At 43.4% G+C, this 288,358-nt stretch overlaps 4 protein-coding genes, 1 long non-coding RNA gene and 1 other non-coding gene across 18 annotated transcripts in view; 3 read left to right on the top strand and 3 right to left on the bottom strand.

Annotated features, from left to right (window-relative positions):
• Positions 1-57,167, bottom strand: part of ARID4A (AT-rich interaction domain 4A) — a 64,618-nt gene extending 7,451 nt beyond the window's left edge. Inside the window, exons 1-24 of one of the 8 annotated variants that reach the window (XM_030558463.1) lie at positions 56,571-56,707; positions 55,544-55,733; positions 55,139-55,211; positions 53,231-53,341; positions 50,493-50,558; positions 49,067-49,157; positions 38,612-38,691; positions 38,423-38,517; positions 37,602-37,734; positions 35,229-35,308; positions 32,578-32,651; positions 30,247-30,413; positions 21,044-21,116; positions 18,376-18,470; positions 18,157-18,254; positions 15,831-16,059; positions 11,585-11,835; positions 8,513-8,710; positions 6,976-7,060; positions 6,579-6,780; positions 6,291-6,353; positions 4,285-5,415; positions 3,976-4,080; positions 2,005-2,217 (exon numbers count right to left, since the gene is read on the bottom strand). In XM_030558463.1, the coding sequence (XP_030414323.1) occupies positions 2,005-2,217; positions 3,976-4,080; positions 4,285-5,415; positions 6,291-6,353; positions 6,579-6,780; positions 6,976-7,060; positions 8,513-8,710; positions 11,585-11,835; positions 15,831-16,059; positions 18,157-18,254; positions 18,376-18,470; positions 21,044-21,116; positions 30,247-30,413; positions 32,578-32,651; positions 35,229-35,308; positions 37,602-37,734; positions 38,423-38,517; positions 38,612-38,691; positions 49,067-49,157; positions 50,493-50,558; positions 53,231-53,341; positions 55,139-55,144 (3,646 nt within the window). In that variant the 5' untranslated portion in view covers positions 55,145-55,211; positions 55,544-55,733; positions 56,571-56,707. The other 7 variants (XM_030558470.1, XM_030558465.1, XM_030558464.1 and 4 more) reach the window with 7 other exon arrangements.
• A 43-nt stretch (positions 57,168-57,210) lies between these two features.
• Positions 57,211-77,757, top strand: LOC115649676. 5 transcript variants are annotated; one of them, XR_003999886.1, is made up of 4 exons: positions 57,211-57,380; positions 58,135-58,242; positions 59,664-59,907; positions 77,449-77,757. It is a non-coding gene; the product is annotated as an uncharacterized LOC115649676 (long non-coding RNA). The 5 variants fall into 5 exon arrangements; XR_003999884.1 differs by lacking the exon at positions 59,664-59,907; XR_003999887.1 differs by lacking the exon at positions 59,664-59,907 and having other exon boundaries at positions 57,211-57,590.
• Positions 76,783-107,849, bottom strand: PSMA3 (proteasome subunit alpha 3). Of its 2 annotated transcripts, none has more exons than XM_030558474.1 (11): positions 107,647-107,849; positions 101,383-101,465; positions 99,325-99,448; positions 97,653-97,754; positions 97,422-97,495; positions 96,681-96,753; positions 88,987-89,052; positions 81,180-81,226; positions 78,067-78,134; positions 77,754-77,818; positions 76,783-76,958 (listed from the first exon to the last, which is right to left on the bottom strand). In XM_030558474.1, exons 1-11 carry the CDS (start codon positions 107,665-107,667, stop codon positions 76,914-76,916), a joined length of 768 nt encoding a protein of 255 aa, XP_030414334.1. In that variant the 5' UTR covers positions 107,668-107,849; the 3' UTR covers positions 76,783-76,913. The 2 variants fall into 2 exon arrangements, with proteins under 2 accessions (XP_030414334.1, XP_030414332.1); XM_030558472.1 differs by lacking the exon at positions 107,647-107,849 and adding an exon at positions 104,729-105,005.
• A 140-nt stretch (positions 107,850-107,989) lies between these two features.
• On the top strand, positions 107,990-108,062 carry TRNAK-CUU. The gene has a single exon. It is a non-coding gene; the product is annotated as a tRNA-Lys (tRNA).
• Positions 108,063-118,512: 10,450 nt separating this feature from the next.
• ACTR10 (actin related protein 10) lies at positions 118,513-137,410 on the bottom strand. The gene is made up of 13 exons (XM_030558461.1): positions 137,247-137,410; positions 132,965-133,037; positions 131,390-131,472; positions 129,704-129,812; positions 126,195-126,302; positions 125,690-125,757; positions 125,266-125,345; positions 124,738-124,773; positions 122,345-122,424; positions 122,180-122,253; positions 121,660-121,741; positions 120,585-120,786; positions 118,513-119,221 (listed from the first exon to the last, which is right to left on the bottom strand). Exons 1-13 carry the CDS (start codon positions 137,321-137,323, stop codon positions 119,040-119,042), a joined length of 1,254 nt encoding a protein of 417 aa, XP_030414321.1. The 5' UTR covers positions 137,324-137,410; the 3' UTR covers positions 118,513-119,039.
• A 29,807-nt stretch (positions 137,411-167,217) lies between these two features.
• On the top strand, positions 167,218-283,685 carry ARMH4 (armadillo like helical domain containing 4). The gene is made up of 8 exons (XM_030559236.1): positions 167,218-167,244; positions 167,512-168,964; positions 172,075-172,323; positions 174,279-174,509; positions 206,875-207,114; positions 269,405-269,436; positions 277,269-277,403; positions 277,634-283,685. Exons 1-8 carry the CDS (start codon positions 167,218-167,220, stop codon positions 277,700-277,702), a joined length of 2,436 nt encoding a protein of 811 aa, XP_030415096.1. The 3' UTR covers positions 277,703-283,685.
• Positions 283,686-288,358: the final 4,673 nt, after the last annotated feature.

Here is a 288,358-nt window from a genome sequence, read left to right as displayed (position 1 = left end):
GGCACCGTTGGAGCAGACTGTTCTGCCTGACTCGCCTGGCCCAACTGTCGACTTTGAAGGGGGGCTGGGTGGCATACGATCAACCGCTATCCAGGGACAGGGATGAGTGATGGCATCGGGAGTGGTGCTGAACATGAGACTGTGATCCTGCTGTGGTGGAGTGGGCGTACCATCTATGGCGGCTGTTCTGTGACCAGCTCCAACAGATGGATCTGCGATGGTGGGGTGCTGGCGATCGATGCCTGGGGCTGCAGGAGCGGTACCATGGCGGGTACCTCGAACAGGACAAAGAGCGGGAGCGGCATCAACATCCATACTGCAAGGGGCTATGGTAGCTTCTCGGAGATAACCATCTCCGGTGCCGTCTGTCCCGGTCTTGGTGGGGCATGCTCTCATCATGAGGTCTACATTCCTCTGAGGCGGAGTGGTGCCTGGAAACCCTGCTGCTCAGCACCCACATCCTGGTGGGGGTTGACAGAGACCGGCGCGCACTGCACACAGGGCGATAGCTGTGCAGAAAACGCATCATGAACCTTCCCTCGACCATGAATGGTACCGTCCAGGCAGTAACTGCAGAGGTCTGAGCAACAGCTTGCCTCTGGACCGGGGAGCAGTTGACAGCAGTGCGGCCAGTACTGGTAGAGATGTCTCGACCCGCTCGCAGAGCCTCCGGTGTGGAGGGCACCCAAAGGTGGCCACTGGCATCTGGGGAAGTTGGCTTGGAGTGGGCCAGGCTACTCCACTTGACTTGAGTCAAAGGTGATGGGGACCGAGAACTGCCCAATGTGAGTCTAGTCTCTCCCCAAGCCTTGCTCTGGTGCCTTGGTGGAGAAGACCTTTTCTTTGCCTTTATAGACTGTCCCATGGATGGAGAGCGGTGCTGACTGGTGGAGGGCACTGATGCATCACCACACACTGATGCTACAGTGCCGACTCGAGTGGTGAAGCGGTGTCGGGGTTAAGGCCAACTCCATCAAAATGGCTTGGAACTGTATGTCCAGCTCCTTCCTGATCCAAGGTTTGAAGGATCTGCAAATTTTGCAGCAGTCACTGAGATGGATTTCCCATTGTGGAATGCACATGAGCAGAAAAAGTCCACGTGCGGATCACTGACAAAGTCCAAAGAGGGAAAGCTACAGCAGAGCTGGAGCAGAGCAGTTCCGAAGCACCTTCACTGGCAGCAAGAAGGAACTGAGGGTGGTGAGAGCGCACAACACCCCTTATACCATGCCATTGCGGCGCCACTTCAGGGGTCACTACAGGTGTTCCCATATGAGTACTGCTAAGGGAAAACGTCTGGTACCAGTGCACACGGTGAGTACGCACACCTACTGTGGAATGCACATGAGCAATCACTCGAAGAAGAACAGACAGCTATGACATACTTATATATTATACTATATTTACATGATCATTAGTCCTCCACTAACGGTTGTGGGGAAAAAATTACCGGTTCTAAAATATTTGTCTCAGACCCCCAGAGTTTTAGGTTACCTTATCTTGGAATTTAAAAACAAAAAACAAAAGAACTCCTCCATCCTCCCCCTACACAATAATTTTGTTAGTCATCTTGCTCTTCTAACTCAATTCTTCAATCCCAACCTGAATTTTTGCAGTCAATAATCCAGTAAATTCTAGAATTAGAGATGAATGCCTGGATTATGCCATCTGAGAACTCAGATTCCAGATATTTTCAAATTATATAAAATACTAGTTTCACAGTCTAAATATTCTTGAAGTAATAAACTGCTAAACGTATGCTGGAAATTAAGTGGTGGTGGGGGGGAAGTATAATGATAATTTAAATAATACCATTTTTAAAAGGACTTTTATAGTGTGAAAGTGAAGCACAGAAATAAATACATTACACCAATAAACCTGGCTTTACAATGATAATGAGCATTCATGCCAAGTGCCTTTTTGGAACTGAACATAGTTCTGGATACTGTACTAATAATTTTGAACTCTGATTTAAATATTTAACACACTTTAAAAAATTCTTACTGAGTTGGAAACTCCACTTATACACTCTAGGGGGAGCACTGTGGTGATGTTTCTCTCTATGTTTATCCTTTTCTCCATCTTTGATGTGCGGGGAAATTACTCTTGCAGGGGATCGCGCAAGCTTCTGTGGTTTGGACACATTTATGTGTTTTACTGGAGTACATTTACTTGAACTGTCCATGACAGGAAGATCTTCACTATCACTGCTTTGTCCTGTAATAACACAAATTAATTTTGATTAGAAGACAGACCTATAATTTTGGTATTCTTCTAACCCTACAATCTAGGTTACATAAACTGTGGTTACGGTCAGAAAAGTGAACAGTAAAATTGTGTTTCCTTAATCAAAAGACCCTGCTCCCTTTGTGGATTCCAAATTGTTTCAGATTACTGACAAACCCATTTAAAATTTTCTAAGTTTGTTAGGTACATTATGACGAGCTGATTCTTCAGGTGTGCCTGTGCTCGCTCTAACTCCAATGGAAGGAGCAGTTAGGGGCTGAGTCAGCCCGTGCCAAAGTATATTTTTTACCTACAAAAATAATACAGACATTTTATTCCAAAATAAGTGTGTTTGCTGTCAAAAAAGCAGGTGTGACTTAAAAACACATTTAGTTATTTCAGAGTAGACAAGGCCCTAGAGTCATTTTTCAGAGTGCAAATGCACTAATTACCTATAGATGTGAACAATGTATGATCATTTCTGTAGAGTATGCATCTCTGATACAGAAGAACCTCAGAGTTACAAACACCAGAGTTACGAACTGATCAGTCAACTACACACGTCATTTGGAACTGGAAGTACACAATCATGCAGCACAGACAAAAAACGCCAATACAGTACAATACTGTGTTAAATGTAAACTACTAAAACAACAAAAAGAATGTTTAAAAAGAAGATATGACAAAGTAAGGAAACTGTTTCTGTGCTTGTTTCATTTAAATAAGACAGTTAAAAGCAGCATTTTTCTACTTCATAGTAAAATTTCAAAGCTTATTAAAATCAATCTTCAGTTGTAAACTTTTGAAAAAAATAATCAGAACATTTTTTCAGTTACGAACATTTCAGAGTTAGGAACATCTCAGGAATGGAGGTTGTTCATAACTGAGGTTCTACTGTACCATATTTACATAGACATGCAGTGTGATCTTGTACTTCAGTGCATAGTTAGATTTATTTTGTGAAAACAAAAACAATTTAAAACGTCTTACAATAGTGCCAAAATAAAGGTTCACATTTCAAATATACAAGTCTTACGAAATTTTAAGTTACAGTTCCGACCAAAATCTTCATTCTGCACATATTAGGCATCATTTAACAGCCTATGAACAATATTTGTCGCAGTTATTGTGGGAACCCAAAATATGTGACATAAATCTTAACAATGCCATTGTCGGCATTGACTCTATTGACCTATTTGATTCAAATCCATTAGCTATCTAAGGTCATCATTACTTATAAGACTAAATCCAGACTTTCTGCAGCTGATTTAAAAAGGTTACATATCTGATCATGTCAACTGCACATAAAAGTCCTGTCTCTAAAAGGTGTTGTACTTTCCTCATTTCACTCTATGTATTTTTTCTTGTAAGTTACAATTAATGTATCTTTCTTGCCTTAGAAGCACTTAGACATGACTTTTCAAGGAGGTGCTTCTATTCAGCAAGCATAGGGACAAAATGATAATTGAGCTGAACACATATAACCAGGATAACTGTAAAATAATTGGTATCTTCTCACATACAGCAGCCTTGTAAAGATAGTTGCTAATGAAAATGATGACGATAACAGTGATGAGATTGTCATGAGACTGCCAGATACTACTAGATACATAGTTAGTGGTCCAGTCAACACTAATTAAAGGCCCTGGCAAGGAAACCCCTACAAACGTACAATGGTGATAAATATCAAAAGGATGGATTACTACACACTTGCTGTGATACAGCACAAACATTCACTTCCAAATGTACCTGTTCCATTCTTTTCATTTTTGGCTACAGCACTTGATCGCTTTGGAGTACGCTTTTGTTTCTTTGCCAGTGTCCCACTATTGCCATCGCTTGGCCTTTTTTGACCTGAAGGAAAAGAAAAAACATGCCTCAAATATTTCTGCCTTCAATATACCCCTTTTAAAACAAATAGATTGAACTGAAAACTAGTATTAGAAGAAGCCAAATGCCACTTTTGAGCCAACAGTCCTTAGCAAAGCAATACAAGATTTACAATGGTTTCAGGAATTGTCAAAATAGAGATTGGCTTTTCACATGGGAAACACATACCCTTCTCTCCATTATCTCTGTCTTGTACTGCTATACTACAATTGCTTGAAGTGGTACTGGCTTCAAATCCATTAGCAGACTCGCTTTCACAGAGACCTTCTTGAGATTCTTCTGCCACGCTGTCCACTTCAATCGTTACATCGCTTTCACTTTTTATACTGCGAGATTCATCCTGACTGAGAGCAAGGGGCGAGGCCACAGAGAAGTTAGGCTGGACTGCAGGGGTTAAGGCAGATGGATTTGAGGTCAAAGTGTTGGGGTCTGGCTTTTCTGTTACTGCATCCTCACTACTGCTCTTTTCCTTTTCATCAAAGTCATCCAAATCCACTTCATGGCAAAGTAGAGTTTCAGGTCCAATCTGAGGCATAGTGTCATCCTCATCTTTTAATGGAACATGCTCATTTTCCTCAGATGTACATTCAAAATTTTCATTCGTCAGCTCTTGAACATGTTGATCTGACTCTGCTACTAAAGACGGCATTTCCTCATTTTCAGTTCTGAGTGACACTGCATCACGAAAGTCTTTACATTCCTCCATTCCAATACATTCATTGGTCCTCTCAGACACAATATTTGGCACTTCCATCTCACACTCTCGTCGTACCTTTTTCTCCGGCGATGTCTGTTCCAACGTTTTCCTTTTCAAAAGCTTCTTATCTTTTGAACAAGGGTCTGTTTCGTTTTCAGTAGTGGTGGACAACTCTTTACTGTCTAAGGAAGAAATTTCTGATCTTTCAGATTCTATGAGGGTTTCATTTGTTCCCTCTTCCTGGCTTTCTGGCAAAACCTTTACATTCTCTAAAGAGGGGTCTCTTGTCCTGCTCCTTCTTCCCTTCCCCTTAGGTGATTTTTCAGTCTCTTTTTTAATTTCTTCCACTTGTTCAGCTTTGTTTCCAAAAATCTGAACTATTTGTTCACTTTCTTCAACTTCCAGTTTCAAAGTTTCTAGAGGCTGCACTTGAGTCCTGTCATTTTCTTTCATCAATACATGTGGGATCTTTGGGTTTTCTTCAGCAGGTTTCTCATCAATTAGTTTTTCATTTTTTTCCATATCTGAAATTTCTGCAGAAAATTCTTCATTCATACTCTTTTCAGAAGTCTCATCAGCTTCGCTGTCAGATGAACCAGAATCTGCCAGAAAATAAGATTAAAAAAAACAACACATCAGGTCACTGTTAAAGCACAATTTTTTTATATTAGCTATGCAGATACTATTCAATAACCTACACAGATATAGCGTCCAAAATCACTTTATGGAAGAAAAAAAAATCCAAAATGTGTTGCATTATTCAACCTATTTTTGCTACAGTTTTTCTGAGTGTTACTTTAGATCTTTATGAAAGTATGGTAGCACTAGTGTAAACTTTTTTTTGTGTTCACTTTTTTTTTTTTGGTGGGGGCGGGGGGTTGTTAGAAATCAAAAAGCCACACATAAATCATAGTTCAGGAGGACAGGATAGTTTTACAAGTCTCCTTATAGCTTGAATCTTCCCAGTAACCTCACCTCAAAAAGGAATGGATGGCTCAGAAGACTGATAATGGGGTTACAGCCATTTCATTGCTAAATCAGTGGTTTCAATCAGAAGCCATATAGATAGCAAGTAATACTATGGTGCCTGATAGTTGTGCAGAGACCTATATGAAATGAGTTAGTGGCTTCAATTTAGTTCCTACTAGACAAGGGTTCTTATCATCAAACAACACTGTCACCATTTGTACTTAACTAACATCCCTGATGGATGCATGAGCTGTGAGATTAGAAGATTGAGTGACCATAGTAATGGCCACAATTTTATTTCTGGATTAGGATTGAAACAGACTGATGTGAGAACATGGGTTAGCTGCCCCTTCCCTAACTGCTTGGGGAGCGAAGAGAATTTTTTTCCCCTCCACTGGTGTCAATTTAGTTCTTTCAACAGCATTAAAATTTGCAGGGAAAAAAGGGGGTTTTAATCACTTTTTCAAAAAAGAATGAAAATCAAAAACACAGGACAGAGATCACTCACCGTTTGATCCTCTATCAGAATCAAACATTCCTGAGCTACGTCTCGTCTGCCTGCGAGGTGTTCCTAAAAATCAAAATCAAAACTAATTAATTTATATAAAATAGAATTTGTTATATAGCTACTAAACTGACTGACTGAATGCACAGGACTTCAAAACTGTTGACTTACAATAAAAATATGTTTATTAAATGTTTCATACTAACGTGTGGGGTTACATTATTAGTATTTACATACATTTCTCCTATGTATGAGCACCCTAAGTGTCACACCTGATACAGTCATGTGAACCTTCTGTTCCATTTGGTAATGACAAGCAATCTGACATATTGCTCCGTGTACTTCTGGCTCCAGATTTACCTTCACTATTAGGTGTTTTGGATAAACTGCAAGACATGTTTGACAGAAGAGTAGATTTCAGAGGGGGGCGGCCACGTTTTGATTTCTGTTTCTCCTCATCCTTCTTTTCATCCTTTTCCTGGTCTTCTTTACTCTGAAGACACAAAATAGGGCATTCTATGAACGTACATCACTGCTTATATAGTCAAAACGTCACCCTTTTTGGGCTACACATTAAGGGGAGGGGCTAGGGAGTGAATAGCTAAATAAACTCTTATTCTTAGGAGCAGAGAGATCCATTAAGCTCTTACAAATTATTACAAGAAGTTTACTGATCTACAAATATTACTTTTGCTTTTTTCTTTTGTTTTCTCTTTGGTCCTCCTTTGTCCAAAGGCCAGATAATCCGATCAGCTTTCACCCATTCATCGTATCTATAAAGGCAAAACACAGCACACTGTTACTACTCCCGTTAAAAATCGTTTTATTGTAATTTGATGGTTCAAAGCTGAATTGCAAAGACCTTAATAACAATTCAAAATAGATCCCCAACCCCCTTTTAGCAACATATCAAGTATCTGATGTTTTAAAACAACATATTTAATGCTATGTTTTATTGCAATTACCTTCCTAAGATCCTGAGGAAATCTGAAGGTGCACACCTTCCTGGTCTCCTGCCAGCAAAGCACTGGAAGTCAGGTGACCTGGGGTCAATTACAGACTCTTCCATCAACTTCATGTGACCTTAGAAAATTCAGTTTTAATCTCTCCACGCCTCAGTTTCCCCATCTATAACACTGTTATAAAATAATCATACTTACCTGTGTTTTTAAAGAGTTTTCAAATTGTCTGGCAAAAGACACTAAGCATTAGGGGAGACTATCAAAGGCATAAATGCAGTTATGTGCTTATCTGCCATTTGTGCCTTTGAAACTCTCCTGCATTATTATTATTACTAATAATATAAACGAGGGGATATGAACAGAAGTTTGGAAAAAAGGTTTATTTCAAAGCTACGCGATGTCAATGTCATTCAAGAAAGTCTGTTTAGATTTCTCAGGAATTCAATGAGGTGGCAAGTCTCAAATTTTAATGTACAAGGAAAATACATTTTAAAATATATTTGAGTTTCGTGGCATTAGCACAGTCGCATTGTTTATAAAAACAAAGAAATGCCATTACACAACAGGTATTCAATATAAGGAATGCACTCTTTTGCAATACAACATAAGCGTTCAGTGGAATTTTCTCTGCACCTCCTTACAGTTCAGCTTTCCCCACTCACTCCCACCATGAATTTCTTAAAACACAGATCTTCTTTAATTATAGCCGGTGTTCAACTTTCAGCATATTTTTTGTTGCTGAAATTTCAGAGTTTAATAAACCAATAACTGTATACGCTACCCTACTACTAAACGCAATATCGTTTCTAATACTCAGGGTGACATCTGAAAGCACACCACCACTTTCTTTAAAAGGCAAGAGTAATTTAAACGTCACTTTCAAAGCTCATTATATTCGCCAAAGATCTGATCCTGGTGACAATTATTACCAGGCATTGGATTTATTCCCACAAGAACTCCAATTTAATATAACAGTACTACTCAGTTTTATGTAGAGATGGACCAAATTCCTGCAAACACTTACACACATGCATAATTCCATTGGCTTCAGTAGGATTACTCATATGTGAGTGAGGGCAGGCACATGAAAAAGTTTTAGCAGGATCTGACCCTATTGTGCAATACTAATTCACTGCACGGCCAAGAGACCCATTACTCTTCCCCCTTCAATGACATTTTCTCTTAAAAAGCAAAAAAGTCTCTGAATACAACAATTATTTTAGTAAACTAAAATAAAGTTAACCAGTAATTTCTCCTTCTTACCTTACATTCCAGCCATAGTAATGTACTAAATATAAAACCTCTCCATCATCAATTTCTGTGCTCTTAATACTGGCTTCATAAATTTTCTGAGTTTTTCCACGTCCATATTTTACTTTCACTTTGGTTCCCGTTAGACAGGGCTCTGAGTCCTCCTCATCTTCCTCCCCTTCTGATTCTCCTTTGTTTTCAACTTCCTCCCTGTAGGCAAGGTATATTTATAATGCCCACTGATTATTTAATTACAATCAGACCTAACATTTCCAAAGCATAGTTTCTAATCAGAGGAAGGAGAAGATAAAAAGTTTCCAGTAGGGAGTTCCTTGCTTCATGAAGTGCAATGGATAAAAAAAGGGGGCTGGTCATAGCTTATTCAAGTCAGACACCTCCACTCTGTTTTGCATAATTCAGAAGTGTTAAAAATGATGCATTGGATTTATTCACAAATCACATTTTAACTTGATTTATTATGTGCATAACTATCTCAAAACTTCAACGTTTATCCTCTGAAAAATATGGAGATCACAGAAAGAAGGTGGAGAAAATACATTACATTAACTCACTGTTTTGAAGCTCCGTGAAACGGAAGGTGCTGAGCAAGGCAACAGTAACTTTAATTCTTAGTATTTGCTTCTGATGTGTTATTTTAAATTTTTCCACCTTCCACAATTTTCTTTCAAGTTATAGGAGACGTTTGCACTGCCAATGTAATGGCCCTTTTGTGGCTATCTAATCAGTTCCACTGAAGCAAACAGTGGTGAACACAAGGTTACAATAAATGCCTTTAACAGTGATATAATTAAAAAAAAGAGGCTAAGAATTTTTATCTACCATTTAACTTGAGGAAAGATCCATAAGGACTAGGTGCCTGAAAAATGTCTTTTCAATAACCAGTGTCTCATCTGATCTACATACTTACATGGCCTTTTAAACAAATTATTTGGAATAGAAGCAAAACCTAGAACTATAAGGAACCACAAGCAGACAAAATAGATAGAAAAAGCACAACTTGCTTTTTACAAAAGATAAATGTTAGTTCATCTCTGACTATAACCTATCTTGCATCAATAACAGTTTACACTAAAAGGAAAGACGATGGCCAAGGCATCAAGTACTTACAAGAAAGATGACCAAGAGACTGTAGATATATGTAATACACCTAAGCAACCTACTGTACACCCACGCTGTATCTATGTTTGAATGGAATTTTTGCTTGCTGCGTTATTCTACAAGATCTTTCTTTTGACTGAAGGCGCAGACTTCTTTGAAGTCACTGTTTTTTCCACAAGTGCATCAAAACGAGAACATCAGAATAGCCACATTGGGTCAGACCAAGGGTCCATTTAGCCCAGTATCCTGTCTTCCAACAGTGGCCAATGCCAGGTGCTTCAGAGGGAATGAAGAGAACAGTGACCATCCCCTGTCACTCATTCCCAGCTTCTGGCAAACAGACTATTGACACCATCCCTGCCAATCCTGGTTAATAGCCATTGACCTATCCTCCAAGAACTTATCTAGTTCTTTTTTGAACCCTGTTATATAGTCTAAGCCTTAACAACATCCTCTGGCAAAGAGTTCTACAGGCTGATAGTGCATTGTGTGAAGAAATACTTCCTTCCTTATTTTCTCCACCCACAGTCATCTCTTTTCCAAGCTGAAAAGTCCCAGTCTTATTAATCTCTCCCCATATGGAAACGATATGGAGATGATATGGAGATGATGCAGCTAACACATTCTCTAGTTGCATCAAACAAAAAGTCATCAGGTTTGATTCATCACTCTCAGCTTGTGCCCCAAGTGCGCTCCTCCCCTTCCCCAGGCACATGAGCTAGAAAAGAGGAAGAATGATGTCACAAGGAGCAGAACCAATCCCTGAATGGAGCAAGGGGGTAGTCAGAACTAGCAGGGTAGGAAGAGAGAGGCCTAGCCTGTTTTCACAACCCCTGGACAGCAGTGATTTAAACCAATTCTGCCTCTCAGTTTGCACTATGGCTGCTATTTTCTACCACTCAGCTCGTTACTCCAACATCTCCTCATTCTTCCACACTGTTCTGTTGCCCGCCATTCTCTCCTTGCCCTCCATGTTGCCCTCTCTCCTTCCCTGTCTCTTCAATCCATCTCTCCTTTTCATTTTTAGTCCCCCTTCCTCTTCTTTTTCTTCTTTGCTCTTATTAATTCATCCCTTCCTGCCCTCTAAATACATTTAAATAAAAATGGAAAAAGTGCAAGTCAGACATTTGGCAACCATCATTAGCCACTTCGCTTGTACGTTACATCCACTTTCTACCCCAAATCATACAACATAAATAGACAAGACAGAGTGTGGGAAACCATCTAGCACTACATGGTTGCATAACACCTAGCCAATCCTAGCTGGTGCTTGCGTTTACTACTGTGCACAAATACCAATATAATCCAAGCCCGCAGTAGGGTGACCAGACGTCCCGACAAAATCGGGACCGTCCCAACATTTAGGTGTTTGTCCCACAACTTGTCCCAATATTTTGCTCCGCCAGCAGCACTCAGGTTCCCCCCGCCCCCACGTGTCCTAATGTTTTCTTCCTTTCATCTGGTCCCCCTAGCCTGCAGTGACAGAAGTCCATCCAGAGAAGCAGCACAGCAGTGAATATTGTGTGCAACTGAGGGGGGTCGTGACACTCTTGGCTAAAGCAGCCCAGAAGTGGGGCTGGGATGAGAACAGAGCTAGAACATCTAGGGATGCACTGATTCAATACACCTCCTGGGAAGCATTCTCAAGATAAACTCCTGTATGGCCCCCAAAATTGGAATGCTGCCCTTTCTGACCAAACCCTTGGAGAAAGATAACAGCGGAAATGCTACCTGCCATCTCCAGGGAAGAATCCTCCCTCAGGTACAGCAGGCCTCTGCTGTCTTGGAGATGCACGAGGGGCAAATTGTGATGGGTGTGCGTCATGGGTGAGAAAATCATGGACTTGATTCATGTCTGATCTCCAAAAATGGAATCCTAAACCTCCCTTGTACTCAGCAATACAGAGTGCCGCTGTACCACCACAAAGGCATTCTTTTAAAGAGCAGATGTAAGTTAATATGTACCTCTCTTGCCTTTTCTCTTCCTCTTCATCAGATTCTTTATCAGATTCCTCTTGTTTTTTCATTTTCTTCTCTTTTTGCTTTGGTGTGTTCTTTCTTCCGAGTGGTGTCTCATTTTCTTTCTTCTCTGCATTCTCAAGTGTTTCCTCTACATCTTTATTTTCTTTGTTGCTGTCTTTTAATTTGTCCTGCATTTTATCCTCTTCAGTTTCTTTTTTAGTAGTTATTGCATCGCGAGCAAGTCTCCTCCGTCCCTAAGACAGAAATGCAATCTGTTAAGCAAGCATTGTCATGTTCAGGGCAGGGGAGGTTATGCAGTGCACAGGATGCACTGAAGTATATTTATTTTTCCTGTACAGAAGACAGATTGGAGGCCAATGTGAAGTTTTGCATTTGAGAGTTATCATATATTTATAAATTTAAAACACTGTGTGCACTCTGTTTACAATTATGGCATTCCAATATCAGAGTGCTAGCTTTTCATTAGTTTACAGGTACATTTTAAAGGAATTTGTTTTGATCTACAAGGCCTGAACACATGAAATATCACCCTCCCTAGCTGATTATGGCAGTTGTGGCAAGTGGAACTACTTGAGTTGATAGTCCCATGGTTTAAAAGAAACAGAGATGCTCACAAGGCATTTTCCACGAGGGATCCTCAATTCTGGAAAGTGCTCTCCTTGGTCTGACAGGACGCAGATTTGTATGCGGTGTTGTTATAGCCATGTCGGTCCCAGGATATTAGAGGGACAAAGTGGGTGATGTAATATCTGTTACTGGACCAACTTTATCGGTGAGAGACAGAAGCTTTCGAGCTTACACAGAACTCTACTTCAGTTCTGAGCCTGATGAAAAGCCGTGTGTAAATTTGTCCAATCTTAGATATTACCTCACTGACCTTGTCTTTCTAGGTTTGTTTGCCTTCAGAGCATGCTGCAAGACGGCTGAGTTTCCAAAGGGGTAACGAACAGCAGTGGGGACAGCTGGTGAGTTTGGGGAAGGGGGTCTTAACTGTTATGGGCTTATTGTTTTATTATTAAACAGCCTAGGTGCTTTTTTTGGTAGCATCACATTTTTGTACTCAGAACATATATCTTCTATTAGAATGTATTTATTATTCAAAACAACAATCAAAACCCATTAGGTGCCCTAATATTTAAATTTATAGCAACATAATGGCAACCACCTGTAAGTATTACATAGTCACATAAAGATAACATTATCTACATATTATTTAATGCTGCTGGTTGGCCGAGTTAACAGGTTAACTTTGCCATCCAAGAAGTCAAAACAGCATAAAAAAACCCCTTCCACTCCCTCTTCTCTCCTGACCCACAACCTTCCTCCAACACCCTGTCCAATAAAAATGGCTTTTGCAGCAATGCTGGAAGGTGATCAAGTTAGAGATAATCATAGGTGATTGGTCTGTATTATCTTTTCATATTTTCAGTGCTTGTCTAAAGCTAAACATTGTATATTTATATATTATTGTAGAAATCACGTCTTTTAAACTATTGATTCAATACATTTACCACATTTTAAATAGCATTTCCAGTAAGCATATGCTCACAATATTTTTATTTTCATGTAATAAGATCCTTTCTATCAATCATTTAAAATCTTGACAGGATCTAGTTACCAAAAAGCTTCAATAGGAAACAAACTTCTGATGTTATATGGAAGCTAGCTTACATCACAAGCAGATGAGATACTAAATGTGCATTATTAAATATTTTAACTGGAAACATTCTTTGTTCTTTGGTAACTGTCAGAAGTAACATTTCTTTCCCTTTCAGTGTGCTAGTTTTAATAAATGAACACACAGTAACTTCCTTAATAGAACTAGCCAGAGTTCTAGCCAGTAAATCTAGATAACTCAAACAGTTAATTTCTTGTTCTAATGAAGGAAAAAAATTATTTAAAATATTTTCTTATATTCTACTTTTGATTGAACACTAAATTAGACGGGGTCACTGATGTATCTATGTACCTGCTGACATGGCCCTCATCATCACAGCATTCAAGCAATACTCAAAATAAAAAAATAAAAATAGACATCGAACAAAAAACTCACTATCCCTCCATTCCCTTCTCTGCATATGTGAATGAGTTGAAAGGCTGAAGATTTTTATTTATTTTTTAAAGAGAGATATCATGAGAACACTAGGTCAAATAAATGGGGTTTACATTTGGTACTTAAAGCTGTGAGGTGTCTGCTCATTCTTATCTCTTGCAGGAGGAAGTTACATAACCTAGGTCCAGCTCCTGTGAAAATTCTCCCATGTTCACAAGGCTGCTCCACTTGGTAATAGTTTCATGATATAAAGCAGGGGCAATGGTGTGCCGAGTCTTCATTTATTCACTCTAATTTAAGGTTTTGCACGCCAGTAATACATTAACATTTTTAGAAGGCCTCTTTCTATAAGTCTATAATAAATAAACTAAACTATTGTTGTATGTAAAGTAAATAAGGTTTAAAAAATCTTAAGAAGCTTCATTTAAAATTAAATTAAAATGCACAGCCCCCTGGACCGCTAGCCAGGACCTGGCCAGTTTGAGTGCCATTGAAAATCAGCTTCTGTGCTGCCTTCGGCACATGTGCCATAGGTTGCCTACCCCGATGTAAAAGCTTCAAGTTACAGAGAATCCACTGTTTACGCTAGTTAAAACTTGCAAGTGACCCGTGCCGTACGCTGCTGAGGAAGGTGAAACCTTCCCAGGGTCTCAGCCAATCTGACCCAGGGGAAAATTCTTTCCCGACCTCAAATATAGCGATCAGTTAGACCTGGAGCATGAGGGCGAGACCCATCAGACAGACAACTGGGAAAGAATTGTCTGTAGTAACTCAGAGCCCTCCCCAGCTACTGTCTCACTCACAGCCGTTGGAGGAGAAATTTGCTGCTAGCAATTGCAGATCAGATACATGCTATTGTAGGCAGTCTCATCATACCATCCCCTCCATAAGCTTATCAAGCTCAGTCTTGAAGCCAGTTAGTTTTTTTGCCCCAACTATTCTGGAAAGCCTGCTCTAGAACTTTAGTCCTCTAATGGTTAGAAAACTTCGTCTAATCCCAAGCCTAAATTTGTTGATGGCCAGTTTATATCCATTTGTTCTTGTGTCCACATTGGCGCTTAACTGAAATAACTTCTCTCCCTCCCTGGTATTTATCCCTCTGATGTCTTTTTTAAAGAGAGCAATCATGTTTCCCCTCAGCCTTCTTTTGGTTAGGCTAAAGAAGCCAAACTCTTTGAGGCTCCTCTCATAAGGTAAGTTTTCCATTCCTTCAAATATCCTAGTAGCCTCTCTCTGCACCTGTTCCAGTTTGAATTAAATCTTTCTTAAACATGGGAAACCAAAACTGCACACAGTATTCCAGATGAGGTTTCACCTGTGCCTCGTAGAATGGTACTAACACTTCCCTGTCTCTACTGGAAATACCTCGCCTGATGCATCCTAAGAATGCATTAGCCTTTTCATGGTCATATCACATTGGTTGCTCATCGTCATCCTGTGATCAGCCAATGCACCCAGGTCTTTCTCCTCCTCTATCACTTCCAACTGATACATACTCAGTTTGTAGCTTGTTGTTAGTCCCTAAGTTTATGATCCTGCACTATTAAATTTCATCCTTTCTCTATTACTCCAGTTTTCAAGGTCATCTAGATCATCTTGTACGATATTCTGGTCCTTCTCCATATTGGCAATACCTCCCAGCTTTGTATCATTTGCAAATTTTATTAGAACATTCCTACTTTTTGTGCCATGGTCAGTAATAAAAATGTTAAATAAGGTTGGTCCCAAAACTAATCCCTGAGGAACTCCACTAGTAAACACATTCCAGCCTGACAGTTCACCTTTCAGGATGATCCATTGTAGTCTTCCCTTTAACCAGTTCTTTATCCCCATCTTCTCAAATGCATTACTGAAACCTAGGTAGATTAGATCAACTGCATTTCCTTTGTCTAAAGATGATCTCGGGTAGCTTGGTCAATCTCCTGGAGGGTTCTGACCATCAAGAGAGAACTTGAAATGGACTATATTCAATGGGAAGCCAGTGTAAACAGTGGAACATTGTCTTGATATGTGAATGGAAGCCTGTGTTGTCCAGCATGTGGCTCCTGTGTTTGTACAAGTATGGCAATACCTATGTGCAGCCAATCCTCTAGGGAAATCTCGTATCACTGAACTATTAAGAACACCCAGTTCTATTTAGCACATAAATAAAAAAAACCCTCAATTCAGACTTACTCTCGGGGATCTTAATTCTATTTCTTCTTTTTCACTTTCGCTGCTGGAATCATTTTCTTCTGCTTCATTTTTTACTTCTGCTGGAAGCATTTCTTGTTCCTCTTTTACAGTTTCCTCCATTGGTTCTTCTTGTTTCTGAATGTCTTCTACCACTTTTGGTTCATTATGATGGATGGTCCTGAACTGAATGTTTGCAGAGCGGCAGTACTCTTCAAAACCATAAAGATATCTATATATGCAAACAAAGTTTCATTAAATTTTTACCATAGCATATCTGATTTTCATTTCACGGAACTGCAAAAAATTTCTTTATTTTCTTGCTCACAGAAGTGCAGGAGAAGAGCACTAACTCCTGAAGAAAAAAAACACAACAACCCCCTCAAGCCCCAAACCAAACAATAAAAACCTCAATCCAAGAGATTTTGAGGTAGCATGATTAAGCAGTCATATGAGAGTGACTAAGTTTAACATTACACGTGCACAGTTTTAATTCTGTCCCATTTGCTTAAGCATTCACAACAGTCAAGAGCACATCATGCTACACTGTTTGTCAAACACACAATTGCTTCTACAATTTTAGAATCACCTTGCAATATTTTTTCCCATTCTTATATTGTTAGAGCGTTTTTAATGTCATAATGGTCTATCACAACTTTCCTAATTTTTGCATGCTAAATACTTTTCTGTAAAATATGCATCTTAAATTAGTGCCCTGCTCAACTCCCATTGAAGACAATCTGAATATTTTCATTTCCTTTAACAAGTAAGATGAGACCCTTTGTCACCTGCTATTCAACAAGCACGGCTTTCACTAGGTTCAAGTCAGAGAACAAGGTAGTTAACCACTAAGCTAGTTTAGCTGCAAAATTTAGGTAGGCAATATATGCCTGCAAATTTTCACTTCTCTTCTTAATCAGCAATAGTTTGCTATGTGCTTTTCAAATGATTACTTTAATGTGCTGTCTGGCATATACAATTGTAAAAAGACAGAATACACATTAATCTAAGGCTTAGAAAAAACATATGATATATTGTATTTGAGAAATAAAATGCAACCATGTCATTAAAAAGTTTTGCACTGCAAATGCACAACGGTGAGAGTTAATGTTGCATGTGTAACCTTAACTTAAGCCATTCCTGATACTGGTGCCAATCACACAACCTCATTGCTCAGTTGTTCTGATTGTTTTCTTAAACAAAAAAAATTAAGTTCTTCAGAATTGGGCAAAACATTCCCCCCGCTTCCCACATGTAGAGCTCAAATTCTCCTTTTACTCAAAACACTGAACTATATTTACTCAACCTTTCAGGAGAAAAAAAGAAGAAAAAAAAAGTCCATTCTACTTAGAAAGTGAGCCTGAAACGTTTCAGCCCAGAAGATGTAAGTATCAAAAATGAAAATACAACAGAACAACAGGGGTTAGAATGAAAAGGCTTATGCAGCCTTAACTCAAGTGGTCACCACCACTCCTCCCACTCCTATAGCTAACAATGTAAGTGTGTCTGAAAGCCATCATCTACAGATCTATAAAGATATAAACAAATTTCAGCACTGATGTTTGAAAGATTATTTCTACAACATACTTATTTCTAGCTACGTTGTACGAAACTTTAATATAAATGCATATAAATGCAAAGCACAGCCCATTGCATGCAGCTATCACAAATCTCAATGGAAGTAGAATGTGTGTGCATCTGAGGACAGAGTCTGTCCATGTTGTTAACCATAAGTTGCAAACTGACTGTATAGCAGTTTTCATTGCTATATTCCAAAACAGTAACACCACATGCCAACAATGGAGATTTCCTGCTCTGAAACAAGCAATGTTCTAAGAAACTGCAACTGCAAGATCCTACATGGTGCCCAGCACCTACTCCCCTTTGTAGTTCACGGAAGTGGAAGACAGGGCTGGTTTTAAGCCAATTCACCCAATTCCCTGGAATTGGGCCTTGTGCCGAAGAGGGTTCTGCGCCTAAGGGGGCCCTGCTCCAGGGGTCTTTGGCGGAGGGGTTCCTTTGGTGCCGCAGAAAACCTGGAGCAGACCCCTCACTGACGAGTATTCCAATAGGGCCTCGCGGGTCATAAAGCCGGCCCTGATGGAGGATGCTAAGCACCACTCTCACTGCAGAACTCTGGCCCTTGTTTGCAAAAACTTCTAATGTTGCTACATTAATTTTGCCAGATTTTAAGAATAGAATGTGGAACACTAACTTGTCTACTAATATCAACTGCTGAGCCATCAAAATAAAAAGTGTTCATGCCACTTTTCAGATTTTCCATATTTATAAAACTATTCATTCAATCATCTAATAATATATAACTTACTTTCTATAAGCAGTTTTTACATTGTATGAAGCAGCTGAGTTCAAAATAGGAATGCCAAGGTCCATATAAATTTGCTTCCATACAGCACCGCTGTCAATCTGGAAAAATAAGTTTTATTTGTTAACCAGGAAAATTAAGAACAAAATTTACTGTGACACTGTAAACATAATTTCCAAGAGAACAAATAGATTTTTTGCTTACGAAAAATTTGACACTTACATTGTCACACCCACCCTGTTGATACACCAGCCTAAAAAGTTTGAAGAGGTTAAGATCCTTGTAGCCCAGAACTGGAGGTTTATTGATAGGTGTACCTAATTAACATAAGAATACAAATAAATAAAGTTACCATGCAGATAAGCAAACTTCTCTTTCATCCCATAGTACAGACTTGATTGCTGGTACATTTTTTAATTTAGTGTCTGAAATAATATTTTTACCCATAAAAGAACATCCCAAGTCAGTTGCTCCCAACTAATGGTCATGCTCAGCTTTTACGTCAGCATCTGGTTGGTTCTAGGTGGGTTATTATAATGTTTGGCATCATAGGCCTGCAAACTACACAGGTTCTCTGACCCTCCTCAAATCTCTCGGGAAAACTCCATCTGATTGGCTGCCCTTACCCGAACAGCAGGGAAAACACGGAAGGGCAGCCAAAACATGGAAGGACAGCCTATCAGAATTGCTAAGGAAAAGCCTGGAAAATGGTAGGGTGTGGGAGTCGATAAAGAAAAGAATATCAAATGTTTGGGTGAAGGGGACACAGAGTAGAAAATTAAATTAAAGGGTCAGAATGTGAAATGGTGGAAAAGGTGGCAAGAGAGAAAAATATGTGTGTGGAGACAGAGTATGAAACTAAACTAACAGAGTTGGGAATTAGGTAGGAAAGGAGAATCTATTAATTGTGAAAGAGGAGGCCCAAAATAAACAGGGCTAAGGGCTGAAAATTGATGAAGTTGCTAGTCCTCCTTGCCAAGGTAGAAAAGAAGGCCCCCTTTTTTCCATTAAATACTATCTTTAAGCAATATCAGTTTGTCTCGGGACTGGGTTTTTACTTTTAATGCTTTGTTACCATCCCTGTTTTCCCCACATCCCACAGATGCCTACACAGTCTCTCCCTACTTCCTTGACTAACAGCACTTGAGGCAGGGTGACACTCCTCAATGAAGGAAGAGGAAAAAGGACAGTAACAGAAGTAGAAGAATCACTTTATAAAGAAGCTAGTATTGCTCACACATAACACGCTTTTCTCTGAAGCCCCTCTTTCCGCCCCCCCCCGCCCCACTCCCCCAAGAGTGCTAATTCCACATGGCATGGCCTTCAAAGTGATGCTGGATGAATGCCAGAAAAGCCTGCCATAACAAATACACGACCCACTGATATATTTGTGATAGGCAAGTGGCAAGACTGAACAGGCTACGTACTACTCCATTAAGCCTCTGTGGATTGGAAAATACCTTATTAAAGAGAAGACCAGCCTACTTAAAATGGTGACCTGCTATATTTTTTTTAATTATACTTAAAGATTGTGAAACCATTTTGACTGAACTAATACAGTCTGTCTTCCTTTTGTGTGTTTTTCTTATCAACATTTATTGCTATAGATTACTTTAACATTTTATGAACTTTTATGCACTCTTCCCTTGTTCACCAAAGGGCAGAGAAGGTATTCAGTACGTAACTGATCCTAAACTTACTCCTTTCAACCCCAGTCCTTTCAGATCCAGATATAACCGCACATGTTTTGCTATACTATGCTGTAATGTCACCACTGCTATGGAATCATTTTGGAGCCTGGCAATTTGAGGATCTACGAATTGGTCAAACAGTTTTTAGTACATACGGTGCTCACAAAAAAATTTAAAAGATATTTTCTACCCTGTGGAAAAGACCTGCTAATTTTTGACAAAAGTATTTAAAGAGAGAGTCTAGTCTTATTTGTATGATTTTTTCAATTTTGCTATTGATCAAAACAAGTTTGCAAACACAGGAGTGAAACTTTTTATATTAAAAAAGACAGCCATATCGGAGCATAAAATACTTGGGCACAATATGTTACTTGTTGAAAGGATAACCTATTTTCTAGCTTCAATGCCTTTAGAAAAGCTCAGGGTGTTAGAACTGGTTGTCACCCCAAAATTGGAAAACTAGTATTGCATAAGCCACTGAAATTTGTGGTTCTAAGGAAGGTGAAACTGGGAGGAGGGCAGAGCACCGTACTATGTACAAAGGTAACTGGAGCACTTCCAATATATTCTTTGCCATTATAGCATCTAACCGTCATGTATATAACAGACTGGTCTAATTCTGTCGAGAAAAGCAGCATATCAATTCCTTCCTTATTCTAACTATTGAACCAAGCTGGATTGCTTAGGCTGTTTTCCAGGTGAATGTCACTGTTGCTCCACTACTAGTAGAATGTCTGTGCGTGATTAGGATAGCCTTGCAACAAGACTTAAAAATGGCACATTTCCAGATTTATGGTGGCAGAAAGTGCCACAACCCAGGGACAAGTCTCCAGGTGTTTTTATCCTCCAAATCAGAGTTGCCAGCCATAGCTGCCAAAGAGGGACACCAACTCAGAGGCTATTTCAAAGATACTTTGATTCTAGCCATCAAGAACTGTCTAAAAAAACCCAACACACGACCAAACATCAGTTAGGCAGGGTTTGCTTTTACTCTGTGTGTTATGCTGATAAGCGTCTGACATAAGAAGACTTGCCCCATTTGAAAATGGTTACAAATGTTTTCATCTGTATGTTTAGTTATTGTAATATACATGTTTCCCTGATGCAAGGGTGATAACATAATACAACATATTAAATTTAAAAAGAATATTTTTAAATGGGTTGGTACACAAGAGATAACAAGTTAAGCAACGTATTACCTCTGTCTTCCATAAACTTGTAGAGCTGTTGGAGGAAGTTGTCCCTCTCTTCAGGATCAAGCTCTTCCTCAGGCTGTCAAAACAAAGGGAGACATATTGAAAATATTAGATGCATATGGACAGTCAGATCCCAAACAATTCATTTGCACAAAAGAGCCAAGCCAAGCTCGCCCATATAAGGATACGATATCCAGAAAATAAACCAATCAGAAAGGGCTAGCCACACAAATGGACACAAGTTTAAATAAGATGAGGACTAACTTGGTTCCCCTCCAAAGGTTCAAAACCCCATACATACACTGGAGTCTCAACTGGGGAAAAAGAAAATACAGAGCAGTGGGATCCTCAATCCATTAGGGGTATGACGTGGCCTGCACTAATACATTACTGATGTCATACAGTAAAATCTAATACTGAATGTGTTATTTACAAGACTATAGCCGTTAACATGAATTCTAGGTTTCCCCAGTAGAAACACTATAGTCAAGGTTGCAAAATGATTTCCACTGCAACAGCCCCTACATCTTCAGATGCTCATACATTTCTTAGGAAGAAGAGGAAGGAAATCCCTTGGGAAATGAAACTTTCCATGCTTGGTTTCAGCTCAAAGAGGTCATCTCTGGAAACATCTCAGGAGTCACTTATATAATTCAGAACAGCAGAATGTATGTTATCTATCCTGTTTTCTTTTTACCTCTCCTATTCTTACATGCCACCGTGGATAAACATAGCTTAGCTTTGACTTGGATAGTCCACAATGTGGAGTAAAGCCTTTGCTATGTTCAAAGGGAAAATAAATAGAATAAAAAAAAGTTATGAGAAAAAAAAAATCACTTTTGAGCATGTTCAGTGGGATTCTAAGATTTTAGCAGAGCCTAATGAGGTCTTGCTTCCTGCAACATCTTATGTATGCCACATTCTTCCTGCCCAGCCTGGTAGGCTTAAAGATTGCTGATGAGGCTGTCTGTCTCAGAGGAAAGATGTACAGAAAAAGTCAAAAATAAAACCCCACTACTGTATCATTAGTAGAAAAATCACAGGTAGTTTTGAGAGGAAGGGGGAAGCAATAGAAAGGTTGCTGATCTCAGTTTCAGTTTGGTCTGCATTCAGCAAATTCTAACCTTTCATTTTAATAAAATTACATTCCTAATTTTCTGTTGTGAAAATAGAGCCATTGCAATCTAAACTGATACACCACTGCCCTGTTAACTGAAAAACAGCCTCCTTTGAAGCATCAGTATTAGTTCACCCCTTCTTCATCCTGCTTGCTTCAATGAGCTGTAATGGTCAGAGCACAATGGGGGGTATTTAAATATTGACATTATTCTGCAGAGATAGTTTGTTTCTCTTCTCTTCTGATTTTTCTTAGAAAAGAAACAAGGAAATTAAATGCCAACCCACAAAATTATATAATGCTTTTGTGGCCATTTTGCTCATCCTGTATATTCTATGATATACATTTAACAGACATAGAAGTAAGCTATAAAATTAACAATAGAATCACACAGACAATGATGCATATTTATTAGTGCATAAGAACCTTAACTTTTATATTTCCTGCTTGAAAAAAAATTAAACTATGTAATCTTAATATTGCAATTAATAGATCTCACCATTTAATGTAAAAGGTTTTTATACCTATGGATAAAAAGCATTACAAGTTGTAGATATCTACAGAGGTTCAGAATTCAGAAGCACTTCCACCTTGAACTGTTTATTCTTGTGGACATATCCCCCAAAACAATGAAACTGTTGGCTAGAAATAGCTCTTCCATGAGCAGATACTTAAATATTAACACTCTCTCAGTATCTTCACCTGAAGTTAAACAAAAGGCAAAGGTGAAAAAGTGTACAGCCCAAGGGAACAGGAGCAGGAAGACCAAGTGAGTGACTATCCATGGGGAGCGTGGAAAACAGAAGGAAGAGTTAGGACAGTTGATGCACCTAATTGGCCAGTCACTGGACAGCAGACCAGGTGAAACAAAGACTCATTAGTTGCTGCTGGAGAGCATTTCACATTAGGCTATCTATATGCTATCCTTATCCCCTCTCGGTGTGTCTTGGGTGCAAGTGGTTCTCAGGACACCACCTGCTGTTCTGAAGCAGGGTTTCATTTCAATTATCAACTGCCCTCCATGATTCATGGACTTAATGACCCTAAGGCAACATCCTTGCTCCTGAGTGATGAGGAGGGATGAATTATTATTTCTGTCACGATAGCCTCAACCAATTGGGGCCCCACTTTGCTAGATGTTACACATCAAGAGACACAGTCCTTCCCTGAAAAACCTAGTCTGAAGACAAGACAAAAGAAGTTTTATTATTCTTGTTTTACAGATGAATATAGGCACAGAGGCTCAGATCCACAAAAGGTATATAGGCGCACAAGTCCCAGTTTCAGGCTCCACTGCAATGCACAGAACTCCCATCGAACCCTGTTGGTGCCTAAACTCACTCAAGCACCTATATTTTCAGAGTAAAATTTTCCTCATCACAGATGTTTCTGCCTCTAGGCACACACACTGCTGCCTCCCTCTAGGTGTCGAGGCACCCAGAGTTTTATACAACCAGAGGAAGATCGGTATTTGCCCTCCTAACAAGGGTGCAGGGCCCAGTCCAGTAGATATGCTTGGAAACCACCTATTATACCAATTCTCATTCAAAATCTGAAAGGAGGTGGTGGTGATGGTGGTGGCAGCAATACTCCACCTTATAACTTTTAGCCCACTGGTTAGAGCACTCATTTGGCATATGAGGGTATATCTACACTGCAATAAAAAACCCAGGGCAATATCGCACCTGGCCTAGGCTTGCAGGGCTCGGGTTGCAGGGCTCTAAAACTGCAGTGTAGATAGGGGGAAAGGATAGCTCAGTGGTTTGAGCATTGGCCTGCTAAACCTAGGGTTGGGAGTTGAATCCTTGAGGGGGTCATTTAGGCATCTGGGGCAAAAATCTGTCTGGGGATTGGTCCTGCTTTGAGCAGGGGGTTGGACTAGATGACCTCCTGAGGTCCCTTCCCTGACAGTCTATGATTCTATGTTTAGGCTCAGGTTGGAATTTGAGATCTGAGACCCACGAAGGGGGTGGGTCCCAGGGCCAAGACTGAGCCTAAAGTCTACATTGCTATTTTTAGTCCCACAGCCTGAGCCCCATGAGCCCAAGTCAGCTAACCATGGCTCTCAGACTCTGTACCACAGATTTTTTATCGCAGCGCAGACATACCCTGAGAGACTCAAGTTCAGTTCCCCTGCCGCTCAGGAAGAAGGGAGACCCCTGTTTGAATCCTACCTCTCAGGAAAGTATTCTAGCCATTTAGTTCTGGGATATTCCAGTGGTTCTCAAACTGTGGGTTGGGACCCCAAAGTGGATCACATAGCAGGCCCTTTGGCTTCTCTCCCCCTATTTCTCCCGCTGCATCCTCCAGGAGGGGGAAGAAAAAGAAGAATTGAAGGAACCTGAATAAACACTGCAGTATCTCAGAAATGCTATTGCCACCACCTGTCACCACTGAGGAGAGCCATATTTCTGTTGGTAGGTAGCCTGAAAACTGAACTTCTAAGCATGGCATTCATGCCACCCCCTGTGGTAGATAGCAGGAATGCTGCATACCAAGCAGCAGTCCCATCTCTTCTGAAGTCCAGATATTTTCACCAGAAGGCTTCAGAATTTCGTAGATAAAATCTGTGCAAATAATTTTCTCTGAAAACTTAAAGTTCCACAGTAGGTTAGTTTCTCATTTACATCCTTTCCCCATGAACAGACTCTAATAAAGGGAGAGTGAGGCCCAAGGATTTAGCTATATACAGGGTGTACTATAAACCACAAACTCAAACAAGTAATCAGAAATCCTGGAAATGAGTTACTTTAGATTAGTGAATTTGTCACTTGTAAATATATGTTGTGTGGTATTACATTTACATTTGCTACTTACCTGTTATGTAAATCCATGAATCTTAGAGAAGCTGTTTCTTGCTGAATAGCTTTGAAATTGTGATATTCTCGTATGCAATTTTTAGACTCAGATTTTATATGCTATCTTAAAACACACGCACTTGACACCAGAGATGGACTGCTTCAGATAACATTGTTATCTTGCCTCTGAAAACCATTTATACATTAGAGAAGTCTGGGAATAGTGGCAGTTTGGAAGCAACATTAGAAGTCGTTAGTCATGTACAAGAATCCCAAATCTCTATTTCTAAAAGGTAATTCATGGGTTTCAAATATTTCCACACATCCCTCCTCCCCGACTCAATGTAAATTTAATGCTGGTGAAAGGTACCAGGAATGAAAATCCTTAGGACAGAAATCCTCTACTTATCCACAGAGCAGGTATAGCAGGGAAAGATTTCTTGCACTGGTGATGGGCAGTGACATGACTCAGTGCTAACTGGATGACACTTCCTCTATAGGCTACCAGCCATCATGCCCATTCAGTCACTGGTTTGTCTGCTCAGAGTGCCAACAAGGGTGCCAACTGTGAAGATATTTATGATTCAAATACCTGTCCATTGAGAAGCGGACTTCGACCAACTAATTTCACACAAGAAAATGTTGAACATGTCATCCATTTTTAATATATATCTGCAAATCTGGAAGTATTATATGAAACTTTCTAGGTAGCAACTTTTCTATTATAATTACACATTCTATGCTCTTATCATAATGTATTGTAGCCTTTCTGAGAAACACAGATCTAAAGAGAGTTGGAAAAAGTGAATACTACACCACGCTCCTGATTCAGCATTTAGGAATTTGACTTCCTTAGAACGTGTCTTATTTTGAAAAAAACTCTTCAGAGTCATTGTTTAAATGGGCCATCTTCCCCCCCAGTTGAAGACTTCAGTAGGGCAAATTCACATGACAAGAAAACTATAATTTGACCTTAAAAATACATGGCCCTGCTACCAGAAGTGTGAGCAGGTACTTGCCACTGCCTGGAGAACAGAGCCCACCCTCTGCCACCACATCCTCCTGGATCTTCCAGTTATTATTTTCAAACAGCAGGAAGTGAGTTAGGCATCAAAATTTTATTTTCAAATGGGAAACAACTTACTTCTGATCTCATATGAGATAGACACCTTTAAAGAATGGCCAGCATGGTGACCTGTTCCCCCCATATTTCCCATGAGATGAACTGGCCAGCTTCAGCAATATCTCCCATTAGGAAGACTTTCCATGAAAAAGATATGTCTGCTAGCCAATTCCTCTTGAGTGGAAAACACTAAGGGAGCAATCTGGCTAGCACTGTTGCTATGGTCTTAACTCTTCATGCTTCTAAAAATGTAAAAGGATAATAAGAGATGAAAAATCCAAAGGGATAATAAAACAAAACACTACCTAGTCGAGGGCAAAAGCAGTTAAATTCAGTCATGGTACCCTGTCCAAACCTGAACACTGAGGGCCTTATACACCATTCCTCCCTTCCCACAACGCCTCACTGTCCAAAGCTCTCGCTCTTTGATCCAATCATCATTTAAGATTATGTTTCACTGTAACTCTTTGAAATCCTACACATAAAATCAAATGCATACGCTTGATGTATAGGAATTCCTTTTGTTGCTTCTGACTCAACAAAAGGAATATATATATTTTAACTAAATGCATGAAGAGGGCTTGATTTGTCAACAGGAAGAATGTCCAAAGAGATTCAAAAGATCAAACTGCAGGCAGTCTCCCCTTTAAACACAGGGCAAGGAAAAAGTTAATCATTGGACATTTTTATTTCCTGGTAAACAACTAGCAACTGCCATCTTCCTTGACAGAAGAGTAGACGTACAAGAAAATAATATGGTTGTACATATTTTTTATTTTTAATAAGACAGACAGAGACAGACCTTGAGCTTCTGGAATGTTTTCAATGCAGACAATGATATAGAAGAGCTTCAAATTTTTATACCTCTAATTCCAATTTATCATCAGAATGGCTGTTACATCCTAATATGTATCTAGCACACTCTTACTGCAGATTTTTAAATTTACAAATTGAATACAAAAGTTTATAGCCAACAGACCTGTGACTAGATTCAAACCAACCACTCACTTCCAAATGGGAAAAGTTACCTTATTCAACCAAAAGGAATAACAAAAATAATAGTAACAAAAAGTCAGTTTCATTATTTAAACAAGCATCCAAGTATAAGTTGAAAGCAATACAGCAACTTAGGGTTACTATGCAGTATTTTGAAATTACTGCAAAAAAGTCTCACAAATTTAACCTTTTGAGAAACTCATTATGCAACATGACACGTCAATATTCTTCTAAAATTTAATATAGATGTCAATGCGAAGGCTATCTCCAGATTCTCCTCCTGCACTGCCAACTGTAAAAAGAATTCCACACTCATAAGTTACCTCCAACAAGAGAAATAACCACATGGGTATCACTATGTTGATCCCATATTCTCAGATCTTGAAGAGACTATGCAGCACCACCACAATATCTTGGTGCTTATCCTAAATTACTCCTTGTACTGAATCACTACTAAATCAATCACACACACACACACACACACACACACACACACACACACACAGTGTGTCAAAGTAGAATTATGGATCCTAATCCAGCTGCGAGAAAATACTAGGTTCTATAATCACAAACAACTACATTAGCCCTGTCTGTTCTGATTCCATAATAAGACTATCCTTTGGATTTGACTGACAATATGCTGGGTATGTATTAAATATATATTTGTACAGTTAAGAGGACTCCATGTCATTTATCTGAGAAAGGCCTTCCATGCCTGTTGGCAGCTAGGCCATTACTGCACCACCATGGTAAATTTTAAAAAATTAGAACAGCGTGACTCAGAGTCCCAAAACAGAAGATGAATTGAGGATATTCTGACAGAAGAGGGAATGAGGTTATTTTGACCTTGATTAAAATTTGAGTGATTCAACATTTATAATCATACATAGCCAAGACAACAGTCTTATTTATTGGCTCCCTTAGGTCTGCATCCCAGATTAGTGACGTTTTGAAGAAAACCCTTAAAGAAAAAAAAAATCACAATTCCTAAATTCTCTCTTTAGCAGAAATATTGAGCTTTGCCCACAATTAAATAATTAAGGTTAGACTATTATAACAGAATAATCAAGATTTTTGACTTCACGGTCGAGAATGACAGCTCTGCTCAGACAATCTAAAAAAATAAAACTAAATATCTGTGCTCCACTAGATAGCTTTATGATACCTTTATTTTTCTCTCTCTACTTGTCACCTGGAAACAATGGATCCTACAGCTTTTCCTACTGACATATCGACATCTCTGGAATGCTTTACCTCCCTTTCCTTGATCAACAGATTATTTTCTTAGAATCAGAAATGAAAACCCCATTTGTTTTATAAGAATGCTGTTTTGTTTTTAAACAAAGCGACCCCTCCCCCTTCTTTGTTTGAAGCATACTGCACTTTTAGACAACATCCATTGTAAAATGACACCAAAAATTATACTAGAAGCCGATTAAGCCATCTTTAAAAAAAAAACAAAAAAAACAACCCCCCTCCACACACACAAACTGACTGGGAGTATGCAATTTTAACAAACGTTAATACAGATTGCAAACTGCAACAGTTCACACCCTGCAAAATGTGGCCTATCCAATTCTTATCACTACATACAGAGGAAAAAACCCAGTGGGATTTTATATTCTATGCACATTCATCCTCATATTTATCTAACCATATCAATATTTTCATATGGAAAACTACTCCATTTTTCAGAACACTATTACTAAGGCATAATATTAATATTTAAAATAGGTTTTTATTTTATTTTTTTAAACAAGAAACCATTTACCCTTGGCTACATGCTATATCACATTGTTCACAGATCAGAAAGCTTGAACTCTAAGTCAAATCCACATTCTTAATAATGAAAAATGTTAATGTTGCAGGTTAAAACACAAACTCCTTACCTATGAGCTGCATTTTCTCTCAAATGAAAAATGGTTATATTTCCCTTCTAACTAATCTGCCCAGTGCCTGGACATATTTCATCCTGACTTCCAAATATTTGCTTTCTTTCTCTCTCACTGCACGACATCCGCAGTTATATAGCATTACTTACATTCTCTTCCATATAAAAATCAGACATTACATGAAAGGAAAAGAAAGAGACAGTCCATTTCAAAGCATCTGGCAAGCCTCACTGGCAGTCTGCCAAGCCTCTGCTAAATCTTCCTCTCTTTCCTGAGCATGCTCACTTGAAACCAACAGAATGTTACTATGGCAACACTGTAGGCAGCCTGCCTCTAAGTATGAACAGCCATTCTGTTTTCAGTGTGACAAAACCACATACTACAGGGGAAGTGAAAGGGAAATGATATTTGACCTTCTTTAAAAACAGAAAGTTTACTTTCCTTTTCTATATAATGAATCTCCTGGTTCCATGTATGGTACATAAACTTACAAAGAACTATTTTGTTTGCAAGTAAATCTAATTTTGTAATATTTAAAACCAGATAGAAACTAAAGGAAATTCCTTAAATTCATTTTTGATGACATGAGGACAGATGATGCTTTACTTTATGGAAACTGAGTAACTGGATCATTTTATCAATACTTCTGTGACACAGACATTTGTACAATGAATTGAATTTAAAGTACATATTAGACAATAACGTTACCATTCCATTATTTAAAAAAAAGTTAATATCTAAAGAAAGCTTTACTGAAATATTATCTACAAAGATATTTAGCATAAAATTCTGAGGTTCTTAGCTATCTAATAAATAGTTATAACAGGGAATAGTCCATCCACCTACCACTTTCCTCTACTGTGCCCGATATTTTTATTTTGGCATTTTAGTACCTTCTCTGACTGGAAGTATTCATCATTCAAGAGGATCTTGGATTTTAGAAGCATGTTACATTTTAAATCAGCACTAGGTTATTATTCAGACAGCCATCAAATTTCCTTTCCTTTCCCTATCTGCATATTTCTGACCTAAACGGTCTCCAACGAAGTTTTCTGACTTACTTCTGAGATTTGTCTCAAATTCGTGCATTGGATAATAGCAGAATATCTGCAGTTGCACACAGATACCATTAAGCACAGTTGTGAAGGGTCTGAAAACTCCAAAGTGAGTAAGCCAAGTTTGAGATCACAACTTTGGTAACTAAAGTGTCCTTGGACATTTAAATTCTGTATCTACCATTTCTAATTGCATAATTGTTTCTAATATAAAAATAGACTTACCACTACTTCTTCCTCCTTTTCTTCCACTTTGTCTTCCTCTTCATCACTTTCTGCAGCAGCGCCATCTTCCTCATCACTGCTGGAGGACTCCAGGATTTCACTCATGTCCATTTTCCAGTTATCAGGAACAGCTTTTGTGTTTAAGAAAGTGCTTGCTTCCTGTAACCCTACAGAGAAAAATGCCCAGTGTTCAAGGTACTGAATTTAACTCAAAATTGTGTAAATTACAAAATAGTCCTAATTTTTCTTCTTTTTTCAAATTATAATGAAGGACGGGGAGGGAAAATTCAGAGCTGAATTGTCAATAGGTGGTGAAAAGTGAATTAAAAGTTTAAACACGATTATTTATTCCACACACAAAAAATTAGGATGAAGTTAAGGTTGCAAGCACATCTTCATAATATGAGCACATTTTAGCTTTCAGGAATGTTAGATTAAAAACACAAATACTGGAAATCCATGGAATTCAGAGTTAACTTAGGTATTATTTGACAAGTACAATGTTATCCTAGGCAGGCACCTCTAGGGTAGAGTTATCATCTTCACCTTACTTCCAACTTTATCAGAAACAAGCATCACAAAACAATGGTTGAAATATTTGCTTCATACATACATGTCTCTTATGCTAAGTGTGATGATTTCTCACCACATTATCATTTGCTCTTTTAATACAGTAGTGTTCTAATTTCATGATCAAAGCATACGCTTCTCATATGAGACGCTTTGAGTGACCTCAGCACCTTGTAGGATAAGACAATTAATGGTAAGGAATGAATGACTGCCTTCAGTATGCCTATTTGCCTATAATTCTTCAGTATGGGTCATGTATGACTGTAGGGTTTTAAAATAAATAGTTATGGGTGATAATAGTAGAAGTTTCTTTATTCCCTCAGAGCATCCCTAGGGGGTTGAGTTAACGCAATATGATTGTGTTTCTCAAGCATGGCAACCTTTCCTATGGATATATTTGGTTTCTAGTGTTAGAGCTTGAAACAAAAAATTCAAATGTTATAAAGGCAATACACATCTAAACCCACTGATAGGTATCCACACTATAAGGTTAGTGTTTTTGTATGGATATTCCTTTTTTTTTTAAATAATATAAATACTCCCAACATAGGGTTGGGGAGCAAAAGGAGACTTCGAAAGACTATAGGAGTGGAGATTCCCCATATCCTCCCGACTCCCTGACACTCACTAACGTATACCTTCCTCACACTCACTAATGCTCACTTAATACAGCCAGCCTCCCACAGATCTTTGGGATGATGGAGTAAGGCTTCACCTGGGTATCAGCATCAGTGGCCCAGTAAGTCTTTTTGGACTCAAGCTTGTGAGCCCCTATGAGGCCTAGGAATTTGGCAGGGAGGGGGAGAGGCTGATTTTTGGTTGGTGACTGTGGAAGAAGCAGAGGAAGGATGGTCCAATGGTTAGTGGTGCTGGTCTGGGATTCTGGAGACTCAAGTTGTTTCCAGCTCCACCACAGGCTACCTGTGTAATCCTGGGCATGTCACTTAGTCTCTCTGTGCTTCAGTTCCCCGACTATAAAATGGGGATAACTGTCGTTGCTCACACAGGTGTTTGCAAGGATAAATACATTAAAGACTGAGGCACTTGAATACTACAGTAATGGGAGCCATACAGGTACCTAAAATAGATAGGAGGTGGGAACACCAAGGACCTGCTCAGTGCTGCTGTAGAAGGTTTGGGGAGCACTAATACCTCTCTGGCTTCTGTAACTGATGAACCCTCTGTGGTTTGCAGAAGACTCTTTGTGGACAAGCCCTTGCTTGGCAAGCCCTCCTGTGACATACAGGTACCCTTATCTACTTTTTGGAGGTAAAATTCTCTTTTTTCCTTAGGAAGTCTCCATAAGGAAAAACAACAACAAAAACAACAAAGACTTTTTGAATTCTAGCGAACAGTTCTATTTTTAGAGTGCCATAATTCAGGAATCCTGCGTATAAAGGCACTTCAAATTTGGTAGAATATTTCTACCTCAGGTCCAGGCATAAACTAGCAGTTTGGAGGCAATATAACTTGGGTGGATTTTAGAGAGGGAACTCCCCCACCCAAACAAATCAGACTTATAATGGAAGCTTGGTTCCCATCTTAAGTATGAAGCAATAGCTGCCAGTGCTTCTTAGCAAAGCATTGTTAAAATGCTAAATAGTAGCATTATAGTATACAGCAGTATTATTAGTGTTCACTGTAACCCTCCAATGGTAAACTGATAGCAGTTAACTCTGGTCACATATCAGCAGAAGATTCAATATTGCATTACACAACTGATTTGTTTTTTTAAACCAGAGAAGAATTATTCTAATATACCTTTTTTAGCAGATAGATCAGATTTTGATAGCTTTACATCTAGTTCTTTGATGTCCTTTCTTGCTATTGAATAACTGGAAGAGAGTAAAGTATTTAATAAAATAAAATAGGAATAAGTCAAGGAGTACTAGATTTATGAAAAAAAGTGGTTTCTCAAAATTCAAGACCCTTCATTCACTTTCAGCAATAAGGTCTTTTAGAATTATACATAAAGCATCAGCAAATATATGCACTAACACAATATACACTAGCAATAGCACAGAAACTCCCAATCCTCATTCCCAAAGTCATCAAAAGTGCCTTTTTAATTAAAAATATAAATTTAATCTGTTACAGTTACAGAGCCGTTCTATTTTTAAAGATAAAAATATTTAAAATATTTTTAATTTTCCTTTTAAAACCCACACCATGCTATGGAGCAAATTAAAACTCTGTCCAAATATTTTGCCATCACTCTCAATCATGCAGTGAGTTAACATCTGTAGCACCAATATACAGTACAAACAAAGTTTTATCTCTACATTTTCTTACTTTTGCCAATGTTAGTCAGATGTCATGTTAAGAAGGGATAGGATGACAAAGGAAGACATGTTAACATGTGATGTGATAGAGGATATGGCACTGAACTGAGCACTTTGGAGGGAGAGGACTTGTGGAGCAGACTCATTTGAGGGAATTAATGCAAGGAAGAACAAGAATTGGATGTCAGGTTACAATACAACCTTTTATTATATTTCATAATATTTTAAGGAAATACTGCACATTTACTTTTTAAATACAAATTTTAGGGTATGCCACAGAGATCAGCTCTCTCAAAGCAATTTCAAGACCAGTTTACAGAAAATCCAATATAAAAATAGTCCCCTCCAGCTAGATCTATGGAAATGAATCCTTGATTTTATAATATGTAACCAGCAGAAAAGAGGTAGGGTGAGAAAAGAGGGAAGTCACTCTTTACAAAGTGGCTACTGCATGTGTAAAGTAATATATCCCATCTCAATATGACTGTTTACAAAAATATATATATATTGAGACAAGTAAACATATGCCCTGTTTTTAAACTGTATTTTTGCTAGCACAAAACAAGATTTGTGAAGCAAATACCTGTGTTATTGTGTTAATATCTGTGTTATTATATCATCCAATTTTTTTTTTAAGTTACAAAAGTGCTCTCATGCTAACACACATGGAATCCTTTAAGTTTGGAACAAGATGTATTCCAAATATTGAGTTAAATTTGGTTGCTATAATAGGAATACAGGCCAAGCTACAATTATAGTATTTCAAGTGAGTTGTTATAAGAAGATTTTTCTTCATTCAGTTCATTCTCAAGAACTGTAGCAAAACCCCAGTAGAATGAAAGGAACTGGGGGCCACCATTTTCTCAAGCTAAAGAAAATTATGGGGAAGTAGTCTTTTTTTTTTTTTTAAGTAAATAGAAAAACGGTTCAGTGAGCACTGGTAATAAGACATATTATGTTATTTATAGTGATAATTCACAACAGAATATACTTTCAGTAGGCTATTGATGCATGCCTTGGCCACATAATAAAGCCAAAAGAAACAGTGCATCAGTAGCCTACTAATTCACATTCTATTGAGAATTATTGCTCCTCTAACCATAGCTCAATTATTAAAAAAAAAACCAAAACAAAACAAAAACAGACATGTTTTGTACAAACACAATGTTGAGGTTTATGGACTGTGAGAAGCAGTTACTAAATGGTATACGAAAAAACAGTAGGAAATAGTTAAAATGTTATCATTGTTTTGAATATACTTGTTTAATAAAGTTCTCTTATTTTTAAGATTCCCTGGAATAACTGGACCCTCTCTCTCTCACTGGATATCCTAGACCCCAAGTGGCCCTTCAGTAGCAGTTTGTAACCCAATAGATACTTTCAATTCACCTTCTCTTATAAATACTGAGTTTGTTAGTTAGTACACATTGCTACTGAAAGAGCAGCTTAAAAACATTGTTTCAACAAACATGCGCAAATATATATCAGATTGGCAGACCTTAAGTGAGGAACATCAGGACCCAAGTTACATAAAATGCTTTTACAAAAAACTTTAGACCTCTAAAAATTATTTCTCTAATTTTTTATTTCAGTGGAAAGTTAAAAAAAGCCTACCGAAACCCCCAAAACATTCCAACTCAATGTTGCAACCCAAATAAAGGACTATGCTAATGTATGAAAAACCAAAAAGGAGAAATTAATTGGAAAGTGTCTATAAACTAAAGAAGTGAGGAAAAAAAACAGATGAAAAATGCTTTGACTAACAAAAGTAAATTTTGTTTAAAAAAAGTATTTTAATCATCTAAAAATGACTTAGTAACATTGGTAAGCCCCCCACTGTCCTCCACCAAATATGTGAGCTCAATTGTGCATCTTAAGCATGCAATAGGTAGAAAATTTTATTGCGTTTTTTCTTGAGTTGTAAGTCGCTTGCCTTTTTTCATTTTAAGTTGCAAGAAAATAATGAGTTATTGGTTATAAATTTTAACTAAGTAGAATCCTATACTTAAGTTTTGTATAGAAAGATCTTAATGTACAATTGAATAATGTCCACATAAAAATTTTTTGTCACATGTTCACACATTTTTCAATACAACACTATTATTAAGAGTACTGTATCCTATTACTCACAATTTGGAATCTGCAAAAGATCGAACTAAACACTGGTCCTTTTTCACTGTGATGTCATCGTTACAGCTGGGAGATATTACCTGAAGTTTCAAATAAAACACATTGCTCTCAAGAGTTGCTATTCTTCTTGCTAAAAAAAGTAAGACTGTATAAATTGTTTCCACTTTCTTTCATTGTTATTTCCAATTTCAGAAAAGGCAACAGCAATTAGGTTTTTGTATACTCCTATTTATGTTGTAAAGTCTGACAATGAACAACTTCTCCATAAATACTTGACCAAGATGAAGAAGCTGCCAAACAAGCACCATATCCACCATCGTAAACATTCATGTGACAACCCAGAAGTTTGATCATTTCCCCCTTAGATGTCAATAATAAAAGTGCAGTTATACTCCGAAACGCTATTCTATAAAGATGGCATTGTGGAATTCCATGTTTACCCCACAATAGTTTTTCAGATTAAAACCTGCTCAGTTTACAATAAAAATAAAAAAAAACCCTCCCCACTTCTAGTCTTTCATAATAAGGCTGAGATTAGAGTGACCAGATGTCCCAATTTTGGGGGCTTTTTCTTACATAGGTACCTATAACCCCCCACCCCATCCCAATTTTTCACACTTGCTCTCTGGTCATCCTAGCTGGGATCCAAAAGGCAAGCTTCCTTTTTTTTCTGGTTTATGTATGCTCCCCAATATTAAAGTGTCTACATCTGGAACTTAAGTAAATAATACTGTTGATAATGTCAACCACAGCTCCTCCACAGTGGTATTAATGCTGTAGGATTACATGGTAGTTTGGAAAAAAACAACAACCTCATTTGTGTCACTAAAGTAAACAACTCTAAATGCACAAAGAACATGATGGTAATGATTTTACAGTCTGTTTTCCAGCTATAACTGCTTCTTAAGGTATGGAGCAATGTCAAACACTTTCAGGCAAAATCCTGGCTCAACTGAAGTCAGTAAGAGTTTCGTCATTCACTTCAATGGGGCCAGGATTGCACATCAGACTGAATTCACAGATTCCTATTTCTTGGTTCGCTAAGAGGATAACAACAGTTTCTGGACCTCTAGCAATTTCACCTCCCAGTTAGAATATTAGAACAATCTTTTACTTAATGAATGAACAAAATGGAGCGCTGACCAACAGTCAGAAGACATGGAACAATACTATATTTCATATTTCAATGAACAGAGTTCTACTGTTCTGAAAGAGACACATAGCGACAAGCTTTTAATAAATCTTGACATATACCTCAGACATCGTCAATATCTACTTATTAGCGTACAATATACTGATAAACACTTGCAGCAGAAAAACATAATTTGTGTATATAATTAATCTTTCTTCCTGCTTGCATCCAAAAAAAAAAAAAATCAGTGTTAAAATTCAGTTAACCCAATGTGACAAGTGGTCTCTTTCCAGTTAATTCCTGAAAAGCAGCACCAAGTAGCCAGATACAATGCAGATTAATCTACCTACAGTAAATCTAACAAGGTAACACTTGAGTCAGTGGGTAAAATGTCCCAATTCAACACTTTAATGAAAATGTTTATAATAATGGGTGTTGTCCTTGATGTAAGGAGACAATATGCATACACTTAATTGGTCAGTCAGGAATTACAAAAATGTATTGCTAAAGCTTCCTTTGATGCACATGAGCAATTTTTTTTTTAAAGTTATGTGAAACATCTCCATACTTACATTAAAGGTACAAGAGCAATAGAACACCAGGATATTTTAGATTTCTCTTGTGTATGTTATTTGTAACCAGAACTATTGCAAGTCAATTTACAAATGAAAACACTCTAGTACCCAATCCCTACTGTTCATGTCACTGAACAAAGTTTAATTTGTCAACTTTTTTTTTAAATATACTGTAATATGCAGAGCACACACATGCATTTATTTTATCTAGTAGTTTATAAATTTTAAACAAAGAAAAAAGATTAGATATGTAGTTTTACATTACCAACAGGTAGTTGTTTTAATAGATCTGATTTTGTTGAAAGATCACTATTACAAAAAAGTCAGAGCCATAAACTTGATACAAATTTCAATACTTCTCAAAATATTTTTTTCTATTGCTCACCTAAATTGTAAAAACAAAAAACGACAACCCCAAAACGTATTCAGCATGAGCCTGCTGCCTAGGGAGTCCTGAGTTTGATGGCTATCCCAAGTCTTGCTCCAGGAGCTGTAATGTCTGCAAGTAGTGCGGTTCAAGTACAGAGGAAGGAAGGAGCAATAGCGTGAAGTGACAAGACTGGGGCTTTGATAGAGATTCAGAACACCCTTTCACCCCACCCAGATAACCAAAACATAGTATTCTGAAGGCATTATATTGTGGCTATCCCAATCATTGTTACTTACCAAAGCTGGATACCAGTCAGTCTTCTCCGAACAAAAAATTACACTGACAACTTTGCCAAGCAATTCATCATTAAGACGTCTCTTATCTTCCTCTTCCTCTTCACTACTTTCTTCCTCTTTTTCATCTTCAGTGCTAGAGGATTAAGCATACAATATTTTAAAACAGTCTTACTTTGAAGATAAGAATTGTGAGGAAATATAACTCATAAAAGCAGCAGTAAAAAACTGGTTTAGGGCTACTAAAACTAATTTTTAAAAGCAAAAGGTTGAACTTGAAAAAACTGAAACAGTAAAAGAGCATAAATTAAGTAAAAGGAGTTTGAATCGCTGAAGTTCCTCTGTGCTCACCATTATAATTACTGTATTTGTACTGCAGTACTACCTGGGAGCCCCAATCATGGAACAGGCCTCCACTGTGCTAAGTCCTGTACAAACACAGAACAAAGAGCATTCCTGCCCCAAAGAGCTTACAAACCTGAAGCTTCCATATGTACAGTTTTACCAATTTAAATGCCTAAGCATGTTAAAAATCCTAGATTTACTCATATACCAGACAAACTTTTTTCATACATTTGGAAGTGATTACATTTTAAAGCTAGTGCCCGACAAGATGAGCTGTTTTCAAATATATGCTGTGAATACAATACATGACAAAATAATGACAGTTTCATCCCTCCTACATCTCTCTTTTTAGTCATTTAAGACCAAATTCTGTCTGCTAGGCACACATGAATAGTCCCAGTGAAGTTCTAGGGTCACCAGACTTAAGCAAAGGACAATAAGGTAACAAAATAGCATATATAGAATTATAAAAAACTCACACAGGAAGAGAAGATCTTCTCCCTCTGTTGGATTTCTTCCCAATTACTGGAGTTCCAAAGTGCTCTGGATTTGTTAGTGGCAGTTGGTCAAGTGTCTAGGAGAAGATGGGAATATAAATCAGCCTGCAATTCTTCCACAATGTAAAGACTTCTACTTTCCAGCTTGAAGAAAAGTTAACATCTCCTTACCTCACTTTCTGCAAAGTGTCTCTCCCCCTTCAAGCACAATGAAGTTCGTCTCAACGTCCTCTCATCTCCATCATCAAAAACTAGAATGAAGTCAGAGACAAAGATAGTGGCACAAGATTTGCAAATGTAACTAAATGGCCAGTTTGCTATTCAAAATCATAAATTAAATAATCCTGTAGAATATGCCTTTGAGGACTTAAATTAAGCTCTTTGGTTCAGAAGTGGAAAGAAGTCTGATAGTCAAGATCTGGCCCAAGAGCAGGCAAACATTTCAGCACATGGATTCAAAGTCACTGGAAAAATCAGGCTGCCAGCTGCACCAGTCTCAGGGTTTGTCATCTCTCTTATCAATACACTCTACTACTAAAGACCACAGATATTGGCTGCCTGCCAGTTATCATTCCCAACCAACATCCCCAGCTGGGTTGAAACACCCAATTATTTCTGATTTAAGCTGGGCCAGGCTCCCAACTCTGTTTCTGTTGCCATGGGAAATAGGAAGCAGGCAACTGTCCACTTGTATACGCTGTGAGGAAATGCTACTAGTAGGCAGACAAATACACATGGAGGTTTCTGCTACAACACAAAATACTATGCTACAGATAAGAGGAGAACTGGAAGCCTACATGTGGTAGTCTGGCCATCTCTGTTCTAGTCCCTACTGGACATTTTGTTCACCTCACAAAATCACATATAATCAGAAGAAAGTCATCTAAATTTGTAACGCATGGCCAGGAGAAACCTAGAAAATAATAGTGAGGCTGTTACCTACATGGACTCAAGTATGCTGGCAGATATATAAAGAATAGCTTGTACTACTCCTGGTTACAGGGATGGGCTAACAGGACTATTACAATAAACTTCCCAGCCTCTTCCAAAAGACGGAATTTTACCTCTAAAGTAGTTTTTAAGATTGTTAACAGTTTAATATCTATGAGAGTCACTGTATACTTTAATTAAAATGCATAAATCCTGACTACATTTGAAGTAGAATGTATACATTTTGGCAATTTTGCATTTTACATTCAGAAACCCTGATCCTAAAATCAGAACATCTGAGCAAACCCTTGTGCATGTGCAGAGACCCAGTGACTTCCAACGGACACTGCACTAATCGAAGGGGTCCATGGCCTCCATTCAGTTGCAGGATATATATTCTGTATTACACTATTAGGAAGAGGTTGTCTATCCCATAGCCAGTATATACCACACAGTCTGGACATGTTTGTTTTATTAGTGTGATAACTGTGGCATGCTTTTTACAAGAAAAATCTCTCAGACTAACGTGAATACAATATATTTGTATTGCTAAAAATTCGATACATTTACATCAAGATATAAAGCAGAATTTGTAATTTAAATTATTCTTCTGTAATTCTAGTCTGCCAACCAAAAAGAAAAGAAACCACCATGTTCTAACAGCCTAATTTGAGACTAGAAACTGCAAGAGTAATTAGAAATAAAGAGCAGAGTACGCAAGCAATATCTTAGCTGGCCTACTAAGCTTTATAATTTGCATGTTTGCATGTAGTCTCCCAACTGAGCTACTTTGATAGAGGTAAGCCAATTGATTCAGCTTGTTATACTTGTTCACATTAACTACTATTAGTTTTAAAAGAGCAAGCAATCCTGCTCCCTAACTGCCTTCCAATAATCTCTCTCAAAACTATTAAAACATAAAATTGCTAGATAGTAACTACAAAATAGTCATACAATATAGGTTTGCATGTATTTTTATTAATGTAATCTATTTTAAAAGTTTAAACTCTATTACCTAGTTTCCCGAAAAAGCCACTGTGCATATTTTGCTCTTTGACTTTCAAATTATATCTTACCCATTTTTTTTGGCCAGTAATCAATGTTACTTTCATGGTGTAAACAAGACCTTAGCCCCTCACCATGTCTTCTCCTCCCACCAGACTCTACACGGATGTCAAAATACGGAATTTGTAGACATAATCATTTCATGATGTTCAGCATAAGATAACTTCACCACAGCATCAAGCAAGACATGACAGTGGACTGCAAGGGAGAAATCATGCCTAATTTATCTGATATTTTGGAAGCTAGATTTTTAGAAAGAAAATCTCTCTCAAACAAGTTTGATACAGAAAAAAAAAGGAAACTCCAAGCTGAAGTCAGATGATTGAGAGAGCTTCCATGTTATATTTTTAGGGGATAGTACAGGATGCTCAACTGTTTAAGGTTTTGCAGCCATACAAAAGAAATCCTATTTCCTTCCCAAACATGTCACACTAATCCTCCAATTAACTACTCAGCTTTCATTTTACTGTGAAGACTAACATGTTAACATCCATCAAGAACAAAAAATCCCCAAAGTTAAATATTGAGCAAAACGTAAGTACATCACACAATATAGTATATTTCATTAAAAAATTAAAAAGAAGATCTCTTAGGCTGCTTGTGACAAAAATAGGAAATGTGCTAAAAAGGTCTTTCCTTGGCTAGGATCAAACATCTCATTTAACATGTGGCTCAGGAACTCAAACAACAGGACAGTGAAGTGTTATCAGAACTAATTTATCTTTATCTCAGAACTTCAAATTTCTCTTTCATGGGCAGAGAGGCAAATCTCCTCCCATACTCTCACAGGTGGAAGAAATGAGGATAATTAACATGTTGAGAGAGATCTGAATGTCCCCCTGCACCTCTTACAGACCTTTTCTACAGCCCCTATAGCCCTCCCAGCCATACATCCCCTTTCACCACACCTGAACAAAGGGAAGACTCTTCTGTCTAATGCCTTGCTGCAGGCAGTCCTCTCCCTGCAAGTCCTGGTATTTGTCACCTCTGCAATCCCTGGTGCCAGCTACAAAAAAGTGGCTCCTTCTAGCACAACAGTTTGTCTCTTACAACAGAAAGGGAATCTCACTGTGCAAGCTGCCAAAGGAGACAGACTGAGCAAGCACTAGGACATTCAGTAACAATCACAGCTGAAACAGAGTGCAGCTAAGACAGTCAAGACACGCCCCCACCCCCGTCATGAAGAAAAGGGTAGGAAGGAAAGCCACGAAATCTGAAGGGATATAATTATTTGTACAGCACTCCTTCCCTCGTCTCCCTTCCATACACCGGCCAACTGAAGCAGCTAGCTCTGCATTTCAGGAAGGAAAGGTGGAAAAATACGAATTTCACACCCTCCCTCCTGAACTCTAGCAGGCCAAGCAATTGGTTTAAGAGTTAAGGAAGAGTGGGTGGGGGGGAAGGAATGTGTCTGTTAAACAGCCATGTGGGATTCCCCTGACTGGGGGCAGAGGAAATACACTGCAGGCTTAAGAGTGCATGATCCCTTCAATTTAATTAAAGCCCCAGTTAAAAGCTCCATTTTTATTTTGTTTCTGCAAAACTAGGACTGAAGGTTTTTCAAACTAAAATAATGGTTAATGTTCAAGTAATTTGACTACAGATAATATAAACAAACTACGCAAAGATTTATGAGGTCTGTCTCTATTCCAACCTGTGGCTATCCCCACATCTGATGCACAATACAAAGGATGTTTTTAGACAGTTATTACAAGCCTAAATTAATAGTTGTAGACTGGAGGGAAATAGTGTCCCACAGCATTATGGTTACTTACAAAACCCAAAGCAAAACCCTTTAAAATATTACTGTAGAGGTGACTGTTTGATCTTTGGGGAAAAAAATTGGGGGCAGGGAGCACGAAAAAAGGAGTAATTTTTTGTTAAAAAGGGTCACACTTATTAAATTACTTTGAGGGCAAAATGAGGGATTCCCTTTGCTCACATAGGAGTTTCTGTAAATATAATAATTTACAGATCATTCCACAAACATAAGAATAAACAAAGGATGCTAGCCCACAAGGACAGGTACTCCAAAGGATTTTTTTGTGGATCAGACCAATGGCCCATATAATTGAGACCACAGATCAGTGTTTCCCAAACTTGGGACTCCGCTTGTGTAGGGATAGCCCCTGGCCAGCAGCCTGTTTACCTGCTGCGTTTGCAGGTCCGGCTGTCGCAGCTCCCACTGGTTGCAGTTTGCCACTCCAGGCCAATAGGGGCTGCTGGAAGCTGCGTGTGCCGAGGGACAAACTGGCTGCCACTTCCAGTGGCTCCCATCGGCCTGGAGCAGCAAACCCACTGGCTGCGATCAGTTGGACCTGCAGACACAGCAGGTAAACAAACCTGCTCGCCCCGTCTTGGGCTTTCCCTAAACAAGCAGCGTCCCAAGTTTGGGAAACTCTGCCATAGATGAATAATTCAGAGGAAATCACCAAATTTCCATTAATGCACCGAAGTGTGCAACACTAAACAGAGAGGATACATTATTCCCTACTCCAGCTAGAGATCAGGTCACACAGTGAAGGAGGAGAATGCACAGCCTCTGTATTGCAAAAGTATTCTTACTTATATACATTAGCCAATCCTCCACTGAGTTTGACTAAATTATGGGCCAGAATAATATCCTGCAGAAACAAGTTCCATGGGTTAATTATATTGCTTAAGAATCTTTAAGGTTGTCAATTCTAAATTCACTGCCTTTTGATTGCAAGTGCCCTCTAAATTATGTATTATAGTAAAGGGTAAACAGAAGCACACAGCTGACCTTCTCAATATCTTAAAAACAAACCAAAAAACACTCACTTCTACCATCTCTCTCACTGTTTTTTCTAAACTAAACAGTCCTTGTGATTTTAATCTCTTCTCTTTTTAATCTACTTCATATGCAGCATTCTTCAAATTAAAGTCTCCCTAAACGTGAACTTTTAATATAGATCTTAAAAGGTTTAAAAATAGCCTTTTCAGAGTACAGCATCGAGGACCCACAAATTAAGGACTCCCTGAATATCAAGCAACAGGAGAGCCTGCAACAATTCTACTGCCTCCATGGCATTTTGACACCATGGTAATGGACCTGGCAAAAGAACATAAAAAGACAAAGCAAAAATAGGTACTGATATTAACAGGGAAATAACATGGTACCTTTTTGTTTTCCCAACATGCAATATGCATTTGTTTTCAGTAACTGATTGACAATGTCAAAAAACTAACTTTAGATTCTTTTCACTAATCTTTTTTTTCCCCCCACTTTGTTTACTTTGCATATTCAAAAGCACTTTGCATAACCATGTTTCACCATTTCCCCTTTATACTCTGTCACAATACCCAAACAAAAACACACCAAAAACATGAGTTTATAACCCGTTAGAGGTACTATCAATTTAACCAGTTACAAGTAACTGTTCACTTTCTGTCCATAAAGAAGCTTTCCTGACATCACACCTGTGTTTGTCCAGCTACATGCTGCCTAACCATTTGTATAAATACAAGCCGGGCAAATTTGGGCAGTTTTCCCTTGGTACCTTAATAAGGCTTACAATTCCTGGGTGACAAAGAATACACTGTCCATCTACTCCCTATTACAAAAAAGGCTACTATAACAGCAGTAGCTTAGTTGCTTGTCTAATGGTTGCAATTATTGCTTCCCACTAGAGGGCTTTATCTAGTGACTCAAGCCACTTCAGTACTTTACAGAAGTATACAAATGTAGCACAAGATATCCAGAATAAGGAACATGTACATTTTTTCACTTCCTGACCTGCTGGAACTCGGATAATGTACCTGGGCACTAGGAAAGGGAGAGGAAGGAGAAGAAATCATCATTAGGAGCTTCATGAACAACTCATTCTGGATTTTTAATAGACTAGCACTGACTTCTAGGCTAAAAAATATATACACACCCACACCCACCAGTGAATATTTCTTGAAAGAGAGCAGAAGGACAGACATGAACAACTCTTAACTGAGCATGCATAAGAGCACACCCTGAAGGTAAGCCAACACCACAAGAGAGAGTGAGTACAAAGGCATTTCACTGAGGTCTCTGAACAAGAAATAAATTGTCTTTCATACTAAGACACTGCTTTTAACTTCTGTTACTACTTCAAATTTACAGAAACAAGCTTCCTCTTACAGAAATGTTTTTTTAATATTTTTTTTAATGTTCAGGGCTAGGTCCAAAATTGATCATAATCATCTTAATGCTGCCTTTGGCAGCTGTTGCAAAACACCTATAGAACCATATAGTGTATTTTTATTATAATTGTTTCAGAGGCCTATTTCAATATTTAATATTCAAGTTAATATTGGAGAACACTGTGGATGAAACACACTATAAAAAATAAGCCTTAGTTCTAAAATGACTTGGATGAAAACAGATCTGATAGGCTGAAGACTGTTTAAATCTATATAATTATCTCCTAGTGATAACACATTGCACATACTGAGCCTATAAATTCTCTTCAAAAACAGAGGAACACCCCACCAAATTTGTAATTATTTAAAATGAGCTTTTTAAAAATTAAAGTTAGCTGCTTGTTTTCCAAGGTACTGGAACTGCTGCCACTTCTTTATGATGAAGTGATAAAAGTAATAAAAGACTGGTGTGCGCAAAAGAGGTTTTCTAGAGTCTGTTAAACTTTTACTCCATATCTCTTCTGTTTATTTCTGTATCTATACTTTCGGGTAAGCAGCCCGATTCCAAAAGCATTTCCAAGCCCCAGTTTAAAATTCCAACATCACTGTTCCTCTGCTGTGCCATCATTACTAGATCAGGATTTTTGATGCAGAGGTGGCTACATGGCAGAAACAATGAAAATAAAACTCCATTTGATCATTTTTTGAACAACCTGTTAATCAGTTTAGAGCAGAGCAGTACCATTCTAATAGCTAAGAGAATTATTTCTAAAAGCAAAGTGCTTTATCTTCATTGTTGCTATATCAATATCAAGACCCTAATCAGAGACAGTGGCAACAAAGTAGCCTAGTCTAGAGACTAAGGCTGGAACACAGTGAGCACTTTCAGAACAGACTGGCTCACTTTAGGACACTGGGCAAGTAATTTAGGCCAAAACTGTTTCAACTGTCCACTAATTTGTATGTGCGCGTGCATCTGAACATGGATTCAGATTTTCAAATGTGCTCAGAATAACTAGTGATGCTTAAAGACAGGCACTAGGTGTCTCAAAACATACACCTGAAAAATGATACACCAGTTAGTGGACCCTTTTGACAATTTTTGCCTTAATCTATGTGTCTCATTAGCGGTCCTGCTCTTTCGAAAGGCATTAATACTTACCTACCTTCGTAACTGTTTTCAGATCATTGGAAAAATTATGCCATGTAAGAGGAAAATAAATCAGAACTGGAAAAGCATTGATAATTTCAATGCAAGCTTCCCACACTGCCCTACCACTGAAACTTGACCTGAATCTGGTAGGGATTCCACAAGTGAAAGGGTGTTCAGTCCCCAAGTCCATGCAGTTCTTGGTCAATCTGTTTAAACAGCCAACAAGGGTGCTAAATATTATAACTTAAAACCATTCACTAGGAAACTGAGTCAAACTCAGTGCACAGAAGTTACTGTACAGACATCATCTTCAGGTCACTACTAACCCACAGTAAATTGGAACTGGTGACCGAGAGATGAAAGGTTGTATGTCATTTCTCGTTCTCTGAGCTACAAAGTTCCCCTATTTTTAAATGTAAACTAACTTCTTTATCAGAAATCTACACTTCACAATGTATGTACTTTGGTCAACTTTACCTCTGGTTTGCAAACTGACAAATGCATACCCTGCCCATTATATACTATTATTTACTCACAAAAATGAACTTAGGTAGTCTTAAGTCAAGGGTACATGGCTAAACAAACTGGAAGTGCATTATGTTTAAACTCCAGCTTTCTTTTACAGCCTTAGATACATTTAGTGTTCTATATTACTGTATGTAAGTATAACATGTAACTAAGTACTAAAAAGGGCAGAGTTCTGAATTATGCCAAAACGTTAACATTTTATACACCTATGTTTAAAATAACAAGTTAAGGGTTTAAGGGGGAGTAAAACTTCCACTGCAGGAAAACTTAAGAGGTCCCACTCTGCAGGCAATTTATGCATTTGCTGTGCTCTACCTGGTAAATCCTCCCTTCTCAGTGTTTATTAAACTGCACCAGGTAGTACAAATATATAAATGAAACCATGTGCATACCTAAATATACAATTCTATGTGTCTACTTGAAACACTGCACTTTCATACATACATAAAAAGGCAAGGATCATACCATTTACGCTCAGTATGATGTAAGCGTTCAGTGATTTGTTAACTCCAAGCAAAATTTCTTTAAAATAAGCCAATTCTTATGTTCCTTATTCAAAACTACCTGCACATCATAGTAAATTTTTGAATGAGTTGTTATATCCAAGAACTTGAAAACTTGCACATGCAAAACTCATCCGCTGAATTTGACAAAAAAATCCTCTCCCACTTACATCAACTAACTCTGTTAAGTGCTTTTTTTTTTTTTTTTTTTTTTTTTTTTTTTTGAGGGCGGCGGAAATTGGGACAGGAAGGTTGGTTTTCCAACTTAGATTCTTCTGGGGAAAAGACAAAACAATAGTTACAACCCAAAATGCAGATTTATTAAAAATCAATTAATCTGAAAATAAGAGTTTAGAACAGAAATATCAACTTAGTAAGTGTAACACTGTTAGTGCAACAGAGTATTTCCTTCTTCCTTCAATATGGGAAAGAAAATCTCTAAGCCAACAAAAATTCAAGTCAGCGTCCTTTGCCTGCTAGGTTGCATCAGAGTATTGAACTAAATTAATGAGTACTCCTCTAATTCCCACAACTAAACTCCTAAATTATCACTCCTTCCCCCAAACTCGTCCTCACCCCACGCGCACGTACAAACACACACTTAGAGTCATGCATCTTGAATTATGTCAGCTTATGCTACATTCCTGAAGCAGAAAACAAATAGCAGTGTAGATGGTCAACTTAAAACTAGCTCAGATCCATAGGATCACAATTATATTAACATAAAGTACTAAATCACGGACATCTAGAGCTCTATCCCGCTCCCACTAAAGTCAACATGAAAACTCCTGTATATTTCAATGCAAACCAAATCGGGCTGCCAAACCATTGCTTCTTTGTCTCCAAAGAAAAGGAGTACATTAATAATAAAGATAATAGACACGTGAATGCTAGTATGTAAAAAACTCTACTTTAAATTCTTTGGTATTCTGTTAAAAGCATTTCAATAATCTCATCACTGTTACTGCAAAAGGTAACAGACAAGGAAATGGGACCAGTGAATTTAAACATTCAAGAATTAATTTCTAAAGCAACACATAGGAGAAATATGTACAGTTTCTATTATGTAAAGAGGTGCACATCACTCACACAGCTCTGGAAATATAATCCTCACTATCCCCAGTTTTTCTGGGGGAGAGAAGCACACGATAAGGACTGGTATTTGCAAGGATGTTTGATCTGCGTGAGTATTATATTATTTGATTGGCATCTCTAGTTAGTTATTTTCTGATTTCAGGGGAAGCTGATAGCTTTTTATGTCATTATACTTTTAATGCTGTGTCAGACACCTAGACACTAGACAATGCATTTTTATTAATAATCCAAAATAAATAAAGTTATCTATACAATGAGCCTAGTTATGGCTCGATGTCAAGTTTCATTGAATTGTCATTCAGTGTGACTAGTCATGATTTTACTGGATTTATTTCCAATGACCATCTCAGTTATCTGTCCGTAAAATGAAAGCAAAACCTTCTTCTACATGCTAAGATTTAGTTCCTTTAAAGGAAACACTGTCAAAATGAAATGTAATCATTTCAAACAAAGGAGTAAAATTATGGATTCAAGGTACTACACTCCTCTCTATTCTCTTAGGAATGTTTTCTTCTCCGTAGTAGCAATGTGTAAAACACCCACAACCGACCACATAAACGGGGAAATGACTGAGTATACAGGGGAACAACTGAAATTCTCTCTATAGAAAGTCTTAAAATCACATGTAAACAACCCAGAAATATACAGAATGTTTTTCCCACTAATCTTTGCAGTCACCTGTAACAACAGTAGGTAACAAAATTTTCAGACAGCAGTGGAATTTAAGTATGTCCTTTCAAAATAGCAATTAAGCAATGTTGTTTTCCAAGAAGTGAACCTGAATCAATATGCACCTGTTCGACCAACTGAAGCTTGATCATACAAGCAAACTATCAAAATCCATAGGCACTCATAACTATACTATTTGAGCACCAGACAATGAATTATCCGTACAACACCTGTGAAGAGCTCTGTGTAAGCTTGAAAACTTCTCTCTCTCACCAATAGAAGTGGGTCCAATAAAAGATATTACCTCACCCATCTCGTCTCTCGAATACCTCTATAAAGCATGCAATGATTGTTTTCTTAGTTGTAAAATCGAGATGAAACAAAAAGAGAGAGTTAAGTGATTTGCCAAAGGTCACACCAAAAGTCTGTTAGAGCCAGATCTTAAGTCCTGTCCTGTGCCTTGAATACAAAACCAGTTTAAACCAATGGACCAGTTTAAACCAATATATTGTACCAACATTAAAATTCATAAATTACATAGTTACTCACCTACAGTATACCAGCTGGCATCTGTCAATTTGTTGATAACAGCTTCTTGAAAGGATCCATCAGGCATCTTGGTTTCAACCATTGCACCAATCTGCAATATAAAATACTTCAAAATTATTATGTTAGATACATTTATAGTCTCAGGTTCATACACTGGAGGTAAATATACCAATTCTTCCAGAAAGATCTGGGGGGAGGGGTTTAAGTTTCACTACCCTTGCGAAATGCATGCATTGGTTACATAGCCTCCAAAGTGAAAAATCATTAGCCAAATCACATTTTGTTCTGACTTGGTTTTAGTTAGCAGCGGGCAGTGAAATTAGCATACTGGGATCCCTACAGTGACTTTTGTATTATAACAAAAGGTAAGGTTACAATTTATTTTTTATATTATAAACGTTAATAAGTATCATGGCAGATGTGCAGGAACACAAGGATACGTCATGGAAGAGGGGGGAGAATGGAAGGCTCAGTCAGTGAGCCCAACCCACACTCACTCCACAGCAATGGGCCCTATCCTATGGGACTGGGCTCAGCTCTCAGCATTGAGTGCTGACAGCTGACCCATGTGGTCACAGCACTAATCAAATTTGGCCCTCTGTCTCTATATACAGAGGGGTGGACACACCAAACCTGAGACGTGCTGTAACTGTCCGGGCCAACTTGCAACATTCAAAGGGGAAAGGTGCAGCTGCTGCAGTAGTCATAAATTTTATTCAAATTTGAGATCGAAACCCCACTAATCCAACATTTTAACAGTATTAGTAGTGGTATGTGTGTCTATAGGATAAGAAAATAAAGCCTGTGTTATAACATACATTTACTCTTTGAACTCGAACATCAAATAGATATGCTTCACTGTCAACTGGACAATGCAACAGAGTTCTGAACTTGGTCCAGATTTTGACAACAGCATTTACTAGTGTCTTTGAGGTAGCAGCAGAGGAGGTAAATACAAGGGAAAGGCAAAAACCCCAAGCAAATAATAAGGGCTACCCAGTGTACTGCCATTTCTGCAATGAGTATTTTATACTAGTCACCTGCTCTAACAGCTCCTGAGTGAACTGGATATACAGCTTGTTTACTCCTGTCTAATGTCTCTATTTTGCTTGACATAGTTGACATTTCCAAATTTATGTCTAACTTATTTACAAAAATAGTCTTGCCTGCAATAACATTTCCATACAAAACTAACTCGTCAAAGGCATAGGGATAAACATCTTTTAAAAACTAAAATATTAGCTAATAATGATAATTACTCATTGAGGGCCTGATCCGCAGCCCATGGAAACCAATGGGAGTTTTTCCATTGACTTCAACAGACTGTGCATTAGATGCTCAATGTCTAAATGTCAATGTCTAAAGTATCTACATTTAAAATTATTACAATTTAATTGTACATTTGAAAAACATGCTGCATACATACTCTTAAAGGTCCTTTTACTTGGTCATCTTGCACTAACTGAGCTGAGTTATCCTGTTTCAGGATTACCTGAAAAATATTTTAGAAACAAGCATATACATTTTACTTTCATACTTCCAAAAAGCATGCACAACAATCCTTATGACAATGTCTAAAAAGTTAGAAAATACAACCCTTATCAAAATTGCTAACATTATTTAGTACAAACAATGACAGTATTCGAATTCATAAGGAGCCCAGGTGCCATCTGAATTACCAAGTAAATACCATGCATTCAATACCCAACTTAATTAATTAGTTTGTAGTTAAGAGGATCTCACCTAAATCAAATCTCAGTCATACCAATAAAAAAAAAAAAGATACTTTTTTTTAATACAATTATGAGCTTGGACAATAACACAATCCTGGCTTTACCAGTGGGCCACTAGGCTAGAGGATTAAGAGTTATACTTCTCTCACGTCATCTGTAGCATTCACTATTAACAAAGCCACTGTATTTCCAGGGCAGAGAATTTCCTGCAGAATCTACTCTTTGCTGCAGAGGGCTTGTCTACATGTTAACAGGAACCAAAATAACCGAAATCAGTTGTAATTCACACCTTTAGTTATTTTGGTACAAGTCAGTATGTGGACATTCTTTAGAGTGCCCACACACAGACTCACACATTAAAGTTGTGAATTTAAACCAATTACGTTTTTTTAATTCCAGTTACTGTGTACAAAAGACCTAAGTTTTCCTTCCATAAAAATTATAGTTTCAGCTCTCATGGTTGTGAAGACAACCCGGAGAATATGTAGACCCGTGTGTGGATACAAAATTTGTATCTGCATCCGACCCACAAAAATTATCCTCGCATATAAGGTGGATATCCACAGATTTCCAGGATTCTAGATACAAAATGGGCATCCATTTTCAATCTGCAATCCACCAAAAAGGTCCATGGATTTGCAAAGCTCTAAAAATACGGATTGATGTTTGTCACCTCCTGCAGAGAGACTGCAAACAGGAACTTCAAGAAATGTAAACTGGATCATTCATTTCCATGGACTGTTAACTTTGAAACTTAAAGATGAATGTAGGATGTCAACATTGTTAATTATTTTACTGCTGATCATTTTAACAGAAACATCTAGCTAATGCATTTATCCTACAATTGCAAAATGCTTCCCACATCTCTGCAGTGGCCAAGAGTCAAAACTGCTCTCTTTGCATCTACCAAACTCTCAAAATTCCTCCCAAAAAACTTCTACAAAGTAGTTATTCTTTGTCAATATAAAAATCTGTGGCACACTAAAACATGAACACGAGGACATACAATAAACTACAGTTAAAAGTAGAAGTGATACTGGAGCTACTGTACAGATTGTATTATTCATTTTCTTATTTAAGGTGCATGCAGGCATACCCATACCTTGTGAAAAGCCCTACTGAACTCAGTGGACTTGGCGTAGGCACAAGGTGTGCCCACATGTACCTAACTGCAAGATCAGGCTTAACTAATTAAAAACGTCAAATTTTAAAATGTAAATGAGACAGCAGCAGCAGCAATATTAGAGATCCCAGGGACCGTACGGTGGAGTATACAGGGCCCTAACTATGATCCAAGGGGAAAAAATTCACATCTCAAAATAACCTGAATAGTCTGTGGACCAGTGCAGACCAAAAAGGTGGAATCCATTGCTTTCCACAACAATACCCTCATTCAAACAGATTTTAAGAAGTGCCACCAAAATCCCACAATTTGCTTGTTGGTGGGAAGAGGAGATTTGTTTTGAAATTCAGGGAAGGTACTTTGATATAAAGTGATGAGGTCCATATAAGCACCCAGATAGACAGATCAAATAGAACACCAAAGTACAAAGCACATAGAAACTAAGATGTGTACCAAAAATTAACTGGATTTCATCTAATTTTTTTGGTCACTGTAATAGCTCATAAACACAGTGTCCTGAATGCTAGGCTAGAAGGTAGCCTACAAAGTTCCTACAAAGTGCAAAGTAAATTTTTGGATCTACTCTGCATGCTGTGTAAACATGTATGTTTGGACAGTTTCATTCTTGATCTCCATCTTTTATAAGAGTGTTAAAAAAAGAAAGAAAAAAAAACAGCAATTTAGAAGGAATGCCAAAACAAAAAAAAAAGTTTCCTCCTGTATCAACGTACACTAAGTTTTAGCACAATCCTTGTCTCGGAAATTACATACAGCTAGAGCTTGCTGCTTTGAAACAGTTTTAAAATTTTTGTTTACATTTAACAGACATCTCATGGACAATTCTGAAAAACTGTTCAATGGAAATAATTTTCATCTCCTCTTTCCTTCCTAGCTATAAAACACCGAGGATATCTGTAGGATATATAATCTTTGCTTCTGAAGAATCTTTGCTCCTAGTTCTTATTGCTCACCTAAAGCCATAATACTCTATTTATGCCATCAACACTGATTACTGTGGAACTGATATAGTCACAAACAGAAGGTTATAACTGCAAATGAGAAAAAGTAGCAAGAGCAGATAAACTTATTTTAAGAATTATTTTTACGCTAGTACCCTTGAAAAGAATTTTTTTTTAGATATGACAAACATAATTGCACCAATGTAAAAAAAATCTTCCCAAGAAATGTCTACAACTTTGTATAACCATACAATAATGTTAAGAGGTATGATTTTCCTTGACAACCCTTTTAATATATTTTCTAATAAGAACACATGGAAAGCAATAGCACTAATGTCATAAATCCTACCTTGACTTTCACCAGCCTCTTCACTGTCTTAATCTTTGCCTCACAAAAGGCACCACGGTACTTGGCACTGACATCAGTTCCCACTGTCAGGTAGGCAGGCTCATCTGCTGCCTAACAAAGGAGAATACATTAGAACAAGGTTTAGTCTTATATTTTACAAAAGTGTATTTCGTTAACAATAATAAACAACAACAACAATAACCGTCTTTACAGTTGCACCACCATATATTCAAATATATTCCCAAATGTTTAGTCCTATTGACCATTTCTTAATTAGGTCATAAATGATGATTTATGTTGCTTCCCAATATTGCAGACAGCCTAATCTTTCTTTACAATAAGATCTGATGTATGCTAAAATCTAAAACGTCAACTCTTTCCTAATAGTGGCCCTTAATTTTGCTCCAATTAAATCCATGGAGCATGCCAAGTGTTTTTTTCCCCCAAGATATACACATTTTTACCAAGGTGCTGTGCATAACATTTTAACCATATTTAAAGTTTCATTGCACAGGAATTGTTTCTAAACAAGACATACAACTTCAATCAAACAGACAGTGTTAGAAAAGTGAGTGGTACGGATTTTTCCTACGTAATTATTTTCATGTCCCCATTTTCCAAGAACGTACTAATAGTCATTTAAGTGCAGAAATACAATTTAAAATAGCAACTTTAAAAAAAAGTAAGTAATTAATGAAAAATGAATAATAATGGGCCAATGGTAATGGTTTGTAGCACTATTTTACAGCATACACAAATCATGATGATCCAAAGAAATAAATCAGTTTTGCCAGTAAATTTCAGCATTGGGCTGGCTAAAAAGCTTACAGCATGCTGAGTTTACAGACACACCTTTTGCTCCAGGAATCTTCAGACAGACAGACAGTGCAATAACCTCAAAGAGAACTGAAGCATATACTTACAAACGGAGAGGGAAAGATAAATAGAAGGAGGAAGATAATTGCAATACATTGCTATAAACAATATGAAAGTGGTATTTCATTTTGAATGCAGCTGCATTTAAGACAATTGCAATTTCAAAATTTATACAATAACCGTAACCTTTATGTACTTAAAAATCTCTTCGATTTATGTCATTTCAATGGAAAAAAAAGTGTTCTACGGTGTTCCCTACATCAGATTTTCTGAAGGAAAAACAGCAAAAGAGCTACAGAAAAGTTTGCTGTAACCTTTCAAACAACGTATATTAAATGTTATTTTTCTTCCTTGAAAGGTCTTTGTTAAGACTTATTTTTCCCCCAAAACATGTGCAAGTTTATCATTTTCAAGAACATCTGTGTGTACCTGGGCATTATTATTTTACATTTTATTTTCTTTATTTGACTTTTACACTGATCAATAAACTTACGCTAAGTTACTATATTAGAAAAACAAGATACAGTAAAATAGGAAATCAATACATGCTATGGAATATTTTGTATTGATAATGAACACAAATAATGGACTATTTTTTGCTTGTCTCTGCATCTAAGAAGTGTTTCCCTCCATGTGACTTACCCTGCAATTGTTAAGCCTTTGCTCTGGAAAAACTGAAACTGCTAAGGAAGGACAAACGCTGTGGTTCTGCAAACTCACAAAAGCTACAGCCAAAACAGGAAGTATTTAAAGATAGTATTCCAAATGACAACAAGTCAAAGGCATCCTATGTTTCCAAAGTGTTGTTACTGCATAGGTGAGGAATTGGGATGAGTTGCCCTTCAATGAGAGAGAAGAAATGGGATTTCATTCCATTCACATGTGCGGATTTTCACAGCCAACTTTATTTTACTGTTGTTCCCCGAAGATACATTGATTAAAAATGAAACTAATAAGATGACTGGTGCAGGGAGAAGAGAAAGAGCACAAATGCTTCCCCTACGCCTTATCTCAGGACCTGGACAAACTTACCTTCATCTTTGAAGGTTATTTGAGGGATTCCAGCTCAAAGATTTATCTTGATTCCAGTTATACAGAAAAAAAGCTAGAAAACAAGAGAAGGAAGATGATCAGACACACATCTGCATGCATGTGGATTTATTAAAAAGGAAATATCTTGATCTTGGGAGAGCATAATTCAGCTACAAGCATATGGAAAATTATTAAACACACCCCTCCACATTGTTTACACACACCCCTCCACCCTACGAACACACCCACCCCTTACATCCCTAAAGCATTCCCTCCACAGAAAGCCTCCGAGCCCCACTTGCTGCCCTGCGTGTGCAGCTGGAAGGGACAGCGAGGAGTGCTGAAAAGGGGTCCTAGCAGGGGACAAATGGGCCCTTGGAGATCTGAGCAAGAAGCCGCTACTACCTCCTTTTCCTTCCCGCTTTGGCTGCCTCCTGCTCTTCCTCAGCCCCTCCGTGTGTCAGGTCGCCATTACTCCCTCTGCCTTTGCACCATGTCAGGCAAGAAGAGGCTCCACACACACGACGTAGGCAAAAATCATAATAATAATACTAATAAGCTGTTCGCAGCTCAGCTGCTGGGACAAGGGCAGTTCCTGCGCAGAAGAGACAAGGCCCTGAGCTGCCTCCTTCCCCTCTCAACTTTCTCAAGCACAAGAAGAGAGATTACTTAGGGAGGACCCTCCCCTCTCCTCTCCCCCAGAAGGCTTTAGCCTGGGACACAGAGAGGAGTTAGACCAGGGCTTCCCCACACCCCCTGCCTCCCCAACTAGCCTCCCCACACCCGCTGTGCCCCAACTACCTTCCAGCCCCCCAACATCTCCCCACCTCAAATACCTTCCAGCCCCCCAACGCCTCCCCACACCCCCTGGCTGCAACACTCCCCCCCTTCTCAAATACTCTTCAGCCCCCTCCAAACACACATAATCCAAACCCCACCGCGGCCAGGGGGTGGCCCGGAGAGGGGGGCGGGGGGTTCGCCCACTGAGAGGGTGGGAAGCGAGGTCCCGGTGCCCCCTGAAGCTGAGCAGGGAAGAGCTGACTGGAGACGCGGGAGGGGGGCGGGCAAGGGGAACCTGCCGACTCCCCCCACCCCCGAGAGGGCTGACGGGGGCGTTCCCCTACCCGGGCCGGGAGATAAGTCGTCCCCGTCCTCCCTGCCGCGAAGAGGGGTCCTCAGTCAGAGAAGGGAGGAGAGGAAGCGCCGGTCACCGCGCTGGGATGGGGGGTGGAGTTCGGAGGACGAAAGGAGTCCGAGTCCGAGTCCTCCTCTGAGCGGAACCGAACGGGGGGGGCTGCCTCCTCCGTGACTGGGTGAGGGAGCCCCGATCCCCCGAGTCAGGGGTTTCGGGGATCCCGATCCCCCTTCCCCCGGGACGGCAGCGGAGTTGCGCTGCTGAGCCGCTCACTGCCCTCTTGCTCCTTCCCCCTACCTTTAAACTCAGAGCCAAGTAGGGATCTGCTGCGAGCCCGGCCCAGCCCCCAGCCCCCAGCCCCCAGCCCCGCTCGCAGCAGGCACCTCAGAGACAGCGGCGGCGGCGACAGCGGCGGCTCGACTCCGCTCCACCCCCCCCCCGTTCCAGCCCGGACTCGTACCGAATCACCAGCGATCAGCCAAATAACAAGCTGTTGAGCAGTATCTGCCCTGCTCGAACTCCCATTGGCCCGTCGTGACGCCCAGGGGGCTCTACCTTGCCCGGATTGGGCGCCGCGGACAGCCCCCTCCCATTGGTCACAGGGAAGCAGTGAGAGCAGATTGGTCAACAGACGACGCAGGTAAAGAAACGGAGACTTTTGATTGGTGAATAGGTGGAACTCGAGTCGATTGGACATTTCTGAAGTGAAGTAATCGTACACCTCACCCTGATTGGTATGAAATGGATCCGGATGTAGCTTTGCGAGCGATGATTGGTAACCGTGGAGGTCAGGAAGAGCAGCGGGGCAATGTGATTGGTGTGGACTGTGTCATAGACAAGGAGAGAGGGCGGAGCGAGAGGCCTGCAGCGGCGGTGGCTGCATAGCTCCGCACAGAGCATGCGCCGCGGTGGGCCTCCCGGGCGCCATTTTGTACGATGCTCTTTCCCATTTTAGGCGGGGAGGAAGGGAGCGGGAGTGGTCGCTGCGTCTCCCGGGGGGCTCTGCCGTCTCTCGGGCTAGGGGATGGGCTCCGTGGGACTTCCTCCTTCCGGTTGAAGGCTCCGTCTTCTCTCCTGTCCGGAGGCGATGGTGGCTGTAGCGAGCGGGTAGCGTTTCTCCTCCCTTGGCGCGGTTATGGCGCAGCAGCCGGGGGGGGAGGGGGAAGCTCGACGAAGCCGGACCCGGAAGTGAAGGGACCTCTGAGGAGCCGCTCACCTAGCCCAGGGCCGCGACGGAGGAGGAGGAGGAGGGGGAGGTGGTAGCAGCCCGCGGTGATGTCTGGGCCACGGAGGCGGGGCCGTACGGGAGGCGGCCGGGTACGGCAGCGTAAGTCGGTCGGCGCAGCCCCGTGAGGATTGGACCCGCAGCTCCGGTGGTGAGCGAGGCCTGTCCAGCTGTCACCCCGTGCCAGCGCCTTCTGGAGCTTGCTGGCAACCAGTGTCAGTGAAGCTATAGGCGAGGTTCGAGCCGCTCTTTCCAGGAGCGCGTTGACTCTGAAGCCTACCGATCGCCACGTCGGTGGGGGGGGGTTGCTCCAGGAGAAAAGTGCACAGGCTCTGGGATTGTGGCCTGGGGAGCTGCCAGTCCCGCGGGCATAGCGGTGCTTTGGTAACTCGCCAGCTGCTGCTTTCAGAAGTAGCAGGGTTATTGCACGTGTTGCTCTTGGAACTACCGCACAGGGCATGAGGTGGTAGTTCGCTCCCGTGTTACGTGTGTGCTGTGTATCCATTAGTCTGTCATACTCATGATCCACAGGAAGGAGCAGGGTGGGGAGGATATGCCTGTCCTGCTTCCAGGCATTTTTCACGTGGCTTTAGTGCTTGTGACTAGCCCATGGAGACTGAGTTTCCCTTTCCACAGAATAGCCAGAGTGCAGCTTTCCTTTACACCCCTGCTGGTTCCATTGGCCTGGAACAGCGAACTGCGGCCACAGGGAGCAGAGGGGCTTTATGCCTGCAGATGTTCCAGGTAAACAAAATGACAATGTCTTAGATAGTCAGTGAGTCCATAGAGTTTAGAATCATCAAAATTTTGGTATAGACCCGTTTATAATCTGACCCCTGCCCTTTGTTTTTTTTTTTACCAAAAATATTTGGCTTATAAATGACTGTATGAGTTAACTATTTAACTGAAACTCAAGCTAGAACATGAAGTGCTGTTATCACTAAATCTCCTAAAGATCTAAATGTATCTTTGTTAAATATTTGGCGTAATAACTTAGACTTGAGAAAACCCCTTCAACCTCCCATCTAGTGTTCTAGGCCATGGGTTCTCAACCTTTTTCTTTCTCGGTTGTTCTCATCTCTTCTCCCCACCCCACCCCACTATAAAAACTCCGTGGTCCATCTGTGCCACAACAACTGCTTTTTTATTTATAAAATCCAGGGCTGGTGTTAGGGGGTAGTAAGTATGGCAATTGCCTGGGCCTCATACCACGAGGGCCCTGCAGAGTGGCTTCTGGCCCCAGGCTTCAGCCCTAAGCAGTGAGGCTTCAGCTTTCTGCCCAGGGCCCCAGCGCATCTAATGTTGGCCCAGCTTCGTGGCCCCTGAAGGGGCCGTGCGCCCCTGGTTGAAAACCTCTGCTCTAGGCTCCAATCCTTTAATGGGCTCTGGCTGCAGGAGTTCATCATGCAGCGTTTATTGGAAGATGAGGGCCTCAGAGGTGGTCAGTCAGTCTGCCTACTGAATGATGCCAGAATGGCTTGATATCTAATAACCAACTTCCAAGTCCAGAGTTTGGTTTTTATTAGATCTGAAGCTTTAGAAAGAAAGTGGCATACTCCAATGGATAAGTTTACTAGTTGAGCAGTATTGCATAGTATGGATATGCTTTAGGTACTTTATTAGAGACAGCATGTTGGGGATGTTTGCAATCAGCTGTTCAAAGACTTAACCATACAGGCAAAAAAGTTCGGAACATAGTTCTGCTAGCTGGAGTTGAGTTGTGATTTATTTTTATTTTTTCAAGATTTTTGTTGTACTTTACTGGTAACGTGTTTACAATACATAACAGAAGCATGGAGTTTGAGAGGAATTTTTTTGGTTTAGATTGTTGGGGTTTTGTGCTAGTTAAACGATGTAGTGAAAAGCAAGTTGGCAGTTTATTCATGCATAATATCATTAGTTCAGATTCTTCATTGGATAGAGTGAGGAGACTATTATTGCTAAGAATACAAGATCAGTTATTGTTATAGTAACTAAAAATGTATGGCTTGAAGATTGGTCCTTTTAACCTACGTACCTTTTGTTTGGAATATGTTGCCCAAATCATGATTTAGATTGTAAGCTTTTTGGAGCAGGGGTTGTGCCTTTGTAAAGCACTTAGTACACCAGCACTGAATAAATATCAGCTAAATACAAAACTAATAAGCCTTGTTTCTAATTTCTAGCAGAAGCCTTGGCTACCTGCTGATATCGCCATTGGTATCTGAGACTACATGGAATGTTTAGGAAGTTCTTGATGCATTGGTCATCCAGTGGAATAAAATAACTTCTGTAGAGGGTCTGCTTGTATTATGATTACAACAAAAGTACTTCAGACTGTTTAGCCAGTCAGACCACCTAATTGAACATTTTGACACTACTTAAAAAGATGACATCTAGTGTAATGGAATGAAGATTTCTTTCACTGAGGTAGGGGAAGGTTTCATTTTAGTTTTAAAATATGAATTTCAGAGCTTCACTACAAGAATTGTATTGCGTATGTTGAAATTCTGAGTTTTTTCCCAATTCATTGTAATATAAATAGTTCCCAGACAACTTGAACTGATTTATACAGTGTATCCCATATTTCCCTTTTTTCTTGTTACTGGGATATCCTATATGGAAACAAATCTTTTTAGCAATCTGCTGCTTATTTTATCTAATGGCATAATCCTTTACATAACTGCCCCCTAGGACTCAATTTGTCATGCACAACGTTAACAACCTTTTAGGAATAGGTGCAGGAGCAAACAAAACTTAGATACACAAGGGGAATTAAAAATGAAACTCTTAATAGGGACCTTTTACTTGGAAAAATCTTTGCTTTGTTTCTAAGAGTGTACATACTTTCATACATATTGCATCTGTGTGAAAATGGATATATACACAGAAATTTGGGGATCTGTAGGCCTTTGCAGAGATCATTTTAATCCTTAACAATCTAACATGAATTTTTTCATATTTTAATATGTAATCTTATAGATATCTACAGAAGTCAGTTATGAAGACAGTTTATCAAATATATAAGCCTTGTTCCCAAATGATGGGTACGCTTTATAAGTACACTAGGGTGGGTGGGTTAATAAGTTCCTTCTAAGGATCCTATCTGAACTGAAAAACTTTCATAAATTATGCTGATAATTCCAAGAATCTGGCACTCTGTCAAGGAAAACTAGCAAGACAGAAAGGGCAGTGGATTCTCCATTTCATAATACTCCTTATAAGAGCATAAATAGCAACCAAACATAAATTGTTAAAAGGAAAGCTCTTTACTTCATTTTGCTCCCCTGGGTACTAAAGGTCAGATGAGCATGTTTTAATTAGTTCTAATTATTCAAATTGATCCATGCATTACTTCTGACACATTCCGCTTGTATTCAGAACTAAAAACGCAAATATATGTGCAATTCATGTAAACGTGGTAGTCAAAAGAGCTTTGGCAGTATTCAGAATACCAGAACTTTGTTTCCCTGCCAACTTCTGAACACTTAAATGAAATAGATATAGAGAGGGATACTGTTTTCATCCAAGAGTGTTTGAAAAAGATCCTGTGTTGAGTGTGACCTCTTAATGATGATGTTGTTCCTATCCTTCCTCGTGTCTGCTACCTCATCTGAACTTTTTCCCACATTCACTATCATATCTGTAATCAGTGAAGTGTGTTGCATTGTGTGGCAAGCATGCATTATAGTGGAGCCTGAATACCAACCTCCTTTGAACCTCGGGACATCTGTGCCACTGGAATTGGCATCTTCCTACAAAACATGAGCATTAGCTAAGCTCTTTGTAAGCCATAAAGATTTATTTTGTATCACACATGATTGTGAGCTGTGTGAGAAGGTTTTTCTAGATAAAAAGGAAATCTTTCTTTCAATGTTTGAAAATATAGCTGTCCTGTGAACACAAGTCCATTGCAGGGGGGGGAAAAAAATCAGTGAAAGTAGCTGCATTACTAAATGAGAAGGATTAAATTAGTTTTAGTCAAAACAGTATTTTCCATTACTGTTTACCACACCTAGTAAGTTCCTCTTCTTGATGCATTCAGCATCACTCGAAAGCATAATACCGGTTTTCCCTAGAAGTTCACAACCTATTCCCTGCCTTTTTGTAAACATGTTTAAAAAAAAAAAAAAAAGGATTTTGTTGGAATTGCTGGGGAAGTTGCAGTAAGAGTTGCCACCATGTAAGAGGTATGAATCACCATTTTTATGTCCCACTGAAGTTAGGGATGGTCTTTTGGGTCAGTATTACGGATGGTTAGTTTGTGGCAGCGCAGTAGCTCTTCTAGCTATATTGAAATACAGCATTGTGTTTTAATGCAACATTAAACACTTTGCATGGTGTCAAGTATCTGGGGTAGTATTAGTCTGCATCCACAAAAACAACAAGGAGTCGGATAGCGCCTTAAAGACTGAGATTTATTTGGGCATAAGCTTTCCTGGGTAAAAAAAAGCTTATGCCCAAATAAATCTTAGTCTCTAAGGTGCCACTGGACTCCTTGTTTTTATTAAAAACTTTTACTACTCTGTTGCAAAGCTACTGAGGAAAGATACTGCCTAAGAATTGTAACATTGACCTCACAGCTACGGCTGCAGGTTCCTCTGAACTTTGTGACTACCAATCAATTTTCCCACTGTCAGCAGCTCTTCCAGCAGGTCCAGTGATCTCTTGGGAAAATTAAAATCTCATTATTATTGAGTAACTCTAGTCTGGTCTCAGTTCTGCTTTGTGGCTGCAGTTCTTTTCAGTAGAGACTTACTGATCATAGAATGTGTGTGTGGTTCAGCGGTGTGCCAGTTTACCTGCACATGTCAGTAGCAACTGTTGAGAGTGAAGCCTTGTGCCAGAAAAGATTTTAATCCTGACTGGCTTGTTAAATGCTATTTCCTCTTTAGTTTCAGACTAATCTGCTTGCTCTCTATGTCTTCCTCTTTTTGATTCCTGTACCATAGTGACTCTAAATCTAAACATTGGACATTCTTCTCTGATGCTTTAGGACAAAATATAAGAACAGCATTGTAAGTAAGACGTATTATTTTGGCCTGCCACTTTTTCTGATTGTGATAATTGTAATCTAGTTGCATAAAATGCTAACTAAAGAGGCTAGAGTGTTAAAGCAAAGGTTTACTTCAGGTCTGTCTTTAAAACCAATTTTACATAGTACTGACAGTGGACTATTCAATATGATACCTTGATATAGACTTCTGTTTCTATAGCATTTCACTTAGCCAAACACAAACAATGTAATTGTTCTGATTTGTAATGAGAAATCCATTCAGTGTTCTAAATTGTCTTTAGTGAAGGTGGAATTAGAGAAGTCACTATCTTAATTGTAATAGCCTCTCTATAGTCACTACTTGAGAAGTAATGACTGACTATAAATGTGCAGAGAATTTACTCTTGCCTTCATTAGTGTACTGGTATAGCACAATAGAGAACTGCAGTGGCGGCAGAGATCTAAGTAACAGCTCTGTAGGCTGAATCTCATTGTTTTAAAATATCTGGCCAGCCTTTACTTTAGGGGTGAGAGAGCCTTTAGTTTTTGTAACTTTTCACTTACCTCAGGACAATTCCTCTATCGCACCATTTTTAAGAATAGGGCAAAGAATTGAAAAATCAAATTAGGACAAATTTCAGAAGTTTTCCCTTAATTTATTTTTTTTTAGTTTTGTAACCTTACTTTTTTATGTAAATACGTCTTTCCTTCAGTAACCATATAATACTTAAACTTGTTTAGCTCTTAGATGAAAAATATGGAAGATAAGCAGTAGCATAGACTTCTGTACATGCCCATTGATGAAGGTAAAATATTAGCTATCCTTTAGCAAATACATCATGCTCACTGTTTCCAGTCTTGTGAAGTAAGAGCCTCAGAGCTCCACTGTCTGGGTCATGTGCACAATATGCTTTCTATGGATATACTTATTTTTTTTATTGAATTGGACTTACGAATTTTGGCTATATTAGCATAGGCTTTTATCAGCAATGCCACTTATTTTTTTTATATTTCCACTGTTGCATTCAGGCCTAAACAAAATCTTATTTTACTGCCTCCTACTTAAAACAGCTCCTCTGGTGGGTTCCACATTTGTGTTTGGTTGGGGGGGGGTGTTACAACAAAGAAAAACCCACTTTCTGCTAAATATCTGCAGATCTTTCAAATCTTCGCCGCTTCTGAATGGATTGAGGCATGCCTGTATATTGCATGAATTGAGGAAAAATTCTTAAATTTCTGCCTGGTACATAATTATGTATGCAGTATACACAAACCAGTGACAGAGGCCAATGATAAGTTTTTAGACCCTCTCTAACACTGAGTTTTTTAAAATTATACTGTCTTTGCATCTAAACTTCTGGATGTGCAGCTTTTCTGTTTCTTACTACAAATTCTTAATCTGTTAGAAATGAACTTATGTCTGAAGGTTTTTGGTTAAACTGAAACATACCATACATACCATGAATTTCAGAAGCCTTTTGTTTCTTGATTTGGATGTAAACCTACTCAAACTTATGTGTTAACCAGTTTTGAAAAAAACTTGTATAATATATTTGTGGAAGTGGCTACTCCTTGTAGTTAGAGGTATTTTAGAAGATGTTAATTGTGAAGTATAGAAAAACACTAAAGTGAGACTTAGTTTTTCTTTTCCAGAATTACATACCTAAATTTTGGCTCCTGGATCCATATTTAGGCATCTTAATGTGTGACCTGATTGCTTTAAAGTGCTGAGCACCTGCAGTTTCTGTTAACTTGAGTGAGATTTGTTAGAGTTCAGAACTTCTGAAAGTTCACTCTTATTTATTCCAGTATCCACCTTGGAGGGATTTGGCCTAAGTGCTTGCTTTCTTTTGTGGTATTAGTCTTTGACTCACCATATGGTGAATAGGCTATTCAGTTTTCCTCTTACCTAGGAAATTGCTTCACACTTATTTTGAGAGTTAAAATATGCCATTATTTCACCTGGGTGGCAGAAGAGAAATCCCTTCTATTGCCAACATGAAAGTAAAAGACCAACAGAAGAGCTAGTTTCTCTTTTCCCCGGAGGAGTTTTTTTTGAGTGGTCTGCCATTACCAATCAGAAGTAAACTGCTTCCATAGTGGGTTCTCACCACACCTGGCATTTGGTTCAGCTTCGTTTTCAATTCTTAAAAGTAGCTTTTTTTTTTTTTTTTTTTTTTTTTTTGGACAAACGTCTATTCATTTTATCCATGCTGCAGCAAGAGTGCAGGACAGGCTAAAATTGTGTAGGAAATTTAAATTGAGATTGAATAAATTTGCTGCACAAAAACTGATAAGAAACATGCGTGTTTGATGTGGATTTTTCAAGAACTTGTCTCAACGCTCATGCAGCACAGATTAGATTCGGGGGAGGTATAAAACATACATAGCAGGAATACTGAAGATGAGTAAATTGATTTTGGGTTCATATCTCAGCACAGGTCTAATTTCCAAGCTCTCAAACTTTTATAGGCTATTGATCAAAATGACATAGATACAAACCTAGTTATGGGGCTCTTGAGCACCCATGCTGAAACTGATGTCAAAAAGAGCAGCAGATGCTCAGCATTCCTATAAATCAGGCCCCAAATGTGTTGCTGACATAGCTAGATAATTCTTGGGATGGTAATGGGGGTCGATATGGAAGAGAAATGGCCGGAATATCAGACCCCAGGTTAATAGACACTTGGTTATATTTTACAGTCACTGAGTAAACTTTTGGATCTGTGAATTCATAGGAGCAACAGAGTTTGATGTTAGAAAATTTCAGTCAGTCTGGAATGTACTCTGCAACTATGTTAAATTAGTTATTTTCCTGAACATTGTAAAAACTAGCTACTACTTTGTTCCACTTTCACATTTCTGTCTTGAATAGTGTGCAGATCTAAGACCTAGGTTCTAACCTATTGACAGCTCTACTTGTTTTCTCTTTCTTTGTCTATTTGGTATCTCTGAGGCAAGGACTGACATCTCTATTAGAATCACTAAACGTTACCCTAATACAAATGAATTAATAGTAAGTCAATTGATGCTTAGTGTTTTTAAAAAGCTTGGACTTTTAGACTATGATTTAACTCTATGCAATAGATGGTAAATTGTGCCTATATTTACAACTGAGATGGAGCTAAAATTAAACACTATATAGCAAAAGCTTTTTATTTTTTTAGAAGAAATAGTAAATATGCAGATGTAAATCTCTGGTACACACTATCTACCAAGATATCACTGTAGCTCTCTAAAACTTGAATCTCAAAAAAAAGCTATTATGAATTCATAGACATTCGGCCCCGTTTTCAACATTTTGTAAATTTTTCTCATCCAGATCCTTTCAGAAATACTAAAATCAAGTTTGTAACGTTTTTTCCTTTAAATCCTCCTTTTAGTCTAGTTCCATTTTAGGAATATTGACAGGCTTTTTTAGCCTATATTTCTGCATATGTAGTATGATGAACAACAACAGAGAAATGAGCCATTAGATAAAACTTGTGATTGTCTTTGTTCTCTACTTTAGGACTTCCTTTTCCAGTCCAGTCTCAACCCAAACACCTAGACTAAGCATATTTTTGCTAACTTGGCTGTCAGTCTTAAGGTTTCTCTTGTGTTTAGCTGGTGGTCATTGCTGATACCTTTCAAAAAGCATTAATGCTCTCAGTTATGCTTTTAAAATTATAGGCACTTACATAAGCAGCTGCTTTGAACTCGGAATCCGTAGCTGGCTGGCAATTCCGTTTCTGAAATTTTTCTCAGCTGTGCCTGCTGTGAAACGTTGTGCTTGCAAAAGCTGCTCTTAACACAAGTTTTATTTAAAAGGCTTAATTGAGAATGTGAACTATCAGCAAAGCAGTCGGTGAACACTAAAAGGATCTGCTGCATGACTAATGCCTGGGTAGCCTTTGGCTGACAGCGAACTGTAGCATTGTACCTGTGATGCTATGAATTCCAGTATTTTGGTACTGGCTATTAGACATGTCCTCCCCTATCTCTTATTTTACAGTATGTTTTACTTTTTCCAAAGCACATAAGATGTAGTGGAATGGATATCAAGAAATCTCACTCCTTTGCACAAAATCATGACATGCTTGTTCTGCATTGTTCCATCCCTATATGGAGACAGCTAGAATTGAAACTTAAGCATTGCGTATTAAGTGTTTTTATGTTAAATCATTTAGCACTTCCTCTGTTGAAAGTATGCTTGCCTTGTATGGCCCTTGAACACTGCCAATACACAGTCTAACTTAATAGATCTTTGTCATCATTGTCCTGATTCGGGGCATGGCATGTTGCTGCTTTTCTAAAAGCCCTGTGGACAAGATCACTTAACTTCCATGAATCTCTCTTTTGGTGGTGGCCCTGAGAGACCACCTTTTTTTTTTGTTTTTTTTTGTTAATGGAGAATATCTCTTGATCCAACATTGGATGAATTAACAATAACTTAGGTGTGTTTTTTAAACATACAGCCAATTTTCTTCTGCCTAAGCTTGGAGTTTTTTCTTGAATATGGTTGTGGTATGTTTATCATGAGTTTGGGGTGATCATATTACTTACTGGTGGTTGGCTCACAAATGACTTTACAGGTCATCCCAACTTTATATGATACTACACCATTTTTTTTTAAAGCTTAGCTTTAAGGAAACAGTGTTGTTTGTCTCCACATCTAATTAATTGCCTAGTTACTGTGAGTCATGGCAATTAATGTATAGGCAGTGGGGATAAAAAATAGTACTGACATTTTAAAAAACTCACTTGACTAAAGTAGCTTTTCTGTAGAATGAAGTGGGGAGGCTGCTAACAATTCAATCTCTTTCCTGACACCCCCAAAGTCTGCCATTATATAGACTACTAATTATGCCAGACTACTCCCTGCTTCCCTCTAGCCAGCAATAGGTGAGAAAATGATACCTGAATAAAAGCAGGATTCAGAATCTTTCATCTTCTTCAAAGGGACAGAATAGTTAGCTTACTTCCAAGATCCCAGAAATGCAACATTCTGTGTGATGGCTGTTGTACCCTATGTGCACAGTATTCACATACTACTGCTGAGAATGCAGGACCTGCAGTCCAGGGTAGAAGACTTCAGATTTGTAAGTCTCCCATTTGTCCTTGATTTAAAAACGGGTCAGTATGGTGTCAGTGCCAATTAACCTATATGCTGCTGTTTGTATTTTGGCAGCTTTGGAGATAATGGGCACTAAGAACTTCTAAAATAGGAAGTAACAAGCAGTCAATTCTAAAACTGAATGGGCTGTTTTTATTTAAAGCGTAAGTCATTTGTTCTTCTTGCATGTTTGAAAATCTACATACAGTGTGTGTGTTTGGGGAGGGGGGCTAGTTTCCTGTCTGACAGGAATATTTAACTGGAGGAAGAATGGTGGGGGAGAACAGTCTACTTAACTGTATTTGTTGGACACAGGTACAGTCTTAAAGTTGTTATGGCAACCAGGAGCCTTACTGTTTTCCTCCTCAATAAGCTTTAGGTTCTGCATTTTATTACAGAGTCATGAAGAACTGCCTTCAAGCTGGTAAACACAAGATATTGAACTCAATTCAGTGTTGTGGGCTTCCTTTTTTGTTTGGTTATATTTTCATTTTAGCAAGAAGAACTGGGATACAGTAGGCAGTTCTCTTTAGGCATCCCGCTTAATGCTGTTTTGAATCTGAAGACCAGATAAAATCACAAACGTGAACATGTCCATTTCTGCAGTCACACAGCTAGTCAAAAAGCCAGAGTCATCAGGCTATTTCCAGTTGTGGAGAGGAAGTAAGAAAAGAACTGCTGGCTCATTTAGAGATCTGCAAGAGACTATATTTTGAAATGGGTCCTTAGACTCCACTACAGTATCTGAGATGACTGAGTTTTGAGAGTCGCACTCAGGTTTTTGTGTATGCTTGTCACATTTGGAGCCTTTTGTCTGGGGGTACAAAATGAGTGTCATTTCTGGAGCCATTTTAAGATGGATAAATTGCTTTGACAGACGTCTTCCAATTCACTTGCAGTACTGTTAGTCAGCCCTATGTAAAGAAGACATTCTCCACAATTTTAGCTTCATGTTTTAATTTCTAATTGCTATGGTGATAAGGCAGCATTTGTAGGATAGATATGTAAATCAGTGAAAATTATGGTCCAAGTTCTAGAATAAAATGTGTGGGTAACCTGGAGCATGAAATAATTAAATTTCACTTACTGAAAGTCCCTTTGGTCTAAGAACATCAGTCCTATAGATGTTGGACCTTAACTTTCTTTTTTGGAGGCAACCTACTGAAAAAAAATGGTGTTCTTCTGTGCGCTCCCCCTTCCCCCATCTGAACACTTGTGGGGCTGATTCTTCCTTCCCTTCACCTTGTGTGGTCATTTATACCAGTGCAAAGCGCTACCAGTTCAGAATTGTAGTACTTCATGCTAACTCTGCATTAGGATAAATGACTACACAAGGTCAAAAAGCAATGTTTTGGGGTTTGAGTCTTCATGTTGACTAACTTAATGGAAATTCATAGATTCCAGGGCCAGAAAGGACCACTGTAATCATGTAGTTTGACCTCCTGTATAACACAGGCCATGGAACTGGCCCAAAATAATTCCTAGAGCACAGCCAATCTTCATTTTAAAATTGCTAGTGATGAATCCACCATAAGCCTTTGCAAGTTGTTCCAATGGTTAATTATTCTCATTGTTATAAATGCACACCTAATTTCCAGTCTGAATTTGTCTAGCTTCAGCTTTCAGCCATTGGGTCGTGTTATACCTTTCTCTGTTAGATTGAAGAGCCCATTATTAAATATTCCCCATACGGTACTTATAGACTATGAAGGGTGACTTGACTAATCTGCTCTTTAAGATAAATAGATTGAGCTCCTTGAGTCTGTTATAAGGCAGGTTTTCTAATCCTTGAATCATTGTCATGGCTCTTCTCTGAATCCTCCTCCAATTTTACAATATCCTTCTTGAATTGTGAGCACCAGGACTGGACACAGCATTCAAGCAGCCATTGCACCATGCCAAATACAGAGGTGAAATAATCTCTATTCCTACTCGAGTTCCCCTGTTCATTTCTGAGAAAAATATTCAGCACCTTCTCGTATTCAATTCAGCTCTGTACTCAAAGAGGCAGAGCAAGTCTCCCAGAAAAAGCAGAGTAGATCAGACTTGACTTTTCTAAGGTTTTTGTCTACACGAAGGTTTTGTACTAGTACAGGTATTTTCGTTCAGAATGATTTTTTTTTTAAACAAAATAGCTAAATGGATACAGCCCCTAGTGTGGATGTAGTTATAGCTGTATAAAGGTGCCTAATGCCAGCATAGCTTATTCTCCTTCCCTATAGGAGTAACTATCCTGATACAACTGTGTCCATGAGATGGGAGTTGTGCTATTTAAACTATACTGGATAGCTAGAGGTACAATTTGTGTGTTAACAAGTCTAAGTTAAGAAAGGCAGGAAAACTTCAATGAGGAGGAAACCTGTTCTGATATTCGTTAGAATTCATCGCATAAACAGGGCCCAATCAGAATTTCTGCCCCCTTAAGATATCTTGGTGAATGTTTAGTTTTTTTCCTTTTGAGACCATGTATTAATATTTGAATGTTCTTTTAGCTTAAACCACTACACAATGCTTTTGTACTTTATCATTTGTCAATGAAAGGATGTTTGAAGATGAACTGAAACACTTTGGTATGTGTGAGTTTAAAAACAAAAAACACCTGTCGAGATCTTAACTCATGGAGGGCAAAACTCATACCAGGGCAGAGAGCATCTGCATCACTTGAGTCCTTAATGAGGCTTAAAGGGGACCTACAAAGGACTTCTTAAACGTATATCATACAGCTTTAAAGACATACTTCCAGCTCAACTTTCTGATTGTAACTGTTTCATCTGAAGTTTTCTTTTGAGGCCAAGGCATAGTTCGCTTGCATGTTAACTGTATTCTTGGTCTTCATGGTTAAAGCTGGGATTTTCAGAGGTGCCTAAGGGAGTTTGTACCCAAATCCTGTTGAAAATCAAACTCTGAAAATCCTAGCTGAAAAATCCACTTGCCATGAAGAGTGGTAAGCTTTTCTGCTGACTGAGTGGGCTCAGGACATCTTTCTACGTAATTTTCCTATGATTGCTAAGTCCTTCCAGCTTTGAACTGATGTGTTGTCCTCATGAGTCTGTAGAGGGAACAAATGAGACTCATAGTAGCTTTGCCAGGCAGCAGTAGAATAAAATTTAACAGGATCAGTCAGTTTCACTGCAGTTTTCAGAACCTTGTTGGCTGGCATCAGTGAGATCTTGTTTTCACACTAATGCCTCAGAAAAGCTATGAGGAGCAATAAAGGGAAGCTTTCCATGGAAGACAATCCCAAAACAAGTGTAGAAGAGTGGGAAACCTTTCTTCTTGATAGCCAGGAGACTGGAGGGGAGGATGTCTCACGCAGTATGTGGGAGGCTCTGAAAGCAGTGGGAGTGACGCACTTTTAGATGTGTGGGGGTGCACTTGTGGGAGAGAATAGGAAGCTTCCTATTCATCAGCCAGCTGTAGTTGATGTGAAAGATAGAAACAGGCGTGCTTTAGCAACAATACCGTGGCAGAAATCCCAGCAGTTGAGATGGGCATTCTTACCAGCATGTTGGCCTTTGGACTCTGCTGATTGGGAGAAGGCTACAGACATCTCCTTTTGTTTATAACTTTGGCTAGTAGGTGTCTAGTTTCTGATCTTTAGTTCTGCTCTCACCTGACTCAAGAAAATGTGCTGTCTGTGGTTTGCTTCACAATCTTATCAAAACAAAGCTGCTGTGTATTGACTCACTTCCACAAAATACACAAGTATTATAATTGGCAATCTGACAAGTCCACTTCCACTAAATACCAGAATAGTGACTATTCAAATACAGAATAAGAACACATACTTTAAGACAGCAGTAAGATTTGCGTGAAGGAAAATGTTTCTAGAATCAGATCAGTATGTGTGTGCAAGCTTACCTTCTGAGATAGCCACAGATCTAACTGCTGTTCATGGTAAAATTAGGAATCTACTTTGGTTTTATCCTGATCAAGTCAATGGACTTTCAGCCTCAGGGTGCATGGCATGACTTTTTTGTTTTTTTTAATCAACCATGGGTAGGGTATTGGGTGAGAAGAAACTGTTTTTGGTTTTTAAGGTGGATTGATTTAGCAGTTTCTATATAGCCAAAGATTCAGGCTCCAAGCCTGTGTCTTCGATAGGGAAATTGTAACCATTGTTTTGGTTTTATATAAAATATGCTTGACCTGTCCATAGAGGCTTATATTTCCTATAGGAAATTGTATTTTGTACAAATAGTAAATGATGTGGTATTTCAGAGCTGAAGCAGAGATGTGTATGTGTATAAAATATTGGCCTGTCTGGAAAAAGTCTGCATGGAATAGACTTTTGACTGTCAAGCTGTTAAATGGACACAGACCTGAAAGTATAAACCAAATGGCTTCCAGAAACCTGTTACTTTGTATCAGAGGGGTAGCCCTGTTAGTCTGGATCTGTAAAAGCAGCAAAGAGTCTTGTGGCACCTTATAGACTACCAGATGTTTTGGAGCATGAGCTTTTGTGGGTGAAGTGGGTATTCACCCACGAAAGCTCATGCTCCAAAATGTCTGGTAGTCTATAAGGTGCCACAAGACTCTTTGCTGCTGTTACTTTGTAGTTTAGATACAGCACTGGATGATACTGTTCTGCCTATTTCCACTTCCAAGTAGTGTTAAAGGGAGTCCTAACAGGTAAGGTGCTAGGATCTTATTAAACTTCTGGAATAAATGTGCCACAAACTGTGGAGAGAGCACCAAAGGGCAAGTAAGATGTCTAGTGCATGCCATAAACTGTTGTGTGAGGATGTTGCAAACTATCCTCCTGCTCATATGGGAAGAACTGTCAGTTTTAACAGTAGTTGGCTGTTCTGTCACAACAACTTAATAGAGAAGGACTTGGCTATGCCAAAATGAAAGTGTCAGAATCTTGGCATCTGGACTAAACAGCAGTAGTACCTTTGGTGCTCTCCTAAGGCATATATTTTGAGTCAGAAGCAACAGTGCATGAAATGTTAAACTGCCTGTGAAATCCTGAAGCATTTTGGAATAGCAAAAGTGACTGCAACCACTCTGAGTGGACAGTTGCGTATTTTATGCTGTTCTGTCAAGTATTACCATATATGGCTAGAGCCTGGATTGGCTAGATTTGTCATGCCTGAAGCAAAACGAGGAAGCTGCCTGGTGAGCCTAATCCTGCTATTCTAATATTCTAGAGAGAGTGAATCTTTCTAGTAGCTGTGAGTACCAATATAGGTTATCTAAATAAGATAATCCAAAGGAAAAGCACCACCTGCTTGCTCCAGTAGGCTGCTAAGAATTGGATGAACTTTTCACCCTGGCACAAAGCGAAGTGTCAGATTTAATATTTGATTTTACCTTAATTTTCAGTGTTTACCTTTAGGCAAATTATAGCTTGCTTTTCCCTGAAACTTTGACTACTAGCCTCTTGAGTCCTATCTGTAATGGGGCCAGCATGTAACCCCACCCCCATGAAAACAGAACTCAGCACTACTTGCATTTTTTATGTCAAATATTTGCCTGGTTTTAATGTACTTTAATATTTGTGTCTACATAAGATTTATAAAGGGCTCGCAGAAGGCAGAGATATTTAATTATGTAGACTACCAGGGAAACTAAAGCTGCTGAACTACATGTGGAGAAAGGTGTATTTTTGCAGGACTAGTGGCAGCAGCATTGTTTGGGAGGGATAAAAACCAAGGACATCCCCACTGAACAAAAAATTACTTACCTGGGCCCAGTGTCAAAGCACTGAAAATGAGGGATGAGTTCTTTAACAAGCATCCGCTATAGATCAGTGCTGTATTGCTAAAATTCCCAAACTTGCCATGGCTTCCAGTGCTTTGAAAGCATTTGTTTATATCCCTAGCAGTTCTTACACTGTCAGCAAATGGCATGATTTGTAAAGTCTCTTGCTTTTTTCTACTTTATAAAACGCTGTGGTTTTTTTTTTTTTTTAATTACCAAGCTTGAAATGCAAACTTTCAGATCATGGAAGGCATTAATTTCTGACTAGTCATTCACGAAAGTAATGTTGATGACTTATGCAGAGGTGTTTAAATTTCAGAGTAATGTGCTTTCCAAAGTACTGGTCTTGAACCAGTGATAAGAATTTTTAGAGTCAGAAGTATTAGATGGTTATATCATGGCAATGTACGGTGTGTTTTCAATGCGTTTTAATGAGCTATCGTTAGCTAACTCTAGTCTTGGCAAGTAGTCCTCAGTATAAATGATGCACTATTCTATTTGGAGATGGAGAGTTAGTCATATGTCAATTTCATATGTCTAAACTCTTCACTAGCACTTACTCTATTTCTTAGGGGTGCCATCTGCTTAAACGCTAGTACTACCAAAATTCCCTGGCTTTCTATTGCTTAAATTTAGAGGAAATCCTTGCACCAAAATGGCTCAGCAATTTTTAGAAATACTCCCCTTCCTGTCCCACCACTCATCCTCCACTGAGCTCTCTCCTGGCAGCGTAACACAGTTACATGAGCGCTTTTACAGTGATGCCGCTGTAAGCTTGTAAGTGTAGGCCTGGCCTTAGTGAAAATGCCTGCTCATGCTGTGGTTAGGTGTTTAACTAAAATGGACAGTTGATCTTTAAAAGGTATGGCAACATGCCCTCTTGATCAGGGCAGCCTTTAAGGATCAAGTGATCTTGTCTGGAAAAAATGGCAGTTTTGAGGATTAAATAGCCTTGGAGAGAATCCAACAACTTTTAGATAACCCTTGGACCATACAGGCCTCAATTTAGTTCCCTGGGACAATTAAATCAGTTTGTTGGTATTTCTCCTAGAACAGGAAAGTTTTTTGGTGTTTTTTTTTAAATTCTTCTGGTGTATTTTAAAACTAAGTTACTAACTTGCATAGTTTTCTACTGACAAAGCGGCCTTGGCTCCAGTAGATTTTTTTTAACTAGATCCAAAACAGTGGCATTTAAAGAGGTAGTATAATAACTGCTCATTCAACTGTGCACCCTTCTGGTAGGTATGTTCTTGTATTTCTTGCCCTGAGCCAAGTACTCCATATATAGCTGAAATGAAGTGTAATCAGCAATAGCTAAGGTTAGGAAGTGGAAAATGCAACGAAATTTGCAAAACCAATAAAGCCATCTCTTCCCCCAAATGTGTTTTTAAAAAATAGTAACACTAAATTGGATGAAATTGAAGCAAGGACTTCAATTAAGATTTGAGGCTATATTTATTTGTGTCCCTATTATGTGGAGGTGCTCTAATATTTTGGTATTTATCATGCACACTACTGATGAGGTAGAGTATTCTTATCCCTATTTTACAACTGGTGGATGGAGACACATTAAATGATTTAAGGCCCTAGAGGAAGCCTCTGGTAGAGCTGGGAATTGAATCCGTGTTGAGTCCCTAGTAACCTAACCCCTGGATCATCCTTTAGAAGTATGTACTGTAGAGGTCAGGGCAGAGCTTCATTTAAATCTTAGTCCCTGCTTCCATGAGCCAGGCTTATTTCATGCCAAGGTAGCTTCCCTCAGTTGCAATGAGAAGCAGATTAATGTAACTTGTATGTTTTAGACTGCACTTGCCTTTCCTAAACTGTGTGTGTTATACTAACATAAGAGAAATGCATTAGATGTCAGTCATATGTAGCACTGGAATGGCACTCATCTACTTGAGATGCACAAGTTAGACACACAGTCTCTCCCAGATAAAGTTTATCAGTTTGAATGTATATATATTCTAGACATGACTGGCTATAAAACTAATGTAAAGATGAGGTAACATAGTTATCCTTCAGTAAATGCAGACTGCACATTCCAAGCTAATAAATATATTCCCTTGATATTGCCTACCCTGTAAGCCAGGGGTTCTCAAAGTGGGGTTTGGACCCCTCAGGGGGTCGCGAGCTGTCAACCTCCAGCATTTATAATGGTGGTAAATATATAAAATGTTCTTAATTTATAAGGGGGGGTTGCACTTGGAGGTTTGCTGTGTGAAAGGGGTCACCAGTACAATAGTTTTGAGACCCACTGCTCTAAGCATTAATGCTAGAGCATATCAACTTAATGAGGTGAGGTACCATACTACCATCCCAAGAAAGGATTGCATAGCAATCTTTGGTAATTAACAGTCACAACAACTGGTTCAAGTCATAACTTCAGAGAGAGACTACCAGCTTTGGTCAGTTACAATGACCAAGTGAGATTTGCACGGAAGTATTATAGACTGAAAGGTCTCCATTCAAGAAAAGGTTGGCTGGGCCTAGCCTAACTTGAGGTGGAACAGGCCTTGTCAGGGGGTGGGTAGGTGTCTTGTAGGTGCAGACAACTAAAATAGCAGTAATCCAGGTAGGGCTGACTTTTTATTCCCAATTATCTTTTGTGGTGTGCTAAATTCTGATAACAGGACTGCTTGACACACTGGCATCAGGGTTTGCTTGCCAAGTCAAAGAATGAATACACCTTCCCTCTGAAGGATCTCAACAAAACAATACTAATGAATGGTCCCTCACTGGCCCTGAGAGGTAGGCAAGAGTTTTTGCAAAGTTGAAGTGATGGACCCAAAGAAGTCACAGGCATACAGTCCACTGCCTAAACTACAGGTCTATTTTACCTTTCCTTAAATAATTTAATGGTTCATATTATAGGAATAAATAGTGTCAAATCCATTTGAAATGGTTTCAGGATACAGTAGCTACAATATAAGCTCTCTTAAGACCAATATCTTTAGGCTTGTCTTCAGTAGAGTGCTCTAAATGCCTTGGGTTAGACACTACTGGCACAAATTAAAAGATACCTAGTAACATGCACTAGGTACCTTTTAGTTTGTGCTGGCAGGTTTTACATGAGGCAGTTAGAGTGCAATATTTTAGAGCACTGTAAAATTCACACCACCTGTAAACTGGACTGCTGTGAAACTATTATTGGGGGTAGAATTGCAGTGTCAACTTATAAACTTCATGAATAGCTTTTCTAGTTAACTCAAGAGTTAACCTCAAAAAAATCTGAAAGCAGTTTAAGAAATAGCACTAGCTGTCTACTCAATTGAAAAATAAGGGACAGTTCAAATTAAATGAGGGTTGTCTTTGTACATAAAGTTGAGACTTAAGTATGCTGGTGCACTCAGAGGAAAAATCACCACGTTGTCAAATGTCCTCTCACTCGGGACACCATGGTTTTTGGCACAAGTTTACTAAAATTCAGGCTTAGAGGCAATATCTTGTCTTTTTTCATAGGTCAACACAGCTATGTCCAATTTTCAAATGAAGTCTGAACCATGACTTGATAGTAAATGGGGAAATTTATTTTAGTGCAAGTTAACACCTTTCCAGCAAGTAAATAATAATCCATAGTTAACATATTAACCGCTACTACAAATTAAGAAAATTGAAACTTGTCTTGAAGTAACAGTGTTACATATTGTCCTCATCTGATTCATCCTCCTCTTTCAAAGACTCCTGTATTAAAAAAAAAAAAGCATAATCAACTCCTAGGTCTTGTTCAGTGGCTGCCTTGCAAGTCCTAGGAGTCAGCCTACATTCAACAAAGTATCTGAGTCTTTAAAACTATATACCTGGTATAGTCATTTACATTAGTTCACTATAAAGTGAGTGAGATTTTTTGGTGTGGTAATTGAATTACATCCACTTTGTACAGAAACTAAAGCAGAGAACAAGGCCCTGTATCTACACAGATTGCATAGCACCCTGTGGCAGTCAATAAGTTTGACACTTTTCCATGCAACACACTGCGACTTCAGTGTACAAGAAACGCTATTAAAGTGCAGCCATCACTTCCAAAACAAACGCAGAACTGATACATGCACCGATGACTAGGAAAAATAGAAGCAAATATATTTTAAAGGGTTAGTGTACTGGATATAACTTATTACTACTGTCAGTTCTTGCAGTTAAAAAAAATCTGATGCATTTGGTTTGTCTTATTTAGGCAAGAAGAAACATGCCTGCTGTACAAGACTTGAGCCATACGTTGTTGAATGCATACGTGATCGGCTGAAGATGCCACTGGATTACTTTCTTTTTATTCTTCCTTCCAACATTTCAGGTAATTGTTTGTTTCTGAATCACTTTCATCTTAAAAACCCCAGGCTAGATTTGCCTCATAACTAATTACTTCAAATAATACACTTCTAGTTGCCAAAACAATAGACAAAGTAAACTTTGTACAGTTTATTCTATTCTGGACTTGTAAAATGGAGTTTTGAACCTACTAAATAAAATTCTATTGCTTACCTTAGCATATTTCTCTGCTTCTTCTCTGATGTCTTTTGGAACAATTTCATGTTTTCCTTTTGTTACTGTGAATGAAGCCATATTTATAAAGACTTTAGAAATTACTGGTATAAGCATGGAACTTGTAAGTTTCAAAGTAACACACTTAATGTTTGTAGTTTCTTGTTGCTTCTATCCACTAACAGGTATGTTACTTTCCCTGTAGTATGTGTAGAGTTTAGAATTTGAGTCTTGAATTTGTCTTACTCCCACAAAACTGGCAAACATGGTGTAGCTAACTATAACAAAACAAGGAAAAAATGAAATACATTACTTTCTCCAACCCAGCTGAGTTCAAGTTCAAAAGATTTATCCTTCACTTCATCGTGAACTATGTAGATTCTAGAAGAGTGAAGAAAACTGGTTAAGAGTTAGCCACTGACATTTTCCCTTCCCAAAGCCAAAGATTAATATACAAAATGAACAATTACATTAAAAAATTCTATTTGCCCCCTCCCTTCTTCCCCTGCTAGTTTGTAGATCACAATTTTCCTGTTTAACTTGTTTTCTCTTGTATGGTAAAGGACCCGCACACCAGTACTGTATATAGTAGTTTTACATTAATGTACAAAATAAATGCTGAAAGTAACATTCCCTCCTACTTATAGTAGCATTCACTAACAAACTTTCAGCAAAGATACCACCCCTTAACTCAGGGTGTCTCTTACAACCAGTAATAAGTGTTATGCTGTCTGCATATTTGATCAGGATACTTGTTCTGCACTTAAGTGACCCCATAGGTATGATGCCCTTGACCTATTGCCTCAACTATTCATGAAACTGAATCCAGCAAGTAGTTTTCCTAAAAATATATTTCTCCTGCAAGTCACATACAAATTAAAGACTGAGTAAATGCAGCTCAAACTTACAAATGTTGTCTAATACTACACATGCATTCACACTCCTTGCACAACTGTAGTTAGTAACTTGAGTACAAGCCCTATTTACATATGGAACTGGCCATGTGTTACAATTCTAATTCTGCATGCAATCATGGTAAGTTATGCACGTGTTGTCATACATACAGTTCTGAAACTAACCATCAGCCTATAAAAATAAAAGGCAAAATGGCAGTGATGACCAGACTGTAGACTGAATCTTATTTCCATGTTTAAGGATAAGGTGTTTGTTATGTTCTTGATCTATTTGTTCACATGAGGAACACTAAAAAATGTCAAGTTAATGTTCTCCAACAGCTCCCTCAAAGCAGTTGCACAAGTTACCTTCCTAAACAAAAACATTCAGTTCCAATTGTTACAGAAGTTTGCATTCTTCAAACTTTGAATTTAGGATGTTTAAAAGCAAAGCTGAAAATGGGTAGTTCTAATGGTGATGTCATATCCCTTGTCCTCTAGAAGAGGAGCTAGAATCTACAAGTTCACTAATTGCATTGGGCATATGCTCTGGACTTACTTGCCAACCAAGATCAGAGCTCTAATAGCAGGCTTTGAGGCATTCAATCATATGGAATTGTAGGCACTGATCCTGTGAATTGCTCATGCTATTTTCATTACTTCAACTCACAGGCCACAGGCCCTCACCCCCCTTAGTCTCAAAAACAACAGGTGGATGAGAAAGTGCTTGCCTCCAACAGCTATTGTATTGCTAGTGCAGTGGGGGCCTCAAACTAGTTAAGGCCTTTCAGTGCTACTGTAGTCATAAAGGATTGCAGATAAACTGAAAATGTCAAAAGAAAAAGTGTAAAGTGCATACAGTTGCCACTATGCAATATTTCAAGCCTCTAGTACCATGTGGTTCACTTTTCCATTCTAATTCCTTGGACCAAAAACTGAAAGTTTGCCCCCAGTTTGTGCAGCTTGAGAGAATTTAATCCTTTGCTCACAGGGCTTCAAATAAGTATCCAGGTCAGAGATCCTACTTAAGCTCCCTGGTTCAACACATCAAGGCAACCTGAGACATCTGTTGTATGGAACATGCATATGCCCCAGTACGAAAAGGGTTCATCCTAGTACATTTCTTCAGCTTTCTAAGATACTGCTACAAAAATACTGGAATCTCATTTGCAACTAAACTGTAAAAGTTTCACAGGCAAGCACACTCGATTTCCAAGAAACTCTGTGTAATTGCTGCAGTAGCTTAAAAGTTTGAAAGGGAAATGTCCTCAGATATTCAGACAAACAGTTCTAACCCCTCTGAAATGTCTTCATTCTACCATTTAATTCATACAAAGTATCAGGGTGAAAAGCAGTGTTGTATAAGCATCCAGCAGATTAGACCAACTCAGTGCCAGAAATGGAAACTAAAGCCTTAAAATCACTGAGGAAAAATGTCAAGGCAAGAAAGGGTCAGAGATACTGATATGAACAAATGTGAAAATACAAAAGGAAGGAGACACTAGACTCCCACTCCTATTTCTTCAATTCTGCACCCCAGTTCTGTTCTCTCCTGCCTGTGTTTTGAGCGCTTAAGTTCAACAAGAGGCTCCTAGCAGCCAGCAGATCAGACCAGGAAGGAAAAGTGACTATCCAGCACAGTTTAATGTACACTATATATAAAATATTTCCCTAGTCTTAATTACCTAACGTGGTATTTGTAACACCTGGTTGCAAGTTTAATGTTTCTAAACTTAAGAAGCTACTGTGCCATCAAATACCAAGTTTGATTGTTAATTTCCTCCAGGAGTCAGCTAAGTCCTATTATTTCTCTATCCACATAGTAGAAGGCTACATGTCATCATCTGGATAAATTGCATTGCACTTGCTCTCCTAACCAAGCAGTGATGCTCCTTAATCAGCTAGCAAGGAGAAGAGAGGGGTGGTAATGAGGCCCTCTCCAGGAACAATGTTCCTTTGCTTCATTCCCAGATACTGCCAGGCTAGGAAGCACCTGAAACCACAATTAATTATGTTTGCATAGGTCTATTTCCATAGTAACTCTGTATTATGAACTATGACCAGCTTCCCTTTCTCTCAAATATTTACATTTAAAAAGCAGGAACACAGCTAAACATTTATCTGTACTTAACCCACTGTTCCAAGCAATACCTAAAGTGACTAATGGAAAGAATAAAGATACGTTTTCACTTGGCTTCCATAGTGCTGCCAAAAGCACCAAGAACTGACTCCTTTCACGGTTTCCTCTGTATAGTCAGTTTCCCCATGCTGGATAGATCTTTTGCACAAGAGGGAAAGCCACACATTTAAAATAGGGAAAGAAGATTGTAAAACTACTAAAGTTAGTTACACAGGGACAGCCCTAGGAACAGGAGTAGTACTTGAAGCTTCCATTTTATTTTTATTTAACTGACTCAGTTCTATGTTAGGGCCAGTTTGCTGATCTATTGAGATCTTTATTTTTCACAAAGAGGGATAAGAGAAAATAAGAGCACTGGGATGAAAGGCCGAAAGGAAAGGAAAGGAAACTTACATTTTTGCAACTTCTTTAACAACATCACGGCAAGTCATCTCTTTCATCTGTGGGTAAGGAATGTACAATTTAGTTGATTTAACATTTTGTATTTTTGGAAAGCACTTATCCACCAGGGGAAAGCCAGGATATTGGTGGCTGATTATACCAAATTATATTACTATAGTTTTGTTCCGGCACAGGTTGCTGCTGCACAATCCTGCCACAGGCTCAGTCAAGAATAGAGCCAAATTAAGTTATCTAATGATTCCTTATTTTCACTTTCTATTCAGACTACTACTTTTGTATGAGTCCCAAATGTTACTCTTTCCCCTATTCATTCAGTTGTAGACAACTCAGACACACAGCTCTTCAGTTTGTATTCCTTTCGACTAGAAGCTGCATAGCTTTTTATAAATCTCAGCATACATACTTTACTTAGCTGATTATACCTTGATGCCTTTTGACAGACTAAATCATAGGACTATCATACCAACAGATGCATCTCTATCTTAGCACATGTTCTAACAACCATGCTTCAAGAGTCTCTGGGGCATTCCTGTTTACATGTAGTGTCCTACTAGTAAATGCTATTCTAATTTTGATAAGACAGGCCTTGTGAGGCTGAACAGAGGACTGGTTTTTCATTTTCATTTTTTCCTCAAACTCATGTAGTTACATTGAGTCTTGAGGCAGTCCACTGACAGCTGACCAAAATAAAGTTTCACATGTGATTATGGTAACATTTACAAAATTAAATTCCAGGATCCATGACATGGAACAAGCTCATGAAACAACATTCATACACATCAGATCTCAACCCTCTCCTCCTTTTAGAATAATGGAAAAGCAGCACGTTGGGCCCCACTGATTTAATGCAGGCACAAAACTAGAAGATCCTTCTTCCCTTTCCCCAATAATTGATTCTTAATGGTAACAGGATCATATCTGGACAAACACTTGGCGAACAACAAGATGGGATACAAGTCTACTGTGCTATTTGTGCTAAATGCTCGTGCTGCAGCACACTAAAAGTTCCCTCGTATGCATTAATCTACTCACTTCAAAGCAGGGTGGATCAGAGCACACTAGGGAACTTTTAATGAGTAGCAGCAGGCCCAGACAGACATGTCATGCACAGCAGGCTAGTATGAGGTAAATTTACCCCCCGTTTTGCCACAAACTAGGTGTTTGTGTTGACACAAGCCCTAAGATATACACACCACTATCTTTGTATAACTATTGCATGCACCACAGAACTGATTCTTGCATTTATGCACACAAGTTATTTGTGAAAGTGTGTGAGATTTATTAGTCTACTGATGTTAAAAAGGTTTGCAGGCCACATGTTTTAGCTAGACATTATCTCTGACCACCTTTTTCATCTCAGATTTGTTAATCCTGCAGGCAACATCAAAAGCTTGACACTGAATTTATCATTCAAAGGGTTACATGTATCATTCACTGTTCACATCCAAAGTAATGGGGGAAATTTAAACATTAGATGGCACATGAATTGTCTCAGAAAAAGGTGAATTTGTGAGATACTAAAAAAACCAAAAAACACTTTCCCCTGGTTGAATACAGATTCCCATTTTGAAGTATTAAGTGTTTACAGCTACCACTAAAGGTGATTAATACAGCAGTTCTTCATAATGTAGACCATTTATGATAGAAAATATTTCACTAACCACCTCCCCTCCCAGCTTCTGTATCTTCACTGCAGTATGCTTAGCTGTTCCCCTATAATGCTTGGCTATCTGCCAGTACTAAGGAAAAGACTTGCTTTAAGATGATAGGTGGAGCTACTTCCTTACCTCTCTCCTCTTTTCTGGGTGTAGATTTTTATATGTAATCTCCAGCAGGCCACATTGTCCATCACTACAAGACACCTTGCAGTTTGCTACTTCTAATTTTATGTTTGAAACTTGATCAAATGTTAATCTGTGCCAAACATGCACCTAACAAATAGGTCAAAGTCTCTGGAAACCTAGGGCTTGTCTCTGTTTACTGGGGGGTGGGGATATCTCCGTGCAGCGATCAATCCACCGAGAGTCAGTTTAACAGGTCTAGTGAAGACATGCTAACTTGACCGCCAGTCGCTATCCTGTCAACTCCGTTACTCCATCAGACCGAGAAGCATAAGGAAAGTCAGAGTTTCTCCTATCGACCCAGCGTGGTGTAAACACCACAAAAGGTCGACCTAAGCTACGGTGACTCCAGCTATGTTATTCACATAGCTGGAGTTGCGTAATTTAGGTTGAGAGAGCCCCGTAGACCTGCCACTAGAATTCTGAGTGAGGTATATCTACCAGGAAGCATTACACCTTGAGACTGACACAAGCTTTGCATGTGTTCTCTCTAAGGTGTGCTCCTGTGTGGCTGCACAGGAGGCCATCAAGGGCCACACAAGTGTGCACACAGGTGAGGGTGGAGGATGTGTGGGGTGGGGGACAGTGATGGGGGCTTGGGGCATGCAGGGCTGCTGTGGGGACAGGAGCCATGCCTCTCTTTCCCCCAGCCCCAACTGTGGCCAGGGCTGTGGCAGGGATGGGACAGAGACCTCTCCCCGTCCAGCACAGTATCTTGATTAGCAGACTGTTTTTCTTCACCCTCTGAATAGCTAGGAGTTAATGCCTCAATAAAACTGTCAGCAGTCTACCCGAGAGGCTTCTAGCAAGCTCCACACTGGTTGAGAAATTTTAACTTCAAGTAAAGGTCTGAAATCTCATTCTTGGCCATATCCTATCATTTAATTTTTTTCTCCAATCTCCATTATTTTTTCTCATGCTTTTAAAAAATGGCAAAAATAGCATTTCACTGTCCCTGGCTTACCACTGCATAAGAGACCAATTACTTGGATCAGCTGGCAGAAATTTTATTGCATTGAAGTTAGTCACTGGATCAATATAACTATCTCTCAACTTGAACTGTGCTCTGAATTCAGAAGTAAGAGCATGTGTTAAGCATTCCATGAAAGCTTTAACATTTATAGATTGCAAAGGAATAGTCTATAGCTAAGACAAATAAAGTTAAGACAAATTCTGATACGTATATTTTGGCTGAGCTCCCCTTGGGAAAACTACAGGGTCTGATTGTTGCCAGGTGCAACCCTCCTTAGTGTGAATGTCAGCGTTGCACACTTTTGTTGAAATTCATCCAGGAATACAGGTGGCCACAGAAAGCCCCCCACTGCAGCAGAACTGTTGTGGTTACACCACATGTGAATGGGTAACTGTTCAGTGGGTGCATGGAAGACACTGTACCTCCTGCACGTGACAGAACTGCCTTCCACAATAGCTTTGCACAGGCCACTACAGAAAGGAGCTTAAGGAATGGAAAGGGGCCTTGGTTACACGTATCCAGTGGGTGTGGCAAGGAATGTTATTAGACCAGTGTGCAGGAATCACAGGGTTTGCTACAGCAACTGCAAAGAGATTATGTATCTGCTCTGGCCACAGGTTGGGATGTTCATTCTGTAACCCCTCCCTCACCCCTACTGTGCCTCAGTTTCCCCATTTTCCAGACAGGAATGATATTGCCCTTCCTCTGTAAAACACTGATATTTATAAAGGAAAAGCACTGAGTATTATTGGCTTTTTTATTTAAGGTTTAAAAGAAATTACCAAACCTAGGACTTCATAGATATATTTTTGTGACTGTTTTTGTCTGATTTCCAGTGACACTTCCCTGTTGTGGATTTAAACTTCCCCTCACAGTGTTTGCAAAGTTTTATATAGGCATCAGGACACGTGATTTATCCAGGGGCCTGATCCTGCAAATTATTACTTGTAGCTGTTACTCATGTGAGTGACCTCATGAAAAGTGGGAGAACTTCTTGTCAAGTAAAAGTTTGCCTGACCTCATGTGTTTGTAAAGTGCTGTATAAATTTACAGAGCTATACGTGTTTCACTGTTATAACCAAAACACTGGAACATTGTATGGGTGGATGAGAATCTGAAGGTGAACTTCACCATGCTACTTTAACTGTCCAAGCTGATCCAGGTAAAAATATCAACAAGATGACGGAATAGGCTACAGGACTTTTAAAGTGCTTTCTATTGTTAGTACAAGAGGACGGTAGTATGGGGAATTTGAGTGTTTTTTAAATAATTTGAGCCTTAGTGTCCAGATTTAAAAAGAAACATTTACTTTGATTTGTAAATTGCAGTATTATATTTTACATTCAGATGAGACCTTTACAGATGAATTCCTGTCTGAACATTAAATATCTCAAGCATTTTGCATAAGAGAAAAAGATTCTTCCTGTCTAAAATTTCCCTTCTCTTTCCAAACTACTGCACAGTGCAATCTGTGCTGTTGACCTAGCTGGCTGCTGACTTTCCTGCCCAGAGATGGCTGCATTTCAGTGATGCATTTATATGTATAGTTTGCGAAGCGTGTACTGATCCTTGTGGAAGGAGGTTGTAGGAATAAACAGATAGATACTGCAGATGTGACCTGACGACAGACCTTCCCTAAGACCCAGCTAGGTACTAGCAGTAGGATGTTGGGAGCGCTTTAGTGGGCTAAGGGCTGCGGTGAAAGCATGGAGGTGATGGCTCACATCCACATATTACCTCGATATTGGTGCTGCACATAACATTTTTTCCATCCACGTGCGGAATGAATTAGAAGGAACAGTGCCTTGCATTACTGTGATAGCACCACCAAACAGCTGGAAGTTCTCTACAGACAACAACAGCCATGTCAATGTGTCTTGGAGATTATTATTTTGTTTGTACTGAATTATTATGCCCCACTGATAAGATCAGACAATATTTGGCGATATAAGGAAGACATTAGCAGGCTACAATCATAGCACTACATACAAAGCAAGCATTATTAATAAACACCCTCAGAAGTAAGGTATGTCACTCAAATGCAGCAAGGTGAATTCTACCAATTTATGTATACTGAAATTGACACAGCATTGTTTCTCAGTCAGCATTGTCTTTTAGCCTCTATATTTTCAATGCAATGTATGAACATCAGACTAAACTTTTAAGACAAAATCTCTGATCAAATCCATCCTGACATATACAGTAGATTAAGTGAAATTTCATTATAAAAATTAAGCAATTTAAGATATAGAAAATAGGCTACATTTTAATGGTGGCTCAAAAAAAATGAAGCATAAACCAGGACCAGATTAAATTCCCATATATATCTAAGAACGGTTAGGTACATTTTCAGATTGTCAAAAAAAAGATGTAGGTGGGAGGTGAAGTGAGCTTTGTTTGTGGTGAATCAGTTTTTTCCTGCTCTTTTAAACAACTCAATAGTACATCTGAGAGTATGAACCTAATGAAACAATGTGTTTGTGTATACAGTGTTTTATGGTAAATAAAGTTAAGTTAGACAAGAGAGCTGGAGAGAAATCAAATTTAAGATCCTAAAACAGTGTTGCAGAAGTTATTAGCATGAGGCACGTTTAAAATCAATTTCAGCACAATCATCCAAAACAAGGATTAGTTTTACATAACTGTCTAAATGCACATTAAATAAATTTAAATGTTTTGATATGAAAAGACATCACTTAAGTCTCAAGATAATGAGCAATCCATCTGTATTTTGCATTACTGTAACTCCCACAATTTGGAACACTTTCATAAAATACTGGGATACAATTTTTAGTAAGTTTATAACAATTTAATCAGTTACATGTTTGAGCTACTACTGTATTAACAGGAAATTAATACACTATTTAATCAGAGCAGAGCTAAGAGGAGGGAGAAAGGCAGGTTGGTTTCCCCATATCATCAGAGTTTATGGGCAACAGGTTGTATTTTGTATATGATGTTCCACTGTTGACGTAAGAGTTAGTTGCATTTATAGTTTGTTGATTTATAAGAAGTTTCAACAATCCTATCTTACAAGGCGTTTTCTTCTAAAAAGAAAATACTTATATGGTGTTATAGGAAGATTCAACTGCACTATCATGGAAGAAAACATGCTGAACGGATATAGTTCCTCTGGTCTCATAAGTGTTTAAGAAATTGATAGGTTTCAGGAATTCAGCAAAAAGCTGTACTAGAGCTTTTTGCTAAATTGTCTCAAACCACCTGGCTGTGCCCCAGATAAGCTGGTAAGAGGGAGTTTCAAGATCAAGGCAGGGCTGACAGCTATAAGCCACCAGTATTTTTGAATGCCTCAAATCTAATTTTTTTTGTACACCAAAACTGAACAAGTATAATTGTATTTCTTCATAGTGTTCTGATGTAATTCAGACATATGAACACTATCATGCTTAAGGTGTCTGGACTTTCAGTTTAAATATTTTCATGAAGACTTAGTTGTTGTTAGTCCATTTCACACTGAGCAACACAACTAATGAATGAAGTAGTCTATAACTGCAATTTGATTTTTCTCCATTTGCTAGAAGCCACTTTTCCACCAAAGCACAAAAAGCCCTGCATAATCTCTAGCACAAGCTAAGCAATCCATTTTTTGCACTCTTAAGTCAAAGGTTGTCCAACATATCCAAGTTATTAGATGAATAATTCGTATTTTACACAATTAACTGACTTCAGGAGCACTACAGAACAAAGGTGTGAATGACTGATATTTGCAAGTTAACTGAGCTCTTTAGGACAGAAAGTCCCAACCTCACCTGTTAACAGTAATAAATTAACATACTGGTTTGCAAGTTTCTTTGCACCCCTGAAACAATTTAAGTAGTTAACACACTCCCTCCCCTCATATGTGGCTCAGCAGCCATTTAATAAATGCAGTTTACCCCACATATTTCTGCTTACTTCACCTATGCTTGGTCTACTAAACCATTTCTCCTGGGATGGATTTGAACTTTCCAGACCTCTGAGCAACTTCAAAGTGCTTCTTCTCCCCACCTTCTCCTCACAAAGGAAAATAGATTTCTATAAGAGGTCTCCTTTTACTGCCCCCTCCCCAAATTACACAGGTTTGTGGGGGAAGTTGGGCAGTGTTCCAGTATTGGATCAGTAAAGTTTCAAATCCATCATCTGACTTCAAATGTAAAAAAGGGAGCTTTTACCACTGGAAAGAGGAGATACCTAGTTTTCCAATGGAGCCCTTCATTAGCTTTGGAGGATCTCAAAATCTGATTTCACAGTAATAACATTTATTTTAGGCAATATTTAGAGGTTTTTAAACCTCTCACTTAGAGGCCAGGACAGTTGTATTTATGTGAACCAAACTTCACAGGTGGAGGGGAAAGTTTTAACAAAAACCGTTCTAAAAGTGGTTTGTGTTCTGTATATACTGCATTTGACAGTGTACGTTGGTATACAAGTTTAGCTGGTACTGGTGGTGCAAAACTCACAAGTTACTTTGCCAGTCATCATTAATATAGCCATCCAAGCTCATGTCAATAAAGCTTTTTATGCTACATATCTATAGACTGCTTTAAGAAATTCTTAGAAAAAATTATATCCACAGGATATTCTACAAGTATATTGAAAGGGAGCATGACGACTGGCTGGTGCTTCACCTGATGAGAACAAACATCTCTGATCTTACTTCTCCGCGACAGTATATTTTAGTACAATTAATCGTATTCCTCTGGTCATTCAGTATGGGAAAGAGATGGGGCTGCAGACCCATTCACTGTTCTTCAGGAGATGTTCCAGTCACAGCGGGCTATAGGGAAATGTTCCTGTACAGAGCAAGTAGCTTCATCTACTTGCTAACCTCCCTCGTGCCAGAATGCACTAACGCCCACTAACCCTTACCTTCAAAAACTTAAAGGTTACAGCACAACAGTGGTAGCTAAGAATATCTGTCTTGAAATGGATTAATACAAAATAATTGGATAGACTGTATATTATATTGTTAATACCATCCTACCTGAAGTTTTTCAATCTCTGTCTTTGCAGCCTGTCTGGCTTTACCAATGGCACACCCCCAATAACCCTATAAAAGCAACAAAAGAAGAGATTAGTTAAAGTTTGGTTATAATCTTTCTTACAGGGAGGGTCTCTTTACTATTCTTTAGTTGGAAGAACTCAGTAAAGTATTGCAGTTTACGATGTAGAACTCAGAGTATACCTGTAGGTAATATTACAGTAACAACAAAACAGCCTTCTCAGTAAATTCCTCAGAACAGAATCCTATTTATACCGATGTTTTAACACAATAAGTGAAACCTCCCAAAAACTTAACAGACGAAGTGGGCGTATTAATATCTTTTATTGGACCAACCTCTGTTTGTGAGAGACAAGCTTTCGAGGTTTACACAGAGCTCTTCTTTAGGACTAGAAATTAACTCGAAGTGTCACTGCTTAGCATAAGCAGTTAACACATATTTCAAGGGACCATTCAAGGTGACCCCTGCAGTCATAAGGAGGAAAGGTAGGGGAAACATCTGGGGTGGAAATGGGTGGTGGTGGGAATTGTTAGGGGGTTGCAGATAGTTGTAATAAGCCATGAATCCAGTCTCTCTATTCAGTCCATGATTTTTAGTGTCTAGCAAAGTTATGAATTTAAGCTTCCAGGCTTGTCTTTTGTGAAAGCATTGTGCAAGTTTCCTTTGAGGATGAGAACTGATACAGAATGATCACTTTGTGAAAAGTGTTCACCCATAAGTGATATGACGTTTGTCTTTTATCATTTTTCTACATTCGAGAGCGTAGCGATTGTCTGGTTTCGACCACATAGTTGCTATGGGAGCACTCAGTGCACTGGATGAGATACACCACATGTAGCAAAAGGCCTGTGTAGGACCCATGCATCTTAGAAGATGTGTTGTGGGGAGCGTTGATCATTGTAGCATTGGAGATATATATGCAGGTTTTGCATCTGTGTTCTGGCAGTCTGGTGCCGCTTTGAGCAAGTATGTCCTGGTCTGTGGGGAGTTTGCTTCTGATGAGCTTGAAGAGGTCAGGGGGTTATTTGAAGGCCAGAAGGGGAAATTCAGGAAAGATTTCCTTCAGGGTGGGATTCCCATCAAGTATGAGTTATAGCTATTTGATGGTACCGTGTATGGGTTCCAGTGCATGGTGGCAGGTGACACCTAGGGGTGTGTAGTTGGAGGAGGTTTAAATTCTATGTTGAAGCCAGTTCTCTCGTGATATTTGGATGGTCCATTCCATAATGTGATCTATTTCTCTAGTGGAGTGCACCCCTCCACTGCTACAATGATCAACGCTCCCCACAACACATCTGTCAAGATCAATGGGTCCTCAACATGCCTATCACAATGTGGTGTACTTCATCCAGCACACTAAATGCACAGATAGCAACTATGTGAGTGAAACAAGACAATCACTACATTCTCAAATGTAGGAAAATGACAAAAGACAAAAATACCCCATCACCCCACCCATGGGTGAACACTTTTCACAAAGCAATCACTTTATATCTGACCTATCAGTCCTCATCTTCAAAGGAAATTGCACAACACTTTCAAAACATTGGCCTGAGAGCTTAAATTCGTAATTTAGCTAGACACTAAAAATAATGGACTGAATAGACACACTAGCCTTATGGTTATTACAATAATTTATATAACCCACTAGTAACTCAGCCCCCAGCTGCTCTCCCCACTCCCTTTTTCCTCCCCCCCATGAATAGAGAGATGTCTGTGGGCCACTTCATCTTGAATGGTCCCTTGAAATGTGTTAACTACTCGTGCTAACCAATCTGTTCTACCTTGCATTTAGCTGTGACACTGAGTACCTTTGCCAGACCTGAAGCAGAGCTCCGTGTGAGCTCCAAAGCTTGTCTCGCTCACCAACAGAAGTTGGTCAAATAAAAGATATTACATCATCCACCTTCTCTCTCTAATATCCTAGGATCAACATGGCTACAACACTGCATACAAAACTAAACATTCCATTTGAATTGCATCATCACTTCCACCCCAAAAACTGTTGTACAGTTTGGCTGTACAACATATATCCATCTCTGGGAATTAACATACTGTTTTCCCAAAGTCTCCCCTCATGCCATCTGTCCTTCCTATCATTCTCCTTTGCAAACTCCCACTGGTGCGTTATCTGCCTTGAAGCATCTTGTATGTTAAAGCCTAGCTGTTCTTACTGATTTTTGTTGGACCCCCAAAACTGCAGCTTTAAAAGAGTTTCACATACTCTGGAGTGTTTTCACAGAATAGATTTTCTATATTCCTCATGCTTAGGTGGGAGAGGTGGTCACTAAACATTGGTTTAGTCACAAAGGAAGTATTAATTTCCTAATTTTTGCACTGCAAGCACAGTTGTAAATACAGTGGAGTTTAACCATGTATACCATTTGATGAAGGAAGGAGATATACATCAGTGATTCACCTTCTTATACCTCACAGCACAGAAGTCAAAGTAATACACAGACTACTGAAACACACGGTTGAAATGTCTATGGGTCCATCTAGTCCAGTCTGCCTCTTGACAGTGGCTAGTACCAGATGCTTCAGAGGAAGAAGCCCTATAGTGGACAACTATGGAATAATCTGTCCACAAAGGTAGTTTCTTGCTAACCTCACTCATGTTGGCTATGACCTGAAGCATATAGGGTTTACTTCTTTTCTAAAAAAATAAAGTTTTTACCCTTATATAAGCATGAACATTCTCAATACACAGATATCTAATGTTTGAATCCTAAATCTTTGGATTTAATGATATCCTGTGGCACTGAGTTCCACAGGTTGTGTACAGTTGTATTTGTTTTACCAGTTTTGAATCAGCTTAAAGAAAGGTTTAAATTCTAAGGTCATCTCAGCAACTATTTTAAAAATAGGTACAGCATTTCCGATCCTTCAGTATATTGAGACATGGCATATTCTTATTAACAGAAGACTGGAAAAGGGCAAATATATAAAAAGGGAAATAAAAACAACCCAGGAAACTACAGACCAGTTAGTTTAACTTCTGTGCCAGGGAAGATAATGGAGCAAGTAATCAAAGGCATCATCTGCAAACACTGGAAGGTGGTAAGGTGATAGGGAATAGCCAGCATGGTTTTGTAAAGAACAAATTGTGTCAAACTAATCTGATAGCTTTCTTTGATAGGATAACGAGCCTTGTGGATAAGGGAGAAGCGGTGGATGTGATATACCTAGACTTTGGTAAGGCATTTGATACGGTCTCGCATGATATTCTTATAGATAAACTAGGAAAGTACAATTTAGATGGGGCTACTATAAGGTGGGTGCATAACTGGCTGGATAACCGTACTCAGAGAGTAGTTATTAATGGCTCCCAATCCTACTGGAAAGGTATAACAAGTGGGGTTTCGCAGGGATCTGTTTTGGGACCGGCTCTGTTCAATATCTTCATCAACGATTTAGATGTTGGCATAGAAAGTACGCTTATTAAGTTTGCGGACGATACCAAACTGGGAGGGATTGCAACTGCTTTGGAGGACAGGGTCAAAATTCAAAATGATCTGGACAAATTGGAGAAATGGTCTGAGGTAAACAGGATGAAGTTCAATAAAGATAAATGCAAAGTGCTCCACTTAGGAAGGAACAATCAGTTTCACACATATAGAACGGGAAGAGACTGTCTAGGAAGGAGTATGGCAGAAAGAGATCTAGGGGTCATAGTGGACCACAAGCTAAATATGAGTCAACAGTCTGATACTGTTGCTAAAAAAGCAAACGTGATTCTGGGATGCATTAACAGGTGTGTTGTAAACAAGACACGAGAAGTCATTCTTCCGCTTTACTCTGTGCTGGTTAGGCCTCAACTGGAGTATTGTGTCCAGTTCTGGGCACCGCATTTCAAGAAAGATGTGGAGAAATTGGAGAGGGTCCAGAGAAGAGCAACAAGAATGATTAAAGATCTTGAGAACATGACCTATGAAGGAAGGCTGAAGGAATTGGGTTTGTTTAGTTTGGAAAAGAGAAGACTGAGAGGGGACATGATAGCAGTTTTCAGGTATCTAAAAGGGTGTCATCAGGAGGAGGGAGAAAACTTGTTCACCTTAGCCTCCAATGATGGAACAAGAAGCAATGGGCTTAAACTGCAGCAAGGGAGATTTAGGTTGGACATTAGGAAAAAGTTCCTAACTGTCAGGGTAGTTAAACACTGGAATAGATTGCCTAGGGAAGTTGTGGAATCTCCATCTCTGGAGATATTTAAGAGTAGGTTAGATAAATGTCTATTAGGGATGGTCTAGACAGTATTTGGTCCTGCCGTGAGGGCAGGGGACTGGACTCGATGACCTCTCGAGGTCCCTTCCAGTCCTAGAGTCTATGAGATCAGTCACTTCATTCTTAAAGTCCTTCAGAAATCCTGGATGGATGGATGCCATCTAGCACTGGCAACTTGCTACTCTTTTATCAGTTGGTTCCAGCAACTTCTCTTGATACCCACTCTTATCAGGGAATAAAGGTACCTCCACAATATCCTCTGCAGTAAAGACTGATGCAAAGAAACCATTAAGCTTTTCTGCAGTGTCCTGATCCTCCTTAATTGTATCTTTTACACTCTATCATGCAGTAGACCCATAGATTCTCAATGTTTCTTGCTTCTGATACTAAAGAACATGTTACTTGTTTTTTCAGATCTTTGGCTATTCTTCAAATTTCCATTTTACCTACCATAGTTTCCTAGTCATTTAAAACCTTCTTTACAGAGGCTCTGATGTTCCCTTCGAGTGGCTAGTCCTGTGCATTGAACAAGAAGATTTCCCATAAAAAGCTACTGTAGACATTGATGTGAGATTGTCTAAAACTAGCTAGGAATAGCTAACCAAGACTGTGCTTGTTATGGTTAGTACATATCAATTAGATATTTGCTATAGTAAAATATTTTTACTCAGAGATGTGCTCATTAGGATATGACATGCATCCGATGAAGTAGGTATTCACCCACGAAAGCTCATGCTCCAAAAGTCTATAAAGTGCAACAGGACTCTTTGCTGCTTTTACAGATCCAGACTAACGTGGTTACCCCTCTGATATTCATTAGGATAAAATACAAAGTGTGAATACAATATTCACATAGAATCTGACAAGCCCAACTCATAGACTCATAGGTCAGAAGGGACCAATCTGATCATCTAGTCTGACCTCCTGCACAAGGCAGGCCACAGAACCCCACCCATCCAATTTTATAACAACCCCTATCCCAGGACCGAGTTATTGAAATCCTCAAAATTGGTTTGAAGACCTCAAGCTGCAGAGAAACCACCAGCAAGCGACCCGTGCCCCACACTGCAGGGGAAGGCGAAAAACCTCCAGGGCCCCTGCCAATCCGCCCTGGAGGAAAATTCCTTCCCGACCCCAAATATAGCGATCAGCTAAACCCTGAGCATGTGGGCAAGAGTCACCAGCCAGCACCCAAGAAGGAATTCTCTGCAGTAACTCAGTTCCCATTCCATCCAACATCTCCCCGCAGACCATTGAGCAGACCTATCTGGTGGTAATCCAAGATCAATTGCCCAAATTAACGATCCTATCATAACATCCCCTCCATATACTTATCAAGCATTGTCTTAAAGCCAGGAAAGTCTTTTGCCCCCACTACTTCCCTCGGAAGGCTGTTCCAGAACTTCACTCCCCTAATGGTTAGAAACCTTCGTCTAATTTCAAGTCTAAACTTCCTAATATCCAGTTTATACCCATTCGTCCTCGTGCCTACATTAGTACTAAACTTAAATAATTCCTCTCCCTCCCTAACGTTAACCCCCCTGATATATTTATATAGAGCAAGCATATCCCCCCGCAGCCTTCTTTTGGCCAGGCTAAACAAGCCAAGCTCTTTGAGTCTCCTTTCATAAGGCAGTTTTTCCATTCCTCGGATCATCCTTGTAGCCCGTCTCTGAACCTGTTCCAGTTTGAATTCATCCTTCTTGAACATGGGACACTGTCATGCCCAATGTAAGTATTTAAATATATTCAAACAAGACTATGAAAATAAACCATTAGCTGAAATTTCCAAAGTGAAACTGTTGTGCTGCAAAGTTTAAATTTTAACAGTAATCAGTCAATGGTGAAGTAATAGAACACTGACCTAGTATGTATATACCATAGGATACACACACGCTTTAATAGGGCCAATTTCTCAAAGTTTAACACAACTATGGTCACAAGTGAGTGGGAGGAAAAATTTAAACAATACAAATGTGAATTATATTTAGGAGTTGTTTAAGAAAACGTGACTAGATGCCCCCCAATTCCAGTGTCAATAAAGAATGGATTCTTTGGTTAAAAAAAAAATCCTAATTAAGAAAGAGAAATGCAAGCAGCAATAAAAAAAATCAACAGAAAGAGGAAGTCAACAAGAAAGACTAAAAATTATCAGTTATTAAATACAGGCAATGGACAGGAAAAGCTAAAGGTATACATGAAAAAAAACCTCCCACCAGTAGGATTAACAAGAAGTAGTAATTTTGTAAATATCAGAAACATAAGAAAACCTAGCACTGGTATCAGTCAGTTATCCAACAGAGATGGAAAAGCTGTTGATAAAGAAGAGGCAGATGTAGTCAGTACATTTCTGCTCTGCATTTGGAAAGAAGCCAGATGATGTATTCACAGCTTACACTGATAATGAAATACTTTCTATTGAAAAATGTGACTAGGGAGGGTGTTAAACAGTATCTTGTATCCAGGAGGAGGTTTAAAAATACTGGCTGATAAGCTTTGGCCCACTGATATTGATATTTAAGGTATCTTGGTGTACTGGGAGAGTTCCACAAGACTGAAAAGAGCTGGCGTGCCAACATTTAGAAAAGGTAAATGGGAGGACCCAGGTAACCATATGCCTTTTTAAGCGGATGCAACTTTAATTCTAACATTTAACTTCAGAGTCTTTGCAGCCTTAGTATTCTTTTAATATACTCTGTGTAAATATAGTTCCTAATATAAATATATATCTATGTTGCAACTGAAAACTAAGTCAGGAAATTCAGATCAAGGCTGAGAGACTATCCTTAGCTATCCACACTTTGAAAGATTTCCTTGCCTTACAAATGATCTTACTAAATACATCCTCAGGGTTACAAAATGTGCAAGGCTTTGCTGTTACAGTAGTACTACACTTCCTGCTGTTGTCTATGGGCTTGTATTGTCCTGTTTGTTCTTTAGCTGACTATTCAGAGATAGCCCTGTCAAGCATTATGATTTACAAGAGATGTGTCTGTCCTGATCTGACATTATTAAAGCAGTGTCTTAAGGGAGTCTACTTGGCGGTAACTATTAGTAGGTGGGACTCTTACTACAGTGCCACACACTTTGTGTGTCAGAGTCCCATCCACTAATACGTGACTTCAGAAGACAGAACAAATAAAGTGTTGTGCTGGGTTTCTGACTCATTTAGCAGAGGGGTTTAACAGACAAGCTACTTTTCCAAAAAAGTCCTTGACACCCGTCTTTAACAAATAAGTGTGAGAAACGCTGTCAATTACAATTGACAGTGATTTTGAAGAGGTCTATCTTAAGAGTACTTAGCTTGCAAACAGACAAGCCACACCAATGCCATACAACACTACCAGTTCAACTGTCATCCAGCAGTAGTGACCACTGTCCAAAGAGAAAATCCTATATTCCATGACTCTATTAGGTCAGAAGATATTTGAGGCTATTTCAAAATACTCACATATGAAACACCTGATGGGTCAATCATGTAAAGCTGAGCACCATCATCCTCATCGTAAGACCCTAACATGAAACTGAATAAAGAAAACAAGATATGAGAAGACAGGTTACGCATGGTGCTACAAAAATCACACAAAATTACAAAGATTAATTATACTGCCTTGGCCTTTTTTGCACACAATAGACAACAAGGTCTCATCATTGCTCTTGCAGTGAAACCTCCACTATACACTACCTTCCAACAAGAAACTCATCTTAACCTTTTGGGTACCTTCATCCCCAAAGCTGTCAGTACAATTTTGCTCAACCTGTAGCTAAAGGTCGTCTTTCTTAAGTCACTGACTTATTGGTCCCTTAGATTGTCATTTAAGATAAAGAGCACTGAATTTACAATGCCTCACTTAGCTACAGAGCCGGAGAAGTAAATTTTCAAATGACAATTTTGCTTTTGTGATTCCCTTGGAAGTTACCAGCACAAGCATCTCAGTTTTAAAATTTAGGAATAATTAGATATTTTACCTAGTAATCAAATGCATCTTTACACAGACATATGAGCTCTTTACCTAAAGTCCTCCTCAATATTACAAATATAATTACACTTGTTTTAAGAGAGATACACACACACACACACCCCACCCACCCAAGGTGAAAAATTATCTTATAAATACACAAGAGAAAATCTATCTATTGTGCACTGAATAAAAATTCTTACAATCAAGCACAAGTAGTTAAAAACTTATACCTGCAGCCAAAAGGTCTGACAGCACTGTATAGTGTGTAGGCATGTACATACATGGCCACTCTGTCGGCAAGATGCTGGGGGGGGGGGGAAAAAGAGAGGAGTTTTAGAACTTTTAAATTTAATGAAATAAACATGCCTCAAGTAAAACAATTCAAAACAGGCTACCTTCCTCGTTACAGGATCTAAGGAAACCTAAAGAATGAATTTGTGCTAAAAGCACCAGTTACTTACCTTCAATGGAATATTATATCCATAGTTGGATCTAAAGTTAGAAGCTTCTTCTCTAGCTATGTCTGCCAAAGAACGAGCATCTGCCAGGAGTCCTGCTACTGCCTGAAATGAAGAGTATCACCGGCTAAAGTCAACACTCAGATAAATTACCCTATTTCTTGCAAAGTAATTGACAAACTTTAGACAACGTCTAATTCTGTTACTGTGACTTAAACAGGTTTTTAATGCACCATACATCTGCCCTTTCAAAACTGACCAAACCAGACTTTACACCTGTCAACAAGCTGAAAAAAACTTTTTAAAATTATTCAAACACACACATAATTGATGTGTTATTGTAAACCACATAAAATAAAGGTATACTTTTAAGATTTGACTTCTATGTAAGCTATAAGGTTAACTTAATATAAAAAAAAACGATGAGAACATAGAAAAAAGACAAGCACCCTTAACAGTATATTATAGATGTTCCCCTCTGGATTTTAAGATTTCCTGAACTGCAGCAACACCTACCCTTCTTCTGGCAGCATTAAGCAGATTGCTCCTGCAACTGTACTCTCCATGACTAGTGGTGCAGCTTCAAGCAGTTCTACTAGCATGGTTCCCACTTGATGTTTAGGGCCCTACCAAATTCACAGCCGTGAAAAATGCATCACGGACTGTGAAATCTGGTGTCTACCGTGAAATCTGGTCTTTTGTGTACTTTTACACTATCTATACAGATTTCAAGGGGGAGACCAGTGTTACTCAAACTGGGGGTCCCAATCCACGAAAGGGTTATTGGAGGGGGAGGTATTGCCACCCTTACTTCTGCGCTGCCTTCAGAGATAGGTGGCCTGAGAGTGGTAGCTACTGGCCAGGTTCCCAGCTCTCAAGGCAGCACCCCAACAGCAGCAGAGCAGAAGTAAGGGTGGCAATACCATACCATGCCACCCTTATTTCTATGCTGCTGCCTTCAGAGTAAGGTCAGGACTCTTACAGTTACAACACCGTGAAATTTCAGATTTAAATATCATGACATTTATTATTTTTAAAATCCTATGACCATGAAATTGACCAAAATGGACCCTGAATTTGGTAGAGCCCTACTGATGTTACTGACATTACTACTGGGGACAGGTCAGTAGCCCATGATATTTGTTCCCTTTATACCAGCCATTATAGCATCCTGCTCCTTCCGTCCCATGCTCCTTTCAAAAGAAGGTAAGAATATCTTAGATGTTAGTGCTGTTGTTGTGTGTGCTGCTATTCTTAGAAAATGTGTTTTATGATATGGGTAACAAGAAACTGCTTTCTTAATATTTAGTTTATGTATATTCCTGCTTTCATTGGAGCATGTTTTAATGCACATAGAAAAAAGAAACCAGAGGAAGTTAACTCTAGAATGAGTAAATATCACAGATCAGCCTCCTATTTTACTGTGAGATTTTGTTTGTACGTGAACAGGTTTATACATATACCCACAAACAGGACTAAAAGTGCATACACAGAATTGAGAATCAGATTTGTCTAAATGTCCCTTGACTTTTCTCTGATTACAAGTTTAGAAGTGGTGGGATACAGTACGTCAAAAGCTATTTAATATTGGCTATCTTTATGCAATGGATTATCCATTTTCTGTGACGTTTTCCTAATTCATACGAGAAAAGCAAAAAGTGTTGCAGCACCTCACCATTCCAACATGTCGATCAACATTGAAGAGACGTTTATTGGAACCTTCTTCATAAAGCTTGGACAAGACTAGTTTTTCTACTCCAAAGACAACGCCATCTTTGCATCTTATGCCAATTGCTGTACTGAAAGACAAGAAGAGTAAGATTTTTTTTAAAACAAAAAAACCCACTAAATCAGTAGGACTGGGGTTGGAAAGTTATTTTAGCATTTCTTTATCAAAGTTAAATAGGTGCAGGACTGAAGTACAAGACAGCTTAATTTAAAGTGAGGTACATCTACGCCATGATTTCACTGATGTCTTGAAGACAGGGAGGAAAAGAGTAAGACCCACTGAAGTTACTCAGTGTTTCCATAAGAAAGTGGCACCACATTTTCCTTTTTCCCCACCCTACACAAGGAAGTTTTCGCACACACTCTGTACATCTAGAACTAAATAGTTTGAGGGACGTGGGTGGGGAGCAGTTCTCCCTTCAAACCTGCAGGTTTCCTATAGTTTTGAAGTGGGAGCATCTACATGGATGTGTTATTTTCCTTCAATCCCCCTTTCCCCCAATAAGCACATAATCATAAAAATAGGAACACGGCTCCTGAGAGTGCCCAGGCAGTGGCATAAGTATCTCAAGAATCTGTTGTCATCACTAAGTTAAGACGGCCATGGCCCCTACCTACGCCGTAAGGAAGAGGTTCTCACATTGGGGAGCACAGAATGAATTCTGGGGCAGCGTGAGAAGCAGTGTTGCCTTCAGAGCTGGAAGCCAGAGAATAGCAGCTACTGGCCAGGCATCCAGCTCTGAAGACAGCACCGCCACCAGCAGCAGCAGAGAAGTAAATGTGGCAGTGCCATACCATGCCACTGTTACTTCACTGCTGCTCATGACCGTGTTGCCTTCACAGCTGGGTACCTGGCCAGCAGCCGCCACTCTCCACTCTGCCTTCAGAGTTGGGCGGCCATATATGTATTTGTGTGGTGAGAGCGGGAGGTGTAAACTACTACAGTGAAGGGGCTCGATCAAATAAGTTTGAGAACCACTGCCATGAAGTGCAATACTGACAAGGTCCCTCCTCCCTCCACAGGGCTAAATCATGTCCTCTGAGTGCCTAACATTAAAGTATCTAGACACATCAGAAAGTCTTACCGACCAAGTGAATGAAGAAGAGAAGATAAATCACTAGAACATGTACTTCAGTGAAATTAAATAGTTCTTACTAATTGAGAATTAGTACAAAATAGTTTTGGATGCATATTTAAGATTTTTAGAACATTCCACCATTACTTTTAGGATGGTATTACAGATAGTAAGAGATCTTTAAAAGCATTTGAGGAAGATATTAGATATTCATACTAGCTGGAGTACCACACAGATTTATTTTGAACTACGTTATTTCTATTGCAATAGTATCCAGAGACCTGTACAAACACAGGATGATCCAATCCAAAGCTCAAAGCAATTTATCTGCATTTACTAGTCAACACAAAAGAGTATTTACATGTTTATAGCTGTCACCTGGCATATGCCTGAATGAACATATGTAATCTTAGGGAGGCTGACGTTGTGGGTTTAGCCAAACCATCATTCTTTAAGAAACTGGCAACAGCCAGTGAGACTACTACAGACCTGTGTGGTCCTGAGCAAGTTATTTGACTTCTCAGTGCCTCAATTCACCATCTCTAAAATGGCCTTTTTGGTATTTATATAGCCTATTACCATAATAGATGAGCACTTTACATATATTAAGGACCTATGCAATCAGCTTTTGCCCCAAAGTATGAGATTTTATTACACCTAGCAAACATGAATCATTTACTACCTTCCTTTGCAGTCTCTCAAAACATGCCTTTATCATTTTTGTTCCTCCGAACTATTGAACAAATAAGGACAATTACAGTCCCTTTATATTTAATCTGAAGAGCTTCCTGAAAGGAACAGTCACAAAATTGCTTATTTAAGGAGTACAATTTTCTTTGCAATACGATTTTAGCTATCTGCCCTAATCACATTTCTCTTGCCCTTTTTAAAGAAATCTGTGAAGTATAAAACAAAGACATTTCTCTTACCTACTATTCTCCACAGCCTTCATAGCATATTCAACTTGAAATACTCTGCCATCTGGAGAGAATGTGGAAGCTGACAGGTCATACTGTAAAGGAAGAAAACAAACTACTCAGCACAAAAAGAGTTACAAACAGAACCCACATAGTGGTAGTACTAAGCTATTTTTCTATGCAAAGTCTTAAAGTGAGTCTCTGGAGAAAATCTATGTAAGAACATAAGAACAGTCATAATGGGTCAGATCAAAGGTCCATCTAGCCCAGTATCCTGTCTTCCAACAGCGGCGAATGACAGGTGCCCTAGAGGGAATAAACAGAATAGGTAATTATCAAGTGATCCATCCTGTCACTTATTCCCAGCTTCTGGCAAACAGACTAGGGACACCATCTCCACCCATCTTGGCTAATAGCCACTGATGGACCTATCCTCCATAAACTTATCTAGTTCTTTTTTGAACCCTGTTACAGTTTTGGCCTTCACAACATCCTCTGGCAAGGAGTTCCACAGGCTGTGTGCTCTGTGAAAAAAAATACTTCCTTTTGTTTTAAACCTGCTGCCTATTAATTTCATTTGGTGACCCCTTGTTCTTGTGTTATGAGGAGGAGTAAATAACACTTCCTTATTAACTTTCTCCAAACCAGTCATGTTTTTATAGACCTCTATCATATCCCCACTTAGTCATCTCTTTTCCAAGCTGAAAAGTCTGGGTCTTATTAATCTCTCCTCATATGGAAGCTGTCCCATACCTCTAATCATTTTTGTTCCCCTTTTCTGAACCTTTTCCAATTCCAATATATTTTTTGAGATCGGGCAACTACATCCACACACAGTATTCAAGATGCGGGCATATCATGGATTTATAGAGGCAATATGATATTTTCTATCTTATTATCTATCCCTTTCTTAATGATTCCCAACATTCTGTTCACTTTTTTGACTGCTGCTGCACAATGAGTGTTTTTTCAGAGAACTATCCACAGTGATTCCAAGATCTCTTCCTTGAGTGGTAACAGCTAATTTAGACCCCATTTTATGTGTACAGTTGGGATTGTTTTTCAGTATGCTTTACTTTGCATATATCAACACTGAATGTCATCTGCCATTTTGTTTCCCAGTCACCCAGTTTTGTAAGATCCTTTTGCAGCTCTTTGCAGTCTGCTTGGGACTCAACTATCTTGAGGAGTTTTGTATCATCTGCAAATTTTGCCACCTTACTGTTTACCCCCTTTTCCAGATCATTTATGAATATGTTGAATAAGACTGGTCCCAATGGAGATCCCAGGAGACACACCACTATTTAGACTCTTTCCATTCTGAAAACTGACCATTTTATCTTAACATGTAAGAATGGTTCACTCAAACTGATATTTACTTCATGTGAATAAAGGGGGCAGTACTTTTAGAAAAACCAGAGACAGTTCCCTTTTAGTGAAAGTATATAAACTCAAAGTAAATTAGTAAACTCAATGTTGGTTTGCTTAGTTTTTAAAAAAAGCTCTTGCTTCAGTGATATTCGTTCCATAATTCAAACCTATTAAGGAATCTCAAATTCCAAACAGTAGCATAATGAGTAAGGCTTCACAGACATAGTATTAACCATAAAAAAGTTCCTATTTTTTAGTACAATGTGACTTATTTTGATACTTAGAATAGCATTAGTACTTTTCTCTTCCACTTTGCTTTCCATATGATGATCTCAAAGCACTTCTCACACTTTAACGTTTAAGCCTTTCCACAAACCGGGCTTCATCCCTGGTACCTAGGCAATGTGTACAGCAGAATGTGAGAGAGATCAGTGGGCATTTGAGTGATGTCGGTGAACAGTGCTGCCTGCTGGCCAAATAGGTATAGCACTAACTGAGCTCTGCTTGTAACTGTATTATCCTTGGTCCAAGGAAATTCAGGGTATATCTACACCCATCCTTCCTCACCACATTTCAGAGCCTGGGTGGAAACATCTACACTGCTATTTTTAGCAGGCTCTAAAACTCTCTGCCATAGCTGTGGGGTGTTTTTGCAGTGTAGACAGACCCTCAGTCATCTCAGTAATGTGGAGTTTGCACATGCCTGGTGCAGCGAGGGGCAGAAGAATAAAAAAGTAGATGTTTCATGAAAGCACCTATTATGAATATGCAGGTTTAACCCAGACCTTCCCTTGTTCCCAGAAAACAGTTTTCAGGTCTGATTCCATTCTTAAACGAACAGGGAACTGCCAACAAGTGACAGATCATCTTCTCACTGAGCCGTAGGCTAGGTCTACACTAACACTTTTGCTGGTAAAACTTTTGTCTGTCGGGGGGTGAAAAAAATCACACCCCTGACCGACATCAGTTTCACCAACAAAAGCACAGTGAGGACAGCGCTAAGTCAGCGGGAGATATAGCTACTGCCGCTCAGTTGGGGTGGTTTAAATTATCCCAACAGGAAAGCTCTCTCTGGTCAGCATAATGAGGCTACAGCTGTGCCACTGTAAGGTCTGTAGCATACCAGCATCTCTCAAATGCAGCCACAACCTTCTGGGTGGTGATGGGGGTGGGGGGGAGGGGAGCACGGCGGAGCGGCTCCCATGGGGCCGCCAGCAGGGATTGGTCCCAGCCCCATTCTGAAGCCACAAATATTGTTAGGATCAGGCGACGTGTGTGAGTTCCCCATCTTCCCAGGGGCAGTGGGGATTGGGCTTTGGGCTTCAGCTCTGAGGTGATGGGTGGTAGGCTTCATCCCCCAGTGGCAGGGCTTTGTGCTCTGGCCTTGGGCACATTCCCCCCACATCACTCCTGATTCCTGCTGCCCCCTCCAGCCGGACCCCGTGATCCAACCCTGAACTCACCCGCCATCGCCCCAACCCCCGCTACCTCTTTCAGCCCCCTATCCAGTCCCCCATTACCCCTGGCCATCTTTACTCACCTCCCCATCAAGGGTTTAATTTGCTCCCCAGCTTCTCGGGGATGAGTAAGTCTGCTGTGAAAAGTGATATTGACAAATATACAAATATCACTTTTCTCAGTGGCAGACTTACTAGATAGCAAATTAAAAAAAAATATATCAACCATAAAAAGCAAAACACACAAAGCGCCGTATTTGTGTTTCTATTCTGTTTCAGCCGAGTAAAGATTAGAGACAACTGTACATTATTTTTATTAGAGTCTGAAAAAAAGCCTGCATAAATAAATTACAATGATTTGGGCATGTATATGTACATATTTATTTATTTTTCCTAAAATTAATTAAGTATTTTAGGGAAAATCTGTAAGAGCGGCCACCAGCTCTTGCTGGTAGCCTCTCTCTGAAGCCACCAAAATATTTGTTGTGAGAACCCCTAGGCATAACCATGCCATAGTCTCATGTACTTACTGCCTTAGCCTGGGTCAGAGTGGCAGAGGCCCTTGTTAAGCACCAGTTAAGTCTGCATATCCATAGAAAAGAGCATCTACCATAAGTTAAATGGCATGTTCCCAGCCACAGCTTCCCCCAGTTCATTGACAACATGCATCTGAACATGGAGAGGGGCATCCTGAATCTCTCCCTGCAGATGAGGTGCCCCCTTTTCAATCTTGGCAGCGACTGGAGGAGGGGGCATCAAGGGGCTGAGAAGAGTACATCGGTGCCCTGGGGCTGGACAGAGGGCCCCCATCGCTCCACTGCCCCCATCATCCTCTTCCCTCCTCCTCTTAGTGCCCTATCTCCCCCCAGCACCCCAATTCACCTCACTTCCTATAGCCCCACACACTCCTTCTCCCAGAGCACCCACCCATCCAGACCCAGTCTCCCCCAGAGTCCCCTGCACCCATTCTCCCGACTGTCTAGATAGGACCCCCACCCGCATCCTCTCTTCTCACACCCTAGCGTAGTGGCTCTCAAGCTCCACCCCGGGCTGAAGCCCTGAATTTTTTAAAACATGATAGAGAGAACAGACCTCAGGGGGAAAAAGTTGAGTACCCCTTGGCCTAGACCCCCACCTCCCTCCCCCTGATCCCTAGAGCCCCCTCTCCCCTAGCTCCTTCCCCCGCTGCCCACCCCCTCCTCCTCCTCCCCGTGTTCCCTACAGCCCCCCATCCCTTCCCTAGCTCCTGCCCCCGCTGCCCACCCCCTAGACCCTTATCCCCTTCCCCCCTAAAGCCCGCTCCCCTAGCTCCTTCCCCCGCTGCCCACCCCCTCCTCCTCCCCGTGCTCCCTAGAGCCCCCCATCCCTTCCCTAGCTCCTGCCCTAGCTACCCACCTCCTAGACTCCCATCCCCTTGTTCCCTACAGCCCCCCATCCCTTCCCTAGCTCCTGCCCCCGCTGCCCACCCCCTAGACCCTTATCCCCTTCCCCCCTAAAGCCCGCTCCCCTAGCTCCTGCCCTAGCTGCCCACCCCCTAGACTCCCATCCCCTTGTCCCCTAGAGCCCCCCATCCCTTCCCTGGCTCCTGCCCCCGCTGCCCACACCCTAGACTCCCATCCCCTTGTCCCCTACAGCCCCCATCCCTTCCCTAGCTCCTGCCCCCGCTGCCTACCCCTTCTCCTCCCCTTGTCCCCTACAGCCCCCCATCCCTTCCCTAGCTCCTGCCCCCGCTGCCCACCCCCTAGACTCCCATCCCCTTGTCCCCTACAGCCCCCATCCCTCCCCTGGCTCCTGCCCCCGCTGCCTACCCCTTCTCCTCCCCTTGTTCCCTACAGCCCCCATCCCTCCCCTGGCTCCTGCCCCCGCTGCCTACCCCTTCTCCTCCCCTTGTCCCCTACAGCCCCCATCCCTTCCCTAGCTCCTGCCCCCGCTGCCTACCCCTTCTCCTCCCCTTGTTCCCTACAGCCCCCCATCCCTTCCCTGGCTCCTGCCCCCGCTGCCCACCCCTTCTCCTCCCCTTGTCCCCTACAGCCCCCATCCCTCCCCAGGCTCCTGCCCCCGCTGCCCATCCCTTCTCCTCCCCTTGTTCCCTACAGCCCCCCATCCCTTCCCTAGCTCCTGCCCCCGCTGCCTACCCCTTCTCCTCCCCTTGTCCCCTACAGCCCCCCATCCCTTCCCTAGCTCCTGCCCCCGCTGCCCACCCCCTAGACTCCCATCCCCTTGTCCCCTACAGCCCCCATCCCTCCCCTGGCTCCTGCCCCCGCTGCCTACCCCTTCTCCTCCCCTTGTTCCCTACAGCCCCCATCCCTCCCCTGGCTCCTGCCCCCGCTGCCTACCCCTTCTCCTCCCCTTGTCCCCTACAGCCCCCATCCCTTCCCTAGCTCCTGCCCCCGCTGCCTACCCCTTCTCCTCCCCTTGTTCCCTACAGCCCCCCATCCCTTCCCTGGCTCCTGCCCCCGCTGCCTACCCCTTCTCCTCCCCTTGTTCCCTACAGCCCCCATCCCTTCCCTAGCTCCTGCCCCCGCTGCCTACCCCTTCTCCTCCCCTTGTTCCCTACAGCCCCCCATCCCTTCCCTGGCTCCTGCCCCCGCTGCCCACCCCTTCTCCTCCCCTTGTCCCCTACAGCCCCCATCCCTCCCCAGGCTCCTGCCCCCGCTGCCCATCCCTTCTCCTCCCCTTGTTCCCTACAGCCCCCCATCCCTTCCCTAGCTCCTGCCCCCGCTGCCTACCCCTTCTCCTCCCCTTGTCCCCTACAGCCCCCCATCCCTTCCCTAGCTCCTGCCCCCGCTGCCCACCCCCTAGACTCCCATCCCCTTGTCCCCTACAGCCCCCATCCCTCCCCTGGCTCCTGCCCCCGCTGCCTACCCCTTCTCCTCCCCTTGTTCCCTACAGCCCCCATCCCTCCCCTGGCTCCTGCCCCCGCTGCCTACCCCTTCTCCTCCCCTTGTCCCCTACAGCCCCCATCCCTTCCCTAGCTCCTGCCCCCGCTGCCTACCCCTTCTCCTCCCCTTGTTCCCTACAGCCCCCCATCCCTTCCCTGGCTCCTGCCCCCGCTGCCTACCCCTTCTCCTCCCCTTGTTCCCTACAGCCCCCATCCCTTCCCTAGCTCCTGCCCCCGCTGCCTACCCCTTCTCCTCCCCTTGTTCCCTACAGCCCCCATCCCTCCCCTGGCTCCTGCCCCCGCTGCCTACCCCTTCTCCTCCCCTTGTCCCCTACAGCCCCCCATCCCTCCCCTGGCTCCTGCCCCCGCTGCCCTCCCCCAGGGCCAAAGCCCTGTGGCCCCGCCCCTCGCTTACCCTTCCGCTTTCCCACCCGCCGCGCGGGCCCAGGTGACTCAGCAGAGCGGCGCGGCGCCGTGCGCAGCCCGCGCGGGCAGCCCCTCCTCCCGCCCCGGCCCCGGCCCCATGGGGGGGTCAAGCTCGCTCCCGCCCCAGCGGGACAGACTCACCCCGGTGCCGATGGAGCTCATGGCGGCGGAGCCGTGCGGAGAGCGAGCGCCGGACTGACCCGAGCCACACACGCTCACGCGCCCCAGCGCTCACCAACGCACATTCCCATTGGTCCGCTGCCCACCAGCCAATGAGCTCCCGCGGTGGGTTCCCACGCAAACGTGCGCGTCCGCAGAGCAGCTTCGTCACTGCCGCGGGAGCGCGCCCGGCCCCAGACCGGAAGAAACCCGCGGGAGATGACTCGAAAGGGGAGGAGCCTCCTACGCAAACCTGAATCAACTAATTCTGCGCATGCGCCAAATTATATTTCGAATAGTGGCTGTCGGAGCCCTCGCTTGCAGCGCCCGGCTAGCTCAGTCGGTAGAGCATGGGACTCTTAATCCCAGGGTCGTGGGTTCGAGCCCCACGTTGGGCGCAGAGAATTTTGCTCCTACAGTGGCAGGTTTTCCGGGCTTTTGCCCCGAGCAGCGATAGGGGCAGCGCAGTTTGCCTGCGAAGGGGGCAAGCTTGGCAATCAGCCTTGCAAAGCGGGACAGCCCGTGGTGGGCCCAGATGGGGAGGGGCAGGGCCTGGGGACCGATCGCCAGGCATCCTCCAGCACAGGAAAGGCTGCAGCAGCCCCTCTCCAAGGGTGGGGAGCCCCTGGTCCCACTGTGCTGTGCGGCAGATCTGGGGCGACCCTCAGAGGAGCAGGCTGCCAAATGTCTACTGCATTAATAGCCCAAAGTCACTTAAAACTAGCCCCAAAGTAGCCCAGTGCTGGTCGCTCAATCGAAGCCAGGGGTCATTTTTTTTCTGTAACTCCCTTTGCTGTTTAAGCTGTGACTATCATCAAACATAGTATCAGAGGGGTAGCTGTGTTAGTCTGGATCTGTAAAAGCAGCAAAGAATCCTGTGGCACTTTATAGACTAACAGACATTTTGGAGCATGAGCTTCCGTGGGTGAATACTCACTTCATCAGATGCATGTAGTGGAAATTTCCAGGGGCAGGTATATATAAGCAAGCAAGCTAGAGATAACGAGGTTAGTTCAGTCAGGGAGGATGAGGCCCTGTTCTACCAGTTGAGGTGTGAAAACCAAGGGAGGAGAAACTGGTTCTGTAATTGGCAAGCCATTCACAGTCTTTGTTCAATCCTGAGCTGATGGTGTCAAATTTGCAGATGAACTGAAGCTCAGCAGTTTCTCTTTGAAGTCTGGTCCTGAAGTTTTTTTGCTGCAGGATGGCCACCTTAAGGTCTGCTATAGTGTGGCCAAGGAGGTTGAAGTGTTCTCCTACAAGTTTTTGTATATTGCCATTCCTAATATCTGATTTGTGTCCGTTTATCCTTTTCCGTAGCGACTGTCCAGTTTGTCCAATGTACATAGCACAGGGGCATTGCTGGCATATGATGGCGTATATTACATTGGTGGACGTGCAGGTGAATGAACCGGTGATGGCATGGCTGATCCGGTTAGGTCCTGTGATAGTGTTGCTGGTGTAGACATGTGGGCAGAGTTGGCATCAAGGTTTGTTGCATGGATTGGTTCCCGAGCTAGAGTTACTATGGTGCGGTGTGCAGTTACTGGTGAGAATATGCTTCAGGTTGGCAGGTTGTCTGTGGGCGAGGACTGGCCTGCCACCCAAGGCCTGTGAAAGTGTGGGATCATTGTCCAGGATGGGTTGTAGATCCCTGATGATGCGTTGGAGGGGTTTTATCTGGGGACTGTATGTGATGGCCAGTGGAGTCATGTTGGTTTCTTTCTTGGGTTTGTCTTGCAGTAGGAGGCTTCTGGGTACACGTCTGGCTCTCTTGATCTGTTTCCTTATTTCCTCATGTGGGTATTGTAGTTTTGAGAATGCTTGGTGGAGATTTTGTAGGTGTTGGTCTCTGTCTGAGGGGTTAGAGCAGATGCGGTTGTACCTCAGTGCTTGGCTGTAGACAATGGATCGTGTGATGTGCCTGGGATGGAAGCTGGAGGCATGAAAGTAGGCATAGCAGTCGGTAGGTTTTCGGTATAGGGTGGTGTTAATGTGACCATCACTTATTTGCACCGTGGTGTCTAGGAAGTGGACCTCCTGTGTAGACTGGTCCAGGCTGAGGTTGATGGTGGGGTGGAAGCTGTTGAAATCGTGGTGGAATTTTTCCAGAGTCTCCTTCCCATGGGTCCAGATGATGAATATGTCATCAATGTAGCGTAGGTAGAGAAGGGGCGTGAGTGGATGAGAGCTGAAGAAGTGTTGTTCCAGGTCGGCCATAAAAATATTGGCATATTGTGGGGCCATGCGGGTGCCCATAGCGATGCCACTGATCTGGAGATATATATTGTCATCAAATTTGAAATAGTTGTGTGTGAGGATAAAGGCACAGAGGGGGGCTGCTTTGTAACTAGTTAGCAGCTGTAGTATTGTGTGTTACTGGCAAAAGAGCCCCTCCCACTGAAGGACGACTCAATGTGTGTCCCCAAGGCTTGTTTATTATTGGAAAAGGCTGCTTGTAGAGTCAGAGGCTCCCCTGACACTTCTGAGAATATACTGCTTCTGTGGGAAGGCTGCGCCCAGCAATTACAAATTCTGCAGACAATATTTTGAAATTCTGCAAAATCCTGCATATTTTATTTGTCAAAAGAACAAAAGAACTCACCCCCCTTTCAATTATTTCTGTAATTGGTTTCAAAATACCTGTCAGCGCGTATGTCTGTAACAATAGAGACAACAAAAAAGATTCAGGAAATGTTTTTTGACATATAGATTCCTTACTAGGCATATGACTACAGAATGTTGAGGCCACATCTGGGAATGGAAATTGTATAGCGGGCCATGAATGCTCACAAAATTGGGGGTGAGGGAGCGAGGGCTCTGGCTGGGGGTGTGGGCTCCAGAGTGGGGCCAGAAATGAGGAGCTCAGGGTGCAGAAGGGGGCTCTGGGCTGGGGCAGGGAGGGTGAAGTGGGGCGGGGGCAGATGAGGGCTCCAGCTGGGGTGCAAGCTCTGGGGTGGGGTTGGGTATGAGGGGTTTGGAGTGTAGGAAGGTGCTCCAGGCTGGGACCAAGGGGTTCAAAGGGCAAGAGGGAGATCAGGGCTGGGGCAGGGAGTGGTGGCTCAGGGGTGCAGGCCTAGGGCAGCGCTTACCTCCAGCAGCTCCTGGAAGCAACAACATGTCCCCCCTCTGGCTCCTACGCAGAGGAGCAGCCACATGGCTCTGCTGCGTGCTGCCCCCTCTCCAGGTACCGCCCCTGCAGCTCCCATTGGCCATGGTTCCCAGACAATGGGAGCTCCAGGGGTGGCACTTGGGGCAGGGGCAGCGTGCGGGGCAGAGTTCCCTGCCTGCCCCTAAATGTAGGAGCCAGAGAGGGGACATGCCACTGCTTCTGGGAGCCACGCATAGCACCGCCCCGCCTCCCCGCCTCTGCTTTCTGGCTGGAGTGCCAGAGCAAGGCAAGCCCCAGACCTTGCTCCCCAGTGGTGCCAGGGACAGCAGCCCCCTAGCCCACCTGAGCAGCTGGCGCCAGGTGTCTCAGCAGGGCAGGGCTGGGGTTAGAGGCATGCTTTGCCTGCCCGGGCACATGATGGGCAGGGGGATACTCTGATGTCAGCCCCCACCTGCCTCTGCCCCAGACTGGGTTCTCACCTGCACAGCAGATCAGGAAGCTCCCAAGCACTGTAGCCAGCGGCAGCTCCGAGGTGGAGCAGGGACATCATGGTGGCAGCAGATAGCAGCAGAGCAAGGCAGCGCAGGTGAATGGCCTGTCACTCACTGGCCCTCAGCTGTGATGTGGCTGGCTAGACCAAAACTGAGTGATGGCACAGCCACCTGGTAGCAAGGGGGCTCAGCACTATGCCACTTACGTGTGGCCTCTCCATCATGGCATACCAAATCTGAGTGGCCAGTAGGGCCACCAGCGGTGCTCCTTGCCACTGTCAGTGCTATGTGTCATGACAGCTCAGGGCAGCGGCACCTTGATCCTCCCTCAATGGTCCAGCAAAGGCACCCACACTAGACTCTCTTGAGCGGAGAATCGCATCTCTCTCTCTTTCCTGACTCAGGTTTTCCCAGGCTGCACAGTTCCCTGCCTGTGCTGTGAGTTCCCCAGCAAGCCACATGGCCTAACCAGGCCTGCGCCTGTGCTCTGCTTTCTCTCTGAAGGCTGTGACCGACTGTAATTGTCAGCAGGCACAAGTCACCACGCAGCTCTGTCTAAGCAAGTGCATTGATTCTTAAGGAAAAAGCATTACAGAGAAAACATATTAAAAACAATCAAAGAGCCTACCCCCATGCTCATTAGCTTACCAGAGATCACCGCAACTCCAGCAAGGGCTCTGGCAGGTGTCAGTCCTTCCAACCCTTCTGCAAGGATTGAGTCGCCCCTTCCCCCGCCCCCAGGTCAGAAAGTCCTGTCCATTTGCTGGATCAAAAAGAAAACCCTGAGTCAGTTTAAACTCAGGCTATTTATGCAACAGACATTTCTTTATCAGTTGCTCTCTAGAGAATCCTTCACCAAAGGCTCTTAAGCAAAGTAAGCAGTCATGGGGTAAGAGGGAAGGTCCTCTCATGGATCAGTAACTGGTTACAAGACAGAAAACAAAGGGTAGGAATAAATGGTCAGATTTCAAAAGGGAGAAGGCAAATAGTGGTGTTGCCCAGGGATCTGTAAAGGAACCAGTGCTGTTCAACATATTCATAAATGATCTGGAGAAAGGGGTAAACAGTGAGGTGGCAAAATTTGCAGATGATACAAAACTACTCAAGATTTTTACGTCCAAAGCAGACTGCAAAATGTTATAAAGGGATCTCACGAAACTGGGTGACTGGGCAACAAAATGGCTGAGAAATTCAACGTTGATAAATGTCAAGTAATGTACATTGGAAAACATAATCCCAACTATACATACAAAATGATGGGGGTCTAAATTAGCTGTTACTATGGACACCAGGTTTGTATAATTTTTGATGGTGCCCAGAACGAGTCCAAGCAGAGCCCCAAGCCCCGCACTTCAGTGGGAGGTAGGGTCCAGGCAGAACTCTCCTGTCCATAGCCTTACCGTGCTTTGGGGGGCCCTGCACCTCAGGGGGATGCAGTTGCCCCGATCTGTCCTATGGACAGGACGGCTCTGGGTCCAGGGCAGTCTGGGTGAGTAGTGGAGGGCCTGGTGCCATCCTGAAACCTGCATACTTTATAGATAGGTGGCACAATGGTTTTATCAGCATGAGTTTGAGATGAGTTTGAGGTGGGTTCATTACGTACAAGTGAGTGATGCACAGCATCTCAAATTAGGGCTGATAAAACCCCTACACTGTCCCACAGCACCCTGTACTCTGTGCACACAACAGAGACATCTCTTTTAGAATTTTTTTTTAATTTTGAATTGGTTGATCCTGGGTTGAACCTGTTGGGTACTTTTCTGTAGGATAAGTATACAATTAAAGAATGAGTTAGCTTAAGGAAGTATGCATTTGTTGTAAAGGAAGGCCCTGACTAGCACGTAGAAGGAAGATCTTGAAAATAATAAATGATAAAGCCAGAAGGACTAAAGTAGGGAGGATGTCTGATTCAAAGGGGAGTTAATGGGTAGGTTCTAAAAAGGAAGTTCCTGACCAATAAGGGTGATTGCAGATTATTTTAAATAAAACAAAGAGGATTTGTCTTAAAATGAGTCAGCACAGCCATTTCCTAACCCACACACCAGTGTTAAAAACTATGTAAACCCAGGTGCAGCGGGAAAACTGCTGGACAGCAAGAGGAGGGGAGGAAAGGCCTTGGGGAGAAAGGAGGTTGTAAATCTTTGCTGGATTAAGGCTGGAAATCAAGGGTTAACTGTCTCCAATTGGTTTCAGCTCAAGTCAGTACTTGGCAATGACATCCCTTGTTTGTTAAAGGGTATAAAAAGTAAACCTTTAAAGGCTTCATTGCTAATACCTGCCTGACCACTTTGAAACTGACATCCCTGGCTTTAGCCTGTCTGTAAGTATCTTGATCAAATATTTATAAATGTTTTGTTACTGTTTGGATGTAGTAAATGGCTTATTATTCAGGCTTTTTGGCCTTTGTTAGAGCAACTGTATAAGTATCATTTGGCGTTTAGATTGAATTTATGGTTAAATTAGTGTTTGGTGGTTTCCCATATTCAGATTAATAATTTAAAATATTAATAATTCCAACACTTCCCTCCACACCAACTGAGCTGGGGGAGAAAGATAGAGCTAGTGCATGGCGCCGTGTTACTTACTTCGTCCGCCTCCGGTACAGGAAAAATAAATTCCTCCTGAGGGCAAACGGGTCCAGTCTCAGTTGAAAGAGCCAGAAGTTGCATTAGAGCAGGAGCAGCTGCCTGGGAGCTGTCGGTGGAGGGAAAGGTGGCCGCTGGAATCCTGGGCGCTGAGATGGAAAGGCTGAGAATTACCTGTTTTCTCGCAGAGGGCCAGCAGTAGCCAGAGTAGGGGGGGATGCCAGGTAGCAGCCTGCAGTCAGGACGACGATGCTGAGGGGTTACAATGGGACATGGCTGCCCTTCTAATCTTCTGCTGAACTGCCCTTAGATGCTGGGTTAAGAACTGTTGGTGACTTTTGTGGTAACAAGTACTGCCATCTCCCAATGTTCAAAAATCATGAATAAGGTTAAGATTCTGCCATGGGTATTTTTAGTAAAAGTCAGGGGCAGGTCATGGGCAATAAACAAAAATTCACAGAAGCCTGCAACTTGTCCATGACTTTTACTAAAAATAACCTGGGGCTGGGGACCAGAGCACTGCCGTGGCTTGTAGCTGCTCCAACCTTGCTGCTTCTCCTGTGTCAGGGGCTCATCGTTGCTGCTCCAGCCCCAGCCACGGCTCCAGCAGGCTGTGGACTGCTGCTCCAGCGACAGGCCACCAGTCAGCTGTTCTGGCGTGGTGGCCGCTGTTCCAGAGGTAGGGTGACCAGCTGTCCTGATTTTATAGGGACACTCCTGATATTCAGGGCTTTGTCTTATATAGGTGCCTATTATCCTGCAGTCCTTGTCCTGATTTTTCACACTTGCTGTCTGGTCACCCTATCCGGTGGCCCTGGGGCTGGCCACCAATCAGCTGTTCCTGCAGCCCCAGGGCTGATCGCTGGTCAGCTGTTCCAGTGGCTGCTGCTTCAGCAGCCCTGGGGCTAGCAGCTGCTCCAGTCCTGCCTCAGATGTCCCGGTAGTCCCAGAAAGTCATGAAATCCATGACTCCGTGACAGAACTGTATCTTTAATCATGAGTTAGGCCCCCAAAATGATGAGACTGGCTAAAAAACTGTTAAGATTTTACAAAATAATAAATTTTGCCTTCAGGTTTTTGAGCCTACATGGTGCATTCGGGTCACATTTTCAAGATTCTTGCTAGAAACGTGCTTTCATTCTGAAACATAAACTGAGGTTTTCAGGTTTTTATTCAGTGCCAGGAGCTGAGATTGTAGGTAAAACATCAAATATCATGAGACTTGTGATAATATTGTGAGCAGTGTCAGCACTGGATAACTGTAACTGTGTCTGGGACATTAGCACCTTATATTTCTGCCAGTCCTCCTAAAAATAATCCTATATCACTCACGTGGCAATGGAGTTTATAGGAATGTATCAAGGGCTAGAGCTGGTACAGCCTAATGTTTGAAGCACCTACAGTACTTGCCTCTGAGGTTGCAGTAAACTCCAGACACGTAGGGGCTGGTGTACTTCAACACTCACAGAGACACCTTACAGTGGGTTGGCTTCAGTACTGTTGTTTCCAGATTTTAAGGCCAGCCGGGACCATTAAAACATCTAGTCTGACCTCCTCTACAACACAGGCCAGCGAATTTCATCTAGTTATCCCTGAATTGAACCTAATAACTTGAGTTTTGCTAAGGCATCTCTTCCAGAAAGGCATCTAGTCTTGATTTGAAGACTCCATGAAGAGATGGAGAAGCCACCACTTCCCTTGTTAGTTGGTTCCAATGGTCAATCACCCTCACTGTTAATCATGTGTAATTGATTTCTAATCTGAATTTATCATTGGTACTCGTTATGCCTTTCTTTGCTAGCTTAAGGAACCCTGGAGTGCCTGGTATTTTTGCCCCTCTCTCCATGAAAGGCATTTTCCGCCAGTCACTGAATCATTTTGGTGGCTCTTCTCTGCACCCTCTGAAGTTTTTCAATATCCTTTTTAAAATGTGGACCCCAGAACTGTACACAGTATTCCAGGATCAGTCTCACCAGTGATGTACAGAGGTAAAATCATCTCCTACTCATTATGCCCATTTATAAATCCAAGGATCACATTAGCCCTATTTGCCATAGCATTTTACTAGGAGCTCATGTTCAATTGTTTGCCTGTTATGACCCCTGAATCCTTTACAGAGATACTGATTTCCAGGATACAGTCTCCCATTTTCGAGGCATGGCCTGCACTCTTTGTTCTTAAAGCAGGGCCTTGTATTTGGGTGTATTAAAACACATTTCATATCTGGGCCAGTAAAGCCTGACTAGCTTCATACCAGAAGTTCTACTATCAAACAGCCCTTGGAAGGAGAGAATTATAATCAATATACTTTAAAAACAAATCAATGACCTAAAACACCTTTTATATGTTTAAGATTTGCTATCTATGGAGTTTCCAGGCTACAAGCGCTGGGAAGTGGGGAATATCTTCTTTTCAACAGGATGAAATTCCTTTTCTAACCATCATGGGCCACAAGATATTGGACTTGGAACAACTAATAATAGCCCTGTGAATTTCCATGGCTCCTATATTTGAATTTGCTATGGTATAAGACAAATGAAAATAAAAGCCTCACAATCTAAGAGTCCCTCCTATGGCGCATAGTGATTGTTAATGTGAGCAATCCTCTGGCTTCCATGGGACTACAAGTAGCAAGCTCTATAGACTGCAACAAGTAATTGCATAATTTGGCCCTTCAGGCCAAGATATTTCGTTTGTACGTGCAGCTCTCAATGTGCTCAGCAGGAGTTTTGCACATTGGGCCAAAACAGAATTTGAAACTTCAGATTGTTATTCTGATGCATTCATCTTGTATTTACAAGGGGATGACAGAAACTTGGTCAGATCTCTCTCTATCAAAGGGCATATTAATACACATTGCAAAGACATCTTTTTTTTATAAAGAAGCTCTAATGGTACTATATTAGACTGAGAATCAGTCATGAAAAGAAATATAGAAGCAAGATCTTTTTCTCTCACTTGCGCTTTTAGAATCAAGTTCACCTTTTGCAGTGATTTATGCTTTCCTAAGTGTTTCATTAAAAATGGTTAGGGGAAGGAGCTAAGTACTTGCCATTATCAGTAACTGTTCCAAGATCTTCATTACAAACTATAGCAGATACATACATGATGCCTAGATGGTAGGTGTGTACAGAAAGATGAATGTAGCTAGTATTAGAGATATTCTGCCTAGCTCCAGTTAGCTCAAATATATATCCCTCAATAATACGTTGGAAAAAACCCACAATTTTAAGGCCAGAAGAGGCCACTATGATCATCAAGTCTGACTTAATTTACAGTACACGCCGTGGGACTTCACACCGTGATTCCTGGACACACTAATTACAAAATATTAAGATAGGAGAGAGAATCTGTCAATATTTGCCAACTGAAAAAATGCATGAGGTTAGGGCACTTATGAAATGTAATGACAACCTTCAGATTAAAGCTTATTTAAATACCAATGCATGCTACACTGTTTAGTTTCAAAATCAACAATCTTTGTTGTTTCTATGTAAGATCATGTTTTATTTCTAAAACTACATTTCAGTAACCACTAGAAAGTGAACAACAGGCTGGGAGGGGAGGAATTAGTCATGCAAATCCTATTAGCGGTAATGAAAGATTCAAAACAAATAAATTCTGAAGATTGATTAAACATTCAAGCCTAACGATAGGATTTAAAGGCACAAGAATCCATCTGTCTCAGTATTTAGTACAGTATAGGTGAAAATTATTAGTTATCTAGAGATAGTTACGAGTCAGGCATATTGCTGCAAATTAATGACAAACTGATCCTTAATCTGGACATTCCTCACCTAAAAATAAGTCAAACCTTTGACACTGAAGTGTTCATAATTCTCAGATGGAAGGCACTATACCATGCGTGCACAAAATATTATTTAAGGCAATATTATAAATAAAATTCTAGTGAAAATAATAAGAATTGACAAAAATAACAGCTGTGTGTGACTCTCACAGACTTTAGAGATACTTTTCCAAGTAAGAGTTTCTTGCAGTATACAGAGTTACAGGATTTATAGAAGCCTATTAATTAGTGTCATAATAGCACATTGTGTGCATCCAAATGTAAGCTGTTGTGTTTTTTAAAGGGTGAATTTTTGACTCAACAGACCTTTAGAATAATTAAAGTGGAGAGTAGAACTCTAGAGTCTGGAATTGTTAATGTGGATATACCTGAAAAAAATGTATTTGCATCAACAGTAATTAAACAAAACAACCAAAAAGCCTGATCACAGGCTCCTCAGAGAACATTTTCATTTGATTCTCTATTAGGAATTTCAAGCCTTTTATTACTTTTGGTCTTTATATCCGTTATTGTACATCTTTTGCCTTAGAGTTCAGCTGTGTATTTTTATTTCATATTTATTGCTGTAGGATTACATATTTTAACATCTGCCTTGAGGCTAACTTGCCTCTCCAACCCAAATAAAATTAAAATAATTAATATGTGCATATTATTAACATTAAGATTTTCATGTACATTTCCTAAGTGGTCAGACAGATTTTGAGGGGTAAAGGTTATTAGCAGGCAGGTTAAGTTGACACTTTGACAACTTCAGCCTGGAGCAGGTCCCTGTTCAGCTTCTGAAAATAGGAATCTCTGTCTAAGAGAATTACTATCCCTATAACAACTTCCACGGACAGACAACAAAACAAAACAGTTTCCAGGAGACATTTTAATGTATGAACCAACAGGTTATGTTAACATGTGCAACATTTTATGCAGAGTTTGGCAGAGAAACTTCCACAGATGGTTTCAGGCAACAAGGAATCTCCTTCATTCCTCTAAGATATTTAAAACAGAACAAAAATATCTAAAACTAAGCATCTTAATTTTGTATCTACTGTACATATATGTGTAGCGCAAATAACTTAGTAGTTAATAACTCGTGCCAGTTACAATATTTCCATAGAAAGAAAAAAGAAAAACAAAACAAACAAACAAAAAAACCCCAAGCACATCACATTTGTCAAAACCAGTGTTTTGGGGTCTTTTAATCTAAATGTAGAATTGTATCCAACTTCACTATAGTTCCAGCTAACCAGATGCTCCCAAGCCACACCTATAGCATTAATTTTAAACAGTGTTACATCTGATTAACTTACTGCCTAAGAAGCAACTTGTATAGGTCTGCTTGAAATAGGTGAAAGGAATCCTTGTGCAGTTGTGTTGTATTCAGATGCTTATTTCTCGGTGGAAAAAGCCCTCTTCATCAATGGTGGTGGGGCTTTGCCAACATCAAACATCATTTCCAAAGGGGGGTTATTGAGACAGCACCAATCAGGTATACGGCCTGTTTGACTGTAATATTCCTTGGACACTGAACGGCTTCCAAGTATGTCCTGAAGAGCTCCAAAAATGGCTCCTGCAGCGTAAAACAAAATTTCACATTAGTTCTCATCACATTGAATTTCTCTTTCCCCTGCTCGGTTGCAGAAATCTCCCTTGACTCCTTTTCAACCCGTCGAAGAAGAGACAAAAGACTGAATATACTGGGTCTAATCCCTTTCCCTCTTTTATGTATTTTATTGCTTCATTCCACACCCTTCATAAGTGACTGAATAAAAGACCCATATGGGCTTTACTGCGAGTAGTTTCCGCCACAGGTCTTTCTCTGAAGCTATAACTCCAAGTGCTTTAAACAGGTGCCATCAATCCCATGGGTAAATGAAATTCTCCCAGAAACTAAGCACTGTGGGAAACTCCTAGCTTGGCACAACATGCATGAGAATAAGTTTGTACGACTCATGGAGAAAGGTAAGTCTGTGTTGGTTAACTGGCATCTCTTTCTGATGAGGAGCTCCAGACAGGCTGATGACACCCACAATATCAAACATTTGCTGTTCTGTGGCACTCACTTTCAACCAGGCTTAAATTTATTACATTTTGTTTCTCTAAAATTCTACTCTAGCTACGTACAGAGGCTTAGTTTATTAGCTGAAATGTACATATTATAAATTCAAGAATTCGTGTCAGAAGAAACCTTTAGCCGCATGGAATCGCCATGAAATGCCTCTCTTGGCCCTTCCCTTTCCAGCATTTCAAATATAGCAGGTATCTGGGAGTTGTGCAGTGAGTTAGCAGCCTTTGCCTAGCTCATGATTGGCAGCTTTTAAGTCAATAACTGCCTCCCATCTCTCTTTTTTTTTTTTTTTGGTGTGTGTGGGGGGGGAGTTGGGGAATCAGGGCCCAACTCACTCTGCGCTCAGCTCTGACCCAGGCTGCTACTGCTCCCTGGCCCTCCAGGGCTGGAACTACCAATGAAGCAATTAGAATTCCCAGCTCACAGTGGTCCATGCACGCCCAAAGGAGACAATGCAGTGCCAGCTGGAGAGGAGCTATGAAAAATCTGGCCCCATAGCAAATAACACCCCTGTCCTCAAGTTTGTGCTTTGGATGGTTGCTTTGCTGGTGCCACCACACGGCATGAATAGCATACTGCACACCTGAATCAACAATTCCTGTCTTACACACCACCGCTTCAAATTTGATGTTGCTGCTTTTCAATGATCTGTCATTAGTGGGGCAAATCTCCTGCCCTCCAAAACTCCAGGAGGCAGCTTTGCTCCACAGGACTTTGACATGAGGCACAATAACTACAAAGAGCTCAGATGCAGTTTACACTTAGCAACGTTTCAAAGCACTATTGTCATTTGCTCCTTCCAAATCCCATTGTAAAACCTTCCTTTTCCCTTCATACCTCTGACTAACCCCCGCGTCATTCTTACCTCCCAGCCAAGCCACACAGTTGGGTTTGGCAGGTGGAGTGTGAATTCTGAAGGTCTTAGTGGCAAGTGCTTCTTTGTATTTTGGTTTATCGACCAGGTACCTAATTTCAGCCATTAATCTGTGTAGGAATCCTGGCAACATAGCAGTGCCACCAATAACTACTAAGTTCTCAGCCAGCTGCTTTCTGGTGTCTATTGGGCACTGGTACAAAAGAAAATGGAAAGTGTTTAAATGAAGTTATATACACAGCATTCAGAACATGTCAGAAATGTAGCGCTGCTCTTTACAAGTGACACTGGTATGTATTCCTTTTAACGTAAGCACAAGGCAATATACACTATGTGCAGCAACTCATTCGTGTTTTTATCAAGGCCTACTACCCCTCTCAAGGTGTCCCATGCTGCAGTGACCGACCCTCTCCTGACTGACTTATCCCTCCAGAGCCATTGCTTGCTTAGTCATAGGGAGTCGGTAGAGAACAACGTAATTTGAACCGTCCCAGTACCCCTAGACCAAGGAACCCAAAACATTGGGAATTATTTAATGGGATCAATTTTTATAACAAGGTGAGCCCTAACTTGAAATAATTGCCTTAAAACATCCAAGTTTATTGTCCTAGCAAAGAATTACTCATCTGCAAACTTTGGTTCAAACAATATATTTGTAACTGCAGAAACCCATCTTTAAAATATATGAGATGTAGTTTACATTTGTACTGGTCAAGCCCACATTCCATTTTTTTTTCCTAACTAGACGAAGACATTTCTTCTTACGATAAGCTATCACGCCTGAAGAGAATTTCCAAGTCCAAATAAAAGACCGGAAAAGAGCGAGGAGAATAACAAAAATGCTGACACCTCTTGAATTGTAGCACGCAAATTTCTAAGAGTACACAATATGCTGTAGTTTCTCATCTTCCCTAAGCCAGTCATGAGCCTGATTCGGAGAACATCTTACCCATACACAGTCCATACTTATAATCAGTGAGACTGCCCAAGTGAATGATGGTTAGTAAAGCCAGGCTCTATGCAAGGCCACAGCAATGCATGCAACTATTTATACTGGTGGTGATACCTCAATAAGTGCATCCAGTATTAAAGTGGCAACGGATTTCTCTTCATTATCCTGCTCAAACAGTATTTCAACAACTGAGTCTCTGTTGACAAAACAAAACAAAGCAGGGAGCATTAGCAACAAACAACAGCCTACCAGTATGGTGTCATTGTTTCCTCGTGTTCTCCCAACTGTCTGTTTCCACCTATTGTCTTTCATTTTTCAAAGAGTTTAGAGTCTTAGTGTAACAGGGACAATTTTTGTTACATGTTAGTACAGCACCTAACACAATGGGGTTCTCGTGCATGACTGGGGCGCAAGGTGGTACCACAGGCTGTCATTACAGTGTGAAGTTTTAGGGGCCTCAGATCACAAGGTCAAAATGCAATGGTTCATTAATACCCCTAAACACACAAATAAATTTTACCAGCACACAACTAAGGCATCATTTCTAATGGTTTATTTCAATATTCAGGCATCAGGGCACTACTCTAAACACAACAATAAAATAATAATTCATTTTACTTATAATTTTTCTAACCTGATTGATCCAACTACATGCAGAATCTTCTCTCCATCTAGAGGGTAATCTACATCTGGAGGTGGTGAAGGACGCTGAAACAAAACACACACACATTATCTGAAAGGCAAAAAAGAGATCTCCTTCCACTTCGAAGAGGAGGAGAAACATTTACTCTCCACCTACCTCAGCACTGCCATCCATGTTAAACTTTGCTGCCTGGATTTTCAGCCCACGTTGGAGATCACTCACAAAACAAGTGCGGACTTTATACAAGAAAAAAAAAAGATATACAAAGACTTTGTTTCAGATGCCTTAACTTTCCATTGCCCTGGAGTAGCTTCAACACAGCTTGTGACTTCTATCCCTTTACCTAACATTTTTGGGACCAAAGTCTACATTTTTATGTATACAAGATATTGCTACTTGCTGTGAAATACTCTGACAGTACTTATCAGAACTTGGGCTCTGGCTGGGATGCAGAATTCTAAAGGAAGTAGCATTCATACCACAAATATGCTGCACTAGAGCGGATTTTCTTCCTGAGGAACTAAATAGCTAGATCTAAAGTCCATCAAGCGTTATCAACTCTGCCTTTTTGTTGCCAGGAGGTGGAAGGGATAGTGTACTGCATTTGAAATCAACAATTCCAGTCTTACACACCACCATCTCAAATTGGATGTTGCTGTTTTGTAAATGGTCTGCTATTATGTGGTGGTGTTAGTGGCATATATATCCTGCCCTCCAATACTCCAGAAGGAGCTTAAGAGCCAAACTCCATTTGTATCTTTAATAGAACACAAACAACCATTCTAGCAAGTAACATCTTATATTTGGTTAAAAATAACGGTGTGAAAAACAGACAGCCAATCAGAAAGCTACATTTGTGTCCAGAATTTTAAAAAGCCATTTCCATGAATTAATTATATGTGATAAAATATTAGCAATGTTTAAAAGGTATGGAACATCTTAAGGTATCGAGGTGCTTTACATGTGTTCTTTCGCCCTTGTTTGGTCCAACAGGTAGATACTATTTCTGCTAAAACTGGCTGTTAATAAGCCATAGGAAACATTTTTTAAGTTCATCAACGATTTTTATTTTCTATTAAAAGAGTTGTAAAGTGGTTTGGGATGAACTACATATAAAGTGCTATAGGGTATGTCTACCCTACAAAATTAGGTTGATTTTATAGAAGTCAATTTTTCAGAAGAGATTTTATACAGTTGATTGTGTCGTCCCTCCTAAGCGCATTAAGTTGGCGGAGTGCGTCCACAGTACAGGGGCTAGCGTCGACTTTCGGAGCAGTGGACTGTGGGTAGCTATCCCACACTTCCTGCAGTCTCTGCTGCCAAACAGGAAATGAAATTCAAAAGTTCCCAGGGCTTTTCCTGTGTACCTGACTAGTGCATCTGAGTTGAAAGTGCTGTCCAGAGCGGTCACAGTGGAGCACTCTGGGATAGCTTCCAAAGGCCAATACCGTCAAATTGTGTCCACACTACTCCAAATTCGACCCAGCGATGTCGATTTTAGTACTAACCCCCTCGTCGGGGAGGAGTACAGAAATCAATTTTAAGGGCCCTTTAAGCTGACAAAAATGGCTTCGTTGTGTGGACGGGTGCAGGGTTAAATCGACCTAACGCTGCTAAATTTGACCTAAACTCATAATGTAGGCCAAGACATAGAGAAGTTAGTATAGTTTTTTTTTACTGAAGTACGCCCCAATTTTTGAAGTGCAAATTTATTAAGGTGATTAATATTTCATACCAGATCCAATATTCCAAAACGCCTTTTACATGCTACACCTCTACCTCAATATAACACTGTCCCTGGGAGCCAAAAAATCTTACCACGTTATAGGTGAAACCGTGTTATATTGAACTTGATTCGATCCATTGCAGTGCGCAGCCCCGGCCCCCGGAGCACTGCTTTACCGCATTATATCCAAATTCGTGTTATTTCGGATAGCGTTATACTGAGGTAGCGGTGTATTTTCAGTTTTGGTGAAGATACCATATTATGTCGCAAACACAGAGCATGCCGAGCTAAATCATTTTAAGCAAGAACTAACCATCTTTTAAGTCAGAACTTCTCAGCAGCAATGGTCTTTTTGACCAGAAGCAATCGAAACTTGATGTTGCCAGTTTGTGAAAGTTAAATCTGCTATTAATCAAATGTAGGGTACACATAGTGTATGTCTATAAATAGTCATCAGAAAAAAACAGAACACTAGCATTTAAAAATGCAACACCATATTCATCTAAACTGCTGATGGATGGATGCACAAAACTACTGAATATTCTTACATTGTGCTTATATGCAAAACACAACACTCAGCTATATCTGGACCAATACCTCAAGTCTAACCTCAGAAGATGGATGCAATATGACCCGCAGAACACTTACAATATGGACAGTACTTCAAGTTCTTTCGCTGATATAAGAAATATGACAAAAGGGAATTTAAAGCAACAGAATCTCATAAATTTACAGAGGCAGAGTACTGTAAATGTAGTGACGTTGTTGAATTGATCTCTGGGGGAAAGCACAAAATAGGGTTTATTGAAGTAAAGAGTTTTACCTTTTATATCCTCTACAATGTCTTCTGGAATTGAGCCTAAAAATAGTTAATAGTTTAGTACAGATCTTCATTAAGTAAAAATAAAACTTGCAAAATCCAACCAATAATTGAAGTGTGAATTTAGTACAGAAACTGCACAACAATAACTTTAAAAGAGTTGCTAGAAATAAACAACTTTACTGGAGGAAGAAATCTACATGAAAAAGAGAACCTGTCTTACATTTGGAAACAATGTAACATGCTCTTCTCACATTCAAAATGTAACAGACAAAGAATATAGCATTAAACTTTATTTCAAACCAGTTAACCCTTAAGAGTGATTTGTCATGGAAGTAACACACTAATTAATTTTATACTGGGAGAGGAGACATGGAACAAGCAGCATGTTAAACCCGGTGGAGAAACATTAATTTATTCTTTCTGATAGCACATGAAAGGAAGCAGAGAAGGAAGCGGGATTAACCCAACTTCCCCAGAACGATTGCCTAAAAAGGAACACATTTATGTTACACCAGAAATACACCTTACCCATCACTGATGGGAGTCTTTGTCCTTTAGCTACTCCTGTGTCAACACTGCATTGCTCCAACAAATGATTCTCCAGCTCCCTAAAATGTTGTAAATATAAAAAGTCTATAGTTACCACCCGCTACCAATCCTATGTATTTGCACCATGTCAGCACTACATTATTTCCTTCCTTCAGTTATTTACTTCCTTTCTTTCAAATAAAGACCGAAATAAATCCAACTTCTAAACTGTTATTTCCACAGTTCCCATCATATTTCCATGGCCACTACACGTTTACAACTTTAGAATGGGATGGTAACACAACAGGGCTTATAATCCAATTTAATTATATTATAATACAGTAATTGACTAAAGATTAATTTTCACAATCAAATGGCATCATCAGTTGACAGAATCATCTTGCATGCATAACTGTAAACTTACTTGTGAATTGCTTTTCCTCCGAGGGGAAGGGCACCCCAGCAACTCAAAATGGGGATTCCCTCATATATCTACAAGCAGCTCAGGAAATCTTCACTACATTATAATGTGTTTTCCATCTGAAGACAGAGGGATTGAAGGCATTTTTCTTCTTCCTTTCCCTGCATCAGTTATAAATATTTCTAATAGTAAATTCTGTCCAGAACTCTCATTAATGTGTAGTATGTGACGGAGAAACACAGAACTGTCAAGCAATAGAACACAGATTATGTCTGTTCCTATCCCATCCTTTGGAAAGAGCATAGGTCTAGGGAGTCTCATGTAGTAAATCAGGATATTGTGATATTCTCCACTCTAAAACAGCAAGCCAGAATACTATGATCAAAGCTAAATTGCTGGTCTGTCCTTATTCTTGTCTATCGTATTTCAAGTCTATAATAAAATAAACTACTTCTTGTTACAGTTTTCCTGCTGAAGATTTGATTTCTGGATTATTATTCAAGGATACAGGCAGCACCAGACTTTCTGCATATCCACAGTCTAAAACCATAGCAGAATTAATCCCAAGTGTCAGAAGAGACATCAGGTGACTTGGGGCAAACAACACAGAAGGAACCTGTAATGAGACCAAAACAATTAAATTCAGTGCAAGAAAACTTGAAGATTTATAATTTTCATTTCCCCCAATTTCGTATAAAAAATGAAGACTGAACAATCAAATACTGAACTGCCCAGTCTTAATTCAGGATTTAATCTAAGGTGATGATGACCAGCTAAATACAGCAGCATACTCAAATTCATTCCCAACATGTTCATCACTACACCATGTCCACATATGTGCTTAATACCAGTGAACAGTAACAGAGGGTTGTAAGAAAAACAAGTACTGTGTATGGAACATAACTTAGGTCAAGTCACAGTTGACTACAGAAGGCCAAACGTAGCTCTTCATAACATGTTGCGAAGACATGAAGAGGTGAGCAAAGGAGACAAAGTTTTGATGTGTGGCCAGTGGGATCATGCTCTCCACTGTACAAACACTGATTAAAAGCCAGTACTAGGAAGTGTTAGTCTCAGAGCAAATCAACAGCTCTTTTGGCCACAAGGATCACTTTGCAATGTAGGTAAGAAAGAGGGAACTCTTAAAGGAAATGTGAAAGAAGCAGCTAAGACCATATAGCTAGATGAGAACCCCAGCCTTGCCCTAGGAATCTCGCTCTCAGGGTGCTGACAACTCCATTGGCAAATACCCTCCCCTGAACTCTGGGGAAAAGGAAAAGTAATTCCATAAAGTTTTTATTTAGTGGCAACAGCGTGGTGTAATTAGATCACAAGATAACTATTTAAAAATGCTGACCTTGTATCAAATGTCACATTTATTCGTAACAGCACGAAATGGTGGCCCTACACATGAGGCAGGGCTCACTTTACATGGCTACCAGCAGGTTTGTTATCATAGAACCAGGCCTCAAAACCAAAATACGGACCTCTCCGTGTCACCAGTCATTTTGGATAATGTTTAAAGCAGCTCTATATTAAGTGCATTAGCTGTCATCCTCACATTGCAAAGTAATCAAAATGAAAGGCATTTCTCTCTCCTCTTTTTTAACTTTCTGTGAACGGATTAGAAAATCCACTCACACTGCTCATCAAATTTAAGGTGGGAAAAAAGATACCAGGAAGGAATTATACAGAAATGTAATCTATGACAGTTTAAGATTAGTTATAAAATTAGGCTGGAGAGGCAAACTACTTATTTGCATAGCCTTTAACAGAAAAGCATAGCAATCTGACCTATATGAACGGAAAAGTTATGGCATTACCTTGCAAAGTGTTTTCCACTGACACTAAGATCAGAATTAGATTTAAGGAAGAGTCTGATCTAACAAAAAGATTGATTATGTGAAGGACATAAATATCAGATAATTTCCTATCTAAGTGAGTACAGCCAGAGTTTAGGTCACGTGCTAGGCAAAGATATTGGCTTATGGTAAAAGAATCAAGACTTGTGTGAAGAGAGAGCACTAAGAAATGTTTAAATATAGACTCAGGCTTCTGGCAGTGCTCAGTGGGGATTATTGGTCCTGTCAAAAATGAGATGACGTGAGCTATTTTTTGCCAAGTCAAAAAAAATCTATAGGTAATTCTTGCTAGTATATGCTATTTAGATAACTGATATTTAAATGAGTCAGCAAAAAATCCCACTGATCTCTACCTCTCCATCTTCCTCTTTTCACTTTTATTCTTTTATCTTTATCCCCACTCCTTTGTCCATTCCCACACATGCCAAGTATAGCAATGGCCACTAGCACTATTTGATTATTCTACATATCCTACATGACAGATGGTATTCACCCAGGAGTTCTGAAGGCACTCAAATATGAAATTGCAGAACTGCTAACTCTGGTATGTAACCTATTGCTTAAATCAACCTCTGCACCAGATTAATGTTGGATAGCTAATGTAACACTGATTTGTATAAAAGGCTCCAGCAGGGGTGATCCTGTCAATTACAGGCTTGTAAGCCTAACTTCAGTACCAGGCAAACTGGCTGAAAATATAGTAAAGAACAGAATTATTAGACACACAGATGAACATGGTATTTGGGGAAGAATCAACATGGCTTTTGAACAGGGAAATCATGTTTCATCAATCTATTAGAATTCTTTGAGGCAGGGTCAACAAATGTGAACAAGGGTGATCCAGTGGATATAGTATATTTGGACTTTCAGAAAGACATTGATAAGGTCCCTCACCAAACGCTCTTAAGCAAAGTAGGCAGACATGGGATAAGAGGGAAGGTCCTCTCATCGATCAGTAACTGGTTACAAGACAGGAAACAAAGTGTAGGAATAAATGTTTTTACAGTGGAGAGAAGTAAAAAGTGGGGTCCTCCAAGGATCTGTATTGGGACCAGTGTTGTTCAATATATTCATAAATGATCTCGAAAAAGAGGTAAACAAAGATGTGGCAAAGTTTGCAGATGACATAAAATGATTCAAGGTGGTTAAGTCCAAAGCTGACTGCGAGGAGTTACAAAGGGAATCTCACTAAACGGGGTGACTGGACAACAAACTGGCAAATTACATTTAAAGTTGATAAATGCAAAGTCATTCACATTGGAAAAAACAGTCCCAACTGTACATACAAAACAATGGGGTCTAAATTAGCAATTACGACCAAGAAAGAGATCTTGGAGTCAACATGGATAGTTCTCTGAAACCATCTGCTCACTGTGCAGCAGCAGTAAAAAAAAAAAGCGAATAGAATGTTGGAAACCATAAGGAAAGGGATAGATAATAAGACAGAAAACATATGTCCCTACATAAATCCATTGTATGCCCAAACCTTGAACAGCATGTGCAGTTCTGGTTGCCCCTTCTCAAAAAAGATATGTTAGAACTGGAAAATGTACAGAAAAAGGCAACAAAAATGATTAGGGAAATGGAACAGCTCCCATATGAGGAAAGATTAAAAAGACTGTGGCTGTTCAGTTTGGAAAATAGACGACTAAAGGGGAATATGATAGAAATCTATAAAATCATGAATGGTGGGGAAAAAGTGAATAAGAGTTATTTACCCCTTCACATAATACAAGTACTAGGGGTCACCCAATGAAATTAATAGGCAGTAGGTTTAAAACAAGCATAAGGAAGTACTTCCTCACACAGTCAACCTGTGGAAATGTTTGCCAGGGGATGCTGGGAAGGCCAAAAGTGTAACCAGGTTCAAACAAGAATAAGGTAAGAATAATGGCTACTAGCCAAGAAGGTCAGGGATGCAACTCCATGCTCTGGGTTGTTCCTAAACCTCTGACTGACAGAAGCTGGGACTGGACAACCAGGGATGGATCCCTTGATAAATTCCTGTTCTCTTCATTCCCTCTAAAACATCTGGCACAGGCCACTATCAGAAGACAGGATACTGGGACAGATAAATCACTTGTCTGACACAATATGCCCATTCTTATGTAATCAATTAAGACAACAAATGCCAATAGTTAGGTCATACACGTACCTCAAAATACTTGAAAAGTACTCTAGTTAATGTCTCTCTGAAGTGTGAGGGGCACAGCACAGATTCCACTATTACAACGCGACGGTCTCTGGGATTCACCAGCAGATGTCTGGAAAACAGCACATATATTTGTAAAGAATTATAAATTGAGATTGTTAAATCAAAGCATCTCTTATGGGACCCGATACCTTCTTTCAAGTTTTGTAACTACTTCTTTTGAAAGTTAATTCAGTCAAAAGCATAACAAATAATAAAGTGCGCTTAGATAGCACCTTCCACCCCACACCTCACTGCATCTTACGATGAAGCTTCACAGCATGCAGGGAGGTAGGCATTATTCCAGATTTACAGATCAGGAAACAGCGGTGCAGGCAGAGGTTACTGTCTTGTCTACAAACAGATTAGGTACCTCTAAGTATATAAGTCTGTGTGCAGGCCACCCTTCAGTGACTTGTCCAATGGCACAGTGCATTTGTGGAAGACCTAAGAATATGACCCAGATCTCCTGACCCACAGTCCTGTGCTTCAACGTCTAGCTCAGGGGTCGGCAACCTTTCAGAAGTGGTGTGCCGAGTCTTCATTTATTCACTCTAATTTAAGGTTTCGTGTGCCAGTCATACATTTTAACATTTTTAGAAGGTCTCTTTCTCTAAGTCTATAATATATAACTAAACAATTGTTGTATATAAAGTAAATAAGGTTTTTAAAATGTTTAAGAAGCTTCATTTAAAATTAAATTAAAATGCAGAGCCCCACGGACCAGTGGCCAGGACCTGGGCAGTGTGAGTGCCACTGAAAATCAGCTCGCATGCTGCCTTTGGCACAAGTGCCATAGGTTGCCTACCTCTGGTCTAGCTCATCATCTCTCACAAAATTAAAAGAAAAAGGGGAATAATTTGCATTTTCTCAAAACGATAATAAAACCATCTTCTAGTTGCAGATGGACGTGTCCCCAGCATGTCAGAGACTTTGGGTCAGAAACAGAACAGCACAGGTAGAGGACAGAAAGAAAACCAGTAACGCCTGAGGGAGCAAGGCAGAAGTCCAGTAACAAAAGTAATGTTTGTCCACAACAGGAGTCAAGTCGTTCTGTATGTGGATGTGAGTGGGACAAGAGAGCACCAAATCTAAGTTAATGAGGACATTTAGTCCCAGGGGAAGATGTGTTCTATTCAAGTAAAAAAATATTACCCTACAGAATTCAGTGATCCCATCAGGCACATTATAAATCTCAGAGGTTGAACATTTGTATCCAGACGTCCAAGCCCTTGTTCACATCAGGTCTGGTTTTTCCATTTACCTCAATGGGCTTTGGAGTCCTACGAGGAGCCCCATTGAAACAAGTGAAACTCCACACAAGAATAACAATTTTCAAGCTCAAGCTATTTGTGACTATGTCACAGTTAACAGTTGTTTTATTTATTTAGATGATTTTAAACAATAAGATGCATATCCAAGGCTCTAGGTGCTTATCACACATTAACAACACAACACAATTCAAATTTTAGCAGCATTAAATAATTGTTTCAGCAAGAGCTCAGCCAGCTAGCCATCTCCTTCCCATCGTTTTATCATTTAGGAAACATAACATTAGCCTTCTCCAAAACCCCTATCAAAACAGACACCTTTTGCAACATGCTCAGACAAAAGCAGCTAATCAGAGAAAAATATCCCAGTGCCTCTTACCTGAAATACAGCATATGAATAAATTCCTTCAGATATGAATACAGCTCTTCTGTGTTAATATTATACTGAACGACTTTGATCGGCTGCAAAAATAAAAATTTATATTAAAATGTTATCTACAGCCAATATAAAATTCAAAAGATATTGTTATTGACTTTAAGAAATATCATTTTTCATTGTCTGATGTATTAACGCACATCACAAAATTATCCTACAAATTATTTTACTTGAATCAATTTTGAATTTTTTTTCCTTTAAAACTTGTTATCAATTTTAATGCTGAGGAAAGGTGTCAAACTGACAATTCTAGAGACTCACATCCCCTACTAAGAGAAAAAGCATAGTACAGGTGGAGGCAATGTGCCTCAAACCTGACCCTGTGGTTATGTCTACACTGCAATTAAACACCAGAGGCTGGCCCGTGTCAGCTGAAGCAGGCGCATGGGACTTGGGCTGCCATGCTATAAAACTACAGTGAAAATGTCTGGGCTTGGGCTGGAGCCCAGGCTCTGGGACCCTCCCACCTTGCAAGGTCCCAGAGTCCAGGCTCCACCCCGTGCATCTACACTGCAGTTTTATAGCCTCATAGCCTGAGCCCAAGTTAGCTGACATGGGCCAGCTGCGGGTGTTTAACTGCAGTGTAGACATACCCTAGAGACCACCTCTAAAGGTACCGATTAATGACAAATGTGGTGGTGTGGACACTTCACATGAAGTACTCCAATCTTGCAAAGACTTACACACATATTTAACTTTATCCACTGATAATCATCTTTTTTAATTCAACAGGATGATTCACAGGGCACAAACACATGCATACATCTTTGCAGAACTGGGGTCTAACTGATCAACTGGATAACTCAAGAGATAAATAATCTTAAATATTTGAAAGGCCCCAAGCCTACCAGCTGTTCTGTATATGCGGACCCCTGTGTTCACATGGAGACCCATTGACTGAACACCTTGTAGGATTAGAGCCTTAATTTGTAAGTAATATTGATGCAGAAAAAGAAAGTTTCCTGAGAATTAACAATTTACTGGGAGGGATTTATAGCCCGAATCACAACAGAGAGAACATTAATACCCAGAAATCAAGGTCATCATGGCTCTTACAGGTGAAACATTTTGTTATTTTTAAAAATACTTTTGAGGATTATTCTACATATCCTGTTTTGTATGTGAGGTGGCAACTGTCAAACCCATGTTTGGCAGTTTCAGATACTTTTATATCAATCAGCTTACCCTATTAATATACTATACGGTCCCAAATGTCTAATTTAGGGATGTGTCCAATTAATCTTTCATTTGCAAAAGCCAGCTCACTTTATGGTTGTTCGTGTAACAGAATCATAATTGTCCTCAATATGAGGTCAATTTTCATAACAACTTATTATGGCCTCTTAATAGGAACAGCTACAAGATAACGGACATGATTTACGATGGAGGAAATAATGACACACATTTCTGTGATGTCTGAACATATATATTTAAAGTACTTCTCAAAAATAAAAATGTAACACAAATAACTATAGAATTTGTGGCTCTTTCCCGATAGTACATTTTAAAAAATGTTACCTTAGGAATGTCAGGTTTCTTTATTTCACTAGGAATAATGCATCTTGGTCCTGTTTCTCCTGCAAAACCACATCTAAACAAAAATGTTAAAAATTAACTAATTACATATATGTATTTCACATTTAAGAACGACCAAGAAATTAATGATCTGGTATTTCAAATAGTAAAAGTTGATTTGATAATCAAAATAATTTAATCTGAACAAAATTTGTAAAGTCCATAGAGGTGTTTTATGTATGATTTACTAGGGCCAGGTCTACATTGCAAACTTCTGCCAGCACAGCTAGGCTAGCTAGTGGGGTGAAGGGGTGTGATCCCTGAGTAACACAGCAGTGCTTGCAAAGGCCATAGTGTAGATGCTACACTTTTACTGGTATAGCTTGTTTTGCTTGTAGGGGTCGGTTTTATTATATTGGTACAAAGAACAGTGTTACCAGTATAGGTCCACATTAGGAGTGCCTTGCCATTTTAGTATACTGGTATTCTTATATCGGTAGAGTGCTCATAGTGTAGACTCAGCTTATGTAGTGAGTTCAAACAAGCAGGATTCCAAGCCAAGATTTAGAATAGCTAGTCAAGTTAACTTTTCATAAACAGGTCATATATTAAAAGAACAGCGAGTTCTAAAGATTAAACAGAAAAAGCAGATGCCCTAAGGATGAGGTTTTAGGAGTTCCCAATGCTTTACATTTCTTTTGTCTCTTCTGAAATAAATATCAGAAGTTCAAGCACGTTTTGGTAGAATGCCTATCAATGGTTTCAGAGTTTAATGTTTTTAAAGTAAAGAGGTTAATAAATATATTTTGTCTTGGCATTCTAATACCATGAATGCATCCAATAAGTTTCCAGAATGGGGACTATTCTAGAGAAAAACAGCTAGACTTCAGAATATCAATATTTATACATACATAGAGGATTTAACAAATCCTTACTATAATGTTAATTTGGTTATATATTTAGACCCCAATGCTGCAATCAAATTCACATCACAAACTCTTGCACCTGCAAGGATTTGATAACAGAACTAACGCCTTAATTTTTAATAATCATATACAGTCATGTGGAAATCAGTACCATCTGATCCCAAGATCGATGTGTCTAAGCCCACAATCCTACAACTGCCTTCACATGGGAGCTCATGCTCCGTCATGGAGCCCCAATGATATTACTGGAGCTCCATGCACGCCTCTGACAGCATAGAGGCAGGTGAAGAACTGGGCCTAATGTAGTACAGCCACAAATGTGGCATAAATGTAAACAAATGACTCTGTTGCAGTTGTCACAAACATTGCAGGAATAAAAATTACTCCTCCAAGTAGGTCCACTGAAACCAATGGAACTACTCAAATGAATAATATAGTCACTTCTTTAACTGTTCGCAAGATCAAGCCCATAGTTATCTTCTTATTTTAAGTGAGGACTTTGCATGCAGAAGACACTAGCATAAAAAGAAAGGGTCTGGAATTTGGCACTGATAATACGAAAAGGACACTTTGGAAGGGTGGATAGAAGGGGGTATAAATAGTTTTACATTGCAGGTATCAGACATTTTCTTTTGTAAACTGGTCTAAGAATCATTCTACTTTTTCACATTTTGATTTTCTTAGTTATAAAGTGAAAGTAAAGCTTGCATTTAGGCTTTATTTAGACTAGGAAAAAAAGATGTGTGTGTATTTTTAATCAAGTAGCTAACACAATTTGTCTACAAAGTGGCATTTCAAATCATATTAGCTAGTTTGATCAACAAGGAAAAATAAAGCTTAGGATATAGAAGGTTTCAAATAAAAATCTCCAAGATATGAAGAAAGTTTCTCACTATATTAACTTGAAAATGAATCAGACATCACATTTGAAAGCTAAATTGAGTAATGACCACTTTCAATTGAAACTGTCAAGGGCGGCTCTAGGAATTTTGCTGCCCCAAGCACGGCAGGCAGGCTGCCTTCCGCGGCTTATCTGCGGGAGGGTCTGCTGGTCCTGCGGCTTTGGAAGACCTCCTGCAGGCACGCCTGCGGGAGGTCTGCCAAAGCCACGGGACCAGCTGACCCTCCGCAGGCAAGCCACCGAGGGCAGCCTGCCTGCCGCTCCCCATGGCTTGCCACCCCAAGCACGCGCGTGGCGTGCTGGGGCCTGCAGCCGCCCCTGGAAACTGTTCACTATTTAGAATAGCAGAGATTGAAACAACTGAATCCACTTTAGTGTCCAAGCTAATGACGGCAGGCACAATTTTGCTCCCTTTGAAGTCAATGGAAATTTCACCATTTACTTTAGCAGGGGCAGGATAGGGTATGGGGATAATGATATTAGCTTCCTTTGTAAAGTGCTTTGAGATCTGCTATATAAGAGCTAGGTAGTAGGACTGGTACTTTTTATACACTGAATCCTGAAAGACGCAGCTAAGTTTAGTTCAGAACCTCAAGAATAGACTTCATGGATTAGTCCATGTTTAAAAACAAATTAAACACATTTGGAGGATCAACGGCTATTAGCCAAGATGGTCAGGGATGCAAACTTGTGCTCCAGGTGTACCTAAACCTCTGACTGCCAGAAGCATCTGGCACCAGCCACTGTCAGAGACAGGATGATGAGACACATGGACCACTGGTCTGTCCCGGTATGGCTGACCTTACATTCTTAAATAAGGGTTGGCAAAATCAGGCAAAATTAAAGGTATTGCCTCCTTTAATCTCTCAAATTCCCAAACCATGTGGGTCTCAAAACAATCCTACTGTTCGCATACACGTGACTAATTAAAGAGACAATGCTGGGTAGCTTATGTCCAAAACTAAACTCTAAACAGTTAGAAAAGTTTTACGCCATTATTAATCAAAATGTTTACAGATATTTATTGTTCAAATACAAACTTTCACCTATAATATATGCATCCCAAACATCACTGTATCATAGTGCTAGTGCAGGAGAGTCAGAAAATGAAACTGAGTAGTTTATTATCACTGTCCAAGGTATGTCTAATAGAACAAGTAAACAATGGCAAGGGATATGTAATATTTTGCTTACATTTTAATAATTTAAAAGTGTTATTCACAATCAAGGGGTGGATTTTTCTCTCACATAAATTATTTTTAAACCTGAAAAGATCTGTTTAATAAATTCAATGTCACCTGGTGTCAGAAGAGCTAGGTAGTAGGTTGGGGGTAGAAGAAAATTCAGGATGCAGGACTGCAATTAACACTAAAAGATTTTTCTGCATCAGGATTAGGAATAATGGCATCACACCAGTTCTAGTCACAATTTTCTCCTTGGTCTCCTTCCCGGGCAGCACAGCTGTGTGATGCCTCTTACTCAGAGCAAGATGTAAAAGAACCATCCAGACCTGGATAAGAATGTATGTAACCTAATTCACAGGCTAGTTTTCAAGAAAGAAACACAAATTTGTGTGTCTATATTAGTTTTTTTTTCAAAAAGTAGGTAAGTCTCTATGATTGCAGCTAGACTAGCATCATACAATTGTTCCCTGGGGGCAGAGGGATAGCTCGGTGGTTTGAACATTGGCCTGCTAAACCCAGGGTTATGAGCTCAATCTTTGAGGGGGCCACTTAGGGATCTGGGGAAAAAAATCTTTCTAGGGATTGGTCCTGCTTTGAGCAGGGGGTTGGATTAGATGACCACCTAAGGTCCCTTCCAACCCTGATATTCTGTGATTATTTGTGTAGGTATTTAGAGAGACAAGGCGGATGAGATAATATCTTTTATTGGGCCAAATTATGGTGGTGAAAGAGACAAGCTTTCAAATTTAAAGAAAGCTCTTTCAAGTCACATTCACAGATTCAGCTATTTTAGGGTCAGAACGGAACCATTATGATCATCTCCTGATCTTCCACATCGCACAGGCCAGAGAATCTCTCCCGTCAATTTCTGCATCAGGCCCATAACTCGGGTTTATGCTACTGCATCTCTCACAGAGACATCCGCCCTTAACGAGGAGTCAAGACGTCCATCGCCATGGTACCCGAGTGCCAGGCCCCAGGGCAGGGTTGTTGCGCCTCCTTTGCGATGGTGACAGACCAGCCGGGCATCCCCGACCAGTCAGGGCTGGGCACAGCCTGACGGGGGTGACACGGCGCTCAGAGGGCAGGGAACGCCGGACACATCCCGCCCGCGCGCGCTGCCTCATGTCGCGACAGGCCGCAGTTGCCGGGGATACAGGGGCAGCCCCACCTGCACCCCTAACACGGGCATCGTGCGGAGGGGGGAGTCAGCCCGCAGCGAGCCGCGGGGCCGGGGGGAGGGGCTGCCCGCCGCGGCCAGCCGGCTCACTCACTTGGTGAAAGATTCTCCCAGGTCTATCACCACCGCCGTCTTCTCCCCCCCGCTCCCCAGGCCCTCGTACAGCGGCATCGCCACCGGCTGCACAGACCAGCGCCCGGCTTCCACCACAACAAAGGGGGCCTTCCTCACTGTACGGCGCAGACCCCGCGGCCTGGGGGGCCTTCTAACCGGCCGGCGCAGATCAAGGCTGTCCCTGATCCTGCCTGTTCTCAGGTTTAATCCCTCTCTCGGGGCTTGACACTTTCACAGGGAGCTGAGGTGATTCTGCTCGTCCCCTTCCTCTTTCCCGGCGCTAGAAACTGTACGGCTCTGGCGCGAGCTGTTTTCAGGCACGCAGTAGTCACCTTAAGAGAGGCTGTGTGTAGGGGTAGGGGAAAGGCGGTCAGAGAGGGCTTTGGGCAAGGTGCTGGGGTGAAAGAGAGAGAGGGCCCTTGCGGGAGAGGAAGACCAGGATGGGTGCTGGGGGTGAAGGTTGGAGAGGTCCCTGGGGGAAAGTGATGGGGGGCAGTTGTTTTGAGGACTGAGACCCAAGTAGGAGAAAGGGGGGTGATGGTGATTCATGGGGTGGGAGATTGTGTTTGGAGACTGGAGCACAAGGTCCTGTTAGCCTCCTTTGTACCCGCCCTCGAGGTGGGGTAGAGAGAGGACAGAGAGGGATGATCCAGGTTGAAGACCTTTGATTTGATAGTAATAAAGGGGGTGGGGGAGTCAATGTGCTAGTGGTCAGAGCATAGGACTGGAAGTCAGGACCAGAGTCAGGTTTATGACCCGCGGGGCCCGATTGGAATACTTGGCGGCGGTCTGGGGCTTTGGCAGCACTTCAGCAGCGGAGGGTCTGCTCCGGGTTTTCTGTGGCACCGAAGGACACCCCCCTCCCCGCCGCAGAAATACCACCGAAGACCCCTGGAGCGGGGGCCCCTTTGGCGCGGGGCCCGATTCTGGGGAATTGGGTGAATAGGCTTAAAGCTGGCCCTGGTCAGGACTCCTGAATGCTGCTATTCCTGGCCCTCACTCTGTGATCTTGGAAATGTTTCACTTTCCCCACTTTCCTACTTCGAATTTAGGGGAGTTGTGGAGCTTAATTAACGTATGCAACATGTTTTGAAATCTCAGGTGAAAGGTGCTATATAAATACAAAGCATTGTTTATATGCAATACAACTCCCATTTCAATCTTGTGTAATGAAAATACAAATATTGTTGCCAGCTCTTACAATTTTATCACAAGTCTTGCGCTGTTTGGTGTTTTCCAACTCCTGGAACCATGTGATTATATGAAACTTTCAACTTTCATTTTTAAAAAAGTAAAAAATAAGTTGCTAGTTCTCACAGTTGTAGAGAAAAGCATGAAAATGTGAACCCTAAATGCTCAAAACTCAGAAAGCAAATTGTAAAAAAAGATATATTATTTTAAGATCTCATGATTTTTAGGATCGGATATCATTTTTGAATCCTTGGGTTTGGCAATGCTAGAATATTACTTCATGATACTATGATTCAGTAATACCAGCAATATATTGCCATACTAACACAATGTTAGAGAACAGATTTATTTTTATATGTATGTATTGGCTAGAATTTATGTTTCCCCACCCTGGCTGGGAGCTGCAGGGTTCCCCAGCGGCAGTAGTGGCCAGGAGCTCAGGGGTTCCCGCACCACCTGTGGCAGCCGGAGGCTTGAGAGTTCTCTACCAGGGGCTAAGGGATTTTCCCACCGCCTGTGGCGGCCTGGGGCTCAGGGGTTTCCCTGCTACCAGTGGCAGCCAGGAGCTGTGGGGTTCTCCCACTGGCGGCCAATGGTTCGGGGTCCTCTGCCAGCGGAGGCTTGGGGGTTCCCCCACTGCCTGCAGAGCTCAGGGGTTCCCCCACCACCTGTGGCATCTGGGACCTGTGAGGTACCCTGTCGCCCATAGCAGCTTAGAGCTCCGGGGCCGCCAGGGGCACCTGGAGTACCCTGTAGCTCCCAACCACCCCAGGCTGAAGTCACAGATTCTGTGACTAAATCGTAGCCTTACTTATGGGGGTCCTGGGTAATATTAACGGTCTATAACTGAAGTCATTTGAGCAAGAGTTTCCTGAGATGCAGCCCTTTAAAAACAGCATTGTTCAGAATCAATTTAGTTCTTCTAAAGTTTTTTGTGAATGCCTGGGGCTGAAGCTATGGCTCTGATCATTCCCCAAATGATCTCAGTCACTTGACATTTATCTCAGCTAGTGCATGACATTCACTGGCTGTTTAGGGAAGCAATATTGAAAAAGTTACTAATCTTTTGGAGTTTGGATCGAGAGGCTCACTCATGCCCAGTGACCAAGCCAAAGAGACTGAAGGATCCTTATGAAACAAGATTAGGGCTCTACTGAAGAAGAGCGTGTGAGGGTGCTGCCTGTGGGAGCCAGCTGAGGTCACTCAATCAGGGTGAACTGCAAACAAAACAGGGCAGACAAACCCCAAATGCTGGTGGATATTCTAATACTTAGATTTACCATGCCAGCACAAAACAGCTTCTATAATACCTCACTGGTTACTTAGAAGTCCAAACAACGCAGTTCCCTTAAAGTACCCAGCCTCAGGCCTCCGTCCAGACACACCTGTCAAACATATGATGATTACTGAAAATCTTATCTCATCATATAAAAGAAAAGGTTCTTCCAGTCCCAAAGGATCAGCCACATACCCAGGTTCAATTATAACTTAGGGTATGGCTACATTTGGAATTTCAAAGCGCTGCCAAGGCAGCGCTGCGGGAGCACTGCCGCGGCAGCGCTTTGAAGTGTGAGTGTAGTCAGAGCGGCAGCTCTGGGAGAGAGCTCTCCCAGCGCTGCATGTAAACCACATCCCTTACGGGTGTAGCGTGCAGCGCTGGGAGCCCCGCTCCCAGCGCTGCTGCCCTGATTACACTGATGCTTTACAGCGCTGTATCTTGCAGTGCTCAGGGGGGTGTTTTTTCACACCCCAGTTGCAGCGCTGTAAAGTGTGAGTGTAGCCAAGGCCTTAGATCTTACCCAAAATACACACTTGTAGCCAATTCTTATTAACTAAACTAAAATTTATTAAAAAAGAAAAGAGAGAGAGTATTGGTTAAAAGATCAATATACATACAGGCTTGAATTCAATTCTTGAGGTTTAGATACATAGTAGAGATGAGCTTGTAGTCGCCAAAAGTTCTTTTAGGAATAGTCCATAGGTTAAAGTCCAATGTTCATATTCAGGGTGACTCCAGTCAGTGACTGGGGATCTCAATCCTTGTGGCTGAAGGTTTCCCCTTCTTGAAACCCAAAGCAGAACTGACATAAAGCAGGATCGTGTCCCAGGGTTCTTATACATTTCCAGCAGCCTTTTGGCTTGAGAAAACAATAGGCTTAACTCCTTCTTCCAAACATCGTGACAATTAGTACAGGGTAATTTATCCATTAAACAGTTCAGATACAGGGTACCACAACCTTCAAAGAGACACATAGACAATAATACTATTTCACTCAAGTATCTTCCTAAATGTTAATATTCCTTTTTTGATCTTTGAATCAAAACTATAGTGATAGACAAGACTTGTTTACTTACATCACAAGCCCTAAGTAAACATCTACCCTTTTACCTCTAACAATGCAGACTTGCGTTTCAAAGTTCTATTCATTTACATATCTTCCTAACTAGTTTATACAATTCACCCATGGGTCAGGTCAGTCTGAGTTAATTAACTCTTTCTGGCCCTGTCACCTTTCAATGAAATATTATATTACACTCATAACGTCACAGAAGGTTTCCAGGCAGGCTGTTGTTACATTAACAGGATGGTGCAAGGTGACATCCAGTGACCACTGAACCTGAGCTGCACCCATATATTGTGAGTTCATGGCAATTTTCAGAGAATGTGTCTTGTGCTCATAAGGTGACCAGACATTCCAATATTATCGGGACCATCCTGATATTACAGGATTTGTCTTATATATGGAACTATACCCTGCCACCCCCCCCCCCAAATAAAAGGTGTCTGATTTTTCACACGTGCTATCTGGTCACTTTATGTTCATATTCCTTGCATTTTTCAGGGTTCCTTTTGCAAGTTTTGCCCTGGTGCCAAAATGTATGGGTTGGGTGATATTTTAAAGTGTTTTAAAATCTACATTCAGATTCTGATTTTACTTCAGAAGTTTTGTTGAAGAAATTAGCAGGAAGATGACAGACAGGATAATGTAGTCATATTTCCTGAATGATGTCACTGAGTGTGATCAAAGGAAAGCAAGTCGCTGGGTTATTTGGTCAACACAGCCCTCCTAACATGAGCTATTCTTAACATTTCCAGATGTTTTTAACTTTTCTGGGGCAGAGCAAGGGAATATGGGGAGTTGGAGCAGTGAGGCAGAATGTGGGGGATGTTAGAGTAATGCAGAGATTGAAAGGGTAGAGAGATTGGAGAGGAATACTGGGTGAGGTGTCTGGGGCTGTGGCTAAAGTAGAGAGGGAGGGTAAATGGGGATCGGTGGTAGAGGAGAGAACAGAGATTCAGGGATGTTGGAGCCTGTCTGAGGTGATTAGAGGGTGCATGGAATGGGTAGCAGGGGGAGCATGGGAGGGGTTAGTCTGAGCCCTTCTCCCAACCCCCTATGTGTATGCTGGTGTGACGGGTTGGATCACAGAACCCCACTTGGGATCTGCCACCTGATATACGTTGGGGGCGCATCAGTTGGAAGCGACGGAGGAGGAGAAGGACCTTGGGGTACTGGTTGATAGCAGGATGACTATGAGTCGCCAATGTGATACGGCTGTTAAAAAAGCAAATGCGATTTTGGGATGCATCAGGCGGGGTATTTCCTGCAAGGATAAGGAGGTGTTAGTACCGTTATACCAGGCGTTGGTGAGACCCCATCTGGAATACTGTGTGCAGTTCTGGTGTCCCATGTTCAAGAAGGATGAATTCAAACTGGAACAGGTTCAGAGACGGGCTACAAGGATGATCTGAGGAATGGAAAAACTGCCTTATGAAAGGAGACTCAAAGAGCTTGGCTTGTTTAGCCTGGCCAAAAGAAGGCTGCGGGGGGATATGCTTGCTCTATATAAATATATCAGGGGGGTTAACGTTAGGGAGGGAGAGGAATTATTTAAGTTTAGTACTAATGTAGGCACGAGAACGAATGGGTATAAACTGGATATTAGGAAGTTTAGACTTGAAATTAGACGAAGGTTTCTAACCATTAGGGGAGTGAAGTTCTGGAACAGCCTTCCGAGGGAAGTAGTGGGGGCAAAAGACTTTCCTGGCTTTAAGACAAAGCTTGATAAGTATATGGAGGGGATGTTATGATAGGATTGTTAATTTGGGCAATTGATCTTGGATTACCACCAGATAAGTCTGCTCAATGGTCTGCGGGGAGATGTTGGATGGAATGGGAACTGAGTTACTGCAGAGAATTCCTTCTTGGGTGCTGGCTGGTGACTCTTACCCACATGCTCAGGGTTTAGCTGATCGCCATATTTGGGGTCGGGAAGGAATTTTCCTCCAGGGCGGATTGGCAGGGGCCCTGGGTTTTTTCGCCTTCCCCTGCAGCGTGGGGCACGGGTTGCTTGCTGGTGGTTTCTCTGCAGCTTGAGGTCTTCAAACCAATTTTGAGGATTTCAATAACTCGGTCCTGGGATAGGGGTTGTTATAAAATTGGATGGGTGGGGTTCTGTGGCCTGCCATGTGCAGGAGGTCAGACTAGATGATCAGATTGGTCCCTTCTGACCTATGAGTCTATGAGTCTATAAGACTACTTCTAGCCCTGCTTTCCCTGCCAGCTCAGGACTCCAGCACCCTGTTTTGCTGAGCCAGACACTCGCGTCTGCTCCAGCACAGACCCAGGGTCTGAATTACTTGCCCCAAAGCTGCAGGTTTACCTGAAAGCAGATCACAGAAGTGTGCTTGTCTTTAACACTCAGATGCCCAACTCCCAATGGGGTCTAAACCCAAATAAATCTGTTTTACTCGGTATAAAGCTTATATAGGATAAACTCATAAATTGTTCGCCCTCTATAACACTGATAGAGAGATATGCACAGTTGTTTGCTCCCCCAGGTATTAATACATACTCAGAGTTAATTAATAAGTAAGTGATTTTATTAAATACAGAAAGTAGGATTTAAGTGATTCCAAGTAGTAACATACAGAACAAAGTAACTCACCAAGCAAGATAAAATAAAATGTGCAAATCTATGTCTAATCAAACTGAATACAGATAATCGCACCTTCAGAGATGCTTCAGTAAGTTTTTTCCTCAGACTGGACACCTTCCAAGCCTGGGCACAATTCTTTCCCCTGGTACAGCTCTTGTTCCAGCTCAGGTGGTATCTAGGGGATTCCTCATGATGTCTCCTCTCCTTAGCCAGCTGAAGACAAAATGGAGGGGTCCCACAGCGGTTTAAATAGACTTTCTCTTGTGGGTGGAGACCCCTTCCTCACTCCTGTGCAAAGTCCAGCTCCAAGATGGAGTTTGGGAGTCACCTGGGCAAGTCACATGTCCAGGCATGACTCACAGTTTTTACAGGTAGCATCCATTGTTTACATGCTACCTTGAACGTCTTCAAGTAGACTTCTTATGTGGATTGGAGCCCCTTCCCCACACAGTAGGTCCAGATCTGAGGTAGGAGCTCTGCATCTCCATGCTCCTGCCCTGTTCTGCATCCAGATGGTACATGCTGCACCCCTCCAAGTACCACTACCTTCTTCTCCTCATTGCCCCTCCAAATTTACCAGAGGTCTGGAGCTGGGGGGAGAGGGGCTTGGAGCAGTGTATTTGTGTGTATGTGGGGTGATGTGGGGAGAAGGTACTCGAAGCAGCAGAGGATATGGGGATGGTCCGAGAACAGGTGGGTGTAACGGAAGGACTGTTGGAGGAGTTGAAGCAGCATTGGAGCACTTTTGAGGAGTCTGAGCAGTCAAAGGGAATATGGGAGGTTGCAGCAGCAAGGGAAAATGTGAGGTGTGATGGAACAGTTCATTGAATTGTGCGGTGGAAAGGAAGGTGAGAGCTGTGCAGTGGGGATGTTGGGGAGCTTCATCTCTGTCCCCCCAAAAAGCCCTTATCATGTCCCCTTTTGTCCAGCCCTTCAAAAATGACCTCATTGAGTGTCATGTCCCTGTGCTCTTCCAGCATCCTCTTCTTAGCTCCTCAACCTGTGGGTCCCATGCTGACCCCTGTCTCTGTGTGTGGGAGGACTGGGCTGTGCTGTACAGGCAGAGAAACCAGAGAGGAGGAGTTGCGGAGGGACAAACATAAAATATGGAGATACACCTATCTCAGAGAACTGGAAGGGACCCTGAAAGGTCATTGAGTCCAGCCACCTGCCTTCGCTAGCAGGGCCAACTACTGATTTTGCCCCAGATCCCTAAGTGGCCCCTTCAGGGACTGAACTCACAACCCTGGGTTTAACAGGCCAATGCTCAAACCACTGAACTATCCCTCTCCAAAAAAGACTAAAAAATCCAACCCCCTGTTCAGAGCTGGACCAATCCTCAGACGGATTTTTTCAGCGTGCAGCCAGTTATTTTGCGATTGGGAAAATCATTGCTAAGGAGCCAGAGATAGTAGATGGGGAGAGGTGTGCTGGACCTAACCTACACCTAATACAATGAATGCAGCTGGAGTGCATGCAGATAAATGCTGGAACACAAATAATGGCAAACTGTCTTAGAACTTCCTCATGTCTACCTCTTATAGCTCCATACTGAACCATTCTCAGAGGCTATTGCCAGGTCTAGGTAGCAGAGTTAAGGATGCATCTGGCACGTACCTTAACTTTGTCCTTCCTTCTTTTCATTCTGGAAAGGCATGCGGCACCACTGGGCCACCTAACCATTGTGTAAATGTGAAGCTTTTGGGCTTTAATATGAATTAAAGTGGGGCCTTTTATCATATAATGTATATACAGTAATACTTGTATTATTTGTTTAAGCATTAACAATGTGCTTGGCAGTGTACAAGACACAGGTCAGATGTTGCTATAGCCCTAAAGAATTTACAATCTGAACAAGGCTGATGCAGATTAGATCCAACAAGCAGCTCAGAGAACAGAATGACTACAGTTTGCTGCTTTTTTTTTCAATCTACTATTGTTGACTTGCTACTTGTGGGTATCTTGAAAGAACAGAGTCTTAGGGAGATATTTGAATGACGACAGGTCGATGGGTTGAACAAAGCCCACCAGAAAGTTTATAGAAATGGTACAATTTAAATGAAAAACAGAACATGTCATCAGTCTCACTGAAGAAGCAAGTATCAGAGGGGTAGCTGTGTTAGTCTTTGTCTACAAAAGCAATGAGGAGTCCAGTGGCACCTTAAAGACTGTTTTTACCCACGAAAGCTTACGCCCAAATAAATCTGTTAGTCTTTAAGGTGCCCCTGGATTCCTCATTGTTTTGCTCAAGAAATAGTACAGAAGAAAATGGAAATCCTTTCTATAGTGCAATATTGTGCTGTACAGAATGGTTGCACCACTGAGTGTAGTGCAGTCATGGTGAAAATTGCTATTAGAATGTGTATGCATGGGGGGCAGAGTTAAGGTTGTTTTGATTTAACTGTGCAGTTGCTGAGCAGCTTAGATCTCAGTTTCCTGATTCTAGACTTAAATCTAACCTTAAGGCAGGGGTAGTCATTTTTTTTTTTTTGTCAAGGTCAAAATTTCTTGGTCAAGGTATAGTCAAGGTCCAGACTCCAGAGAAAATAATAAATATAATAACAATGATAATAAGTCAGTAAAAAGATTTTGGGGTCCATTCAAAAGCATCTGGCAGTCCGGATTTGGCCTACAGTCTGCCTATTGACTACCCCTGCCTAAAGGTTTGCAGTTTAGGGACATTTTTCTTGTACCGTTTGTTATTTCTTTGTAAAAAGAAGAGAAAAAATGTTTTCCAGTAAGTGGTTGGGAGAGGTTTTTATGGCTGATAGAAACCTGTGTGCTGATTTGAACATCAGAGCCTGAAAAATGGCTGAATGTCCATGTTGGTTGTTCTAAGCCCTCAACTCTGGATTTGATCCATCTCCAAATACATCTGAGCCAATGCCTGACCATGTTGGGAACTAGAGCCAACGTGCTTTTCTTTGTCTAGGCTGTCTACCAACAGTAGGTTCTAAAATCCCCTGACTTAATATATTAGTTGCTATATGCCGTTTTTGAAATGTCAAGGCAGTTGGCTAATGTGACTGGTTATGGATAATATGCTCCCTATTAGTTTCAAGATGTCTAGTCTTAACCTAACTTGTGTAAAGCATTCCTAGCTACCGGAGTGATAGGGATCTTGTAAAGACTTGCGGTGATATATTTGACCTTGTGACTGCTGAAATAATTAATCTGAAATCTAAATTCTGGACTAAGGAATTATTCAGCTAATATGTGATTAAAATACTGTAATGTCTTAACCTGAATTCTTTATTACCTGCTTCATCCAAAACCCTTTCTTATTTATGATTACTTGGCTTGATTCAGACCATTAATAATGAAAAATAATTTCTTAAATGTGCTTTTTGAAGCAAATCATAATCCGCAATTTCACTATAGTAGGTGTCTTTTGAAAAATGATCTCCTAACCATACGATTGTGGGGTTAGAAGAGATCAGAGTTTATATCGGATCACGTTACCATCTTGGTTGCCCTTGGAATTCTTTTCTTAAACAGAGTTTATCAATCACAGTTAAAATGAGTTCTGAAATGCAAGCAATAGCTAAAAGAGCACTTATAATGGATGGTCTTCAATGGGTATAGGAATTATTGATAATAGAAGCCAAATATAGCTTAAAAGTATGTCAGTGTTTCATAACAAATTCTATCTAGAGCATGCTGGTTTAATCAAGGAAGCTGCTCCTAAAATGTGAAATTTAGTCCTGTTTTCCCAGATATGTAACTGATCGAGAAACACAGATGGCAGTGCTGAACCATAAGATTCAGACTATAAATACCTTCAGGATGACAATATAAATGAAGATAATTATTCACAGTCTCAGAAGGTAGAACAATGAAATTAGATATTAAAAGGAATTTAGAGGAGGATAAAAATCTCGCTCTATCCAATCCTCCAAAGAATGCTCCCTGAACTTTGACCATTGACCTCAACTTGCCGGCTCTTGGCTACAGTAATTTCCCATGATAAACATGTTGGTATTGCTGATAATGAGGCTTGGAGGTATTGGCCATTCCTTGTTAACAGTTATCTCTTTGTCCCTGCTTTTGAATCTTCCAGGGAAATAGCACTATCTGTGTGGATTAAATATGGGATATCTTTAGAGGAGTACTTTGGAGAGTGGTTATTTCTAAGTTTTCTGGAAATAACTGGTTGCCGAGTTTACATCTTGTGAGGTTGCCATCTGTATAGAAGCTGTTTTCAATACATATGCCCTGAGACAAAAAGCCTAATAACGCTCTTGAAAGAAAATACAGCAAATGTATGTTATTTTAAACGCGTACTCTAAGATATTTAATAGAAATACACAGGTATGCTTTGCAAATAAGATGCAAAATAAATCCTCTGCAAACAACTATAGGCAAAGTACATTGCTTGTGACAATGCCAAAAATAAAAAGCAAAATCTGAAATTTTCAAGTAGATTAAGAATTAACTGTATGAATCATAAAGTCTATTAACTATTCATTAATTAGTATTTCTGGTGCTGTGACCCAGTTCCTTTAGAAAATTTGTCTACCATTAGATAGTCAAGCTGGGGGGAAGGGAGTGTAAAAGATAAGGTGTCACATTCCTGTTCTTTTGTCTTATCAAGATGAAAATCTGCAAGTTAGTAAAAACTAACAGTGGGGAGATATCCTCAAATAAACCGAATTTAATAAAAAAAATGGGGCCACTGTACAAAGTGTTATTCGTTTTCATAGTTAATTAATTGGAAATGTCCATTTTTAATCTATCTGAAGGTACTGCAGAATTTAGGTTGAGCTTTACCTATAGCTTCTTACAGTGGTAGCTAATGGTGTTATAGTGTATGAAATGATAAGCACAATAATATAGTAGAATTATTTAAAGTGGATCACTCTGGTTCTCAGCCTATGCACAGATTAAAAAGCTGTTCCAATAAAGAGAATAGATCTCTTAAAGAAAACTCTGAAAATAGTTAAAATGATATAAAATGCTCTACTGAATAAAAATTCACCATTATCGGACATCACATATAATATGTTCAATGAGGCTTCTGGTATCTGTGATGTAGTGTATGAAATGATAAGCACAATAATATAGTAGAATTATTTAAAGTGGATCACTCTGGTTCTCAGCCTATGCACAGATTAAAAAGCTGTTCCAATAAAGAGAATAGATCTCTTAAAGAAAACTCTGAAAATAGTTAAAATAATATAAAATGCTCTACTGAATAAAAATTCACCATTATCGGACATCACATATAATATGTTCAATGAGGCTTCTGGTATCTGTGATGTAATAAGCTCAGATAGGGTGACTAGATGTCCCTATTTTATAGGGACAGTCCCAATATTTGGGGCTTTTTCTTCTATAGGCGCCTATTATCCCCCACCTCCTGTCTCAATTTTTCACACTTGCTGTCTGGTCATCCTAAGCTCAGATATCTTAGGGAAATACCAACAAGAGCTCACAGAGGGTAAAGGCAACATTTAAATTGTTAACATTTATTTCTGTGTTGGATGACTGACAGATTAGTTACTGGGGATATTCAGCACAGAAATCTCAACACAACTCAGTTGGGATTTTTGCTTTGCAATTCATCTTTAAATCACCTGGAAGCATCTCCATTAAGTGGGATTATTCTTCCCATTAAAGAGGTGTTGTTGATATTAAATAACACAGAGTTTAAATTGATTCTCTAGGAGAGGGTTCTGTCCTCATTTTACAGATGGAAAGAGAGAGTTTAAAGTGTGGGTCCACATTGAAAAGTGTATCATGGAGTTCACAGTCTATTTCAAATGTGCTCATCTTACAAGTAAATAGAGGTGGGTTTTTTGTCTAAATGCCAGCCCTGTAAACTCAACCTGATATCAAGCTCAGTCAAGAGAATCTATCTGGATTCTTTCTTTCATCATCCCTAACAATAATTAAAAGGTGTCCAAGCTACATTATGCCTATGCAATCCCACTGGTGATTGCAATTTAATAATTAGTCCCACAAGAAGAAATAGACTCCAGCTCACACCATCTCAGTTTGGTTGGCTCTGCAATGTGCAAAGGAGTAAGAAAGCAGTAAAGTCACTAAAGTCAGCAGCTATGACTTGGAATACACACTCAGAACAGATCTGCTGAGTAAGAAGGTGCCATTTTTACATAGTCACTTTCCAAACAGAACTACACTTTAACTGGCTTGCCCAAAGTCACACGTCAGTTACAGAGCCAGGAACAGAGCCCAGGAGTTCTGACTTCCAGGTCCTCACTCGAAGCTCTGTCAGATAATCATTCCCTTTCATATGTCTATTAAAAGGCATAAAATCAATGCAGTGAATACCAAAACACATTACACATTTATACTTTTCCAGAAATAAAATGCTAAAAAAACCAAACCGAACTCAGCTGAATATGAACCATCTGTCAATTTCCTGTAGCACTTGGATATGTTACCCCTGTCCTACATACCAAGCTTCAAAAGACTAATAATACAGTGTTAAAAGGAAAATGACACATCATGCCAAAGCAAGTTAATCTTAATTGACATTCTTAGGGGTGCCTTGGGGTTTAGCTGTATGACTCTCATTAATGTTAAAAGGAGTGCTACACACATAGAGAGCTTGCAAACTTATCCCAAATATTTCAAAACTGGGTACCTAAAGTCAGACACCTCTATCCACAGACGTAAATAAAAGTGGCCCAAGTTTTGGAGCTACTGCGCACCTATGGCTCCCACCTACCTTTAAAAAAAGGCAAACCTTTTGGTGGGGATACTTCACATCCCATCTCCGAGCCTCAAATCTGAATCATCATCCTCACCATGCCAAGGAGGACTGGCTGGGACCCCTGTGAAGGCCTGATGAATTTGCTATTATTGGCCACTGAGCCACTCAAAGTGTATTCGCCTCTCACTGGGCTAATATAGTCTGTCTGTTCACCACTCCCAGTGCCCGATGGCTGAATGTACGTGACTCCAAGACTGAACAAAAGTCTCATGGCTGGGCAAAGTGCACCTACAAGCTACAATGCTAAGACTTTGTCTTTTGTCATGTGATTGTATGACTATAAATTAATGTTTTGATCCTGGTCTCTGCACTTTTACATCAAGAAAAACAACTTCTTAGGAGGGTTATGAGCAGAAGGGTTATGAGCAGAGCACAGGTTCCTTTGGGGAAAACCAAATTCAGCAGACTTAAATTCATATAATATGAGGTAGGACAGTCTTACCACTTGGGGAATCCCAAACAGTGGAAGTTCTACTGGGCTTCTTCCTCTAGCTCTGTGGCTATAAATGAGAACTGGACCTTGGGTGTTTTCTTCTCTAGTCCCTGAAATGGGAGTGGGTTTCATCCCAGCCAGGGCTTTGTCAAGCCTGACCTTAAAAACCTCTAAGGAAGGAGATTCCACTACCTCCTGAAATAACCCATTCCAGTGCTTCACCACCGTTCTAGTGAAATAGTTTTTCCTAATATCCAACCAAGCCCTCCCCCACTGCAACTTGAGACCATTACTCCTCCTTCTGTCATCTGGTACCACTGAGAACAGTCTAGCTCCATCCTCTTTGGATCCCCCTTTCAGGTAGTTGAAAGCAGCTATCAAGTCCCCTCTCATTCTTCTCTTTTGCAGACTAAATAATCCCAGTTCCCTCAGGCTCTCCTCATAAATCACGTGCTCCAGCCCCCTAATATTTTTTGTTGCACTTTGTTGGACTCTTTCCAATTTTTCCACATCCTTCTTGTAGTGTGGGGCCCAAAACTGGACACAGTACTCCAGATGGAGCTTCACCAATGCCAAATAGAGGGGAATGATCATGTCCCTCGATCTGCTGGCAATGCTCTTATTTATACCGGCCAAAATGCCATTAGCCTTCATGGCAACAAGGGCACACTGTTAACTCATATCCCACTTCTCGTCCACTGTAACCCCTAGGTCCTTTTCTGCAGAACTGCTGCCTAGCCACTTGGTCCCTAATCTGTAGCAGTGCATGGGATTTTTCCATTCTAAATGCAGGACTCTGCACTTGTTCTTGTTGAACTTCATCAGATTTCTTTTGGCCCAATCCTCTAATTTGTCTAGGATTAATCAATCAGCTGTCCTGCTTAAAGATGGTCCTGGCTATGCACATGAACATTTTTGTGAGGAAAATGGTGAAGTGACTCAGTTGTCCTGTATACTGGGATTATGAAGGTGTAAAAACAATATGACAAAACTGGAAAACATACCAGGTGTGGGCTCAGAGGGATGACTATTTATTTTATGACCGGGAAAGGACTAATCAGATGTTTACCATTGAAATATGTATGGGAGTAATTCAAAACGTAGTGTTTGCAAAGATTACGACTAGCATTGCTATATTAAAGAGAATAGTTTTTTTTAAATTGTACTTTACTTCTAGGCCAGACCAATTTCATGTTTGATTCATTTTTTGTGGTTTGGGCCCAGAATATATACACTGTAAGACAAATTACTTTTCTTTTTCATTGCCCACAATTTCACTGGACTGTTTCATTCTAACAAAAGCTATCATATTCCAAGGCTTGTACACAAGAGTAGTTCTCTTTATGAAAAGTGTTTCCTTAGCCCCTCAGGATAGTTCTTTGGCTGCTGCCTCAAACCACCAGCATCACTTTGACTGCCATTGCCAATTGCTGAGCGCACAGTACTATTATGTGACAACTTGCCTGCAGTACATTCAAAAATACTTTTCCTTCTAACAATGACTTGGGTGCCAATGAAAGTTTAAAGAAATAGGACACTGTGACCGAGAGAAACTGACTGGCAGTGAATTATATGCTTGAGGTATTTTTTAGCAAAGTTCTGATCCAAAGCCATTGATGTCACAAAGATAGAAGCAGGGATTAATGTAAGGGCTGGGGGAAAACTGGCGGGAAGCACAACTTCCCCTACTTTCCCTGGCTTCTATTAACAGTCCCCACGCCCTCCCCACTGTTCTCCTCTTGTGACATGTAAGTGCCTCTTCCTGTTGTGGAACCTACTTCAGGCATGCTCAATAGGCGGAATGTGGGCCAAATCTAGATTGCCAGACACTTTTGAATGGACCCTGAAATCTTTTTATTTACTTATTATTATCATTGTTATTTTTTATTATTTTCTCTGGAGTCTGGACTTTGACTATACCTTGACCAAGAAATTTGGACTTTGACAAAAAATAATTGACTACCTCTTTAACCACTGCACAGGGCGAGGCCAGTGACTCCCAAGCGCCTGCACCATGCCAAGTATAAGAGGAGTGGGGTGCAAGGGGGCAACCCACCCATCTGGTTCCCAGAAGCTCCCGTCTTCACACTTTGTCAGCAGCTGTCCAGCGTGTCACTGAACTATCCCCACACCCGCAGCACAATTGCGCCCTTGCACTGCAGGGGCCACGCGCTCTCTGGGTATCCTGCCCCTAAGCCGCACCTCAAAGCGACTCCCCGCCACGCTGAGTCCCGCAGAGCCAGGGAACCGCTGGGGAGCTTGCACGTGTTGCGACCCTGCTCCGAAGCGTCCCCCTGGCCAGCGGCGCTGGTGCAGCAGCTCGCCTCGGGGCGGCCACCCAGCTCCTTCCCCTCGTGGCCGCTCAGCCAGGCCACGGCCACCCTGCGCCCGCCGCAGCTGGAGCCGGGGACAAGGCACCGGCGGGGGCTCCAGCGCCAGCCACCTGCGGGGAGGGAAAGGACGGGGAGCCCGGGGGGCGTGCCCGGCCTCTGCCTCCTGCCCAATCCTGGACGGGGACGGACTCCTCATGAATAAGAAATAGGGCCGGGCCCCCCCGCCCCTGTCTCTCCTCCCAGCCCAGCCCCACTGGCCCCGCGAGCAGCCGGCGGCGGGATGGTGAGCGCCGGCACGGGTCGCTTCCCATGTGCCTTGGCAGCGGTGCCCGGCTGAAGGGACACGCTGGGCTCAGGTGAGAGGCGGGGGGCTGGGAATCGCAGCAGCTGGAGGTGTGGGGGGAGCTCTACTCCGAGCCGGGGCGATGGTTGAGAGGCTCCCTAGAGAATAGATGCCCCGATCCGTGCAAGTGAGCCGGCCTGGCCGGCCTTGCGATGCCCGGGGACAGCGGAGCGCTGCTGAGCCTCCTTTGTGTTCCATGGATGCTGCTGCCTCTGGCCTCCTTTTGTGTGTGTGTGGGGAGGGGGTTCCTCTCTTCCGCCTCCTCTCCCCACTTCTCACGGGCACAGCAAGTTCCCAGCGCCAGCCGTCGCTTTGCTGTCCCCTCTTTCTCCTCTTTGATCCCCTAGGCCGTGGCATGCCGCGAAGCTGCCCATCCAGTGGGCTCCAGGCAGAGAGATCTGTTCCTTTGACTGCTGTAGTTAAGGATGCTCTGGAGTGGCTACGCTAGGCTGGCTGCTGGTGCCCCCTTCCCTCGGCCACTGCCCAGGGAAACAAGGCTATTGTTCGGAATGGCCACTGAATCAGAGACCTGGCTAGATGAGGGAAATGGGTAACCTCCCTGCTTCTTCCTTAGCCTGTTGTGTATAGATGCTGTCTGAATGTCTATGGCTTATAATAAGCTGAGTGCCAGAGATTAGCAGGGGAGGGGAAGGAGTTGGCACTGTCAGGATAGTTTTTATTATTGAATCCTTCTTGCCCGCCTTGGAGCTGCTGGCCTCAGTGCGGATTGTCGGCTGTCACCGCATGCCAGGCCTGCCACTCACCTTTAACACAGCTGTTGGATTACAATGCATTGTCATCTCAGTTAGATTTTATGCTCCCTTTACAGGAGGGATTTTGCACAGCAGCAGACTTGGGGGAGAGAGAATGCTGGGAAAAGAAATGGACATGGCTGGTCGTTTCCTTTGTTCCCTTCATTGTTGTGTTGTGGGAGGTTTTTGTATTTCTAAAAATGCTTTCCCCTCAGAGCCCAGCTTCTTTAGCGTGAGTGAAATCACAATCCTGTGTTTGACATCACAGTCTGTTTCTCTGGAAATAGCTATGGGGTCACCAAAGCATTATTATGGGGTAGATTCTGAAACGTGGCTGTTTGGGTACAAAACCACAATGTTTGGGTACAGAACCACAAAGAGCACAGATTACTGCATAAAAGCATTTTTAAAAAGGATTGAAAGTATTTGTTCTGGCTCTGTGACTGACTCACTGTGTGTCCTTGGGGATGGTACTTAACCTCTGTGTTTTGCAGTTTCCCTAACAGTTTAATAGGGATGATAATAATATTCACCTAATTTACAGCAGGTTCTGAAAATGAGCTAGTACTTGTACAGTACATTGAAAATGTAAAATGCTATATAAGTGCTAAGTATTATTAATAATATACAATCCTATTCTGCCATGCACTGATACCAGCTACTGTTTCCCGAGGCAGATTTGTCTCTAAGACCACCATAGAGTTAAGTAAGATAAGAATATAGACTGTAGGAGGAAACTCTTTGTTTCAATACAAACAGCTTCCGTAATTTGCAGAGATGAGTTGAGAAACAGACTTTGTTTTTGTAAAGCCAGAGGTAAGTTGGATCTCGAGTCTATTTTTATCTGAATTTATAAAGGTCCAGGATGGTTGTGTTGGATAAAAGGTTCCCGTTTTTACTGCTCTTTAGTAAGGAAAACAATGAAAAAAATGTGCCAAGGAAGCAGATTTATCTTTTATGTGGAAGATAAGTTTTTATGATTGATAGATTTCCTCAGCATGAAACAAGGTGGTAGCAAGTCCAAAACAACAACTGATATTTTGCTAGTTGTGTCCAGCCAGCCTGCCCACCCTCTATCTCAGCAGTAATTTAACATCTCTGTTCATGCTTTCCCCATACCTTCTCCTCCTCCCCTCTGATCGCTTGAAAGAACGTGAACGTAGAGGAGGACTCATCAGTTCAATTGTAGTGTGGTGTGAGCATCAACGTGAAAGGTGTAGAAAGCAAATGGAGATGTTGAGCTTTTTAGTAGCATGGTCAAACATAGGTGTTATCCTGCTCATTATCGGTAATGCAGTCAAGCAGTGGTGGGACTGGCCTCTGTATGAGTAGTAGCATGGGCTGCCCTGCATGGTAGTATGGTGTCAGGTGAGGTGGTGTGCTTCTTAATTGGTGTATGTAGCACCTAGGTACCAGTGACGAGTGCATTAGAAATGCCTAGACAGTTTGGACAGAGATGTTAAGAGCCAATATATGAAGGAACTTGGCTTAAAAAGGACAGGTCTGCATCTGCGAGAGAGAGCCCATCAGTTGACAGGGGCTATGTTCGGGGAGTGACCTGCAAGCATAGGGAGGTGTGTGTGGTGAAGAGACCAAGGGATGCTGGAACAATTTTTATAGTAGGGGTGTTGTTGATAGAAACCATGGAAGTCACACATTTGGTGTTTGTTATTGCTACTTCAAGCCAGGGGGTGCAGCAGCACCCCTAGTTCCAGCACCCCTGGAGAGACCCCAAAAAGCAGACTGATTAGAATGATGATTCTGAAATGAAGAAAGAGAGAGGATCCCTGACGCAGAGAGCACACAGCACGTAGCTGTTAGAGTGAAGCTTCAAGAAGAGGTGTGGAAGTTGCCCTGCATATTTGTCTGTCTATCTGTATATAGATGTACAGAGATAACTAAAGATTTATATAGATAAATATCTAAACATCATATGTAGTTACTGACAAAACAAGATATTACTAACTGTTTGAGAATACCACATGAGACATACTGTGCTGTTTTCCTTTTATTTTTCCATTTCTTTTAAAAAGACAAAAACTGCAATAAAATATACATTTAAAAATAGCAAATGACCCTAGGAAATATGAGAAGGGAGGGTTGATACGCCTCCATCCTGAACCATTGTAGTGCAGATAGATGACTGATGTGAAGGTTCTGGTTTGCTTGGTCTTTCATCCTTTTTAGGGTAGAAGCCTGCATAGAACTAGTAAAAAAAGTAGTTTGTTTCTTGGAAAACTAAAGATATTTTGGCTTCTCAATACATGTTTGATGCTGTAGTGAACTTATCCATATGGATGCAGTAGATTGCATATGGAGTGGCAGAATGATAGTTTTTTCCACCCTCTTGCTGAATCTGATGGGCAATTTTGTTGTTGGCTCCATTTTTTAAACCTATCTTATTCCTTGGGATTTGGCTGGAAGCTGTCAGCTGTGAGAACAGGCCAGATAGTTCTAGCTGGTTGAGGTTTGTTTATCTAAACTAACTGGGAATGAAAGGTGTTCAGAAGTGTGCTGTATTGGAAGACTGAACTGGCAATAATTTAGCATGAGCAGAAATATGGGTATTTGTCCATAAAAAATATGGCAAGAATTAGAAGTCTGTAATGTCAGACCACTGATGTGTATAATCCCTTGGCTTTTGTGTCCATCATAATAGGTAAAGCCTTGAGGGCAGTGTGCATTAGCACTCCAGTGTTATGAAATTTGATTCCTGGCAATGACTCTACTGTGTATTTTGCACATATTTTCATATTTATATTGAGGAGTTCCAGAGTTTTTCTCGTATTCTTTTTACCAATCAGCAGATGAATTGCCCTGCTGAACACGTATGGGACCATTCAGCTGGGCAAAGCTGGTATAATCAAGCTTGCACTCAGAGATGTGGAAAGCCATGTACCACAAAGGTCATCCAGTGATTTGTCTGAAGTGGATAACCTGTTAATCCTCTTGTGCTTTTTCTACATGACACATGCAGTCACTTCAGTAACTTCAGAACACAAGCGTAATCTTGAGACATGGAAGATGGATCATCAGAGCAATTGTATTTATTCAGGTGTCTAAAAGCTTGATGCTCATCCCCTGTCACAGTGTTCGCAGTTGGAAAATATGATCAGAACTTACCAAAGGCCAGAAAATAGCAGACAGGATAGTTTTCCGTGGAAACCCCATCAGCTGAGATATATTAAATTGGACTGGACAGCGTGCTGTAAAATATATTGTAGGGAACAATTATGCGGTAGCAGGGGATAAGCTTTTATGCCCTAATAGGTCGTTTCTGTCATTAGCTTCTGTGATTCGCTGACAGCTATTTGCTGTTTGTCGCACACATCCACCAGCTCTTCGGCTATGCAGTGGGTAACTTTCCTGAATGGGGAAGTTATCTGTTATCTTCACTCCCCACCTGCCGTCCCCAACCCTGCTGTGTGAAAGTAACTGTTGTATTTGAGGGATGGGACTTTCTCAAAGCTGAATCTCAGTATAAAATAAAAACTTCCTGATAATGGTAACTCAGAACCTGCCATCGCTCTTAAACAAAATAATTGACTCTTCACGTACTGTGATTCACTTATGAGAAAAAAATCCATTTTAGTCAGCTGTGATGATTGCCTTGACACCGCAGGGCTGGTGCTGTAGCCTGGCTCAGAGAAAGCCTAATCAACACTGTTCTTAAAACAGTGCCTCAGCTGGTGGCCTGTTTACACGAGAGCTCCTTATATGGCTTACATTTTTCAGCTTAGTGACTCACCCAAGGCTAGAGATGAAGTCAGTTTCAGGATCAGAACTTTGGAGTTCCTGGCTTCTAGTTGTATTCCCAGATGACTAGAGCACACCCCTCCCTCAGCTCATTTCCATTGCTATGATCAGCCTCCTCCTGCTTCCTTCCCTTTTTCTTCCAGCCCAACTGATATAAACCTTTCATTTTACATTGCCCCGCTGCCTCCAAGCATGATTTCTCTGTTATGATGGTCCACCAGTGCCTCTTCAAAGAAAAGAGCTGGCTTTTCCCTCCAGACTAGCTGTGTTGCTCAGCAATGCTGGAGAAGTTGCTTGGACTCTTTTAACCCCCTGATTCCTGTATGATGAAACAACAGCAGTGACTCCATAGTCGAGGCTGTAACTAGCTTTCCACAAGTAGCCAGCTTTTGATTCCTCCTCTAAATTCCTTTCTCCTAAAAGGTGTTAGCCTAAAGGGGATATTTTTAGCAAGACTTTAGGACATTCAAAGTGTTTGTGAGCCTTGGAAAAATTCTTCCAGTGTGTTCTTTTACCCTGTGAACAGGACACCTTTATTTTAGTCCATTTATGGGGATGTAGTTAGGTCCTAATCAACAATGCAAACTTTAACCAAGTTATACATGGGTCCCCTGACTCAACATGTTTGTAGGATAGATGGACCCTACAACAGCCAGAAAAGAGAATAGATATGTGCAAACAGACCCATGGCTCAGTCCAGCACAAATAATGAACTGCTTTGTAGTTGATTACGGTTAAAACCTGAATCAACTTTGCTTTAAGCTTTCCACTGTTAATTTATTTAATACATCACATTATTTTATTTAAGAGGATAGCCAGGGGGATACTTGTCGTGCTTCTTAGACACAAAATCCAATCCAGCCCTATTTAAAAAAAAAAAAAAAAAAGCTAAGTCAGGCCTTAAGCTTTGCTTAATCTTCTTTGAAATAGGTCCTTGCTGTCATTAATAAATTCTTAGGCCCCAATCCTGAAATGAGCTCTGTGCCGCTGTGCCTGCGACAGAGCCCTGTTCAAGTCAAGAGATCTAAGTTAAATTCCTGACTGTCACAGACTTCATGTGTGACTTGGGCACATCAAAGTCTCTGTGCCTCTGTTCCCATTTGTAAAGTGGTGATGATAATACTTCTTATCTTCTACCCTTTGTCTGCCTTGTCTGTTGAGATTGTAAGCTTTTTCAGGTAAGGGGCACTGTCTCTCACTGTCTATGTACAATATCTAGCACAACAAGCCTCAGCTAAGACCTCTATGTACTTCTGTAATGCAAATGATGATAATACTAGGCAAGCACTGCATATCAACCAGTTATGTGCTATTAGTGGTGATGGTGGAAAGGGGGAGCAGAACCCCCCTACACTTCACTTTAATACTTCCACTTGCTGGACCATTCAATGAATGCAGGTTCTGTTCATTCCCTCTGAAGCACCTGGCATTGGCCACTGTCAGAAGGCAGGATACTGGGCTAGATGGATAATTGGTCTGACCCAGTATGGCCGTTCTTAAGTTCTTAAGTAAATAAATATTTTAAGAGTTATAACTGTAAACTCTTAAATTTAATTTGAGGGACACAGATAAAAAGATATATATTAAACCTACCCCCACACCTTCCCTTATCTGTTTTACAAAGACTGCAGTAAGCTATATCTACACTGCAAGCTAGAGGTGTGATTCTCCTGCTTGTAGAAACGTATTTGTGCAAGCTAGCACGAGTAAAAATAGTAATGTAGCCGTGATAGCATGGGTAGCAGCAGGTGAGGCATAGCTGAGCCATGCCCAGTACATACTCTCCACAGGTTTGTACTTAGCACAGCTCAAGCTGTGCCTTCGCCATGGCTACCGGTGCTATTTTTACTTGCACTAACCTGATGAGAGCTAGCATGGGTGTGTGTCCTTGAGCAGGGAATCACATCACTTGCTTATAGTGTACACATAGGTTGAGAGAGTTAAATTTGAAAAACAATTTACAAATCTAATATGCTTTTCGCTATTGTGGTATATTCGCTTTCTGAATTTCTTGCAGGGAGCACACTGAAAATACCTTTGCAGTTGGTTTCTAGTCAGTTTCATCTCTGGGTTCTCTTGCATTAATTAAAAGCTACAAAGCTTGAGTTTCAAGCATTGTTAGAGAAGGTTTGTTTGATATTTTTTCTCCTAAAATTATTTTCATTGAACTTTTTTATATTCCATAGAAATATTTCTATATCTTATTTATGTGTTTATTTACAAACCCTGCATTTTGAGTCAAATTTCTTTTGAAAGGACTGTTCCACAATCTCCATGTAATCTTAGTTGGCAACACCTGGGGGAATGAGCTGAAAATAATCTGTATTCATACAGAAAGGCAGATACCTTCCATTAGGTATTATTGATTTTTTAATTTACACAATATATTTTTATGCATCTTTTAGTCATTGGAAAGCACTAAGGGATTAGATTGCTAGATTAGCAATTAGATTAGATTAAAACTTTCCCAGGCCGCAGATTTTGAACAGGAAAGGTGTTTTGCAGTCCAGACAGCAAGAAAAGGTGCAGGATTCATAGATTCATAGACTCTAGGACTGGAAGGGACCTCGAGAGGTCATCGAGTCCAGTCCCCTGCCCTTATGGCAAGACCAAATACTGTCTAGACCATCCCTGATAGACATTTATCTAACCCTACTCTTAAAATTATCTCCAGAGATGGAGATTCCACAACCTCCCTAGGCAATTTATTCCAGTGTTTAACTACCCTGACAGTTAGGAACTTTTTCCTAATGTCCAATCTAAATCTCCCCTGCTGCAGTTTAAGCCCATTGCTTCTTGTTCTATCATTAGAGGCTAAGGTGAACAAGTTTTCTCCCTCCTCCTGATGACACCCTTTTAGATACCTGAAAACTGCTATCATGTCCCCTCTCAGTCTTCTCTTCTCCAAACTAAATAAACCCAATTCTTTCAGCCTTCCTTCATAGGTCATGTTCTCAAGACCTTTACTCATTCTTGTTGCTCTTCTCTGGACCCTCTCCAATTTCTCCACATCTTTCTTGAAATGCGGTGCCCAGAACTGGACACAATACTCCAGTTGAGGCCTAACCAGCGCAGAGTAGAGCGGAAGAATGACTTCTCATGTCTTGTTTACAACACACCTGTAAATGCATCCCAGAATCATGTTTGCTTTTTTTGCAACAGTATCACACTGTTGACTCATATTTAGCTTGTGGTCCACTATGACTCCTAGATCTCTTTCTGCCATACTCCTTCCTAGACAGTCTCTTCCCATTCTGTATGTGTGAAACTGATTGTTCCTTCCTAAGTGGAGCACTTTGCATTTGTCTTTATTGAACTTCATCCGGTTTACCTCAGACCATTTCTCCAATTTGTCCAGATCATTTTGAATTTTGACCCTGTCCTTCAAAGCAGTTGCAATCCCTCCCAGTTTGGTATGGTCTGCAAACTTAATAAGTGTACTTTCTATTCCAACATCTAAGTCGTTGATGAAGATATTGAACAGAGCCGGTCCCAAAACAGACCCCTGCGGAACCCCACTTGTTATACCATTCCAGCAGGATTGGGAGCCATTAATAACTACTCTCTGAGTACTGTTATCCAGCCAGTTATGCACCCACCTTATAGTAGCCCCATCTAAATTGTATTTGCGTAGTTTATCGAGAAGGATATCATATGAGGATGGGAAAAGAGAAGTGAGGATTCAGCGGCGTTGTCAATTCCTGTGATTTTATCACAGGCCTCATGATATTTGATGTTTCAGTTAAAGCACTAGCTCCTGAGTCATGTGAATATGTAAGAACCTAAAAAAAATTGTTTCATTAAAATGAAAAAGTTTTTAGCCCTCATGTGTGCAAAGAAAAGCTTGAAAATGTGATGTGAGTGTACCCTAGAGACTCAAAAACCAGAAGGCAAATAAAAAGCTCTCCAAATATATTATTAAAAAAGCCCTCATGAATTGTAAGGCAGTCTCATGATTTTGGATGTTGGGAGTTGGCAATACTGGGGTTGTGGTATCCTTTCTAAAATTAAAAATGCATGCTTCAGAATACCATAAGATCTCTAAGGTTAGTCTTGTATAGTTGTCAGTATTGGCTTTCAAGGAATGTTTTGGAGTACACCATAGAATCACTTCACTTTCCTTAATTGTTTTAAACATCCTTATAGGAGTGTGGGTGGGAGGAAGGGAGAGGCATGTGTTTTGTGGTGGTGGATGTGCGTGATGTAAAGTGAAGAAGACAATCATGGTTGTATATTGCAAAGGTAGACTAAGAATTTAACTAGTAATTTCATGGCTTTTTAATGGTTGTGTTAGTGGTCTATGCATTTAAGAATCCTTAACTAGTTTTTAACAGTTTTTTTTACTTTTCCGTTTGGTGGACTTTGAGTACTGCTATTATATATTTGCCTTTTGGTAGCACTTATCAGCCCCAGTCAGGGCTCTGTTATACTGTACACAAAAATACTGAACAAAAATACAGTCCCTGCCCTAAGAGCTTAGCATGTGATGATACACAATAGATCAGAGGTTCTCACACTGGGGGTCGGGACCTCTGAGGGGATCGTAAGGTTATTACATGGGGAGTTGCGAGCTGTCAGCCTCCACCCCAAACCCCGTTTTGCCTCCAGCATTTATAATTGTGTTAAATATACACCTTTACCCTGATATAATGCGACTGGATATACACAAATTTGGATATAACGCGGTAAAGCAGCGCTCCAGGGGGGGCGAGGCTGAGCACTCCTGCGGACCAAAGCAAGTTCGATATAACATGGTTTCACCTATAACGCAGGAAGATTTTTTTGGCTCCCGAGGACAGCATTATATTGGAGTAGAGGAGTATTTAAAAGTGTTTTTAACTTATAAGGGGGGGTCGCACTCAAAGGTTTGCAATGTGAAAGGGGCTACCAGTACAAAAGTTTGAGAACCACTGCAATAGATGGTTGCAACAAACAGAGAGAGGAGGGAACACAAGGTAACGGTCCAATCTAGTATAATAAGCAGCTATCTCAGCACAGCCACCAACTGCCTAGCTATTTTATATACATGTGTACAAGTGTGTCTATATTTTTTAATATATAAAACCACAAAATACTATGTTAAAAGAACATTATTAAGGTTGTAACGTCAATCACTCAGAAGTTAGGAAATGCCAGAGGTAGGGATGTCTGTACAATCTTCATGAAGCCCCCTTGGGTATATGCATTATGATAATTACATGACTATATAGTATTTTTTCCACAGAAGCTCAGCCTTCTTGCTTATCCAGTCACAGCCTCCCCTCCACCCATCTCCCAGTTGCAGTCTCCTTGCCCCGCCAGTTCCAATTTCTCTCCCTGCCCACCTCCAGTCCAAGTATCACTAGACTCCTTTTCCCAATCTACTCTTCTCCCCACTCTGAGGCTGCCTCTTATCAAGTCTCTGCTTTTGAATCAGGTACCTTTTCCTTCCTGCTGCCTGGGTGCCAGCAGAGGATCATTGAGAACTCAGGAGAGGTTCCCTGCTGTCTGTTCCAGTGCCTGGCCCCATCCTGGCCTGGAGCCAGTGGTGCACTGCTGGAACAGGGGATGTTGGGGGTGCAGCCTCCCCCCCCGGCTTGAAGTAGTAATAACAAACACAAAATACATAGTTTCCATTATCAGCACCCGCACTATAAAAATTGTTCCAGCAACCCTGCCTAGATCACCCATGACAGGGGAAGTTCAGCTTTGTCCCTGTGCCCTGGGCTGGAGGGAGCATGCTTATTCATTCTGTGGGGATGTCCTACCATGTACAGTCTGGTCAGCCATAGGAGCTGAGAGACGCTAGCATGCTCAGTGAGGACAGAATCTTTAGAGATTTTAGCAGCTAAAATACAAGGAGTCTCTACTGAGCTTATACAAATTGCATTTTTTTTTCAAACGCTTATAGCTTGGCCAAATTAGGGTGGATTTTTACGGGGCCAGCAAAAGGCACATCTCTGACACAGAGGCCAATTCCTGCTGTATTTCACATTCCTGCTCCAAAGCATCAGAGCTTCTCAAAGAAAAAGCCAACAGAATGTTTTTAACATGGGGAAAACAATGCATTTTCCCCTCATTCTCAGAAACACCAGAACCACTTAGGCTGAAATTTTCCCAAAAAATTCAGCTTGAGGCAGACACCTGGCATGTAAAATTTCAGCCCAAATGGTTAAAATTTGGCAAAGTTATAAGTGACTGAAAACAGGTCTGATAAAGGGAGGTGTCTGGCAACCTTCAAAATAGGCAGCATTACCTGCTCTGCCTATTGTATATATAACATTTCTATATTTCAATAGATCATATTAGGATACTCTTCTATCACACAGCATGGTGGGCATGTGTATACATGCATATACATATTGCCTGCAGGAATTTTTGTAACCAGATATTCAGAGTATATTTCACCACTGTGTCTTGTTTCTGGGAGAACAATGATACTTAGCACCGAGGCAGGGCCACCCTGAGGATTCAGGGGGCCTGGGGCAAAGAAATTTCAGGGGCCCCTTTCATAAAAAAAATTGCAATACTATATTCTCATGGGGATCCCTGCGGGGCCCAGGGCAAATTGCCCCACTTGCTCCCCCTCACGGGCAGCCCTGGGAAAAATAAACCTTCCGCATCTTAGCACAAATCTAGTTTTGAGAAAACTTCTTTACAAGGTATCACTGGTTCTCAGCATCAGCTAGTGCTAAAAGGCACTAAAGTTCATTAAAAGGGTTGGACAAATATTTTCCATCAAAACTTTTTTTGGTTCAAAAACTAGGGGTTTTTAAAAAGCAGAAAAAAATCAAAGACAATTTCTGCTTTTCTTCAAAATTTATTGTGGATTTTTTAAATTGAAAAGCTGAAATTAGTCTGCCAAAACCTGAATATGGTTTGAGGTTTCAGAAGTGTGTGGCCAAATATTTGCTGCTTGCTATGTTTGATTGTTTAAAGAAACAGTAAACAAATTCTGCTTAAAAAAAATCCAAAACTTTTGAACCACCTCAGCTTGTGACCAAATGTCTGAGCCCATCCAGTCAGAGATTTTTCCAGGTTTCTGATACTCTGCTGGCTTCCTTGACTCATATCTGTCTCCATAACGTTGGGTTCACTTAGGTTAGAACATTAGAACAGCCATACTGGGTCAAACCAAAGGTCCATCCAGCCCAGCATCCTGTCTACCAACAATGGCCAATGCCAAGTGCCCCAGAGGGAGTGAACCTAACAGGTAATGATCAAGTGATTTCTCTCCTGCCATCCAGCTCCACTCTCTGACAAACAGAGGCTAGGGACACCATTTCTTACCCATCCTGGCTAATAGCCATTAATGGACTTAACCCCCATGCATTTATCTGTTTCCTAGAGACTGGCTCCATGGGGTCCTTCACAAACTGGAGACGGGTACTGTGGGTTTGTCTTTAGTATAGCTTATGTACATACTCCACGAACTGAGCATTTGAGCTTGGTCCAGAATCTGGGATGAGCCTATGTTGTGAAAACTGAAATGCTCAAAATAGCACATGCATGTGAATGGACACAGGGTGCTACCAGGGGTTCTCAAACTGGGGGTCAGGACCCCTCAGGGGGTCACGAGGTTATTACTGGGAGTCGCGAGCTGTCAGCCTCCACCTCAAAACCCGCTTTGCCTCCAGCATTTATAATAGTGTTAAATATATAAAAAAGTGTTTTCAATTTATGAGGGGGGGGGGTCGCACTCAGAGGTTTGCTCTGTGAAAGGGGTCACCAGGATGAAAGTTTGAGAACCACTGAATTAACCCCTCTGGAGCCTCAGGGAATGTAGGGGAGGGGGAGGTCTCCCTTCATAGAGTTGGGAAGGATATTGCTCTTCTCATGTGATCCTTCCCCCAGTGGCTAATTTTAAATGAAGCTACCCTCCCCTGACATGAATCTCCCTATGGCACTGAAATTAAATATGGACTGTAATGTGGCATTTGAGAAGTGAAAGGGATGGTAGCCCTAATGGAAAAGCTAACAGCTTGGCTCTTCTGGAAGCCTCAAACTGCTGAATGAGTTTCAGGGTAGAAAAGGCTGTGCCTCCCTATCCGACCCCCACCCACTTCCTGCCCCCCGACTGCCCCCCTCAGAATCCCCGACCCATTCTGCTCCTTGTCCCCTCACCATCCCCCAGAGACGACACCACCACCCCGGGACCCCACCCCTGCTCCCTGTCCCCTGACTGCCCAACCCGTATCCACTCCCCCACCCACTGAGTCTTGACAGACCCCTGGAACGCCCACAGTCCAACCCCCCCATTCCCTGTCCCCTGACTGCCCCCCCCAACCTCTGCTCCCTCCCTGTCCCCTGACTGCCCCAACCCCTATCCACCCCCCCGCTGAGTCCTGACAGACCCCCAGAACACCCACAGTCCAACCCCCCCATTCCCTGTCCCCTGACCGCCCCCCCAACCTCTGCTCCCTCCCTGTCCCCTGACTGCCCCAACCCCTATCCACCCCCCCGCTGAGTCCTGACAGACCCCCAGAACACCCACAGTCCAACCCCCCCCATTCCCTGTCCCCTGACCGCCCCCCCCAACCTCTGCTCCCTCCCTGTCCCCTGACTGCCCCAACCCCTATCCACCCCCCCGCTGAGTCCTGACAGACCCCCAGAACACCCACAATCCAACCCCCCTGTTCCCTGTCCCCTGACCACCCCCCCAACCTCTGCTCCCTCCCTGTCCCCTGACTGCCCCAACCCCTATCCACCCCCCGCTGAGTCCTGACAGACCCCCAGGACACCCACAATCCAACCCCCCTGTTCCCTGTCCTCTGACTGCCCCCGCCAACCTCTGCCCCCTCCCTGTGCCCTGACTGTCCCTGATACTCCCTGCTCCTTAGCAACCCCCCCCGGCCCCAGCTTCTTACCCCCGGCTCTCCCCTCACCCGAAGCCTCAGCGCGTTGCATCCAGGGCAGTCCCTGAACAGCGGTGCAGCGTGGCTCTGGCGGGTCTTGAGCTCCGCCCCCCTCAGAGCCCCGGGGTAAAGGGGGTGGGGCTGTGAGCTTCCTCCACTCAGCCCGGAGCTCGCAGCTCCACCCCCTTACCATGTGGTTCTGAGCGGGGCGGAGCTCAGGCCCCGCCGGAGTCAGGCTGCAGCTGTTCAGGGACAGCCGTGGGTGCGCTGAGGCTCCGGGAGAGGGGTGGAGACGGGGTCGGGTTGGGTTGAGACAGGAGCCTCAGCCGATCTCTTGGGGGCCCCTGCGGAGCCCGGGGCAAATTGCCCCATGTGCCCCCCCCCGGCAGTCCTGCTCTGAGGTAGCATTTTATATCTTCAAAGTGGTTGTGATACATTAAGGCCTGACCAAGCAAAGCACATAAATATGTGCATAATTTTAAGCATGGAACAGTTCCACTGATGTAGGTGGGGTTACTGACATGCTTAATATTACACACATTCTTGCGTCCTTTGCTGGATCAGAGCCCAATTTGTTAATCTTTATCACACCCTGTGAGATAGGTATGTATTGTATGCTGAGCGTGTCGATGTCAAACCTGGCTGAGAACTCAGGAGTATATGTCTCTAGGTACTAGAGCACACAGAAATAAAATGAAACCCAGAATGCAGCAGGAATGAGTGAAATAGATCGTGTTTATAGCAGGGATGGAAAAAAAGTAGTGTCAGTTCCTGACTGGCATCCTCACCACAAATTACCTTAGAGACTATTAACCTGTCCCATTGTCAAGGTGACCCACTTACCTGCATTTATCTTAATTTAAAGTGTTAATTTGAAGCATGTAAAAGTGACACATTTGTATACTGTGTTTTTCTTTTCCTAGGATTCACTTTCTGAAATAATCAACTCTGCAAATTTCTGTGCACATCTTTCTTCCAATATGAGCAGATCAATAGGATTTCACATTTGCATAGTCATATGCAGCATCCTGCTCAGCTCCACCAGCTTGCAATGTCTAACCTTTCAGAAACTGGAGAAAGACACAGTATGGGTCCAACAAACTGCATTGGCAGGGAATGGGCTAGAAGACAAGAGGGTGAGCATGCAAAGCTTGGAAAATAACGTAGGCTCTTCTGAGCAATCGACCAGTGTTGCTGTCTCAGAAGAGCCATCTGGAGTGTTAACAGAGCCATCTGGGACTTCATTAAACAAGATCTTCACTGCTAAAGGAGAAACGCAACACACAAGTCTTAGTGATAATCTTTTCATAGGCAGTAAGAGCCTCGATGTTTATCCCCCTACAGTGTCAGTGGTCGTGGTAGATGAAAGTGAGTTCAGTCCCACTGGATCTAGCAAAGAGTCGAGTGAAAATGGGCTACTGAAGGCCATGCTAACTACGGCTTTGACTACTCTCAATCCGGACATTGAGGCTGATGTGCTCAGTAGTACAGTGTTCAAGACGACAGTAGGGGGTAGCACAGAGGCAGGGCATACTTTTATTAGCAACCAGGATAATCACTTTTTTAGGGTGGATGCTGTGGAAGCAGGGAAGAAGGCAGATGGTAGTTCCGAGCTCTCAGCTACATCCCAGTTTAGCAATGAAGAATTGCCAACTCTGCACCCCAGAACCCAGAACTTAGAAGCGGTGAGTGACTACCCCACAAGCCCTTTACTTTTGGCTCATCAGACAGCTGATTCTGAGCCTGGAACACTGGAGCCAAATGTAGGGAGCCCTTTGCAGTTGACAGATGCTCGTGCCTCTGCCCTCACTGCGAAACAGACATTTGTATCCACTGATGCCTCCCTAAATTGGGAAACAAAAACGGACAGCAGGCAAGGAAGCTTCCGAGTGGCAGCTAGTGCTGTCACAGGCGCTCCAGCTGTCTCTGTACTGAGTGATGATTGGGATGATACAAAATTAGGAACTATAAGTCAGGTAAGAGGCTCAAAGCATGAGGAGAAAAAACAGAACGATGTGATAGCGGAACCTCCTTGGACAAAGGGAAGAGAAGATGATGAAGATGACGTGAAAAGAGGCATGCCATTTACAGCTGCTGCATATGCAACAGCCATTAAACTAGAAAAAAACGTGTACCCTGGGCCAGCACAGGTGTCAATGCAGAGGGAGATGATGCCAACAGTTTCCGCTGGCCAAACTTCTGTTTATCTCACAAGTCCCTTGGCAGAAGCTGAAATGACTGCTATAAACAGAAAGAAAAATACAGAACCCGTCACAATGGATGATAGGAAAAGTGTCTCCTTGTCATTGCCAGAGACTGTTACTATGACGGACACAAAATCCAATATCTTCCTTACCCTGGAAAATTCATTAAAAGGTAACTTGCCTACTCACATTGAAATAAAAACCTACACTTGCTTTCCAACATGGGTATTGGGAGAAGCCCATTTGTTATTGATTTGTCTCCTTAAAATCAAAGAACAAAAGCGAACAAAGATGGCTTTGATTTATAGCTAGAGGCTAACCTGCAGCTGCAGTATAAATGTTTAAATGGATGCTGTTATACATTTTTGGGCCTGCTATAGCTGTGAGTAACAGCTAAGATTGCTAGAAATGAATGAAATTACTAAATATACTTTTTCCGTGCATTCTGAGCTTTTGACAGTACCTCATGTATAATCATAGAATCGTAGAACTGAAAGGGAGATCATCTAGTCCAATACCCTGCAGTCCTGGCAGGGCTAAGTATTATCTAAACCATCCGTGACAGGCATTTGTCTGACCTGCTCTTAAAAATCTCCAATGATGGAGATTCCACAACCTCCTTAGGCAATTTATTCCAGTGCTTAACCACCCTGACAGGAAGTTTTTCCTGGTATCCAACCAGTTTCACTCTATTGTTGATGATCAGTTCAAGCCTCCCACACTGAGGTGAGATCACTCTCGTGCACTGAGCTGATATGTATGCTCTACCTCGTGCCCTGGGGAGAGAATGTTTACCAGTAACAGAAGCAGCAAAGCTGAAACTGAAAAGGCAGAAGCAGACGGATACATGGGGGTTAGGGCTGTGCCTGAGTGTCTGATGAATTTTCTCTCTATATAATCATCACTGGGGGAGGAGAAAGAAAGAAAAAAGAAATATGAAAACTGTTTTAAGGAGACTTTCAAAAATTTCTATGCATAGAACACCATTTATATACTATCAAAAACTTGGGGGCGTTGTTAGTAAAAAATTCAAGTTGACAGTGTCCCTCTAGTGTGTTAGTGTGTTCCTGCATTCACTGTTCCATAAGGTAGGAACTTCAGAGCTCCTACCGGGGCCATTCAATCTATGGGCCAAATTCAGCCCTGGTGTAAACAACTGCAACTCCAGTTGGCTTCTGGGGTCGTACCGGTCTTTAAATTGTGTGATGGCTGTAAACTTAAACTCAAGTGCTGGGGGTGTGAACCCAGTGAAGCATCTTCAGGCCAGGTACAATTGTTTGTGTAGTGAATTTTAGCTGCAATCTGTGACTTTGGAGAATCTGAAGGCTCAGTGCAATGATTCCACTGGAACAGCAAGAGCAGGTAACGGAGGGCCTGGAACACTGATGTTGTCTTAGATGATGTGGGAATGGAAGAGTGGTTGGCCTTCAGCCTCCTCATCCTGGAGCAATTGCTGCTGCTCAAGAAGTTTGCAGGCAGCTCAAAATTCGGTGATCTGGCTCAGATTCATTGGCAGTTTTTGTGAGCTTGCAGAGGCTCTGGTTATAGGTTAGAATTGAGTCATACTGGGAAAACTGCCTGCGCAAGGATTGCACAGTCTATGCCGTCCTTGGCTCTGTGCATAGCAATTCCTCACAGCTGTAGTATTTTTATTCAAGAAGAACTAGACAGAACAATCAATGCGCCACTGAGGTGGGAGTGTATTTTAAACCATACAAAACTGAAAATGAGAAAGAAAACAGATTCCTTCCATGGAACAGTGCAATGGTGCTGATGAACTGTGGATGCTGCTATTATTTGTTGTTATTATTTTATTTCTTAGTATAACTGTAGTGCCTAGAAGCCCTAGTCATGGGGTGGGACCACATTGTGGTAAGTCCTGTACAAACTCAGCCTGTCCACCTCAAGATGTGCAAAGAACTTGACACCCTACCTCTGCACCTAGAAAACAAAACAAAGACAATGTTTGTGTTTTGATTCAGCTTTAACAGGAGTTTAGTATCAGTGGGGTAGCTGCGTTAGTCTGTAGCCTTGTTGTTTTTAGAGGAGTTTGTTAATCCATTACGTTTAAGGCTCAGATTTTGTCACACATATTTTTAGTAAACGTCACCGACAGGTCATGGGTAATAAAGAAAAATTCATGGAAGCCTGTGACCTGACCATGACTTTTTCTGAAAATATGCGTGACAAAATGGGGAGCTGTGAAGTACCCGCAGCAGCTGCAAGGGCCGTGGCTCGGAGTTCATGAGGCCCCACCACATCGGGCTCAGAGCTCCAGGGTCCCCTACCGCCTGTGGCTAGGAGATCCAGGGGCCCTTGCTGCTCGTAGCAGCTGGGAGCTGTGGGGTGCCCCCCGCTGGCAGTGGCTCAAAGCTCCCGAGGGCCCCCACTGCCTGCGCTGGCTGGGATCTCTGGGGTACCCCCTGCCTGTGGCAGCTCAGAGCTCCTGGTGGCCCCACCACCTGTGATGGCTGGGAGCTGCGGGGTACCCCTGCCTCCCGGGAGCTGTGGGGTATTCCCACTGCCTACATTGGCCAGAAGCTGTGGGATGCCCCCCTCCCCGTCAGCTTGCAGCTTGGGGACCCCACGGGCAGCAGGGGTACCCCGCAGTTCCCAGCTGCTGGTGTTGGTGAGGCCCCCGGGAGGTCTAAGCCACTGCGGGCTAAAGTCACAGAAGTCTCTGGAAGTCACGAATTCCATGAGTTCCGCAACCTCCGTGACAAAATCGTAGACTTAATTATATTCTATAGTCACTGTGAATTATTGTTCTAAACTGGTTCCTTTTGTTTATTGCTCTGTGGATTATCTCAAATAATAGATCTAGTAATGTGTAAAAATACTGGTGGTGGTATGTTATGTTTTGTTTTAAGGTACTTTTTCCAGAATTGGGAGGGGGGTTATACATTTTTGAGAGCTGATTATTGATCTTTACTAATCAGTTAGGTCCTGATTCTGCCGAACTCATTCACACTGAAGAGTGCTTTAGGTTCCAGTCCAGCTCTGAGCACCTCACAGAGCTCATTGCAAGATCAAGGGATTATTTAGTTATTAGTTGCATTTATCTGAAGGGAGCTCCATGTGAAGTAAGGGTGGCACAATTGGACCCTTATAAGATAGGGAAAAAAACAAACCCTTTAGTTGTTCCCATTCACTATTTCCTTTACCTCTTCCTTTTTGCTTTAAATTTCTTTTAACGATTTTTGGCTAGGGAGTTCCACAAGTAACATACAAGAAGTCGGTGGTAATTTTCAAAATCAAAGCTGAAAAACGTTACTGCCATAGGTGTTACTCAAGATACGATGCCAGCCAGTCAAGAAATTGATGCCACCTTGCCAGTCATGACACCAGCATGCTTTGCTGTACACGAGACCACAAGTGAAGCAAGCGTGACAGAGGAAGAAAGCAAGGGGGCAACCCTGATACCGACTGTTTCTGGTGTAGCCCAGCTGTCGGAAAAGTCAGAACACTCAGCTACTACCGTCTCCTTTACTGCCACCCATTTGTCTATTGCAAAAACCCCGGATGCCGAAGGTAGGGTTTTCTGTTTTCATTTCTCTGTAAGCTTTATTTTTTCTTTAGGATAAGTAAAATATTACTGATCTTGTTGTTCCTGTGCCAGAAACAACTTAAATTGAGATGCCTCCTGCTGTACATTATCAGCTCACTATTCTCATTGCAAAACAAGCTTGCTCTACTAGAATATTTGTGGTGTATTCTCCTCCTCTCCTTGGATTGATTCTGTTGTTCTGGGGTCCTGTCTGCCCTACAAAAATCACATTTTGTAACTTGGCTATGGCCAAACTATGTTGTAACATATTTTTGGCTTGCTACTGTGACGGGGGAAAAAACCCTGTTTACAGTCATATTAGAGAACCAGGTTTTAACTTTGGTAGATACCTAGATTAAAACCTGGTTCTCTGACAAAACTGATTTTTCTTCTCCTCACAAGCCAGAACCCACCATCATATAACATGCTTTAGTCACAGCTACGTTTAAATACGGTGATTTGGGTGGGGGCGGAGTGACACCAGAAACTTCAGCTAGAGCAGAAGGTGGCTGCTGGCTTTCGTGAGTGAGGGTTCAGGGAGCAGCCTATCCTTGTGCTCCTCCCTGGTTGCCAGTTCATTTCAGAGGCATTGACCTTCCTCTTCCAGTCCTGAAGGGGTTTGTGTCCTTGCTTCTCTAGCCATCACTCCTCTTAAACATGTCAGGGTATGCAGGCCTCTTGGCCGTGTGTTATGGGTGAGGAGATCAAAGGCAGCTGAGGTGGAGTTCATGGGAGTCAGATGTGTCAGATTAGCCCTCCTCTTATGCAGCCACGCAGGGCGCAGAGGGATGTAAGAACTGCCCATGTCTTCTGTGTTAGTGCTGCCTCAGTAGTGGCTCTGGGTGCAGGGGAAGGAGCAAGGACTCCGCTCCTGAAAATCTCACCCACAAACTAATGGGTGGGGAAGGATGGAGAGTGAGCAGGGATTCTCCTCCCACCTGCCCTAACGCAGCTGGTTGCTCTTCCTTGGACAATATGGCTACAGTCTCTTCTTCCTTGGGACTGAGCCCAAAGGGATGTGAGACTAATTAGTAGCCTTTTGTTGTGGGGAATTAATGAAAGAGCTTTATCTTTGGCAGCCATTTGATGGGATTTTCTTTACTTTATCTACTGGGTTTCCTGATAGACCTTCTAAAGCCTTTAGGGCTGAATTCTGGCTCCCTCAGAAGCACGCCCTAGGGGTGGTATAGAGCTGCAGGAGGAGTCCTTGCAAACGTAACCAGAATTCCTCCTGGCATCAGCCATGGAGTGCACACCCACTGCATCAGAAACTTTTTGTTACCCTTGCAAAGAGCGCAGCCTCGGTTCCCCTTGACACCGAGCTAGCACTGCAAAAGTAACTAAAAATCCAGCCAAGGCATTAATACAGTAGAAACCACTTATAATGAAACACCACCAATGGCAAATCTAGCCAGGGAGTCTCCTTCTGCTTTGGTGCTCTACAGTGTGAAAACTACCGTTTGGGTCAGAGTGAGGTTGTTTTGGTAGTAAAAAAATGACTCCATTCTGAAAAAAAAAAGACTTATTTTTAAAAGTCCCACTGTAATTAATTTGCTGCTAGAGTTTAATTATAAATGTATCATCCCTAATATTTTATCTGTGCAGTAAACAATTAGATCTGTCTCTTGGTTCATAACTTGATTTATGCCTTTGAAGTGCCTCAGTGTAGTGACTGGCATCCCCAGAAGCAACATAAAGTAAAACTAACAGAAGGCTTGTTACAGGAGATCTCCCACATTCAGAGAGCTGGCCCTCGGGGAGTACTGTTTTCATTCATTGCACCATCTCACTGAGAGCTTTGTGTATAAATGATAACAGAATTTAATAATTCCTTTTTGTTTAAAGTTAAACCTCCCTTTAAGAATGAATTCTTTAATAATTACTGCACACTTAGTCTGCAATAATTATCGTGATGGGTATTTATGCTTCCTGTTTTCAGTAGTCTTAACAGACCTGGTCACTGTCTCAGATGAGGAAGCAGTCACTGCTCTTCCTGAATCTTCGGAGACCCTCGCTGGAATGAGAATGCAGGTGGAGGAGCTGACCAGCAGAACTGCGACCCTGGCAACTCCAGGTTTGATGGCATCTTCTGTAAGGAGAACAGTTGTTCCATCTGTGAGGCAGATTAGCACAGCTGTCACCTACGGATTGGACCGGCTGGAGTCGGAAGGTACTCATGCTCTGAAGGCTAGTGGGCAGGCTGGTTTGGTGTGAGATGGTGCACCTGGGTTAGGAAGTGCTGCTTGATTTTTCTTCAGTTTTGTAATTTTGTCTGGGAGACAGATTTATGTACATTTCTTACAGGTACAAATAAGGAGAAACAGGAAAATGTGTCCCCTTTTCCCAGGGACACAATGGACAATTAACACTGTATTGTGCAGCTGAGCATAATTATTGATTTTTGATAGAACTGTATGCTGGAACAACTTGAGGTGCGGGGGAGGAGGAACATTCCACGACATCCCAGTAGTACTTGTTATTGGTGACGATAACCAATGGTGTAAAGGCTCATTTTGGTGCCTCTGTCCCGCACGAGTAACACAATGACCATAATAATGTATTTAAAGCTATATTCAAGCAATTTGAGTCCCCACATATTGAAACCCAGTGTCTTCCGCAAAGAGATGCTGTTAACGCTCCTGAACAGCGTAAGGGAAAAGAGACAATCTTGAGCGCTGGGTGCCTTGCAGTCATAGAATCATAGAATATCAGGGTTGGAAGGGACCTCAGGGGCTCATCTAGTCCAACCCCCTGCTCAAAGCAGGACCAACCCCAACTAAATCATCCTAGAGAAGGCTTCATCAAGCCTGACCTTAAAAACCTCTAAGGAAGGAGATTCCACCACCTCCCTAGGTAACCCATTCCAGTGCTTCACCACCCTCCTAGTGAAAAAGTTTTTCCTAATATCCAACCTAAACCTCCCCCACTGCAACTTGAGACCATTACTCCTTGTTCTGTCATCTGTCACCACTGAGAACTGTCTAGCCCCATCCTCTTTGGAACCCCCTTTCAGGTAGTTGAAAGTAGCTATCAAATCCCCCCTTATTCTTCTCTTCTGCAGACTAAATAAGCCCAGTTCCCTCAGCCTCGCCTCATAAGTCATGTGCTCCAGCCCCCTAATCATTTTTGTTGCCCTCCTCTGGACTCTTTTTCCAATTTTTCCACATCCTTCTTGTAGTGTGGGGCCCAAAACTGGACACAGTACTCTAGATGAGGCCTCACCAATGCCAAATAGAGGGGAATGATCATGTCCCAAGGTCTGCTGGCAATGCCTCTACTTATACAGCCCAAAATGCCGTTAGCCTTCTTGGCAACAAGGGCACACTGTTATCTCATATCCAGCTTCTGGTCCACTGTAACCCCTAGGTTCTTTTCTGCAGAACTGCTGCCTAGCCATTCGGTCCCTAGTCTGTAGCAGTGCATGGGATTCTTCTGTCCTAAGTGCAGGACTCTGCACTTGTCCTTGTTGTCCCAGTTCAGGGAGAGGGGGGTGTTTAAAAAGATGCATATTGGTGCAATGAGAAATTAGTTACATCTTGAAGAGCCAGTGCTGCCCTTCAGTGCTTAATTTGTAACAAAAGGGGCTCAAGCAATTTTTTTACTTTCGTAACTGACGTGGCAAGCCCAGAGGTGCCGGGGCTATGAACTGCCGAGCCTCAAGTGCCGGGGCTCAAATTAAGCACTGCTGCCCTTCCTCTGAGCCCACCCCTTATGATCATCTCCAGTATTGCTCACCCTCCCCCCTTCCATGGCATCCATTCCGCCAGCCACTCACGCTAGTCTGCTGCTCTCCATTCTCCATTTTTAATTCCTTGATCTCTGCCTTTCCTCTACCCTCACACCCTTGGCTCCCTTCTCCCACTCTTAGGACTGCCTCACCCAGTCCCAGGCCTGTATCTCCCCTTGAAGCATTGTGATTGTGCCATCATTGTCCCCTCAGCTCTGATTAAGTCCCCGGACCTCTCCTGAAACCTCCCTCCCTGTCTCTCATTCTCGATCCAGGATCTTTCCTCATTACTTTAAAGACAGGATTGACACCATTCAGGAGGCATGTACCATTCTTCACTCCAGTTTCCCACATCTCCCTCCTTTTGTCTGCTTCAGCCCTTTTCCTTCCCATGTTCTATGCTATCATGATCCATCCCTCCCCTGGACCTTCTTTCCAACCCCCAGCTTTCAAGCATGTTTTTGTTTTCCCTACTACCATCCCGTCTCCCATCTCCTGTTTACTTCCAAGGGAATCTGGCCTGTTCTTTTGGCAATACAAGGTGTAGTGTGTGTGTGGGGGGGTGGGGAGTGGAGCTTAGAAAAAACAACAGGAGTTTGGGGGAAGGTTAAGGGATGGAGTATTTAGGGTAAAGTTAATGGGTTTAGAATAGCCAGGATGTGGTTCAAAATGGACCTGGAACGACTCATTTCCAGACTCTTTAAAAGTTGGGGGTCTCTTGAAGTTGTAGCATTTTTGTCCTGGGTGAGGGGTGTTTAACTCAGCTCCTTCACTCTGTCTGCATAGGGATAAATGAGCCTGTTTTCTGCTGTGAGAAACCCTTTCTATTGGGCTCCCACCTATTCCCTTTAAACAACCCAAGACCTGTTTCTGTTCTTATAACTGAATGGAGTACTAAGCTTCTGAAATGCATTCATTCCAACTGCTGATACGGTCAGTAGCTGCAAGCAGCTTCCTTAATGACTACATCAACCTACAAGCCTGAGGGTCTATTGGCTCCATCACGCAGCTGTGCGGGATACCCAGTTGCTAAGCAACCAAGTCATCTCTCTCAGTGTGGTACATGGCTGTGGCTGAGCAGGCAGCTCTGGACTGGGTTGTCAGACAGTTCACCACTGGTCAGCCAGGAATTTTGAGGTTAACCTCATGGGCAGCTGGTGAAGCTTCCCCTTGGGGAGGCTAGCCCCCTGCCTTGCCTCTTCCGGCCAAGGCCCTGCCCCTACTCTCTGCTCTCAGCACCCACATGGCTCTGGTCAGAGTGGGGGTGTGTAGGGAGGCTGAGACCTCAGGCCCAGTTGGGGTCGAGCTCTCAGCCTTGGCTGGGACAGCAGCAGAAATCTCTGCCCTGGCTGGAGCTCTGAGCCTTGAGTCTCCCCCGTTCCACCCTTGGCCCCACCCACAGCCCAACCCTCTTCTGACTCCCCACTCCGCCCTTGGCCCATGGCCCTGTCCCCTTTCCACCCCCACTCTGCCTTTTCCCTCTGCGGCCCCCTCCCCTGCTTGCTCCTCCCTCTCCCCCCCCCCCCGCTGCAGCCATGAGACTGAAAATTTTTGTCCCCGCCCCAGGGCTGTGCAGGCAGAGGAGTTTTCCAGGGTCCCCAAATCTGCCACTACCTCACCCCCAGCAGCACAAGGTTTACACACTGCCCCTGGTTAACCTCCTTTCTCTCACGCTGAGGCAGAGCTTGCTATCACTCGCTTTCCCCGTTACCAGCCCACTAAAGTGGGCCATGAGCTATCCAGGGAGAAGCTTCCCTCCTCACAGGAGATTAGCTGCTCCAATTGATAGGAATAAATAATGTTTTCATCTCCCCACTCCCTTTGTTCTGGGCTGTGTCTTCTCTGTATAACCTCTTCTCAGGGCCAGCTCTAGCAATTTCGCCGCCCCAAGCACGGCGGCACACCGCGGGGGGCGCTCTGCCGCTCGCTGGTCCTGTGGCTCCGGTGGACCTGCCGCAGGCGTTTCTGCGGAGGGTCCGATGGTCCCACGGCTCTGGTGGAGCTGCCGCAGGAATGTCTACGGGAGGTCCACCGGAGCCGCGGGACCAGCGGACCGTCCGCAGCCATGCCTGCGGCAGCTCTACCGGAGCCGCCTGCCACCCTCCCAGCAACCGGCAGAGCACCCCCTGCGGCATGCCGCCCCAAGCACACGCTTGGCGTGCTGTGGCCTGGAGCTGGCCCTGCCTCTTCTGCCCTGTGCCTAATGGCTACTGGAGGGCAAAGTATGCCCTTCCTCTGAGACGGGAATGGCACTTAAAAGCAAGCTGCTGGTCCCAGCTTCCCACACAAACTGTATCTTCTCCCCCAGGATCAGGTTAAAAGAGCAATAGTACTGTTAACTCTTTTGTGTCTGGATACAGGACACCCTCACACACCTTTCTGATCCTGCCTCTAGCCTGAGAAGTGACCATCCTTAAGTGGCTTCCAAACTTCTTTTTAACAGCTATTTATCCAGAGGACGGTTTGTCTCTAGAGCCCAAATGTAAAATGGTGCCTGTGATGGGTTTCCCCTGGGGCATCACCTGGAACTGGGGTATCACTGATCCCCCTGACCCACTAGCCTGGGCTCCCTCTCACGCTGTACTGCTGTGACAAGCTGCAAAGCCCTCCAGCCTGCATTTTCACCAGCATGCACACAGGTAGGGACACACCCAGCTGCGGTTACAAGCAGGCTGCATGGGAAGGCTACTCCCAGCTCCTCAGGCACGCACCCTCTCTAGAGTATAAACCCCAAATTAGACCGTGTTGTGCTGCACAGGGAACAGTACAGTGTAAGCTCATACAATTCGCCCCCTCCCTCAATGTGGAAAAGAATATGCAACAGCCTTTGCCCCTTGAGTTACTTCACTCCAACTCACTGGTTTAGATAAAGCAAACACAAGTTGATTAACTACAAAAGATAGATTTTAAGTGATTATAAATGATAGCAAACAGATCAAAGCAGGTTACCTTGTAAATAAACAAAAACACAAACTGATCTTAACGCACTAGATAGATAGGATATGAATTAGCAAGTTCTCACCCTGAGTGATAGGCTGGCAGATTTTTAAGGCACAAGCTGCCTTTGTTTTGCAGCTTGAGTTTCCCAGGTTTTCATACGCAGGCTAAAAATCGCTTTAGCCTGGGACCATCACTTCCCCCAGTTCAGTCTTTGTTCCTTAGGTGTTTCCAGGTGTGTTGTAGGGAGAGTGAGGTACCATCATGATATCATTTTCCCCTTTTATATCTTCTTCCCACTTGCTGGAAAGCACTTTTGCTGTGACCTGGGTCAAAGAGTTCCCATTGTGTAGTGCTATCTCTGAGAGGTTTCTGTTGTACGCAGTCCCTGGGGTAATCCTTGTGCTTGCGTGCATTTCCTCAGTAAGCCATTAACATTGCATGGCATTTTTATTGTTGTACCTGAAAGGCTGCCTGTGGGTGTTTTCAATCTCACGTGTTTCAGTACCACATACATAGTCAAACTTCACAACTTCACATACCATGATAGCTCATACAATCCAATGAGATATTAATGTCTAGCAGATCAAGACTTTTAGAATGATACCTCACAAGGCATACTTTGTACGCAACGTATCCTAATTACATGGCAGTGGTGACTATTGGGGTGCCAGGTTGTCACAGTGCCTTAAGGAGAAGGTAAGGGAAGGCTGAACTCCAGCCACAAAAGAGTCTGATCCTGCAGCCTCATTGACTCTAATGAAAGTTTTGCAAGATCCGATTCTCAGTGAGGTTCATATAGACCAAGAAAGCAACAGACATTTGTTTTGCATTAAGAACAATTCTAGATATTTCTCTCCAGGGTAATGAGGTCCTGATAGGGGATCCTGGTATCTGTAAGGGCCTGATTGCAGAATTGAGGCCACAGTTTGCAGGCTGTCAGGGGAAGTGAGGGGAGAAAAAGACACTGGGCTAGATCATAAAATGGTGTAAATCAGTGTATCTCCATTGACTTCCGTGGAGCTATGCTGAATTATACCAGCGGAGGATCTGGCTCCCTATTTCTAAAGAAACACATACTGTGCAGCTATTTAAGTACTGTAGAGGTCCTCCATGCCAAGTAGTGCGAGGTTCAGTGCATGAACGGGGGCTGCATGTTCACCTGGCTGTCTCCTTTATAAAAAACAAAACATTTTAACATATGAATCAATTAATAACGGCGTGTGCTTTGGGTTATAGCAGCATCTCATAGACTCAGGCTTTAAGGCCAGAAGGGACCATCGTGATCATCTAGTCTGACCTCTTGCACATCACAGGCCACAGAACCTCGCCCTCCCTCTCCTGTAATAGACCTTTAAGCTCTGGGTGAGTTACTGAAGTCCTCAAATCATTTTTTAAAGACTTCAAGTTACAGAGAATCCACCATTTACACTAGTTTAAACCTGGAAGTGACCTGTGCCCCATGCTTAGAGGAAGGTGAAAACCCACCAGGGTCTCTGCTAATCTGACCTGGGGGAGATTCCTTCCCAACCCCAAATATGGTGGTCAGTTAGACCATGAGCATGTGGGCAAGACCTACTAGGCAGATACCTGAGAGAATTCTCTGTAGCAACTCAGAGCCCTCCCCACCTAGTGTCCTGTCTGCGTGGCTCCATTTTCTAGGTGTGTTATGCTAATAAATTAGCATCTTCTTTACAGATGGGCCATGTTTGGCAACAGGATTAAAACTGGGCTTGAATGCTGCTCTCCTTAAACAAGTGAACACAGGTGGCCAATTTTTCAGGAGGGACCCAGTCCAGATGCAAAATGGTTTTCAAAAATTGTACCTGAGACTAAATTCTTGAGCTGGATCTAATATCAAACACAGATATTGACCCTGGTTTGGTCACCTCCATGTCAACTCACTATCCCTGGTTAAAACAGGCTTAGTGGGATCCGTATACGGATGGTGTGTCAGTATATTTTTCAAACCAGTATGTAGTTCTCTTGACCCTAACAGTGGACAGTTCTCTTGACTATGACTGACTAGTGAAACTACGGTAGCACCTTTGTGGCAAACTGTGCTTAAACATGGCTCTTGCAGAAAAGATGCCAGAGCCTGGTTCATAAACTTTGCATGCGTCAATGTTGAGAGATATACACAGGCCTTAACCCAGTGGTTATGGAAGTTGGGACATCCAGAGGTAGTGCCTGTTTGCTGATAATAGTAGAATTTGTCACATAAAAATTTTCAATGAAGACCAAACAAGTTTTTTTTCAGTTTGAACCAAACCATAACATAAAAAGCAACATCATACAATACACTGTTTTCTGAACACATATGGGGCACCCAAGAACAATGCAGCTACGGCTTGATCCCATTGATTTAATATGCATCTGAGGAAGTGGGTATTCACCCACGAAAGCTCATGCTCCAAAACGTCTGTTAGTCTATAAGGTGCCACAGGATTCTTTGCTGCTTTTACAGATCCAGACTAACACGGCTACCCTCTGATACTTGATTTAATAGAATCACAGGACTGGAAGGGACCTCAAGAAGTCATCTAATCTAGTTTCCTGCACTCATGGCAGGACTAAGTATTATCTAAACCATTCCTGACAGGTGTTTATGTAACCTGCTCTTAAAAAAATCTCCAATGCTGGAGATTCCACAACCTCCTTAGGCAATTTATTCCAGTGCTTAACCACCCTGATAGTTATGAACTTTTTCCGAATGTCCCACCTAAACCTCTCTTGCTTCAGTTTAAGACCATTGCTTCTTGTCCTACCCTGAGAGGTTAAGAAAAACAATTTTTCTCCCTCCTCCTTGTAACGACCTTTTACATTCACCTCTACCTCGATATAACGCTGTCCTCGGGAGCCAAAACATCTTACTGTGTTATAGGTGAAACCGCATTTTATCTAATTTGCTTTGATCCACCGGAGTGCGCAGCCCCCCTCCCCGGAGCACTGCTTTACCACATTATATCCGAATTCGTGTTATATCAGTTCACGTTATATCAGGGTAGAGGTGTACTTGAAAACTGTTATCGTGTCCCCTCTCTTTTTTCTCTTTCCCAGAGTAAACAAACCCTATTTTTTCAATCTTCCCTCAGAGGTCATGTTTTCTAGACCTTTAATCATTTTTGTCTCTCTTCTCTGGACTCTCTCTAATTTGTCCACATCTTTCCTGAAATGTGCCCAGAATTGGACACAATACTCCAGTTGAGGCCTAACCAGTGTGGAGTACAGCGGAAGAATTACATCTTGTGTCTTGCTTACCACACTCCCGCTAATACATCCCAGAATGATGTTCTGTTTTTTCGCAACAGTATTACACTGTTGACTCATATTTAGCTTGTGGTCCACTATGACCCCCAGATCCCTTTCCGCGGTACTCCTTCCTAGGCAGTCATTTCCCATTTTGTATGTGTGCAAGTGATTGTTCCTTCCTAAATGGGGTACTTTGCATTTGTCCTTATTGAATTTCATCCTATTTACTTCAGACCATTTCTTCAGTTTGTCCAGATCATTTTGAATTTTAATCCTATCTTCCAAAGCACTTGCCACCCCTTCATCCTCAGCTTGGTATCGTCCGCAAACTTTATCTGTGTACTCGGTATGCCAGTATCTAAATCATTGATGAAGATATTGAACAGAACCAGACCCAGAACTGATCACTGCAGGACCCCACTCATTATGCCCTTCCAGCATGACTATGAACCACTGATAACTACTCTCTGGGAACAGTTTTCCAACCAGTTTTGCACCCACCTCATAGTAGCTTCATCTAGTTTGCATTTCCCTAGTTTGTATATGAGAAGGTCATGTGAGACAGTATCAAAGCTTTACTAAAGTCAAGATTTCAGTGGGCTTTGGATCAGGCCCCAAAAGATTAAGTGCTAAGGCTTACAAAGCTCCCTAAAAGATTTTGATCCCCCATTCCTGGGAACTGGAAAACCAAATCACATAGGCAGCTTTGAAAAATCTCAGTCTAAATAATCAAATATTGGTCATTATTTGTGTGTGCTGCTGTTGGAACTGTGGCAATATTGTTTTCATAAGCTGATTGCAGATGGATGCAGAAGTGTTAGTATACAAAATTGCACAAACAGGTGATTGCATGTGTAATGCAGGGCACTCACAAATGTAATGCAGGGCACGCACTTAATGAATTGGATTAAGCCTTTTTGAAAATATGACTCAACAGAAGTACAAAGAAAACCTGATGAACCAGATGTGATTGGTGTATAAGTGACATAAAAGAGTTATTTGCAATGTTGTGGCCATGTTGGTCCCAGGATATAAGAGAGACAAGCTGGGTAAGCTACTGTTTGTCTCACAAGAGTTAATCAGTCCTCAAGAATTGCCCCATTAGGTAACTGTAGCTGCTCTTAGGCTGTTTTCAGCCAATGAGCATTGTTCAGTAATACAATGCTTTTGTCTAAGTTTTTCATTGGCTGAGTGTTTTTATGCAGCATCCTGTTGGTTTTGGTGTTCTTTGTGAAGGATAAAGGAGATGCATTGTGCCGCTGAATTGAGCTGCTCAAAGGTGACATAGAAAGGGGAATAAAATGTAGCTTTGTGCCGTTTTTTAAAAGCCCTTCCCTTCCCAATTAATCAGGTTTCATTTCCTTGATAACTGTGATGTTAACCTTACCAGTTTCCCAGTGGTTTTCTAGGGTAGACAAGATCTGAATTTCTAAATCCATAAAAACAAGCAGGAAAAAACAAACACAAAATTCTTATGGATGTAGTACTTTGGAGGTTGTCCCTCCCCCTTTGGCTGGGAGGGAGGCCATGCCCTCCTGACTATGTCACAACGATCAAAGTCTATGAGCAGGGGAATTAGCACATTGCCAGTCTTGGGCGGGCCTAGCAATGACCAGTCTCTGGCCTAGCCTCCTGACTACAGCAGACAGCAAATACAGTCTGGTTCTCTGGCCCTCTGGGCAGGGCAGAGCAAGGAGCAGGCTTTAGTCCAGCCTTCTGGCTAGGGCAGAGAGCAAAGGCAGTCTGGCTCAGCTCTTTGGGCAGGGCGGAGCAGCAGCAGTCCATGGCTCAGCTCCCTGACTGGGCAGACATGAGGTAAACACAGGCTGTTTAGCCTAAGGGGGGGTAGACTGCCACCCCAGGGGTGGGGTTGGCAGCAGAGGGGCAAGGGACCCGGGCCCACCCTACTCCATTGGATCCCAACCCAGGGCCCTAACAGGGGCAGAGAGGTCTGCCATTGAGTCACTGGGGATCCCACTGAAACATGCTGACTCACGCTCTGGCAGCAAAGCTGAACTAAAGTTTGGTTTCCCTGGGTTATTTCCTACTACAGTCCAGGGATGGGGCTCCATAGTCCAAGGGTCCCCCATCTCCTCGGGGTACTCGGCAGCCGACAGTTCCGGTAGCTCCTCGGGGTAGTTGGCACCTGGCAGACCCGGTAGCTCTTCGGGGTAGTTGGCACCTGGCAGACCTGGTAGCTCCTCGGGGTACTTGGCACCCACAGTCCCGGTAGCTTCTCAGAGTACTGGGCAACTGGCAGTCCCAGCAGCTCCTCGGGGTCCTCCTCTGGGAGCAGAGGGTGATGCCACTTGGTCCCTGGACCAGGGACCAAGAGCAAGGCAGAGGCAGCCAACTCTTTCCCTGGCTCTGGCCCAACTGCACTGGAGACTCTGCCTCTTATACTTCCTGTTCCACGCACAAGGAGTGGGCCCAGCCTGTCTCTTCCCACCAGGGCATAGATTCTGGAACTAGGGGTGCTGGGGTACTGCTGCACCCCCTGGTTTGAAGTGGTTTCCATTATATACAGGCTTTACAGGTTGTCTAAATGGCTCTAAGCAACCCCGCTATAAAAATTGTTCCAGCAGCCCTGCACTGGTTGGGTGTGGGGGGAGAGGTCCCTCCTTCTCTGGCTTGGAGGGAGGACACTCCATCTCACTACACAGGATCATAAAGAAGCAAAAGTGAGCACAGACCCTCTTCTATGCCCTTGTAGGTCACCTTCATAAAAAGTTTTCTCTAATTGATTCCCAGACTCTCTTTAACCATTACCTCCCATCCCCAACACAACCTCTGAGGATATGCCTACACATCAAAGAAAAACCCACAGCTGGCCCATGTGAGCTGACTCAGGCTTGTAGGGCTCGGGCTGCAGGGCTGTTTCATTGCTGTATAGGGTTTGGGCTGGAGCCCAGGCTTTGGGATCCTCCCACCTCACAGGCTCCTAGAGCCCAGGCTCTAGCATGAGCCTGGAAGTCTACACAGCAATGAAACAGCTCCACAGCCCGAGTCGGCTGACATGGGCAAGCCGTGGGTGTCCAGTTGCTGTGTAGACATACCTTGGGACAAAAAACTCCCTGGAAACCACTTAGGGTCTGATTTTTCTGGGCTGTCAACAGGGCTGGCTCCAGGCAGCAGCAGAGCAAGCAGGTGCTTGGGGCGGCCTGAGGAAAGGGGGAGGCACGTCCGGCTCTTCGGTGGTGGGTCTCTCAGTCCCTCTCGGAGGGAAGGACCTGCTGCCAAATTGCCGCTGTAGGATGATAAAGTGGCGGTGGTAGAGCTGCCTCCGATCGCCATTTCCTTCCCACCCCCGCCGCTTGGGGGGGCAGAAACGCTGGAGCCGGCCCTGGCTGTCAAGCATGCGCAACTCCAGCTGATGTCATGGACAGCTGCAGCTGGTAACCGCTCCTGAAAATGAGGAAGGCACTACAGATAGAGAAAAACACTCTAGCTACACTCTGCCTTTCAACCACACTAACTAAACTCAAGGATTTGGAAGCCACATCCTTTTCTCTGCAAGAAAAGGAAAAGGACCCCCCCAGCCATCCTCCAGTTAGTAGGCTGCCTCATGCAAGGTCATCTGGGGCTCCATCCTGCAAAATGCTGAGCACTCTAGTTAGCTGAAGTCAGTGGGAATTGAGGAGGGTGCTTGGCACTTTGCAGAATTGAGCAACAGAAGTAGAGGCTGGGTTTTGCCCCATGCCTGGTGGAGGAGAGCAAGCTACAGACAAGGAGCACGTTAATATAAAAAACAGTCAGTTTAAAAATAAACTGCATGTGGATGGCTATGGGGGTGCGGGGTTGAAGTACTATGAATCACAGCACAGTGTGTCAGTGTCAGGGATGTTAATGGCTGTTTAAAAACTCAGCCCTGCTTTCAAGGCAACGATTGACCTTTGGCGTGCCGTTGTCTCATTTCTCAGGACTCAGCTGGGCTGGAGCAGGGGTCAGGCGGGTTTGAATTGTAGACACTGGACCAGCTTGTATTTTCGTAAATGTAGTGCAGGTGCCTAGTGCAATGGTTAAGTGGCACGTTAAATAATTCTGTGAAATGCCACAAGCGATGAGATGGCTGTGAGTTCACAAACACAGGAGTCAGGAAATTTCCACCTATGAGATGTAATCCGGGCTCCCTTAGAGTCAGTGGCAAAATGCCCGTTGACTTCTAAGGGGGCAGGATTTCATCCCGATTCTCACAGCAAGTAAGGCAGAGGTAGTGTTTTGCTTTGCTGTGGGTCAGATCCTGCTTTGCTCGCCACACCAGGAATCCCATTGATGTCACTAGGACTAGTCATGTTAATAAGGGGAGTAGGATTTGAACTTGCTCCTATTGGAATTAGTGTGAGTTTTATCCCTAACTTCAGTGGGAGCAGGACTGGACCCTGTATGTGCAACTTCACTGAGTTATGGCCAATTTGGGAAGCATAATGTTGACTTTCTTGATGTTTGTGCAAAATCAGAGCCCCAGCAGTGAATTAATGGCTTCTGTTTAGTTCCTTTGCTCTGAAAAGAAAACCCCAGTGTCAGATATGGGACAGTGTACTATCGAGCACACAGCGGAATGTTTTTTTCTACATTTTCTTTGTGCTGAGTGGGCTACAAACTCCCCTACATTTTTGTTCTTGTGCAAGCTGAAACTTTCTGTTTTTGGAATTCTTCTTGCACTATATTGGATTGAAAAGAATAAGGTATATTTAAAGTGACATTTCAGTAATACGCGTACAGATGGAACACACAGGCATATATCACAGTGGGCTGAGGACTTATTAGCTTTCAAGAGTTTGAGTTAACAACCAAACCAAGTTAGAAACCCAGGATAGCAGGAGCCCCTGCCTCTCTCAGCATGAGCCCTGACACCCACCCCCTGCAAGGTGCCTCAACCCTGGAGGGAAATCCCTTCCATCCCCTCCCAGGCTCCCCTCCCTGCTGGCTCAATGCTTCCTTGGGGGAAGGGACTTTAGGGTCTTCCCTTCTCTGCCCCACAGCCAGCCCTGCTCTCCCACCCCGGCCCCGGGCAGCGGTGGCAGCACAGGCTCCCCCTTCATCCACTGCTGCAGCTTCTTACTGGGACAGGCTGCTGGGGGCTCATTTTAGCACCGCCAGCCCTCAGATGCCGCTGCCAGCAGCTGGGACCAAGCTCTCCACAGCCAGCACCTTGAACCCTGGATGAACAGCTTCTCAATCTCCCCCAAATAGAGCCCCTGGCCTGTGCCTCCCCCCGGCTCCTTACCCTTCCTTGCTGGCTTGAGGCTTCCCACGGTGCCCGGAGGAGATGCTGCAGGTTCCAGCAGGAGGCCTTCACAGGCAGAACAGGACCTAGGTGCCAGCCGTGCTCCCTCCAGAGCTCCGGTTGCCTCCGCCCCCAAGCCTCCCTCTTCCCTGCTGGTTTGAGGCTTCCTGCGTGTCCATAGTGCTGACAGGCCACTGCTATGGGTTCTGGCAGGTTGAGGGCCCAAGTGCCAAGTTCTGGCAGGTTGAGGGCTCTGTTCAATATCTTCATCAACGACTTAGATACTGGCATAGAAAGTACGCTTATTAAGTTTGCAGATGATACCAAACTGGGAGGGATTGCAACTGCTGTGGAGGACAGGGTCAAAATTCAAAATAATCTGGACAATTGGAGAAATGGTCTGAGGTAAACGGGATGAAGTTTAACAAAGACAAATGCAAAGTGCCCCACTTAGGAAGGAAAAATCAGTTTCACACATACAGAATGGGTAGAGACTGTCAAGGAAGGAGTACGGCAGAAAGGGATCTAGGGGTTATAGTGGACCACAAGCTAAATATGAACAGTGTGATGCTGTTGCAAAAAGAAAGCAAACGTGATTCTGGGATGTGTTAACAGGTGTGTTGTGAGCAAGACACGAGAAGTCATTCTTCTCCTCTATTCTGCGCTGGTTAGGCCTCAAATGGAGTATTATGTCCAGTTCTGGGCACTGCATTTCAAGAAAGATGTGGAGAAATTGGAAAGGGTCCAGAGAAGAGTAATGAGAATGAGTAAAGGTCTTGAGAACATGACCTATGAAGGAAGGCTGAAAGAATTGGGTTTGTTTAGTTTGGAAAAGAGAAGACTGAGAGGGAACATGATAGCAGTTTTCAGGTATCTAAAAGGGTGTCATCAGGAGGAGGGAGAAAACTTGTTCACCTTAGCCTCCAATGATAGAACAAGAAGCAATGGGCTTAAACTGCAGCAAGGGAGGATTAGGTTGAACATTAGGAAAAAGTTCCTAACTGTCAGGGTGGTAAACACTGGATTCAATTGCCGAGGGAGGTTGTGGAATCTCCATATGTCATGGTATAAATTCCCACTCTGAACCTTAGAGTTCAAAAGATGGGGTACCAGCATGAATTCCCCTAAACTTAATTACCAGCTTAGATCTTGTAGTGCTGCCACCAACCAGGACTTGGAGTGCCTGGTACAATCTGGTCCCCCCAAAACCTTCCCTGGGAACCCTCAAGATCCAAGCCCCTTGAGTCTCACAACAAAGGGAAATAAACCATTCCCCCTCCCTCCTTTTTTCCTCCCAGATCCTCCCCTCCCTGGGTACACTAGGAGATTACTGTGATTCAAACTCCTTGAATCTTAAAACAGAGAGGAATGTCACCTTCCCCCCTCCTCTTTTCCCCTCACCACGAGGCAATACAGATTCAAGCTCTGTGAATCTAAAACACAGAGGAATTCCACCTTCCCCCCTCCCTTCCCTCCTTTCTCCCACCAATTTTCTGGCAAGTACAGACTCAATTCCCTTGAGCCTTAACAAGGGAAGAAATTAATCAGGTCTTAAAAAAGAAAAGCTTTTAATAAAAGAAAGAAAAAAATAAAAGCTGTCTCTGTAATTAAGATGGTAAATGTTACAGGGTCTTTCAGCTTATAGATACTAGAGAGAATCCTCCCCCCAGCACAAGTACAAATTAAAATCCTTCCAGCAAAATACACATTTGCAAATAAAGAAAACAATCAAAAAGACTAAACCGCCTTTCTACTTGTACTTACTACTTGAACAGAAAATTAGAGAGCCTGTAGGTACGTTTGGTGACTCTCAGAACTCAGAGAGAACCCAGACAAAGAAAACACACAAACAAAGACTTCCCTCCACCGAAATTTGAAAGTATCTTCTCTCCTGATTGGTCCTCTGGTCAGGTGTTCCAGGTTCACTGTTTGTAACCCTTTACAGGTAAAAGAGACATTAACCCTTAACTATCCGTTTATGACACCATCTCTGGAGATATTTAAGAGTAGGTTAGATAAATGTCTATCAGGGATGGTCTAGACAGTATTTGGTCCTGCCATGAGGGCAGGCGACTGGACTCGATGACCTCTCGAGGTCCCTTCCAGTTCTAGAATCTATGAATCCCTTTCACGTGAGATGCGTGGTAGGTACCAGAGGAGAGGGAACATTGCAACTGAGTGTGGATCGTTGCAGCACACATACAGTTCAGATTTCACATGCTGTGGTCCTGGGTGCCTGCTCAATGCACTGTGCCTCAGAGCTGTAGCGCTGTATGCAGAGTGGCTCTGAAGACAGAGGAGGCAGGTATTTCTCCCCCAACTCCTGCCTGTGCTCCCTGGAGCAGGGCAGCATACAGCCCAGTACCTGGGCTGTGCACTGCTGTGCAGGATTATAATGGAATGCACCTGTACATTGGTGCATGCTGTTCTGTTTCACTCATTCATGCCATCTCTGTTCTGTAGTTGGTGTTTTTCAAGTCTAGCAATGAGGACTACACACGTGCCGAGTTTGATATTTTAAATCTAATCTGCTTCAGTTCTCCATATGCAAGAACAAGTGCTTGAGATTTCTGTTTAAACCCCCTCCCACCGCAGTCCTCCAAAACCACCCAAACCCCTTTTATTTTACATTCTGGTAATTCAACTGGCTGAGTCTTCTAGAAATTTTTCCAAAAAATAATTTGTCTCTAAGCTGTGATTAAGCATGAGAAATTTCTCCCCGAAAGGTCATTTAATTTGAGAGAGAGGAGTATAAATTAATGAAAAGCAGAGGCTTGCAGTGAAATTGCTGAGCCCTGGCTATAATGGGCTAAAATCTGCTCCCTTACAGCCTTGCAATCTCATAAAACATTTAAATGAGGTTGCAGGGTTGTAAATTGGAAGGAAATTTGGCCCAGTGTGGTTAACTAGCTCCACCCAGCTTTTTAGAAGTCAGAAAAAATTGGCAAGCTCCAAATGATTTAAATCAAAACAGACAAATGGATTAATTATTAAAAGGCTATAGATACAGATTTTTCATTGCCCTCTATTTATTAATGCTACTTAGAAATGGGAACTGCAGTATTTTTGATACACACTTGGCCTCTGCAACGTTTTCAGCTTTTATCAATAATTGGCAATACCTCCCAGATTTTTCTGCTCTCTTGCAATTGAAAATGAGAGCATCTGTTTAACAAAATGTTGCATCAAAACAAAAGTTTGTATTTTTTCCCAAATCAGTGTATTGGGTTTTTTTGTTTCTTTTCCCCCGCATCATGAATGTGACTGAATACAACATCTCTACCAGGGGTAAACCCAGATATGCCTCATTTTTCTTAGCAAGCTGTGCAGGGTGTGAGGGGATGACCGGCATTCATAGAATATTAGGGTTGGAAGAGACCTCAGGAGGTCATCTAGTCCAATCCTCTGCTTAAAGCCGGACCAATGCTAACTAAATCATCCTAGCCAGGGCTTCGTCAAGCCGAGCCTTATAAACCTCTAAGGATGGAGATTCCACCACCTCTCTAGGTAACCCATTCCAGTGCTTTACCACCCTCCTATGAAATAGTGTTTCCTAATATCCACCTCCCTCACTACAACTTGAGACCATTGCTTCTTGTTCTGTCATCTGCCACCACTGAGCTCCATCCTCTTTGGAACCCCCCTTTCAGGTAGTTGAAGGCTGCTATCAAATCCCCCCTCACTCTTCTCTTCTGTAGACTAAATAACCCCAGTTCCCTCAGCCTCTCCTTGTAAATCATGTGCCCTAGCCCCTTAATTATTTTCATCGCCCTCCGCTGGACTCTTTCCAATTTGTCCACATCTCTTCTGTAGTGGGGGAACCAAAACTGGACACAATACTCCAGATGTGGCCTCACCAGTGTCTAATAGAGGGGAATAATCACTTCCCTCAATCTACTGGCAATGCTCCTACTAATACAGCCCAATAGGCCGTTGGCCTTCTTGGCAATGAAGGCACACAGTTAAGAACATAAGAATGGTCATACTGGGTCAGACCAATCATCCATCTGGCCCGGTATCCTATCTTCTGATAATGACCAATGCCAGGTACTTTAGAGGGAATGAACAGAACAGGACAATCATTGAGTGATCCATCCCTTGTCATCCACTCCCAGCGTCTACCAGTCAGAGGCTTAGGAACACCCAGAGCATAGGGTTGCGTCCCTGGGTGTCCTGGCTAACAGCCATTGATGGATCTATCCTCTGTGAACGTACCTAATTATTTTTGAACCCAGTTATACTTTTGGTCTTCACAACATTCCCTGAAAATGAGTTCCACAGGTTGACTGTGCGTTGTGTGAAGAAATACTTCCTTTTGTTTATCTTAAACCTGCTGCCTTTTAATTTCATTGGGTGACCTCTGGTTCTTGTGTAATGTGAAGAAGTAAATAACACTTCCCTATTCACTTCCTTTACACCATTTATGATTTTATATACCTATATCATATCCCCCCATAGTTGTCTCTTTTCCAAGCTGAAAAGTCCCAGTTCTTTAAATCTCTCCTCATATGGAAGCTATTCCATACCTTTAATCATTTTTACTCTTCTTTTCTGTACCTTTTCCAATTCCAATATATCTCTTTTGAGATGAGGCGACCAGAACTGCATGCAGTATTCAAGGTGCAGGTGCACCATGGATTTATATAATGGCATTACGATATTTTCTGTCTTATTTTCTATCCCTTTCCTAATGGTTCCTAACACTTTTTTGACTACCTCAGCACACTGAGCAGATGTTTTCACAGAACCATCCACAAGAACTTTCTTGAATGGTAACAGCTAATTTAGACCCCATCATTTTGTATGTATAATTGGGATTATATTCTCCAATGTGCATTACTTTGCATTTATTATCATTGAATTTCATGTGCCATTTTGTTGCCCAGTCGCCCGTTTTTGTGAGATCCCTTTGTAATTCTTTGCAGTCTGCTTTGGACTTAACTATCTTGAATAATTTTGTATCTTTTGCAAAATTTGCCACCTCACTGTTTACCCCCTTTTCCAGATCATTTATGAATATGTTGGAAAGCACTCGTCCTAGTATAGATCCCTGGGGGCCACTACTTTTTGCCTCTCTCAATTCTGAAAACTGACCATTTATTCCTACCCTTTGTTTCCTGTCTTTTAATGAGTTACCGATTCATGAGAGGGTCTTCCCTCTTATCCCATGACTGCTTACTTTGCTTAAGAACCTTTGGCGAGGGACCTTGTCAAAAGCTTTCTGAAAGTCAAAATACACTATAGCAGGGATCTCAAACTCAAATCATCATGAGGGCCACATAAGGACTAGTACATTGGCCTGAGGGCTGCATCACTGAAACCTTCCCTGAGGCCCCGCCCCCATTCCAACCCCTTCACCAAAGTCCCCGCCTCAACTCGGCCCCTTCCTTGCCCTTATTCCAACACCTTTCCCAAATCCCTGCTCCAGCCCTGCCTCTTCTCCACCTCCTCCCTGAGTGCACCGTGTCCCCACTCCTTGCCCCTCCCTCCTGGAAAATCCTAAGCGCTGCCAAACAGCTGTTTGACGGCGAGAAAGTGCTGGGAGGTAGGAGGAGGTGCCGGGACATGGCACACTGCAGGGGGGAAGAGGGGAGCTTGGTGGGCCGCAGGAAATAATCCTGTAGGCCACGTGTTTGAGACCCCTGCACTGTAGCCACTGGATCATCCTGGTCCACCAAGTTTATTGACCCCCTTCAAAAATTCTAATAGATTCTAATAGGCAAGGTATGATTTCCCTTTACAAAAACCATGTTGACTCTTCCCCAACAAATCATGTTCATCTACATGTCTGATAATTCTGTTGTTTATTATAGTTTGAACCAATTTGCCTGGTACTGAAGTTAGGCTTACCAGCCTGTAATTGCAAGAATCGCCTCTGGAGCCTTTTAAAAAAATTGGCATCACATTAGCTATTCTCCAGTCATCTGGTACGGAAGCTGATTTAAAGGATAGGTTACGGACTACAGTTAGTAGTTCTGCAATTTCATATCTGAGTTCTTTCAGAACTCCTGGGTGAATAGTATTTGGTCCTGGTGACTTATTACTGTTTAATTTATCCAATTCGTTCCAAAACCTCCTCTCTTGACACCTCAGTCTGGGATAGTTCCTCAGATTTGTCACCTAGGAAGAATGGCGCTGACATGGGAATCTCCCTCGCATTCTCTGCAGGTGAAGATTGATGCAAAGAATTCATTTAGCTTCTCTGCAATGGCCTTATCTTCCTCAAGTGCTCCTTTAGCATCTCGATCATCCACAGTCAGACTGATTGTTCGGCAGGCTTCCTGTTTCTGGTGTACTTAAAATTTTTGTTGCTGTTAGTTTTTGAGTCTCTGGCTAGTTGCTCTTCAAATACTTTTGTGGCCTTCCTAATTCTACTTTTACACTTGACTTGCCAGAGTGTGTGCTCCTTTCTATTTTCCTCAATAGGATATGACTTCCAATTTTAAAAGGATCTCCTCTGTCATTCCTGGGTATTTTGTACCCTGGTATCACCATGTCCCATTGATTATCATCATTCCACCAAGTTTCTGTGATGCCTATTATATCAATATCCTCATTTAATACCAGGCAGTCCAGTTCATCCATCTTAGTGTTTAGACTTCTGGCATTTGTATACAAACACTTGTGAAATTTGTCACTTTTTAGCTGTCTGCCATTGAATGGGACTCTTTTTCATTTGACTGTTTCTCTTCAGTTCCTATCTGTACTTTATTAATTTCTATTCTGTCCTCTTTACTAGGATATAGGGAATCCCTGTTTAATAGAGCCTCCCCTATGGGATGTCTCTGTCTGAATCAAGTGCTCCTCCACCTGTCAGCTTTCCCTTTAGCCCTTAGTTTAAAAACTCTTCTACAACCTTTTTAATTTTACATGCCAGCAATCTGGTTCTATTTTGGTTTGGTGGAGTCTATCTTTCCTGTATAGGCTCCTCCTTTCCCAAAATGTTTCCCAGTTCCTTATAAACCTAAACCCCTTCTCCCTACACCATCATCTCGTCCACAAATTGAGACCCTGCAGTTCTGCCTGTCTAACTGGCCCTGTGCATAGAACAGGAAGCATTTCAGAGAATGCTACCAAGGAGATCCTGGATTTCAGTCTCTTACCCAGCAGCCTAAATTTGGCCTTCAGGACCTCTCTCCTACCTTTCCCTGTGTCACTGGTACCTACGTGTACCATGATCACTGGCTCCTCCCGAGCATTGCACATAAGCCTGTCTAAATGTCTCGAGAGATCTGGAAAATGATTTAGCAATTAAAGATTGGCTGTTTCTAGGTGAACCTCTAGCTGGGCCGTCCCTAACTATGGTGGTGCCCTACACAGCCTGAGCACCTGCACCCCCCCAGCGGGGGGAGCGACCACTCCACTGTGGGGCCAGCCCCTCTGTGGGGGTGAGGGGGGATTGCGCTCAAGGGCTGCAGGGCCATGGAGGCAGGAGCTGTGGGGGGCAGCAGCAGGACTGGGAGGCTCAGGGCAGTGCGGGGGATTAGTGGGGAGCCAGGTGCTGACAGCAGGAGTCGGGCCCGTCCCCCTGCACTCACTAGCGGCGGTGGCGGGAAGCAGAGCAACTCGGCCCCAGCCCGCTCCACTTCCCCTGCTCTCAGCCCTGTTGCTTGTGGGAGGGGGCTTGGAGGAAGGGGTCAGGCCTGGCCCCACACTCAACAGCAGCGGCGGGAAGTAATGCAGCTGGGAGCTGGCGGAATGGGCTGGGGCCAGGTCACTCTGCTTCCCAATCAGCTGTTTGGCTCAGGAAGCCTGGGAGGGAAGAGAAGCAGAGCTGCGGCACTCGTGGGAGGAGGCAGGGGAGGAGCAGAGGTGAGTTGGGGTGGGGGTGGGGTGCAGCAAGTAAGGGAGGGGTGCAGAGGAACTGATCCCCACCCCAGCTCACCTCCGCTCCACCTCCTCCTCCCACAAGCATGCTGCTCAGCTCCGCTTCTCCTCCCTCCCAGGCTTGCTGCGCCAAACAGTTGATTGGCGCGGCAAGCCTGGGAGGGAGAGGGGAGAAGCGGAGCTGCGGCACGCTCATGAGAGGAGGTGGAACAGAGGTGAGCTGGGGCGGGGGGGGCCCGCAGCAAGTAACGGGGGTCGCAGAGGAACCACTCCTTGCTCTAGCTCATCTCCACCTCCTCCCCTGAGCGCACTGCCACTGCTCCGCTTCTCCCCCCCCCCACACTTCTAGGCTTGCCGGACCAAACAGCTGATTGGCGCGGCAAGCCTGCAAGGGAGGGAGGGAGAGAGCAGCGGAGCGGCAGCGGCGCGCTCAGGGAGGAGGCAGAGACAGAGAGGAGGTGAGCTGGGGTGGGGAGCGGTTCCTCTCCCTACCCCAATGTAACGCGGTCTCACCTATAACACGGTGAGATTTTGTGGCTCCTGAGGACCGTGTTCTATCTGGGTAGAGGTGTAATTAAACAAAATGTTGCTGTTTTGTTTTATTGTCTTTAGCTAGTTGCTCTGCAGACTCTTTCTTTCTACTTGACTTGCCAGAGTTTATGCTCCTTTCTGTGTTTCTCAGTAGGATTTGACTTCTAGTTTTTAGAGGATACTTCTACCACTTTAATGTGGTTTGCGTAGTTGCAGCAGGGAGCTGGGAGAGCTCTCTCCCAGCGCTCTAAAAACCCCACCTCCATGAGGGGAGTAGCTACCAGCTGGTGCACTGTCTATACCAACACTTTACAGTGCAGAAACTTGCTGTGCCCAGGGGGGTGTTTTTTCACACGCCTAGCAAGAAAGTTGCAGCACTGTAAAGTGCCAGTGTGGACAAGCCCGAAGGCTTTGTCTACACTACACAGCTTTTAGTGACATGTCTGTGTTGCCACGGCCGTGCCACTAAAAGTTGTGCAGTGTAGCCGCTGTTTGTTGGCTCTCCTGCCGACAAAAAACTTCCCCCCAACGAGCTGGGTTAGCTTTGTTGGCAGGAGCATGAGCATTGTTCACAGTGGCACTTTTGTCTTTCGGCGAGGGTGGGGGGGATTGGGAGGTTAACACCTCTAAAAGACAAAAGTTTTGTCGTTCAATTGCCACCGTAGACATAGCCTACGAGGGTTAAGTCTGGCAGGCTTATTATTGCCAACCAGGAGATAACAACCAGTGTGCTGGGAGGAGAAAGAGGTCTTCCTTTGAACCCTGTTACATGGGGAATAGGAATCCCAACACACCTTACTTTGCATTGGAGCTTTGGGTGATGAAAACCAAAATCTCATTGGCGTGTGCAACTTTAACTCTGACACAAGTATCAGAACAGTCCCCGCTCCTTTATCTTCTTCTTAGGAGAGGAAAAGTAAGACATTCTGGCCTAATGCATTACAAAGTGACATCCCTGAGCTGACTGGGCCAATTCACACTTCCTTTCAAGATGTACCAAGGTTGAGTGTTAGACCTCGGGTGATGAGCCTTCATGTCCTGTTTTTCAGAAGGAAACTTTTTACTCTCTCCATGTTACAAATCCTTAAATAGTTAGATCCTTGCAGCAGTAAAGAATAGTCATTTCATTGTTTTTTGTTATAGCTTCTTCTTCTCAGTCATTCTTTCTTTTAACAAGTCCAAGCTTGTCATTAGGTTTAGCTCATCTGATCCAGTCATCTGTTTTTGCTCTGTTTCCGCTGTGCCGCTTTTCTGTTTATATTTTGCTGTCTGAGAGATTGTGTTTTGACATCCAACCTCAATCATGTGGAGCAGGTGGAACAGCACATTGTCATTCATCTGTCACTGCATCATTTACCTGCTTCAGTGACTTATCGATTTCCTGTTCGTACTTGTTCCTGCATCTCTGAGGTGGTTTTTCCCACTCTCTGGGAAACATTTCTCACTTGCACCCCTTCCTTCCTTTTCATTTACTCTGTATAATAGTAAAAAGGAACTCTCTTTCTTTGTAGGGGGTCCTTCACTTTCTCCAGTTACTCTTCTGCCTCAACCAGAAGCTTGGCCTAAGTTGAGGGGAAATCTAAGGTTCTGTCAGTATCTTTTTTGTAAACCCCTCCACCTTGAATGGCCCCTTGAAATACATGTTAACTTCTTATTCTAAACAATCTATTCCTTCTTGTGTTTAGCTGTGACACTGTGAGTAAGTTTCCCAGACCTGAAGAAGAGCCCTCTGGAATCTTGAAAGCTTGTCTCTCTCTCAAAAAGAGAAGCTGGTACCATGAAAGATATTATCTCACACTCCGCGTCTCCTCAGCCCTGCTCAATGTGCAGGCAATTTGGATAATGCTGCTGGAAATGCAGCTCATTAGAATGACAAGGTGGGTGAGGTAATATCTCTTATTGGACCAACTTCTGTTGGTGAGAGAGAGAGACAAGCTTTTGAGCTTACATAGCGCTCTTATGAGTCAACAGTGTGGCCCTGTTGCCAAGAAGGCTAACGGCATTTTGGGCTGTATAAGTAGGGGCATTGCCAGCAGATCGAGGGACTTGATCATTCCCCTCTATTCGGCATTGGTGAGGCCTCATCTGGAGTACTGTGTCCAGTTTTGGTCTCCACACTACAAGAAGGATGTGGAAAAAATTGGGACGAGTCCAACGGAGTGCATCAAAAATGATTAGGGGGCTGGAGTACATGACTTATAAGGAGAGGCTGAGGGAACTGGGATTGTTTAGTCTGCAGAAGGGAAGAATGAGGCGGATTTGATAGCTGCTTTCACCTACCTGAAAGGGAGTTCCAAAGAGGATGGAGCTAGATTGTTCTCAGTGGTACCAGATGACAGAAGGAGTAGTAATGGTCTCAGGTTGCAGTGGTGGAGGCTTAGGTTGGATATTAGGAAACACTATTTCACTAGGAGGGTGGTGAAGCACTGGAATGGGTTACCTAGGGAGGTGGTAGAATCCCCTTCCTTAGAGGTTTTTAAAGTCAGGCTTGACAAAGCCCTGTCTGGGATGATTTAGATGGTGTTGGTCCTACTTTGAGCAGGGAGTTGGACTAGATGACCTCCTGAGGTCCCTTCCAACCCTGATATTCTATGATTCTTCAGGTAGTATTTTTGATCATAATACAAAGCAAACCCATGGTTCTCGGGTTGAATAATTTGCATTGTTCTCATTTTGTGGCAGCTGTTTCAAAAGATCTTTACTGCATGAGGTCGCTTCTGATTGGAGATGAGCAAGAATCGAACACAATGTCTGCATCCTCTTAGACTTTTGGGATGAGGATTTGGATCAGAATCCAAATATCTCCTCTCCGTACATCTGTACTGATCTCTTAGGGTTTGTTTTCACTATCGGGGTAAGTCCACTTAAGTCACGCTACTCCAGCTACATGAATAACGTAGCTGGAGTCGACGTAGCTTAGATCGACTTACCCCGGTGTCTTAACTGCATTGCGTCAACAGGAGATGCTCTCCGGTTGACTTCCCTTACGCTTCTGAGAGAGCAGGAGTACCGGGGTCAACCAGAGAGCCCTCTGCCATCGATTTAGAGGGGTTTAAGCCCTGCTTGGACTGCAACAGGCTTATGCCTGTTAAGTGACCTGCATGACAGCTTTCTGAAGTGCCTGGGAGAATCCCATATAAAAGAGAAGTGTTGCATCTGTAAAAACTTTCATCCCAGGATACAGAAAGAACATGGCATTAGCTTGAGGGTCCTCCTCATGGAGGCTGCTCGTCTCCCAGAGCTTCAACTTCGGTGTGTAGCGCATGTCCGGCACCGGGCTCTTCCCAGCTCCGGTTCCCTTTGCTGGTGCCCAAGAAGAGAGACTCGGCACTGAGCAAGCCAGATCAAGGGCCATTGGGAGCAGGACCCTGCTCGGGCCACCTACCCACAGTGGAGCTGCAAGGGGGCACTGCTCTGGGGACTACCCCCCTAAGGGACCCACTACCAACTCTGGGGAGCGGTAAGGGACCCAGGCTGATGATGCAGTCAACACCCTCTAAGCTCCCAGCTCTTGGGGAGCAACAGGTGCTTCCGCCATCTGACTAAATCTCCCCACAAAGGCAAGCTGGCTGTGAGGGCCTCCCAGAAGGCAAGCGAACACCGCTGGTCTCCGGAGCCAAGGCAGAGCCCTGTGTCGCCACGCTGTTGGTTTCCTCATCAGCCCAGGTCGCTGATTCACTGCTACAGGTCACCAGCACCACATTTCCAGCCTCCGCCCTCACACCAGGGCTTGCTTAGAGAGAGATGCTGATCATCTCACAGTCATCACTGGTCATCTTCGCGCCAGCAGTCATCATCACTGAGGCCTCAGGGATGCTCCCCAGCTTGGCGCTGCTCCCCTACGCCCGGAACCGGTTGGATATTCCAGGCACCAGTCACCCGCAGCGATAGTTAGCCACCAGACCCAGGCTTCAACAGCCCTGCCCTGGGCTCCGGAGGAAGAGGACGTCTCCGGCATGGAGGGGGAGTTCAGTCCCTCGCCTAGACAGCAGCGTGACTGGGCCATGCTGACCATCCCCACTGCCAAGGCAGTGGCAGCCTCGGCAGGGACCTGCAAGCGAAGGGAAACTGGTTTTAGCCACCACTGCCCTTTATCCTCCCACTGACCAGTGCAGCCTGGCCTGACAAAACATGATGGGGGGCCAGAAGCGGATCATGACCTTTCATATGATCCCTTACATGGCATGCTTTGTATGAAATATTACAATCATATAAAAGCAATAAAGAATCCTGTGGCACCTTATAGACTAACAGACGTTTTGGAGCATGAGTTGCATGCATCTGAAGAAGTGGGTATTCACCCACGAAAGCTCATGCTCCAAAATGTCTGTTAGTCTATAAGGTGCCACAGGATTCTTTGCTGCTTTTACAGATCTAGACTAACTCGGCTACCCCTCTGATACACTACAATCATATATGAATTATAAATATGGGGTTATAGGGTGCCATTCTGAGGTACAGTGTGACACAGGTGGCAACTCAGGTACTGCCCTATAATTCTTTTTAAAATTTGTATTAATTTTTAATTCACGATTTGGGCAAATTAATTTTTCTTCTTCTAATAAAAGAATCTTACTGCTGAGGGTAGAACAAGACATTCTCCTCTGCTATAAATTGGACAAATGGCTGTTTCTTAAAACTTCTGGATAACAAGAATGTTAGCAAATGGTAATGGCAAAGTTCTTAATATTGAAATCTTCTCCCGTGAAGGTTTTCTTGAAATAAAAATGAAGGGCCAAATTCATCCTGATGTAACTTCATTGACACCAGTGGGGTTACAACAAGGATCCATCAAGTGATCCTTCCCCTTTTGCTCATTTCCAGCTTCTGGCAAACAGAGGCTAGGGACACCATTCCTGCCCATCCTGGCTAATAGCCATTGATAGACCTATTGTTGTTACTATCCCTTGTCTGTCAGGTACCTGTTGTCCCAGACAATCAGATGCCCCCTCTAGCTGCAGAAAATGCCCTCACCCTATGTAATCTCTCCAGGGTGATAAAGCAAACAGATGAGAGGTGACCCGTCATGTATATGGTACCCTCAAGGAGGGTGATATCCTCATCCTGGCAGTGCCATTTGAGGTTCCCTCTGGGCCCTCAATCACTCGCTCTTTACCCGCCTCCTCCTCTGGGGATGGATGTGAGGCAAGGATTGGATACAGAAGGTGTATCAAGGAACCTTTTTCCAGTGCCTTCCACCTCGTTTCTGTCTCTTTCAGCATGGTCACAGTGGGGAAGTGGGAAATCTGACATGGTGCCTAGCACAGTGAGTTCTTGGTTCTTGACTCGGGCTTCTAAGCGATACTGTCACTACAACTACTAATTATTATTATTAATAAACAATTCAGGTTTGCTGCTGTCTGGAATCTGCCTGATTTTTGTAATGACCTAAAATCCACGGGAATAATATGGAAAGTGGATGATGCCAAAGTAAGAAACTTGAGTAAATGTTAAGCCAATCCCGGGACTTGGGCAAGGCCATTCTCCACTGGTGATGGGAAAGCTGGTCCCACGTGTTCTCTGACCACAGCAGTAGATGTGCCATAGACCAAAACTGCCTCTTTCCTCTGTGACCTACCTGTCTGCTTCCCAGCACTGCACCCGCAACACTTCCTCTGGCTGTCTCACACAAACGCAACTGGGATCTTTTATCTGTATGACTGTGGCCATTCTCTGGCCACTCCAGTAACTGATGAGAGCAGAGCTGTGCCCTTTGCACGTGCCACAGAGAACTCTTTAGGAAGGAGAGAAATACTCACACTTTTTTCTGTGCTGCACACTGCTGTGAGGTTTGGTGCAGTTTCGTAATGTAAAATTATCTTTACAGTATATTTGTTGTTAACCATAACATAGAGGCTGCTTGCCACTAGGAATCAGAAAGGTCTCTGGTAAATTTACTGCAATACTGCTAGTAGACCAACCTGTGGCAGGTTATAATTACAACTTCTAGTGATAGGTAATGTAGCTGGGGATTCTAGGTGCTCAGATAAGTATTTTGACACTTAGCTAAACCTCTCCATGTCTGGACATTCTTCCATCACTGATTCTAATCTCAGCTTCCGAAATAGTTCTAAAAGCTGTCAGGTGCTTAAGGGAATAAAAGTCCACTGGGACATGAGCTGTGGCGTGTCACACCTGCTCTCAGCACTCCAGCTGCTCATGAGCTATTCTGTATCGCTGTTCCAGTAGGTATTCTCAGCAGCCAATTAAGTTCCTTTGGGGTTTTCCCCCCTGCCTGTTTTAAAGCCTTCTAAAAATAACAAATTTTATAGATCAAATCCTGCTGATCTTCTCTGAGCCAGGGGCCTCCTGAAAGGCAAAAGCTCTGTTGATATCAAGGAAGAGCAGAGTTTTTATTTTTTCATTCATTTCAGATTCTGTCCTCTGCTACATATGCATTGCTTCACTTTATTTCAGTGGAGGCTGGGAATGCATACTCGACTGCAAGCTCCTTGGGACAGAGACTGTCTTTGTGTTACATAAATAGTGCCCAGCAAAGTGGGGCGGGAATCCTTGACTGGAGAATGTAGGTGCCACCACAATGCAAATAATAACAAACTAATGAACCGAGAGGCAGGATTTGACCGAGAGACAGGGAGTGTAAAAACATAGCACTAACTTTGTAAACTAGCTAAGGGTTTAAATATAAACAAAAATGGAGTCCCACTCTCTGAACAAGAAAAAGACTATGTATGTCCCCTCTCACTGCAGCATCTGGGCACCTCACAATCTCTAATGTATTTATCCTCACACCTCTCTGTGAGGCAGGGCAGTGCTAGTAGCCCCGTTACAGATGGGGATCTGAGGCAAAGAGAAGTTAAGTAACTTGCCCAAGGTCACGCAAGAAGTCTCTGGCAGAGCAGGGAATTGAACCTATGTCTTCCAAGGGCTAAACTAGTGTCCTAACAACTGGGCCATCTTTCCTGTCCCAGCTAAGCTCTTCCGTGTTGCAGGCAGAATCTGAAAAAGATTTGGAGCCAAAATTCACTACTTTTACATTGGCCAATGCTGAGTAAAATTCATCATGAACCGCTGCCATTCGGGCAGCTCTGGCACACTCCCTCAGTCTGTTGGTCATTGTGGCTTCCATCCTAGGCACCTGAAACCACTTTTGTTTCTTTTCTTTTACCTCTGGTGCTGTCAGAGCCCTGGGGTGCCCAGTGATGTACATGAGTGCAGGGAAACATTGTCATGGTGGGGTTCACTCACTGGAGTATTCTGGGGTTTGGCTGCACATTTGCCCCTGAATGCTGGTCTGTGGGAGCATCAGGTCGGATGGGTGGATTGTCTGTCTCCTCTTGCCTCTTTTGCCCTTCCCAGCATTTGTGAAATGTGCTGGTGTTTGGAGGAAGCACTTCCTCACAGTGACTGGCAGGCGGCGCTCTTCACTACTCTCACAGGTGCTGAATGGTTTCACTAAGGAACAGTGGACAGCAGGTGATAGGATAGGGAGATTTTAAAGGCCTTTTTTAGACTGTGAACTTGCGGAAAAGGGTAAGGAAAGAAGGGGTGCAGCGTTCAGGAGCCATCCATCTAATCGGGATTTTTACCAGTGATTATGCCAGAAGGCTTGTATCCCCTTGATCTTTGTGGTGTGATCACGAAGTGGTCATCGCAGCTTAGGGACCGCGTCTCTCTTTGTGACAGCTCTTTTCAGATGTGACTAGTGATTCCGGCCACTTCGATTTTTGGCTGGCCAGCTTCAGATGCTTTGCAGGGGCGTGATTTTCAGAAGTGTTGTCACCTGCCCTTTGAAAGGCACGTCAGGTTGGGCTCCCAAAAATTACTAGTTGCTGTGAAAATTTTTGACCCTAAATATTTTTCAGATTTGACCTCGAATCCCTATTTACACGCCTGCTGCCCAGCTCTTCCCACCCTTCATCAGGGCTTGGGGGAACTCCGCTAATATTCAAGTTTCTGCTGGTGTTTTCCACCCTCCTTCTGTCTTTACTATTAAAGCTTAGAAATCCAAAGCTGCTACCTTCCTTTATGGCAGCGTTTCTCCCAGCAGAGAACAAAACAGGGCTGGATGAACTTTTCATGAGTCTGGCACCAAACATATTTGTGGGCCCCCAGGGGGGCAATGGAGCATGGTATGGGGGGGTCAGTCTCCAGAGTGAGGGGCCGGTAAGGCAGGGGATGGCACGGCAGGAGCAGAGCCCAGCATGAGGAAACTGTTTACAAACCTGCAGCCGCCAGATGCACACTGGCCTGCCCAGCCCTGCACTGTCAGTGTGCCCCTTCCCCCTGGGGACGGGCCCATGCCACACCTCCCCGCTACCCAGTGCCACACCCTTATGCCCAGTGCCCCCTTGCCCAAAAACCACCAGCACTGCTCCAAGGCAGCTGATCCCAAGGAAGCATGTGGGGCCCCGCAGGCGGTGGGCAGCAGAGACCACCCAGCCAGAGCTGCACTGGGGCAGACCCAGACCCTGGGACGTGACCCCTGAGAGTCTGCTCAACCCAGCTGTGCCACTGGCCCCACACCCAGGGGTTAGGCAGGAGGGATGGGGGTGAAGAGCAGTGAGCAGGGCCTCTGGGCAGAGCACAGGCAGAGAAGGGAAGGGAGGTGAGGCCATGGTCTGGACTCCAGGGCTCCTTCTGAGTGTGGGCCCGGCGCCATGGAGCCACTGTCGCCATGGTAAACCCAGTACTGGACCAGAACACCAACATTAATTTGTCTTTGCAACTCTCCTGTAAGCATTTGCCTCATGACCCACCAGGGGTAAGCTCCAGCCCTGTTTGTAGAGGCTTACTGTTTTAGTGTGAGCTCATTCAATATGGCAGTGAAAGTTCTTGTCGTTGATTTGAAAGGACAGGAAAAGCAGGACAAAGGCACCAGGGGGATGAAATACTCCTGCCTTTTTCCTATCAAAGGTAATGAGACTCTAAGGGGCTGATGGTACCCCTGAAGTTCTATTCAGTACTCTGCATGGCAGAATTGTTCTTAGGAATGATCTTTATGCTAAATCCAAATAGCACATCACTTCCATAAAATTCTGGAATTGAATAAAACTCATCAAAGTGAAATTGTCTCATCTGAAGATATGAAAAGCAATGTAGCCTTTTAAAGCAAATCCCTAATGATATACACACTTATGTCATGCACCAGTCTTTGATACTAATGCAGCACGGCACACCGAAGCCTTGTAAATTGTAATGTCATTCTCATCTCTGAAATATTAAGTAGAGGGAGGAACTCAAAACCCCATGAATTCAAAACGTGGGTGTCCTCCCCACAAAGCAACATCCTTTCCAAAAGTTATTCCAGCTTGGTTACTAGTTCACTCCTGGACCCAGACCTGTTAAAGTGTAATCGCATCCTGTAGCAGAGTAAAGCAGAGCCATGTTAAATATGGCACAGCTCTCAGGGTCGCAATATGTATTTGAATTTTCCAGCCTTATCTAAGCTGAGCTACTCCAGCTAACTGGCTAGGCAGTACTATATGTGGGACACAGTTCTGAGCCCAAATGACTCAACTGTTAGGAGTATCCAAATGGCAAACATGGATTTTTCTTAGAATGTTTCTTTTTAACACAGACTGAGGCCCACTGACTAGAATACACCTCCAGATGTACGGTGACCATCTTCCACTCTGATTACATCTGTAGAGCAGTTTGTAACAGATCAAAGTGAGCTTTACATAAATGATAAACTACAGTGATATTATGTTTGTGTAGGCTGACTTGCAAAAATATTTCTGATCATTATTTATCCGCTTATTGCCTTTTCAGATGTCCAGCACTCTAGCAACCAGGTGAAAAGAGGGTCACAGGCTATCTTAATCCTACTGGATTCTTTCAAAGACTTTCTGAAGACACAGTGGGTCAAATTTTCAGCTGGGTAAATCAGGGTAGCTGATGGAGCCATGCCAGTTTACACCAGCTGAGGATGTGGCCCACTATTTTTGTAATAGTGACTCAAATGTGTTTTTTAAAAAATGGAGCCACCTAGAAGTACATTTGCCTAAACTAAGTAACCATGTGACACTGCTGTAACCCTTGTCCTTCCTTGCCCCATCCTGTCCCTGCTGTGATCCTCACTGAAGAAAACACATGTGCCAGCACAAATCAGTGGGACTCCGTGTGGGCCCATGCATCTGCCTTAGCAGATCTGATTGCAGGATTGAGGCTTCTTCTGGCTGTAAGCTCTTTTGAGCCGGGAGTGTGTCTGATTCTGCTGGGAAATAACTTGGCATGTGTTTGGGTGCTGTGAAAATATTGATAATAAAAAGCAGAAACAAATTGTTGCTGCTTTAAAGCTTGGAAACTAGGAAAACATTTCTCACTTTAATTGAAAATTGTCAAGACAGGCACATGTTTGTTGGGCGCGCGTACACACACACACACACACACCGTGCACACACAAATACGCACACGCTCAGGATACTGAATGACAACATACTCCACCACGACACCAGACGTCCTTAGAACACATCTTATTGGCTGAGAATAACTTGAAGACAGAACTTAATTACTTAGCAACTTCAGAAAGCTGATAGCTCAGGGGTAGGCAACCTATGGCACACGTGCTGAAGGCAGCATGCGAGCTGATTTTCAGTGGCACTCACACTGCCCGGGTCCTGGCCACTGGTCCGGGGGGCTCTGCATTTTAATTTAATTTTAAATGAAGATTCTTACACATTTTAAAAACCTTAATTTACTTTACATGCAACAATAGTTTAGTTATATATTATAGATTTATAGAAAGAGACCTTCTAAAAATGTTAAAATGTATGACTGGCACACAAAATCTTAAATGAGAGTGAATAAATGAAGACTCAGCACACCACTTCTGAAAGGTTGCCGACCCCTGTGATAGCTTTTCCAAATTAACCCAGTCCTCAGTGTCACATGTCCTATAAAACTGAGACAGCCTGGTTCAAATAATCAGTCTGTCTTTCTGCATGAAGGAAATAAAACCTGTTCTGGTAGCAAACCCAGTTAGTAAAGTCTGATGACACAGCCATATAAATCTTCAGCTTTGCAGGATCTTCCTCACTGTGGTTTTTGTCTTGGTTTTTGTTTGTCCAGAGGGGGAGGAGGAAGAGGAGGATGAAGAGGAGGATGAAGAAGAGGAAGAGGAGGAAGACAGAGATACAGACTCAATGGAGGAAAGCATGGAGGGTGACACGGAGCTGCCAGGTTTCACTCTTCCTGGCGAAACTTCCCAGGAGCCTGTAGTTGACATAGGAGACTCTGCCGCACAGCTGGCTGGGGTATCTTACCAACTTCCAGACACCATTGAATGGGAACAGCAAAACCAGGGCCTTGGTAAGAGCAACTCTTCTCTTCTTTCTTTAAGGGGGAGTGTTCCTTGTTTTGCATTTTTTGCTCAGAAACCCCCTGGGCTGTTTACTTAACTTATTCACTAAATCCAGAGTAGTGTCACGGTAGGCAATGCAGGTACTCCAGATGGACACATGTGTTACCGGGATCGGAATCTGGCTCTGTGTCCCCAGTCAAATAACATCCCATTTAACGGAGAACCCACTCACTGCACCCGTTCTAGCCCTTTGTTTCCAAAGCCTCGCACCGTATCACTCTGCGACAGTCTAGCTGGCTAAGGTAAGCGCTGAAAACTAAGCTTCAAAGGGAAAGTTGGGCATCCTCTGCTGGAGGAGAGGTGCAGCAAAGTGAGGCCTGCTAGGACAGGGAAGAGTAGTGGTTAGTCAAGCACTTTGTTACTGCTGCTCTCACCTGCTGCTGCATTCTTTTCAGTGCCAGTTTCCTGGCATTTTGTGGGAGAGGTCTGTTCCGGGTACATGCATCAGCCTTTGAGGCAATGAGTTCATGGTATGTGAGGCAGCACTGGTGAAGGTTACAAACCAAGGCCTACATGAAATTATATTCAGTCTGTGCCCAGCTTGTCTCTAGCCCTGGATTGCATGACCAGACCAGATATCCCCACCTGGGAAAAACACCAGTCTAGGAAGGCCATGCCCTAGATCAGTCTCCTGGGCCTAACCATTGCAGCTTGCACTGTTTGAGAAGTCATCAGTTGTTTGGTGATCTCTATTGCACAAGGCAACATAGAAAGCTGCAAGGACAGCGTCAGCCTCTTCTCCAAACTTCTGTGGTCACAGCTTTAGTTGTCTGCCTTATTGTCAACATGATGTGAATTTCCCATCCTTGTACGCCGAAGCTGAACGTGTTAGGAATTGAAATGGGTGCTTGCAGCCATCTGAGGAGAGCAGTGGGCCTAAGGTGTGGGCCAGTAGAAGGTTTAAGAAAGAGAGAGATCACCAGTCTCGAGTCCTTTTATCTTCAGCCTCTATCATGTATTGAGTGATTATAACTTGCACCTCTGCCAGGAGTTCATTTCCTTGTATTTGGCAGTTCTTTTCACTGTAAATCCATTTCCAACCTGCTCTGGTGGTGGTATTTCCTCTGAAGCATTTTTCGAGATCCTCAACTGCCAGGCTGCTTGTTCCCTGCTGAGGGCAGATTGAGTTTGAGTCTGATCTGACATCACTCTGGCTGACTAAATCTTGCTTGGAAAAACTTCATGTTTCACGTGTAAAATCTGTTGCATGGGTCTTATTAGCCCATTAAACTGGACAGGAGCAATGTGTGAAGTAAATAATTCTGATTCCTTAACTCCTTGCTGGTTAATTTTAAAGAACTGGATTTAGAGGAATAAACAGGTGAATATTTGGGAAAGAAAGGATGCACTGGGAGGGCCTTAGAAAGCTTTTCATTTGTTGTTGCATTATTTTTATGGGGTCTAGGGAGAAAAAGATAATTTACCAGGTCTTTTGTGCTGGCTTGACCAGTTCACTGCCACCAATGGGATTACTCACATGCTTACAGTTAAGCGCGTGGTTAGCCTGGTTCAGGGCCAGAGTGCTCGACACCTGGCAGGATTGCACCCTGGATGAGTATCTCTGCAAAGCTTTGCCTCTTGAGCTGCCAGTCATCGCCAGATGTGTCAGTGTGTTATAGCCATTTACAGGAGTTCAGTCACATATATTAGAGCATATGTATGTTTACATGAGTTCTATTATAGTATTTACCATGTAACATAAGTTTGTGTTTCAGGGTGTCCACCCCACACCAGAAGGGAAGGGGTTAAAAGCAGCCTAGGGAGGCTGTGCAGGGAGTAGCCAATCAGGGCCCAGTGGGCTTACATAAAAGGAGCTGCTGGGACAGAGCCACGCAGTACCTGCAGGGAGTGCAAGGGGAAAGGACTGTGTTCCCAGCAGGCTGCAGGAAATTAGCACCTTGGACAGAGCAGTTGCTGGCAGGGACTAGGGGAGCAAGAGGGAGCTCCTGGCTGGCTGCTGGGACTTGCAGGCTGGAGGCCCTGAAAAGAGTGGAAAAAGGTGCTGGGGCTGCAGGGCAGTGGCCCAGGGAATTGAAGCACTATTAGCAGAGAAGTTAAGGAGAAGCAGCAGAAGGCTGCTATCTACAGGGTCCGTGGCTGGGATCCAAAGTAGTGGGGCCACTGGGGAAGTGGCTGGACTATAGAACTGGGAAATGTCCCCCCTCCCCCTCCCCAAAGGGGGAAAACATGGATGGTGGCACGGCTGGACGGTGGAATGATGAAAAGGACACTGCGGTTCCTGGGCTGAGACAGGTATGCAGGCGGAAAAGGTGGCAGCAGAGGCACCACCAGGAGAGGGTGTGCTGGCTGAAAGAGCGATTCCCTGAGACAACCAGCAGGAGGCACCTCTCTGGTGAGTGGCCCTTGACTAAAGTAGGATGAATGATCCCTGGAATATAGGTTATATGGGTTATTTTGTCCAGAGAATTTATACAGCTCCTTGCCAGTTCCTCTTCCTTCTCTTCAGAGCACAAATGAAGCACTTAAAATGTCTGTTGATATCAACAGCTATGTTCCTCATAACAAATGAAAAATGCACATTTGGACCATCACTTCGTTTTCTTGGTCTGGTTTCCAGAGCCTGTTCGAGCTGTGTCTAGTTGAAAGTCTTAGATCTAAAAGAAGACAAACAATCAGGTTTCTCTTGTTGAACCAGAATCAGCCTCCAATACATCTAAACATTAATAAGCCTATCTGCCTTCTTGTAATGGCACCTGCCGTAGTAACTCCTACATGAAAATATCTAGAATCACAAAAATAAGCCTGTGGTCAAATTATATGGGTGTGTTTTGTTTTTCCCAAGGCAACTTCTACTTTCCACACGTGGAGTCGTTCGGGAATATTGATTGCATTTTAAATTCATACCTTTCTGTATCAATGCTGGTTCTGGCGGGACCCAACTGAGAGTGCCAATTCAGGACAAAATGCTTAAAGCAGGGCAGTTACAGCCCAAAGCTGGGGTTTTTCTACCTCTAAGGCAAACCAAACCAGCCAGAGAAAGAGGACTTTGGTCTCACCCCACTGGCTAACCACAAGTCACACAAGCAATTCTCATAGACACTCCAATTTCCCAGTATTACCACCAGTGCTACTCGTTATGGGGACAAATGGTTATGAAAACCAATGCCCTAGTAAAAGAAAAAAGGTTCTCTCGATCCCAAAGGATCAAGCCCTAGACCCAGGTCAAGCTACAAATCAGATCTTACCCACAAATCACTCTGTTGCCAGTCCTTTAGAATCTAAAATCTAAAGGTTTATTCATAAAAGGAAAAAGTTATAGATGAGAGCTAGAATTGGTTAAATGGAATCAATTGCATACAGTAATGGCAAAGTTCTTGGTTCAGGCTTGTAGCAGTGATGGAATAAACTGCAGGTTCAAACCAAGTCTCTGGAGTACATCCACAGCAGGGATGGGTCATCAGTCCTTTGTGTAGAGCTTCCGTTTGTAGCAAAGTCCCTCCAGAGGTAAGAATAAATAATATATCGAGATATACCTATCTTGTAAAACTGGAAGGGACCCTGAAAGGTCATTGAGTCCAGCTCCCTGCCTTCACTAGCAGGACTGAATACTGATTTTGCCCTAGATCCCTAAATGGCTCCCTCAAGGATTGAACTCACAACTCTGGGTTTAAGAGGACACCGCTCAAACCACTGAGCTATCCCTATGAAGGTGAGGCATCAGCCTTTCATAGTCTTTTCCAGGTGTAATAAGACCTCTTTGTCCTTACTGTGGAAAATTACAGCAAAATGGAGTCTGGGCAAATCCCTGCATACTTTGCTGATTACAAGGCGTATCTGCCTTCTCTCAATGGGTCAATGGTCCTTAATGGGCCATCAAGCAGACTAGGCAGAGCTGACACCAACTTGCCTTGGGTGTCACCCAGAAGCATAGCAGAAGTTTGAAATACAGACAGTATAGAGCCAATATTCATAACTTCAACTACAAAAATGATACACATATATAGATAGCATAACCCTAACCAGCAAACCATAACCTTGTCTTAGACACCCAACTTGACCCCCTTTATACACTACAGGACTTTGGTTGCAGCAATGATCTATACGGTCCCAGTTCATGTCAATAACGTCACACCTTCCTTAATCAAAAACAACTGTAGACAAGCCCTTAGTGTTTGCATGATTGGGCCTTCAGAGAGAAATGCAATTCACCCTTGGGCCTAGGCACAATGGGTCCAAGCGATGACTCTGTTGCTCTGTTTTTACACTCAGCTGAAACCAAAGAAGTTACATCAGTGTAATAGTGGAGGAGCGTAGTCGTCAATTAAACCCACTATATTAAAAGTGAAAATTTGATAGTCTCATCATTCCCTAGTGAGGTGGAAAAGAGTAATCTGAATCTACGGAGGCCATCTGGTGTTAGTCAGTTAGAAGAGTTAATAAGATCCACGTGGTTTTGTAGGATATACCTTGATTATTGATTCCATAATAGAAATGAAGTTGGAGGCAAAGATAAAGGAAAAGGAAGTATGGGGTAGTATCCAGCAGCTTCTCCCAGGCTCTAGCATAGAACAGCACAAAAGTGGGGCAGCCTTGGGCACTCTCAGAAGATATGGGAATTGGATTGTGCTTAACAGCACTCAAAGGGGTTAATTCTGAAAAAACTGCTATGAGAAATCGATGAAATCAAGCTTCTGCTTGAGATAATAAATGTATCTTTATAAACCTATCAAGGTAAGGGGAAAACAGAAAGGGTCTTTTTCACACACATGTAATAAGAAATCTGAGCTGATTTTGGTCCGACATTGTTGGCTGAATATACCGAGAAACAACAATATTGCAACATTTTCAAATAGCAGCTTTGAAATACCAGCTTCTTCCAAAAGGTTTATGTGGCCAGTTAAAGCTGTGTCAGAGTAAGTTTGGCTAGATCAATTTACTATCCATCCTTAACTATTACCTCCAGTTGTGCCGAGAGACTTAGACATATTTGCTCATACAAAAAGCCGCATCTCTCTAGGCCTTCATTCTTCCCATCAACAACAACAACAACAAAAAAGGGACTTTTGTCAGACATGACGGTAAACTAGGGTCAGCCACTAATGTCGACAACCAAGTTATTAGGCACTTACCTCTGCAGCATTTTTTTTTTCCATTTCAGCCTTGAGTTTTAAAAGCAGCCGAGAATTCCTTTGCCAGTTCAATGGGGAGACCCTGTATCAGTGTCCAGTATGATGTATACAAGAGATTCTGGCTCAGATCTTATTGACTGAGAGCAGTTTCAAATTGGTTACACAAGGACACAGATTAGCAAGGCCCACTGATACAGTGTAAACCTAGGAGGGGCTAAGCCCTTTCCAAAGGCTGCTGTAATTCCACATTCTGTTCCTAGGTACCCCTGCAGTGCAGAGATCTTTTGGAATCCAAGGCTCTGAATCCCAAAGCTAGCTAGCCCTCCCGTGAAACAACAGCCTCAGCAGTAGAACAGACTGAAGCACAGAATACCTGAAGATCAGGCCAAAGGGAGTATGGGTGATTTCCACCTATAAAGTTTTGTGTAAGCAGGGCTGAGGAGAGTCATGCCACCTGCCGCTGTTTATTACAGACTGTGGGGTGAAGCTAGGCAGCCTGCTAATGCCAACTACCCAGCCTGCAAACCTCCTGCAGTTTAAAAACTAGTCTAGCCTGGCTTACTCCCTGCTAGACCACAAAGAAATTAGGGACAGCTCAAAGCTGAGCTCCTTTTGTACGCTGCTCCCTGCCTGGGAGCTGATAATGAATAGGAGGGTAAAGCCAGGCAACTCAATGGAGCCACCTGCTTGCTACAATCCTTATCCCCCTCTCTCCCCTTGGTCAATTTGATAGAGGCATTTGCAGTCTCTCTCCAGGTATAAAGTAATGAATCATCCCCCAACAAGAGTTTGATTAAACCACAGGCATTGATGAGTCATTCCTGTGCTAGGCTCTGGCCAATCCAAAAGCCAGGAGTTGCTCTGGTGACTCTCAGGAAAGGTATATAAACCTCCCAGGAGAAATGGCAGCTTAGTACTGTGCAATGTTGCTTTGTAGCTTAGAATTGTTCCCTTCCTGGTAGTGATAACAGACTCTACAAGTGTTAGCTTGCTCCAGCTCTGTTCCTAGCCCTGCTCCAGCCTTGCTCTTGTTCTGGTCTTATTCTAACACCATTCTGGACTTCTGGTTCTGGCTCTGACCATTAGGCCTGTCCATCCCCTTCATGGTTTCTGACACCAGCTACTCAGGGATAGGTGGGGGAGGTACCAAAGTCTCAGATGGTTTAGATGGATAGATTGCTTGAGCCAATAAGAGCTCTTTATGATGGGGAGGGGAAGGGAAGGGCGCAAAGAGGATGTGCTGGAAGGTTTTTGATGTTTTAGAGGTTCACTGTAGTTCTCATCTGATCCTGATTTGGAACTTGCTGCTGCTTTAACCATTTAATATATGAGAGACTTGGGCTACTGAAGTGAAAAACCAAAAAACCATTCAAACATACTCACCCTGGTATTTGAGTGGTTGAAGTCTGTATCCCTGCTGCTGGTGGAAGGTGTGGACTAGGAGCAGCTGTTACAGGGATATGCAGGAGGCAGGTGCAGTTAAAGTGTCCACTAGCACATTACCAAAAATGTCTAGTATTTTGGGGTTTCTAGGAATGCCGTGGGCCTGCTCCCGTCGGCATCACCTTGCAAGATCATGCCTCATGGAGAATGCCATTTTGAAGAGCATGCCTTAGATTGTGCAGGTTACACACCTGCCCTGCCCCTGGTGGCGTCAGAACGGTGAGCTCTTCCAAATGGTGTCCTCTGTGCTTGAGACCAGATTGGTTTAAAATCAGTACTAGATGTGGACTAACCAGAAGAATGCAGGGCTGTATGTTTTAAAACTGGATGAATGGCTTGCCTAGGTGCAATGTCTTTGGGAGCGCACTCGGCAGCTGCCAGACCATGATCCGGGCACACTATACTGACGGAGCACTGCTGACTAGCATCAAAGGGTTGGAACCTTGGCTCTGCGCTAACCCTGCCTGTCTCTGTACCTTTTGAGACAGTTTCCTTGTGTTGCCCATCTGTCTATATCCACCTGCTGTCTCTGGATTATACCTAGACTGTAAGATCTCTGTTCTGTTTGTAGGCGCTATTGCAATATATATAATAATGGTGCTTTTTTAAATCTGAAATTTAAAGATCTTTTGTTGTGTTTCATAGTACAGGCAATATTCTTGTCTTCTTCCTCTGTCCTGTAATTTATTCACCCCAGACAGCTCAGTTTCACTTAGAAGTGACATTTAGTATTCAGTGACGTCCTGCTTCTACAACTCATCTCCTTGGAGTTTCCAGAAGCTCCAGTAACTTTCCCCAGGTCCCAGTTATTCAGTTATTCACCCAGGATTAGAATCCCAGACCCTCCTGGCTCCTAGACGTTTGCTTTGATCCTTAAGCTGTGTGGCTTTCTGTATTGATGCAAGAGCTGTTATATCAGAGGACAGCGCTTATTCTCAGGGGATGAGAGACACTCCTGGGCAGAAGGCCTGCCTGCATACCATTTACATCCTGCGTAAGCCCTCTGGAACAGTAGGAGGTAAGTGTGCATCAGCCTTCAGCTGATTCCTTATAAGGGGTAATTCACTTCTGATATTAATTTTGAACCCCAAAGTGTTTGTTCTGATTGCACAGTGACTAAGGGAAACATGGGTGGAGAGAGAACACTTGTGGCTAGTACCATGCACTGATATTGTGCTTTACTGAGAACTTCTGCTTTAAAAGATTGCTATCTGCTGAGAATGTAAAGGAATGGTATCCAGCTCAGAAAGGAAGAGCCAGAATTGACTAAAACTAAACATACCCTCCCCCATATTGTGTGTCCAAATAAAAGCATGTAGGACTGTGGAGATTAAAGTTCTTCTGGAAGGGCTCCTTTTTGATAAACATACAAATCCTACCCTCTGTGAGGGCTAGACAGGAACATCTATTGGAAATAAGTGTGTTTGGGTTGCCTTCAAACCTCAAGCGAATGTTGTTCATAGAGATGTTGGAATTGGCGTTACTCAATGAGAGGGATCGATAGGATGAATATTGCCCCTGGTCTCTTTTTTTCTTTTCTTTGTTTTTGAAGAGGTCTAATCATAGCCTTATACATACCTGGGAAAATAAGGAAGGGTTTCAGTAAAGCATTATTTCTTTTAATTTATTGGCAGTGCCGTCTGTGCTTGAAGCTTTATTAATCTAAAGTGAGTCCCACAACTCTACCAAGTTTTTTCCAGTTCTGTTTGGCTTGCTTTTTCTATCCTTGGTCTTGAATAAAAACTGAACTTTCTAGCTGAAGTGTCCACACAATTGAACTTTCCCTTTCTGGGTAGGTAAACATGCATCTTGAGAAAGCTTTTTTAGAATTTTATTAACGCAATGGCAGGTTCTGGGCTCTGCTCTGCTCTAAGAATTCAAGGTCCTTTCCTTTCACTTGATTGGGGTAGCTAAGAGTGTCCTTACTGCCATTTTCACGTGGATGTTGTTTTCTGAAGTGTGAGGTAATCTGATCTTTTCACGGCATGTCGTCCAACTGGAGATAACTTCCCAGTGAACATGACCTTGATTATTACTATCTCCATTTTATGGGCCCTGAGAGCTTACGCAACTTGCCCAAGTCACAGAGCAGACCGGAAGGGATGGAAGTCAGGTCTCCTGCTGCGATCGTATAGCTGCACTGCAGTCATGGGTTTCATTGGCGTGCTTGTCGATGTACCTTCTAGCATATGAAGACTCACCAGCACCAGGGCCGGCTCTAGTTTTTTTGCCACCCCAAGCGGCGAAGAAAAAAAAAGCCGCAATCGGCAGAATTTCAGCTGCAGCTCTACCGCGCCTCTTCATTTTTTGACGTGCCGCCCCTGTCCATTGGCCGCCCCAAGCACCTGCTTCCTGCGCTGGAGGCTGGAGCCAGCCCTGACCAACACAGACTTTAGCATGGACTGTACAAACCCACCTGGATAATTACTCAGGCAGATAGGCTGCACTGAAACACGTACTGCTGCAGTATCACTGTTTAGCCATGTTAGCTAGATCAAAGCTAGTTTGCAATCACACCCATAGACTGGTGTGTAGACATACTCTGCTCTAACAGCTAGAACACATAAGAATGGCCCTACTGGATCAGACCAAAGGTCCATCTAGCCCAGTATCCTGTCTACCGACAGTGACCAACACTCTGCCTCTTGTTCTCTTCCTTCCAACTCAGTACTGGACCAAAGCTCCAGTATGATGCTAAGCAGCACTCTGCTGTTGGAGGTGGTGTCATTTCATGTAATAACTAATACAATAATTCTGGAGACGTCAAGGTGAGGACTGACCATATTGCTGTCATTAAGGAAAACACACTGCTTCTTGCAAGTGCTGGGGTTAACAATGCTATCCTAGGATTAGCTTAGCCGCAGTTCCTTGGCTAAATTCCAATTACATAATTACATTGATCCTACCTCAAATACCCCTGCAGTTTCAATTGGATCTGGTATTCCTCAATTTCTGTTTTAAAAAATGCTGTGATGCATTGCGATCTAACAAACTGAGACAGGAATGCCTGACCACCTCTACTGAACCACCTAGAGCACTTGGTTGGACCTAAGTTTTACCTGGAGCTGACTCATCCAAGTATTAGTGAGGGCTGACCTTGCATAGGCAATGAGAATATGAGATAATGTAGTTTTGAGGTCATATAGATGCAGTTAATTCATTCCCATTGAAAGGAGAGAAACGGTCCTTGAAAGAGAAATATTTTCACCACCAATCAGGTGAAGTACATGGAGAATCAATAGAAGTTTCCCTTAAAGGGGTTCAGATGTGTTGGGTGGAGCAGTTTAGTGAGTTTTCCCTGGGTGGTGAGAGTGTACTTCAGTCTCCATGACCATTACATTCTTGCCCTCTCTGCTGATACTGCCAACTAGTACGAACTGTGATGTTTGTTTATATGGGCACCTGTTCACTTGGAAATCTGAGTGACTCCACCAGCTCATTTCACATCTGCTGACAACTGTCATTACCAGGCTGAGCAGGAATTGAACCAGTGAGCTCAGGTGAAAGGGTCCATATTATCATCGCTGTGCTTGATTCATGCACAAATTAAGTTGTGCAGCTACTCAGTCCCCTTCTGCTGTCTCCTCTGTGTGGGTTCCCAAATTTTGTAACATGCTCACACAGAAGTTGTGCTGTTCAGCAAACAATACATTAGATTGGATTGCACTGCACATTGCAACCATTCGTACAACAAATGTGCCATTTTGCATCAAACGTATTGTGTGACCATGTGATGAGAGCCCTTGGAATCGTGTTAACATCCCTGTTGGAATCTTAACCCTGATTTTTAGGTGATCAAAGTGAATGTTGCCTCTGTGGTGTATTTGTGACTTGTTTGCATATGTTGATGATTAAGGTTGGGCCAGTGAGTTGGCCCTTCTTTTAAAGCACCCGGGGCCTGAGCCAATGGGAGTCTTTCCATGGGCTTCAAAGGGGTTTGAATCAGACTCCTGCTGCCTTTCACTAGAGCAGCCAACAAACCATTGCACCAAGTATAACTTCTTGAGACTCTGGACTTTAAGCCGTGTCCTGTGCTTACCACAGAGATGAGGTTCTTGATAATGACTCGTGGTCTGACTTCCATATGGAATATAACCAGGGGGCTGCTTTCTCTGATTTTTGAGCCTGTCTACAGTTATAGTGCTGCAGTGGCACAGCTGTACCGGTACAGCATGTGTGCTGAAGACGCTCTATGCCGATGGGAAAGAGCTCTCCCATCGGCATAAACCCCCCCACCCCTGCAAGCAGCATAAGCTATATTGGCGGGAGAAGCTTTCCTGCTGACATAGCACTTTGCACATAAAAGCTTATGTTGGTGTAACAATGGAATATTCACCCTCCCCCCCCGAGCGACATAAGTTTTGCCAACATAAGCCGGTAGTGTTGACGTAGCTTAAACTTTCCTCAGGACAGTGGCGTGTGACTTCCCCCCCGCCACCTGATGTGAGATGTGCTGTTCTGTCCCATTGAACTGCTGTGGAGCTCTTTAAACACATCTGTCCTGAAACACAGACTTCGGAACAGGTCCTTGATTCAAAACAGAGCAATGAGATTGGTTCCTGCTGCTGCAGCCCAGGCAGGACAGAGTCATTTCTCCCTTTCGGTAAGGATGGGTTAAAGCAACCTTGAGAAACCATCATGATGACTTCTCAGCCCTAGCACCTAATGTACTTGCTTGCCCTTTACCGTGCTGATTATAAACAACAACTAATATTTTGCTCACCTGTATTAAAATGTTGACTCTGGATGTGTTGAAATTTGCAAGTCTGGGCTGAAGTTAAATCGAGCTTGGACTGATCAAATATGAGAGGTCTCTGGGCTGGATTGTCCAGGCTGTTCTGCCACTTTGTGCTGCTCAGTCAGCTCAAAGTGGCCAAATTCTGGCTGGAAGTTGCCAGTGGAGCTGTCGTTCCTTTCACAAGAAGTAAATCCCCGCTGGTCTCAAGCCAGAGGAGTTGGCTCCTGCCCCAGCCACTCTCCATCCCTCTGGCAGAGGGGGTGTACCAGGAGTAGGGGTGGGAGAATGAGACAGGCACAGAGGATCTCTGCTCTGCCTAGCCTCCAGTGGCCTAAATCCAGTATAGGTTAGGGTAGCCCCTCAGCGATTCTAAGTATCTCCAGGGGCAGGCAACTCAGATTCACCCACCTCTCCCGCTTGCCAGCTGGAACTTAGATGCAGAGGACAATTTAATGCTGCTGTACTGACATATTATATGGGGGATGGGAAGGCCCAAAATTCAGTTCAGTTCTTCTCTTGCAACTGCCTATAAACAGCTTCAGGCAAGTGATTGTATGAATAGCCTGGGATTGCCAATGAAGTTTCCTAGTAGGAAAACCTTTCTCCCACACACTCCCTTTTCTGCAGTTGAGAGCGAGTTAAATACACTCTCTTGTCTCTAGTATCAGAGGGGTAGCTGTGTTAGTCTAGACATGCATCCGATGAAGTGGGTATTCACCCACGAAAGCTCATGCTCCAATATGTCTATTAGTCTATAAGGTGCCACAGGACTCTTTGCTGCTCTCTTGTATCTACTGTGCTGCAGTGGGAGGGAGGTCTAGTGTAGTATGAGACAAAGCAAACTGCCTCAGTAGAGCGAACCTCTATACATTCAGCTGTGTTTCTCTTTAACTGGAGATTTTGTCTGAGTGCAGTTTATGATGCTTGGGTTTATTATTCAGTGTCAATAGCATGCTACTGATGTAGGAGACACTTTAATGTGCAGCTGATATATCTGTCTGCCTTTCAGAAGTCTGCTTAGTACCTGCACTTTAGATGCACCAGAAAAGTTACCCACTGCCCGGCCGAAGAGGGGTAGCTCTTGGGATTCAGTATCTGTATCCTGTATTCCACCAGCTTCACAGGCCAGGAATAGAGTTCCTGACTGCCGGAATGATCCCATGTCAGCTTATGGCTCAATATCTTCTACGTTAGCCCAAGACAGCTGTTCCTGTGTAAGTGCACAAGGGAGGTCAGGGGAAACTCTGGGAGCCTTTCCCTCTTCTGCTTCTCCCTGCCCTGGGGCAGCTTCAGAATTTTTTTTTGCTGCTGCGCATGAAACTGTTACTTGAACAGGTGGGGAGCCAGGTCCTTGGCTAGCATAAATCAGCCTAGCTCCAGCTGATGAAGTCACTGAGAATCTGGCCTGGGGTCTTGAAGTGTATGTGTAGTAGAGCGGCGCCGGGGCTTGCGGGCAGAGGGGAGCCACACCGGCCCACCGCGCTCCGTCGACTTGGGGACCATCCCTTGCTGCGGGGTGGAGTGAACCCACAACAGTTAGCAAGTGGCCCAGGCCCTTAGGCAGGGCAGGGCAACACACACAGTCTACGCTCAGGCCTTTCAGCGGGGCTGAGCAACAAGGTAACAGTATATATATAAGCCCAGGCCCTTGGGCAGGGTGGGGCAACACACACAGTCTACGCTCAGGCCTTTCAGCGGGGCTGAGCAACAAGGTAACAGTATATATATAAGCCCAGGCCCTTGGGCAGGGCGGGGCAACACGCTCAGTCTAGGCTCAGGCCTCGTCAGGGGAACAGTATATAAGTACGCCCAGGCCCTTGGGCAGGGCAGGGCAACACGCTCAGTCTAGGCTCAGGCCTCATCAGCAGGGCTGAGCACAGGGGAACAGCATATAGCCTCCACAGGTCAGGGGAGGGGGAGTCTGCCACCCTTGGAGGGGTGGCAGGGGGAATGCAGGCCCTCCCACTCCACTGCGTTCCAGCCCGGGGCCCTAGCAGCGGACAACACCGCTAGCGGTCAGTGGGGGATCCTGACTGAAACACACTGACATCGGCTCAGGTGAGCCTGCAGCCTGACTGGGGTCGGCTGCCCCCGGGCCACTTCCAACCTCTTCCTCACTGGGTACCTGCCCTCTGTCAGCGTAGTCCGGGGGGTCCCAGATCATGGGTTCCTCAGGGTGCTGCCTAGTCCACTCGTCTAGTCCACTCCGCAGGGTACTGGGCGTCGGGAGGTCTGGTCCACTCCTTGGGGTACCGGGCGTTGGGAGGTCCGGTCCACTCCGCGGGGTACTGGGCGTTGGGAGGTCTGGTCCACTCCTCGGGGTACTGGGTGTCGGGAGGTCTGGTCCACTCCCCGGGGTACTGGGTGTCGGGAGGTCTGGTCCACTTCCCGGGGTACTGGGTGTCGGGAGGTCTGGTCCACTCCTCGGGGTACTGGGCGTCGGGAGGTCTGGTCCACTCCTTGGGGTACTGGGCGTTGGGAGGTCCGGTCCACTCCCCGGGGTACTGGGTGTCGGGAGGTCTGGTCCACTCCTCGGGGTACTGGGCGTCGGGAGGTCTGGTCCACTCCTTGGGGTACTGGGCGTTGGGAGGTCCGGTCCACTCCTCGGGGTACCGGGCGTTGGGAGGTCCGGTCCACTCCTCGGGGTACCGGGCGTTGGGAGGTCCGGTCCACTCCTCGGGGTACCGAGCGTTGGGAGGTCCGGTCCACTCCTTGGGGTACCGGGCGTTGGGAGGTCCAATCCACTCCGCGGGGTACTGGGCGTTGGGAGGTCCAATCCACTCCGCGGGGTACCGGGCGTCGGGAGGTCCGGTCCACTCCTTGGGGTACTGGGCGTCGGGAGGTCCGGTCCACTCCTTGGGGTACTGGGCGTCGGGAGGTCCGGTCCACTCCTTGGGGTACTGGGCGTCGGGAGGTCTGGTCCACTCCTTGGGGTACTGGGCGTTGGGAGGTCCGGTCCACTCCGCGGGGTACTGGGCGTTGGGAGGTCCGGTCCACTCCTCGGGGTACCGGGCGTCGGGAGGTCTGGTCCACTCCTCGGGGTACCGGGCGTCGGGAGGTCTGGTCCACTCCTTGGGGTACCGGGCGTAGGGAGGTCCGGTCCACTCCGCGGGGTACTGGGCGTTGGGAGGTCCGGTCCACTCCTCGGGGTACCGGGCGTTGGGAGGTCTGGTCCACTCCTCGGGGTACCGGGCGTTGGGAGGTCTGGTCCACTCCTTGGGGTACCGGGCGTTGGGAGGTCCGGTCCACTCCTCGGGGTACCGAGCGTTGGGAGGTCCGGTCCACTCCTCGGGGTACCGGGCGTTGGGAGGTCCGGTCCACTCCTTGGGGTACCGGGCGTCGGGAGGTCCGGTCCACTCCTTGGGGTACTGGGCGTCGGGAGGTCCGGTCCACTCCGCAGGGTACTGGGCGTTGGGAGGTCCAGTCCACTCCTCGGGGTACCAGGCGTTGGGAGGTCCAGGCAGCTCCTCCACAGGCCAAGTGTCGGACCGCTCAGTCGGCTCCTCTGAGTACTGGCCCCAGGGGAGGTCAGGCCAGTACCCCTCTGGGTACCGGGCACGGGGTAGGCTGGGCCCAGCAGGAGCTTGGGCCCTAGCGTCTGCCTTCTCTGGCAGCCTCCTCCTAACTGAGTGCTGGGGCCGGGCTTTTGTACTTCCGGTCCCGCCCCCTGACTTCTGGGGGGCGGGGACAGGCAGGATGGGCCTTGGACTTCCTGTCCCGCCCCTTGGCTTCCAGGGGGCGGGGACAGGGGGCGGGGCCTCCGCTCGTGGCCGCACTTTCTCTGGCCTATGTCCCTCAGGAGCGTGGGGGAGTGGGGCCCCCTCGCTACAGTATGTTTTTTAACACCATCCACCAAGACTAGAGTGGTGCAACCCATGGCTTTGTTTCACCCTGGGTCATACTGTGCTTCACACCCCTCTGATTTAGCTTTGAATTTTAAGTTCAGATAAACCTCAGAGCAAAAGCCAGTCAGCAGCAGTTAGTTTTGCTGGATTTGATGTCCCAGCCATGCAAAGCCACTCAAGTTTCCACCTGAAATGACAAACCTGCCCAGGCTCTTGGGAAGCTTTGCCCAGGTTTGCTGAAAGTTCTTAACTGTTTTGCAGAGTTGGCCCAAGTTTTGTGTTGATGGACTGTGCTGTGGGAAATTTACCTGTGCTAATTGTGGGTGCCGGTGGTGGTCTTACTAGATCCCATCCCTTTTCTATTCAGTAATTTTGTTTTCAGTAAAAAGAAGAGGCGTTTACATCTGAAAGGAGGAGGAACATGCAGTTCTGAGGCCAGATCCTCAGCTGATGTAAATTGACATGGCTCCATTTGGAGTTGCATCAGTTTACACTAGCTAAGAATTTAACTCAGGATTGGCATAAAATGTAGTAATGTCTGGAGGCCTGAATGGCTTGCAGACGGAATTCAGTTACTCTGGGAACTGTAGTGATCCCTTTTTGTTCTCAACAGTAGGTGTCGCCGCTGTCAGCTAGAATGGCTAGGGAAGGTTTTACGCATAGGCCAGAAAAATTGCAACTGTAATATCACCTCTTTAAAAACCGAACTTGGATTCACATATTTAGCTCATCTTCAGCAGGAAATGTGTAAATATATTGTGCAACCATAAGAATTAATAAGTAATATTGAACTATTTTATTCTTTGACTGATCATCAATCCCTAATATGTTGGCTCTGAAAACAAACACCAATAAAAGCACATGGGCCAGTGAGTTTTGAAGGTCAAGAATAAAAGCAGTAGGTACATTTTGAATCTGCTTACAAGCATCTAATACAGTATCAGTTAAAATGTAGTGATTAGTATTATCCTGAGAACACTTATTGCATGTCGATGCTTTACAAAGGGACTTTTGGCACAGGTGATTATAATAATACCTGCTCTTATAAAGTGCCTTTCATCAGTAGATCTCAAACCACGTTACAATCTTTAATGGATCTATCTTCACAACACACCTGTGGGGCAGGGCAGTGCTGTTATGCCCATGTTTGCAGAGAGGCTACGTGACTTGCCCAGGGTCGCACAGGAGTGATTTAAAAGGCACAGTCCTCTGTATTCCTCAGGCCAAGGCTCAGAAATGATTAGTTATACATAAGCTACTGTGATGCATTGGAGAAGGCACTGTACTGAGTCAGTTCTATTCCTGACTCTGCCACTGGCTTGCTGGGCGACCTTGGTTAAGTCACGTCACTTCTCCCTGCCTCAGTTTCTCTCTCTCTGTTAAATGGGGGTATGGTATTTCGTCCCTTCTCTCATTCGCTTTAGCCATAACTGCTTCCACTGGTGGAAATACTGAACAAAGGAGCATCCCAGTCCAGTGGTCTGGCTTCTAAGTCCCACTGAGGGGAACTGCTTGTGACAGTTGTTCTGCTGGATGTCAGTGGCACCTAGTCTATTAGATAACGCAGCCAGGGAGAGAATCCCCTTGACTTCACATTGCTGCTGTGTGACAGAAGAATACATAACGTAGCTAATGTGCCAAGCAGCGCGGGCCCAGGAATCACACAAAGCCATTTCCACCCCCTCAGTTTCTCAGTCATCTGCACAGGCTCTAATTTATTTACCATTCGCTTTTCAGTTTTGCACTGTTTAAACGTAGTTGCTAATGGGATTTCTAGTTTCTGTAATTGGGGCAGACAGGCTGTTCTGAGCACTGTGCCAGCCAGAGTGCTATAGGCTACTCCATCCTGTAGACAGGTAGTAGCGTGTTTACATCAGAAAGTACTGTCACTGGCTGGCAGGCCCTGTACAGTGCTGCAGGACTGTTCTGTTGAGCCACCCTAAGCTCGGGGACTAAAACGCACCATTAACAGTTAGGATAATTATTACTGCTGCCTCATGCTGGCAGGCAAATCTCATTAGTTCAAGCCAGAGCATGAAGATGACGGGTGTGTCTCTGTGGGCCAGAGCAGATCGTGGAGGAAATCCCTAGGAACAGTCAAACTCCGGGAAGCTGAGTTTGATGTTGTGGTGTTTGTTTTTGCTGTTGCCAATAGTTAGGCTGCGAAAAGGAGGTGAGTTTGGATGGTGACTCAGGGACTGTGTGCTCTCTTGAGGAAGAGAAGGGGTTTAAGTTGTTCACAAGAGCCAATCCCTTGGAAGAGGAAGCACTGGCTTGCAACTTGTAAGCGCTGACTTCAGTTCCTGGCTCTGCCACTTATTTCCTGTCTGACCTTGGACAAGTCATTTAATCTCTGTTCCACAGTCCCCACCTGTAAAATAAGGATAATAATGCTTCCCGTGTGTGCAATGTCTATTTACATTCCTTGGGGCAGAGACTTTGTTCAGAATTTAGAACACTGTCTGAGGTGGGGCTTCTAGGTATTGCTGTGATATAAATAGTTAATAACGCACCGCTGAAATCCTTATGTCAATGGACTCTTAGTTCACAGACAAATAACAATTGCTGTCCAGACTAGTCATGGAAACTTTGCTAGAAAGAAACTTGATAGTAGCAATGGTGTGGTAGATAAAACAGGTCTGAGCTAGGGCTGTCGATTAATTGCAATTAACTCACACGATTAACTCAAAAAAATTAATCATGATTAATTGCAGTTTTAATTGCACTTCTAAACAATAGAATACTAATTGAAATATATTAAATATTTTGGATATTTTTCTACATTTTCATATATATTGTATTCAGTGTTGTAATTGAAATCAAAGTGTATATTATTTTTATTATAAATATTTGTACTGTAAAAATGATAAAAGAAATAGTATTTTTCAATGTAATTCATACAAGTACTGTAGTGCAATCTCTTTGTTGCTAAAGTGCAACTTATAAATATAGATTTTTTTTTGTTACACAACTGCACTCAAAAACAAAACAATGTAAAACTTCAGAGCGTACGAGTCCACTCAGTCCTACTTCTTGTTCAGCCAATTACTAAATTGTTTACATTTACAGGAGATAATGCTGCCCTCTTCTTATTTACAGTCTCACCAGAAAGTGAGAACAGGCATTTGCATGACACTTTTGTAGCCGACATTGCAAGGTATTTACATGCCAGATATGCTAAACATTCATATGCGCCTTCATGCTTCGGCTACCGTTCCAGAGGACATGCTTCTGTGCTGATGACATTCATTAAAAATAATGTGTTAATTAAATTTGTGACTGAACTTCTTTGGGGAGAATTGTATATCCCCTGATCTGTTGTACCCGCATTCTGCCGTATATTTCATGTTATAGCAGTCTTAGATGATGACCCAGCGCATGTTGTTAGTTTTAAGAATACTTTCACTGCAGATTTGACAAAACGCAAAGAAGGTACCAGTGTGAGATTTTTAAAGGTAGCTACAGCACTTGACCCAAGGTATAGGACTCTTCCAAAATCTAACAGGGACAAGGTGTGGAGCATGCTGCCGCAGCACAATGACCTTTTAAAACCACCAGCTGCACATTTGCCGTCATGTCACCCATTATGGTCTCACTCGCCACGCAAGGATGTTAGGGCGGAAACACTCTGGTGAGAGGAATGGATATCTGTTATAATCCCCAACCAGTCCTTCATCGCCGACCCCATAATTTGCCTGCCTGGCTTTGACCTGCCCATTGCCAATGGTCCCTGCTGAACAGGTTCTGGACCGGGCAAGGTCTCTGTGCAGCCAATCAGTATCGCTGGGGCCTTCGTGACAGCCTTTTGTGCAACTGTGGCGCAGCACAGATGGTAACACACGTTGTTGTTGAATGCCTGCCGACTAGATTCAGCAGTGGCCTAGAAGAACTGCATCACGCCACTGAAGATGCCATCGCTTGGCTAGATGACTATGCACACGCTAAATAAATCAGAAGTCTTAAAAGAGCAACATTCTGATGCAGAAACTACAGAATCTGAACCACCAAAAAAGAAAATCAACCTTCTTCTGGTGGCATCTGACTCAGATAATGAAAATGAATGTGCGTCGGTCTGCACTGCTTTGGATTGTTATTGAGCAGAACATGTCAACAGCATGGACCCATGTCCCCTGGAATGGTGGTTGAAGCCATCTCCCAGTATCCCATTCAGGAAAGCAGCGCTTTTCAGGACAACATTTAAGTATGTGCTTAATTTTAGGGATGTGCTGTTGTCCCAGGTGAGGTCAGTTTGATTTAAACATATTCCTAAAGTTAAGTTCCTAACTTAAGTGCTTTCATGAACCAGGGCATGTGATTCTCTTGAAACAGGAGAGAAAAACTTGTGACTCCTAAACTCATTTGCAGGGTGGATAAAAATCAAGATTATTAAAATCTGATTTTTTTATTTAAACTGGATTTTTTTGATAAAATACTTTTTGAGGAAAAAACCTGTCTAAAGATGGTTTTAATTAAGATACATTATAGCTCAAAGATATTTTATCAAGGAATAGGGATTATAAATTCTAATTCTATAGTATTAAAGTAATGTTTAAGAAAACAAGTTCCAATAGTTCATAGATTAGGGACCCAGTTTTATGCGATTCCAGGGGCTTTTGTATAGATTATTTAGGTTAATCTTTCTATCTACCCACTGAGACTCAGTGCTCAGTCTAGAAGATACCATCAGAGATGCTTAGTTTTGCAGTTCTCAAACTGTGGATTTGTGCCTCCAAAGATAACATGCTTGTTAAGAGCAAAAATGTTTTTAAATAAATAAATAATATATAGAGGTGAGAAATAACAGACCTTAAAACCTGTTGTCTCTTTGCAAATTTCTGTACACAGAGTTAATCCCTTACCTCTCTCTAAAAGTGCAAAGTTTCAAAAAGTTCAATGAATATAAGATCGTTGGGGGCGGAAAAGATCTGGACAAGGAGAAATCTGGAGATAAATGTGAGAAGGGAGGGACAGGCAGTAGAAACAAAAGTGAAACTGTTTGAGCAGCATATTCCAGAAGTCTTGAGGTCTTTCTGAGTGTAGCCTTCACTGATTTGAGATCTACCATAGCATTCTCTCACTAGAAGGGAAAACCTATAATGACAGCAGGCTGTAAAAGAGGCCCAGTTTGGGAGTAAGAACCATTCAAGAAATATGTTTGCTGGTGATGTTTTAAAGAAAATCACACCAGTGAACTGGTGGAAGTCACGTAAGCACTTAGATTCAGAGGCTGTTGAAGTGATAATCTCACTTTTAAGAGCAGTAGCTTCTTCTGCTGGGGTAGAAAGCATATTTTCTTCCTTTGGACTATTCATTCCAAACTGAGAAATTGTTTGGGACCTGAAAAAGCAGGAAAGGGTTTTTTTTTCTTTTCTAGATTATGAACGGACAGGAAAACAGATGACTGAGTTAGCTGCAGAAGCCAATATTTTTAAGTTTCTCATGTTGACCTGGCTGACATAGTCGATTTGATTTTTTTTAAAATATTTTATTTAACTATTTTAGTTTTAAACCATTTTAACAAAAACAAACCTGATTTTAAAAAACTGAATGTTTAACTAAATTCAAAAATCCATACGCTTTTGTTAAAATATTATGTTTGCTGTTGAAGAAAATAATCCAGAATATATAATATTGTTTTAGTTAAATAAACCAATTTAAATGTCTGTCTGGTGATGTTCTCCTCCTAATACAGCCTGGCAAGAAAATCCTCCAAATATTAATGATTAACCTGTTGAACTGGAGGTAGTTCACCTCCCAATGACTTCTTAAATATCTGCTTCAATTACTTTTGGTAAATGAAATACCCAAATAATCATTCATTTTCTGATACAGCTGTAAAACTAATTTGAAAATTTTTCAAAATAAATCACTTTAAAAATGTATAGTGTGTACCTTCTGAAAATGAAACCTACATCTGTCTCAGAGTGGTGAAGACTATGTATTAAGGTTATAACAACCAACAGGAATGCACTTTTATATAGAAATCCATGATTAAATCGAGTCTTCCCTGAGTAGCGATTTAAATCATGATTTAAATCAAATTGATTTAAATCAAATCCACGCTCCTCATTTATTTGTTTATTATTGGACCCTGCTGTTGGGAATTGCTATTAAAATTGACTTTGAGATTAGAGCTCATTTGCTGATGATTAGGAGTGCACTCACAAAATCCTGCAGGAACGTAATCAGCCTGCCTTGTTTGCAGTCTGCTTAAGTGTTGCTATGCTGGCCGCTGTTTGCTTGCTTGTGCAGAACTTTCAGATTTATCTGGACTCAGAATGTTATAAACTACTGGACTAAGTGTTTAAATATTTCATAGCACTTTCTTCTTCTGCTGCATCTTGTCCATCTTGACCTCTGTTACATCAGCTCCTGTTGATGGTAATAATACATCCTATACACCTTCCACATGGGAGGCCAGATTCACTTCCATGTTGTTTGCACCCCAGTAGTGGTGATGAGTGCAGATGTGCCAAGACTGGATGAGTCACCCTAGGGCAGAGCAGTTTAAAAATCCGGTCAGGGCTCTTCATAGGACTGGCTGACTCTCCGCTGCTATAGTCTTAGGCTCTGTAGTGTGGGATGGGTAGAGGGGTGTTTTGAATGGATTGCAGTCTTGCTTTTGGATTTTGGTGATAAACCAGACCTTCCCAATGCTTGGTTCTGCTGCTGGTCCATCTCCTTTGTGTGCAGTGGGGATTATTTTGCATTACACTCCAGCCATTTCTCAACCAGCCAGTCATCACTGAGCTTTTATTAAAATGGGAAATCCCCAGCGAATATCACTTCCTCATATTATTCAGTTTTTCAGAGCAATCTTCATTTCGTACTAAAAATCTGCAAACTTTTAAAGTCATGGTGTCTCTTTCCAATATAGTCTCTGTGCATTCAAGTAAGACGTGCTGCTTCTGAGACACCCACAAGAAATAAGCCTACAGTGGTAGTTAATAATATAAATCTAAAAAATCCTGTCAGTTATTCCTTGCTTTGGGCTTATACTGAAAGATCTTCATGGCAGGGTCTGTCGTCATGTTACTTTCAGTGAGAGTCTTTCCATTCCTTCAGTGGTCACTGGCTTAGGTGCTTTTTGAGGCGACCCAAACACACACTCAGCACTGAAGAAACAATAGTATAATACTCGCTTATAGAAATCCACGGATTTATTGGGACACTGCAACTGACAATTCCAGCACACAGGCAGGACTAACAGCCAAACAAGAGGACAACTTAGTGCTAAGATAGCTAAGCACTCACTGCCTGGGGGTGCAGGTGCTGTCTACACTGGTCACTGCAATAAAGATGGTGATCTGAAGTCAGATCAAACATTAATGCTGAGCTTGTTAATATATTTTGGAAACGTTTCTCCGTGTTAGTCAGTTTGTTGCTATTTTGCGCAGACTTTTGTGAAGTCAGGAACCCATTCAGAAACCCTCTTATTGTAAAGCACCCTACCAGAGCAGCATCTAATTGCCATCCCAATTTGAGAGTGGCCCCTGATCAGTTTAAATCACTATAATGTCCTTTCAGTCTGAATACATTTTAAGATTAATTTAATCTGTATTTAGCTTTAAAGAAACACCCACGTCCTTCCCCACAAATTCTTCCAAACAGAAGAATTGCTGTTGTGAATGACAGTGCAAAAGTTTCTTCCTGCATCTTGAACAGCTGCAGCGCTGGTACTCGAAGAGTTAAATGGCAGGGCTGGATGGCTTGTTTTGTTTGGAGTCCCCCTCAGAGCCCTTGGAGACTGAATAAATTATTTGATTGCATCTTTCAAACAAGTGTGTGAATCATAGGACTGGAAGGGACCTTGAAAGGTTATCTAGTCCAGTCCCCTGCACTCATGGCAGGACTAAATATCTTCTAGACCGGGGTGGGCAAATTTTTTGGCCCGAGGGCCACATTGGGGTATAGAAATTGTATGGCAGGCCATGAATACTCACAAAATTGGGGGTACGGGTGTGGGAGGGGGTGCAGGCTCTGGGGAAGGGCCAGAAATGAGGAGTTCAGAGTGCGGGAGGGGGCTCCAGGTTGGGGTGTAGGGAGGGAGTGAGGGCCCCGGGGTGGGGCTGGGGATGAGGGGTTTGGGGTGCAGGAGTGGGCTCCAGGTTGGGACCAAGGGGCTTGGAGTGTGGGAGGGGGATCAGGACAGGAGATTGGGGCACGGCTAGGGGGTTCAGGGGTGCAGGCTCTGGGCAGCGCTTACTGCAAGCAGCTCCTGGAAGCATGTCCTGCCTCCGGCTGCAAGGCGCAGCCAGGTGGCTCTGTGCACTGCCCCATCCACAGACAGGGCAGCACACAGAGCTGCCTGGCCACACCTCCATGTACTATGTAGGAGCCGAAGGGGGGTCATGCTGGCTGCTTCCTGGGAGCTGCACAGAGCTGGGGGCCGGATTAAATGGATATGGCCCGTGGGCTGCAGTTTGCCCACCCCTGATCTAGACCATCCCTGACAGGTGTTTGTCTAATCTGCTCTTAAAAATCTCAGCACAATTAACACGTTAATTTTTTAAACGCCTGTTAATCGCAGACCTGAGCATGAGCTGCTCCAGAGAACTTGTCTGGTCAGGTGCAGTAACGCAAGCTGCAGCCAGAGGTGGGAAGAGGGGAGGCTAGAGAAAATAACCTGGCTCTCACCCCAGCCTTTTTAAAGTAAAAACAGGATGGGCAGGGGCTCGCCGGAGCTACATACCCCGCTTGCCTCATGGGGCTAGGGCTGACCCCCCCCCACTCTGTACTACCCGCATTTGGGGCTGACCCCTTCCCCCCATGCCGCCCACAGCTAGGGCTGAGCCCTGTGCCGCTTGGGGTTGAGGCTGACCCCCACCCCCGAGCCACCTACAACTGGGGCTGTGCTCCCCCTTCCCACCCGAGCTCTGTGCCTCCCCCCGCTGAGGCTGATTCCTCCCCCCCCCATGAGCTCTGCACTGTCCAGGGGTCAGCTCTGAAGCCAGCACTGCCTGCCAGCAGCAAATTTCTCCACTTCCCTGCTGGTGGGCAGGGGCAGTGCTGGCTTCAGCTGATTCCCGGGCAGCAGCTGCCTGTCTCTGCTCTGCCTTGCAGCTGGGACGAATGTCCAGGTTTGACAAAGAAGTAGGGACAGCCGGGACAGAGCTGAAAAAGAGGACTGTCCTGGCCAAAACGGGACTTATCATCACCCTAGCCAGCCCAGGCCCTATTGTTCCCTCACTCCCGGGACCAACCCGCCTGTGTCATGCCCCATTGCCCCTTGCCGGCTGCTCGCTCTCGGGTTACCCATAGAGAACGTGGCCTGGCGAGCTCAGCTTCCCTGCACCAGCCTCTCCTCCCCTGCAGTATGACGAGTCCCTGAGGTAAAATCCACCCTCTCTTGCAAACAAGGGCTCACCCAGCTGAAGGGATCCCTCCTAGCTCAATAAAAGGAGGCGAGCCTGGTGAGCCCCGTCCCAGAAACCACCCTTCCAGAAGCAGCAGCAAGACACCTCCCTCACCCTCCTCCTGCACAAGTCATTGCTTGCTCCTCCCCATTGTCAGCCCCTGTCCTCCCAGGCCCTGCTCCTGCACAAGTCATTGCTTACTTCCCGCTTCCTCTGTCCTCCCTCAACACCGGATGCTTGTTTGTCTGAGGGCATGGCTACACTTGCAGCTGTACAGCGCTGTGATTTAAACCCGCCTTCGTACAGCTGTGTAGGGAAAGCGCTGCAGTCTGTCCACACTGCCAGCTGCCAGCGCACTGTCATGGCCACATTTGCAGCTGCATTGGGAGCGGTGCATTATGGGCAGCTATCCCAGCATTCAAGTGGCTGCAACATGCTTTTCAAATGGGGTGGGGTGGGGTGGAGTGTGACAGCGTGGGGGGAGAGAGAGTGGGTTTTTGGAGTGCTGAGAGTGTCAGCACACTGTCTTGTAAGTTCAGACCCTCCTCCCTCCCCCGCCCACTCACTGCAAACAGCTGTTTCTTTTTTTCTCATAGACCAGATAAGCAGCCGCTCCCCAAAACGGACCCCCCTCTCCTCCTGCGCCACCTCTCTCTTCAAGCATTAGCTGTCAGTACGCCAAACGGAGCCTCCCCGCCTGCCTCCCACTCATTCGAAGCAAACAGCAGCTGTATTTGTTTTTTTGATAAGCAGCCCCCAAAACGGAGCTTTGAAAGAGCACTTCCTCCTCCGGAGTTCACAACAAAACAAGAGAGGGCGCCTCAGTTAAAAGGATTATGGGGAGTTTTCGGAGGTCAATCAGTGCGTAATTACATTACTCCCCGTTTACACTGGAGCAGCAGCGTCTCAGCCAATACGCAACAGCTGTTATTCGTCTCGGGGAGGTGGAGTACCAGCAGCGCTGTAGCCGCGGAGACCCAGCTCTGTACGTGCCTTGCCAGTGTGGACAGGGAGTGAGGTACAGTTCTCTGGGAGGCTTTATTGCGCTGTAACTGGCAAGTATAGCCAAGGCCTGAGTGACTGGCTGAACAAGCAGTAGGACTGAGTGGACTTGTAGGCTCTAAAGTTTTACATGGTTGTATTGTTAAGTGCAGTTACTCTTTTTTACATAATTCTACATTTGTAAGTTCAACTTTCATGATAAAGAGATTGCATTACAGTACTTCAATGAGGTGAATTGATGTTTCTTTTTTACAGTGCAAAGGTTTGTAATAAATATAAAGTGAGCACTGTACACTTTGTATTCTGCATTGTAATTAAAATCAATATGATTGAAAATGTGGAAATCACCCAAAATATTTAAATAAATGGTGTTCTATTATTTTAACGGCGCGATTAATCACAATTAATTTTTTTAATCACTCGACAGCCCTAATTTTAATTTGGTCCTCTGAAGCACTTGCAACCACTTTCAACTTGGTACCGTCCGCAAACTTTATGAGCATACTCTCTCTGCCATTATCTAAATCATTGATGAAGATATTGAACAGAATCGGACCCAGAACTGATCCGTGCGGGACCCCACTCATTATGTTGTTCCAGCTTGACTCTGAACCACTGATAACTACTCTCTGGGAATGGTTTTCGAACCAATTTTGCACCCACCTTATAGTAGCTTCATGTAGATTGTATTTCCCTAGTTTGTTCATGAGAAGATCATGTGAGACAGTATCAAAAGCTTTACTGAAGTCAAGATATACCATATGTACCGCTTCCCCCATCAACAAATGGTGCAGAAAATTCCTTTCTCTTGTTCAGAGTTTCCCTTTGCAGAACTTGCTTGTGTAATAATGGAGAGGGGAGGGAAGTTGGCACGTGCAGGAACAGATGTAGTAGCTCTTTTTAAATGACTCTCCTAATAACTCAGAGTATTTAAAGCTATAAATCAAGCAGCTCAGGATCATAACCACTATTGGTTTTTTCATTAATCCAGACCAGAAATAATGCTGTTAGCTGCATTCTTCACAAGAATGCTCTAGGTAGAAGCTGCATTGCTAGCATGTTGGGTCACAAGCTGAATGACTTTTCCCCTCAGCTCTTCCTAGAGCTTCATTCTTCCCTTCCTGCCTTTTGGTGCTTAGGTAACCTCATTAATATATGCGTTAGCATAATCTGGCATGAGATGTCGCTACCGCTCTGGGGCATCTGCGACAGCCATTTGATTGAAATCACACAGACATTAATCTAGTTGTCTCACTTGAACAGGAGCAGCATGTTCTGTGCCTTTTGTGAAATAAAAATAAAATGTAGATGATGAATATAATCTCTGTATAAATTAACCACTGGAATGCCAGCATGTGAGTGACACAGCTGGAGAGAGAGAGAATTGTATGGGGTTTGTTGGGCTGAACTTCAGTGAGTTTTAGAACGTATCTGTTTGTCCCCAGGGGCCGTTCGTGTATGGCCACTGAAAAGGTCACCCTACAAAAACTGTTATAATAAGGATTTAAGTTACAGTCACAAAGGCACAGGAAGTCTGAGTTCCGGCCAACATTTCATTCTGTGTTCGCCCTATCAGTCCTTAAAATAACAAGGAATCTGGTGGCATCTTAAAGACTAACAGATTTATTTGGGCATAAGCTTTCGTGGGTACAAAACCACTTCTTCAGATGCATGGAGTGAAAGTTACAGATGCAGGCATTATGTAAAGATGCATTATACTCCATGCATCTGAAGAAGTGAGGTTTTTTACCCATGAAAGCTTATGCCCAAATAAATCTCTTAGTCTTTAAGGTGCCACCGGACTCCTTGTTGTTTTTGTGGATACAGACTAACACGGCTACCCCCTGATACTTGATATCTACCAGTCCTTGGTATATATTGTAGGGCAGCGAGGGTGAAATTCACCCTTCTTGGGGAGACTCCAAGTCATACCTAGGCCTTATGCTGCCTCTGCCCAGGGGTAAATGTCCATCCAGTATGTAGGTCCACCAACAGCAGTCACACCTGTCTACCCCACGCTAAATACGGCTCTGTGTTTTAGTGAAACAGACCAACTCCTCAGTCCCCTTTGCACTCTGACACTTGCGTCGGAGCTGTGTAACACGGACAGACCCCGGTCGTCGTAGGGCGGGAATGAATTTGGGACTTCTGAAGCTTACTGCATGAGCCTCTGCTGTATGAGCTAAAAGCCACGTGGGCCCTTAGCTAAGACTGTAGAGCAGACTCATTAATCTCTCTCTTAGTGTCACTAGATGGGACAGAACGCCACGCCCAGGAGGTGTCGATTACAGCTGCACCAGCTGGCCAGGTGTTAAATCAATCCTCGAATGCTCTGAATTTCCCTCTGAGACTGTAGTGTCAAGCGAGTGTTTGAGACCAGACACTTTTACCAGTACAAGCTAAAAATGAACCAACCCTCCATTCAGTCATATCCTCCTGAGTGAATCTGGGGCTTCTTCACTTCTGCTTATCCAAAGGACAACTGCACTTTAGACACCTGAAGGAAAGTTTTCAGCTGTCAAATCTGCTTCCTTTTCTGTTTGATAATCTCAGGGGGGGTCATTTGGTTTTGCTTGTCATTAGTTTTCTAGATCAGTGTTTCCCAAACTTGGGACACCACTTGTGTAGGGAAAGTCCCTGGCAGGCTGGGCCAGTTTGTTTACCTGCCGCGTCTGCAGGTCCGGCCGATCGCGGCTCCCACTGGCCGCGGTTCACTGCCCAGGCCAATGGGAGCTGCTGGAAGCAGCACGGGCCAAGGGACATACTGGCTGCCGCCTCCAGCAGCTCCCATTGGCCTAGAGCAGTGAACCATGGCCAGTGGGAGTCGTGATCAGCTGGACCTGAGGATGCGGCAGGTAAACAAACAGGCCCGGCCCATCAGGGGCTTTCCCTAAACAAGCGGCGTCCCAAGTTTGGGAAACATTGATCTAGATCATAAACAAAGAGAAATAACTACTGGCTTGGAACACTCATGGTGAAATGGCTCAGCTTTTATGGAAAAGCTTCTTCATTCAATAAATAAGGCACGTAGACTGGAAGAGTAATCTTGGGACTGTTCGGCTAGGACTCTGGGTGAGACTTGCGAAAGCACTCAACATTGGCCTAACTCTGTTCCCCTTGAAGTCAGCACCCACAGATTTAAAGATTTCTAAACCTGTCTCCGACCCTGATTACCGCTGTTTGCCCATGAGGAAATCATCTAGTCCCTTTTTGTCTGTTTCCTAATCTGTAAATGGGGATAATGCTGATTAGCTATCTTACAGGAATATTGTGAGGCCCATTAAGGTTTGTACAGTGCTGAAGAATAATGAAGGTTCTAAGTATTAAGTAATGAGCCCCAGTTCACAGTAACTAGTGTGAAGTATGGAGTCCTGCAAGGGATGATGAGTTGATGTTGTTTTTTCAGTTTAATTGTATACACTTAATTCTGGTTCATTATTTGTCATTTGAATGCTAATGAACAGTTCTAGTTCTAATTATCGCAGTTATGGAAAACAACACGTCAGTATTTTCCAGTGTTTGTAAAGTGCTGGCTTTCTATAAATATAAAAGCTGAATAATTAGCACTGTCATACAGCTCTGTGAAAGGCTAGAAATAATGCCTAGGTCTTATGTAGAGCCTTTCATCCATGGATCTCAAAATGCTTTACAAAGGAGGTCAGTATCAGGATTCTTGTTTTACTAGTAGGGAAACTGAGGCACAGAGCAGTGAAGTGACTTGCACAAGGTCATTCAGCGGGCTAATGGCAGAGCCAGGAATACTGTCCAGGTCTCTACTCCAGTGTTCTATCCACTATGCCGCACTGCCTCTCTAACACACAGTCACAACACAAACCCCTAACCTTTCAGGTGCAGGATTTGAAATGGGCTGTGAGAAGAAGAGAAGACCATCCATGGTCCATGAGAATCCAAGAGCCCAGCTCCCAGAGGCATTACAGGGGTGGAAGGTTCACCCTTAATCTCTTATGGCCAGACTCAAATCCTACTGAAGTTAATGGGAGGCTTCCATGGATTTAACGGGAGTTGGTTAGGTCTGGATGGAATATGTTGTGCTATAAATCAGCTGTTCTTAGAAACCTGTGAAGAGAAGAGAATCCCCAATTGCTATTGACAATTCCTGGAGATGGCCCCATGGCTTCTGTCTGTTTCAAAAGGAGGAAGTGCAAGATGAGTGGTATCCCCTTTTCACTGAATGCAATGTACTTGCAGGCATCATTTGACTGATGGACGGAAGAGGTATTTGATCTGAGAATTACCTATGTTACAAATCACAACTGTACATTTGCTTCCCTGGATTCTGGGCAGAGGCATCCAGCATATAAAGCACATGATATCATCCAGCATCTGGGTGGATGCAGCTGATCCTACTGTTGAAGGGAGATTACATAAGACCTGCAATAAGTGAGAGCTCTCTAAAATTGGAGTGTTTCTTTCCCTAATGAGATTATGGTTTGGGAAGATGAACATCCCAAGCATTTTGGAAAGCAAGTGCTATACAGGGGTTGGGAACTTGCACAGAATGTATTTGACATTTAAGAACCCCCCACCCCCAGTATTCTCACTGCACCAGTCTGTCTGTGAAATGTGATGGGACTGACAAGGTCTGAAAGCAGCCAAGGCACTAGCACTAAACGACAGACAGACATCAGTGTAGCATGTGCAAAAACCAGAAATACTGCCTGTGCTATTACTGACAACTCCAGCTTTCCTGAGTCTGGGGTCATGGTGTTTCAGTGAAGAGGAAGTTGAAGAAGATAGAGAAGGTGCAATTTCCAGGACGTGGGGTATTTGAGCAAGTCCTGAAACTAAGCGATCACAATAAAAACCTACGTATCCATAAGCTCCTTGTTTTAAACCACAGAACTGAAAGTCCTGTCAGCCATCCCATTTTGGCAAGAAAAATACTTCCTTACAGTTAGAATTCTAGTATTGGATTCACAAACAGGATATGAACATAGAGTTTAGGACAACAAACTGAAGCAAAGGCAAAACTGACTCCGTTTTGCAAATGATGTATCGGTGCAATGGATGCATGGTTTGGCAGACAAACTCCTGGACTGGGAGTCGGGAGGCCTGGGTATATGCTCAGCTCTGCCACTATCTCGTTTTGTGACCTTGGGCTGGTCACTTAACCTCTCTGTGTCTCAGTTTCACCATCTGAAAAATGGGGATGACAATAAGTCCCTGCTTCATGGCATGTTGTGGGGCTTAGTTTGTTGTCAGGTAAATGACACACAGAGGGAGGTGCTGTGGAAGAGCCTGCTGTATTATTCAGTGGTCTCTAAGCTGTTTGGCGTGAGCTTCAAAGGTGAATTCACGAGAGCAGTGGAAGAGACAGACAGTTCTCTCCCATTGTTTTTGTACGAAGACATCTATATACAGTGTCCTCCCTTTTCATTGTCTGGCCCCACCTCATACTTTGAAACTGTCACAATTAATTGGTCTGCAGAAGTGAAGTGATTAATTGTTGCTTTGCACCGTCACCTATGCCAGTGCAAACTGCAGCCGTTCTGATCTGGTAGCATTTAGGGCTCACTTTGCCCTGATGTGAGTGGCTGCACACACAGGCGGAGTTTTTCTTTTCCCTGGTGGTGCTCCACCCCTCCTCCCTCCCCCGAGGCCCCTGTCTGCTCGCTGCTCTCTGCCCTCCCCTAAACCCATCCGCCAGCCGCCAATCAGTTGTTTGCTTGTGCCACGAAATGGCTGTGGCTGATGGCTGCCAAGCACCCACTATTTTTTTCCATGGGTGCTCCAGCCCCAGAGCACCTCCAGAGTCGGTGCCTCTTGTTGAACACGTTGCATGGCACAAGTGACTAGGCCCAGACACAGGATTCCTGGTGCCCATCTCTCATTTGTGGCTGGATTTAATGGGGCTAGCCCATTGTGACCTGTGTTGGGTGACCTTTCCTTAGGTCCACTTAATCTATCTCTGAAATCAAACCAGAGCCTAACCTGCCTGTTAACTCTGCATGGCTTGACTGCAGAAGGGAGCCTCCCCATGGCCAGCTTAGCCTGGAGATGAACAGAGCGTTTTTATATTAATACTAATACTAATACTACTTACTATTACCGTCACATTTGGGGACCGACTGAAAATGGGGCCCCATTGTGCTCAGACTGTACAGTGATCTAGTAAGAGTCACAACAGCAGGAAACACTCTGATGATCGTACCAGTGTCCATCAGTCTGTGCTGCAGAGCCTGTCGAGGATGCTTTTTGTCTTTGGCTCCTGCCTGGGTGGTGGTGGCCCCACATGGGCCCTCATGCTGCTGAATGGAGGGGAGTCACTTTTGCACAATACTGGGTCCCTCCACCAATGCTGCAATATCTGCTGAGGCAGCTTCTGTGTCTGCACCTTCCGGCTTCAGTGTTTAAATACTGGGCCACCTTGGCACTGGAGGGCCATCTCTCTAACCACAGGTCTGTATGAGAAGCCACTGATTTCTCCTCTTTCAACACTTCCTTCCCCCCCATCACCAAGGCAGGCTCTTGCCTAAAGCTGTAATCCAAAGCTCTGCCAGTTAGTGGAAAGTCTGCCATTGCGTTGGATGGGCTTTGGATCAACCCCGTGGGAGCACTGCTCCAGTCTTCCAGCAGCAGTACCTCTGTCGCCACCTAAACCCATGGACCCGGTCCTCCCGAGCACACTGCACTGGGGATGGAAGCAGAGCCACCTTCACAAGAGGATGCTGTTGCAGAACACCCTACAAGGGTAGCAAATAACATCTTTGGTATTCCTAGCCCTGGACGGGAAAGCAGTATGTTGCATTGGTTCTGGGCCTGATTTCAGTGTAGGTCAGAAATGAGATGCATTTTGCTTGCAAAAAAGGCACTTTGGGGCCAGGTGCTGAGACTTTGTTCCCATCCAATGTGTGTATAAGTCGTTCGTTTGAATGTATTGTAGGGCTCACTCCTGCATTGGCAGGAGTGGATTAAATACTCAATACCTCTAATTTATGTGCTAGTACATGGGACTGAAACTGGTCTACTCTTCTTTTAATACAAAACCATGTCCCTTCCTGCTGATTCCTACCCCTTCCACTTCCTCCCTCTGCAGCAGCGATACAGTTCTGAGGTTTCATATGTCCAGCAAAGCTTATCAGGGTCAGGAATTGCAATCAACAGGTGCTGTTTGATTGTTGAATGCGCACTATATATATTTTGCTGCAGCTACATCCCTGGAGAGCAACACCAAAGAATTATGGTGATGTCGTGCTACTGGTTAATGTCTCAAATCCTGCAGTGTCTGTTCTCCAGCTTGGTCTATTCTGGGGTGCCTGAAGCTATGCAGGAATGTGATTTGCTTTCCCAACTGGAGAAGGAGCAGTTTAAATAATTTGTTGTTTTCTTAGTCTGTGACTTTGCAGTCAAAGGGATAAAGTTTCATTAGTTTCACTGTCATCTTTCGGTGAAACTGTTCAATCCATGTGACTCTCATGCTGAGTTGTTAGAGTTTTCATCTCAGTGGCAGGAGGTGAGGGATCAATATTATTGGATTCTCTGGGTTCAGAAAAGAGATTTAGGACCCAGGTGGTTTGCCAATGTGAGTGCTGTGTTGGGCACTTCAACAAGTCTGGAAAGATATTCTGCACCTCCTAGGCATAAAAGGAGACTTATAAATAATGAACTGCTTCCCAGAAGTGCTCAAAAGAATCCTTAATTTGGTTCTCTTGTGGGGTTTGTGATTTGGATTAGAAGTTTTGTAATTCTTACTCGTCTTTTCATCTCTTCTTTCCCCCATTCCAAAAAGACGTTCATTCAGAGAAACATTATGTCTTGTCATTTTCTAAAAGAATGAGTTGCCCATTAGGACTTCAGAAAGAAATGGTGAACAAATCAGTCTTTCCTTTCCCTAATTATTTCCCTGTTTCCAGTTCCACGCACCTCTGAGGACTTAGGATGATTTTCGGCACCTCTGCTGGTGTTGGATTTTTCTGGTCTAGTGCCTGTTGTCCACAATGACCAAGAGACTGATGGACCTAAAGAGTTGATGACTTGAAATATCCTATAGTTAATGTGGGATAGAGTTTGTGTTGCTTTGGTTTTCTATCAGAGAGAGGCTTTCAATGGCGTATAAAGAGCCAAAGTGGTACCTTTCTGGAATGAAGGTGTGTTGAGATCTTTAGGCCTTTGGATCACCTGGACTTGGGCAAGAGAGATGGACTGTTTGGATAGCTGGGGGTAAATCCACCACTACAGTCCCCTCTCTAGGATAAACAATTTGCGGTCCAGGTTTGGAATCTGTTTCGCTTAAGGTGCTGTATGAAAGCTACACCGCTGCCTCGATATAATGCTGCCTGATATAACACGAATTCAGATATAACACAGTAAAGCAGTGCTACGGGGGTCGGGGGGTGGGGGCTGCGCACTCCGGTGGATCAAAGCAAGTTAGATATAACACGGTTTCACCTATAATGTGGTAAGATTTTTTGGCACCCCAGGACAGCGTTATATTGAGGTAGAGGTGTAGTTTCGGCTGGCACTCGTTAAAGCTGTTTCAAGGAGTTGGGAACGCTCACTGGGGGTAGGGAGCTTAATTTCCTTAGGTGGCTTTGAAACAATCTCTATCCTCCCAATGCCCCTGTGAGATGGGTATGTATTTTCACCATTTTCAGGTGAGGGAAGCTGAGGCACAGTTTAAAATTGACTGTAATTTTGGGTACCGCAGTTTTTAGGTGTCTGGCATTAGACAACTGTGGCCTGGTTTTCAGAAAGTGCTGCGCTCCCTTGGCTCCAGTGGACCTCACTGAAGCTGTACTCTGGCTTACACCAGATCAGAGTCAGTTCGTGCCCTCTGGGCCAGTTTACAGAGCTGCTGTTCACTTCCCCACCCAGCTGGAGGGAGAAACAGGACCAGGTGAAGGAGATTTATGAATGGAGCAAAATATATGCTCCCACGTCTGGAAACTACTTTGTGCATGGAATGAGTCAACATCACAGTGCTGGCTCAAAGATCTTTTGCTTTGAGTTATTCCTAAAAATGTTCCTTTGTTGGGAACGCCCATCCCCATCAAAGTGATGTCAGTTTGAGGCGAAGATGAACATGAAGGCTTTTGCCACAACATTGGGCTGACTTGAAACCTTGTCCTGCTTTTTGTTGTGTGGATTGTTTGCTAGTAGGCCAGCTTTATAATTTGTACATCCCCAAGCAAGGAATCAGACTTGTGACCCCTATTCCTATCTTGCTATTTGGGGATGGGGGTTTGAACTGTGAGTTCCTAAGCAGGATAACTAGAAGTTTCTTGTACTTAAAGCCAGCTTTGTAACATGAGGCATAAGGGTCGCCTTGTCCAATGGTGTCAAGTATCAGAGGGTAGCCATGTTAGTCTGGATCTGTAAAAGCAGCAAAGAATCCTGTGGCACCTTATAGACTAACAGACGTTTTGGAGCATGAGCTTTTGTGAGTGAATACCCACTTCCTCAGATGCATGAAATGGAAATATCCAGGGGCAGGTATATATATGTGTGCTAGCAAGCAAGCTAGAGATAACGAGGTCAGTTCAATCAGGGAGGATGAGGCCCTGTTCTAGCAGTTGAGGTGTGAAAACCAAGAGAGGAGAAACTGGTTCTGTAATTGGCAAGCCATTCACAGTCTTTGTTCAATCCTGAGCTGATGGTGTCAAATTTGCAGATGAACTGAAGCTCAGCAGTTTCTCTTTGAAGTCTGGTCCTGAAGTTTTTTTGCTGCAGGATGGCCACCTTAAGGTCTGCTATAGTGTGGCCAGGGAGGTTGAAGTGCTCTCCTACAGGTTTTTGTATATTGCCATTCCTAATGTCTGATTTGTGTCCATTTATCCTTTTCCGTAGAGACTGTCCAGTTTGGCCGATGTACATAGCAGAGGGGCATTGCTGGCATATGATGGCGTATATTACATTGGTGGATGTGCAGGTGAATGAACCAGTGATGGCGTGGCTGATCTGGTTAGGTCCTGTGATGGTGTCGCTGGTGTAGATATGTGGGCAGAGTTGGCATCGAGGTTTGTTGCATGGATTGGTTCCTGAGCTAGAGTTATTATGGTATGGTGTGCAGTTACTGGTGAGAATATGTTTCAGGTTGGCAGGTTGTCTGTGGGCAAGGATTGGCCTGCCACCCAAGGCCTGTGAAAGTGTGGGATCATTGTCCAGGATGGGTTGTAGATCCTTGATGATGCGTTGGAGGGGTTTTAGCTGGGGGCTGTATGTGATGGCCAGTGGAGTCCTGTTGGTTTCTCTCTTGGGTTTGTCTTGCAGTAGGAGGATTCTAGGTACACGTCTGGCTCTGTTGATCTGTTTCCTTATTTCCTCATGCGGAAAACTCATGCTCCAAAACGTCTGTTAGTCTATAAGGTGCCACAGGATTCTTTGCTGCTTTTACTTGTCCAATGGGAATCTTTCCATTTGGATCAGGCTGTTTGTTGCAATGCCAGGACACAACATGTAACACAGCAACTAATATCTACAAAGGGGTAGGTAATGTTACGCTAATGACTCAGACTTCCATTGTTGGGGTGGGCTGCCGTGGTTGCTGGAAGACAGCTTAGCCGACCCTAGTCGTTTTCCCATAACCATTGTTTCTTCTTGCTCAGTGGCCAGAATGGGAATATAGCTTCCCTTCTAATGCTGAGTTGTGTTTCGTCTGGTCATCGAGACCACAACTCACACCGAACTTAGCCTTTGTGTCTCAGGAGCAGCATCTTTCCTGGCACACCTTGGAAAGGATTGGAGGTGTAAATCAAAGGACAGAGGCTGCTGACCTCCGACTGAACACTGTCTGATAGCACCTCGCATGGCTGGCATGCGTCCGAGTTCATCTGTGGGACCTGTTAGAACAAAGGAATGACTTGAGTCACACACTGCAGTAATGGCATACTGAGTTCAGAAGCAGTCCCCAGTCACTTACAAGATATCACAGAACCAGCACTTTGCACTGCTGACTTTTTTTCTAGTTCTCTCATCTTGCAGGTTCGCTGCCACATGCTGAAGGAAAAAAGCAGAGACTGTTATGTCATCTTGGATGAGGAAGTACAAGCCCTTCATCACACATCATTTAAGACAGTTGCCAAGCTCTGCTCAGGGCTGGGAAGATGTCACGATTATTCTGTTTAGAGCTCTGATTCTTACTGTGATTAGATGCTTATATTGCATCCCTCACCAGGGCATCCGGGCACCTTGACATAGGATGATGGCTCCAGAGCTGGGCTGATATCCCTAGTTGGGTTAGGGTGGGAAAGAGTGTCCTTTGCACAGAGAATAGGATGGATTTGTGGTTAGGCCACTTAAGACACCCATTCTCTACACTGCCACAGACTGCCTGGATGTCCTTTATCAAGTCACTTTGGCCATGTCTACACTACCACTTCTGGCGGGCAAAGCTTATGTTGCTCAGAGTGTGGAAAAAAACACCCCGCTGAGTGACATAAGTTTCACCTGCATAAGTGGTAGAGAGCTTCTCTCACCGACATAGCTACCGCAGCACATTGTGGTGGTTTTATCATGTCGATGGGAGAATTCTCTCCCATTGGTATTAAGCGGCTACGCAAGCGATCTTGCAGCGGTGTATCTGCATCGGTGCCGTTGTAAGTTCACTAGTGTTGATGTGGCCTTAGTTTCTCTAGGCCTTAATTTCCCCATCTGTATAATGGGAATTTCTTACCTCACAGGAGTGTTAAATTCCCTAACTTCTGTGAGGTGCTCAGTTCCTACAGAAGTGCAGTGCAGGGGGCATATAAGTACACAGAAAGCTAGATAGAGACACGCTACAGTCGCTGCTTTGACCTGTTGCTGGATGAATATCCATCACAACAAAAAGGCAGGCTATCAAACACCAAACAGTGCCTGTGGGCAGGAGACAGCCTCAGAACTAACTGAAGATGCTTTTTGGAAAGTGTGATATGTTTTATCAGTGCTATAATAATGCACTTTGACATGTCAAATCCTGTTAGTTGGCATGTGATTTAACCTGACATTATGTGATTTAATTTGATGTATATGGAGATTTTTTTCTCCCTTTTTAATGTACTATAAATGTAGGCTAGGAGTAATGTTAATTCTAAATGCACTACAGTAACTAGAAGACATCATATATACTACCTTGGGCTGATGCCTTGTGTCATTAGTTCCCTGTGTGCTTCACTTCCAGGCGCGGAGTCTCTTCAAAACATACCTTTCCTGAAGATCCCAGTCCAATTAAGAGTCCGTCTGGGGGCCAGGCAGTCCCTTTGCCTGTCTTCTGATGTCATGAGTGCCCTTTTGCCTGGGGCGGGCCATCATTTCCGGTGCAATCAGGAGCCTTGCTTTGCCAGCTTGTAGGGGTCTAGTCCTCCAGTGACACAGGACATTCTTATACCTGTCTCCCGATGACATTAGGGGACTTAACCTGATAAATAAATGCAAGGAGTATATCCAGATGTTACACAACCAAAATCTGTATCATGTGCTTATCAAGAGTAAGGCCCTGGTAGCCTCAGAGTGATCTAGTTTTGCTGCCCACTTCCCACATCTGCCTTTGGGCTTCCTAGAGTATCCATATCTATGGAATTAGTTGTCAGTGGGAGCCTTTTCATTGACTTCAATAGACATTGGAGGAAGCCCTCACCACTCCCCTGGCGAATTACATCTGCCTGGTGAAGCCTGTAGTGGACTTCAATGATTTTTTTGCCCTTCTCTCATCCCTGGGTAAAGAGGCTCTGCTTGAGGGACCGGTAATCTGTGTAGCTGTGTGTTTTACTGTAAGTGGAGAAATGTACAGACATGGGTTTGAGTCAGAGCCCCTCTGAAATCAGTGGAAGAATTTCCATTGACTTCATTGGGCATTGGATTGGGCCCAGTGTGAATTGGAAGGAAACATATTCGTCTTCATAGACCTATCTTCTGCCATAAGTGTGGAATTCAGGCACGTGGGGGCTGACATGGGGAATCAAATATCTTTCCCTGCTCTTCCCAAAGCATAACTGTCACTCTGGACATACAGAACCTTTTGCCTCTGTGTGTTTTGTTTGTTTATTTGTTTGACTGTAAATATCAATGGAGATTACTAGATCCTCCCATGTCAGAACAGCACGTCTGATCCTTGGCCAAATAGTCAGACCTTGTGGAAGTGGATGCAACTCGATTGAAGTCAGCAGAGTTTCATCCACTTATAAGAAGTCTACATTTGGCCAATTGTGTTGATGCTTAATTATTACTCCCATTGACTTCCATGGGAGTAAGATTGGGCCCCAGCCCGTTTCTCTGTTGGGCAGTGCCATGATGTGTCTTTCGCTGAATTTCTGAGTAGCAACTATTTAGCTAAAGGAACTGTAGAGCAGCCATTCCTCTTTCTGCTGTCTTATATTAGACAGTTTTACTCCAAGCGTTGGGCAAAGGTTTGTCTGAAAATTGTGTGTGTCTGAAAATAGATGACGCGTGAATATCTCCTCTATGTAATAATGGAAACTACCTACGGAGAGCCGAGAGCAGGATAAGCTGTATTTTCATAAATAATATAGGCACTGACATTGCCTGAGCATTGTTTCAACGTAAAAATCTACTAAAAATTTTCTGATTAATAATCAGGATTTAAATGCGAGTCATTTAATATCTGAATTACAGTGGCACCTAGATGCACCAACCATCATGCTAGGTGCTGTGGAAATGCAGAGGAGGAGACAGAACTTTACCCAAAAAGCTTCTAACTTCTGCCACCCTTTGTCTATTTAAATACTATCATCCCCATTTTAAGGATGGAGAAATGAATTGCAGAGAGATTGTGTCCATAGGCAAGTCCCTTCGTCTGTGAGAGAGCTGAGAATTAACCTTATATCTCCTAAGTCCTAGTCCATTACTGTAACCCCAAGACCATTCCTTCTTTTCTCTGCAGTGAAATCCATGTGCAGTTTTGGGTGCACAAGGAATGCAGGCCCTTGTTTGGTTAGCAAGTAGCATTTTCATGTGCAGCTAATTCTGGACCAAGTTCAGTTTGCTGATGCTCATAACTGTTTGCATAGAAATGAGTCTCTGGGATAATCAGACTTTATATCCTAATCGATGCTTAGGGCTTTGGGGTTTAATTACGAGAAGAGTTTGCTGAAAACAGTTCAGTCTCTCTCTTCCTGTAAAAATCAACCTCCTTCATCGTTATTTTCAAGCATTTAGGACTTTATTGATCTTTATGACATTTCACAGCTACTACTTGGTCTTCCCAACTAAACTAAAGGCTGCAGAAAACTGAATTATAGGAAGGAATTTTGCAATTTGGCTGTGGAGCCTTTAGCGCACATAAGGGTGTTGACTTTCAGAAGTAGCTGGAAGCTTATGCAGCTTGCATGTAGAAAAGGCTGAAACGAGCGTGTACAGGAGCTATACAGAGACTCCAAAACGTGCATGGAGAAATCGCCTCTTCTGTCTGTGGAGGGCAGGCTCACATGGTCTCAGCTGGAGATTTTGCAGGTATTCATTTAGTCAAATAAGAGTAGCCATTGCTCTGCGGCTCTCCTGCAGCAGAAATGAGATGCTGTCAGAGTGGAGGGAAAATGCATCAGGTACACTCCAGCTGCAGCTGCTCTCGCTTTTCCACTCCCCCAAAGCAGCTATTTGCTGTTAGTTTTAACTTGCAAATACGTGTCTGCCTTTTCCGATTAAGAGAGACATACTGGGATATGGAGCAGAAAACAAACTGGCTGGAAAAATGGGCATGTAAAGATGGTTCAAAAACTGGTATCAGTTGCCTGCTCTTCTTTTCTAGAAAAATAAAGGGCCCAATCCTGCAGCTGTTACTAAGGCAAAACTTGTAATGATGTCAGTTGGAGTTTGGCTTCAGTAAGAACTGCAGGGCTGGATTATAGAAGTACAAAGATTTTCTATAATACACTAGGATTTATTCTTAGTAGTAGTAGTCTCAGCATAAAGGTTCACTGTGTGACAGCGATAGACTTTGTGGCATCTCTAAACACCACAGTTAGTTGCTTAGTGCCATATTACTTTACTTTGTTTCCAGTAGCTCCCCAGATGACTTAGGCCCTGTACAACACACAAAAAAAGACCTGGTCTCTTCCCGCAAAGAACTGAGTAAGGGTCAAGTGCTCAGCTGATATAGATGAGGCAGGGTATACCAGCTGAGGATCTGGACCTACACTTAGAAAAATTGCCTGTTAAAATAGTAAGCTTATCTCAACCTTAATTATAATACCTCCTCCTATAATGCAATGCACACACAAGCACGTGCACTAATATAGGTGGAGCTGACTATACTGAGGTTGCCTGTCACTTCCCATTATAAGACCCTGTTTTCAGTTACTTATAACTTTGCCAGACTTTAACCACAAGGCTGAAATGTTCCATGCTCAATGTCTGTCTCAAGCGGAATCTTTTTTGGGAGTTTCAGACAAAACAGTTCAGCTGTTTCTGAGAAAGAGAGGAGGGGAAATGCATTCTGTCATATTAAAAAAAATGCTTACAGCTGTTTCAGTGAGAACCTCTAGTGCCCCTCTGCATGAGTCCTGTGTGTGGAGGAGAAGCATGTGATCATGTAATTCTACAATTCAAAGAAGATGCTGGTAAATTCTAAAGCATTCAGAGAAGAGCCACAAGAATGATCAAAGGGTTGGAAAACTTGCTGGATAGTGAAACTCAGTAGATTAAGCTCCTTGAGTCTAACAAAGAGAAGGTGAAAGGGTGGCTTGATTGCAGTGTGTTTGAGGAACAAAAATTTGATAATAGAGGGCTCTTCTGTCTAGCAGATGAAGGTATAACAAGGTCTAATAGCTGGAAGTTGAAGGTAGACAAATCAGACTAGAAATAAGTGCACACTTTTAGCAGTGTGTTGTTAACCATTGCAACAATTTACCAAAGGCTGCAGTGGATTCTCCCTCAATGACTATTTTGAAATCAAGATTGGATGTTTTTTAAAAGATCTGCTCTAGTTCAAACAGGAATTAATCCAGGAAAGTCCTATGCTCTGTTATACAGGAGGTTGAACTAGATGACTGTGGTCCCTTCTGGCTTTATAATCTACGAATTAAAGACTATCATAATGCATATGCACAAGGGGGCATTTTCTGAGTCAGACTTGACTTTGCAACTTGAATGTTCTTTTAACACAGCTTTGTGTGTATAGTATAGTAGTAATAGCTAAGTAACAAATTGTAGAGCCATGTGATGAATTGAATTTATCATGTACTTTTTGACTATCGCTCTGTTCACTAATCCATCTTTCCCAGAATTTATGCTAAAATTACAAACCCCTGAGCCGCTTCAGACAGCCCCATTAAAAACAAATCCTCAAACACATACCACAAAAATGCTTTCTTTTCCCCTAAGTGTGAAATTCCCTCTCCTTCTTTATACCTCTTTCCTCCAGATCACAGTGACCTGAAATGGAGAATGGACTAATTCACTGCTGAACCAATGTGAGGTTCAAGGTCCAACATGTCACAATCCATGAGGGCTAGAAACAGGATCTTGATATCACTGGATTGGAGACCTTCGGGATTTCTTGGTGGGACACAGGCTGCTTGCTTCTAGCTCTGGAAATTCTAAGATATTAGACTGTATAGTCATGGTATGTTTATGGATTGTTGAGCTGCTGTACTTTAGGGTACTAAAGCTTTTAAAAGTCTCTTGTTCCTTTCTCTGGTTATGTAGGACTCATGTTATTAAGGCTGACTTCACAGGTGGAGGGATAGAAAAAAAATCTCTACTAGATCCCTAACTGCCCTTGAATTTCAGTCCAACTTCCTTAGATTCCTTTGAAAAATACAGCCACAGTGATAATGTGGTGTGGCATTGGGTTTGTATCAGCGCTAGTTTTAGATCCCCTGCAATTCACCTTTTATACCAGTGATTCTCAACCAGGGATACGCGTACCCCTGAAGGTATGCAGAAGTCTTCTAGGGGATACGTCAACTCATCTAGTTTTACAACAGGCTACATAAAAACCACTAGCGAAGTCAGTACAAACTAAAATTTCACACAATGACTTGTTTATACTGCTCTGTGTACTATGCACTGAAATGTAAGTTCAATATTTATATTCAAATTGATTTATAACTATATGGTAAAAATAAGCAATTTTTCAGTCATAGTATGCTGTGACACTTTTGTATTTTTATGTCTGATTTTGTAAGCAAGTAGTTTCAGTGGTGAAACTTGGGGGTACACAAAAAAATTAGACTTCTGAAAGGGGTACAGTCATCTGGAAATGTTGAGAGCTGCTGTTTTATTCAACATCACATGTTCTTTCTATATGCTTTGCACTGGAACCTTTTGTTTGAGGATCTCAGAGTGCTTTGCAGATGAAAATCCCCTGTGGAATGAGTAATGATTATACAATTGGGAATCTCAGCTACAGAAGAGAGTTTGTGACTTCCTTGTGATTGCATAGCAAGTCAGTGTCAGGAGTCAGGACTCATGGGTTCTTTCACTGGCTCTAAGTGTGTATTTTAGTAGATATTTATATTTGCAGTGTTAACACAGGGAATGTTCAGCAATGTCATATCTGTTATATACTAAATGTACAATGGGAATGTGAATATTTTCACAGTGCAATAAAAATAATTGGCTATAACAGACCAGATTCTCAGCTGGTATAAATCAGCAGGCTCTAGGAGCTGGTCCAGTTTATGTCAGCTGAGAATTTGTTTCCATGTGCACACTCTTGTAGGTGGTTCACATCTCACTAAGGTAGCTTTGCATTTCGTTTCTCGGTGTATCTGTTCCTTTGGTACATGGTGTGCCACCGGAAACCTTAATGATACAGCATATTAGTGCCTAGTGCCCGTAGTCTGGAATGATGGGTGCTTGATGTACAACAAAAGTTGAGCTGGATCACAAAACATACAGAAAATAGATATTTTGTGATCTGTGTGCGGGGGAAAAATCTGTTTGTTTTAAAAATCAGTAACCTAATCTGGGACTACAAACACAAAAATGCCTTTATCCTAAACATCTGGTTATTGGATGGTGACCTTACAGGTCAGAGTTAAGTGCCCTAATTGTGTAGATCCGTACCTTAGCATGTTTGGATTTCTTTTAGCTCCAATCTTAATTTCCTGGGTTTGTGATGCTTATTTTAGGAGATAATGACAATATTCCTGTACTCTCGTTTATTCTTACATCTTAAGAATGCTGATAAATACTCAACTTCAACTCCATTTTAATGTCTTCATCTCCGGACAAAACAAAGAGGTGGTGGTAGGAATGAACCTAGTTGGCAGGTTTCTCTTAGTGTCACAAAAGCAGCAAGTCTGCAGGAGGAATCGAAAAGAGGAACGGGCATCATCTTTGTCAATCCGCTCATGAAGGCTGTTCCATGCAGATAGGTCGTGGGGGCGTGGGGAGGGGAATAGAGGGGCGGGGTGGGGAAGAGAAGCTCAAAGCTCAGAGAGGCTGTGGAAGAAGCAGACAGATGAGGTGACAAGGCTGACATCATATGTGGAGCAGCAGCGTAGCTAGAAATGGAAATTTGGATGGGCCCCAACTTTTGGGTGGATGGGCAATGACCAACTGTGCCAGCCGCTGGCCATGCTGGCTGGCTGTGCAGCCTGGCCAGGTCGGGGAGCACTGATCCTTTCGGCTGTGTCCCGACTCTGCAGCGGCAGAAGAGAGGGGATCGTTGCCTCATTGCAGGGTATGGGCTGCTTCCCTTCAGCTGGGGGCTTGCATCTCCTGCAGGCCATACGGTCCGTGTGCAGGGTTGGCTCCGGCTGCACTGTAGGGGCACGAACAGGGACTTGCCTGTGCACACAGCTTGGTCTGGACTCTGTACTGAGTTGCCCAGCAAAGTGCATCCTCTCCTGGGAGCGCTGCAGAGAGACCAGCCTTGCCGTTGCCACTGGACGTGCAGGAGACAAGCCATGCAGAGATGCCGCTGGCCAATGGGCAGCCCCTGAGCACCTGTTGGCTTAGCTTCTCCCCCAGTGCCATGCCCTATTCCTAGCCCTGGTGCCCTCAGACACAGGGCTTCACCTGCTGAGCTGGGTGCATACATGGGGCGGCTTAGAAAATGACAAGGCAGAACAGAGCATAGCTTTCTCAAGGGCGGGCGCGTAGCTTCGTCCTGTATTTCAGCTGCCTGAGTGATGCTCCGGGCCACTGTGCCGGCACCACACCTCTGCTCAGATTTGGGTGGGCCAGGATGCCACCCAACCCCACCTGTGGCCACGCCTCTGATGTGAAGTGAACACTGGGCCATGTCATGAGAATACATTTAGATAAGTAAAGTGGGGCATAGTTTTGTAGAGCCCTGAAGGTGATGAGAAACTTGACCTTAATCTCATGGAAAAGGCAGTGCCAGCAGGAGGACTGATGTGGTCAGATCAATAGGCTAGGGAAGGAGGTTTAGCTGCTGCTTGCTGTATGAACTGGAGGAGGAAAGAGCAGGACTTAAACAGATTCTGTAGCTTCTTGGTCTTAGGCCAGGTCTACACTACAAACTTGCAGTGGTATGACTACGTCACTCAGGGGTGTGAAAAATCCACACTCTTGAGCGACCTCATTATCTCCACCTGACCCCCAGTGTAGACAGCGCCGGGTCAACGGGAGAGCTTTCCCCACTGACCTAGCGAACGCCTCACAGGGAGGTGGATTCACTGCACTGTTGGGGGAAGCGCTCCAATCAGCATAGTAGGGTCTTCACTAAAGAGCCACAGTGGCACAGCTGCAGCGCTGTATGTGACAACAAGGCCTTATATAATTTATGGTCCCCATCACCTCAGTATCTGAACACCTCATTGTCTTTTCCCTCCGAAGGCCCCTGTGAGGCAAGGCAGTGTTGTTAGTCCCATTTGACAGGGAAGTGAGGCAGAAACAGACTGAGTGATTTTCCCAGGTCTCTCAGGAAGCCTGTGGCGAAGTAGGGAATAGACACCAGGTCTCTGGCTAGCACCCCCTAACCATTAGACCACCCTCTGTCTCTGGAGAGTTTGTAGTACTCTTTGATGAGTGATGAAGGCTTGGATGAGAGTTCTAGCTGTGTGGCCAGAGGAAAGTTTGGCTCTCTAACAGTTAATAACAATGGTATTGGTCAGATGTCTGTAAATATTAGTCTGGTTAATTAGAAGCTCACACTGCGGACATTTGTCTGAAAACTTAAACGATAACCGTCCACTTGACATTTGTCTGTTCATCCAACTGTTCAGCTCTGGTTTAATTGGGTATGGAGAGATATAAACTTATAATTATCATCAAATGCAGATTTTTTAAAACATGCTGCCTCTTAGCAAAATACCATTTTCTCTGTTGTTTATTTGTGTGATTAAGTACATTTTCATTTTTTGAAGGAAATTGATTTGACGCAGCATCTTGCCATTAAGTTGTCAGAGCTGGGCAGATTGAAGAGAGGAGCATTTTTGTAAAATTGTCCTCTGTAGTCTCATAAAAACAAGTCATTTGCCTCAGAGAAAGAGGTGATATCTGTAATGTAATAGGACAGATCCTTTTGTGTCCCTGGATTTGTTTAACATAATCTTTTTTTATTTTCATCCTTTAAATATTCCTCTTTTGTTGGGAGCAAATAATATACTTGGAGGTTTGTGTATGGCTCTGTGTATACAAGTGGAGGGTGGATGGATGGGTGTGGAAGAAACAACTCTAGTAAATTACAAAGTTTTGTGTGTGTAACAGAGATTTAAGAGCTGCATTAAAGAACACTAACAACCAGTTTTCTAACTGCAGACAAAGGCACTTTTACACGTGTAACTGCTTTGGGGATACGATGTCTCAGCTGTAGTAAACTGTGAATTATAAACTTAATGGCGGCAGGCTCTCTTATTCTGGCTAGAAGGGGAAAGATCATTTTGAATGACCAATACATTTAAACATTTACACTTTGGTTTGCTTAGACCGCTACTGGCCAATATTCTCTTGGTTTCCTTGTGCTCCCCCCCATCTGTCTGCCTCCATCAGTTGTCTCTTGTCTTATCCTTTGTCCCTGCTCCAAAGAGCTTACAATCTATCTTTTTATTCTGTGTCTGCACAATGCCTAACACAATGTGATCCTGGACCACGACCCAGGCTCCTAAGTGCCATGGTAACACAAATAATTAATAATAAAAACAAAATAAGTGGTCTTCAGAGTTGCAGCTTCTTTCTGTGCCACAGGATTGTTTCCCAGCCAAATTCGTGTTGATGTGAATTGCAGTTAATGGCAACTGTTAGAACAAAATATTCTGATCTCCTAAAAGTATAGAGTTAACCAGCAGTTTACTGACTTCTGAGAACAGTAACCAGTGTGCACTTCTTCTCGTATATTTCATGTAAAGAACTATAGATGTAACTGTTAGTATAACTGCTTAATTGCAAGCTGCAAGTACTCTGGGTAAAAAATATGTATTATCTTTACGTATTACTGTAGTGCATAGAGGTTCCAGCCCAGTATAGGGGACATGTGCCAGGTGCTGTGTACACACTCTGTCGACGTCTACACTTATAGTGGTGTGTAGAATACAGGTACTACACATATAGCCACACGCTGCAGTGAAAGGCAAGCTACATTCACGCTCGGGGCTGGTGCAATCATTTAGGTGACCTAGGCGGTAGCTTAGGGCTCTGGGATTTGGGGGGCGCCATTTTCTTCAGCAGCCACCGCGGCGGCTGGATCTTCGGCTGCCCTGGTTGCCACTGGCATTTAGGCGGAGGGAGCTGGGGCAGGGGAGTGCAGGAGAACCGCCTGCCTCAAGTTGAGGGGGGTGGCACGCAGGGGAACTCCCCGCCCCAGCTCACCCCTGGCCCGCCTCCTCCCCAAGAAGCCCATGGCTGCTTCACTTCTCCCGCCTCCCAGGCTTGCAGCACCTAAGCTGATTGGCGCCGCAAGCCTGGGAGGCAGAAGTGAAGCGATGATGGCGTGCTCGGGGAGGAGGTGGGGCAGGGGTGAGCTGCTTCACTTCTCCCACCTCCCAGGCTTGTGGCACCAATCAGCTTAGGCACCGCAAGCCTGGGAGATGGGAGAAGTGAAGCAGTGACGACGTGCTCACGGTGCTCGTGTGCTGAGCAGGGGTGAGCTGGGGTGGGCGGGGTGCCTCAGGGCGGAGGGTGGGGAGCTGCTGCAAGGGGGCGCCTCATGGTGGAGGAGGGCAGCTGCCGCGGGGGCGAGTGGAGGCGTCTCAGGGTGGGGGCGCGGAGGGGGGGCGCAAGATGGAAGTTTCGCCTGGGGCGCAAAACATCCTTGCATTGGCCCTGTCCACGTTTGTCCCGGCAGTGTGTAGCTACATGCAGCAACGACAGGCTCCAGCTGCGGGACATTGCTAATAATAGCAGTATAGATATGGGAGGCACTGCTGAGGTGTGCAGAGAGCCATATAGGTTACATACTTTGGGGGTTCAGGCATGTAGGGCACTCAACTCGCTTTAGCAGTGTAGAAGGTGAGGCGCGGCTTTTTATGTCTGTGCTAGCTGGGCGTGCAGTGTCAGTATTCTGCACCCTTCCATAAAGAGACAAAGGGAGTATTATTATTCCTGTTTTACAGATATAGAACTGAGGCACACAGAGAGTAAGTGACTCACCCAAGATCACATACGAAGTCTGTGGCAGAGTCAGGTTGTCTGAGTCCCATTCCAGTTCCTTAAGACCATCCTTCACTCGTCTGTCCCCAAAGTCATTTCTTGATGCTAATGAGCATAAGCACAGAGTACATAGCTCTTGTCCAATGCCAAACTTTGCATTGTCCATCCTGTTCCTGGGATGAGCCGTACTGCAAAGTGAAGCTGATAATGGTCTCTTTGAGTGATGCAGCTAGAGAGCAACATGTACAGTCCAGAGCCTTGAACGTCTGCCTACAGGGAGCTGCAAATGAAGAATTGCTTTGGTTCCTTTGGGCCAGTTTTCATGGTCTAGGGGACTGGCAAAGGGGTGTGAGGCCTTTCAAATCTAGGCCACATTGTAAAATCCCAGAGTCATTATCTCATAGCTTTTGGATGGTTGCCATTATGAAATGAGTCATGTTTCAGTCCAGCTCCTATCAGATGGTTGTCTACATCTAAAAACCACCTCCCTCATCACAACTGGTGCTAGTTGGCCCCTTAGTTGGCAGTCTTGGCAGAGAGGCCAAAGGTGTGAATGGGCTAGGGTTGCCAATTTTGGTTGGATGTATTCCCGGGGGCTTCATTACATAGCAGCCCCTTTAATTACCGATTAATCTTTAATTCCTGAAGACTCCAGGACAATCCTGAAGGGTTGGCAACCCTAGAATGGCCTTGTCAGTGTATCTCACCCTACTCCTGGAGAAGGCTTACCGCTTTGCACGCTAACCTTTCACTCCCCATTTTTGGGCAGCCAAGTGCTCTCTTTGAGGCAGATGATTATCTCAGAATGCACTTAGCAATTTCACCCTTGCGGAAAGCGTAGCACTGCTTGCAGCCCTGTACAAGCATTTTCTAATTCCAAACAAATATCTTTTTGTCTTCTGGCTGGAAGCCTGGCAGCTCAGTGGATTTCCCTAGCCAAAGTCTTCTGGGGACTTGTGAAATGGGGGCACAGTATCATTGGGCTCAAACATTAACTATAGAAACAAACCTCATGACTAAAGCCTGGTTCAGCCAGACCCCATAATACCATAGGGTCTGGCTTGTGGATTTTATACATGTCTCAGGGGGAGAGATGCCAGCCCAGTATCATACAGAGCTTAGGAAGTCAATATGTTTCTGCAGAGTTTCTGAGGTCTGCCAGAGTTGTGCTGTGAGGCTTAAAAGCTACCTGGAAAGTTCCTGGATGGGTCCTCTTCAAACCCTAATGCGTCCAGTACCTCCTATGCACTGCAGGCCTTTATCCCAAGTCAGGGGGCAGAGTTAAGAAATTCCATAGGATTGCAGGAGTAGCTGGTGGCATGGACAGCCGGCAGAATTTTGAAGCTCTGAGTCCACCGATCAGTGAGTGAGCAGGGAAGTAAAGTGTGACGTGTCTGAATGTGACATGACTTGGCGTGGCTCAGACCTGTCACCATGCGTAGCTAACAACATTTTGTACTGTCAGGATCTTAAGACTTCCGCCTCGGTACTTTCTGCCTGAGCTCCATTTTTAGGTTTTTTGCGTGATGCCCTAATTCACCAGAACCTGAGTGTTTTTAAACTTTAAAGTCTTTGGATGCCTCTGACTGTTGATATTCAACTGGGAAAATGAATGAGCTGATAGTATTTCAGTCCCTGAAGTGATGCCTTTTCCATTTTGTTTCATTTACTTCAGGAGAAAAAGGGGGTTTGTGTATTTGAACCCACAGAGGACTCAGTCCTGTCGTCCTATCCCAGGCAGACAACCCCACAACACGTTGTACAGTCCAGAGCCTTGAACGTCTGCCTAAAGGGAGCTGCAAATGAAGAATTGCTTTAGTTCCTTTGCTTTAGTTCCCCAACAACCCCACGATCGACATGGACTTTTGCCGGGACCAGAGGGAGGATCCCACCCTGGGCCGGGCATATGAACAGCTCGCGGCTGTCGACAGCGCCCTGATTGATCTGGCCCGGGCTAAGAGCTGACCCCATTTAAAGCTACGTCGTGACCACCTCTATCGGGTGGATCAAGATTCCCGCACCGGGGAGGTCCAGACACAGCTGTTGGTGCCTCTGTGCCACCGACGAGCAGTAATGCGGCCTGCCCACAACCTCCCGGCGGCCGGGCACTTGGGCCAGGAAAAGACCCTCGCCCGAATTCTGTCTCGGTTTTTCTGGCCCGGGGTGCACCTGGAGGTGCAGAACTACTATAGCTCCTGTCCGGAGTCCCAGCTTTCCGCGCCCTCACGGATGGCCCTGGCCCCCTTAATACCCATGCCCATCGTGGAGATACTGTTTTGAGTGGGTGGCGATGGACTTGGTGGGACCCCTCCCAAGAAGCTGGTCCGGGTTTCTATACATTCTCGTCATCATGGACTATACCACCCGCTTCCCTGAAGCTGTCCCGCTCCGGAGCATCACTGCCAGGACTATTGCTGATGAACTGGTCAAGGTCTTTGCCCGGGTGGGCCTGCCCTGGGAAATCCTTACCGACCAGGGTACCAATTTTACCTCCCGGTTGCTGCGGCAGGTCTGTGACCTCCTCAGGATTAAGCAGCTGCGCACCTCCATATACCACCCACAAACCGACGGCCTGGTGGAGCGGTTCAACCGGACCCTGAAAGACATGCTGCACAAGTTCTCTCCCGAAGACCTGCGCCGATGGGACCAGTTGATCCCACTGTTGCTCCTGGCCATCCGCAAAGTGCTCCAAGCCTCCACCAAATTCTCCCCCTTCGAGCTGCTGTATGACGGGACCTCATGAGGGAGATATGGGAGCAGACCCCATCCCCCACCCAGGGCCTTCTACAGTATGACCTCCAGCTTCAAGGCCGTCTCACCCGAGCCGGAACACTAGCTCGAGAGAATTTGAAGGCGGCACAGGAAGCTCAGGCCCAGACCTATAACTGAGAGGCCCGGGCTCGCAGGTTCCAACTGGGAGACCGGGTGCTGCTTCTCTTGCCCTCCAACGAATCCAAGCTACTGGCCCGGTGGCAGGGGCCCTATGAAGTGGTCCGGAAGGTCGAGCCAGTCACCTATGAGATTAACCAGCCTGACCACTGGAGGAAAACTCACAGGTACCATATCAACCTCTTGAAACCCTGGTGAGAACGAGAAGGCCTCCTGATCAACCCCTGCCCACCAGAGCCAGAATTAGGGCCCCGGCTACCCCGCCCCAAGACCCCACGACACCTCAGCTCGGGAGGGTCACTAACTGAGGAGCAGCGAAAACAGACCGGATGCCTCCTATAGGCATTCCGGAGGATTTTCACCACCCAGCCAGGCTACATGACCCTCAAGTACCATACCATCCAGACTGAGCCGGGGGTGGTGATCCGAGAGTTAACTAGGCCCTTACCCTATCGGATGCGGCAGGTCATCAAGGAGGAAGTTCGGGCAATGCTAGAACTGGGTGTTATCGAACGATCATAGAGTGAATGGCACAGCCCCATAGTCCTGATTCCCAAACCGGATGGCACCCAGCGCTTCTGCATCGATTTCCACCATGTCAATTCCATTTCAAAATTTGACGCATACCCGATGCCACGGGTAGATGAGCTGCTGGATCGTTTAGGCAAGGCCCGCTTCCTCACAACCCTCGACCTCAGCAAAGGGTATTGGCAAATCCCCCTCGACCCCATGTCCCGGGAAAAGACCACGTTTGCCACGGCCTCGGGCCTCTACCAATTCACCCGGATGCCCTTCAATCTCCATGGTGCCCCAGCAATGCTCCAGCAGCTCATGAATCGCCTCCTTCGTCCTCATCAAGAGTACACGGTTGCGTACCTGGATGAGGTTGTCATTTACAGCAATCGCTGGGAGAGCCACCTGGAGCGAGTGGCAGCGGACCTGCGGTCCCTACGGGCTACAGGGTTGACCACCAATCCAAAGAAGTGCCGTATCGGGTGGCAGGAGACCACCTACCTGGGGTACACTATTGGGAGGGGACAAGTGAGACCGCTTGTGGGAAAAGTCCAAGCCCTAGCGGCGTGTCCACCCCTGACTACGAAGCGTCAGGTACGTCAATTCCTCGGTCTGGCGGGCTACTGCTGGAGATTCATCCCCGACTTCTCCTCCATCGCAGCCCGTTTAACGGGACTCTTGACTAAAACCAGTCCCCGATGGGTGGAATGGACCCCAGAGTATGACTGTGCCTTCCAGGCCCTCAAAGACTGCCTCTACCGCAAACCCATCCTGTACAGTCCAGATTTTTCCCAAGAATTTGTCCTCCAGACAGACGCCTCAGAAGTGGGATTATATAATGGGACGTTCCTCACCATCCACTTCCTGGGACAGGAAGTGGATGGTGAGGAACATCCCGTTATATATCTCAGCCAGAAATTATTTCCACAAGAACAGCACTACGCCGTGATAGAGAAGGAGGCCTTGGCTGTAAAGTGGGCCTGTGATACCCTACCGTATTACCTTCTGGGGGCCCCCTTCATACTTGTCACCGACCACGCCATGCTTCGGTGGCTAGCCCAAGTGAAAAACAATAATATGCGGCTTACGCGGTGGTATTTGGCGCTACAGCCATATGCTTTTACCGTCCGCCATAGGACCGGTAAGGACCATGCCAATGCGGACTTCTTGTCCCGCCTGGAGGAAGCAGATGGGTCTGACCCCGATGGACGGGAGCCAGCCTTGAGTGGGCGGGGGTGTGTGTAGCGAGGCGGTGGGATACCCCACAGCCCCGCTGAGGGACGAACCTCCCTACTACCACCCTGGGCGGAGCCGCTGGGTCCTGCGCCCACCCCTCAGAGGTCACGGTGCAGACCTGGAAGTATAAAAGCTGACCTACAGAGCTCAGTCAACGCCCAGCCACCACAGGGGCCAGACATCTGCGGCCGCTGCCAGCCGGAGCTCACACCCGGCCAGCCGAACCTGCCCCGCGCCAGCTACCCCGAGGAGGACTGGCTGGGACCTCCTCGCTCCAGCTACCCCGAGGAGGACTGGCTGGGACCTCCTCGCTCCAGCTACCCCGAGGAGGACTGGCTGGGACCTCCTCACTCCAGCTACCCCGAGGAGGACTGGCCGGGACCTCCTCGCTCCATCTACCCCGAGGAAGAGCGAACCTGCTTCTTGCCAGCTATCCCGAGGAGCCGCTGAGCCTACCATCGGCTACTTACCCGGAGGAACCGATGGTGGTTGAGACCGTCGGTGACACTACAACGACTCAGGTACCCTACAAGGGGGAGTATGGAAGTAGCCCGGGGGCAGCCGACCCCAGTCTGGCTGCAGCACTGCCAGAGCCAATGTCAGTGTGTTGCGACCAGGATCCCCACTGACAGCAGCGAGGTTCTGCCGCTGTTAGGGCCCCGGGCTGGGATGCAGTGGAGTGGAGGGCCTGTGTTCCCCCTGCCACCCAACTCCTGGGTAGCAGACTCCCCCTCTCCCTGGCCTGAGGAGGCCAGAGCCTAGCATTATTGCGGCTCAGCCCTGCCTGAGGGCCTGAGCCTTCTGACTCAGCGTTTGTTGCCCCGCCCTGACCTAGGGCCGGGCTTAAGACTATTGCGGCTCAGCCCTGCCTGAGGGCCTGAGCCTTCTGACTCAGCATTTGTTACCCCGCCATGATCTAGGGCCGGGCTTAAGACTATTTGTAGCAAGGCGGTGGGATACCCACAGCCCCGCTGAGGGATGAACCGCGGCCGACCCGCACTACAGAGACAGTAAAGTCAGAAATGGCTACAAGAAAAAATAAAGGGAAAACATTTTCTAAACTTAACGTACTAGACTTGGTTCAAGGTACAGCTCTTATCATGCTTCCAGCAGCAGGCCTGACCAAATTCCAGGTCAGGATCTTCTCCCAATGTCCAGAGGCTGTTTCTTTTGTTTTTAGTGAAAAAGAGAGATGTGTAGGAGAGAGAACTCTCTTTGAGTTGCATTCCTCAAAGCAAAGTTTATTCAAATAGTAAAGAAGGCAACATGGTGTCTGGTGGTGAAAGATGTTCCATACTGTTTCTTCTCACTTCTGTTTGCTGAAATGTAGATTTTCCTTGTCTCCTATCTTCCTCCTGTTTGCAATTTTTATTACACACATTCCTTTGTTTAAGACCTGCTTGACCAGTCCTGCCTAATTGATGGTAGTGCGGTTGAACATATGCCACCAACATCATTTAGAGGGAATTTATAACTTTATATATAATGTTGCTACACACATTTCATCATATTATTGACCAGTGAGTTGTTAGTTTTCAAATGATACCTCACAAGGCATATTTTGTAAAAAGGTTATTACAGTAGTCTGTCAGGTGTGAATACAGGGGTGCATTCGGTCACTCTGTATGTGTGTGAACTATATTTACCTACTTTCATTCTTACAGTTGGTATTTATAGCCACACCACATGCCCTATTGAGATGCATGTACTTCAAAAAGAGAAAAAAGTGGGGAACTGTTCCACATTTTACCTCCTCGAATTCTCAGGGCCCCCCAGAGACTGAAGATGGTATGATCCAGAGTATGCTGTCATACAATGTTTGAAGGGATTAGGAAGACTAAGTAGCAGTCATCGTTTGTCACTTTAGGTAAAGTACATTCAGTGCTTTTTTTTCCAAGGCCTGGGGCTCAACTAAACAATCCTCTCCTTTCCCCGCCCACCCCCCTTCCCGTGTAAGTTATTTTTAACAAAGTGTCTCAAAAGCACCACTCTCAAGGGCTCTCCGCTTTCATCCCGGAGCATTTAAGAGGCGATTAGATGTGATTCCTCTGGTGAGGGAGGTGTTTGGCATATGCTTTGTTTGGTATTGTTGGGGGAGCAAAGTGGTTGCAAGACTTTTCTGCTAAATAGAGCCCACTGTGAGCCTGAGGCTCCTTTTACTTACCCCACCCTGACCCAGGAGCAGTCCCACAGAAGTCACTGGGGTAGAGCCAGCGACAGAGAGAGGTGAATCGGGACCTGTGAGTAGAATTGAGAAATGGTGCATCCTTTTGTATAGTACAAAAGCATCTGCCTCAATTAAATCCCTGTATGCTAACTTGGACTCTGATCCAACAATCCATTGAGATCAATAGAAAAACGTACAATAACTTCAGTGGGCTTTGGATCAGGCCATTAGACACTCTAAGCCCTAATGACACCTGCTCCATTGACGTCTAACTGGGACGCTTGCACAGCGTAGAACTGGAACTTAGACTTTCTTCCGGCTCCTATGTTTGCAAACACACCCACTTAGACACAGGAGTTGGCCAATGTAATTATGACCAAGGGAGTGTGTAAGAGGAGCTAACATCGACCACCAAACACGTCACTTCTGAATATGGTCCATTATCTTTAAAACATCAATTCTAGAAAGGAAGAATGGACAGTACTGCCTCAATTCACTGGTATAGAATGAACTGCCTCTCTTTGGACACACAACAGAATTTAAAATAGACCCTAACTGATTAAGCAGCATCCTGTCAGTGCTCCTGAATCATTAGCACTAGCAAGTGGTGTAGGGTACCAGCTGCAGTATGTACTCTGGCTTAGGAAGAAAGGAGACAGGGCTGTAGTTCAGACTGTCTGCAAATGTGGTCAGTAGTTCAAACATCATTTTTTGTTTTGTTTTGTATAGAGCTTTCACTATTGGCACCTTCCATTGAATAATTCATGTGGAATGTACGTTGCCAGAGAGTCTCTTCAAAAACTAAGTCAGAGGTAGCTTCTAAAGCTCCTTTTCTCTTCTTTGTTGTAAATCATATCTAATCTCTCCTGTCTATAAAGACAGACGATCAAAATATCCTTGAATTTAGATCAATGACGTCTTTATCAGAGCTAAGTCTGTTTCAGTGGATTTATCCAAGGTTTTTAGCTTTCCCAAAGCTTGTTACATTTTTATTAGAATCAACAGAACAAGACTTTCAATCTGTAGTACTTGTCTGGCCCACATCTCCATAGTATCTGAACACTTCACAATTCATAATGTATTTACCCTTGCAGCATCCCTGTGAAGTAGAGTATTGCTATTATTCCCATTGTACAGATGGAAAACCAAAGGCACAGAAAGATTAAATGACTTGCCCAAGGTCATACAGGAAGGCTGTCATGGAACAGGGGATCCAACTCAGGTCTCCCAAGTCCTAGGCTAATGCCTTAACCACTGGACGACCATCTGTGTGTACCTTGTAAGCAGTGGACAAAAGCATCTGCAAATATTTGTTTGAATGCGCAAACAAATTTTGATTCAGTATTGTTCGTGACACTTCATGTGCTTGTTGGGTCAAGTTAACCCATGTAGCAGGCCAGCGCAAGACTAACATACTGCCATGTCCCATGCTAACTGCTGCCATGCCAAAATAGGCCTTGAAAGTGGAATTTTAGTGGTGTCTAGACCTTGAACAGGGGGAAATTTCACTTTACTAGCACAAATACTGGTGGGATTTGAATGATTAGCTCAAATGAGCAAATATTTGTGAAAAACCAGTTTTGAAATTCTCACTATGTTGATCAGATGTAAGTTACACACAGTTCTGCTCCCTGATTGGATAGCTTGCCATATATTACTAACCCACACTTCTCAAACTGTGACTGTTACAGTCAGACGTGCAAGTCAAAATCAATGCTTTCTTGGGTAGTTACCTTAGTTACACACAAATTACATATTTCAGAGTGTTAGCCGTGTTAGTCTGTATCAGCAAAAACAATGAGTCCTTGTGGCACCTTATTTTAATGACAGTTGCATAAAATACATTATATAAATTATAAATTATGCCTGGAATTTTCAATAAATCTCACTGCTGACCTAACTCTGCTCCCACTGAGGTCAATGGTTCAGACTCCCCATTGAGTTTGGCTGACACTGTGAGTCTGAGAATCCCTCCCTTGCATGTTTAGTTCTAGTAAGCTCAGTTTGAGCAATCTGAAGACAAAGAATTATTCAGTGCAGCAATTTGTAAATGCAATCCATCGAAGTGTCACAATCTGTTCAGACACTTTGTGAGCAGGAATTAGACAAAACTAGTTTAATACATTATCAGAAATTATTTGCTAATCTCTAAAAGATTTAAATGACAGTCACTGGTGTTCTCAAGGTAGATTTCATTTTCATGTGAAGATACTATCTTTAAGGTTCAAAAACGCTGTGCGCGCTGGTGGACTTCATGGTCTCCAAAGTCTGAAGTCAGCTCATCTACATGGGACTGTCGAGGCCTTTTGCTGGGCCACTTTATTATTTATTAGTAACTAGAGCACATACTTAAATACATTGCTGAACTGGGGCCTGTTTTAACAACAGATGGTCAGTGCATAAGGCAAATAGTGATCCATGTCTCAACATACGTGTGTCCTAGAAGACATACTAGTATTGTTTTGAAGAGTGAGAGAATGAAGCAAACTTTATTAGTCTTTGAAAGTAGGGATTAGAATGTTATACTATCCTCTCCCCCGTGGAAATATCAACCTCCGCGATAAGAATTGTTAAAAATATTCTTACATTAATTGCTGCTTTAGAGATGCTCAGTTGTTCTTTTACAAGGAAGTAGGTCATTCTATTCATGAGATTCCTACTGCAATGTAATTATTGTGAAAAACACAAATGGGTTTTGTGCTTAACTTGAATTAAGGCAAATTTAGCATAATTAAAGCTCTAACAAGCTATATTTATGTGTATATATCTACGACTTCCAGCTAAATCTTCAAAATATGCATTGAATTTTATTTTGGACCTAAAACTTTTCCAATACAGGTTTGAGAATTCATCAGACTCTTACTGCATCTAGCATAGGAAACTGGAATGGACAAATAATAGCTTAGTTAATTAAGAAGCTCAGTTTTTTAATTACTTTATGCAACTTTAGCAGAATTTACTTGAAGATTTGCCATATTTTTTTCAATATTTTTGTTTTTTAAATAGAATTTTCCCATGCAATGGCATTGGTCAGATATCACCTGCTTTCTCTTTCATTTTCTGCTCAGTGAAATATAAGGAGGTGTCACAGGGTCAGTCCTCATGGCTTGGCAGTCCACAGCTGGGCCACTTCTTCAGTGGCTAGTGGGGGGGCCAGGCCTGCTCACTACTCAGGCTCCAGCCCAAGGAACCTACAAACAGCAGCTTTCTGCTGCATCTTCCTTCCTGCTCATTGTCTCTATTCCCTGGGCCACTTCCCTGCAGCCTCAGTTGCTTATGCTCCTGCCTCCAACTCCTTTGCCCTCTTCCCAGGGCCTTGAGCCTGTAAGTCCTGGCAGCCCATCAGGAACTCTCCCTAGCTCCCCTGGTCCCTGCTAGCACCTGCCCGTTCCCAGGTGCTGGTCTCTCTGTAGCCCTCTAGGAAGCCAGTCTTTTCTCTAGGGCTCCTAGCAGCAGAATAACTCTCTCTGCCTGCAGCTTCCTTTTATATGGGCTGACTGGGCCCTGATTGGCTGGTCCAGCCACTGACCTAATTGTCTGCAGCCACTACCCTAATTGGCTGTTTTTCCTGCAGCCCCTCCTTTGGCTGCCTGCCGCTCATCCTCCCTAGGCTGGTTTTAACCCTCTGAGGGCCAGTGCAGGGCGCATGAGGCTTAGGGTAGTATTTCTCCTTGACATGCAAGTGAAAGTTACAATTTAGTTTTACATGTAGTAACACAATGCAGGGAGTAGAGAGCTATGCTTTTCTCTCCGTATTTCCCTTGCTTAACTTAATATTCAAAAGGAAATCCAATTCAAAGCAAGCACTCCTTAAAGGCTGTTGAAGACCCATGAACGGGGCTGGAGAAGAAGGCATCTGGGTATAGGGGTGTGTGTGTGTGTAAGTCACAGGGTGTATCTGCCTCTACTCCAGCCCACTGGCGTAAGTTAGAACAGTTCAGTTAGATACTGTATATGCCTCTTTCTGATCTAAACAACAGTGTGACCGTGTACTTGTCGATTGCCACATTTCTTCCATGGCTGTATTTCAAAGTATGTGTGTGAGACTTTGTACCCTGTATTTGTTTAGGTATGGAAGATGCTATGTTAACAGAAGGTATTATTGATTATTAAATGGGCACTATCCAAATTGATCCAAACCTTTAAAATTGGCTTCGTTTAGTTTAGTAGTCATGACAGGATTTGGGCTGGATCTCATTTCTTCTCACCCAGTTTGTCTATCCCTATTTTTATCTGACAGATTTAAAGGCCATTCACTTCTGTCCCCATTGCTATACCCTCTCACGCACCCATGTAGGCCTGGCACAAGCAATGAAAGAAAACAGAAGTTAACAAATGACTAAGCATGAATTCATATGCTAGTAAATATTAGTAAACAAGGCTGCAGCTGCAAAGTCATCACACATGACCTTTAATATTTCTTTATCTATTACCTGCTGGTTATTTACAAGGTCATTTGTGAATTTCATGCTTTGTCCATTGTTAACCTCTGTTTCGTTACTTCTGTTTTCTTTGTTAATGCAAGGCCTATAACCCATAACATTCTGATGCTCTGAGCCTCCTTAGTCTGTCTTGTAAAAGTGCTTTCAGTGGTGCTCTTTTAATATGCCAGCAGGCACACATTAATACTGCAAGTGAAATCTTTGCAGTGATGCCCTATAGGGAGGTATCCTTTATAAATCAGGTCTCTCTCCATGAAGGAAATGTTTCAGATTACATTTGGGATCTGATGTAGCTTGGGGAAAGTATTACCTGAAAGAACACCCATCCATCCAAAATTATGAACAGATCTAATCTCTTCCACAGTGAAAAGTGGATCCTTGACCACTGTTTAAAACATAATCGCTGTACATTGATAAAAAAAACTGTTTTTCAGTAGCCCACTGCCTCTTACGTATGAGAGAGACATCCATATAAAACGATGGCAGATGTCCCAAAGACTAAGCATTTTGTCTTTGATGCCCTGTGGCTGAATCTAGCAGTGCCAGTAGAATTAATAAATGGTGCTCCCACTGTTAATCTCTTTCAGTTCTTTGCGATTATCTTGATGTTTAACTCCATAGTGCATGACACGAAGCAGGGTTTAATTTTTGTTATGACATGAGTTATCTTAACTCTGAAACTCTCCACTGGTAATAGCGTGACATTAAAATGCATTTGTAACTAAACCAGAAATCCCTTGGGAGGATACTCCCAGTTCCAATAAGGTCCCATGACTGACCTAATGAAGGCCCGGATTGGTGTATTGCTCCACGTGGGACTCCATGTACTCCATTCCCTAGGAAAGAGTGTAACAAAAGTCACAAATCCAGCTGCCATAGCAATGAACCTACAACTGGACAGCTCGTCTAGGAGTCACCAAACAGCCCAGTGCTGGTGCAGCACCATGGAGAGCTCCTTGGATGTCCCTTTGCCCACACAGCAGTACAAGTCTGCAAAGTATTTTGAGTCCTTTCACCAGCACCCAGCATTCCCGTGGCTGCTAGTTCAGTGCCTTCAGTGGTAGCAAGAGCAGACTGGCTAGTATAGAATGTTCACCAGTGGCCACAGGTGTTTTAACCACCATGTCTTCTAGGCTTACTCTGAGCAATGGTAAGTAATACGGTGCTGAATGCACCAGTAGCTGGTCTTCACTCGTGCTCCCACCGTTTCTGCGATTAGTAAAACTGAACTAGTGGGTACAACAGTAGGAAACATTGGGGGAGAGGGAAGAAGACTGGAGCAGGCCCCTTCCCTAAGGGGCCACATTTCAAGAGCTGTGTGCACCAGCTAGTCCCACGTAACCCTGCATGACCTTCCTGTAATTGGGTAAAAACAGGGAACTATCTAGTTTGTGCATGTACAGATGACTTGCATTTGCAAAGGTGAGCAGCTGGCTCAGAAAATAGCTTCCCTTTAGTCTGATAGGTGGGTCTTTGGTGACTCCAACCTTCCTGGGGCTGAGACTTGAACTGGGGGCACAAGGGTCTGAAATCAGTAGCTCTGCTATTTCAGCCAAAGGCAAGTATCTAACTCATGTCACTAGTGGCTGCGCCCCTGTCTGCTTTGCTGGTTTCTTGTCACAAGAGTGCTCAGCAGCCTCCATTTGTTGCCAGTTAACGTGCTGGGAGCACAATTTCAATCCAGTAGAAATCTGAGGAAACTTCTCTATAATGTCTTAAATTAAGTCAGTCACAGAAGCAATGCAGTAGCTGAGCAGTCCTCATTCCTCTCACATGTTCCTTCTACAGCAGTTGTGCAGTATTCATGAGTTTCTCAGCAGTCCCTAGATAGGAGGGGATTTCTTTTTTTGTAACAGGGACCAGGAGTAGAGACTAGCTGATATGAGCATCTTAAAGGCAGAATAAAACTAGTGGAGAACAGGAATAATAGACCATTCAGAGACTGTTTTCAACGTGTGCTTTTCAAACATGGATTCCCCTGTATTGTCAGAAGGCAGGGCCAGTTTTGTTTGCCACGGATGGCCAAAACTGTGAATTTGACTAGATTCTGTTTTTGAATGCCTCTCTTGGTTATTTATTATTACATTTTAATAATAATAATAATAATTAATAATGAATAATGACTTGTGTAACATTGCAAACATACACAACACTTGGCAAAATCTTACAGAGTAAGACACATTTCCTGCTCTGCAGACTCTTCAATCTAAGGGACAAATTGTGCCCTTTCTCCTTTGTGGGTGTGTGCAGAGTTGTAGGGACTGAGCAGATTTCTCCAGGGCAGATGCCGGCAGACTGCCTCAGGGAGCATGCTGAATAGTGCTCCTGAAACCAGCTGGTGAAAGGTGTAGCGTATGTCCCTTCCAGCACCAGAGGCCAGCAGGTGGGCAGTGGGGACTCTGACCTGTCTTCACTCACACTACAATACTCAGGGGATGCTAGGTCAACATCCTGTCTTGATCACACATACCTGGAGTAAGAAGACACTTGAAATGCTCTCTCATTCTAGTGTACCCACTCTGGACAAGCCAGAATGCAGCCCTATGCGTAAGAGCTGTCTGTGAACCCAGTGGGAAAAGGAGTTTTCAGTCTCCAAGATAAATGTACCCTTTTACGGAGAAAAGAATCCTTCTGAACAGGAGAGTTCAACAGAAGCAGTCAGCCACACTGTCTGGAGAATCTACAATCGACCACTCACCAGCAGATTTTTCCCCATTGCAAACTCTATACACATACTGGGAACTGCTGGGATGAGGGAACTGAACGCGGAACATTAATCTTTATCTTCTTTTCTTTTTTCCTCTTGAGTCCAGTGAGGCCCGGATCATGCAAAATGATGCCAGTTCATCTCTCATCAAGCAGCATTTGTTAATGTTTCTTTTCTGGCAGATTTGCTGCATTCTGTCTACTTAATAACTGAGAAAATATGAAACCTAATGAAAATGTTATCCATTTGTCAAGCTTATTGTGGCTATTTGTAAACAGCCTTGTTACTTATGTTATATTAATTAGATACAAATTATGACTGCAATTCATATATTTTTCTCTTCCTTATTTTTTAGTGAGAAGCTGGATGGAAAAGCTAAAAGATAAGGTAGGAAGCTCTGTATTTCCCGTGTTTGATTGTAAAGACAATTACGTTTGGATGTTTGGAAAAAAGAAGTCTAAACCAGTGAAGTTATTTTGGGGGAGTTCTGTGGGTCACTGAGATCTGGCTGGATAGCTTCTCTTTCATCTCCTTCCATCTCCTGGTTGGTGAGAGGGAGGGAGCTTTTCTCTTTCCATTCCTGGCTGCTGGAAAGGCTGACATTTTTTTTCTCTCTCTTTCCTTCTTGTCTCCCTGGAGGCCTGGGAAGGGATCTCAGTAGCTCTGCTCTGTGGGAGTAGCACTGCCCTCAGGCAGGGAGGGTGCCTGTGCCTAGTGCTGTTTGCTCTACCTAAGATTGAGGTGCCGTACCCCCACGAACATGCACTTCTAAAGCATAGGGGGAGTGTGACTGTTTTTAGGATATAACAATGTGTGTTCCCTAGTCCTAGTGCAGCACCCTTCCGTGGTACCGCTCACGTGCCTGTTCTAAACCCCTGTCCTTTGGATTGCTGCCTGACCTTCCTCCTCTTTCCTTTCCGGCCTGACCTCTGTTGTGAATCCCTCTCCCAGCACCGTGTAAGGGTACATCGATACTGTGTCTACTCTGTAATTGGACATCCACAGCTGGCCCTGCCAGCTGACTTGAGCTGGCAGGGCTCAGGCTGCGGGGCTGTTTCACTGCAGTGTAGACCTATGGGCCTGGGCTGCAGCCAGCACTCTGGAACCCTCTCACGTCTGAGAGAGCGAGAGAGTCTGCATGAGAGAGAGCACAAGAGAGAGTGTGTGCGTGCAAGAGAGTGCGTCTGTGTGAGACAGTGAGAGAAAGCAAATGCACGTGCGAGAGAGCACATGCACACATAAGAGAGAGGGTGCGTGTGCGTGCAAGAGAGAGTGTGTGTTTGAGAGAGAGCACGCGCATGCAAGAGAGAGTGAGAGAGAGTGTGCGTGCAAGACAGTGAGAGAGGGTGTGCATGCAAAACAGCAAGAGAAAGCATGCGCGTGAGAGAACACGAGAGCACGTGTGCATGAGAGAGAGTGCACGTGCGAGTGAGAGAGAGGGTGCGTGTGCTAGTGAGCGAGTGCGAGAGAGGGCGTGCATGCAAGAGAGAGAGAGGGTGAGTGTGCAAGCGCGAGAGTACACGAGAGAAAGAGCATGAGAGAGAGAGAGCGTGCACGCCATGCGGCTGCTGCTGGCTCCGTGTTCAAGAGGAGCTGCAGCTGCCCAGAAAAGCCAAGAGGAGGTTGTGGGAGCAACGAAAACACCAATGGAACCCGGTGTTTTGTTCACTTCCCTGGAGAGTTGTTGGTGGCTTCAAGGAGGACCTGTTGCACTAACCGCAGGGTGAGACTCAGCTTCTCAGGCATTGCCCAGAGAGAAATACAAATTTTGTGATGTTGTGAAGCTATTGCAATGTTATTTTATTGACAACAAAGAAACGGAAGCCAAAGAAGAATAAATCAGGTGGCTCCTGGGCTTTAAAACATATTTTGTGACTCACTAGGGCTTAGAACTCATTTTGGTAAGATTAGAACAAAAGCTCTCAGGGCCTGAACTGATGATCAGAAGGGGAAAATAACACTGATCCCTGAGTCCTAGCAGTTCCACCCACCCCCACCCAGGACCACCTACCTGAGCCCGTCAATATTATGGGGGAGAAGGGATCAGGATAGCGGTTTTCCTAGAATGGTGCATATGAGGGGATTAAGGTGAGTTTCTATCTGTCCTGTGTTGAGATGCTTGTCTGCCTGTAGTAGCAAGGAGGTCCAGTGTGGAGCTTTTAGCAAAGCATCTTAGCCTAGAACTCAGCCAGTCCACCACAAAAGACTCAGGATTGAGGGGAGGGAGAAAACCATCTTCATGATGAAAACAAAGACCAAGACTGAGTGTCCTGAGTGACTGTGGCATGCACACAAATGTGTCCCCTGCTATTGCCAAAGCTACCCCAGTACATTGCACTGACTTGGTGTCATTTTTCTTCTCACCGAGTGCATCTTTCCTTTTTCTCCTCCTGGCACTTCCCTCTCCAGCTTTTTTCTTTCCCTGTTGCAGATGCCTGTGTGCTTTGCAATTTCAGATTGGAATTACTCTGTTCTTTATCATATCTACTGAGCCTGTTGCAAGGCTGGGGCCATATTTCATTACTGTGCCCCCACCCAGGCTTTACTGCCGTTGTTCCAGCGTAAAAAAAAATCGGTTAGCATCCACATTACGGCAGGATTTGACTCAGATTCACAGACATCCCAGGGGATGGGAATTATACTGGGGCTGATTTTTTTTTCATGCTACTTTATATTATCTAGTAAAACTTTGTTCCAGTTCAAAAAAATATCAGAGGGGTAGCCGTGTTAGTCTGGATCTGTAAAAGCAGCAAAGAGTCCTGTGGCATCTTATAGACTAACAGACGTTTTGGAGCATGAGCTTTCGTGGGTGAATACCCACTTCGTCAGATGCATGTCATGCATCTGACGAAGTGGATATTCACCCACGAAAGCTCATGCTCCAAAACGTCTGTTAGTCTATAAGAAAAATAAACACCTCAAAATAAGCTCATGCTCCAAAACGTCTGTTAGTCTATAAGAAAAATAAACACCTCAAAAAAATAAACACCTCAAAATAAAATGCTAAATAAAACCACTCACTCACCCTCTTGCGTCCTTTTTCCTGTTGAGATTCCTAGTAAGATTTAGGCTTAATATTTTCTCTTCTCTGCTCAGAACTGCATTCCTGAACCCCTTACTGCCTCCTGTCCCAGTTCTCCACCAGCCCATCTGATCTCTGATGGCTCAGGCCCTGGGCCAAAGGGAGCGTGCCGTGGTTCTGTGTGAATGCTGCATGGAACTGCTTTGGGAGGCAGGGAGCATGTAAATGAGCCATCCTTGCAACACTGTCTCTGTCCTCTCTTCAAGGGCTGTGGAAATGCCACAGGGGATGCGCAGATAAGGGGTCCCTAAACTGATGTCCCCTTTCCTCTTCGGTGGGGGGCGGAGGTTAGATATCATAGGAGTGTCTTCCCCCTCTTCCAAATGTCAGGTTCTTTGCCCCAGCTAGCTCTATTCCACTTGCAGCCAACATGTAGAGTGATGCCCCGTGTGGCCTCTTTAAGGTCCTATGTTGTTGGTCCTTCCCAGCCCTGTGGAGTCAGGCAGGCCCTATTCACGTGCAGAACCTGCCAAACATCACCTTGATGGGAGCAGGCAGGTTCCACCCCCGGGGCTGGGGGCAGAGGAGTGGCCACACAGCTGCCCCTGAAGTGCGGTTTCCCATTGAGTATGCGTGCAACGCTCCACAGGCTAGGATGGGAGGGAGTAGGGCCAGAATTTCGCCCATACTGCAGGCATTTGGATACAGGACCCTGACACAATTGCACGAGGAAGCTCTAGAAAGGAGCACAGATTTGCTGGGATCATGGCTGGCTAGAGAATCAAGTTTCTGACACAGAACAAACACAGATTTCTGGATTGGAAACCGTGCCTGGGCTAATGCTAACAGCAAGCATTTCAACTTCCCCTCGCAGTCTGCACTCACAGCAAAGTTCCAGCAATAGAAATGCCCATAGTGTATTAATTAGGTCACACAATTAAGGCACCTTAATTAACTCTGAAATTTAGCCATTCAACTGTATTCTTCCTAACCTCCTTTTGCAGTAAGTTTAAAGCAGGCAGCTGTCTTTCCTGTTGAGTGAGGCTACATTTTCAAAGAATGCACGTGCAGCATGCAGTAATGTGTCATTAAAGAACCAGTGAATGCAAATAAACAGCAAACACATTCCTCAGGCCTTGGGATTCAGGGATAAAGCTGTTACTATGGGAAAAGCCCTGTACCAGACAAACAAGGTGGGTGAGGTAATATCCTTTATTGGACCCTCACCCACTTTGTCTTTAATATCCTGGGACCAACATGGCTACATTCCGGTGACCGTTCTGATAGAGCCATGATATTAAGAGGAGTTTATGATGTGGCCAATGTATAAATCAGCTCTCACTAACAACTTCTTTCTCAGGGGAGAGTATGTATTTTCAGTCTCCAGATTGAAATCCAAAGGCAATGCTTGCCGAATTGCTTTTTTTCTACTTAGTGTTTTATGGAAAAAAAGCAATTATGGTTAAAAAGCACATGTCAGATTTTTCTAGCTCAGGGGCGGGCAAACTTTTTGGCCCAAGGGCCATATCTGGGTATGGAGATTGTATGGCGGGCCATGAATGCTCACGAAATTGATGGTTGGGGTGTGGGAGGGGGTGAAGGCTCTGGCTGGGGGTGCAGGCTCTGGGGTGGGGCCAGAAATGAGGAGTTCAGGGTGCGGGAGGGGGCTCTGGACTGAGGCAGGGGGTTGGGATGCAGGGGGAAGGTGAGGGCTCTGTCTGGGGGTGCAGGCTCTGGGGTGGGGCTGGGGATCAGGGGTTGGGAGTGTAGGAAGGTGCTCCGGGCTGGGACTGAGGGGTTTGGCTGGTGGGAGAGGGATCAGGACTGGGGCAGAGGGGTGGGACATGGGTGGACGTTGAGGTGGAGGTTCCAGGTGGTGGTCTCCTCAAGCAGCTCCCAGAAGCAGCACCACGTCCCCTCTCCGGCTCCTACACTGAGGCGCGGCCAGGTGGCTCTGTGTGCTGCCCCGTCCGCAGGCACCACTCTGCAGCTCCCATTGGCCGCGGTTCCTGGCCAATGGGAGCTGTGGGAACAGTGCTTGGGGCAGGAGCAGTATGCGGAGCCCCCTGGCTACCCCTTCGCATAGGAGCCGGAGAGGGGACATGCTGCTGCTTCTAGGAGCAGTGCAGAGTGGGGCAAGCCCCTGACCCCACTCCCCAGCTGTAGCTCAAGAGCTGGATTAAAATGTCTGAGGGCCGGATGCTGGCCTCTGAATTGTGCATGCATCCATCTATATGTGTCAAAACCATTTTGGTCACTTACCCTTGCATTTGTGTGTGCATATATGGAAGGGTAAGGCTCTGTGTGTGCGATGCCAGAACTGTTTGCACGTGCCACTGTTGGGTGCATCCAAACCATAGGAGCACTAAAAATGTGGGTTAACTTTCATTTAAAACAGTAAAACGTAAAACAACACACATTTTTTAAAAAGTGTTTTTGTAAATCTAGAAGTTATTTCCTAAATATTCTTTTTTTTTTGGTTACTGGCCATTTCCCTGATTATAAACTCCCAGGCAATGCAAATTTTCTTATAATCAATAGTGAATTTAAATCAGGTTATCCTTGCTGCATTTCTCATGGCGGGTGTTTTCTTCTTGGCTAAGTTACATGTTACGTCTCAGCTAGGATGACCAGATGTCCCGATTTTATAGGGACAGTCCTGATTTTCGGGTCTTTTTCTTATACGGGCTCCTATTACCCCCCACCCCATCCCCATTTTTCACGTTTGCTGTCTGGTCACCCTAGTCTCAGCTGTGATAACAGCATTCCCTTAATAGCACTGTACTGCCCACTTAAATTATGCAGCAGGAAATTCACCCCTCCTTACAAACAGGCAGAGTAATTTGGCTTTGTGCATGAAAGCAAGCGGGAGTGGGTTGGAGTTGGGCATTTACCCTCTTTCCCCAATCTGTGGGCACAGTCTGGGGCTGCAGTACAACTCCTCTACCGCCACTATTTCAGCAGCTGGGCTGGAATAGCATCCCTCTGGGCAGGAAATCTTGGGCCACTGGATCAGTTTAAACATAGGTCCCGTCACCGCCCTGTTATGTCCACAGCACCTCCCTCCCCATTGGCCTGTCTGAAGCTAGTACAGAGACCTCCTCCGGGGCAAAATTTTTCAGCCAAAACATTGTCTTGGTGGAAAAAGCTGATTCAGGTTGCCCAGACTATTTACCAAATTCGTGTTGATTTCGGTGACTTATTTCAATTGGGGAAAAAAATCATAAGTTTTGTTTTGACACTTTAGATCCAAAGCAACTTTTTGTTCCAAAATTACCTTCAATTTTATTTTTAAAACAAGGTGGGGAGACTTGAAATCAAAACAAAACACTCTAGTTGAAGCATTTTTTCCTGACCTTTTGATTGGTCCTAAATTTTGAAAATGTTCAATTTTGGGTTGACCTGAAACAATTCTTCTCCTCAGGATTTCCAGCAAACTGAAAAATCCATTGTTTGTCCATCTTTCGTAGGCAGTGCAGAGACTCCCTGCCGATGCCAATATGGCCCCCATCGATGTGGTGTTCTCCTTATTACAGAATGGAGAGCTTGTATTTAACAGCCTAATTATTTGTACAGAGGTATTAGCCCAGCAGTGAGTGCCCGCATCAAGCCAGTGTGTCCTGCTCTCTGCAGTCCAGAACCCCGCCTTCCAAAATGGAGGATGACCATTATTCTCTTCAGCCATATGTTTGCACGACAGCCACTGCACACACTCGTGTGCGCTCACATCCCCCTACATCCTTGTCCAACAGCTATTCCTCACACACACGCATGTGCGCGCACACAGGCACAGACCGACCCTGGCAGATAAGTGGGACAGAAGGCCTTTGGGTGGAGGGTGATGTTAGCCCTGGCTGAGTGGGACTACAGTTTCAAAAAATGCATTTTAAGCACACAGCAGCGCACAATTAACCACGCACCAGGGAGTGCAAAGAAATGGCCGTGGTTCCATAAGAGAACTGAAGCTCCTGGCCAGTTATTCCCTACCCTGAGCTCACATAAGCCCAGACCCTTTTATTTCTGCGCTCTGTTTTAGGCACACCTCATTTCAGGGGTGTGGTGTTCAACATGCAATGGGACTGTTGTCATGCCCGTCTAGGCACACAATTAGTTATAGACATACAACACACAGGCTTTTTTCTCTTCCCCACTCAGTCACCTGGTAGCAGTGACACTGCGCAATCTGCCCACAGCATTTGCAATCCAGTGCCTCGTTTATTTCCTTTCTTAAGAGTACGGAACTGTGGTAACTCTTGTCAAATCCTGCATTTTTCATTGCGACGACTGTCCCTGTGCAGCCATTGGAGCAAAGTTGGTTACAGGCTGGGACTGAGCGAATAGTCAGTCCAACTCTAAACCCCAGCCAGCCTTAAAAAGGCAAGGGGCAGATTCACACTGCTGTACGCGATGATGTCAATGGAGTTGCAGCCACGTATGCCAGTATGACTCCATGAGGGCATACGTGGCTGCACTCAGCCAGGGCTAACGTCACCCTCTACCCAAAGGCCTTCAGTGTGAGTTTTTAATGGAACTTGACCCTTTAGAGGTTTGGCTCAGGCAGGGATTTAAAATACGTGAGGGGATTGATGTTGTCTGAAACTCATTTAGTCTGTCCCTAATCTTCAGACCCTGCAGTGCTGAACACAGTACAAACACCTCAATAGGCCAGGTATCATGCAAAGAGACTCATCTTAGGCAGTATAGCAAATTATCTTGCTTTCACTAAAAACTGATGTGGAGGGCTGATTTTCCTATATCTGCCTTCTGCAGCATTCTTACACTCTCCTCTGAAGCAGCTGGCTCTGGTTACTATTAGAATCAGGAACTGGAGTAGAAGGATCTCGGGTCTGATCCAATATGTCAGCTCCTATGTTCTTATGCAAAAAACAAGGCTGATAAACATGTATATCTGAAGGCTAGACCATTTATTTTGTTGTGTTTCCATGCATTTTAAAAGGGATAATGATACCGCTCCTATAAAGCGCTTGGAGAGCTACTGATGAAAAGCACGATGTAAGAGCGAGGTGGTGTTATAAATAGTTCTGAGCCTTTCCCACTTTTTTCAGGGGTGGTTGCATTTGGGAACATACTGTAAAATGAAGCATAGAAATATATTGCGGTCTACACTAGTAGAAGAAGGACCACCTTGAATTGCTTGCCTCTTTAGTATTGCTATGATTGTCTCCTTTTCATGTAGGCGGGATACATGTCTGGGATGCTGGTCCCTGTGGGGGTTGGTATAGCTGGAGCCCTGTTTATCCTGGGAGCACTCTACAGCATTAAGATCATGAATCGCCGAAGGAGAAACGGCTCCAAAAGGCATAAAAGAAAGGTACAGCACATGTAAAGAAAACCCAGATCTGCTCTCCTGACCACTCTCCTGTTCCCATTTCTGGTTCATAGAGTAAACACAAGCTAATTGTGGAGCATCTTTGTGTGTTTGGGTTGGACTGGACCACTGCTCTAGATTATATTCATTATAGTGGGGGAGGGTGGGTGAAGGAATTGAAAGGTTTTGCCCCTGTAATTGAATCTGTGCAATGTTTCTTTCCTTTTCCTTAGCAGAGGGAATTTAACAGCATGCAGGATCGAGTAATGCTCTTAGCTGATAGCTCTGAAGATGAATTTTGAACCTGACTGCGGAGCCGTTGTGATTTCCAATGACTTTTTCGAGGGCAAGGGGAGAAGAAGGAAGGCGTTTGTGCTGCATCACTGCTATCAGCCACCACGTGCCACTGTGTAGCGATTTTTACATCCTGGCAAAACAGGCATGTTGTATTCTAAATGTAATGCGCAATGATGTTTGTTTTCACACAGTAGTGAGATTACACATTCACACAGTGCACCTCATTGAAATGCAGAATACATATTGTTACAGCTGGAGCCGATACTAATGGATGATGACTTTGTTTTGATCACAGTGTAATATTTTTGTTCCATCTGATGATAACTAATCATAATTATTGCTGTCACCTAATTTCAGGATGGGCACCTTCACCGAGAATGACTTCTGTCCAATTAGTTAACTGTAGATGTTATATTACCGGAGTTTACTAGAGTTTGTCAGTGCTAAAATTAGCTGTTCTGCTTAATTAACAAACTACACACTTAAACCCCCTTCCTTGTCAACAGGGAGACACCCAAGTACAGTCCAATTATAGACATAATAATAGACTCATTTGTACATTCCTTGCCCCAATTTCCCTTGTCCTTTTAAAAAATCCTCCTTTTAACTGTGTTCCATGTTTAGGGAAAACATATGGAAATGACAACAAAACACAATTCATAGCCTAAATATTCAGTGCAGTTTTCATCAGCATTATAACAGCAGAACAAATGCCACCGCCCGCACATTGACAAATGCTAAGATGCTCTTTGCATGAATCTCTTAGCTTTTATTCAGTGTGCCGCTGGAATATCAAGCAGGCAAAAGAAATGGGGATAGCAGGCTAGAGAATTTTCATCTTAAGGGGCTTGTCTGATTATTTGTTTGGCGTGGTTCATCTATCAAGCGGAGCTCTGCCCTCTTAGCAGTGCTAGAGAAATAATAATCGAGCGTCGGTCTCTTTTCACAATTGGTAACTAACTCTTATAAGCGTCACGAACACCTGTGGCCTTCTGCACCATGGAAGGTGCAGAATGCTGTGGCTGTGTCCTGTCGTCTGATTGATCAGGAAAGCAGGTGGTGTGTGGGATGCAGTACAGAAGGCAAACGAAGCACAGGCTCCTGGCTCATGCAAAAGGAGCTCTCCTCCTCCTGAGTGCTGAAGAGGACCTCACCTGTGGCTGACAGATTTTTTTGGACCAGATTCAGATCAGGTTTAGAAGTTGTGCCAGCACAAGGCTGCCGTGCATGTGACTGTAGATGGCTAGGCAGTCATGGCTGGGGTGCGGCTGGTTATAGATAGCAAAAGGCCCCATCAGTGGAGAAAGAGGTCAAGGCTGGGATACATATGGCCAAAAGGAAAGCTAGTCAGGGCTGCAGCATGTGTGGTTGTGGGTGGAACGCGGTCAGATTGGGAACATAGGGTCACAGGCCAGAAGGCAGCTGAGGCAGGAGTGAAGGCAGCCATAGATTAGGAAGTTGTTAGGATGGGGTGTGTGTGGCCATAGGTGGAAAGGCAATCAAGGCTGTAGTACATGCGGCCACAGGTGGCTGAGGCTGGAGGAAAGTGTCCTTACTGGTCATTTCATCAGCAAGTGTGAGCAGCAGCAACATGTACAGCTGATCACAAAATAACACAGTGAATTAGCAAAACATGTTTCTGGAACTGGACAGGAAAGAAGGGGCATTGCTGCTGAGCTGGTTGGTTGGCTGGTTGTTTCAACCCAGAATATGTGCCATGTTTTGTTGTTGTTGTGTTTTTAAAAATGCCCCTCATTCCCTCTGCTCTGGTGTGCCGTGAGATGGCTATTTCATTCTGCATCCATATTTGCATGTATGCAAAAATCCTTATTCCCAAATTGGAAATTGCCCCTATTAGACGGAACCTTGATTTAAGCTGCTACAAGTCGAGGACACAAGATGAGTCAGGTAAGGTCAGGAGGCTGCTCATTTATCTAAATCGATCCCTCTAAATCTTTGAAAGAAGTACGAGAGACGTGTTTGAAGAATAGACAGAGTATGAATGAATTCTTTGTAAAGGTGAAAAGGGCTGGCTAATTGCCAAGATGCGACATAGCAAAGCCCTGTAAGTTACGCCAATGGGGATGATACAGAAGCCAGAGGTACAGGGAGGCCTCACTTCTGCTCTGTCACCCTGCCCATACCCTCCACCCTGCGGGGGCCGGTAGCATTTGAGTGTGTAAATTCTATTGTTGGCATGCACAGATGATAGTGATCAAACACTGCACGGGCACATGATTGTGTGTGCAAAGCTGAGGCTTGTGCTTTGAAAATTGGACTGGCTGCTGACTGTGCAGGAAACAGCCCACATACCAACCAGCGTATACAGTGCGAATCAGAAAAATGGGATTCCTTCTCTAAGATAGTAAGAGCTCTCCCGCTGGAAACGGAAGGTCAGCGATCTGCAGAATGTCATGCACAAATGTGATGTTTAATAACAAGCAATGGAGTTTGCTCACCCAAACCGAGGTACTTTGCAGTAGCTCTTTCCCGTGTTACGGCAGTTTCCCTTGAGCGTGAAAGAAGGGACCAGCAGGATTTGAAATGCGCCTATTGATGAGTCTTCCAATCTGACAACTCTGCATGGCGAGTCAGGGATTTCTCAACGAACACACGGAAAATAGAAGTGGACTAAGGCTAAACAGAGCCAGTTCCAACAAAATGTTGGGGTCCCCCTGGAGCATGTCTTCCTTCAAGCACCCCCTGGGACAGACTTTCCCTCCCAGCACCTCCAGATAGACTCTTGTCTTCCACCCCCGGGTCTTTGGTCTTCCTGCCTTGCTAGGCAGTCCCAGGTCTCCTGGCAGCAATCACCTGTTTGTTTTGTTGCCACTTGCTACTCTGCCGCTCACTGGTGCTCCCAGGTGTCTCTGTCCATGAGGTCTGGATCTCAAGGATCCTGCCTAAATCCATCCGGGAAACATATAGCAATTATTTAAATACAGTTTAAATCCAGCGGCAGGGTTGTTTGTTCTTATAACAAATGGTTAAAGCCTCTTTCCCTCAGAGCTCAGGATCAGTCCTAGCTAGGAGAAGCATTTCCTCTTGAAATGAATGCCCACTCTTTTCTTCTCTCTCTCTCTCTGAAGTTGTTGGAGGAGGGGAAATGGTTTTGGGACGTTGCTACACTAACAAAATGAGGAGCTTTGACTTAACTACCTGTTCCAGCTGAGGCGTCTGGTAACAGGGAAGTCTTTTCCTTTGGACTCTTTGAGGAGGTGGCAGGGCTTGTGGCCAGGTCTGATTGTGGAAGCGAAGCCTTCAGCAGAGTGACTTTCATCCCAGCTCAGCTTAATTACTGTTGTCTCAGCCAGAATCAGCTTTTAGCAGGCTGGGAACAAGAGACTTTACAGGCAACGGCGGGATATTTGTGGAAACTGTTCTTCCATCTTAAAGGCGGAGGCGCAGGAAGAACGTATGGGCTAAGGGCATGAACCATTCTGCAGGAGTGAGTGTAACTGACTTAGGAGCAGCAAGGTTAGTAACTGGTCTCACTGGGCTCTTCGCCAGGGGCGATGCCCTGGAAGACAGCTCTGAGCTGGTAGCGGGAAGATGAGCTGCTGGGGCAGATGAGAATCAGAGGACTCGGGATGGCTCAGTGAGACCCAAAAGGCTGGGAATCAGCAGGGCTTTCTGCAATGACAGCCTCTGCATTGTGCTACTGCTAGTGATTGTTCACACGTGGTTACAGCAGTGTGGGCTCCGTGCAGTAGATGTCTAGCCTGTGTTGACTGAGCAGGAAAAGAGGAAGGGTGGGAGTGGGGGGAACCCAGTGCTAGGAGTGGCCGCACTGAAAGAAGGCCAGGGCCCCTCGGATGGGGAAGTCAGCTTGCTGGATTGGAAAAGCTGCTAGTGACCCACCCAGCCTTTCACTGTGCTAATAAAGCCATAGTTTGGGAAGTGCTAACTTTGTACGCTCAACTATTTCTCTTTTTCCCTCACCGTCATTAAGTTCATAAGAAATTAAAGGGAAGGCTGCCTGTGGAAACGATGAAGCCGCATTTAAATGAAACAGCTGCATTTCTCCCTTCTTGTCTGTCATGGTGTGTTTGACAGTCAAGAACAGCTCGGTAATATCACGGATTTTATTCAATCCACCTGTGCCAGGCATGTGTGCTAACCACAGGGCTGTATCAGCTGTGCCTGAAGTAGGGTCTGACAGATAAATGCAAACGTCCCAATGGTTAAATAGCACTTAGGTGCGGGAACTAGGAGTGTGGGAGTTGCTGCAGACTCCCTGGCTTGAAGTGGTTTCCATTATATCGAGGGTTTGCAGTTTGGTTCCATGCCTCTCAGCACCCCCACTATACAAATTGTTGCAGCGCCCCTGCTTATGGTGCGACATGAGCTGCCGCAGCAGGAAATTCCAGGATCGCTGAGATGCACTACGCTTCCTGGTCATGTTCAATGTCTGCCATTGTGGTCCATCTAGGGGCCCGGGTGCATCCTCTTGTGGAAAAAGCCTGTGGGAAGCAGCAGAGGGCCTGCAAAACTGTCAGGTGACACTCAAGAGGGCCTGATCCAAAGCCCGATGAAGTCAATGGAAAGACGCCCATTTACATCAATGGGCTTTGAATGAGGCTCAGAGTTTCCAGCTAATCTCCTGCCCCACAGGGTGCCGGCGAGGAGGCAGGTGGCATAGCCTGCCATAGCGTTTGAAGGGAAAGCCCCAGTCCGGCTGATGCAGGAACATCCACAGACATCCTCCATGCTTTTGTTCTGGGCCCCCTCGACATCATGACTCTCCCAGGAATGGGGCTGTCACTAGCCAGGCATGCACTCTCTGGGCAAAACCATCCTCTCAGGAGGGCTGCAGGCATGCAGCACAACATAATGCAGATTCTAGCAGCACTGGTATAGACAACTGCGTGGAGAGCCTCTCCTCTGATGAAGAGCATGCCACAAAATCCAGCTGCAACCTGTATCTTCCGATCCAGCTCCCGCTTTGCACAGGCAAGTAGAGAGAATGGCCAGGCCCATTGTTAGGCTGCCAGTGAAAAATCATTTTGGAATGTCTTTGGAAGGGAGGCCGGGCCTGATCTAATGTCCATTGAAGTCAATCAGAGTCGGAGCTGGCCCTCAGTATGCACGCACCATTTAACTGCATATCCATTTAAGGCCTGATCCAAAGGCAGACAGTGGAAAGACTTCAGAGGATTTTAAAATTATTTCCCAGACAGCAGCCTGGGGTTCCCACCAGTAGCTAGACAAATCTGCTTGAAATAATCGGGATGCAGGCTGGGTGGGAGTCGTGTCCTGTCAGGAGTAGGGTGCCCAGATAGCAAGTGTGAAAAATCAAGATGGGGTACAAGGTAATAGGTGCCTTTATAAGACAAAGCCCTGAATATGAGGACGTCTGGTCACCCTGTGTAAGCTGAAACCTCCCATCTCTTAAGGCTTTCTTGATTTTATTTTATGTATTAAAATAAATCACTTCTGGGTTTTTTTAAAACCGCTTTTTAAAAAAATATAACAACCGCACTTGTTTTTGGCCCTACATTGCAACAGTGGACTGTCAGCCTCTGAAAATAGGGATGTATCATGAAAGTGTCAGCCCAGTCATAACCACAGTGCAACGGTCCCTTTGCTTGGCACGAGGCAGGTAGCTTGCTTCTGTTACTCGCGGATGCCTGGTTAGGAATTTTATTCTAGCAAAAGCCACAATTTATTGTAGGCATCACAAAAAATAATTTCACTGGGCTGAAATGGGAGGAACAGGCCTGCTTGATGTGCAGTTCTTGTTGTGACAAAACGTACCTTCACTGTACAGCTGCTGATTTTAAAATGTCTATCATGCTGGATGTTCACCTTCTATTAGATTTTTGGTTTTTTGGACTGCATGGCTTCCATTAAATGCTAGCAGCAGTCCCTTGTGCTTTACTGTGATTTTCTGTTCCAAACAAGAACTATAGCTCATATTGTACCAATGGAATGTAGCACTTTGTTAAATTAAAATATCAGAAAATAAAAGCTGTCTATCATATCTAACTTTAATTGACTCGCATTCTTGATTTATGGTTTGTCACTTTCACTGGCTTTTTTAATTAATATTTAAATCATATTTTTAAGACCCAAGTTTGCTTTTCTATCTTTTCTAATTTGTTTGCATGTTTTAGGGGTCTATGCAAAATTCTGTCTTGGACTGGATCGTGATATTTGTGCACATTTCCAAGAGATCCAGAAATAGGCTCTACAAATATTTCATAAAGAATATAGGCCGTTATCAAGTAATGCACTAGTGCACAGAAGGTGATTAGAGGAAGAGTTTGTTTTGTGCAAATGATACAGAGGAATGGAAAGCATTTGAAAGTGAAAAATGTCGACCGTATTTTTCTAGCATGTGTACAGTATTGTGTATGCAATGTGCTTGTTGCATGCATAGGTCAAAGGCTGGAGTATCTGAACACCTTTGCATATACACTACCCTAGTGTGTGGGTGCATCCCATGTGTTGCACATGCATCTTGAGAACATGCACAAATGGACAAGGCTGCTTAGGCTCTTAAATCATAATGGCTGAAATTCACTATGTGGCACCTACATTTGCCCTCTGCAGTGTTTCACTAACAATTACATCTGGTTGCAGTTTTTCGTCCTAAATATTTTTTTTTTACATAAAATGTTTTCCTCTCCACCAAAAGGGACATTTCCTTGGGGTTGTCCATTTCAACAAAACATTTCCCGAACCTGCCAATATTTTTTTGGTTTCAGTTGCAGAAAACTGAAACATTTTCTATTTTCATGGTTTTTGTTTTGATGGAAACCTGAAATTGCGTAGAAAAAATTAATTTTTTTTTCACGTTTTGCAAAACTTCAGAGGAGGCTCCTGCCCGCCCCAACTCTGAATCTCCCTACTGTGCTCTAAGTACAGAGTATATCTAGGGTTGCCACGCGTCTGGTAATGTGGCTGACCCTTTGGGGTCATAAGAACATTTTTGTATATGTGAGCAGAATTTAAGATAACTTCTCACTGTACTGGATGTAGGTGCTGATTGGGAGCCAGAGAACTGGAATGCAATAAAGGAGGCTGTGTGATTTCTTGTTTGCTTCTTGATAACCAGTGCAGGGGATCAGAAGCACAGTTTGTGACTGGTGGGGGAGTTTAACTTCAGTCTTACCCACCAGTCATCTGCTCTCCCTTTTGCAGCCTGCCCTGACCTTGGCATGTCCAGTGAGGGCTGCCCCTGACCGCGTGGGTCACTCCCTCATCTGGTGTAAAATGGGGTCGTCCTTTAAAATCAATGGAATTACCCTGATTTCCACCAGCATAGGAGCTGACCCTCTGGCTGCTCCAGGCCTGCAGCAGTTCACACATCCTCTTACAGTGGGAGAGCTGTGCTTGTCCCAGACAAGGACAGCCTGTCGTTTGCTGTGCTAATGACATGCCCATGTGTCCCTGTAACTGTAACGTAGGATGGGACGGTGTCTATGAACATGATTAGCCTGATCCTACACCAGGATTTAACTTGGCCACCCCTGTGATGTGATGCATTGACAGCATGGTTGGCATGAATCCAGGGTATGTATGCGAGGGTGGGGGATACCTGTTGCAGCTGGAGATACAGATACAAACCTATATGATTCTGCTAACGCAAAATCTTTTGCAAGCCACAGGGTTTATTTTTTCAGTTTAACACTGTTTCAGTTTAAGCTCTTCTTGGCCTAGTTCCCAGTGACTTTGCTCTCTGTCCCTCATGCAGGGCATGTTGCTGGAGCAGAAATGGGGAATCCGGAGTGAACATTAGTCCAGATTTCTAATTAAAGAAGCACAAAAGCTTCTTGGGAGAAAAACAAGCAGGCTCCGATTGCAGCCACGTCTCTGGAGAAACGCGCTCTCAAGGATCAGCAGGGCAGAGTCTTCAAAGGAAAACTGCAATTGGCCTTGAAAATGTCAAAATCACTTCATGTCGTTGTGAATATTTTTGAGCTTTGTTTTTAAAATATGAAATACGCTTAAATGCAAAGATGGCTAAAGAAACAGGAAGCTGCTGTCCTGTCTGCTGGAATTGATTGTGACAGAGGAAATGCTGCTTGGCATCTGAATGCAGGAGACTTCCAGAGGCCAGTTATGTTAAGACGAGTTATATCATTATTAAGTATTTGTATCACCTTCTTTGAATGTGTTAATTTAACACTGTTGCACAATGTACTCTCTACACCTTTTCAAGTTAGAAGAAGCTTACCTTAAACAGCTGTGAAAGCCTCCAGCCCATCTCATATATTCATCAGTTGTAGTATGATTACCAGTTCCTGGGTCAGACTGTTGACTTCATTGGCAGGCTGCACAGGCTTCAGTGTCTGCCTGCACGGAATTCACTGAAGGATTGGGACCAAATTTAAATTTCAGTTGGGAAGCAGGAAGGCTAAAGGTGGGAGAGTTTATCATGTCTTATGCTAAGCAGCATTGGGCCTTGCTCTGTATTTGCATGGGAAATCCCAAGCAAACCCCACAGTGCACAAGAAACAATGGTGACTCAGGAGGTCGCACTCTTCCTGTGGAGGCAGTATTGAATTGATGCCCCAGCACAGTGCTACGTTTCAGATGAGACATAAAATTAAATGCCTGGTCACTAGGCCCAATTTTTTGTATAGTGGCCCAAGATCCATATGGGAACATTCACGGGCAATTCCACACCTGGGTGGGAAGGGAGAGCTTAGTGGTTTGAGCATTGACCTGCTAAGCCCAGGGTTCTGAGTTCAGCCCTTGGAGGGGCCAGTTAGGGATCTAGGGCAAAATCAGTACCTGATCCTGCTAGCAGGGGCAGGGGGCTAGACTCACTGACCCTTCAGGATCCCTTCCAGTTCTATGAGATAGGTATATTCGTGCATGCAATTTTTTCAGCTACATTAACAAATCAAGTGATTACAGGAACAAATAGTTTAGAGGCACCTAATCAGCTATTTGCATGTACAGTCACCTGATTAGCATGGGAAATGGCAGTACTATATATACAAACATATGCGTTTGTACACCAACCTTGGCATCTCTTTCTAAAAACATTGCCTTCAAGATTCCATGGCACTTTCAGCAAGAATAGGGATTTTAACCCCAGTGCCCTGGCCAGCTTCTATATCAGTTCATTCCTTTCTGCTTACATATATTTCCCCTGCAGTTTCCAAATGGATACAGTATTCATCTTTCTGTCCTGACTTTTAAATGGTTATGCAGTACCGCTGTGCCCCATTAAATAGCTGCCATGGTTCATCTCCGGTGTGTATGAAATGATCATTGTGTTTGTAAAGTGTTGTGGGAGTGAATGTAAGTGATTTTCATCTTCTCCAAAACTGTTAAAAACAGCAACATTAAAAAAAAATTACATCAGAAAGATCGTTTTGGAATGACAGAACCCTTTATCTCAAACTTACTTTTAAAAGTGGCATTAGGGTCATCTTAAAATATAAAGAACTGACCGTTTCTCACTGTTTCACATTAATTTGAAGGGTGCCTTATGATGGTTTTCTTTTTTTTTTTCCTGTTGAAATGAACAAGTACATGTGCATCCCTGCACTTAATTTGATCTAAATCACAACCAGTTTCCATACCTGTGCAGTTTGTGGTCCGCCAGGGGAATCAAGAGCCTCATAATTCCCTGGCAATATATTTACTTTATTATGTGGGTAGAAAGGAAAAGGGTGGGAAGACCTGTGAGCTTTTTACATACATTAAAAACAAAATCTCCCAAACATGAATAAAACTAGCTTCTCCTCACTCATTCATACCCAGCAAGAAACCAGCCACAAGTGAAAATCGAGAGCTTGCAGAGCCCCCATCTTATCCCCGCATATCTGCCCTTGTGCTCCTCCATCTACTCTCCAGCCCAGGAAGACGGATGAGCTTTGCAGATCACCAGATGCTCAGTAGGTTCTGGCTATTTGTGACCAAAGGTATCTGAGTTCTGAATCAAGGGCCATTCATGGAGAACCCTCTGCTGGGATCCAGGATCTCTTTTGAACCAGGGGCCTCCAGAACAAATGTTTCACTGACCTCTTCTGTGGCATCTCGTGCGGACAGAGGCAGTTTCTTAAGTAGGCCGGGTACTAAACTATTGGGGGCTTTATAGATCCGGCCACCTTGATCATGCAATTCAAGGGCCTACTTAGAACAGAGTCTAGCAGCCTGGCAAATGGAGTGTACAGCCTAATTTGAGGAGTTCTACGCTTGGTGAGTGGTAACCACGGCTCATTATGCTCCCCTCCCTGCCCAATCGTAGGGTGACCAGACAGCAAGTGTGAAAAAGTGGGGGGTAATAGGAACCTATATAAGAAAAAGCCCTAAATATTGGGACTGTCCCTATAAAACCGGGACATCTGGTCACCCTACATAATTGCCTCACAGCTATTTTGTTCTCTCTGTTGTACTCACTTGCTGTCTCCCATTGTATATTTAGGTGTGAGTTTTTTGGGGCAAGGCCTGTCTTTTTACCGTGTGCATGTACCCTGGTGAGCGCAATGGGACCCTGACTGGGGCCTCCATGCGTATATCAGCGCTGCAGCTGGACCGAACTTCCCAGATTGATAGACAGACTCACGCTAGCTACTGTGCTAAAACTAGCAGTGTGGGCATTGCGGTTTGGGAGGTGGCTCTTGCTCTCAAGACCACCTAACCCTCTAGGCCTTGGGAGGCTTGTTTCCAGCCACAGTGTAGACGTACCCTCCGGAGCT

Source organism: Gopherus evgoodei, chromosome 4 (assembly GCF_007399415.2).
Source record: "Gopherus evgoodei ecotype Sinaloan lineage chromosome 4, rGopEvg1_v1.p, whole genome shotgun sequence".
Taxonomy (NCBI): Eukaryota; Metazoa; Chordata; order Testudines; family Testudinidae; genus Gopherus; species Gopherus evgoodei.
Note: the sequence above shows the minus strand (reverse complement) of the source record. Positions and strands in the feature narration are given on the sequence as shown.

Bases quoted from the DNA above. Each gene is read 5' to 3' on its own strand.
- ACTR10 (XM_030558461.1), bottom strand. From the start codon at position 137,323: ATGCCGCTGTACGAGGGCCTGGGGAGCGGGGGGGAGAAGACGGCGGTG. The intron at 125,758-126,194 runs GTATCCTTGAAT...AGCTGCTTGTAG, and splicing joins CAGAAAGTCTGGTGCTGCCT to ATATATGAGGGAATCCCCAT. The intron at 120,787-121,659 runs GTATCACCACCA...CTTTTGTACCAG, and splicing joins TACTGGATGCACTTATTGAG to TGCCCAATAGACACCAGAAA.
- PSMA3 (XM_030558472.1), bottom strand. From the start codon at position 104,887: ATGCCCCTCTCCATGTTCAGATGCATGTTGTCAATGAACTGGGGGAAG. The intron at 97,755-99,324 runs GTGAGGTGCTGC...TCTTCATTTCAG, and splicing joins TTGATCGACATGTTGGAATG to GCAGTAGCAGGACTCCTGGC. The intron at 81,227-88,986 runs GTAGGATGGTAT...CCTTACCCACAG, and splicing joins CAGAGATTGAAAAACTTCAG to ATGAAAGAGATGACTTGCCG.
- ARMH4 (XM_030559236.1), top strand. From the start codon at position 167,218: ATGTCAAACCTGGCTGAGAACTCAGGA. The intron at 174,510-206,874 runs GTACTCATGCTC...TTGTTTGTCCAG, and splicing joins GGACCGGCTGGAGTCGGAAG to AGGGGGAGGAGGAAGAGGAG. The intron at 269,437-277,268 runs GTAGGAAGCTCT...CTTTTCATGTAG, and splicing joins TGGAAAAGCTAAAAGATAAG to GCGGGATACATGTCTGGGAT.